The 288358-nt window shown below is 42.2% G+C and overlaps 5 protein-coding genes across 7 annotated transcripts; 2 read left to right on the top strand and 3 right to left on the bottom strand.

Moving 5' to 3' along the window:
- The first annotated feature begins 20002 nt into the window (after nucleotides 1–20002).
- On the top strand, nucleotides 20003–31307 carry GTPBP4 (GTP binding protein 4). Its single transcript, XM_068404992.1, has 17 exons — nucleotides 20003–20094; nucleotides 20888–21058; nucleotides 22319–22422; nucleotides 22500–22636; nucleotides 23241–23341; nucleotides 23731–23823; nucleotides 24342–24533; nucleotides 24619–24684; nucleotides 25405–25494; nucleotides 25939–26049; nucleotides 26319–26396; nucleotides 26508–26559; nucleotides 27141–27241; nucleotides 28133–28330; nucleotides 29250–29315; nucleotides 30449–30583; nucleotides 31107–31307. Exons 1-17 carry the CDS (start codon nucleotides 20047–20049, stop codon nucleotides 31257–31259), a joined length of 1896 nt encoding a protein of 631 aa, XP_068261093.1. The 5' UTR covers nucleotides 20003–20046; the 3' UTR covers nucleotides 31260–31307.
- A 1712-nt stretch (nucleotides 31308–33019) lies between these two features.
- IDI1 (isopentenyl-diphosphate delta isomerase 1) lies at nucleotides 33020–39131 on the bottom strand. 2 transcript variants are annotated; one of them, XM_068404822.1, is made up of 5 exons: nucleotides 38906–39131; nucleotides 38108–38271; nucleotides 36997–37089; nucleotides 35482–35612; nucleotides 33020–34705 (listed from the first exon to the last, which is right to left on the bottom strand). In XM_068404822.1, the coding sequence occupies exons 1-5, from the start codon at nucleotides 39052–39054 to the stop codon at nucleotides 34388–34390; spliced, it is 855 nt and encodes a 284-aa protein (XP_068260923.1). In that variant the 5' UTR covers nucleotides 39055–39131; the 3' UTR covers nucleotides 33020–34387. The 2 variants fall into 2 exon arrangements, with proteins under 2 accessions (XP_068260923.1, XP_068260924.1); XM_068404823.1 differs by having other exon boundaries at nucleotides 38108–38268.
- A 5455-nt stretch (nucleotides 39132–44586) lies between these two features.
- On the top strand, nucleotides 44587–106672 carry WDR37 (WD repeat domain 37). 2 transcript variants are annotated; one of them, XM_068405417.1, is made up of 15 exons: nucleotides 44587–44703; nucleotides 50087–50118; nucleotides 54346–54523; nucleotides 58435–58531; nucleotides 61143–61238; nucleotides 61406–61470; nucleotides 67030–67165; nucleotides 68561–68632; nucleotides 70740–70784; nucleotides 72419–72495; nucleotides 73861–74098; nucleotides 74620–74761; nucleotides 101305–101439; nucleotides 102121–102235; nucleotides 103632–106672. In XM_068405417.1, exons 3-15 carry the CDS (start codon nucleotides 54386–54388, stop codon nucleotides 103761–103763), a joined length of 1488 nt encoding a protein of 495 aa, XP_068261518.1. In that variant the 5' UTR covers nucleotides 44587–44703; nucleotides 50087–50118; nucleotides 54346–54385; the 3' UTR covers nucleotides 103764–106672. The 2 variants fall into 2 exon arrangements, with proteins under 2 accessions (XP_068261518.1, XP_068261519.1); XM_068405418.1 differs by lacking the exon at nucleotides 50087–50118.
- LOC137665956 (uncharacterized) lies at nucleotides 94593–95591 on the bottom strand. Its single transcript, XM_068405484.1, has one exon. The coding sequence runs from the start codon at nucleotides 95578–95580 to the stop codon at nucleotides 94597–94599; it is 984 nt and encodes a 327-aa protein (XP_068261585.1). The 5' UTR covers nucleotides 95581–95591; the 3' UTR covers nucleotides 94593–94596.
- Nucleotides 106673–138839: 32167 nt separating the features above from the next.
- ADARB2 (adenosine deaminase RNA specific B2 (inactive)) lies at nucleotides 138840–258366 on the bottom strand. Its single transcript, XM_068405250.1, has 9 exons — nucleotides 258345–258366; nucleotides 248562–249469; nucleotides 201552–201666; nucleotides 184801–184969; nucleotides 177648–177799; nucleotides 161468–161636; nucleotides 148745–148926; nucleotides 141888–142066; nucleotides 138840–139016 (listed from the first exon to the last, which is right to left on the bottom strand). Exons 1-9 carry the CDS (start codon nucleotides 258364–258366, stop codon nucleotides 138840–138842), a joined length of 2073 nt encoding a protein of 690 aa, XP_068261351.1.
- Between the last annotated feature and the right edge of the window lie 29992 nt (nucleotides 258367–288358).

The raw sequence follows: 288358 nt of genomic DNA, 5'->3' as shown, positions 1-288358 counted from the left end.
CAGGCATTCTTTATTGCAGCGCTGGGCAGCACTGGGGATTATCCACCATGAGTGCTCCGCCGATTTTGCAGATTTTCAGAGATTATATACCATAAAGTTATACATAGTCATAAGATTCCCAATAACTCATTTGCATAGTCATGAGATTTCCCAGAACTCATTAATATATGTAAATGTCCGTTTTGCATGCGCAGTCGTTTTCTCTGGTGGTCGTCAGGGGTCTTCAGATGAAGGTTTATAGCCTTCCTCACTGTGTTCACTGACTGACCCCTGCTTCTGCGCAAACTCAGTCTATGGATCACGTAGGTCATGTAAGCTATGTCCTTCAAGGCAGCTGTTGCAACTCCCTTATCTTTAGGTTTCTGTGCCTCTGTTTTCCCAAGGCCCAGTTGTCTGAAGTGAGATATACCCATCTAAATTAAAAAAAAAGCTCCCCTTTGTTTATTTATATAACTAGGTTAGTTGAATGTCTAAGGTATTTACAACATCCTCCTTGTTCTTGGGGCCCCCAACCGTTTCAGTTTCACGCACAGCTCAGGTCTGGGATGTTGGTGTGCTGCAGAGATTTGTTTTTACACTGATTGACAGGCCAGCGGTGCGGTGGTGTTGGGACATTAGTCAGTGCAAATGCTGGTCCCTGGTAGACCAGCAACCCACCTCGGGTAGGTTTAGCATCACAGATTGTACCTTTCCTGGGCACTGCCAGCTTTTCTGGACCTGAAGAAGCTGGATCCTCCATATTCCAGCCCTTCCGCTGCTCTTCCAGACAAGCCAGAAAGCCCTGAAAATCCCAGATAAATACTGTACCTTGCAACACTGCATCTGGATATCAGCTGCTCTCATCTTTTAGAGGAGCAAGATTCAGGGCTTCTCGGCTTCAGAAAATTCAAAAGGAATAAAACTGAATTAAACATTCCTGCCCATCTCAGGCTAGTGTGTCTGATCTATTTCTGGCACTCCTGATTATTCTTGCAAAATCAGACCTGGGGGCTACTCCTCCAGCCTTGCCTCCCTTTGCCTTCCCCAGCAGCTGGTTCCTCTGCGCAAGCAGGGGACTGACTCACCGACACTTTTTCTCTTCTCCTAGCATTAGGCTCTTCTATTAAATTTTGAATTTTGACAGCACTCTATTTTAAAGGAAGCAAACTCCTCCATTAGCCATTGCCCTGCTGATGGGAGCTGCAGACCCTACCAGTCCCTCCAAGGAGGGAGGCTGGATTGAAGCAGGGGAGCACCGGTACTTTCTGACCCTGGGGAGGTGAATTCCAGCCAGCCTGTCATACCACCGGCTGCATGTCAGCACAGCCAAGCCACTGCAGCCACATTCAGTTGTAAAAGACAGGAAATGTTCTGTATTGCTTTGTCTGGCAGTTTTCTTAAACAAATAAAAATAACTATAAGGAGCCAGTCTAGATGTGCTGTTTTTACTAAGTTTAATACTGTACCTGGAGGTCCTGTATGTGTTATGGCCCAGTCCTGCCCTGTGTTCTCTGAGTCCTTCATACCTGGAGGTTTCCATCTCTGCAGTTGGTGTCTGAGAGTGTGAGGAAGCGTGGTCAGGGGTATACAAAAGACATTCCCCATGCTGAAAGGAATACCACGTGTTTCTGGTTTGAACTCACAATGTGCTGTGTAGACTTCAGCACACGCGGACAGGAGAGAAGTCCATACCCCCAGGTCTTAGATCACACATATGCTTAGCTCCTACTGTGATGCTCTTCGCAGCACGCTACTACCATATTGGAAGAAGGTCTTCTGAGGAGCTCAGTCTGAGTATAGAGGGGCTTCTCTTTCCCATCTAGCTAGCTTCTAAAGCATGGGGTAAGATTTCAGCTGCTTAGAGAACAAATACATTTCATGTATAAAAAAACCCTAATGGCTTGCCTATGTACTAGGGTGCATCTTTAGGCAGGATTAAAACTGCGCAACACATCTTAATGCTTGAGAAGTCATGTAAAATACAGTATGTACAAGAAAATTGGAGTAAAGTAAATGGTAGTACACTGAAATACCATAGCAGTCTTTTTAAAAAAAAGTGATCCTGGGCATAATCTTTAATATCTCAAAACACAGCCCTCAAGAATTACCATTAAGAGGGATAATAATTCACGAGCTATATCAGATCATAACAAGTTCACAAGTAAAAATTCATTAAGGAAAACTCTTTCTTGATAAACTACAGTGAAAATGACTGGAGGGATTCACACATGCCCTTGAGAAGTGTCACTTCTCTGGAAATTCAGCACAGAATTTAGTGTTCTCAGGCACCTTCCTCATAAATAGCAGAGATAAATCACAGCTATGCTAAGCCCAGCCAGCAAACTCCATTTCTTTCCTAAATCAAGTCCTGGTGTCCACAAAGAGAAGCAAAAGGGAGTGCCTGGAGCTACCTGGACGTCTGTTCTCTGAAGGGGACAGATCCACGGCCAGAGATCCCCGTGAGCCGTCTGTTAGCCCCTTGGCTGGTGCAGTACTCATAGGAGTGTATTGGCAAAAATGAATGACGAAGTTTCCACTATAAGGTATGTAGGAGTTAGGAAAAAGCAGAGGAAAGTAACAGGGGGATGTCCAGGAAGGTTTCCTTACAGTGAGATTAGTAGGGCTGTGCAGGAACATTGGGCATGCATGGGAGACCTTTCCTATGCACCGCTTATGGCTGCACCCAACAAAGCTCTAATATGCAGAATTTCCCTGCGCCCAAGGGTGATGGAGTAGCTGTTCCATATACCTCTTCCATCTCTAATGTCAGACTTTAAAATAGATCTTTAATTCCTTTTTGCCACAGAAGTGGGGTCTACAGATAGGGAGTAGCTTGGTTACTGAAAATATTTTTTGTTCAGGGACACTCCTAGAAAAATTGCATTGGTGTCTCGGTGCCAATATACAATACATGTCGATATATTCGTGAATATATGAATGTATAGAGAAGGTCAGGTTAAATCCTTCCTCTGCTGAAAACAGCCAAAATCAGTAAATGTGTTTACTATTACCAGAGCACTCAGGAGTCCCTAATCATGTATGTGGATATACAGAGTTCCTTCTAGAAGAGGACCTAGCCCTTGAATTCAGTAGGATGAGGAGTTCACCTTAACTTGTAGTGCTTTATGAGTTTATCTTGAGTTACGTTTTACCTAAATCTTGAGAAGAGTGCTTTTAACCACCCTGTTTTTGTCAGGGCCAGAGAGGTACAGCAGCAATGACCTCCTAAAATCTATTTCGTAGTGTGCAAAAAGCAAAGTTAATGGTGGTGGTGAACTTCTAGGATATGTGAGATTGCTGTGAGGACACTGCTGTGATATTTCTAAAGATTCATCTAGCTATCAGAATGGGTTGTTTTGTCACTATTTTGTTTCTGTTGGAGATAATCTTCTGGCATAGGATGTGTGTTCACAGAGAACTCCGTGGTCCACACAGCTGATCTCATACTACCTGCACACATCTATAACCCAGAAACTTATCTTTCAGTGTGACAACACAGTAAAAATGGCATGAGACCTGAAGTGTCGTTAAGTATCAACTTTTACGTATGCATTTTGGCTGCATGTCTTTGTCTGTTCTTGCACCAAGTTGCGTTTTTACCCTCTGGGTTCCCGACAGAAGAGCCAGACTCGTACTCGGTGCAGAGCCAGTCCTGCCAGTTGCCGGTTTTTAGTGCTGAGGCTGAAGTGCCCAGCCCAGCTTCCTAAACCTGGGCTCATAAAAAGCATATGGACGGAATACAGCATGTTCTTTGTTTAAAGGAGATGTAATCATTAGATACTTGTCCTCCACCTCCAGATGGTAGATCCCAGCAGTGGAAGGCGGGGGATGAGGGCAGGCTGGGTTACTCTTGCTCCATTCTCTGTTTTTCAGTAGAGATAGGGCCAATCTCTACCTTTCTGCTGTTGTAACATGTCAAAAGACACTGAGCGCCACTGCTCTAAAACACTCAAACTGGATTTTACCTAGAAACAAACAGTAAGAAAATAAATATTTCTTTTCCAACGTAGCAATGACCAGATACACCGCTGTCATCTGAAGCACAGTTAACCCAGCCTTTACTGCGTGGAGCAAGGGACTGGCTTTAGCAGGTGGAGGACTGTGCCTTGTTCATGGTGTGCGCTCGGGCAGTTGCACCACACTCCCGAACCGCAGTCGAGCTCTGTGGGACAAGCTGGCAGCAAAGATGGTGTAGGTCCTCCCTGTGCTGCAGAAGGTCCTTGGAGCATCATGAGAGCATCATTTCTATTCACTCCCAGATTCCTTTAGACTAATCAAGTGTCATAAAAAAAGCACCTTAGCTTAACTGATAGTCATACCCATCCAATGTCCATCTCACTTAGAGGTAATTGAGCAGAGAATGTATTCAACCCGTATAGAATCTAAAATAAAAAGCCACTAGACTCCAGTGTCTGGAAAATATTGTACTCGTCACTCCAGCTGTTTCTGATTGCTAGTTACAAATATGTGTTATGAAATATTCATTTATTTAGGCATTGTGGGTCACTTGACAAGGAAGATGAATGATGTCATCAGATTTCCTTTCATTTTTTCTGGATGAGAGATGTGGTGTTGCTGACATTAATACGCAAGCATTGTGCAAGACCTCTTCACATGGATCTGTTCATCTGCACTTGAAAATGGATAGCATCAGTACTGCCGTAATCATTCCTGGAGGAATTCCTTTTAATTGGGCTTTTGTTGTGTGGATAGCGAAAGGTGAGACTGAAATTTGAGAATTTGCTTTAACTTGTAGCTATATCCAGAGTTTAAATTCAGTTCTCCCATATGGAAAAAAAACCCTCTAGTATATTGTATTGCCTACTCCATTATGTGGTAGTTAATAATTAAAAACATGCTTCAATTGCTTTTATGAATTCATAATATGGAGATGAAGGATTACTGCAAGTTGTAATTTGACATATAATAATCCTTGCTGTATTTCAGTTATTTACTAGTGAAGCTTAATTTCTTTTTTCAATTTTGATGATACAAAGAAAGAATTAACATCAAATGTTTTCTCTGTACTTACACAATTCTAAAGTGCCTTTATTTAAAAGAAAATAAAATTGCATACAGTTTGCTAGACCACCTCTTCAAAGCCCATCTTACATGGTATTGTTATAGAACAGACTCCATCATCCCTCACAGACAGCCCCATGCGACTGGCTGCCTTGGGGACTGCTGCCGCTGATGTGACATAACGGATCCCTTCAGACCTAGGGAACACAGTCTGATCCATCATGAACTCCAGAAGCTTTTATGCCCTGCAATTTTATCCTTAGGTGGCTTTATTTTATTTATGTCTCGAGACATACAAAGACCATCAGTAGGCATCTAACCCTTGATGCAGCCACCAGCACCGGGTAGCTCGTTTCTAAGCTATGATTACTTGCAGTGTGCAGCACATGAGGGCTCAACCAAGCTGAGCTCAGTACTAGCAGACACGGAAACACCTCCTGCCTGGCAGCTTTACTGATGGGTAGGGAAGAGTGCGGACACACAAATGGACTTGTCTGGGCTTAACGAGAGAGCCTGGTTTTCCCAAGTGCATTTTCTGTGCTGGCTCTCACAAAGAGGAGTCCCCATCCTGCTCGGGTGGGAAAAGGAAGAAACGCTGAAGCAGCCAGAATTACATGGGTGGGCTCTGGTAACTCTGAGGAGGTGGGTAAAGAACAGTGAACTCCCGTGTCCAAGCCCCGTGGACAGCACGGCCTGTCAGCAGTGCCTTCCTTGCACAGCACTCCTGCTCACATGTAGAAGGACATCTCTCAGGTAACCAAATCCAAAGCCATTAGGGTTTTGGGGGTAAAAACAGTGTCCTGGTTTCCACCTGTGCGCTTACACAGAGCCTGGGCCAGCAGAAAGAAGCCCTTGGCTGTGCCCATATTGTTAGCAGAGGGCCCATGGCATGCACCCTGCAGTGCCAAGGCCATGTGCTGGACCATGTGTGGACCTGGCTGTGGTCATAGTGTTGAGCTCCCAAGGCCTGCTGGTGACACGCGTTGGGTACAGCTGTACTAGTACATTGAACAGTGCTAGGGAATGGACCCAGGCACTGCACCTACACCACTTATGATGGATGGCCCAAAGCATGGTTTTAGACGTGCAAAGCACTCCTCTCCATACCAATTCCCAGGTGTAGTTCAGAAGCAGGTAAGGGACAGGGCACTTTCCAAAAAGGTGGCCTGCATATGACTGCCCATGTTCTGGGGTTTAAGGAGCTTTTAATCACAAGGAGATGGGCCAGTCCATGCCTGAGAAGGGTGCTGGGCAGTTCAGTTTAATACTACAGCTACAGTCTCTGTGGCAGGAGTACTCTGTGGCGAAAAAGCTGTCTCTTGTACATTGCACTTTGAAAATACAAGGATGTTTGCCCTGTGCTCTTGACACCTGCCTTGTCATGATCACGACCATGGCCAACATGATCAACATAAAAATCAAGGCCTGAGAGAACTCCTCAGCCTCTCCTCTGCACCTGCTGCACATTGTACCTGCTCCTACTGCTGATGGTCACTGCGGTGAAGATCGGCTTAGTTAGTTAGCATGATCCCTATCATACAGGATGGCACACAACAATCCATGGTAGGTGAGGAGGTGCTTTGGATAACAGACCTCTCCCTCATCCTAAGCATTAAAGAAAGTCAGATCTGTCCCTTCCAGGATGCTGCCAAATATCTGCCAAGTCTGTGGTTGGAGTGAGAAGTACCACCTTCCAGCAACCACCTTCCCAGTAGGTTAACAGTTCCTATACAGGATCTCATGTCCTGTATCCCAGAGGGTAGAAGTCATCCTATGGATTTTGGCAAGTCTGTGCTCATTTGGTGGTAGCTGTGAGGTGCAAGACCAGGGTGGAGGATACAACCATTCAATTCAGTTTACTGTGAAGAAAATAAGTTGTTAAAAGTGAGCAAGACCAACAAAGAGCAGGCCATTAAATCATTACCACCATTTGCAAGCAAACAAGGCAGGAGACCACCCCTGTGAACAGAGAGCAGTTACCCTTCTATGTGTGATGGCAAGTTCAGGACAAGGTGAATTACTTTTGGAAGGTACTCCTGGGGCACTAGATGCAGCTGATGCTCATCCTCTGTCTGCCAGGAGCTACAGACTATGTAAGTCAGTATACTCTCATTAAGCGCAGCTCACATGTCCTCTTCTCACTCCCTCTTTACCCTACAGTAGCATGGATATCCTCATGAAGAGTGTCCTGAGGCTAGGTCTCTGCCCCATGAGCTGGACACATGCTCTTAGCTGATTTCTCCAAGGCTGCTTCCAAGGATGGTGGGGAGGAGGGAGATAGGGCCTGCCTGGTCCTCTCTCTTCCTCTCCCTCTCTCTCCCTGTCTTTCTCTCTTCAGCTGCTTTAGTGAGTGAAGGGTCTGAAGTGGAGGATGTCTGTCATTTGTCAAGCTCTGGCATGTGGCCTTAATTGCAAAAGGTTGCTGACCACGTGAGGTACCAACATGGTCTCCCAAGTACCACATGCAGTTTGGTGCAAAAGCTGGCCATTCCTGGCTGCAGCCAAGGGTTGGTTTCTGATCTTTCCATGTCTGTATGCAGCTTCCAACAGCTTTAATGCAAACCAGCACTGCTCAGTTGTAAAAAGTTCTCTGTACTTTACGTCTGCTATTTCCTCATATCACTGCTGGCAAATCTTCTTGCCAAAGAAGCTGTGGATGCAAGCATGGTCCTTGCAGATGTTCACCACAGGCACAGCTGCTTCCCAGCCAGCCAGATGTGGCTTGGCTTTTTGCAGTGTAACTCTGAATGTGAAGCACGTAGATAATGGCATAGTGAATATGAGATTAGGGAGAGGCATGCAACACTATGAGGCTTGCTTTAGGTGGCATATAGGAGATAGGAAAGGTCAATGGGAGCTATTTTGAGCTGGACATATACTCCAAGGACTGGATTTTTGTGCTCTCTAGTCTATGTCTGCGTTTCCCTGGCCAGGAGACAACTTATTTCTCTTCAGAGTAAGACTGGATGTGAACTAGTACATGTGCTGTTTAGACAATCTGGCAAGCTGACACTCTGCATGAGATGGAAATGCCCCAGCAAGACATTGCAATGATCTGCTCTGATGTCCTGCATATCATGGACCATACAGTTTCATCAAGTGCGTCCTTCTCAGACTTGCAGCTTCTTCCAGAGATAAAGTATATCTCATGAAAAGTTACTCATTACTCATTACACTGGAGAGAATTCCCCAACTAGAAATCTCTAATTACCTATCCTCAATGAGCTCTACTTTTAGTCTGAATTTGACACTTTCAGCTTCTAGCCTTGTCCCTATTAGCTTAGAGTTTTCTACTGCCAGGTGTCTCTTTGCACAGGTATTTATAGGATCTTCTCTTTGTTAAGATTAGGTTCCTTTCATTTCTCATTGGAAGAGATTATCCAGATCTCAAATAATTATCACAGACTTTTTCTGAACCCTTTTACACTTGCCAGCATTCTTTTAAGAAATGGAAATGTGAAGTGAGGAGCCAATACTCCAATCAGTACTGGTGCTTTCAGTGGAAATGACATTGTTTATACCTGACATTTTGCTTTTTGGCTGCTGAAAAACACTGGGAGCTCATGTGCTCTTAGTGACTCATCAGACCTTCACAATTATTTTCTAAATCATTCTTTTCCAAGTACCAATCCATAACGATGACCTACATTTTTGTTTCGTACATATATGACCTTGCCTTTAACTTTCTTACAGAGCCTGCTGTTCAGGTGAGCATTAGTTTCCACAATCAATACATCACTCGTGAGAGCTGACCTTATTAATTATTATCCCACTAGCTTTTGGGTTGCCTGCAAACTGTTATGGTTAATGGAGATGTCAACTGACTTTTAGTTGTCTGGCACATCTTGCTGCTCACACTAGAGGTTAACTTACATCGTTACAGCCTGGCTGACTCTTTGGGAGCTCTGAAAAAGCACTGTACTTTGGAGGAGCATCCCACACCGGGGCTTTCTGGGGAGGAAGCTGCTGAACCCTGCTCCATGTGCTCCCCTTTGGGGTTATGGCTTTCTGTTTGTGGTACCAGAAGCCATGTCTTTGAGGTACCAGAGCTCACCCTGAGAATGAGAGAAGGACTCGGAGGCAGCCTGAATCACCTCCAGGCTGTGCTTGCAGGTGCTGTCAGAGCCCTTCTGGAAGCGACTGTGGGCCTTTCTGTTTGCCCAGAAAGCAGCTGGACCCAACACAGTGCTCTAAAGCCTGAACACATGCAGGTAATGTAGCTGTAGGTACACCCTAAAGCACACCATTTACCTTTTGTGTATCCCGCCTGGTTTTGCCCTAATCGTAGCCCCAGCTCCTGAGAGTACATGGAGTGGGTTAGAGAACAAGGGCTTCACACTAGGGCTTGAGACTGCTCTCACAGTACAGTGCAGACGAGGCCCCAAGTTCCTTCTTGTCACCTTGAGTGTTTGAAGATGCTGTTACTCTGACCACGATAGTATCCATCTACTGCACTTTCCCTGGTGCGGTGGGTGGTATCTGGCTGCAGAGTGCAAGGCTAGCAGCCAGGAGGGCTGTCCTTTTACTGCTGAGAACAAAGTGGACACTGAGGCAGAGAGAGGCAGTGAAGCCGAATCCCTACAAACCACTTTTTAACCTAGTTTCATAAAGATGATAGGCCTTTGCAGCCATACTGCTGCCTGTCTGTCTCTCCCAGACCCTCCAATGAATGAGGTCTGTTATTGAGGGAATTTGCCAGAGGGCTCTGCTCCTGCAGAAGCTGATTTCCTAAAAGTAACAAAAAGCAGTGGGTGAATGGAGGAGGGAGGCTCAGCTAATGCAGGACAAGCTCAACACCTACCTGCAGAGCCTGGCCTGCCAGTTGGCTGCTCAGCACCAGCATCCCGTGGAGCTCAGGAGCCACAGCACCTTCTGCCTCTTGCACAGCTGATGCTGCGGGGTGAGAGGGAGAGAAGGACCCTGTGCCTGGGCTGTGGAGGACAAGGCACGTGGAAAACCACTGGAAATGGTGTGGGGAGCGAGAGCTCGCAGGAAATTAACTGGGAGTGGATGGCAGCCCAGGCTTTGTAACCTTGCTCGCAGAGCAGCAGGTCTGGGATCAGCGGTATGGCACTCACCTGCAGACCAAGTGGAAGAGTTCTTCTCTATCAGTAACTCCCCCATCAGTTGCTTCATTTCCAACAAAATGCCAGTAACTGAATGTTTCAGGATCATTTCTCTGTGTCACATGTGCAGGGTAGAAGCACTTGCCAATCATTAGTGTTAATACATTGAAAATAGGAGTAACTGAACACTAATTACCCTTCTGTCTGCACTTTGTAGTCTAGGGGAGCACACGGTCTGGGTCAGATCACGGGCAAACAGCAGCACTGCTGTGCAACCACTGCAGCTCCATCCAAAATGACCCTGTCTCTGGAGCCCTCTGTTGTATCTCCTTTTGGGCTGCTTGTTTGGAAATGTGCTAATTAAGGTATAAATTGAGAATGGCACTTACCATGCAGGAATGTTGCAAAGATTAATTAATTACCTTTTTTTAAAGTTGCAAAAATGAAAAGTACTATATAAGTAAGTGTTCTTAAGTATTATTAAGTATTATAGAGCAGTGGTTCACAGTCTCAGTTTTTTTCTGATATTTCTTTGCAGCTTTAACTTCCTAACCTGTACCACACAAATTGCAATTAACAGTAACTGTTCAGTACACCATGTGCCAAACGATAATTCCCAAAAAATGTGTGAAGTGAATTCTGAAGACAAGGACTGTTTTGTCATTATATAAGTATATATATAATATTATATATATATTTATAAAAGTGAGTATACACATATACACACCCACATATGTGTTTATTACAAACAGGTATGCATGCATGCATGTATATATGTATATATATGTGTATGTATGTCTGGGAACAATACGATGAAGGGAAGTTTTAGTAATTCTTCACAGATGACGCTGTGGTAATACATTCCCCCCAGGAATAATATACAGGTCCCTTTAGGTCCACAGCTCCTGTGTTTCTGACACTACCTTGGTAGCAATGATTCATAGCAAATAGGAGATTATACAGCAAATCATCCACATTAAATGTCTCCATCATAGTTTGCTGCCAAAGGCCCTCCTGGATTTCACCCACTCTTATTTAAAGAACCTGTGAAGACATTCAGGTGCTCCTGAAAGGCTCTCTAACAGCTCGGTGACAAGGTGACCTTATACAAACCCAGACAGAAACTAGTAAGGAAGGTTTTCTCCTTTCCTACATCCCACTGCAATACAAATGCCATCTTTTCACAGTACAGTGTGTTTGTGTGCCATGTGCAAATACAGGAAAAGCAAAAAGAGAGCCCGAAATGCTGAGCACCAATTCACATTTATGTCTCGGGGAGTTTTGTTGATTTAATAGCTAAGAAGAAATACTGCAAGGAGTTTCACATTGAGCAAGAATCAACGAATGGTTAAAAAAAATTTGAAAAATAAATTAATTTATAAAAGAAGGAGCGATGCTACAGCCACATAATTAGCAGGTATTTTTAGTTTTTCTTCAGAAAAAATGCCAGTCAGCATTTATGTGATTGCAAAGGACAATGCTGGTGTGAATGATGTATGGGTCCGTATAGCCAGGAATGAAAGATGAGGAAAGAAAGGGTTTGTGATGAGTGGAGAGACTGGCAGCTGAAGGGCGAGGTCAGTGAGCAGGAAGAAAAGAAAATACAAAATGCAAATTGTGGAACGTAGACTCCTTTGGTGTCCTCGTGTTCAGAGGAGAGGAAGCTCCCGTCATCTGAGGAAGTCTGTTTCATCTCAGGAGAAATGTTCTGTCTTTTCTCTCGCCTCTGTGGCTGCAAGAATAGGAAACTGCAGAAATATTGCTGGCTAGCTAAAAATTGGGCTGCAACCAACCTTTTCATGTTCTTGATTACAGCAGCCAGGCGTGGTCTTCAGACCACTGATGGCCTGGCATGGTAGAGTAACTTGCAGGGCCAAAACCCGGTGGTGCTGGCAGACACTCAGATGATCCTTTGGTGGGATCTGCACCAGGGAACACAACTGACTATTCCAGCAATTGCTACCCAGACGCACAGAGGTTACAAGCACACAAGATCCTGGGGCCACCTACAGAAGTCAGGTCCATGCAGAGTGAATGGTTAGGGCAAATTGTAACAATATCAATAGCTCAAAATACAGTACTGGGCAAAATTATTACTACTGTGCCTTACGCTACAACCAAAAGATCCTGCAGAATGCCATAAATCTTCTTTGAAACTACTAGGAGCATTGCACGGGGTTGCTTTTGGCAGTGTGACCACGCTGTGACTCAAAAGCTCCACCTGCTGACTATTCACACAGTAGCAGAGCTTCCCAAAGTGCCATCTTCATCAAGTTATCACCTACTTGCAGCTACCTGGCTATTTCAATGGGTTTAGCAATATCAGGGTGATATTTTTAAAATGTCATTGCTAATACCTTTTACCTATAGGTAAAAGGCCAACCGTATCCTGGGCTGCATCACCAGCAGTGTGGTCAGCAGGTCGAGGGAGGTGATTCTGCCCCTCTACTCCGCTCTCATGAGACCCCACCTGCAGTACTGTGTCCAGCTCTGGGGCCCCCAACATAAGAAAGACATGGAGCTGTTGGAGCGAGCCCAGAGGAGGGCCACAAAGATGATGAGATGGCTGGAGCACCTCTCCTATGAAGACAGGCTGAGAGAGTTGGGGTTGGCTGAGAGAGCCTGGAGAAGAGACGGCTCCGGGGAGACCTTCTAGCAGCCTTCCAGTACCTGAAGGGGGCCTACAGGAAAGCTGGAGAGGGACTTTTTACAAGGGCATGTAGTGACAGGATGAGGGGGAATGGTTTTAAACTGAAAGAGGGTGGATTTAGATTAGATATTAGGAAGAAATTATTTCCTGTGAGAGTGGTGAGACACTGGCACAGGTTGCCCAGAGAAGCTGTGGCTGCCCCCTCCTTGGCAGTGTTCAAGGCCAGGTTGGGTGAGGCTTTGAGCAAGCTGGTCTAGTGGAAAGGTGTCCCTGCCCATGGCAGGGGGGTTGGAACTAGGTGATCTTTAAGATCCCTTCCCACCCAAACCATTCTGTGATTCATTCTATGATTCTATATGCTGAAAATTTACTATTATTATAAAACCTGAAACCTACTATATTCAGTCTAGCAATGCAAGGATGAAGACATCACTTTTGGAAAAGACATCACCTTCATTTCCAGTTTTATGTCAAGAATATATCTGTAGATAGAGTTTATGTCATAGCTGATTGCAGGGGCTTTTAGATGTCAGACTGCTCACTTTCCAGACAAAACAAAATAGGCATCTAAGTACAATAAAATGTGCCTGCAATTATATATGCCAGCAAAAATTACACCTGCAGATGTTCTCAAGTGCAAAAATCTGAGAACACTTGAAATCATTTCCAAACGTGAAGTCTGAAAAAAGTAGAACATGAATATCTAAGTACGAAGCACATCCTGCTTTTGCACTTTAAGGGATATCCACTCAGTAACCTTGAATCCTTCTGATATTTACACTTCTGGATCTTAAAGGCTTTTAAGTCTTAAACAAGGACAAATGAAATCATAATTAAATAAAATATTAATACAGCCCTCCTCTGTGTTACTTCCCAACACTGCTGTTACTGGTTTGTTGTTTTTTATTCCCTTCCCTTTTCTCTCATTTTCCTCTCTCTGTCTCTCACATGGAAAATTTTCCTAGGCTGATTCCTCCTGTCACTATCCAGGGAAGGCTTGCAGAAGTGATCAGCCTTTTGTGAGTGCAGTTTAATTGTTAGTGCAAATGAATTCCACATCTTGGACCTCTCTGTCCAGAGCCTCTGATCACAAGCAGTCTCAGTGCAGTCTCTGCCAACACTCCATTTTCCATGGAGCTACAGTGAGTCACGGACAGGTCAGCAACCTAGGATGTAAAGTAATTTGAAACTAGGGCGATAATTCAATATCAGTAAGTGAGCTAGTGGAGCATAAAAAACCTCTTTTGGACCTAAGAGAGAGGCAATAGCCTACCATGCCCTTCAGGTGTCTTGGAGAGCTGCTCAGGGCACACTGCGTTGTACTGCACATGGTGAGCACCTTCTTCCAGCAAAGCAAGGCTAGATGTGGCTCCTTTTGAGAATGTAACCCACTGATGCCACTCTGTCGGGGCCAGAGCGTTGACAGGGCTGACATGAGGCACTATTTTTGCAGATGAATTTACCTGTTCCTTAAAGCATGACGAAACTCTGCCAGCCTTAAAACTGAGCGTCCATATTCAGAAAGATTAGCAAAGCAACTCTTTCCTGACCATAATAATCACCAGACTGCAGGTGGGTCCTGAGGAAGTTTTTTTACTGTCAGGAATGTGTGGTGTAGTAAGTGCCAGTAAGTGATCTGCTGAGGCTCTCCGGTCTTTCAGTTTGGCTGTTGACTCCCTAGGGAAGCTGGGTGAGACAAGATGTTTTAGAAGCTCCCCTTGGGGCTCTTTAAGGCTTTTAGAGGATTCTCACAGTCTGTGTTCTTGGTTGAATGCCCGCAGAGGACTAAGCACAGGAGAAGGCAGGTCTTCATAAGCCCTTCCCTGCCTGCATGATTCTGACCTGACCCTGGCAGCATGGATGTGCCACTGCTTATTCTGATGCTGAGGGGCTCCTTCCATAAGGCCACCACCCCTAGACTTCAGCCGGGGCAGCTGCCAGGCACAGAGCAAATCCTCCACTTGCCATCACTGTTCTCTGTAATGCTACAACAGCAAATTACATAACTAAAGGACATACTCCCTCTTCTCCATTTTGGTTAAGCTGTCTCCTTCCTCAAGCAACCGTAAAAAGGATCACCTGGGAAAGACGTAGCACAGTATGTCTTTGTTACACTACCTTTGAAAACTTGAAAGTTTTCCCAGGATTACACGGTAACTACAACTACTAACATGCATATATTGCATTCCTGAGAATGTTCCTAAGCGTGTCTCAGCCTTGTTACCAAGACAGATTAGAAGACATTACTCATCTGTAGCAGTATTGTTGCTCTCCAAAGCTCTTTGATCTGTCACCGTGCATGCCCTTTGTAACGATAATTTAGTAAGAGAGTCTGATACTTAATAATTCAATTTTGGATCTCCACCTTGTCTGCCTTTTGTGTGCTGATATGAAATGGCACTGTTTCAAAATAAAATCATACTCTTGATATTTCAGATAGTGCAGACATGTGTAAGCACTATTGCCTGTTTATTTAGCTTTATTTTCTCTATTTAATTAATGCAATGCTACTGGCTTGGCAGCTCAGAGATTGATGTTCTCTGATTAAGTCTGGAGGAGTTGCTAGAGAAGCCGCAGTAGTTTCTGTAACTGTCGTCTACCAATGTCCCTTGGCCCTGACCTTTTGCATCCAACTTACAGAGCAAGAGGTTAGGGAAACGAGTCTGTTCAGGCTCGTATCTCTTTGTTGTGATGGCCAGAATGGGACTGACTATTTTTCTGCAACTTGGCTGCTGACATGGAGCAGCTTTTTAAACCCAAGAAACCAAACTGGAGCAAAATTGCCTTCAGAATTAATATTTTCTGACCAGCCTGTTAGACTTACGCTGCTGAAATAAAAAGGTGAAAGGGACCATATGTTGCTGCCAGACCAACGGGTTATCAAATAACCCCCCTGCAAAAGCATTTTCTGTTAAGGAAACAGGAGGCTGAGCTTTTCGCTTAGGCAAGGTTCATTGTGTGCAGTGTTTTCTTGATAAATTAGCTTTAAAACTTCAGCACATATATGCAAAAGGACTGACAGTGAAAACAGCTTTACAATAGCAAATTGATGAAACGGCAGACAGTCTTGATTTAGACCTTAGCTGAATTTGGATGAGATTCTACAGAATGAATGTACTTACAGATGGAAGACTCCTACATGAACAGGTCTTTTCATTTTGTGGAACTAGGAGGCAACGATTTCATCTATCTAATTGAAATACACCAATTTGCTAAGTATGTCCAACTCCACCAACCCTTGCACAAACCAGGTTCAGACTGGATACCCCAAATCTGAGGCTACTTTTGGAATTTGCACCTAACACTTCAGAAAAACTATGGCTATTAAGCCAATACCATATCTAGGCGTAATACAAATGCCACATGTACCCTGCAGAAGCATTTGTTACAGAGGAATGCTTGTGTGGCTCCCCAGGCGATGTCCATTCTCGTGCCCATTTTCCCGAGTGCCTGGCTGGACGATCAGCACAGCACATGGCCTGACTCTTGCTGGGTGCCGTTAGTTGCTCTTATACAAGACACAAGAATAATTTCATGTCATTTTTAATTTCAAAGTGATATGAGTTATGGTCTACTGGAATGATGTTTTTAAAACATGGAATGGAGAATAAGTGTTACATGCCTAGAGTTTGTCATAAATATGAATGAGGATGTCAGAGTGCAGAAAGCCACCTGGGATAAGGAACTGTGTGGCCCAAAAGAAACATAATTTGACATGTTCTTACCTCTCCTGGCTCCTGGAACAAATCTCCAGAGGACACAGTACCCAGAACAGTACACAAATTTTGTCTTGGAAGGAACTAGTTCTCTTGAACACTGCTCAAGAAAGTAGTAATGTACATGCAGTGTGAGACTGGGGGCTGCAGGGGCCAGCCATGGGATAATCTGTCAAGGGTCAGTTACGTGGCGGGATGCACAGGGCAAGTCTGTGTGTGAGAGAGTTCTGAGCACCAGCAATGGGTGTGGGGTTGTGGGCTTCGGAGGCTTCTGCCTAAAAGTGTCAGAGACTGGGGGGGCCTGGGGGTGCTGGGCCCAGCTGCTGGGCAGTCTGAACGTCCCAGACGAGCTACTGGAGGCATCTTTCCAGAAGCTGGGGAAGTGTGGGGATATGCTTAGATAAGAGCTCCTTCTGCTCTAGAAAACAATGTTTTCACAGGCAAAACAAAAAAATAAATAAACATAAATAAAGTGTGAAGTCAAATCTCACTGCTCGAGAACACTTCAAGAAAGCAGCCTGAAGTGGTTGTATCAAAATGTTTATGAAGCAGCACGTCCCTTCACAATAGGGCAGCTGCAGCACCATTGAGAGACTGTGGAAACAGGGGTGGCTCTAACAGCATGTTTATGATTGAATCGTGCTCAAATAGTCAGTACTAAAATTAATTTCTGGAAAGGATTAGCTATTGGCTTGGCTGATCAGGTGAATTCTTACTTTTCAAATACCTTACAAATTTCCAGTGCATTGGACAGCTGTTCGGAGCATTTCAGCAAAACTAGTAGCACAACGAAATAAAGGAAATGTGGAAGGAGTTATGCATTTAGATTTCTGGTACTGTAGAAAAATGTGCAATGACAGACTAATACATAACTAAGTTCTCTCAAGTGGAAAATGTCGTGTGCTGTGTGGTGAGAGAAAAAAAAATTATGGAAGCCAAGGGAATTCTTACTTTTTAATCTAACTTGCCTTCCAAAGTATATTGGGTAATTTGTCATTTATTTAAAACTGATGGATTTCAGTGCATGCCCACTTACTGTTAGTGTCAAATAGAAAACATGGATAGACATGCACACTGCAGTACATGCCTGCATTTGGGTGTCTTTCAAGTTTATGTGTTAGGTCTTTGTTTGGATCTCATGTTTGCTGGAGATACACAAAAAAGAACAGAGCACAGGCTATACTCAAGATCATAAACTGCGCCAGAATTCACTCAGGCTTTGCATTTATCTGAAAGGATTTACAGTTTAGTATGAGACAAGCCAACAAAGGTTGCTATTAAAAAAAAAAGAAAAAAAAGGGAAAAAAAATTAAAAAAGGGAAGTAACAGTGTGTGCGTTTGGGGTTGGGAATCCAGTAGCTTGACAGAGGTGAGGCTGCTGCAGCTCCATGGCCCCAGGCCCAGATGGAAGGAAGACCGAGTGCGTGGGCACACAGCACAGATCTGCTTGTGCACACAGCACAGATCTGCTTGTGCACATGGCCAGCCACACAGACCGACAACACCCAAATTATGCAGTAGTAGCTGCCCCTGGTCTCCCAGTTACATACATACACACACATATATGTATGCATATATACAGACATGGACATACAGCATGCACACACTGCAGTCCCTCCAGTTCCTGGCACCGCAGACACATGGCTCCTGTGAAGCTTTGCCCCTTTTCCTGTGGCAGGCGCTTGGCTCCATACGCACAGACACAGAACAGACAGCCCCCTCAACCAGGAAATGGTTAGAAATGGAGTTTAATAAGGCAGGACAGACTGTGGTGATTGGGTGTGAAGGCCATGGTCAGACAAGCGTACTGACCAGCCTATCGATGTGCTATTGGCCTCTTTTATCCCCTTTTCTCTCCATTTTCCTACACTTTTTCCTCCCTTATCCACCTTAATCCCTCCCTTTTCCCAGCTTTGGTCCTTTCTCTAAACATCCTGTATGTCTTGTATAATCCCAAAATGCTCTTCCTGGCATCCCATAATGAGTCCCACACCCCTGCAGGCAGTAAGCCCTAGTCTGCAGGGTGATCTGGAGAGCTGCTCCTGTTGACCCATCTGGGTGGCACTTCTGGGCCACAGAGCTGACTGCTTGCTGTGACGGCCTGGGGACGAGATGGGGCAGGCGACCCTTGGCACTGATCAGGTTATTGGGGTCCCTTCCCCCATCCTTGTTCTCTGCTCCTTTGCGCTAGCAGAAATGAGCCTTTAATCACATAACTGAACAGGGTGAGGATGTATTTTGCCTTCACGATCCTACAGGGCACAAAACATGACTGCTCTAAATCATACCAACAGGCCATAGCTTGAACCCGTGCTCACGATTTGGTCTTTGGCAAGACCCCAACTGAATCCAGTGTGTCGCTCCCCATGGCAGGGCCCTTCCAACTCCCCCCCCTGCTCCACCCCAAGGCCCGCCCGGGCTCCAGCGGCCCCGCCACTGGCCACGGAGCACCCCAAGCTCACGCAGTTCGGGGCAGGACTGGGTCTCCCCAGCTTTAGAGCCCGGATGGAGGACACACACTGCCACACATCTTTAATATCTTTATATTCTCTTTAATATCTTTATCAACAATCTGGATGAGGGGATCGAGTGCACCTTCAGTAAGTTCACAGACGACACCAAGTTGGGTGGGAGTGTTGATCTGCTTGAGGGTAGGAAGGCTCTGCAGGGGGATCTCGATAGGCTGGATAGATGGGCCAAGGCCAACTGTATGAGGTTCAACAAGGCCAGGTGCCCGGTCCTGCACTTGAGGCACAACAACCCCATGTACCACTACAGGCTTGGGGAAGAGTGGCTGGAAAGCTGTCTGGTGGAAAAGGACCCGGGGGTGTTGACTGATGGCCGGCTGAATATGAGCCAGCAGTGTGCCCAGGTGGCCAAGAAGGCCAACAGCATCCTGGCTTGTATCAGAAATAGTGTGGCCAGCAGGACGAGGGAAGTGATCGTCCCCCTGCACTCAGCACTGGTGAGGCCACACCTCGAACACTGTGTTCAGTTTTGGGCCCCTCACTACAAGAAAGACATTGAGGTGCTGGAGAGAGTCCAGAGAAGGGCAACGAAGCTGGTGAAGGGTCTGGAGCACAAGTCTTATGAGGAGCAGCTGAGGGAACTGGGGCTGTATAGCCTGGAGAAAACGAGGCTGAGGGGAGACCTTATTGCTGTCTACAACTACCTGAAAGGAGGTTGTAGCAAGGAGGGTGTTAGTCTCTTCTCCCAGGTAACAAGTGATTGGTAGGACGAGAGGAAATGGCCCCAAGTTGTGCCAGGGGAGGTTTAGACTGGATATTAGGAAAATTTTCTTCACTGAAAGGGTTATCAAACATTGGAACAGGCTGCCCAGGGAAGTGGTGGAGACACCATCCCTGGGGGTATTTAAAAGACGTGTAGATGTGGTGCTTAGGGACATGGCTTAGTGGTGGGCTTGGCAGTGCTGGGTTAACAGCTGGACTCGGTGATCTTAAAGGCCCCTTCCAACGAAGACCATCCTACGACTCTACGTCCCCTCCGCCCCCAGCCCAGCCCCGCCTCCCCGGGACGGAAGCGCGGGGCTCTCGCGAGAGGGGCGGCCCCGCTGTCTCTTCCGGCGGCGTGCGGCGGGGCCGGGGCGGCCGCCATGGCTCTCTACAACTTCAAGAAGATCACGGTGGTGCCGTCCGCCAAGGTACCGGCGCCGCTGCCCCGGCCCCGTCCCTCAGCGCCCCTCGGCGCGGGGCGAGACCCTCCCGCCAGGCGGCGGCTCGTGCCGCGTGTGAGAGCGCTGGCCCCCCCCCTCCCCCGGCGCTGCCGGCGTGGCCGTGGCCTTTTCCTCTACCGCTCCCGCGGGACCCGTGGACTCGCCCTGGACTCATGCTCCTGGGCCTGGCGGCCTGTACCATAAGGAGTGAGGGAGGGGGCGGGGGGTCCTGTCAGAGAGGGGCACTGCGGCCTGAGGAGGGATCCTGGGGCTGCTCTTCTCCCTTGACCCGCAGGGGGGTCGGGGTGGCCCCCACAAAAAGCCCTCCTGTTTTCCAGACGCGTGTCACGCTTAGCTTCACCGCTGCGCACTCATGCAGAATGAAGTTCCTTCCTAGTCTAACGAAGGAGCTTTAGTTAAAAATGTGGTGCGCGGAGCTCCTCGCGGGCCGTGGGCCTGCTGTGCTTCACCTCCCGGGGCGGCGGGGGACGGGCGACGGTGGAGCCGGGGTCGCTTCCCGAGCCGCTGCTGTGACAGACGTGGACAGGAGGCCAATCCCCAGTTAATTGAAATGAAAACCGGCGAGGGAATGTGCGAACTGCTTGTTATTTCCTAGAGATGGGAACCCGTGGTTCGGGTGTTTTATATGAAAACATACATTGCAAACTATGTGTGGTGTGGATGTGCTTAACTGGTCTGCATGCTTCTCCACCAAAATCAAATTTATGGATTTATAAGAAATTCAAAATTTGTATCATTAATCATGTTTCCTTGATTGCAGGACTTCATAGATTTGACGTTGTCAAAGACTCAGCGAAAGACTCCAACTGTCATTCATAAACATTATCAAATCCATCGGATTCGACATTTTTACATGCGAAAAGTCAAATATACTCAACAAAATTACCATGATAGATTCACTCAGATCTTAACAGATTTCCCCAAATTAGATGTAAGTGTTTTGTCGTTTGATCATAAATGAACTTTGCTTTCACGGCATCAGGAATACTTCTTCAACAGCGTATTGGTTTTATTCGAGTTCATTTTGGCCTGAGCAACATCTTGCTCATTCACTGTGTAGACAATTTTGGCTGGATCCTGGTAGATTTTACTGGGAGTAATTTTAGGCAAACTTGTCCTGCAAAAATAGTATGTTCCGACTAAGAAAGGAAGTCTAAATTGTGCCCATGGATGGTCATTGCAGGATGGGTTTTACAAAGTTTTAGCTGATCAGATATGTTTGCCAGAAGTTGCTGTTGAAGGAAGAGAAAGTGTGGATTTTAATAAGTATGTTGTGTCTGCTTATTTCTTCCTTGTGTGAGTGTATGTAAATGGTGCTTATGGTTAGTCTTCCCTAGAAAATATTTGTATGAAGTAAGAAATATCCAAATATATCACCTTGCTTCCCATCTTCAGTTCTTCAGAAGTTGCTGTGAGAACATAAACGTTGTTCTTGGCCCCATAAACGATAGTGTTGGAAACATACTTTGAGAAGTTGCACATAGTCTTATAACTTCCCAACAACTGGATCCACATGTCCAATGGGGCTTTTTTGTAGGCAGTTTTCTGCTCATGCTTAAATTGTTGACCTGCAACCATCTTTTTTGCTGATTTTTTTCATATCCAGTGATTATTACAGCAGAATTCCCACAAATGTCTTCTGTATTTTATTTATTGTCACATGATGAAATTTCTGCAAATAAGTACATATATAGATGAAATATTTTGTGTAAAAGATTTGAAATGAAGATGCTGCTTCCTTGGAAAGCTGAAGGATTTATTTGGGCACTGAAGAAACCCTTCTTATCCAGTCTTACACAGAATTTAGTCTAGCCCTCAGAAAAAGGGAGGAATTGTTATTGGTGCTGTGTTTCTGCTCTAGTATCAATTTGGTGTTAGAACTACTTCTGCAGGCTTCTTGCAGTTTCCTTATGTAAAAAAAAAGCCTTCAAAGTTGTAATACGAAGTATTATACAAAGTAAGATGAAATGGAAACTCAGTATGACTGAGTCCAAGATGTACTTGCGAAGAAATTCGAAGTGATTAAGATTTATGAATTTAATGATCAAGCAGATTATTTTTCTTACATAAGATAGTAATGAAAACAGTTTGGCTTGTATTGTAATTTGTATTGCTGTACTGGAGAAAAAAATGAACTTGCAGAGTCGCCAAGGAATAGTCATCTTAATTTTATTTTATGCTTTTGTTTTAGGATATTCATCCTTTTTATGCAGATTTGATGAATGTTCTCTATGACAAAGATCACTACAAGCTGGCTTTGGGACAAATTAATATTGCCAAGAATCTGATTGACAAGTAAGGGACATCAGTTTCTTTGATTTTGTACCTGACTGGTTGATTGTTGGCTAAATTCTTATTTCTTGTCTCCACAGTGTTGCTAAAGACTATGTGCGTCTGATGAAGTATGGTGATTCCCTTTACCGCTGCAAACAGCTGAAACGTGCTGCTCTGGGACGAATGTGCACCATTATCAAAAGACAGAAACAAAGCTTAGAATATTTGGAGCAAGGTTTGTGTTATAAATAGGCTAAAATAGGGCGTGTGAATTGGACGTAAAATTTATTCTTACACTTAATTGCAGTTCGAAGAATGTGTTTAATGCAGAATATAGACACAGGAAACATAGAAATAGTTTCAAAGTCCCCAAATACTTAAAATTTATTTTTTAACTAAATAGTTTTCTCGGAAAAGTCTTTAAATTTTATGGTATTACTAACAGTTATAAAATGTTTTGCTTTGCTTAGAAGTCACAGCTGTGCTTTTAATTTATCATTATTTTCACTAACAACTATTTGAAAATAGTGCTAAACGTTTTCCAAACATTACTCCTTACTTCGGCCTTATTATTCTTTCAGGTTATGTTGCCTGATTTGATGGGGTCATTCTAGCTAGAAGACAGTGGTCTTAATTTTTTAAATAAGTTTCTTTTTTGATTGTATGTAGATATTTGTGGAATTTACAAACTATTATACATTTTCATAAATGATCAAACAAATCCTAATGTCAGAAAAGTTATTAATTTCTATATAAACAATTCAGCATATGAATTTTTATTGCATTTTAGTAAAACTTAAATTATCGCAAGTATTTTAAAAATCTTTTTAACATTTCAGTGCGACAACATTTGTCTCGTTTGCCAACCATCGATCCCAATACACGAACTCTTCTGTTGTGTGGCTACCCGAATGTTGGAAAATCTAGCTTTATAAATAAGGTATGTGAATGTTTTTTTCAAAAATAATACTGAGATACCATTTCATTAAGGTAACATGTAAACAATTTGATATCATTATGGCACTGTCTGATGTGAGTGGTAGCAAATTCAAATGTGTGAGTAGAGGTTGAATGAAATTCCTGGAGGGATAAATGGAAAATTACAGTAGATTTCTCTCTTAAAATTCATTATCTTTTCCAAAATAGCATGTATCCCATTAATGTATTTTCTGATAGATAAATTCTGGCAGAGGAGCCAGAATAACCTTTTTTAGCTTTTTTTTTTGTAACAAAGGAAGTGTATTATGATTCTGTGATTATAATTATGATATACTGCTTGCAACTGCAGGAAATTTTCAGTAAATATGTGTGAATAAATCTTGTTTTAAGGTTACAAGAGCAGATGTAGAAGTGCAGCCTTATGCCTTTACCACAAAATCTCTCTTTGTGGGACACATGGATTATAAGTACCTGCGTTGGCAGGTAAGAACTGTTACTATTTTGCATTTTCTTTAAAGAATTAACTGGTTGTAATCTGGTTTGCCATTTCACAATGATGTGAATTGCATTTCTGTGTCTTGATGAGACACGCTGTGTCTGAAAGCTGCCGTGCAAGGTACAGTGTGCCAAATGAGGGCAGTAGTCAAAATCTGTTCTGAAAATGTACACGCATGGGTGTGTTTTCAATTTGAGGAAAGAATGGAAATGGAATTACTGGCTAAAGCCAGCTCACTTTTTATCACTGTCAAGGACCAGGTTGGGGCAGGGCTTTCCTTACTTGTTCAATACTTGGTGTGTTGGTTATTCTGAAACCTCGTTCTTCTCCCATTACTCCATTTTCGCATTCTCAATTTGGCTGAGTTTACAGCCTTATTTATGACTGAAAGGAAGGAATATTGCTGTCTTAAAAAAGACAATATTGACCAGAAATCAAGCACATGTCCTGAAGTAGTGTATCAATTATCCTGTAATAAGGCCTGACTTAATTACGTTAATTTTAGGTAGTAGATACTCCTGGTATTTTGGATCATCCTTTGGAGGATAGGAACACCATCGAGATGCAGGCTATAACTGCGCTTGCACATCTTCGTGCTGCTGTGCTTTACATGATGGATGTGTCTGAGCAGTGTGGGCATAGCCTGGAGGAGCAAGTAGAGCTCTTCAGAAATATTAAGCCATTGTTTGCTAACAAGGTAGGTCTGGTTTCCATTATTAATTAACCCCAGGTTTTTAGAACATCATAACTTGAATTATGATTCTTTTTTTTCTTGTTATTAGCCACTTATCATTGTTGCAAACAAATGTGATGTGAAGAGGATTGCAGAACTTCCTGAAGAAAGTCAGGTTAGACTATTTCTCCCACCTTTCTCTCTGTCTTCTGACATTTACACAAAAACTATGCGCAGGAGTCATGGATGAATATTATTTGTATCGGGCAAAAACTCTTACCTGACCATTTCTTTATCTAACTATTTAATAGTGTAATGGAAAGTAGCTTTCCAGGTCTTGACCCATATCTTTCTTTAGTACTGTCTAATGTATATCCTTGCCTGAATATCGTAAATGCCAAACAGAAAGCAAGTCCTTAGTGGTTTCAGAAATGTCTGATGCTGTGAGAGCTTGCAGTTACTACTGTAGTTGGAAGTAAGACTGAATCATCAATCATCATTTCAGTAAGAGTTCAGAGACAGTAAGTGCTAGACTGAGGTGCTGCTGAACAGTTGCAGTAGAAGGTCCCACTGGGCAATGCGTGTATACGCAGCGCTAGTTCTTTTGTATCTACAAGTTCAAGGACACGTAGAATTTGGGTGTTTCTCTTGGGTTTTTTTGCTTATGCGTCATTTATAGGTGCCTTTTAGAAAGTAGTTATTTGCTTATAAAAGAAGAAACAGATTAAATAGAACTTCAGTTGTAAAGTTTCTGTCATCTTTTTAGAAATACAGTCTAATAAAATAGTAACACGTTGCATGTACTGATAATTGGATCAAAATTTCTGTTCTTAGTGTATCAGTATATTAAGAAATGGGCAGAATGTCATTCTTTGGGATAATGTTTCTATTTTAGAAAATATTTGAAACTTTTGAAGCAGAAGGATTTTCTGTAATAGAGACAAGTACTCTAACAGAAGAAGGTGTAATCCAAGTTAAAACAGAGGTAAGTCTCTTTTCTCTCAATTTCATGCCAAATGAGCAGCGAACGTTTTGCCTCAATTGTATGAATTTAATCTCAGTTAAACTGGGCATTGTAATGAGAAACTTTAAGCATGTGATCCTTTATAGCCTGTCGAGTCTCAGTGGACTTGGGTGCAAATGGAAAATTGTATCTAGTACAAATCATAATTTAAAAAAAATGCGGTGAGTTTTTTCTGAGTCCTGTTGTGTTCTTTTATTGTCAGCTCATTGTAAAAAAAATCGTATGCATCTTCCCATGATACTTTTTATATAAAATAATTCAGTGCTTTCTTAAGAGCTAGAGAGATAAGAGATTAGACAGAAGATGAGATGTGAAGCTGGATATTTGGCATTGGAAGCCTACTGTGTCATTTGTTGTATGAGGAAGGCTTCATTCCTTACCTAATGTTGCCATGTGCGCTTTCAGGCCTGTGACAGACTGTTGGCCTATCGTGTTGATACTAAAATGAAAGGAAATAAAGTGAATGAAGTATTGAATAGATTACACTTGGCCATGCCAACCAAAAGAGATAACAAGGTAAGCTACACGTTTACACTTTTTAGTGTATTTCCCAGTAGTTCTTAAGTGGGATAAGAATTCTCTTGTCTTAATGTGTCAACAGATTAATATGGTGAAATTTGCTTATTTTTTATCTATAACTGCCTTTGCTAGTGGGAGAGTCAGCTTAGGATTTTGTATTCTTTAGAAATACATTACTCTGCAATGGTGATTTATAGCATTATAAAAATACTGATTCAAACTTTTTTTTCCTTTTTTATTGGGGTGGATTGTTGCATTAATTTCAGGAGCGGCTGCCTTTTATACCTGAGGGAGCAGTGGTGCGTAAGAAACGCATGGAAGTAGACACGCCCAGGAGGAAGTTGGTAAGTGGCATCTCTTATTAATTAGCAAATCAGCAGATGGATTTTACATTTGCTATATTAGCCCATAGATTTAAAATCAGATGATATATAAGGCCGTGTTTGTCTTTGCAGGAGAGAGATCTTGAACTTGAAATGGGAGATGATTATGTTTTGGATCTTCAGAGTAAGTATTATATAAGAATCAGTATTATTGTTAAGCTGTAAAGTTTGGCTATTTCAGTCTTAAGGGAGAATACCTAAACCTGACTCCTTCCAACTAAGTACCAGCGCCACCATTTTATCATGCACTGTGTGTTACTTCTGTTCCAGCACTGGTGATCTTTGGTGACTGTTCCTTGTTTCGTAATGTCACCGAGTTGTTTCCCACTTTAGAGTCACAGACATGCAATGACTGGTCTGATGATTCAAGTGGTTTTTCCCTTCCATTTTATGTTGTGCTATCTCATTAATTCTTGATGCTCTCCTTTGTTGACAGTATCAATATGAGAGAGATTGCATGTATGCTGTTTCTGCTGGATATCTGTTGCTTGTTATGGCTTGGCAGTGGATCTTGTAATTATTGAACAATATTTGGCAGTAGAAAGGGGATCAGAAATATTTGTGAATATGTCAGAGATGCTATTAAATTCTTGCCACTTAGGGATATGACATCTTTTTTTTTAATTGTTATCTGAGTGTTGTTTTCTGACATTGAACATTCTTTGAAATTATTTTTGTCTCTTTATTAACTTTTGTATTTTTAAGAATACTGGGACTTAATGAATTCATCTGAAAAATATGATAAGATACCAGAGATATGGGAAGGTCATAATATACTTGACTACATTGATCCTGATATAATGAGAGTGAGTTTTCCGTTATTCTTTTTACACTTTTCTTGCCTCTTTATCCCTTTATTTGTTTAGTGAAAATGACTGTATTCTTAGATTAAAAACAATATGTCATGAGAACAAGTTCTTTTACATTGTCTACACTTACCATGGGAAAAGATTCTGTTTTCTGAATGATCAAGGACAGAATTTCAGAAGAATGGACAATTGCTTATCTTACCAGAATGATGGTGATCTTATCTTTTCCATCTTAAAATATGAGGTTTGCAGGAGAAGTTATATTTCTTCAGTCTTTGACTACAGCCAGAAGGAACGTAGCTATCAAACTTTATGTATTATTAATATGAAATTCACCCATCGAATTTATGTCTATTGGAGTATGATGTTAAAGGAAATGGACTGAATTCTCAATTTATAACATTTTTATTTAGTAACGAGCACTGTTCTTATTTCTTGCTGGTTGTTAAGGAGAAGGAACAAGTGCAGACTACGGAGCGTGCCAGTTGTGCAGTTGGGTTCATCTGAATTGCTGGTGTTCCAGATTCATACTGAATGTAGAAAGAGAAGGGTTTTTTCAGTGTGTTTCCAGAAATAGCACAGCTAGCACAATTCACAGTATAGTACATCTGCATTCACGCAGTGGGCAGCTTTGGGGCAGTCACACAAATACAGCCAAACTGTAATGCGATCAAATAAGTCGGCATAGTAGTGTGCCCCATAGGTTCACAGTAATCTGTATCACCAGCTGCATTAAGTGTGTCTGGAGGGGTCATTGTCAAGTAACGTGGTTCCTTCTTTGAAGGGTCTGTGTGCTGTCATGGCCCTGGGCCATGCAAAAATGTAATGTTGAGGATTGTAAGTCAAGGATTTGATGAGCATCTTGATTTTCATTTCATCTCTTCTAAGAAACTGGAAGAATTAGAGAAAGAGGAAGAGCTGAGAGAAGCTGCTGGAGAATATGACAGTGAACCAGAAAGTGAAGATGAAGAAATGATGGAAATCCGACAGTTGGCACAACAGATCCGAGAAAAGAAGAAACTGAAAATCCTGCAGTCAAAGGAAAAAGATACTCGGGGTCCGAGGATGCCTAGAACTGCTAAAAAGGCAAGTACTACATTCTGTACTACATTCTGTAGTAAAATCTTGCTGTGATGTGTAACTACTTCATGAAAACATATAACAATATCAGGTAGTGGAACTGATCACTTTTTCTCTTGTTTGGCCCTCTCACTTGCTTCCTTCTGTGCTCCCAGGAGGTCTGGTCACTACTTAGTTGTGGAGTCCAGACCAAATGAGTGATAGATAGTAGCCCTTTTTGTTTTGTGTTACACAAGTGAGTCTTTTGTAAAATTCCATATATATTGCAGAAAACATTTTGAAGCATACAATTCAGCTTGTTTAATTGGGATGCTGCATCATAGATGATTATTATTATTGTTGTTTGTTTATTTTAAATTAATATAATTAGGAGAATTATATAATTAGTTGAAATTACAATCATGTAAAATTTGTTCTGGGCCCCTCCCTATGCTGGAGAAGATTGTATGTTTCTTTTTGGAAGCTAGGTATCACGCTTTCTAATGTCAGAATCTCTCATGAGCAGTCCAGGATGATTGCAAAGTAATAAACTGATAACTAGACATTTTGAGAAAATTAATCAAGCTGATTTTGCACCCAGTATTTCTTACCTTCTCCAAAGTGTTTGCCTTTAGGGCGAGAAGGAAACATTTCTGACTGAAATACCTCTCTTTGTCACCTTCCCCTTCAAAAAGGCAAACTATTTGAAAGATCTTTAGGGAATGCTGGGACATTGCAGTCCTGTGAAGAAGGATTTATGGGTGAAGAGAATTAAGTTGCAATAAATGAAATGTGAAGTTACAACTTTCATCATCTGCTTGTGGCATGTGCCCAAGTAATAAATATGCAGTAAACATAATGGGCTTAATGGGTATATTAAGACAAAAAGTAAGATAGAACCGTACTTTTTTGAAAGAAGCATGGTTTTTTAACTGTCTTTTTACAGGTCCAGCGGAAGGTGCTAGAGAAAGAAATGACTGATCTTGGACTCGACATGACTAATAAAGATGATGTAAGTTTTTGCTAATTAAACACAATGTTTATCTAAAAGAGATCAATTTTCATTACATGCTGAATTTCTTTGAGCACATTTGAAATGCGTTGTACAGTTGGCACAAGAGAGAGGTGGGATCTATGAAGGAGAAAATAGGAAACCCAGAAGAGGCAGTCGATACTGGAGTTTTTGAGTGATGTGATCAAAACATGTTGGGTAGGCTGAAAAAATAACATTTATGAAGAATCACATCTATATCTGCACTGCTTTCTGTTAGAACTCTCTTGGAATTTGTATAGGATTCAAGAACGGGGTTTGGCTAAACACACTTCGTACTTTTCAAGTCTGCTTTGTTGGATGAGGCACTACTGTGTCAGAAATAGTAATAATGACAGGTCAGGCTTATCTTCTTACAGTTCATTAATTCTGTGAGTTGTAATTGAAGTTTTTGAGGGCAACTGGCATCTTTAGATGTAAGACAGCTGAGGTACTTCAAACATAGATTTGCCTTTGGGAGACATTTCATTTTATCAGAAATTAAAAACCCATTTTGTACAGCAAGTCCAGCAGTATTATGGCTGTCTAGATCTTGAGACTTCACATTCTTTCACTAAACGAGGAGTTAGGAAACAAGGAATGTCAACACATCTGAAGCATTTATGCTTCTCAGAGCTGACACACCATGTTGATTTAGGAGCAATCTCAGTGAGAAGGAATTCAATACTTATGCTGTAGGATGAGATGTCTTCATGTCTGAAATTCTTCAGGGCTTTGTCCTGAAAAGAGGACACTAATCAGGGCAGGTTTCTTCATTGTTTTTTTGCTGTTGCAAAATTGCTTCAGTATTGCTATCCATTAATTGCCTGTCTTTTTATCCATTACTTATGAAACTACTCAGAAAAAAATGAGAAAACTGGAGTTAATAATTGTGAAAAGAATATGCTAATATTCACTGAAATGTGAATATTACTGTAGGACAGAAAGGCAGTGACCAACAGTTGACAAGGTCTTTATGTTAGTATGGAATAACCAAAATAATGTTATCACACCAGTCCTCTTCCTGGTTTTTCATATTAGTCTGATTACAAATGGAGCATGTCTGAGGTGATTGTTTCTGTTTTTAATAATTAAATTGATGTTTTGCATTTCAGGCACATTATGTGAGAAGGTCCCGTAGTACTACAAGGAAACGTAAACGTGATGAGTCTGAAACCCCTAGATCTGTGGCACGCAGTCGCAGCTCTTCTCGCACACCACGGGATGTTTCTGGTCTTCGTGATGAAAAGGTTTGTTAAAGCTATTTACCTTCAGAGCAATTAAAACAGCATGATTGTACTTAAACCAACTTCTGGGAAACTTCGTACTAGGCTGGTTATGATTGTCCAGAGTTCATCTTTCTTCTCTTTGCAGCTGCTTCTTCTGTTCGTTTGAACTCTAGACTTCAATACCGCCTAGTTCATTCTTACAAACAAGACGTAATAATACAGACTAAGAAAGTACATTTTAAATTTTTTCTCTAAATGCAATTATGAAGGAAGAGTTCTACCAGCTGTGGAGTTCCACCTTTAGTAAGTTAGGAATTCCAGGGATAGCACGATCACATTGTTAGTGTACTGGAAAAGAAGAGTTTTGCTACGGAGGATTAGTGTCACTTGTGACAATACTGTTTTGGAGTTGCAGATGGTGCCATATGTTGGGTGTAAGTTAATGACCTCATTAAAATTATCTAGCTTATTTTTTTTAAAAGGTAAAGCTAGTTACCCGAGTTGCTGAGGAAGTTACTCTGTATGATTGATTATTTTTAAATAGATGGTGAAGAAGGTCAAGACTATGGCAAAGAAAGCTCAAAAGAAGATGAATCGCCTGGGCAGGAGAGGAGAGTCGGACAGACACATATTTGACTTGAAGCCAAAACATCTGCTGGCTGGAAAAAGAAAGTCTGGTAAAACACAGAGAAGATAAACAGCCTTCTGAATTAAAACTAATTAAAACTAAGCTTAGTAAAGCTAATTTCTAGTCCTGTCTTCCTTTTTAGTAATACAGTGTTTAAAAGGTACATGGTTTGTGTTAGTGGTTAAGATACTTGAAGCTCAGAGAGAAGTTCTGATACCTTGATCTTGCAGCTCTAAGCAATACCATGAGAAACTTGTCAATACCAGCAACAGAAACCATTTCTAAACAGACATGGCTTTCATGAAGCAGTGAAGTTCTATGTAAAACTAATTTAAAATGAGGTTATATCTAGAAAAGTGAAGTATTTGTTAATGAAGCTACAATCAATCAGAATTAAAGCACAGTTTCATAAGGTAAGGCATCAGTAAAGTTTGGTTTTCTGTGTGCAAGTTAATTCTTTGATGTACAGTAAGTGATGAGTTTATGTTGCAGGTGAAAGCTGAGATTGGTGGGGAAGTAATGGGAGACGGACAAGCACTGCGCAGTTAGTGTGCGTGCACTGAGCTGGTTCTGACTGAACGGGAGGAACACTGCCCGTTACCTGAGCTGAACAGGGAGGAATAATTGCAGTTCTAGTACTGACCTGCTGTCTGCGATAACCTAAAACAGCACGGGCAGGGAAGGCTATAACTTACAACTTTTAGTATTTCAGATTAATACTAGTATTTCAGATATGTAGAAAATGAGGATCAGACTGACATTTTGTCCTGAGTTCATGTCAATTATGCTACTGTCATCTTCTGCTTAGGAAGACATTTTCTCTTCAGAAACTGACAGACAAAAATTCTCTATCTGTTCAAGGCAAAATATATTGTCAAATGTGAAATAATGGCCTTTTTGTCCCTAGTTGGTCAAGAACAAGGTAGGAATTATTTAGAGGTTAGTAAAATTATGCATTATAAATGTGTTGCCTGAACAATACACTTAAAGTGCACAGTTTTAAAGATTGAACTGAAATATGCATGTTAAAAACAAACAAAACCCCAAAAAGATAAGGGGGAAGAATCCTTAAATTATTATTTTTTTAAAACTATTTTTAAATACAACAGGGTCAGAAGAGTATTCAGATGTCAACTTTAGCATATTGGAGCAAACCAAAATCCACTGTTTCCCTCATCTACTTTGTGTAATAAATTCGGTGTTAAAAACATACTGTAATGCTGCAAAGAAGTTCAGTGTCAAGAAAAACTTTCAAGGGGTTGTGCAGAACTGTTTAGCAAAACTTTGCTTTCAGCTTCCTTATGCACATTATTTCTACTTCAGGATATGCGCTGTCAGCTTCTGCTCCAAGGTGGCCATTTGAACTAGAAAAGCAGAACTTTGTTTAAAATAAACCCATGCCCCGCTGCCCCCAAGCATACTGCTTCCCTGACCGTCTATAGGCATGGTGGTGTTTACAGTGTAGTAATGACAGAGATTATTCTCCTGTGGCTAAAAGCCTGGAAAGAAAACAACAGTTCAAGGTTTTAGGTTAAGTATTTTTAATGATTATGTTTAAGATAATCTTTTATTTAAAAAGTATTTTAAGTATTTGAAAAGCACTCTAGTGTATTACTTGAGTAATGCGGCTGATTGCGCTGAATTCAAGAGCGCCGTTACACTGCATCACTGTTCCCGCACCCACTATCACTTGCTTCAAGACAATACATCACTTCAGGTCACCATACAACAACTTGGCTCCAAAACCTTTCAGCACTGAACCACTCGAGATGCTGGCACACAGAAGCTTCAGTGCTGCAGTCACAACGGGTATGAGAAAGAGAAACGTGTCAACCACTGCAAAAGTTTTATTTTACCTTGAAACCGACACAGACTAGTTACAACCATGGTTTACATGCAAGGAGAAGTGGCAGGAACATCATCCTATTTCATCAAGACACCTCTGGGAGAAGTTAACTTAAGAAATCTAGATTGAGTAGTCTGCTAACAGAAAAAAATCACAATTAAGCTCTTTAAGGGGAAAAAAAACCCTAAACCAACCCAAAAATCTTCAAACAGAGATATCATTGATTATTTGTCATATTAAAAAAAGCCTTCCATTTTACTCGTTACTAGCAATTGACTGCAAGATGAAAAAGGATTAGCTCTCGCACTCTGGTACAATTCCTGATTAACTGAAATTAAGACCTGGTGTAAGCCCAGAAATCGTCAGTCTTGAATTGTGGAGTTCAAGGGGTTTGAGCCTCCCAGGAGTAACTATTCCAGTAGATGCTGCAGGAAGAAAAAGCCTGTACCAAGATGGCTTTGTTTTCGGGAAGATGGAGAAAAGTCATTTAATGCACATCCCTTCTCCAAAGACAGGCTACTTCCCGTAGAAAGACAGGTACCATTTACATTTGGTATAATTAACCCTTTTTTTGTTGTTGGTTTTTTTGTTGTTTTTTTTTTTTTTTTTTTAAGAGATGTCCAGTACTCAGACACCATCTAACCAGAAAAGGGCACTGGGGAAAAAAAACCCAGACAAGCCCCCAGTGTTTCTTATCTAAAGCTATGATACTAGTGCAGCACTTCAAAGGGAAACTCAGTCCACACAGACAATCCAATTACTTAAGCTTTTATGTGTTTGGTTAATTATAGAGTACAGTACCTGAAGAGATTTGCTTTCTGCAATTAAAATCATCCTGATTACTTTGAATTGTTTTTTCTTCAGGCAACTAGTCTACTAAACATCAATGCAGAGCTCAAATTCTTTAGTAATCACTATTTCAGAAGGCGTAGCCATGTGAAGCTGGGAACGTACCGGCTCCACCAAACGAGCCGGACAGGAGGCGCCCGGACTCCCTTGCCAGTGTGTGTAGTTACGCAAGGAAGTAAGAGCAAACTGGGCGCACATAGGCTGAGAATCTTTCATATCACACAAGGTCACGGCGAAAGATAAATCCAGGGGGTTTCTAATTTTACCATTCCCCATTTCACATGCGATTAAGCTTAACAACTCACCCAAGAGGAATGGGGCTGGGGGGGAAGAGGAGGTAAAGAGAGAAGAAAAAACATCAGCTACAACCATCTCTCTATAAAGTTATTTGTTGAGCATGCTCCAGGTGGATCACTTTTCTGCACTCAAGAGTCACGAGTTACCGTAGCGTTCATGAGAGAGCACATCACTGCCTGCCTTCTGCATCTGTTACCCCAGCTATTTACATTCTGTGTATCTTTTCATGATCAACAAATTTGTTCAAGTTAGATAAGTTATCCCACCACTTAAAAAGAAAGGTCTCTGCAATGAGTTTAAACCACGGAGTAATCTTAACTTTTTTCTTGGAGGCTTTGTCCAAGAGCTGTTTCAGTTCTTTCCGTGTCACGTAGCAGTAGCTTTGGATCTCATTAGGGTCGGGATTCAGAGTTACATCCTTCTGGACAAATAAGATATAGTCTATCTCATGTTCACCCCAGATCCCATCAGATTTGGCCTTGTAGTGAATTCGTGTCAGATAGGAGATTTCTTCTGGAGTTACCTACAACCAAAACACTTGTCAGAACCACTGCCAAACCAGAGCACTGCTAGGCATTACAGAATTATCAGCTATTACCCTCTTCCTTAAAAATTATTTTTTAAGGAAGTGTACAACTGCAATGATGTACTTTATCACAAAGAATTACTAGGAAAAAACCTTATTGCACTTTGATGACATGAGTAGCACAGCATTTCTCTAGTCAGACTCGCCCTGTAATATTTTGAGTGGATTTCTTCTACACAGTAAGTTTTGAATGACGTTTACCAGAGCTTAACACACACTTACTGAAGCACTGATGAACACAGACACTTGCACCTGCCCCTTCCTCCCAAGGAGAAGACCTGACAGCTACTTAAAGCCAAGGCCAGAACTGTGTAGTGACAGACCACGCATAACCCAGGGATCAGTGCAAGTGGCAGACCAGGTAATTAATTCTGGAGATAACCTAACCATTGTGTTTCTCAGTAGCACACTGCTTCTCCCGTGTCCCAAGACGTAAACGTCATTAGTTACAAAACGTGTAAAGAGGTTTCGACCATGTGCATAATTGAGTCAGCTTCACCCTGCTCTCTGTGCGCTCCCAAACTGCCACCAGAAAGGAAGGTACCAGAAGTGGGCTGTGTGGCTGCTCTGGAAGTCTCAAATTCACTAAGTTCTCTACATCTCCAAAGTTAAATTCATTTTTAGGTTTCAGACTGACCCTGTCTACCCGATGCAGTTACTCTGTAAATTGGCAAACATGAGCAAGAATTCCTGGTTCTCCTTCCTTCCTTTACCTGCTCCATGGGAATTCCTAACTCTTCTTTCAGTCGTCTCTGTGCTGCTCTCCGAACACCGATGGCATTATTTTCTTCCAGTTCTAGGGGATGGCTTAGAGGATGACTGCAACAAGTGTTGGTAAAACAATCTGCAAGAAGTTTGTATCGGTACATTTTTGACATGTATAAAGCATTGCAAAAGAAAAAACAAAACCTCAAAAAACCCAACGACCAAAAAAACCCCAGAGAGGTAGGACAGTTATTCAACACAACAAAGCTTTGTTTCTCTTTTGTAGAGAAGGGTCAGAGAAGGAGGAGGATATTTTCACCTCTTATTTTTCTTTACATATTTTGCACCAAGATTTGTCTGTACCAAGTCCTGCTTTGCAGGTTAGCGTTTGACACACATGAACACATACATTCTTATACCTGAGATATCATCTACTTAGAGAGCCAGTTTGGAAAGTGCTTGTTTATCCTGCAGACGCTAATTAAAATGACTTGGGAATTTATATGCCACAGAATACATCCAGAGCTTCAAGACCAGCTGACAGTAAGTAGAAGTAAATAAGCAGCTTATGCTTGTGTTTAAAGAACAGACCCTCTATACTCTCTGCTTCAAGTATATTAACAATTACTTATCAGTAATGTAGAATAAGTGTGATTGGCCAACATTTTATCTGTAAGAGTCTACCTCAAAAGTATCTAAAATAGAGTCAGATTACCTACAAACTACACTGGAGCATTTTGATTAGTGGTCAAGGGAAAAAAAAAAATCCCTAAAGAGTCCCTTAGAAGGAAAAAAAGGTCTTTCTTCCCCGAGCTGAAAAGGGTAAGAAACACTTGAATTTGTTTTCCATCCGAAATTCTGAAACAGACAGCTTTATGCTTCCTCCAACATGTCTTGTGTAAGCTATTTTTCTTTCATTCCACTTCTTATTTTTATGCCTCTCCATTTGCCTTTGATAGTAACAGTTCAGGAGTCTTCAAAAATCACGCGCTATATCCTTCGGCCACAGTCTCACTTTTTCTATAGTTAAAAAGCGTTTGTCAAGACATGCACAGACAAAGGTCCGCAGATCTCACTGAAACACAGTGGAAGTGCTTCCAAGCAGTAGGGCTCTGCTCTACATCAACTACGTGTCTTTACCAGTGGAATCAGACAACTCTCCACAGCTACCAGAACAATTGCTTCAACTCCACTAAACAGACCTTGCAGCAGAGGAGGCAAACAACGCACGCTCTGCGCTTGCATAAACAGGAGCAAACAAGTCAGGGAACAATCATTTCCCAAGAGTATGTATAAGAATATGCTAGTGTTCCCATGATCATCAACAAGGTAAGTACACCTAGAACTCTTAAAAGTGTTCTTTTACACTTAGAGTACATCTAGCCACTTAAAAGTGTCTCCTCTCCAAAGGAGTAAATTATAAAACCTCAGAATGAGTTACACTGCAAAATTAGACTAGCACATTTTAAAAATATTGATTTAAATAAAGCATTTTTATAAACACAATGTATTTCAGTACTAACCTGGAAATGTAATTTTTGCATTTGACCTCTGCTGCAGCAACAGTTTCTCTTCTGTATTAAATAAGAAAACACTGAAAGCTCGGTGCAGTAAACCTAAAAACAAAGAAACCACAGAGAGCTATTTAAGAGGAGAAAGAAAACACACAAAGACAGAGTTTAAGGGCTTAGAATGCCCTCATTTTCAGCTAACCTAAATTTAAAATTCATACACATTAAAAAGCAAGGATTTGATAAAACCACCTCAGAGTTATTATTTAGGTTTCTCTGTCAGCTTATGCAAAACATTATGAAATTAGAAAAGTGCTAAGAACAACAATGCAACAGGAAAGTTCTACTAAACTCGGTCAGTTCACCATTCTGAAGATGCACATTTGAGCAAGCTTCTAAGGAGAGCTCAGCACCCAGAAATACGCTAACAAAAAGAGATGACTCAAAAAGCCCTAAAAAATTGTATGGAATTTCAAGAAGCTTCAGAAATTGCAAAAGTACAAACTTCCTCAAAAACAGTACAATTACTGCTTTCTGCAACTTTTGAGTTTGTTATTCCTCACTCTTCAGGAAGACGCTTCCCCTGAGTATGGAAAAGGAGGTCACAGACTACTGTGACATTCGTGAATCTGACCAACCTCAAATAAAACCCACAATCAATTAGAATAACAACAGTAAAAAAAAAACCCTTTCCTATTAGCAGTATTTGAAGTAAAACTGTGCGAAGTACTTAAAAATCAAAGTCTCTCCTACTTGAAAAGAACTTGTCAAAGACTAAAGCAGCATTCTTTAGAAAAAGCTACACAGAATCATGTGTCTATAATAGGAAAACAATACTATTTTATCATCAAAATGTGATGCAAAAATACTTGTCAAGACATAGGGCTTATATCTGCAATCACACATTTCTCTCCTTTGCTACTGCCTCTACTTGTGTGTTCCTCCATATTGCAGTATTTTTAAAATTAGACATTGTACGCTGGGGGAAGAGGGGGGTGTGGGCAAGTACTTGCTCTGGTTTGATCAACACCCACCTGAGATTAAGGCTTTAATTTAACCATGACTATATTTCTGAAAATATTCAATCAACTTAATGGTTCAATTAGAAGGTGAACACCTTTACCTTTATCAATGTTTTCATTCAAGTGACAGTTTTTCTTGGTATCGGCTCCAATCTTATTATCATTTTCATCGATAAGGATGCACATCTCTGCCAGGAGCTGCACCTGCTGCTCATCCAGGTGATCTGTGTTTACTTCAGGCATCGTGATGGCAGCACACGTTCTACTGAAAACAACAGTGAAAAGAGTCATTCAGTAATAACAACATCTATAAGGTTCCGGGCAGAGTGTGAGAAACAATCAAATGGCTAGGTTTCCAACATGGTGCAAATTGTGCTCCAATTATGTTGTTGGGGTTTTACATGCTTTTGGATTTCTGAAACGTCCTACCCACAATACCAAATGTTGCAATGTGACATGTAGGTGCTTAAAAGATTTATTTATTTGTTTCTCTGAAACTCCACGAAGCAGCTGCTGCAGGACAGACGTGCCAAATTAACATTTTGATGGGCTGTTAGTAGGAGAAATCTAGTTCCCCATTTCACACAGAACGGATTTCACCGTGCCTAACCCCACAGCCTCTGCGCATCCCGCACACTAACGCTGCGTTACACTTACAACGCCAGGCAGCACCATCAGTAAGAACTAAGTCACAAGGATTCCCACGCAGCCCAAGGCACTTCCAAAACACCCCCAAGCCCTGTCCTCGCGGCCCCCGCCCCGCCGCGGGTACGCTCCCTCAGCTCCCACCGCCCCCTCCCTCCGCAGCCCCCTCCCCGCCCGTCCCGCTCCCTCAGCAGCCACCCCTCTCCCCAGCCCCGTGCCCCCGCAGCCCCCGTTCCTCCGCTCCCCTCCCTCACCTCTCGGCCCGGGCTTTCCCCCGATACAGGCTGGCGGCGGAGGCGAGCGGCTGCGGGCAACCCCACACGCAACGGCGGCAGCAACGCCCCTGAGGGACGGCGGCTCCGCGGAGGCCTACAGCACCGGCCCGCCGCAGCACGCGCCACATCGCCCGTCACGCCGCTGCCGCCAATGACAGCGCCCCCGAACGCCAACGTCACCGCATCGCCCGATCGCCCCACTGCCGCGCGGGCTGCCCAGGAGGAGGGACTAACAGTGACAGCGGGGAAAGGCATAGGGCGCAGCCAACCACAACACAGCTAGATGGAGGCACTGACCAATAGAGAGAGGGGATGACGGCGAGCTAGCCAATGGGAGCGGGGAAGGCGGGTCCCGCCCAGCGGGGCGCAGCCATTTCCGGCAGGGTGGGCGGTGGGGAGGGCAGCGATGGTGGGGCCGCTGGCTGTGTCTGTGTGGGCGGGCGGTGCGCTCAGCGGTACCCGACAGCCGGTGCAGGGGTGCGGGCTCCGACTCCCTTCCGAGCCGTCCTGCGGCGGCGAGGCGCGGTTCCGGGACGCCAGCCGCCGCTGAGGCGACAGCAGGGCCCGTTGGCTGCGGGGACGTGCCAGGGCGTGCAGCCGCACGGCGGAACCGCGCCAGGGCGGGCGGGGGCGCCAGGCGGGGCGAGGCCGGACGGTGATGGGTGCGGTACAGGCCGGGCAGGGCACCGCAGGGGAGCGGCCTCCAGGCCTTCATCTGGGGAGCAAGCTGCGCTGCAACGACCTGTTGCTGTGACTTGCAAAGATGAAAGGCCGTTATGCTCGCTCAGGAGTCGGGAGGTTTGCGTATCTCTAGCATTAAGCACTGCTTCTTGTCTTTTACCCATCCACGAAAACCAAAGGACTGCACCAAAGTGCCAACTCCTACAAGTGCACCCGTGTTTGTGGCAAACCGTTCCAGGATTGAACTTCTGATCAGTTCTGGGAGCATCCTGTCAGGTAGATGCCATCACCACGAGAGTGTAGACTCGCAGGGCTTTTTGGCAACCTCTGTAGCACGTTTAATCTTGGACTTTTTTCTTTGCTCCATAGTAGCATCGCTTGAATTAAAGAGGTTAAGTGTGTGCCATACAGACCACAGCCTGTGTTACTCTCAGAGGTGGGCAATACCGGCCAGTTGTCTCGCCTGCTCCACTGACAGCTACAGTTTGTAGAAGACAGTTACTGTGTTAGTCAAGCTCTGAAATTGCCTAACTCATTAAGTTCTTCAGGGACAGAAAGAAACACCCAGTTTCTGTATAGGAATCAAGCATAGGCAAGGTGTCAAGATGAACTGTTCAGATCAGGTAGCTCTAGATATGCACGGATACGCAGTCCAAAGGCAGAAGAACTTCAATACCAGCCTCTGTAGGAGCTTTACATCACCATAGTTGAGTACCTTCTGAACAAGAATTTTGCTGGTTTATCGCCTGTGCACAGATTGGGATTTATGGTTAGATTCCATAAAGGGCCTAGAAATGACGTTTCAGATGTTGCCTTGGAGGCATCACTCTCAGCTCACGTTCTGGCATTTCAGTCTGATTTGTTTTCATTTTTCCTCTGAACAGGACAGCCGGCCTTTCATTGAGATATCATTAGCAGAACAAAATATTCAAACTGACAGTTAATATCTTACAAGGGGGGTATCTTACAGGGGTTCCCCTGAGCAGAGCTTGATGAAGGCAGAGTAAGGGCAGGAGGTGGTTTGAGTGGAAACCGCTTGAAACCAGCAGAGAGCATCAAAAGTAAAAAAATAAATAATATGTCAGCTGCTGCATATCCCTTTAACTATAGAAAACACAACATAAGAACATTAATATATTAATAATTAGAACCTGACTGTCAGAAACAACTATAGTTCCTGTCTTAGGCAGACAAACAAAGCACTTCACCTGGAGCAATGTTTGCGAGCACCATATCTGACATGTCCTGGTGGATATTGAGAGGCAAAAAGGCAGCCAAAAATTATGAGAATGCCAAAATAAACCCTTCTCACAAAACAGACAAGGGAAAGACCTCCCAAGCCTTTAACCAAAGACACTTTCAGGATCAGGTGTTTTATGTCACGTGTATCATCTTTCCTCTCTCTCTCCCCTCCAGACTTGCCCTGTACATTCAAACAAGCTGATTGTGTTGAAAATCAAATATCCTCATTTTTTATAATGGCACACATTTCACTGAAACCTCAGAACTTTTACTCCATACCACGTAAACAGAAGCATGTCTGAAGTGACAAGACACATTCCTTTGAGACTTGATTTACTTTATGCATCTCCTGAAGTCTGCTGACTCTTTCCAAACTCTCTACGAACAAGGGAAAAGCAGATTCTTGCCACCACGGGGAAGTCTCTCATTTCACCTGAAAATCCAACCAGCTGCAAATCACTGACAGAATTTTGCTATCTACTAAGATAAAGGGAAATGCAAGCCCCACCAAACTGGAAGAAAATATCGTAATTCTCCAGTAAGTTAGACAAGAAGACAGTAAACCACAGGATGAAGTAAATGCCTAACAAACCAGCCTAGAACGCAGACTCTTGAGACGAGCCTCTCCTCAGTTTTCAGCTTTGCCAAGGAAAATTACGTTTTTTTCCCACCCTTCACATCCAACCTGCCTCTTTTTAAGATTTCCGATCACTTGTTCTAATGTTTAAGGCCTCCAGCTCACCATTTTCAGCTATAGAGCTATTCTTGTTCCTGGTCTCCCTGAATAATCCTTCTTGGAAGTCTGCTCCTGCCCTGGAGTCAGAGCTCTTCAAAAAACATTTGTATAAGTGACACACTTATGCGCAGAGCAAACAACAGCCTGGGTTTTATCTGAATCGGGAGGTAAATAGCTCCCAGTCCTAACTAATCTGCTGTTGTTCACTTGAACCTTCTTCCTTAAAAAGCCTATTTCAGCAAAGTGGGTTGGCTTCAGCTCACTTCAGAGAAGACAGATGGCTTTGTAGTAGAAATGTAATCCATGTATGCTAAATATATAAGTAGGATGTTGTATTTGCAATTAGTTTTGCTATCTCAAGCATGACGGAAAGAGTGATATGATGGACAGCTTCCAAATGTTTTTCTACAGCATAAGGTGATGATTAATGATATAGGAAACCACTCTTTTAGGAAGGAGTTATTAGGAGGTTTCCTATATGAAGGAAGAAATAACCTTTGAGTGCTTTCTCTTCTAGAACTGATTTTCTTTTTTTCTTTCTCTTGGTTTGAGCTATGGACAGGAGCCTCCGCCTTTTCCTGCTACATTTACAGGTTTGGAAAGTCTTGATTTGAGAGATTCAACGATTATTCTGTTCTGTTGCTGGTTTCCTAAGCCTTGTATCTTGTCTTCTCAAGTCCAGCCACGGGCGCAGGAGTAGGTCTGGAAGGTGATGTCCAGGACAACCTAACTTTTACCACTGTGTTTACTGTAATGCCTATTAAAAAAGCTTCTTAGCTGTCAACAAGATGCTAACTAGTACTGCCTGCTGTTTCCCCAGGCTCCTGTATTGCTATCTATGTCTCTTGTTTTAAAACAAGTAGTTTGTGAAAAGCAGGTGCACTCTTTTGTTCTCTACTCGTTCCTATACATTCCACAGTGCCTGCTACTCTTGTAGTGCCATGACAAAACCAAACCAGTAACAGGGCTAGAGTGACAACAGGCCACTGCCATTCTTTTCTCGTGAAAAACCAACTGCATCTACACAAGGCCTGTTAATTTTCATGTCAGAGTCACCCCATATCAAGGAAAAAGTTGTTTAAGCCCTGGTCTTTCCTTATTGCAATATTTTGCGTTTCTTCTTCAGGAAAAAAAAAAGCTTATCTCTGTATTGCCACCTACTGCTAGACAGTGAGCTGCTCCAGAGGGTGAGGAAGTTGCCAAGTGTTTTCCCAGGGAAATCTCAAATGTGGATCCTTGTGCTCTCACTGAACACTTTTTGCCTTCATACTTAGAACTAAAACTGTTATAGTACAGTAGAATTATATTGGGATGAAGTAATTTTGGTAGGAATAATGAGGCTTAAACAAATGTTTAGTTAGGAACTGAATAGCTGTGGACTAGCGTTGTGATTTGGCTAAGACGGCTAACTCCACCTGCACCTGCACCAACTATAAAGAGAATTCAAAGCCTCGAACAGAGGTGTTTGGTCAGGTTGTGTTCAGGCTTCCTCCCAGGCAACTCTGCTCTACCTCTTGTCCATCTTCTTTTGCATGTCTCCCCCCTTTTCCTGTCCTTAAAGCCATTTAGCTATTCATTTTGCTCCCTTCCTTTTTCCTTTTGGTGGCTTTGAAGAAGGAAATAGGCTAAAATTATGGGAAGTTCTCAACTAATTAGGCTGGTTGTCTTGTAGAATGACCTCCAGTGATGAAAAAGATGCTAGTAAATAGGTAAAAGACTATTTTTGACTGTGTTAATATAGCTGCAATTAAGACTTGACTGCACAGAAGGAAGTAGAAAGGAAAAAGAAGACGAAGGAGAACAACAGCAGGCATACTTGTAGCTGGGAAGCACATGAAAAGAAAATGTAATATATTCAGCCCGCACTCTGAGGCACATATTCTTGTGGCCTTTTCACAGACCTCTTTTGAGGCAGCTAGATAATCTGCAGGAAGAGAGAAAATAATTAGGCAAAGGCCTCTTTTGGCTTTCACAGTCTGCTACAATGAATAAGAATTTTAGGTGAAGGCTTCTTCTAAGTGTTAATCAGCAAAGGAATTAATCACATTTCAATTATGTGTTGTAAGCTTCAAAGTGAACAGCCTACTTGCAGAATGTAGTGGTTAGCTTTGAATCACTGTTTCTGTCATATTGTCTGCAGATGCAGTAGAAAAAGCCAAGATTCGGTACTTTCCAGCCATTCTGTATTAAAAAATAAGGAACTGCAGGGGTATTTCAGGAAAGTTTAATCTCCCTCGTCAGTCCACCTGGGCAATAGTTAGGATGAAACACAACTCAGCTTTTTGAGTATTAAATTAGCACCTAGGAGAGGCAGGTTTGAAAGCTGAACATGGAAGCGTGGGGCGGTGGTCGTGCAGCCATTTGCCCCCGCTCTTCGCAGTGTGACAGGGCCTGCTGCCGCACCGGTGGGGATGAGGAGGGTCCGTGTTGGGTACCACACCTCAGGTCCAATGCAGCGTTCCCCCGAGGCGTCCCTAGGAAACCCGCTGTACCCTACAGCGCGCGTTCCTTTACAGGTACGCTCACGGCTGCCTTAGTGGGCTGAATTAAGGTTTTTCTTAATGCAACGAGCTATGGAAATGGGTGTTTGGTGGCGGCATCCGGAAGGAGAAATGAAGGCGGCCGAGTTGTGAGGCGAACGTAGCACAGACTGTCCCTACCACCCTACGTGAGGCACAAGCACGGCTGTCGCCACGCACCGGTAAGCTCAGGCACCGATCTACCCGGGCTCACGGTGTCCACCCCAGACCAGCCGCCCCATGGCAGCTCGTGCCCTGTTCGGTGGCATTCCTGAGCCTCCGGGCAGGAGAGGCCCGAGGCCGCGGCCAGCGGGCGGGAGGCTGCGCTGGCGGCGAGGAGCTGCCGGCCGATCGCCAGGGCGGCGAGCGGGGGCCGGGCGCCGCTTCCGCCCGCCGCCGGATGTCGCCGGGAGGGTCCGCACCGAGAGGCGCGTCGCTGCCGGAGCGCGGCGCCGGGCTCCTCGCTGCCGCCGTTGCCCCTCCCGCCCTCCTCCTCCTCCTCCTCCTCCTCCTCCTCCTCCTCCTCCTCCTCCTCCTCCTTCCCCCCGCCGTCTGCCGCCCTGCCCCTTCCCGCCCGCCGCCCCGGCTGTGGCTGACAGGTGAGTGCGGGGGGCCGCGGCGCCCCCCTCCCCGCTCCCCTCAGCGGGGCGCAGACCCTCCGCCATCTTCCCGCCCGGTGAGACACCCCCTTTAGCCGCCGGCGGCAGCGGCTCCCCCGAGGGGCTGCGGGCGCGGCGCGGTCCAGCCGGACGCGGGGGGAGCGGCGGGGAAGGGGAGGGCTGGGGCGGGGGTCTCGGGGGAAGCGCGGCGGCGCGGGCGGCGGGCGCTCCCTGCGCGGTGCCGCCGCCTCGCCAGGCCCGTGGCGTGAAGCGGGGCCCCTGCCCAGGCACCCCCTCCCAGCCCGTCCTGTTCCCGTTTGTTTCCGCGGGAAGTGACTTGCGCATTCTTTCTGAAAAACCAAAATAACCTAAAATAAGCCCTTCTCCTCCTATGTGCTGGGGTTTTTTTCAATATATTTTTTTTGACACTGGCAGCCCGAGGCTGTAGGGATGGTTTCCAGGTGAAACCGAGAGTGCCTGCTGAGGAGCCTCTGCTCGCTGACTTAGTTTATATGCTACTGCTTTTCCTAAAGACAACCCAAGTGTAGTACCTCATTCGGTTACAGGTTGAATTCAGATCCTCTGACACATGTACAAATGGAGTAAAAATGAAAGGCCCGAATTCCCTGAAGTGAGACACAACTGCACAAGGAAGGGAAGCGGTGTTTGTGGTGGGACGGGGTAGATCTAGCCTTTGGCAGCAGGAGGATGACTTGGAGCCATCTGAGATGGGTAAAAGTTATGTCTGTAAAGAGCCATTTGCAGTATTTCTCTCTTTTCCTGAGGTGAAAATGGTGAAAACAAAATTGAGAGAAAAATTAATATGCTTAATATATTCAGAGGTTGAGTAAACATTAGGTTCCAGTTGTAGAAGGAAATTGAACAAAAAGATTGTGCTTGTGCAAAGATGAGGAAGACTTTTTCAAGTTAAGCCTTGAACCGTTGTTCAAGGACATCCTGGTGCTGCAAGAAAAGAGAAACTTCTACTTGTATTTTTATCCCTCTTGTTACATCTCCCAGCTTGTTAAAGTTTGTTTTTGTCAGTTTGTTTAGTTATAGCGTTTTAAAGTATGCTTTAAAAAAAAAATCAGTAATTCATGGAAGATTTATGTAAAGAACTGGTGGAACAGCTTCTTTGAAGTGATTCAGTGTCATTGAATACACCTTGAAATTATACAAATGTCTATTGTTCAGGCACCCATTTTGCAACATCACATTTCTCCTTGAGTGAATTTCTGAAACTGTTTTCCAAGCAAGCCTGCTGTTGGCATTTCTTATGTGATGTTTTTGAAAGTCAGCTGGTAACCTCAAGAATCCTCAAGTATGTTTTCTAATGGGTAGTTTACATTAGATAAGATCCTGTGTGTCAGCCTTAACTGTCTTGTTATAATAACTTTAAATGTGCTTTGTGTGTTGTGGACTTGGGCAGTTATTTTAAGAAAAGGTGCCTGTACCAAACATTAGAATTTAAGGCAGAAGCCACTGTAATATGTGGTGTTTTTTTTTAATGCCAGTTGTTTATATGTACGTTTGTCCCTAAACTAGGTTTATCATGTTAAATCTAAAGGTGCCTCTAAGATGACACTGTCTCTCTAATGTAGACATGCCCTTCCACCAACTTTCTTTTAAATTTAGGGCTTGTTTAAAGAATGCGGTCCCTTGTATGGACTGAAATGCTTGAGAGTGTTGGTACAGTCACTGAAGAAATATTGTGAGTGTGGTGATGGTGTCTTAAAAGAAGAGCTTACTTCTACAAAATCCAGAAATTGCAAGCCAGAACTGATATGTGTCAAGTAAGGAGAAGTTAAGTGGTATTGCATTTTATACATTTGAGATGAGATTGGGGTTGTTTTATGTCATGGAATTTTTAAGTCTTGGAGCTAAGACTAGTAGCTTGTCTTGTGAGGTGACGGCCAGTGTGAGGGGCTTGTTCTGGAGGCCACTGCTTCAAACCTCTGTGGGGAGAATCTGTTAGTACTAGACGCGTGACCACCGAGGAATGGGCAGGAATCTGGATGGTCTCCTTACAAACCAGAGTGATTTGTTATTTTCTCATCCTTGAGTAATACTCACTGACTATTTTGGGAATGTCTTAGTGTTTCAAGATGGAAGGACTGTATATTTGCAGTGCTGTTACATGTACTGTTGGAAGATTTGGTAGTTCTCTGTGGTAGGCCATATGAGGAAATGCTTCAAGAATGTGTTGCGCAAAGGATATTTATTGGTGCTTCAGAAAAGCTTGCTAAATGTATTATAGTTAATCTCAAAGTTACTTGCTTTTGTTGATGTCTTAAGCAGTAAAAAATTCTAATTTATTAGCAAGTAATACATTCCTAAATGAAGAGCAATGGCATTAGAGGTCACCCTGCTTGCATAAAAGCATAATAACAATTTAGCTACTACATCGATAATAAGTACCTAAATGTTGTTTGTTTAGAGACTAGCACGGTAGGATTCTGGCCCCTGAATGTGGCACAGTGCTTCCTTAGACAAATACCTGGTTAAACCACCTTTGCTCTTGAGCTTCCTTAGGAGTCTTCCCCCTCAGGTCTTGTATTTGCATACCTGTGCATGCATGTAGACTACTTCTAAGCTATTAGGGATTTGCTAATACAGGAATGGGAGCGAAAATGTCCGTGAAACAGCTAAGGAAATAGAGTAGCCTTCAAACGTATTTTAGGATTTAACCAGCAGTAAGTAATTGAACAGGACCTGATGCTGTCTGTTGAACTATTCAATAAAGTCAGCTAATCAGTACCTATTAATAAAACAAGGTACGAGATATAGGTAACTAACTAGTGTTAAACTTAAGATTATATTGTACCTTGTACCATTTAAACTAGTTGAAAAAGGGAGCACACTCAGGGAGCATAGGTGGCACAGATCACAAAGGAAAATTGTATGCTTTCAGCACATCAGCAATTTCACTTAACAGGTCTTGGTCTGATGATTATTAGTGGACCCAGGCAGGTTTCTTTTATATTCTAAATTAAAAAAAATCATCCAAGTTTGATAATTATTGTTGTTTAATATTAGTTAAAATAAATCTGTATGGTTGAGAGTATCATTTCTTGCTTTCATAGACTGTTTGGCCAGGCTAGGTCTGCACTGCATTTTGCTGTGATTGCAGCATTTGCTGACATAGTTGAATTAGCAAGATCAAAGCTTGCTAGCAGCAAAACTGGGCTGACTTAGCTTCGATGTTGGTGTTAGAAGCTTGCTCAGAGTAAATACTTACTAATGTGTTAAAGCTTTTATCGTTGATTTACAGCTGTGTAACATACTTAAAATTCATTGGTGTGGCTTCTTTACTGTGCTTTCTGTCAGCTTTTCAGTGGTGGATGCTTTCCCCTTTTACATTTCGAGGAACACCCAGTTTTGTTTGAAAGTATGCTGCACTAAATTTAGAAAAAAAAAATTGATGTTGTGATGCTTGAGTGGATTTCATAAGGTTTGAGCACGCTTATCAGTGGTTCTAGTATCATTTGTGATGATCTGGAGTGGTTTTGTTTCTGAAATAACTTATCTTTAGAAAGAACCCTAGTCTTACAAATAAGTCTGTTTAGCCTGATCTTTCTCAGGTGTGCTGTATTCTTGGTGCTTGCACTGAATTAATGGCACTTGAATGTACAGCACCCTTGAAACAAATTGTTCACTGAAGACCTCAAAATGAAAGTTTTACTCCTTTAAATTTGATTTTTTTTTTTGCATATTAGTAAAGAATGTAGTGGCGTACTTTAATACTTAAATTCCCTTAACTCATGAGTAATGCTGTCAAACCAAGTTACATGTAATTAAGAACTTAATAACTGTAATCATTCTCCTTTCTTTCCCCTTTCCCTCCCTGCTTTGTGAAAAAAAACCCCCATGTTGATTGGCATCTTTGTATCTTAATGTTTTGATGTTGCACAGGACAATAATTACTGTTGTAAAAAGCCTTTGTTTCTTTTGTAGCGTACACTGAAATTTTGTTCTAAATCATGTTTGAAAATAAGAGACCTGAGACTAAGAGATTTAAGAGCACACACAAATACAGTAAAATGGTTTCTGCTTTTTGGTTTTTTTTGTGTGTGTTTGTTTTTTATTTGTTTGAAACAGTCCTTTAAATAGCATTGCTGTTGCTAAACTGAACAAAATGGAGCAGGGAGATCTTGGGTAAGAGATGTTGCTGAAACTTCCTGATGCTTTCCCTTTCCAGACTTGTGTGTTGTCTTGAATGAACAAAAAAGGAAATGCAATACTGTAGCCATTCTGTCTGTGCTCTGACACTTCTTAGAACAGATTTTCTCCCTGGCTTCAGCTGCACGCATACCCCAGGAATTCTTTCCTCTCAGCGGTTTGCTTCTTCTGTGTTCAAGAGTAGAAGAAGTAGGCAAGTAGAATGAGTTGACTGCTGCAGTGAATTTTTGAGCCCAGTAAGACCAGTGTGTGCACTTTTGATGCCATTTCTCTATTGTAGCTGAATAAAACAGTAATTGTTTACACATCTGCTCTTTACTGTTACTCTGATGAAATATTTCCTGTGACTGAATACATAGTAACATCTGTTACAGAAAGGGAGGTGGCAGAACTTTAATTTAATACACTGTAAAATATGCTGAGTTTAATTAAACAGCATAACTGAAATACTGAAGTATCTTTGCATTCAGAAAGTAGTAATCACCTATGGTCTAGATGTTTTCTAGGGCATGTTTTTCTCCTCTACTTCTGCTGATTGACTTTGTCAGAAATTAATTTGGTACCATTCTCTTGAGGCTTTGACAGATCATTATGTGAATAACACCATGCAAATGTGGGATTTTTCAAAACAATTGAACAGAATGCTCAATGTGTCTCATAAAGTCACTTTTTAATAATACAGTACTTGTGAACTACCACCTTTATTAAATATAGTTTAGTAATACAACACTCTTCCCCCTTTTCTGTTTTGTTTTTGTTTTTTTTTCTTTTTTCTTTGTACTTTTGGTCAGCTTTTTTTACTCTTGATTGCTAATTTTTAGGTTTTGTGAATTCAGCTTCGTTTGGTTCTGGAAACAAGAGTCCCATACTCATTGATTTTTTTTGTCCTACTTGTAGAATTACTAAGTAGAAGGAAAGTGAATTTAGTAACTTATCTTTTCAGAACCCATTTGTAACACGCAAAAGTTATGATTAACTACATCTGACTAACAATATGTAATAGGTTGTTTTGAAGCCCTTTTTTCTTACTTCGTTTGACTGGGATTTGGTGCTTAGCCATGATTTGTGTTGATGTTTTCCCTCATCCCCCTTTCCTGTCGTCTGGTATGTTCTAACTACAAAAATTTCAAATATGTGAAAGACTTTGACTGGTTTGTATACTACTGACTGTTTCACTAATCAATATTTAATATGGTTTTCATAGGATATGTAACATGACACTGATATTCTGGACAGGTAATTTTCATTGTTTGAAAACCTTACATAATAAGGGGAATCAGGTAACTGCTAGAAATGAGCACCTTATTTATTTATTTTTTTTAGCATCATATTGCCAAGGATCTATTTTGGGAAATCTACTCTTGAAAAACCTTCTTACTGTTGCAATTAGCATCAAAATAGTTCTGAAATTGTCAAAGATAAGTTAATATTTAAAGGGACACTGTCACTTTTTAAAACTGAATTGGCATCCTGGTTCTGAAAACTCTTTAATTATTGCTCCCTTACTGAAAGTTTATAAGGCTATTTGGTGGAATTCAGAATAATACTAAAGGCAGTGGAGCTAGTCCCCTTCGGCTTCTCCTTCCTGTCCTCTGTATGCACATGCCTGCTTGTTGCCTCTTTGGTTACAGCTTTGCTATGGCTGTGTGCACCCTCTTGCAGAGCCTGGGGAGGAGCGTGCATGCTTGCTCTCTCCAGAACAGTGCATGAGTGATGTGGTCATGAGGAGAGCGCGATTACTGGCAGCGACACTGGCTGCAGGTCAAGTGCTGCTAGCAGATAGATACAATAGTGGAGGTGTTTCTTACCTCATCTTTTCTGTTTGATTATGAGCTGTGAAAGTAGCAACTTCTGTGTAGTTAATGTGAGAATTTCACTGCATAAAAATGTAATCTCATGCATTTGACTGTGTCCCTTTAAATTCTACATGCTAGAATGTATAGCTGCCAAATCTGTATGTACTGATACTGAGTGGTGCAGTTGATTCGCTGGATGGAAGGGATACCATCAAGAGCGGTCTTGACAGGCTTGAGGAGTGGGCCCATGCAAACCTCATGAAGTTCAACAAGGCCAAGTGCAAGGTCCTGCACCTTGGGTTGGGGCAACCCCCAATATCAATATAGACTGGAGCATGTACGGTCTGTACTCACTACAAGAAAGACATTGAGGTGCTGGAGTGTGTCCAAAGAAGGGCAATGAAGCTGGTGAAGGGTCTAGAGCACAAGTCTGATGAGGAGCAGCTGAGGGAACTGGGGCTGTTTAGTCTAGAGAAAAGGAGGCTGAGGGGAGACCTTATCACTCTCTACAACTACCTGAAAGGAGGTTGTAGCGAGGCCGGTGTTGGTCTCTTCTCCCAAGTAACAAGTGATAGGACAAGAGGAAATGGTCTCAAGTTGCACCAGGGGAGGTTTAGATTGGATATTAGGAAAAAGTTCTTCACCAAAAGGGTCACCATCCCTGGAGGTATTTGAAAGACGTGTAGATGTGGCGCTTAGGGACATGGTTTAGTGGTGGACTGGGCAGTGCTGGGTTAACGGTTGGACTAGATGATTTTAAAGACCTTTTCCAACCTAAATGCTTCTATGATTCTATGAATGAATTGAGAGCAGTCCTGCAGAGAAGGACCTGGGGATCCTGGGGGATGAAAAATCAGACGTGAGGCAGCAATGTGCACTTGCAGCCAAGAAAGTGAGTCGTGTCTGATTGTAGCCAATGGTGCAAGAACAACATGGACCTGTTAGAGTGGGTCCAGAGAAGGGCCACGAAAATGATCAGAGGGCTGGAACACCTTTTATATGAAGAAAGACTGAGACAGTTGGGGTTGTTTAGCCTGGAGAAGAGTCATCTCTGGGAAGACCTTATTGTGGCCTTTGAATACGTAAAGGGGGCTTATAAGAAAGACTGAGAGAGAGTTTCTATCAGGGCCTGTAGTGATAGGACAAAGGGTAACGGTTTTAAACTGAAAGAGGGTAGATTTAGATTAGATATAAGGAAAAATTGTTTACGATAATGGTGGTGAATCACTGGAACAGGTTGCCCAGAGAGGTGGTAGATGCCTCATCCCTGGAAACATTCAAGGTCAGGTTGGTTGGGGCTCTGAGCAACCTGATCTAGTTGAAGATGTCCCTGCTCACTGCGGGGGGGGTTGGACGAGATCCAGAAAAGGGTGTTTCTTGGTGGAGTCCTCTAAAATTAAGTTGCTTGGCAGCAGAATGCAAATGGAAGTTAACGTAGTTAAAACAATGCCTGGTAAGGCATAACCCATACCAACATCTCTGTGTGTAACTACGGCTCAGGAGCTATATCTGTCAGGAATTAAGAATTAGATTTTTGTTGTGTTTTTTTTTTTGTTTTGTATAGATATAAAACTATTTAACACATTTGTGTGTATGCACACAGAGTTTGGTGCTTTGGGCCTTAAAAAGTAATCTGAACACTGCAGAAACCAGTAAACTGGAAACCCTTGAAAGAGTGGTTCCCAAGGGAGATAGGAAGGAGGCTGGAAGAGAGGAGAATATAGATGTGTTTGGGATCTGATCATATTTTGAAAAGAAACAGACGTGTAATGAGCACTGAAAACCTATTCCTAATTGTTGACCATATGTCCAGGAACAGGAAGATACTTAGTGAAGCTCAGAAAATTGGCAATAACTTGTTTGTGGGATGGGCTTTTTATAATTTCGGTCCTGTCTTTCTATGGCAGAGGAATCTAGCCACAGTGAAAAAAAAAATCTAGTCAAATAAGAAACTACCCAATGGTAGTTCTTTCTTTTCGTCCTTCTTTAATTTGGGAATGTAGCTAATTAGTTACTACTGATTAATCACACATAAAAAGCTCTGATGGGATTAGGTGCAGGGGAGGCCTGTGCAGAGTCCGGAGGAAATGAACAAAATCATTTCAGTGCAGTATGAGATACTGGTGCAACCTGAATTTTATTTTAGATTCACTATGGAATTGGTGTCAGGTTACTGGAACTCGGGCATTCCAGAAGCTAATTAAAATACCAAGATTTTTAATGAGAAAATTTGAGGATGGTTGGGCATCAAAACCTTAACGAAATCTAGTCTCATTTTGATATAAATTTAAATATCTTTATATATTTTAATTTTGTGATATAAAAACCGAAGCAAATTTCAAGCTGTTTTTCTTCATGGTGCATACTGTATTTTTAGTAAGCTGTGCATTTCCTTGGCTTTATGATGTGTTGAAAAGCTGAAAATACCATGTCAGAACCACTGAACTGGTTAACGCCTGGTCTTGTTAATCGCGATGGTGCTCATTCCTAGCTTGAGATCTGGTGTGTTGGCGGATCTTAAATTGGAAGTGGCCCTGGGTTTGGTTTAAATTTTCTCTGCTGAACTTATTTAAAAGGAAGCTCGGTTGCTTTGTTAGCTTTGCCAGCTCTGCTCTCCTATTTCTCTGCAGACTGTTGCAGCTATTTTAAGTTGTAATTGTTGTTTCAGAAATCATTTATGCTGGAGAATGAATTTTTGTTTTGTTCTCAGTGTTCATACTTGAAAAAATTTGAGTAATCAATCTTAAAACATTTGAAATGTTTAAAAACTGTTACCCCATGAAACTAAAAATAATTTCTTTTGAGTATCAGGTTTAATTTAAAAAAAAATCCAGTAATTAGATGTCTGTAAAAAGTAAGATTTTGGCAGTAAAGAGCATATTCTCCATGTTTATACAAGAAATCAAACATAATTTGATTTGTCTTAAACAGGGGAAAGCAGTAGATCGTGCATGGTAATATTAACTGGTGATACTGTCAGGTGTTTTTAAGGATATTAAAATGCATATTTGGCTTTAACAAGCTGACAAAAATTAACAACCACCACCACCTGGTAAGTCAGGTGCGCTTTCACTCCTCTCATATGTTCATGAACACTTTTACTATCCAAGAAAATGAAACCATGAGCTGTCAAAAATGGTGGAAAGTAGTTTTCTGTCATTAAAATTAATTTCTGCTTATGTGCGAACAAGCACATCTGTTAAATTTTGTATACTAACACTTACTGTTGCATAATACATTTTTAACCTGACAGTGTCCCTAAATTATCATGTCTGTTTGCTTTCATTTTCCAGCTGGGTTTTAATTTTGCATGCATTTCAGTGAAATATGGTATGCATAATAATTGTTTCCTGGAAGCATTTTGGGGCTGTCTCTGCTAGTGCTCTCCAAAATGAGCAAGGTAGTGGAATTTGTTTTCCGTTTGTGGAGGTTTGTTAGCTAATGAATAAGTAATGCAAAAGTGATTCCACTTTGTGCATATGCATATGTGTTTTTGAACTTAGTGTTGTTTGAAGAATAGCTGTATGTAATAGGAGTCCCTTCTTTTTAATGACACCCTGAACAACTCAGAAAATTTAGTAGAACTAAATATTTCTACTTTGAGAAAAAATTCTAAACTCTGGTTAGTTTGGCAGAGCAATTTGTAATGTGTAATGCTTGTCCTTAGTTTATCATAGGAGCCTCTGTGAAGCTGTTTTTTTGAAGTAATGCCAATAGAAAGTGGAAGTTGTGCATCTGCTCGCCAAGCAAAGCAGAAACGTAAATCGCACAGCCTCTCAATCCGAAGAACCAACAGTTCTGAGCAAGAACGGGCAGGACTGCAGAGAGACATGTTGGAAGGGCAGGTAAGGTGATACACTGCTGCTTGGGTAACTTCTGTAACTTTTTTTATGAGAAGTGTTTTCTATGCGAAGAAATTAAATAAACTTAAGTAGTGAAATAAGTCCAGTAAAGCTGCAGGAACAGCAGACTTTCTTGCTTGTAAGTGCTGACTGTCTTTGGAGACTATTGACGTGGATGTTGGCAGTGTTTCAGGTTGTATTCAGACCTGTGGAGCTTTTTATCGTCTTTTGTGTTCTTACCTGAATGATAAAACCATGAAGAAGTACAAAGAAACAGCCTATTTATTTCGCTGCACCTCCCCCCTCCCCCCATTGAAGCTGAAGATTGGTTCTTGATTTTAGAAGTTCTAATTTGGGATAGTAGTAACCCAGGAATATGAATAAACTGAAATATTTGTTATTTCAACTCTGATAGGGAAAGTATTAGTGGTAATGCTGTTCTGCATTCCTTTCCGTAAAGTAAACAAATATTGCCTGCTTGACGGAGGCGTGAGCTAACTTTAATTTTTGTTTGTGTGGATTTTTTTTTCAAATTGGGTTAAAAGAAGGTGTGATCTGTGTATTAAACTTAAGGGAAAGAACAACAACCACAAACTTCTGTAATTTTCTTATTCATGTCAGTCTGTGTAGCGGACGCAGTCTGGAGCCACTTGGAGCGTTTCACCTAACAATGTTGAGATTAAGTGTAGGTAAGGGTCCAATACGAAGTGTTTGAAGTAGTGCTGTCAAAGATAAGCAAATATCAGTTTGAAAACTATTTATTGTCAAATTGACTATGCAATGTTAATGCAGGCCTAGCAAAGATGATGCAAAACTTGATTTTTATCAGAGAGGTGGTTTGAAATACTAACGGTGTTTGGCTACGAGAAACCTCACTTTCTGGACTCCGCAGATACTCTGAAGAGAAAACCTTGTGTTTTCTCAGTGTTGTGAAATATTTTAAAAATTTTTAAAAATTGAATATGTTATTCAGTGAATTACAGTGTTAGTTTTCTGGGAACTAACAGAGCCCAAGTTGTTGCTTCTAGTCATCTGGAAGTTGGAGAATGTAAGTACTTGGATAGAAAACTGTTCATGTGTTTGGACTGTTACAGCCTTACTTCAGGAAAGGAGTGAAGGGCAGCTGAGAGGTCAAGGCATGCTGTCACTTCTGTGTAGTAAACCAAAATTTTAAGCTGTTTTAGTATTTGTTATCAATCTCTATAAGTGTATTATGCTGTAATATGTAAATGTTTTAAATGTTTTACGTATCATCTTATTTAATTTTGTTGACCTTTAACCTTGAACAACCAATGGCAGATTCTAACAAGTAGAGAGTATTAATGCCCCTTCACAGTGGAGCTGTAAACCACATGAGGTCTAGATAAGTACTTTTTCAGATAAACAGATAACATTATTGCATGGTATTTTAATAAGCTAATATAAATAACGCCAACTTTAAAGAGAGTGAAGGAAGTGGATATGTTTTATGATGCTGGGTGCTTTAGGACAGGTTTAGATTTGCTTATGCTTTCAGACTCTGAGAAGTGGATTGAATATCTTTTCTATATCTCCTTTCCTGTTTTGAAAGTTGTAGGATAACTTAGTTTCTTTCATAACCTTGCTGTATGGAATTACTGGGTAATTGAATTGGGAATAATTCTTCTAACTTCAGTGTTTCATTGTATAGTATTCTTGTTTAATCAATTTTGTTTCAAGTTGATTTTAATCGGGATCTGTTTCACGTTCTGGTTGACTGTGAATGCATGAACAAAAGTACTGTCTCAACAGAGAGGCAGATGAAGATGCAGAGGGGAATATCCTAGGGGGGCATAAGGAGCATAGACCACTTCTTTCAGCACAGTGCCTGTTTCTGTCAGCGTAAAGTAGCTGTGAAACTGGTGTCGAACTGAATTATGCACACGGCAGATGTGCTCTATGTCATGGCTATTAGTGGTTTCTCTTGCTCTTCTCTTTAAAACTGATGTTCAGAAATAACTTACAAAACTGGGACCATGATAGGCTTTTCTAATTGTTTCTGAAGATAATAATCTTGACTGTATGAACCAAAATGTGAGTGAGACTGAATCCTGGTTGTTTAGACACTGTCTTGGTGGAAGGCACTTGCTGCCCTCTGATGGCTAGTATATATACGCTTCTTCCCAATTCAGTCTGTTTATAGGAATGGAACCAATTTCTTTTGGTTTGGGTTTGCTGGAACACATAAGAACAAAACAAGCTATAATCATCCTTAAACTTGCATTGAATAATGAATTTCACTGGAATTTGAGTGGTGTCCTGTGCTAACATCTGTACCACATTCTAGCAATGCTGCTTCTATACTTCTAGACCTGAAATAGTTATTTGTGCTGTGGCAGAAGCTGACTCAGTTTTCTTTTTTTTGCTAATACCTGATGATTTCAAGATTTTGAAATTACATACTTTTGCTTTGTTTAAAAAAAGTAGATGTTGCTGGTGGGCACATTCCCTGTATATTTGATAGATGAACACTGATACATTAATAATAAGGTATACATGATACCATGTTAATTTCACTTTGAAATTTGGTAACTTGTTTCCTTGCGTAGATATTTCTCAATTTTTGAATACAGCTGCATTATTTACAGGTTTGTCCAGTAATAAGATGTCTTACTGAATTGTGAGATGACAGGTTAGATATGCTACAAAGGAGTAGTTGAGTTTTTTTGTTGTTAGGGTAAGGCTCAGTTAAATGGAAGCTTATTTTAAAAAAAGTTTATAGCTGGCTACCTAGATAAATAATAAGTGCAGTAAGCCAACTTACGTACTGTGGTACACCAGCAACTGAAGAATAGAACAGGTTTGGTAGAATTTATTTATGTAGTGAGGAAGGACGATTCATCCTTTATTTCATACTTGTAGTGGATTAATTGATTATAGTTATTAGACTAATGACCATATTTTCTGCTTTCTAATGTGCCATTTTTAGTAGCATGCTGTGCTTTGAATTTTAAGATGTTTGTTAGTACTATGTTCTCAACGTACTGCAGTCAGTTGTCTTCTGCTTTACTCACTGTCTGCTCAAGTGTTTGATAACAGAATTATTGATACAGTGAGAACCTTGACTCCCAACAGAAATCAGTACTTACTTGCTTTGGATATGGTATGCGTTTGTTCAGGGAAAATATGGTGCTGATCTCTGTTTTATAGTCAGATGCGTAAAATCTAAATAACTTGCCAACAGAAACTTGTGGTTATACTGTGTATTGAGCTCAGATCATATAAATCCTGTGTCAATGGTTTTATTACATACTTGGTTTTGTGCCTCGGCATTGCTATGTTGATTATGCTGAAGAAAAAAAATCAGCCCTCCTCTGTGAATTTGCTTTAAAATACTTTCTGTGAAGAGGAGATGCTTGAATAATATACGAGGATGGAAGGATTAGAAATTGCAGTTTCCTTCACACTTAGTTGTGGTTAGTTACAAAAGTAGGTAGATGTTAAAAATATGTTTAAAAGGTTAGTTTGTCTCAAGGTTTGGTAATAAAGTGCTTTGTGGTGACAACTTCCTAACCTAATGCGTAGTCAACTTCTGAATTACTTTGTCAACCAAAGGTATTCTTTCTTCTTGAACTGGAAGCACCTTGACATTATATTATAGTTTTTTCCCACCTTTTTTCTTTAATGAGTTGTACATGTGTCTTGGTTTTATAATTTATCTCTAGTAAAAACAAAAAAACCCTCACAGGTGATTTGAATTCTGTCCCTTGAAAGAGAAGGGGTATGTAAAATGAATAATTTTATGATGCACAGAGCTTTTTGTTTTGTGTTCTACACTAGTCGTAGTTTTAATATCCCTCCTTGCTGGAAAACTGTTAAAATCTGTTTAAGATTGAGGGATAATGACATAAAATATATCTAAAGAAAAATATAAACCCCAATATTTTGCCTTCTAGGATTCTAAACTACCATCTTCTGTCCGGAATACACTCCTTGAACTTTTTGGACAAATAGAGCGGGAGTTTGAAAACCTGTATATTGAAAATCTGGAATGTGAGTATCTATTTTTTTCCAGCAACTTATGAATTGTTTGAATGTAGGGTATAGTAGCACTAATTGATATGCTTACCTTGGATACTGTAGTGTAATTACTGTAGCATTTCTGTGAGGAGTTTCAGAATTGTTTTGAACTTGTAGCCAAAGATGAGGCTTGTACCTTTTCAGAAAAAATCGCTTCCTCGGCTCTTTGACACAAGTAGTGAGAACTGATGTGTTTCATCTTCCTTGACTCTTGGGCAAAGAAAGTGAAGTGGCTGTCTCCTTGTCATTGTAGGCTCTGGTGTATACCATGTTAATCTGGCAGTAACTCTGTTCAGCCATTGAAGTTTGTGGCTTTGTTGTGTATTTACAGGCTTAATTTTAATAATGTGATATTAGTAACTAAAATTGGAAAAGTGTCTTACTTGAAAAAGTGTAAAATGGGGCGTTTTTGGATCATATTCCTTAGTACATTGCATAACCAGCCCCTGCAACTGTTCATGAATTTTGAAGTCAAGTACTAAGACAGAAATTCCAGGTGTACCTGCAAAAAATGTTATTTGTTTAATGACTGCAGTTGTATGGTAATGTAAGTGATCCAAGGTGATGTAAGAGGATCCAATGTAAGTGATCCAAGGTGATGTAAGAGGATCCAATGTAAGTAACTCAGGCAGTCATACAGTAAAGCCTCTGCTCTATTTTCCTTGCTGGATTTTGGAAGCTGTGCTGCGTGGCTTGGATTCAGAATTGTGGAATGTGTCTGGTTTGGCTCCAAGTTAATTTTTTTTCCACACCTAATCTGTTCCCAACAGTTAAACCTAACACTCATGTTAAAAAACAAAAGTTCTTGTGTGCTTTTTGAAAATGTGCTGGGTTTTTATTTTCTTAAAACCCAAGATTGTGTTTGTTAAAGGCTATCATCAACACTACACACATTTTAGTGACAATTTGCACAACTGAGTTCTCAGCCTCCTGCTGAGAAGTTGGCTGGTAGCAAGAAAAGTAGGGATTCCTCCCCCTGTCCCAAACTTCAAAAACGTTTGTCAGAAAACAAGTGGTGAATTTGTCTGTACCCTCCGGAGTATGATTATTTTCCTTCCAATCCATTTCTGTTTATTCTGCATCTTCCTTCTTCACCTCACAGTTCTAGTTCACTTCTGGCCTTTGTGATCTCTTTCTACTCCCCTGACAATTTCTAAATTTTTCTCTTCTGATGCTCAGTCTGTTATTTTTCGTTCTTAGTCTAATTCCTACGTTAGTGTTGTGGTTACTGTACATAGAGAATCTCAGGTTTTCCCTCCCTGGCTTTTCATACCCTCCCTTTCCCTTATTACAACTTATTTTTAGTTTCTTCCTTTTCTTATCCCTTTCAGGCTTCAGTCTTAATCCTTTCAGGCAATTCTTGTAACAAGCCTGGCTTGCTTGTTTCAGTCATCTGTTACTACAAGCCTGTCTCTGTTTGCTTCTTTTTCATATTGTCTGTGTTTTATAAAAGTTCAGGTTTATGTGACTGGGAGCACAGGAAAGACAATCTTGCTTTGCTTACTTCAAGCACTTGGATGTGGTATGGAAGTGTAAACTGACTGCTCTAGTGCTTAGAGATGAGACTTCAGTGAATTTCTCAGAAACGGCAAGAATCATACTCCTCATGGGTCACCTTCTCCCACATTTCGAAGTCTAGGAGTGAATGGCTTTTTTTTAAAGAAGTCCTAAGAATGTGTGGAAAGACAGACCTAGACTTATTCTCAAGAACAGTGAAAAACTGCTTGGTTAAAGCCTCTCAATAAGATTTTACCTGAGGAGAACACTTAAAGAGTATCAGCCCAAATTTTGAGGAAAAACTGTAAGCCACTGAAAATGCTCTTTATAAAATGAAGTTGAGCAACGTTAAACCAGCCCAGACACTGGAAATAATTTAAGAATACCTGATTTGTTTTAGCTATGCCTTCACTCTGTCTTGTGTTGAAATGGCACTGGTGAGAGTTATAGATAATTGACAGAAAAGCATATTCTTGTTACAAATACATGCTTTGTCTGATGTGCAATGAAAATATTTTGATCGTATTTAGTGTTTCTAAAACACGAATGTAAAATGTGTGTGTCATTCTGCATTAAATAATGTATTTCAAAGTATAAAAATATACATTTGCTACACTACCTTTCTTACTGAAACTCTACCAGTAGACAAGCATTCAGGAGAGAATACTGTTTTGTGATTAATAAAATATTTGTCAAGAAATGACATACTAATTCTGTGGCTGAAATATTTATGATGCTGCAAGTTTTCTGTCTTCTGTTGGATTTAATTCCATATAGGTGTGCCATGTATTTCACAGAGTCTGTTTTGTTAATCCTTAGCCACATTTATTAGTAAAAGTAACAGTAATTAGAAGCCACTAATACTTTCCTTGGAATCTGGGTCAAGGTTGATCTCTCGAAAATTCAGCATGGGTCTTGGTTTATGTCTTGGTGAGACCTGCTTTTATAAAACCACGGTTGGTCTCTTTTCCTGTCCTTAGCATACAATAGATTACTTACTAACCATAACAATTCTTGAATATTGTGTTGGTGACATTGTTAATGATACTCAATTTTTTGTATTAATGTGAGTTTTTCTTATTGTTAGTACGTAGAGAGATTGATACACTGAACGAGCGGTTAGCAGGCGAAGGACAGACAATTGATGGAGCTGAACTGAGCAAAGGACAACTGAAAACAAAAGGTAAGAGAACCACAAAGAATCCTAAACGAGTATTTTTGAATTTACTTTTTGGTACTTTGCTGGCCAAAACTTAGAATCTTATTGAAGGGAATTAATACCAGTTACTTATCCAAATAAGCTAATGCTGTGTTTGAAATATCTTCCTTTGAATTTATTTGTCTCAACAGCCAGTCATAGTACCAGTCAGCTTTCTCAGAAATTAAAGACAACTTACAAGGCATCTACTAGCAAGGTATGAGACAAATTAAACCTCTACTCATCAGTGTGTACTAACATGACTGTCTTTAAGTTGTAAATTGTGGTTCCTTTAAGCTGAGTAGTGCTGTTCTGTAAGTACACCTGCCTCATGAGGAACAGTATCTTTGTCTTGGATTCATCGATTACCCATTACTTCAACCACACTGTATGACATTTTTACAATAATTGCTCACTTTTTTTAAAGAGTGAACGTTGGAGGGGAGAGAGTGTGTGCACACATGTGTATGTGGGGTTACCCTTGTAAAGAGAACTAAAAAATAAATTCAGTTTCATGAGGGAAATAGAGAACTTAGTAGTTAGTGAATTTCTGAATAAAGATTTGGGTATTGCAGTTGAAATGGGGATTTAAATAGGCATCTGTATGTGTACTATTATAGATTTCTGTGAGATTTTAAAAATTATTTGTATTTTTTAACTATGAGACTAGAACCGTTTGTTTCCTTTATGTTGCAAACCTTGCAAATTAGTAGCTAGCGATCTTTTTTTACCTGGTCTCTTAGCGCAGTTACCCGTCCTGATGCTTTTCATTTTGCACAATTGCATCTGTCTGGTATTTTTGTTTTCCTCTTTCTCTCTCCCTTTTCATTTTTCATAGAGAGTTTACTTGCTGCTCTTTTTGCCCCATCTCAGGGTCATTTCATGATACATTATTAAGGGTAAATGAAATGTCAGGAAACCACAGTGGGACCTGGTATGTGAACCAACTATATAAGAAGCTCTGTGGTGACCTGTGTTGCAGGCTAATGTGTGGTTATGGAATGACTGTAGGTGTCTTGGAAATACCATCTGTTAAGTAACCTGAAGGTTTGAGAGTAAGAATAAGAATGGTGAAATAGATCTAAGTTACTGTGTTTTATTTGGTCTCCTTTTTATTTTGTTGTTTCTCAAACTTTGTTTTTTATTCTGGCCAATCTGATGCATAGAGGTGCCTCTTTGTTTTTCTTAAGAGTTAATGACTTATGAATATTTTAATGAGGCCACTTAAATAAGGACAACATGATATTAATAGAGACAATATAGTATTAGTACACCTGCTATGTAGTTATGAATTAGTACTTTCTCTAATGTAGTGTTGGGATTTTTGTTGGTTATCTTTTTTTTTTTTTTTTAAATTTTTTTTTTAAGGCTGGTGCTAAATGCTTGTCGTCTTCTACTTGCTTGCAATGTAGCGCTCTTATTCTTTCCCAGGCAAGGCAGGCAGACCTCGCAACTTCAGCGTGGGAAGCTGGGAAGTATGGGGTGGAGGCTCCTGGGTAACTGCTTTACCTTCCCGGTGTTCTGATATGCATGCCCAGCAAAGTAGTCATGAGTAGTGGAACATGAAGGATTTAATACCTTATTATAGATATGTATGATATCTATCATATCAGTTGATAGCCAACAGATGTTTGAGTGTGCTGACATATTTCTTTCCAGAACTTTGAATCAGAATTTACTGGAGGGTGGAGAGGAGAGTTGAGGGGAATAAAGTTGAGAACATCTCTCTAGTGTGTTCTTTGAAACCTTTCTGAACTTCATGGCACTGGCTTTATTTCGGCCGCTTCTTCCTTCCTGCACAGAATAGTCAAAGCTGCAACCTTTTGTCTCTTGACCCACAAAGAGACTATAGCCAAAAGTCAGGAAAGAGTATAACTAAGTTTCTGACAAACTCTGATCTTTCTGTCTGTATCCTGATGGGAGGCAGTTAGAGTTCCCTAATACACTGTCTGGGAAAATGACATTTGAAGAGTTTTAAGAGTTCAGCCACTTTGAAATTCTTGTGTTTGTATTTTTTATGAGCATTGAATGAACAATGCTGTTCATCAAAAACTGATTTTGTTCCAAACTCTGTGGGGTAGTGGACTGCAACTTTTCTCTCCTGCCCATCCTTTATACTGTTGCTGTATGCCTAATTTAAAACTTGTCAGAAGTCTTTTTTATTTTTTTCCCCTGTGGGTGATTGAAGAGACTTAAGTTTTACAAACCAGTTGTTTTGTGGAATTGCACACAATTACATTTTTCTGATTGCCAACCTATAAAGAGTTTAGGTTTGTTCTGAAAAGAGCTTTCAATATTTGCATGTGCTAATGAGAAAGCTGACCCTTGACTGCTTTAATATTGGTAAAACATGCTAAGACTAAAGCAATCTGTTCATTTTCTTGGGGAAATGATGAGGTAAAGATGCTTAATTCGAGTCCTTCATAGAAAATTCCCATACCTGGATACTTTTCATCCCTTAGCTGAGTTAGAAGACTGAATATTAAGTTGGCAAAACTCGTGTCAGAAAAGGGTGCTTTTAGCAGCAGGGATTATCCACCAGCGCTCAAATCCTGAAGAGAGAGAGTAGATTTAGTGCTTGGTACTCTAAAAATAATCTTTTGTATATGTTAATGGACAAGATCCTGTAATTTAACTGCAGTTGTTTGTAGATGCAGGAATCGCTATGTGAAATTCATGTTTTGATGTTAACAAGATGTTATTGCTAATGTTAACGGTCCCTAGCTATGACAGTTGTTAAGACATCAGGAAAACATCAACAGTTTATGCAGAATCCTAAAATAAACTGAAATGATACAACTTGCTCCATCATAAACTAACTTTGAGGATCTCTGATTCTTTTGGATCAGGAAAATTACTCTTAAAGGAAGGTATTTCTTCACCCAGCAGTTGAAGGGAATAAAACTTTTTGGAAGATGTAGTTTTTGACTTCGCTGCTTAATGTTACTGTACAGGAAATTCCATTCATCAGTCACAGTGTAATGCTCTGGACTGGTCCTGAGTTGACCAAGTTTTCATTCTTATTTCTAATGTGTCCTGTCTGCTTAAGAGACATTTTTACACAGTGTTTCAATTTGTTTGTCATGCAGTTGTTTCAGTTTGGATTCAGTTTTCAATTGTTTACATGGTAGACAAATGTTTCCTTATTAACAAATCTCTGTATGGAAGGAAGTACATGAAACTATATGACTTTAAGAAAGAGGACAGACAAAACTGAAACACTCAAGATATGATTGCCCACTTATTTGCGTTTGTATATGATAATCTGAGATCTGCTGAAGTTATTTTAAAAACTTTCTGCAGTGCAGATGCCTCTTTTTAGCAAGTTGCATGTTATTTGTATTTCCTTTCCTTTCTTGGATAATTGTTTGTGTATGGTTAAGGAACCACGAAGTAATCCAGGCACTATGTAGTTTATCCAGTTACTTGTATGTGAAGGTGAGGGACAGCAAAAATAGAAAGAAGGGGAAAAAAATGATGTGTAGAAAAAGTGTGTGTTAAATATCTATATCTGGATATTTAGTGTTAGATAGTGTTCTTGAACTCTTATCTTCTGTCTGTTCATTCAAGACTGCTAATACTCCAAAAGGAGTTTTACAGCCTTGCCATTGAATGATCAATGAAACCACTGTCCAGCAGTTTTGGAAAATCTGTGCTTGCTGATGCATAGGAGATAGTTTCATAGAATCAGCATACAAGGGTTTGGGTTGGAAGGGACCTTAAAGATCATCTAGTTCCAACCCCCCTGCCATGGGCTGGGACACCTTCCACTAGACCAGGTTGCTCAAAGCCCCATCCGACCTGGCCTTGAACACTGCCAGGGAGGGGGCATCCACAGCTTCTCTGGGCAACCTGTGCCAGTGTCTCACCACCCGAAGTTTTTTTCTCCTGGAAAACTTTTGCATCAGGATTTGACTAAACATTAGAAAGACACAATGCAAACATAGTTCGAGTGTGGGGCTGAGTTGAAAAATTTCAAGTTTGGAATTTGAGCTGAGCACTGTATTAGTCCTTAACTGTTTACTCAGTTCTACTGTTCCACTTCTCATACATGGCCCCGTTTAGTTTAAGGACTATATTCAAAGTGAAAGTTGCATCTGTAGGACTGTATTCAAAGCCTATGAAACTCTGCAGTATGGTTGAACTAATCATCTTTATCATTAATCCATTTTCTTTACAGTGCATCCTTAATGATCATTCCTTCTTCTGCTCTGAAACTGAAATGCATATTAGCTGTTAATTTGGAATTCAAATAGAGTGTTTATCATTTCGTCATTGGGAAGTTGACATGCCTAGGATTTGGAATGCTCTTGCAGATATTCTTTAACTTTTAAAAACCTTTTCGGAAGTAATTTGCTTTAATGACATACTTAAGACCTCCTTTTTTATGCAAAAAGCTAATGGGATTTTAACCTTAGTTTATTGTATCTGAAATGTAGACTTAATTAATTTTCTAACTTTTACTGAGCTATAGATAAGTCTTAACGTGATTTGTGTTGAAGCATTAAAAGGTTTTGACTTAACCAGTCAGATAGATACCTGCCCATAATTGCATGCAGAGGAAAATGCTGGTAAATTGAAGTCGTCTGTTTCAGTTTTAACAAAGCTTTTCAGTCTTTCTCAAAGCAGAGTTATGAGCTTCAAGACTTGCAGGGTAAAAACAGGGTATTTTTAACAGTGGTTTTGCTCTTACTGAAGTAATTTTTCACCACTCTTGATTTCAGTTGTCTCTGGAAGTGTTACAGTGAGACAAACTTATTTCTTTAAAAAAAAGTATTGCACTCCCCTTTCATCTGAAAATGTAGAATTTCTGCAATTTGGTTCCTTTCTGTTGGTAGAGTGTTTTCAGCCTTCCTGTGCTATAGTGGCTAGTAGTTTTACCATTTTTGCTAGACTTTTTCTTCCTTTCGTTTGGTATTACTTATGCATATGCTATTTTGGATTTAATGAGCCTTCTCTGTTTTCCTCTAACAGCATTGACTTTGAAGGAATATGCTTATCAAATATTTAAGAGAGTTTGACGTATCTTTAAAAAAAATACTTTATTACACAAATAAACTGGCATACGCTCTCAGATTAATGTTTGATTTGATTAGCTTTTTGCACTTCTGAAGAAAAAAAGCAGTGACTGTTTTAAATGGGAATGTTTCTGGATTTTACTAGAATTATCTAATAAGTAGTACATTTTTTCAAAGACATTACACTGGATAACATGGATTGTCTTTAGCTATCAGATGTATCCTTGTTTGGGAATAGGCAAGGAAAGTTTTGGATTTTTTTTTTGGTTTGGATTTTTTTTTTGGTTTGGATTTTTTTTTTGGTTTGGATTTTTTTTTTGGTTTGGATTTTTTTTTTGGTTTGGATTTTTTTTTTGGTTTGGATTTTTTTTTTGGTTTGGATTTTTTTTTTGGTTTGTTTGTTTAAAAATTATAATCCTTTACCCAAACTGAATGGGAAGCACACACTGCATTTGTACCACTCATTACTCCAATGAGATTGTGTTATTGTCGTACAGAATAGTTCATCTTGCCTTTTGTAAAAAGAGGGGGGGGTATTTAAAAAAAAAAAAAAAAAAAAAGAAAAAAGTAGTTGAGGTGTGTTTGCATCCAAACTCACTTTCCAACCATCAAATGTCAAATTCTTGGCAATGGTGAACTTGTCAGAACACTGAAGAATCATTATGAAAATAAGTTAGTATCTATTTGTATTTGTGAGATTATTACTTAATCTTGGGTCAATGTGGAAAAAAAAAATGTTGGTCTCTCTGCTATTTCAGATTGTATCCAGTTTTAAAACTACAACATCAAGGGCAATCTGTCAACTGGTAAAGGAATATGTTGGCCACAGGGATGGTATTTGGGATGTCAGTGTCACGAAAACTCAACCAGTGGTGTTGGGAACTGCATCTGCTGGTAAAGTTTTGTGTTGCTTGAATCTTTAGAAAATTCTGGTTTAGTCCCTAAACTATAGCAAATGTAGATCAAAAGCATGATGGAATACTTAGCTCCACCACTGAGCTCCTCACTGAAGGAGTCAATTTAAAGAAGTTCAGTAGCTGTAAAATTCTTAAACTGCAGTTTCCTTGAAATGCATTTAACCTTTAGAAGGTTCAAGGATCCTTGTTGAGCTTTCTAAAGTATGTGTCAGTTAACTTCCATACAGGTCACGCTCTGCTTAGAGTGAGCTCTAGCCTACTGGATGGTGTAAATGGGTGGGCTGGGGAGCTGCTTGCTTGGAGAGGGCTCTTGCACAGAGTGCTTTATGGCTGCATACAGAGATACCCACAGACTTTCTCTCATAGTATTGTTTAGCCTTTGTTTTATAGAAGCCATAGTCTTAGTCATAATTTGCATATTCTTGTATTCTTACAATCATCTGGCTTTTGCGTAAGGATGTTTTCAGTTCTTATTAATTTACTAGATTCCTTCCTTCCCACTTGAGAGGGAACAGGTACTAATGAATAAATTTATTGTGACCGAAAATCAATCTAGAGGCTTGTGTGATTTTGAAAAATTATTAGTGAAATAAACCGTAACCAGTTAGAATTGGTCAGTTTGAAGTGACAGTCTTTTGAAGCTGGAACAGAATCTGAAAAGACACTTACTGGACCAGAAACCTCTGCTTCATAAATGGAACTGTTACCATTTTTATGTCCTGACTGAGGGGCCCGTTTTGTCTTTGTGTGGGATGTCTTGTCTTTGTCCTGATTTAACTTGGAAACAGCCATTCTCCGATTCAGCATTAAGGTTCTCCCCACTTACAAATACTTATATTATTTATTTTGGGGTTTGGCAGGGTAAAGGAGTAGCATTTGGAGTGTTTTCTTCTTAAAGTAAGTTTTCATAGTGCTCTGCGGGGACCTTATATGCATTTGGGACTTCTATGCAGGAGGTAAATAGTTTGTGCATAGAACTCTTGCTCGTAGTGACTGCCTGACTTTTTCACCACTGAACGCTTTGTGTGTTCTTTCTGAATCTCATGATACACAGCTGAAGCATTATACATAAGTATATAACCAAGTTAGGAAAAATATCAAAAGTAGAATTTCCCTTACTTCTTACTGCAAATTAATCTGATTGGGAGAGCACCCTTAATTTTTTTTAGGAGATGTGTATTAAGTTATAAAGATAGGAAGCTTTTGTATTTTATATATAAGGTGGTAATCAAGAGGATTTGGTCTGTTATACATTTGAAATCTATTTTGTATGGTGTGCTCTACATTCGAAGATAACTTGTTCGTTGAATCGGTTAAAAGTGAAAAACATATATTTGTAACAATATTTACAGCTACTTTTTAATCTTTGTAGATCACACTGCTTTGCTGTGGAGCATAGAAACAGGGAAGAGCCTTGTCAAGTATGTAGGGCATGTTGGATCAGGTAAGATAAGGGCATGTTGTGAAAACTGGAAACTGTGTTTGGGAGGGGGAAGTGTGTTTTGGACAACTACAAAAATGTTTATTGCGGTTTCACTTGCAGGTTTGTCGACACCATTAACAAGTCAATTGTGAAGTTCCACTAATCTTCACACAGATAATGTTTTGTAATATGATTCTTTCTTGGAGACACGTATTAAGACAGTTCTGTAAATGCTAAATGAATAAACAAATCCATATAAAGAAATTTACAGGGACAGTTACGACACTCAGAAGTTAAATGTCAGAATTCATTGAGGTCGTCATGCATATGTAGAACAAAAGAAACTTATATAATAAGAAATCAGCTGTCTTGCAGGATCTGCCTTATATTTGGGATACAAGGTACAGATGCTGGGTGACCATCTATTTGCATTCCTTTGTTTAATATATGATCCCATGTATGCTGTGTTGCATAGTATTAAAATCTTGTTTTGAAGACAGTTAATTCCATAGAGGCATTTGTCTTCCTCTATACCAGCATGAGTATTTCAGAAACTGTGTTTTTAAACCACTTGTTGGGTGGAGAGGTGCAATGCAGTTAGTGTTTTTGATATTAATCTTAATTTTTGGTGTCCAATTTGATAAGTACCTGATTAGCACTCTTCTGTCTCATAATGGGTAACAATATAAGGTTTTATAGAGCAAGGGTGGAGAGGTTTTCCATAACTGTAAGTAGCTGTTGAGAGTTCAGTGCTTTGAGTGGTAGTATCCTGGAGTCACGTACCCAGAAAATGAGGAACGCAGTTAGTGACCTGCTATGTTTGGCTAAGTAACTCAGCCAGCACATCATATGAACTTTGTGGCAAAGATACAAATAGAATTAAGTTCTCCAGAGAGTGGTCAGCTGCTTCAACCAGCTACTTTTCTTTCCTGCTATATGACTTTTAGCCCCTGCAGCACGAAGATACTAATGCCCTATAGATACATAGGGCATAGGTATGAATGAATAGAAACAACAGGTAACACTTTAATTCCTTCAGATATCTCAGGTTGCTTGCTGCATGGAGAGGGTACCATTAGCCTCCATAAAGTCATGTTTAAAAACTCCAACGACTTGTATTTACATGCCACTGGTTATTTTTTTTTTTTAAATTGTTATTTGGGTAATCATGAAAACAATAAAAGCACTAAACTATATTTAAACAGTAGTGTGTAAAACATGTAAAAAAACCTAAACAAACATTTCAGTTCATATATTTTTCATTTAGTAAAGCTTTCCTTTACTTGTTACATTTGACAGTTGATTTGAAATGAAGCAAAGGTGTTGGGTACCAACAGTTGGTACGCTGTTGAGTTAGTGCAGTGTGAACAATTTAAGGAGTATCTTTTTAGACTCATTACTAAATGACCACACTCTCCTGACAACACAGGCATCTATTTTACTTGTATGACGGATGGAAATGATTTTTAAGTTCTTTGTTGAAGAACTGTTGAAGAGAAGCTTATGGATTTTGCAAATGAAAGTGCTTAGTAATGAAAAGTTATTGAATCTTATGCACTGAAATAAAAAATGAAGAGCAGCTTTGTAGGCTGATAGAATTCCTGCAGGACTATTTTAAAACAATCATGTTCTGATTGCATATGGTTGCAGGACTGAAATCTAATTTGTATTATTTGCATTAGGTTTTTTGGCATTTGTTCTTGCATTCTTAAGCAATAATCAGAAAGTTGATGGTCATATATAGTAAGTTTTCATGATGTTAGAAATAGTTATGAATACTTAAATTCTCTTTATGGAAGTTCAGAGCATTATCTCCTGTCAGCTTACACAAGATTGTTTGAATGTGGTTTGTTTATCCTTTATAACACGAAACACTTACACTAGATTCGGGAAATAACTTGCTAGAAAATATGTATTGTTCTATAATCAACTGTAGCTGATTTCCTTGATATCGCAGAGGTTTTTGTACTCAAAAAAAAATACCACTGTGGTTTATCAAGAGATTTCTGTCCTACAGAAAATTACTTAAAACTGAAGACTTCTTGATTTTTCAATGCTTTCAATGATAAAACAGTGCCAAATAATTCTTTTAGTGTACTACCTTAAAACTTTTGTTTGTTTTACACAGTAAATTCCATAAAGTTCCATCCAACTGAGCAAGTGGCTCTTACAGGTATGTAAAGTTTTTTCATATGCTGAGCGTGTTAATCATAATGGAAAAATAAGTGTCACTCGCTAGCATCCTTGTTGATTGAATTATTTTTATATTTTAAGGCCTAATAAATCAGAGCTCAGTCTTTCCATCTGTGTTTGTCATATCATTGTCATTTGTGCTTACCTGCTCCAAAACAGACACACGGAATCGTACATCTTAACCCTTTTGAAATAAATTATATTTCCAGAAGGAAAAGAATGTTATGATATTGAGTGTTCAGAAGAAAGAGCTTGAAAATATGATGGTTAGCGTAAAGGTGTTTTCAGGAATGAGAATATTATCAGTACAGCTTCAGGTTTGAAAACTGTCTAATGTGGTTAATACTGTGGTTCATACAGTCCAGAAATTAGGGCACCAGCTTTGGGATTAAAGAAATCTGGATTCAATTTGCTGCTGTTGGGTAAGTAATTGTAAAATGAAGATAGTTATTATTGAGGTTAGAAATTAAAACACTGCTTCTTTCTGCATCTACAGTGACTACTTTAAAGGAAGGTAGGGAGTAGAATGCCTTCTATCTAGGCTAAGAGTGGCTTAAGTTCAGCTGTTTGGATTTTCCTGTTTTCATATGCTAACTTTAGTCAATGTTTCAGTACCATAAACAATGTTGCTATATAATCTGAATTATAAAAAAACAAGACAAACCAAACAAAAGTAGCCAATACAAAAGTATTTTTCTGAGAGGTGGTTCTGCAAAGTATTTCCATTGAAATTTTCAGGGGACCTGTTCTTCAGTGTCACTTGACTGATTTACAATTGATCAAAATAAAAAACTTTCTTCCCTGGTCCAGGATATTGACACCAGAAATCATACAACATTTCTGACCTTTCTTCTACCCTTCTTACTTGGTCTATTAGATGAGATATTTTTCCTAGTGCTTTCATGTGCTTGCTAGATCTGTGCGTACTCATAACAGACATTTTCTTCTCAATCTGGAAGTCTCAACACTCTACCTGTTGGTATTAGAGCATGTTTGTTTTGTCTGTAACAAGGAGAATCTTGTGTTTTTCCTTAGTTAATAATGGATAAGTCTCTTTCAAAAACAAATGAAGTGTAAAATCAGATGGTACCTGCTGAGCTGTAAACTGGTGCTAGTTAGGCTGAGTTGCTTAAGGCAGAAGCAGAATAGCTTCACACTTGCTCTTTTGGGTTTCTCATTAAAACCACACTAAAAACCTGTATGGGAAGAAATCATTGAATGAAGGGGAACCCCAGTATTTTGAGAAATAGCAAAAAAAGGATGGCACCTGTTGATGTATTAAATGCGTTCTTCAGGTGTTACATATTAGAACAGCAGTGATACTTCTGTTCTGATGTGTAGTATTAAGTGGATGTTTTCACTGTAGAAATGATTAATTTGGTAGCTGCTTATATTTTGCTTGAGTTATGTTGTTATCAGTATTGAAGCCAGGAAAGTAACCGTTAATGTTGAGACTTGCTTACCAAAATGGTCATGAGGTTATCTGTTAGAAAAAGATGCACCTCAGACAGTATTGCCAAATGTAATGTTAAAGCTTGTTTTTATTGTCCAAGGAAATGCTCTTATTTAGTCTCTCTCTCTCTCTCTCTTTTTCCCTCTCTTTCCCTTGTGCAGCATCTGGAGACCAGACAGCTCACATCTGGAGGTACATGGTACAGTTGCCTACACCTCAGCCAACTGCAGACTGCAACGTAAGCAATCAACTTACTGCAACTAAACTAATTGCACAGCAATTTCATCAGATACAGGTTTTATGATAAGACTGGATGTTAAATGTATACATAATTTTAAAATTGCATGATTTCAGGATTGCAAAAGGTGGGATTTTAAGGTTTTAGTTTAACAGATATATTTCAACCTTTCTTTTGAAAAAGACTCGTTTCATGTTTTCAAAGATCTATGGTGCAGAATAGAATATGCAGCTGCAAGTACCTTGGCTTTTTGTTCAAGGTAATAAATGTGTAAGTAAATGAACTGTCAAGTAATTTTTTTTGTAATAACTCAAATACTAAATAATAATGATGTTCTTTTAAAACTAGTTAAATTCTTGTAGCTTAATTTATTGAGGCACCTATATTAGCTATAGTTGCTACAAATTTAAAACTGATGGTAAAGACTTGTATTTTTGGCATTTAGTTAATTTTATCTTTAAATTTTATTTCTAATCAACCCTTGCCAGCACTTATCACGCTATCTGAGGTTGTTGTGCCCAGGCTTTTATTTAGTCAGTATTTATTGTAGACTGTCAAATGCTGTATTTGACTTAAAAGCATGCTTACTAAATTGTGAAAACAAACACAGTTGAGAGCATGAGCTTCTCTGTAAGCTGAGTAGGGGCAAGAGTTGGCTGTATAATATGAGATAGATTTCTGAATGGAAAATGTTTTGATTCAGTTTATTTGATTTGGCATTTCCATTTTGAAAGAGCAGTACAAATGTTATCTTTTTCACATCCAAATATCACGAAAGAAAAGCATATTTGTCTTGCATAAATGAAACAGGGTTCAGAGATCGATGCTTCATGGTTAGCAAAATAATTTATTTTGTATCCAGTTTACATCAGCACTGCGTGATGCCTATGTATCAACCAGCAGATGAATATTGATGTAATGATTTTGGTTCTAATGGATAAAAATATGGCTGTAAGTGATTATCTTCCCAAAGATTAAAATAGTCAGTGTCCTGTTAGATGCTTCCTACTCTTAAAAATTGAAAGGAAGAAAAGTCCCCTGATACATGTGCTGCAGTGAAACTTGAGGGTAATACAGTAAGGGGAATATAAAAGACTTAGCAGATAGTAAAGGGGACAGATATTCAGAGCTAAACAGTTCAATAGAGATTTTTAAAATGAAGTGGTTATTAAAACTGCATTTAACTCGCTGGTATTATTCCTTCAACTAAGTTTTTCATAGTGTATACCTGAGTAGGCTGGATTCTACAGACTTAAGTTACCCACATTCACATCAAGGGGACTGGGAAGCATTTACACTGTAAAATGTAACTTAGAGACATTCCTTCCCATTTTTTCTAAATCTTTTTTCTCTTGCGTTTTATAGCAAATGTCTGGAGAAGATGAAGTTGAGTTCTCAGATAAAGATGAACCTGATGGAGATGGAGATGGTTCTAGTGATTGTCCCACTGTCAGAGGCCCGTTAACTTCACTCAAAAGCCATCAAGGAGTGGTCATAGCAGCCGACTGGCTTGTTGGGGGGAAGCAAGCTGTGACAGCGTCGTGGGATAGGACAGCCAATCTGTATGATGTGGAGACTTCCGAACTTGTCCATTCTCTTACAGGTATTTGTTCACTCACCTAAAGGGAAACTGGTGGTTTATTTTTATATGTAGGATTATTTGTAGATATTGAAACATTAGAAAAAGTAGTTTCTCTGGAGTATGGTTTGAGTGTGTACAAGACTTGAGCTGCTGCTCAGTGTTGTAATGGTTTCTAAAATTCCAACCTTGTTAATCCTCTGAGCATGAATCTGTGTTCTATTAAGGTTGTGATAATATCCTATGAAGTAGTTGCTTGTAAACTGAATGTAGCCAAATTTTAGTTCTTGCAAAATGCTTTTGCTGTGTTCATGACATCCTATCTCTACTTAATAATCATGTGAAATGAGTAGTGGGTTTTTTTTGCTTTTGAATATGGTTCTAGACTTTTACAGCAGTAGTAATACTAGAGTTCAGAATCATTGCTGTTACTCTTTTACTGGTTGGGGAAAAAAGAAAAAAATGGTCAGCATTTTATTCGAAGAGTATGTGGGAATGAAAAGTCTTATTTTCATTACCTTACATGCTCTCATCTGTGATTGTAGGGCATGACCAAGAGCTAACACATTGTTGTACACATCCCACCCAACGTCTTGTGGTGACATCATCACGCGATACAACGTTCCGTCTGTGGGATTTCAGAGATCCTTCTATCCATTCTGTGAATGTCTTTCAGGGCCACACAGAGTAAGTGATGGTTCCTTCACGGGTTTTTACAAGTTCCAAAAGTATAAATGTATTCAGCTGCTCATCTGAAGAAAACTGTTCCTGTGCTCTTTTTGAGGTACTAAGTTCATTCCCTGTTTTATGAGACTGATTTTCACAGAATCCCCTAACTGTCCTCCTTCAAATGTAACACAGCAGTACAAAACTCCTTATAATTAAAGGTAATTTAAGGTATGAGGTTTTTTTTTGGCGTCGGTTATGCCTGTAGATTAGGGGTATTGCTGTAATGCAGTCGATCAAGCAGATTACCTCTGCTTGTCATGATGCGCAGTGTGAAATAAAAGTTACTTCTTTGGAACCAGTGGGGAGAAAAAAAAAGCAGGATTAATTTTTACTCTTTAAGCTAAAGCTTCTAATTTGTACATAAGAAATTAAAGTAAGGGCACTGATTACCATGTTCTGTCAAAACAGTTGTTTTGATGTAATGTTTTTAGTTGCCAATTTAGGCTTTAAGTTTTTATACTGGCTACTGTTGAATATGGGCAAATGTAGTCATGAGGATCTGTGTTATGCTGTTGACTTACCTTTCTGTTCATCAGGGCTTTGATACATGGAAAATGCAGGAGTAACTTTGAAATACTTTAGCCAAGGAAGCGAATCTTTTTTTTAAGATTTTGAAATGTTTGAACTTGACTGTTCCAAAACCAAATTTCACCTCCTGTCTTAAGAATAAAAGGTGATTGTTAGTCCTAGCTCAAAACAAAAACCACAAACATTTATTCATGTTTCTATTTTTTCTTAATTCATATATGTAGTTTGCATTATGACTGAGTTTCAGTATCCGCTTTCTCATTTTCCAGCTGTTGGCTGACCTATATGTAAAGTAAAACCTCTTTAAGCCACCCTATCCCAGACTCCTCATCTTAAGTTATTTGGTGCATGAGAATCATCCCATATGAGTAGCCACCCTCTCCTCATAGAAGAGTAAGCTTAATTTTGTGGTCTGCATCCTAGAATTGTTTCATGCCATCATTTTTGTACTCTTCTATCGCTTTTCTAGAATGACTTGTAAAAGTTGGAAGTTTTTGTGTTCATTGGTGCCTCCATTTTTTTCTGAACTCATTAATTGCTTTGTCCTAGGAGATTTTTTTTTCAGAGAAAGGAACATGATTGACATTAGTGTTTTTCCATATGTATGCTGAGACCAAATTATGTTGATCTGGGGTGGTGGTGCATACTGTAAAAGCTGTTAGCTGGTATTTTGACCTCTGTCACTGAGACCTATAAACTATCAGGGAGTTTATTTTTTTATGAATGAAATAGACCTTGAGCAACCTCTTAGGTCACTCTTATTCCAGCTTTTAATTGTCTTCGTATTTGTCTGTTGTATTGTCTGTCTCCATTTTGTACTTTGAATGAGTTTTTAGTATTGACATAGGCTTTTTCATCAAATACACTCTGACTTTCAGGAGTCCCAAAACTGACTGTACTGTTTAATGGCTGAGGTTGTTCAGCGCTCTGTTTTGTTGAAGTGATTCTGTTACGGAAGATGAGTGTTACACTGAGGAATGTGGTCAGAGGGGAGACAGGAGCTCGGTATTTTGCAGTCAAGAGATACTTTGAGGGATTTTCTTTTTGGTCCATTATAGTACTGCCTGTTGGCAAAATATTTTAAAATTACTTTCAAATCAACACTGTAACAATCTTGTCATGTTAAGCAGCGTAGAAGAATCTGTTTCATCTGTTGACTGGAAGATACAAACACACAAGACATTTTTTGGCTTTCCTTAATGTCTGTTTGAATAATTTGCCAAGTTTTTAATATTTTGATAAGCTCTTGGAATCCGTTCTGTAAATTGGATGTTACAGTCATTAACGCTGATGATTTAATGTCCTCAACCATAAGTTTTAACAGCCTCTTGCTAAATAGTACCTGATGAATAGCTGTCTCGAGCTCATAGAACAGCTATTTTTTTCCCCCGTGTATTTCACCAGATCAGCTCCTAATGCATTAAACCAATGTAATCAGGTGCCAAACATCTCAATCAGGAGGCCAGCGTACAGTGCTTATTGTGTTGTAGCCCCCAAAATCTTACACCGTCCTGACACTCCGTATCAGAAGGGATCCAGACCGTCACCCGGCGATGCACGGCTCAGAGTTTAGGTCTGGGTGGCTGGCGCCCAGCTGGGCGCTGCCGGGCACTCGCCTCCTCTCCCGCGGGGAGCGCTTCTCCGCGCGGCGCAGCGGAACGGGGGCCCGGAGGGCGCGGGCCAGCGCTCGCCGGACGCGCCGGCCTCGCCGCCGAGCGGGCGTGTGGCAGCCGCGCCAGCAGGTGGCGCCACCGCCCCGCCGGCCGCGCGCGGCCCCGGGCCCGCCCCCCCGCCGCGGGAAACCGCAGCAGCAGAGGCCGGGGGGGTCTTCGAGTCCGACCCCGGAATGGGAGGGGCGGAGGGCTCTGCACCGGCGGGGATGGCTGCCGCCGGGAGGAGTGCAGGGAGGGCGTCGAGACTTGAACCCTTCTCGGAAACGCGGCGTGTGGTTCCCTGCGATATTGCGCTTTGCCTCTGTTGGCGCACTAAAGGCGTAGAATCCTAGAATGGAGGTGATTCTGCCCCTCTACTCCGCTCTCGTGAGACCCCACCTGCAGTGCTGTGTCCAGCTCTGGGCCCCCAACATAAGAAGGACATGGAGCTGTTGGAGAGAGTCCAGAGGAGGGCCACGAAGATGATGAGATGGCTGGAGCACCTCTCCTATGAAGACAGGCTGAGAGAGTTGGGGCTGTTCAGGCTGGAGAAGAAAAGGCTCTGGGGAGACCTTCTAGCAGCCTTCCAGTACCTGAAGGGGGCCTACAGGAAAGCAGGAGGGGGACTTTTTACAAGGGCATGTAGTGACAGGACGAGGGGCAACAGTTTTAAACTGAAAGAGCATGGGTTTAGATTAGATCTTAGGAAGAAATTCTTTCCTGTTAGGGTGGTGAGACACTGGCACAGGTTGCCCACAGAAGCTGTGGATGCCCCCTCCCTGGCAGTGTTCAAGGCCAGGTTGGACGGGGCTTTGAGCAACTTGGTCTAGTGGAAGGTGTCCCAGCCCATGGCAGGGGGGTTGGAACTAGATGATCTTTAAGGTCCTTTCCAACCCGTGGATCGCGTAATTTCAACTTCCTGTTTGGTAGCCTTAATGAGTTTGATTTAAGATTTAGTCAAAATGGCACATTATCTTGTAAAAAATATAACAGAGTGATGCTGATGCGTTGAAAAACTAACGAATCCTGTTATGTGCAGAGTATGATTTTATAAAGTAAATAGACATCCAAAAATGGAAAGCAGTTGCTGTGCATTGCCTTGTACTATAAAGTGGCGTTCTGTCAAAATAAGTGTATATATTATATACCAGCTGTGAGAGATTAGTTGTATTTTGGGTGAGTGGACTAAGAAATCACCTATTATTTTGGTGTTCTGAACATATAAGTGCTTGCTTTACTGAAAGCAGAATATTTCTTATAGTACTATGGCAGTGCAAGAAAATCAATTCTCCTCCAGTAAGGCCAGAAGGCATCTGTTGTGATCAGCATATCTGTCTAGAGCTCCTTGCATTGATGCCTGTTTTGAATTAGGAGGTAATTTTAGTAGAATTAGCAACTGTAGTTTAGGTTGTTCCAATGATAAAGATTTCAGCTTAGCCCTTGGTAAATTCTGTATGTTGATCATCCCAGAGTTTAGTTAACCTCTCTGTTAAACTTTTTGTGCCTCCCTACTCTGAGTTTGTCTAGCTTCAGTTTCTAGCTACTGCATTTTACCTTGAAGAGCTTTTCTTCCTGTATTGATAGATACTCAGGTGATGATAAAAGTTTCCTTTGTTTTCCTCTCTACAATTTATCAGTTCTTTTTTACAAGTTGCTTATTTTGCCTCAAAGTGTGTTTTCCAATATGTTTTGACATTTATATATCCAAAGACCAAGTTTAGTACATTGTTAGTACTTTTGCAATTCAAGCCTGCATTCAGCTGGGTCTTCAAAGTACATTCAGGCCTTTTTCAAATTTGCATCTTCCTGGGGAAGTTTCCTAATCTGTAAACATTGCTTGTTTACATTTTTCTTATATGTGACCGTTTCAGTTCAGTACATGACTTATTTGCCTGTGCCCTGCTCGCATACTGATAAAAATATCTTGTCACATTATCTTTTAGGTTTGCCATGCCCCCAGTTTGTCTCACTTATTTATTCTCTACAGATTAAAAAATAATGATATGGCATGGAAATAAGACTGATTTTTGCTTAAATATAAATATTGGTTGTTTGATGTTGTGTGTGCACCAGTAGGAATTCATATTACTAGTGCTGTTAATCCCCAGTCACATCCCTCTATGAGATGTTTAACAGAGCCCTGGGAAAAGGTTACGTTTTTATTATCATCCAGACACTTGTTGCATGTTAATTAAATTGACTTCCTGAGTTAAAGCCTCCAAAAATTATATTGATTCAAATTCCAGCACCTTGTTCCCAGCAGATACTGCTTTAAAATACATGCTTGATAATGTATATCACTGGCTGTTCTCCTGTTGAGAAATTGCTGAATTTAGAGGTTATTGATTAGAACTCTTCAAGTTGAACTGAGGTGGTGCTCTGACGAGTGAAATGCTTCTGGCATCTACATGCCAATTTTCATTCCAGCTTCACTTCCGGTTTTGTTTGCTGACCGTTGCACAGCCATGTCTTGTCAGAGCGCTGAAGGCCGTCCTTTTTCCAACCTGGTGACCTAGTTGAACAATGCTGGCGATGACATTCTCTTGCATATGTGCTTCATGAGTTTTTCTGTCTCTTCAAGTACTCTGCATGTGCTGAGGTCTGTCTTGATGTGTGGAGCCTTCTGAAATGTTCATATTGGAAGTCTTTACCATTTGTAGTTTAAAAAAAAATCTTGATCTGTACAGGTCCAGTCAAGTACTTTACAGATTTTATACATTTGTTCTGGCAATTTAGTAACACGGAAAATAAATCAATACCCTATTTGCAACAGAATGCTTATTAGGTAGTGGATTCATATACATCTTTTAAACCATATATTGCTTTTGCTATATATTAGTAGGATCTTGATGCTTATAGGTAGCTGAAGAGTTACTTGGTAAATATTAAAGTGTTTTGTTTTATTTAGTGACAGTCAAAGGTACACGGTGGTTGGACACATATCTCTCGAAATGCTTGAATAAAAATGTGCAGGACTTCCAAGTCTGGGCTTGCAAATACCATTCTTCAAAGAGTAAAATATTGTCTTCAGAAGCAGCTGTGGGTTGCCATCCTTAGGTGAATATCTTTTGTTAATGCTTCTTGATTGTTCAGTATGTAGTTATGCACCAACTTGTCATGGCGATTAAACACATTTTTAGCTTAAAAAAAAAATGTGAGCAGGTACTTTTGACCTGGCCGGAAAAAATTACAGAGTTTGTTTGTGACATCTCAAACTTACTGATCTTTGTAGCTAGATTGAGCCAGTGCATCAAACACAAATGTGCGTTTGTTGTTGAATCTGTATCTTTGTGTTACTTTCTGGGCAAACTTGGAGAAAAACTTGCTGAAACTGTATCTTATGTTATTTCTGATGAAGCAATGAACAAGGTGGCTTACAGCACTTTCAGACTACTTCCTGTTCCTTCTCCTTTCACTCTGGTTGTGTGACTATAGGAGATCAGAAGGGAAAGTTCCTGCTCATTTGCTGTCTGTATATCTCTGAATATGCAGCTGGGCGGCAAGTTGTACTTCATCCTGAGAACTCTGAGACTAGAGAATTGCAAATATATCTTCTTCCTCAACTTTCTATCTTCAAATTCCTTTATTTGCTGGAAAATCTGAAATTAAAAATGTAAAAATACTTCAGCAGCAGCTGATTAGGATGCTAGGCTGAATTCTGACATTTAGTAAATTGGGAATTAATGTCTAAATGGCATTCTGTATCAAGAGACTAATAATTGCTTTAGTTTCGTGGACGCTCAGGTTTGCCAAGGTCAGCTGGCTTTCCCAGATTCTTTATTCTGCAAGATTAAATTCTTATACCCTGATACATGTCTGTCTTATTCTTGAAAGACCAAGTGATTGCAGGGGGGGAAATGCCTGCTCTTCAGGCAGCAATGTCATTAGACATGTCTGTTGGAAAGTAGCCTTGTTCTAGATAGCCCCAATATTACGAGGTCACTGTTAGGTGTTCTGATTCAGCCACGTTTTCTTCGTGAAGCTAAAGTGTATCTACATGTAGTTCAAAAACTGCCAGTTTTACACCTTTGACTAAAAGCTGTGCTAGGAAAAGGGAGTCTTTTGTGCCAAAGAAAATGTCACAAGTTGGATGCTGTCAGTGGTGTTTGACCAGTTTAAAGCATCTGTTCTTTTCAAGATAGTCCTGTTCTTGATTCAGCTATTAATGCCATCAGTGATGCTTTGTCTACCATTTTTCTGTTGTTTCTAATCCAAGAATGCCTTAGGCGTTCACCATGTGTGGATTTCTCGGTCCAGCTTCTGTAAGAAGAAGAAATGCAAATTTTCTGATGAAATATTCAGTTTTCTCCCCATGCCTTACTGATTAACTAGATGATTCTGATATTACTGTTAGTATTCCTACCTTGTTCCGTCTCTGCTGTGTTTTTTTATTTTCTCTTGGATTTCATTGAAAAAGGCCCCAAACTTGCCTTCCAAACACTGTTTTGTTCCCACATTTGCATGTGCATATTCTTTAAATGAAGATTATGGCCTGGACTTTAAGCTCTAGGGTTTGTTTTTTTTTTTTTTTTTTTTTATTTTGTGCTTCTGAACATGTACATATAAAAACCTTTTGGTTTACATTTATTAAATACATGTAACGGTGCATGTTAAGGTTTCAACAGTTTTCCTAGAGTTGTTAGCAGCCTTATTAGCTGATAGCTGAAGCACCCAGCTTTGAATTTGTCAAACTTCCCAAGTTGTTAGCTTCTTTGTGAATCTGTTTCAGGACGGATAGTGGCCAGCATGTTTTACGTCCCTTCCGCTCATGCAAGTCACACAGAATCACAGAATGTTAGGGATTGGAAAGGGCCTCGAAAGATCATCTAGTCCAATCCCCCTGCTGGAGCAGGATTACCTAGATCATATCACACAGGAACGCGTCCAGGCGGGTTTTGAATGTCTTCAGACAAGGAGACTCCACAACTGTAGTACGGGGAAAACCGGGGGAGGCGCGCTCGCGGGTGCTGGGGAACGGTCTGGAGTAAACTTCACGATCTCAATGTGAGTATGGAAGCTTCTCGTTTATTAACAAAGAAAGCAGTAGTTATATAGACTATGCATATGTTAATCGCGCGCCCCGATCGCACTTGTGATTGGTCCATAGGTTTACATATTCAGAGCCGTGACCGCCCCCTCCCCTCCCGGACGTAGTTTTGCTTCCCGCGAAGCAGGCACCACGAGGTTCTTTGTTCTGCTCCGTGCAAGGGGAGTGCAAGGTCGCTAGCTCTGGGCTTAACCCTTGCTCAAAGCCTGGGTTGCTCAGACTGCTCGGTGACTGACACAGGATCGTGCCCCTTCTCACTCAACCAAACCTCTACAATTCCCCCTTCTTGTGAATCAGGCCTGGCTTGCTCACAAACAAGTTTCATTAACGTTTTCTGCAAACAAGAAAATAAACATGGTAACATTAACAATATAACTGCAATCACAAGAACTCCTGTAAGAACCATTTTTACCAGTTCCATCACCCATCCGATTTCTCGGGGAGGTGTGGTTTTACTGATCGGCTCGGCACCCAAAGTGGTCCCTGGTCAGTGGCCACGCACATATATCCCCGGCCACTAAGGATCACTGGCACCGGTCCTTTCCACTCCCCTGTAGCAGGTTCCCGATAAATCACCTGTAACTGAGGTATAATGGTGTTGTTATTAAATTTCAACTGCTGGTGATGTACAACAACCAGTGGTTCTTCTCGGTCCCCTGTTAAACACAGAAGATTCAAAGTAAACAACACTTTATGCAACCGCGATGTTGGATCAGTATCTACCTCCTTCTGTCTCCTTAAATATTCCTTTATGGTTCTATGGGTGCGTTCGATGATCCCTTGACCTGTCGGGGAGTGTGGTATACCAGTAACATGTTTCACTCCCCAGCGTGTTAAAAATACACGAAACTTTTGGCTGGTGTATGCTGGCCCATTATCTGTTTTGATCTGTTCTGGCACCCCCACAACGGCAAAACACGCCAACAAATGTTTACAAACCTGTTGCGCCTTTTCTCCGGACATTGCAGATGCCCAGATTAACCTCGAGAAGGTATCTACTGTGACATGTACATATTTTTGTGACATGTACATATTTTTGTCTCCCAAACTCTGGAATATGTGTTACATCCATCTGCCATAGCTCAAGTGCTGCCAAACCCTTCGGGTTTACACCAATACCAATGCCTGGTCCCTGAGCCCCACACCTCGGACATGCTTGAACAATAGATTTTACCTCATTTTCTGTTATTCCAACACCCAAAAAGCTTCATCTTTATCGTGGCATTTGTAGTGGCATTGGTTGTAGCCCTGGGGGAGTTCCCCTTTTTGTTTTGCCACTGACAAATGACACCACAAACCATATTTTCACTGTTAATTACAAGCAGAGACACAGGTAGTTCACGAATGCGTCGCGACGACCATGCAGTTTGTAATTTGGCGATGATTGACCGCAACGCGCTTTGTTGAGTCTCAGACAGCTGTATGGTGTCAGCAGGGTGTGATCGTCGCAGCAGTTCGGTGAGGGGGGCAATCTCGGTGTTCGAGATACCGACACAGTTACGGACCCACTGAATATCTCCGAGAAGTGTTTGTACAACCTTCAGGTTCTTCAAATCTGTATGTAGCTCCACCTTTTGAGGCCGGATTTGAGCATCCGAAATTGTCCATCCTAAGTATTTCCAGGGATCAGTTCGTTGAATCTTTTCTGGTGCAATCACGAGACCTTTCTCCGCCAACGTTGTTGTTAGTTTGTGGAGACTTTCTTCTGAAAAAGGATCGGCCTGACATAACAAAATATCATCCATATAATGATAGATGATAGTCTGTGGCCATAGCTGGCGCAATGGTTTTAGTGCCCATGCCACATAAAGCTGACATAACGTAGGTGAATTTTTCATGCCCTGCGGTAGAACTACCCATTCATACCTTTGAGCTGGTTCCGCTTTGTTGATAACAGGAACAGAAAAGGCAAACCTCATGGTGTCCTGAGGATGTAAAGATATGGTGAAAAAACAGTCCTTCAAGTCTACAATCAATATATGCCATCCTGCTGGTAACATGTTAGGTGACGGAATACCTGGTTGCAATGCTCCCATTGCTTGCATTTGCTCATTAATTTTCCGTAAATCATGTAATAATCTCCACTTTCCACTTTTCTTAGGGATGACAAAAATGGGTGTATTCCAAGGACTAACTGAGGGTTTGATATGTCCTGCTTTTAACTGTTCCTCTACCAGTCCCTTAGTAATCTGCAGTCACTCTTCAGTCATAGGCCACCTCAAAGCAGTTGTAACATTAGGTTGGTCAATTTAAATACTGTGTCTCCCTGTTGGATATACACACTCTTTACACCCAAACATTAATGCATACAAAGCAACAAGGCATTGTTGCATAAATCAGCAACAAGTTAATTAATGCAACTTAGGCCCTATAACCAATTACACATGACTAAAATTACTTCCCACATTCACATCCACAGTACTCCTCCACCATTTAACATCTCAACCAAAACCTTACACATGTAAAACATTCACTAACAGGCAAAAAAAGTACTAAACCTGTATATTTGGTATTGCTATAGCGTCTGATTTTACTCCATATTGTGTAGCTGCAGCTTTTGTTTGTTAAAGAATTTTCCAATCACGTGATTCCCATGCCGGGAATTGAACCCGGGCCGCCGGGGTGAAAACCGAGACACCTAGCGGTTAGACCACTTTCGCAACGGCGCTTGGCGATGTTGATTGACAGGGTGAAGGCGGGAGGGGCGGGTACTCCGGCGGCGCAGAGGGGATGAGCCCGCCCGCCTCTCCGCCGGCCAGCCGCGCAGCGTCCGGAGGGGCTGACCACCCCTCCCCCTCCTGTTTCCGCTCCCTTTGCCATGCGGTCCCAGGAGCGCCACGTGGTTCTTTGTTCGCAGCCTCCTCCTCTAAATTCTTACCGCGCCATTTCTCCCGGGAGCTCGCCGCTTCTACCGCCGTACGGACCTCAGCCACAGATGGCTTTATGTTTGCCGACATGCCCTTAACCGCAGGTAACCCGAAGAAACGAGCCAGAACCCCAGGTTTTTCTGTTTTAGCGGGGGGGTTGGGCTCCGGCGGCGCCGGCCGCATCTCAGCAGCCGCGCGGGCGACCTCTCCTTCTGCCCTCATATTTTTTAAGGTCTCTATCACGTTTTGCCAGAGTTCACGCACCTCCTTAATTTCTTCTTCCTCGGGGTCCCTCTCAACAGTCTTTTCCCACATAATGTCTCCCACTTCTTTCCATTCCTCCACAGAAAATACAAGCGCTGTGTCTTTAAAATGTCCCCAGCGCTGGCCCAACTTTATCAGCTTAATTAGCTGTTTCTCCACTGTCTTGCTCCTTCTCTTAGAGAAGATATATGCAATCAGCATGACTGCAGCCTCTATTTCCATGGCTGCCCTTTTTCCAGTGTCTGCTCTGCCCTTTCTTGAACCTGAACAGCACCTGAACTCTGGGAGCTGGGTGGCCAACCCTTCCAGTGTCTGTTCTGCCCTATTTGACCCGAACATCACCACTCCCAGCCGTCTTTTTCCCAACACCTCCTTTTCGCTGCTTACCGCAGTCTCGGAGAGAGCACGCCGAAGGGAACCATCCTCTGCTACCAGTTGTAGTACGGGGAAAACCGGGGGAGGCGCGCTCGCGGGTGCTGGGGAACGGTCTGGAGTAAACTTCACGATCTCAATGTGAGTATGGAAGCTTCTCGTTTATTAACAAAGAAAGCAGTAGTTATATAGACTATGCATATGTTAATCGCGCGCCCCGATCGCACTTGTGATTGGTCCATAGGTTTACATATTCAGAGCCGTGACCGCCCCCTCCCCTCCCGGACGTAGTTTTGCTTCCCGCGAAGCAGGCACCACGAGGTTCTTTGTTCTGCTCCGTGCAAGGGGAGTGCAAGGTCGCTAGCTCTGGGCTTAACCCTTGCTCAAAGCCTGGGTTGCTCAGACTGCTCGGTGACTGACACAGGATCGTGCCCCTTCTCACTCAACCAAACCTCTACACACAACCTCTCTGGGCAGCCTGTTCCAGTGTTCGGTCACCCTCACTGTAAAGAAGTTTTTCCTCATATTTATGTGGATCCTCCTGTGTTCCAGCTTGCACCCGTTGCCCCTTGTCCTGTTAATGGATGTCACTGAGAAGAGCCTGGCTCCATCCTCATGACACTTGCCCTTTACATATTTATAAACATTAATGAGGTCACCCCTCAGTCTCCTCTTCTCTAAGCTAAAGAGACCCAGCTCCCTCAGCCTCTCCTCATAAGGGAGATGTTCCACCCCCTTAATCATCTTTGTGGCTCTGCGCTGGACTCTCTCTAGCAGTTCCCTGTCCTTCTTGAACTGAGGGGCCCAGAACTGGACACAATATTCCAGATGCGGCCTCACCAGGGCGGAGTAGAGGGGGAGGAGAACCTCTCTCGACCTGCTGACCACACCCCTTCTAATACAGCCCAGGATGCCATTGGCCTTCTTGGCCACAAGGGCACACTGCTGGCTCATGGTCATCCTGCTGTCCACAGGGACCCCCGTTCCATTTCCCCTATGCTGCTTTCCACCAGGTCTGCCCCCAACTTGTACTGGTACATGGGGTTGTTCTTGCCCAGATGCAGGACTCTACACTTGCCCTTGTTATATTTCATTAAATTTCTCCCTGCCCAACTCTCCAGCCTGTCCAGGTCTCTCTGAATGGCTGCGCAGCCTTCTGGTGTGTCAGCCACTCTTCCCAGTTTTGTGTCATCAGCGAACTTGCTGACAGTGCACTCTATTCCCTCATCCAAGTCATTAATGAATATGTTGAATAGTACTGGTCCCAGTACCAACCCTTGAGTGACTCCACTAGACACAGGCCTCCAACTGGACTCTGTCCCATTGACCACCACTCTCTGGCTTCTTTCCTTCAACCAGTTCTCAATCCACCTCACTACCCGATCATCCAGACCACACTTCCTCAGTTTAGCTGTGAGGATGCTGTGGGAGACTGTGTCAAACGCTTTACTGAAATCAAGATAGACCTGATCTATCTTGATATCTGTAACTGTTAGTTGCATGTCAGTATTTGAATAGTTTGGCAAGTAAAGAAAATTACAGCACTGTCATGGTGTTGCTGAAGTGATGAAAAAGTCACCTGTCTTTGCTCTCTTGCACACCTTGAATACCTCATTTTCTAATCTAACCTTCCTCTGACCCAACTTTTTACACAAAAAATGTTATTTACAATTGTGAAATTGTTAAGGCAACTTTTAAGTTGTTAATTCTTGTCCTAATGAGGACCAAGAAAAACAAATGCTATGACGTTTTCCCCTTTCTGGGAAGCATTCTTTTGTTTTGGTTATATACCTATATATAGCTGTGTACATAAACTTCAAGAATATGTATTTATCCCATTTTTCTTTATAGATCTGGGCATACCATTTCCTGTAAGCTTTATTGCAGTGGCAATGAATAAAAAGCTAACAGTTGAAGCTGTTACTGGCCATTAAGCTTCACAAGTGGGTTGTCTTATGGCCCTCTTTGTACCAGTTTTGACAAATAACTTGTTTGCCATTTGATAGAATCTTAAGTTGGTTGATGGTGATAAGGTTGTAGGGAGTTTATTATTCTTTGGATGTTTCTGATGTGTGTTTTGTTTTATTCTTTTTCAGTAGATTCATGCATCTCTTATTTTCACCTGCCAAGAATAACTTCAAAGAAAATAGAAAAAAATAATTTATTAGGCTGTTGCTGCCACGTGCATGTAAATGTACCGTGACTGGATTTGTAAGCCACAATAACTAGTATTCAACTCACAATGTTTCAGGGAAAAGCTGTCATCAAACTAGGAGGGAAGGCATTAAAATGTGATGTTATGGAATTGAGATATTAGTGAGATTCTATAGCTACTCCAGCTTTTTAAAGTGATGACAGTTAGACTTTCTCTGTTTTGAACTGGTTTTTTTGCCATCTTTATTTTAAGAGAATAATCAAAACTCCCTGAAGTTTAATTCCTGCTTCTTGTAAAGGAATGTACAGAGATATTATAGTGGAAATCAATTGCAAGGAGGCTTCGCTATAGGAAATACTCGTTGGAGTTCTAAGTAACTAATCTTACTAAGTTCTCTACTGTATAACCAATACTGTGCACTTTGAAATGGAGAGAGGTATGCTGCAACCACTCCTTTGCAATTCTGGGAAGTGAGTCATTCTGTAACTGTTAGTTGCATGTCAGTATTTGAATAGTTTGGCAAGTAAAGAAAATTACAGCACTGTCATGGAGTTGCTGAAGTGATGAAAAAGCAATTTGAAAGATAATATTCTTTGGTAGTTGGGTTTCCTTTATGTTTTTGAACCTTTTCTGTTGTCATTGGCTAACTTCCTCATGGAAAAATTGCTTCCTAATTAATGAAGAAATATAAAAAAGTTGAATAAACTACTCTTTAAGCTATAAGAGTAAGTGCTTAAAATTAAAAGCCGTGTAGCTAAAAGAAAAATCTTTTAAGTGTTCTGTTTTGGGGAACGGGGTGTGTGACGTGGAAAGTTTGGCTGTACTCAGTGTTAGCCATTAGAGTTTTGTCAGTCACTTTAAAGATGATGTAGGTAATCTGTATCCAGTTGCTATGAGTGCATTAAGCTTCATTACAGTAGATTGAGAGAATCTTAATTACATTCTTGAATGCATACACTAATAAGTGCTATGATTTTTTTTCAAATGACCCACAAAAGAGCATAGCCGAAGGCCTTTTCTTTGTAGCCTGTTGAGTAGAGGATAATGCTTTATAGTGTATTGTCGTTCAAAAGCTTACATAACATATGCAGCAATACTACAGGGACAAATGGACATTTTTTATCCCATCATAAATGTAATTGAATTGTTTCGAAAGATATCTGCACCTTAACTAATTTACTAACTTGCCATTGACTAGTTCTCATAAAAGCTAGTGATTGGTTTCAATCCTGTATCATTTTATTATTTTAAGAAAGAGAGAAAAGGAGATACTGGCAATTTTCTCTAAATGTCATGAAACGCGTATCTCTGGAATGGACATTGTTGATTTAAACGTTAAAAAAAAAAAAAAAAAAGACTTTTCAGTGCTGTCGGGTTCCGGATTTAAGGTCCGCCTCTAAAGCAAATCTAGAAATAAAATGCAGACAGTTGCCCCCCGTCCGCCCCCCCCGAGAGAGAGAGAGGGAGAGAGACCCGCCTAATTAGTCAAAAAAGGAGCAAATCTAGAAATAAAATGCAGACAATCCCCGTCCCCTGCTCCCCGAGAGAGAGAGAGAGAGAGAGAGACCCGCCTAATTAGTAATTCCAGTGCAGCCCACGTGCGGCGTGCCTGGTTCAATGCAGACAGCCCGCATGCAGGGCCCACCAAAAATATAAATAATTCCAGTGCAGCCCACGTGCGGCGTGCCTGGTTCAATGCGAACACCCGGTATGCTTAACCTGCCGGCAGGTAAAGCACCCCCAAACAATCCTGACCCGAAATATTAAAGATTCGTGATCCCTGAGTTCAGACAAAGCACAACCGAGGCACGGTATCAACACACTTGGCTCTGATTTTATTAGGTCCAACACTGAGGCAACTCAATATTCAAGGAAAAGAAAGAGAGAGAGATAAAGGAAAGAAAGAAACAGAGAAAACAGTTGAAAGAGAAAGAAAAAGAAAATATTCACCACCCTGAGATCCAGCGATGTTCTCCTTCCTACTTGGAAGATGGCGGTGAGGGTCCCACGTGTTGAAGTGATCCAGCCTCTTTTATAGAGTTTTTCGGCAGAGTCATGTGACTGGGAGCCGTCAGTCAACAGTTCGCACCAATCACAGGTCCGAAGGCGGGACATGTCCGGTTCCTGCGCCGTAGGATTGGTCCCTTGCCAGGCTGTCACCGGAGACACGCATCCGGAGGCGGGTGGAGGGCGGGCGCCTAGCTTATTGCGCCATCCCACGTTGCCAGGCTCAGGCATTCCAGGCAGCCGCCATAAGATGTCGCCCGAGCACGTGGTTTACGATTTCTGAGACAATGCTCAAAAGGAAGGGCCAGATTCCCACACCACCCCGTGGCTCAGAAATCATCAACATATAGTCAGTAGTTCGATTCCAGGGGGTGTAGAAAAGTTCGATTCCAGGGGGTGTAGAAAAGTTAGGACAGAAAAAGATAACAGGTTAAAAGAAGGAAAAGGGAAGAGACAAGGAAAGGTAGAAAGGTAAGGATAGAAAAAGATAATAGGTTTTGAAGAAAGACAAGGGAAGAGTAAAGCATACAAGGAAATAAAGATAAGTCCAATGACTTGTGATTGGTATCATTCTAATAAACAGAATGAGTCACCTCTTCTTCTTTACAGAAGTCTAACAACAACAATATCATCAACAATGATAAATAGCTTTTGATAAAGTTATAGTGCAACTATAACATGTAAACAAAATGAGAAAAAGTTATACAGTGTAAACACATTTCCATTATCATCAATTTTCAGGAAACAATTACAGTCATTTAACTTTGGCACAAACTCCTTCTTCTGTTAGCAGGTAATCGAGAACCAGCCAATCTTGATTGGCTCTCGAGCACCGCTGATTGGTTCATTGGTGTTTCAGGTTGCGGGTCCATAATACTCAATAATTCGTTGGGGATCATATAATTTGATTCCCAGTTCTTAGCTGCCAATTTTTAGAAGTATGAAGCATATCATCCCAATATACCATACCCCAGCCCAATTTTTTGGTAGTATTTTGAATGCATGGTGCCCGCAAAACCAATAATGACCTTTCAGGGTTCGCATCCCATTTGCAAAGGACTTGGCCATGATCTGGCAGGGCGGCAGTCCCTTGACTCAGATGGTTCCCAGGTCAAAGGGGTTCCCTGTCACACCACAGTTAATGCAATTAATTTAATTCCATCCCCATTTGCATTACCATGCTCCTGCTCAGTGTTTCCAAACACAATTTGTACCTAATATTTCCCCAAAGTGAGTGTAATCAGTGGGGGACCAGAAAATCTTCTCCCACCAGGGACTGATTGTAGCACCCTCCCTTTTGGGTGTAACTAATACAATAGTGACCAGGAGCAGGGTGTTGCATAGGCCAAGATGAGGGTGATTCTTTTCACAATTCACTCATGAGCAAGAGAAATGGAGATCCACAATCAACTTTCAGACCAAATGGTCCGCCACACACCCAACAATTAATAAGCTTAAAAGCTTGAGTAACCAATTTTCCCAACAACAAGAACTCATTTTCCCCATGTTAAACCTGAGAACAAGGAAGCAAGGTTCTCGCCGGGTAGGCTTTGAACAGTATAGGTGAGACAACATACAACTGCCCAAAACAATTTGTCAATAGTGACAAAGGCACATTGCAAAAATTATTAAGGCTATACAATTTAAAACTATACATTCAATCAAAACTTCCATTAAATGTTGCTTTCTTCTTCTGCTTCTCTGAACTTCTATCTTCCGACCTGCAAAGGAACAGAAAAAGAAACTTCTCGGTCCTATTAGTGGAAGGACCGGATGAGGTTTTAGTTAAAATGATGGAACAATCCATCGTGTATTAATTTTATGCTCCTTTCCCAGGGCATCTTTTGCTTTCCATGCATATTCATTGAACGGAGCAACAAGTACCAGTGGAACTTCTCCCACGGTAGGGAGTTTTACCAGTACTGGTTGTCCTGGATGATAAGCTGAATTTTTGGGGTGATCTGGACCCTTGGGGGCAGGTATAATTGTCGGGGGCTCCGGATAAAAAGCTGTAATTTTCGGGCTGCCAAATTTTCCCCACCGGTTGTTCACCAAAGTGAGAGCATCCCATAACCGGTTTGCCCATCCTGGGTCATGCGGTTTTAGGAATCGCTTTAGTAAGCCATTGGTCCTTTCCACTATCCCATTTGCTTGGGGGTAGTAGGGAGTGTGGAAAGTCCATTTGATTCCCTCTTCAGTTGCCCAATCCTGAACCATCTTTGCTGAAAAATGTGAGCCATTATCCGATTGAATCGATTGAGGTTTTGGGAAAGAACTAAACCATCCTTTTAAGGCTTGGATGGTGTTTGCCCCGGTGGCTCGGGCAAACGCTTCTGCCTGTGCCAGTCCTGATATCACTTCCACTCCCACTAACACATATTGCTTTCCTTCTGATTTGCGAAAAGGTCCAATATAATCTACTTGCCAGGTTTCCCACAGTCCTTTTCCGCTTTTAATGTGTAGGGGAGGGCTGTCTAGGGGATGTCTGTCGAGTCGGTGATGGCATAAGCTGCACCCGGAAATACATGTTCGACAGTTCTCCCTTGTGACAGGCCAGCCTCGAGCCTGTGCTTCGCAGTAAAGGTCTTTGGCTCCTGTGTGTCCTCGTTTGACATGTAGCCACTCCAATAGTCTCTCCCAATTTTCTGTTACTGATTCATTTTGTAAGGGAGCCAGACGAGACAATTCGTCCACTTTATTGTTCAATTGGCTAGTTAGATCGTCACTGCTTTGGTGAGAGGCCACCCAGGCTATGGCAAAATTCCCTTGTGTGGCAATTCTTAAAATGTCCTGCCACTTTTCCTTTTGCCATACCGGTATCCGGTTGACTTCCCACCCATTTTTCTCCTAGAAAGGAAGCCACTCGGTGCATCCCTTGAAGACAGCAAAGGAATCAGTATAGATATAGACAGGAGAGGAAGATTGAGCCTCATGTTGGAAAACACTCCAAACCGCAACTAATTCACCCACTTGTGCACTACCTTCACCTTCTGTTATGATTTTCTCATCAGTCTGGGCTTGTAAGGCAGCGGCCCGATATTTCCACACTTTTCCCTCACGTTTGGCTGAGGCATCAGTAAACCAGGCATTCAGTAATTGTTTGGAAAAAGGAGGCGCTACTTGTATGACAGGAGGTGGGAGGTTATTCTCACGACTTGGAGAGAATTCCTCCTGTATAGCTAATTTTTTAGGTGTGCCTTCTGTTACATTAAAGATACCACAATAATTTTCAATTTGTGCATACCATTTCCGCACAGATGCTCGTTGTGCCACCCCGTCAGGGGGTGGGGTCCCTGCTAAAATTGGTTTTATTACCTTAAAGGGGCCTCTGAGAATGATTGGTTGCTGGCGAATGGTGCGCTCGGCCTCTCGTAGCGCTAAGCTTACCACAAATAATCCCTTTTCCCATACTGTATAACGTTTCTCTGCGTCTTTAAAACTACGAGAATAAAAGCCAACAGGTCTCGGGGGTCCCTCTGGTCCCTTTTGCCAGAAGTGAAGTGATAGTCCAGATTCAGCAAACCCCCATTCAATTTGGATGGGATCGGTAGGATGAATTGGACCTAAGGCTTGGTGACTAGAAGCCTCAAATATCAGTAGTTGTAAAGCTTCCTCGTGGACAGGGGTCCACTCCCAAGAGACACCTTTCCGTAACAAATTATGCAACGGCCTAGCTATTATGGAAAAATCAGGGATATGTTTTCGCCAAAATACCAAAGTTCCTAGTGCTTGCTGCAGTTCTCGTTTTGAGGTAGGTAATTTTACCTGGTCTAAGGCTAGCAGAGTATCATCTGGAATGCACATAGTTCCTCCTTTCCACCAGATTCCCAGAAATTTAACTTCATTTGCAGGCAATTGAACCTTTTCAGGTGGGACTTGCAATCCCAACCTTTCCAGGTGTGTGATAATTGCTGATTGCATCCTGCCCACAGATTCAATTTGGTCTCCCCCTATTAGCACATCATCAATGTATTGATAAGTTTTGACATTCTCTTCCAGAGGGATTTGTTCCAACTCCCTGGCCAGGGCATGGTGTGCCAGAGTTGGGGAGTGTTTAAACCCTTGAGGTAACCTTGTAAATGTATATTGCTGTCCTTCCCAAGTGAAGGCAAAGCGAGCCTGATCCTCTGGTTGGAGAGGAACCATGAAAAACATATCTTTAACATCAATAGTTGCCAAAATAGGGTGGGCTTGCTCCTGAATGGTACTAATGAGTTCAGCAATGTTAGGCACAGCAGCAGTTAGGGGTCCTGTATTGGCATTCAATCGACGATAATCAATCGTCAGTCGCCATTTCCCATTTGGTTTTCGCACTGGCCATACCGGAGAGTTGTAAGGCGAGTGCGTGGGAACTATAATTCCTTGTTCCCGCAATTCTGTCAAAACAAGGGCTATGCCCTCTCTGGCTCCCAGGGGTAGAGAATATGGTTTCACATTAGTCACTGCAGATGGGGGAAGGGGAGGGGCTGGAATCAGGAGTCTCAAATTTAGTTTGGCAACTCCAAATATCCAGTTACCTCCCTTATTGTCTGTCCACTTACGGCCCTTTAAGACATCCATTCCCAATAGATTTGAAGGGAATTCTCCCATTACCATTTCTACAGTAATCGGTGTGTCTTCCCCAGGGAGTCTGAGAGAGGTTCGCACTAACGTCTGTGCCTTAACATTCCCGAACGCATCTGACACCATCAGGGATTTTTTTGAAGGTTTTAGTCCACATCGATGGGCATCATCCTCCTGTATAGCAGAGATTTGAGCACCAGTGTCCACTACAAAAGGAATAGGTATTTGTTTAGGTCCCACCACACAATATGAAATCAAATCACCTCGAGGGGTGAGGGTGAGCTGTCTAATGTGCATCCACCCTTCGCCCATCCGCTCATGAGAGACGGGCGAAGGAACTAGTTTTCCTCCCTTCTGGGGGAAGATTTAAAAACTACCTCCTGCTCCACCCAAGGTGGGGCAGAGGGAATTTCGCACCTTCCCCCAGGGACACTAGCTGGTGGTTTTTCTGGTGGTTTAATCACCCATCCCTCATCAGTGGTAATTACTTTCGTGCCTCTCTCTGACCACCCTAGTACCATTTTCTCCAACTGTTCTGTATTAAGCCCATTCATACACTTCAGGGGTATTCCCTTATGTTTTCCTATCAACCACAATGCTTTCCTGTGAGATATAGTATCTTTCTTTGAATTCACCGGGTTCGGGGGAGAGGGCCTCGTTGGAGGAAACTTCGCCTCCGCACGCCTCACAGTTTTAGATTCCGATTTCACAGGACCATATTTTCGCCCATAGTTAATCAATTCTTGAGCTACTTCCCCCCAAGTCCACACCTTCTGTTCTGGGGTACGGCGATCCGGGGTTAAAACTCCAGTTAAAGCAGCTGTCACCCGTGCACTCTGAGGGGTATTTCTGATAGTACCTTGCAACTGAATTCCTAAGGGTTTCAATGAATCAGGCAAACCTCTAACCAGGGGAGTCATCCTCTCAGGATCTACCGGTATCATCATTGGGGATTCCTGCCTAAGCTTCAATTCCCGATCATACATCATTTGCAAACAAGCCGCCTTGTGCACATTCTCCACAAGCTGATCCACCGAGCCTGTAAGCGCAAGAGGATCTCCCCTCTCCAAGGGATTCAAACCTCCAGCCCAATAAGCTGCTCGCTGAGTGAGAGACCAAGGGGCTCTATTATCACCAGTAGTCAAAAACACTCCAGGTCCCCAATATCCCTCAGCTTCTCTTTCACTCAACAGAATCTGATCACCACCAGTCAACGACACTCTCCACACATACTCTGTCTCAGACTCCTTTGGACTGCGTGAAAAATCCCTTTTCAACTTAGCCAATTCAGCTGCTGTGTACGGCACCTCCTTAGTAACCATCTTAGGATTATGGTCCTCACTATCCTCATAAGCGTATTCGACCTTAACCAGCGGTCGAAGGGGTTGCGTAGGACCCTGTGGTAAATCACATCGTGTCCTCGCTTCCTCTGGTTCCCCCTTACGGTACAAACCATCCCCTTTGTGATCCTCACCAGGGGACGGGGCTGCATCAGCTGCCTGTGCACGACTCCGTCGCCCTCTGCAGTGACAAGCACGTAAGTTCTCCACAAAAGCCTCCTGCAAACACCTTACGTTCTCCCGCTCATTCTCTACTTCATCCTGCAGAGTTTTAACCCTTTCCTCCAATTCACAGTTTCTCTCCTCTAAAGTTACCAACCGATCTTGCAACAACCGCACCAAAAGCTCTTTTGTCTGCGGCGTCTGTGCCGAGTCCTCCAACTCCTGCTCTTGCGTTACATCAAATGCACTCAGAATTGCACCCATTCTCTCTAAGTTATTGATACCTTCCGAAAACTCAAGGATCCTGCCGACTACGCCAATTTATAAATGTCGGGTTCCGGATTTAAGGTCCGCCTCTAAAGCAAATCTAGAAATAAAATGCAGACAGTCGCCCCCCGTCCGCCCCCCCCGAGAGAGAGAGAGGGAGAGAGACCCGCCTAATTAGTCAAAAAAGGAGCAAATCTAGAAATAAAATGCAGACAATCCCCGTCCCCTGCTCCCCGAGAGAGAGAGAGAGAGAGAGAGAGACCCGCCTAATTAGTAATTCCAGTGCAGCCCACGTGCGGCGTGCCTGGTTCAATGCAGACAGCCCGCGCGCAGGGCCCGCCAAAAATATAAATAATTCCAGTGCAGCCCACGTGCGGCGTGCCTGGTTCAATGCGAACACCCGGTATGCTTAACCTGCCGGCAGGTAAAGCACCCCCAAACAATCCTGACCCGAAATATTAAAGATTCGTGATCCCTGAGTTCAGACAAAGCACAACCGAGGCACGGTATCAACACACTTGGCTCTGATTTTATTAGGTCCAACACTGAGGCAACTCAATATTCAAGGAAAAGAAAGAGAGAGAGATAAAGGAAAGAAAGAAACAGAGAAAACAGTTGAAAGAGAAAGAAAAAGAAAATATTCACCACCCTGAGATCCAGCGATGTTCTCCTTCCTACTTGGAAGATGGCGGTGAGGGTCCCACGTGTTGAAGTGATCCAGCCTCTTTTATAGAGTTTTTCGGCAGAGTCATGTGACTGGGAGCCGTCAGTCAACAGTTCGCACCAATCACAGGTCCGAAGGCGGGACATGTCCGGTTCCTGCGCCGTAGGATTGGTCCCTTGCCAGGCTGTCACCGGAGACACGCATCCGGAGGCGGGTGGAGGGCGGGCGCCTAGCTTATTGCGCCATCCCACGTTGCCAGGCTCAGGCATTCCAGGCAGCTGCCATAAGATGTCGCCCGAGCACGTGGTTTACGATTTCTGAGACAATGCTCAAAAGGAAGGGCCAGATTCCCACAAGTGCTAACAGTCATCTCTGAATTCTCCCTCTCCTCCTTCTGTGTTAATTCTTTCATGGTTTGTTCTTACCATTTTTCCAGTTGGATGAAAAAACTCTGCTGATATTTAGAGATAAATCCACAAACAGACTTTGGGAATTGTATGTGTAGCTCTTGCTGGAATCAAGTGCCTCTGGCACTTCTGAAACCTGAATGCACAATCAGACGTGGAGGTATTGGTGTGCTCCGTACCTGGGACTCCCGTGGCCAGAGCAGACGCCCTTTAACATGAACAAACTGTTGTCTGTATCTGGAGGTTTTAAACCCAGGTCCTGGCTTCCCTACAGGCTGCAGACTGCTCAGTGTGGGGATACATTTTGTTCCCCTAAAAGAAAGGAAATCCTTGTGTAGGAAATGCTGTCCCAAATACAGCTTCCTTTAGGTTTTGTTATTGAATTTTACTACTTAAAATGAGAGAGGCATATTTGAGCATTCAAATTTTGCTGTTTAACTACAATTTGGTGTACATAGAATAAATTTGTCTGAAAGCCGTGGTTTAGTCCATTTTCTCCAGAACTTCGTCCCATACACAAGTTAATGCTCCTGAGCAGATGCGTTTCCACAGGCACGAAAACATGTCGTCCCCAAGCGTTCAATGGTAAGTCCCAGTATAGGTCGCAAATCAAAATGGAAAGAGGAGTGTTAACTTTTTTTTTTTTTAATGCATTGCCAGTAAGGGTTCTGCATCAGCATTTCATGGTCCAACATTTTCCACATCTTTTTTTTTTTTTTTTTTGTCTTTTCCTCCCCTATGTGTGAAATTTCAGCAGATTGTTATGCAAAACAGTTTTGTGTCTCAGTGTGACTGGGGAGACAGCTGTTCGGCCTAATGAGGAGTGCTAGCACTACAGTATTTCTGTTGATTGAGACCCACGGAGGGAGCAGGATGTTCGAGGCCAGGCAGCGGTGTGTGGTGAGGAAATGCCATGCTGTCAGCTGGAAGTATACGCTCGGCTGCTCCCTACGACAAGATAAATGAGTTTTGCTGGGGTTTGGCGGAGGCTGAAGCTTTTGTGGAGAATAGTTGTAGCGCACTAAACTCCCTGTGGGACCCACAGTTTGAAGTGTCATAAGACTGTTTCCTCTTTGCCAGTTTTTTTTTTTAATCTCCTACAATACCTGTCATCTTTTTGAGTTATTAAAAAACTAATGTCTTCTAGCATTCCATTAACATGGGGGCTGATGATCTTTGTTGACACTTATTATTAATTTAGCCAAGGGGATGTTATCCACAGTTTTTGCTAGGTTAGAACAAAGTGGGGACTAGTATCAACAGAAAGTAAAAATAGCCCCATGAAAATGCAGAAAGAAGTCTTTTAATTTTGTGATGTGCGTGGGGTTAGGGAGGCAAGACTTTTGAAAGATTATTTGTATTTTAGCTGGTCTGCCAACTTCTTTCTTCCCACACAAACTTTGCTTCCCTTTTTTCTCACCTTCCCTGTTTAGTTGGGCTGAAATCCTGTTTTAGTTTATAAGTAGGAAGTGGCCTTTCTTCTTGTTGCTATTTTGTCTTAATTAGTAAAACCAAGAAACAAGATGAGCTGTATCTGTTTTAGCTTAAGAGATGCCCTAGTCTGGAGTAGCAGAGCAGACAAAACATGATCTGTAGTGCATGAGAAACCCTGTGAGCCCAGCACTTGCTCATGTTTTCTTAAGTCAGTAGTGTTGTACATGATCTTGAATTTAAATGTATGTGTGTTTTTTAAATATTAACTCAATATGTTCCACTTTAAAAAAAAAACAAAACAACACCAAAAAACCCACCTGTCACTGAAAATGGCCTGGAAGCCTTCCCTTTGCCTTTCTGTCACTTGCCCAGTTGCCAGAGAGAGCTACAGCAGAACTTCATTGCATTTTTCTTTTACAATCTTTTTCTTAGTGTACCCAGTAATATTTGACTGAGTAGTTAAACTGAAAACAGTGCAGAAAAGGATTTTGTTTTCTTTTGAGAGTCTTTTTGTTTTTACAGGAGCAGTAAGGGTCGAGCTAACCAAGAGCTGGCATTCTATCTGCATGGCAATAGTATTGAATGTTTTGATTTGAAATGAAATCATCTTTAAGAATGATAGAACTTTATGTGGTCAAAGAAACTTAACTATGTTTGACAGTGATAAGTGATAAAAGAGAACCAATGTGAGATCAAAGAAGTGGAAAGCTGTTTAAAGTTGTGGGGAAAAAAGCATCCAAATTGGAGGGTTATTTTAAGACAGTTTCACAACATATTCCAACTGTAATTGGAATAAAATCTATGATGGGAAAACAGATCAGATTTGTGCGTTGGCAGCAGAATACTAAAACGTTGCATATTCACTCACCTGCAGCTTTTCTGTGACCTGAATTCCTTGTACTGTTGTGCACAAGGAAGTCTCCCAATGTATGTGCAAAGTATGGAGATTTAATAGTGAATTTTAAACTTACTGTTTCAAATGTATTGCAGCAGTATAGAGTTCAGTGAAAGTCTGAAACATTTTACTGAGGTTTTTGCAGCTTGTATAAAGAACTAGTGAGGAGAGAAATGCAGACGTTGGTAAGTTTAATGGAGGTCAGGCAGGTGGAAGACAAGTTCTGTGCTGAGAACATACCAACCCTATTCTGCCACAATTTGACTATGTGAATGAGTTTTCTTCCCAAATGCGAAGGTACCTGATGAAAGAGATTCATCAGTTGGGACCTTCATGTATGTTTTAACTTTTTGACTTTTGGTTCATAAAGTCCAGAAGATTAGGTGAAGACCTCTTGGTTCTTATTGTAATCATCTCCCTGGTACTTAGCTGCGCTCTAATAATGTATTAGGAAACTTCGTATCATGAATAAAGTGGGCCTTCATTCTAATTAAAACTTAATTTGGTGTCAATTTAAATTAAGAGGCTTGCATAAACTGGTCCATTGTGACCTGGCTAGTGCTAATCTCAATCAGCAGCTTGGATAGGACATGAATTCAAATTTCTGCAGAACAACCGAAGTGACAGTAACAAATGACAACTTAAATTAAAATTACTAAATTCTAAGAAATTGATGTGCATGACCCAAGTTACAAGATAGGTCATTAAATCGAATCTGTAGAAACAATTGAGAAGCCTTCCCTAATGATTTTAGCGAGAGACAAAAATCCTTTGTTAGTACATTGTGTGCACAGAAAATAACTGGTTTTGAGTTGGGAATTCATGCAGTACTAAAATGAAAATAGTAGTACAAAAACTTTAATTGGTTATGAAATAATAGGTAAAAGATTAAAAAAAATCAGCTCACCATCACGAGAACTATTCGTTTGAGCTCAGCAGTGTACTGTTCTCTGAAAGTGTAAAATACAAAGACAATAAAGTTCTAAAATAGAATTCTTTATATATATAATCTCTTCTGAAAGTAATATGTTGTACTTCCAATTGCTCGAAATATTCTTGGGAGTCTTTCTCTGGCTGCCCTTGTGCATTTACAGGCATAATGAATAAAATTTTAAGAACTGTCTGGTCATGCTTCTTATTACTACTACTTGCCATTTTTTTTATCTGACTCCCAGACTTTAGCTACTTTTAAAATAGGAATAGAAATCACAATTATAAATTATTGGACTGCTGTAGTCGTTGCTAGTGGAGTTATACTTGAAACTCTGTGTATGTATTACAGCATGTTTAGGTGTGTGTACAAAATAGCTTTAGCTACATCTCAGACAGGTATTTTGGGTCTCCTCAGTGTCTGTGCTGTGAACGACAAATGCCTGAGGTAATTCTACAGAAGTCTTTGGGTGGAAAGTAAAAGAACTTGACTACTAGTCTCAAAACACTTGAGAGGAAGAATTGTACTGTATGCTACTAATTCAGTTTTGGTTGTCTGATAAGCCTACTGGACATTAATACAGAACTTCAAAGATGAATTAAGGTTTCAAGACTGGAGATGTTCAGCTCATATTAGGATCAGTGGAATATGAGAGATGCCTCCAGAGTGACTCTCCACTGCTGGGCTGCTTTTCTTAGCATTTGGGTCAGTCAAGCCCTGTATACCTTAAGTAACACAGCTTCTTGTAAGAATATTTTTTTATTCTAAAATACCCACTTGGAGTTTTAATGTTTCAGGTTACTTTCGTTTAAAAAAAAAAAAAAAAAAAGGGCAAGTTACATGTTTTAAAGGAAGCACAGGACCAGAAAATAAACTTTAAGTCAGATGCTAGTTTAATAAAGAACTTTAGAGCTTGACGTCTTTCTTTTTGCTCCTGATTGTTTAGCACTGTGACATCTGCGGTTTTCACTGTGGGAGACAATGTTGTTTCTGGTAGTGACGACCGTACTGTAAAAGTTTGGGATTTGAAAAACATGAGGTCTCCTATTGCAACGATCCGTACAGATTCTGCAGTCAATAGGTAAGCAGATCTCTGAGTTACTGTTTTTCTTAATTCACATTTTCTTAATTCTTAATTTCTTTCATGTGTGGGAGTGGTTCAAAGCTGCACCAGGGGAGGTTTAGACTGGACATTAGGAAGCATTTCTTTACCAAGAGGGTTGTCAAACACTGGAGCAGGCTTCCTAGAGAGGTGGTCAATGCCCCAAGCCTGTCAGTGTTTAAAAGGCATTTAGACAATGCCCTTAGCAACATGTTTTAATTTGGTCAGCCCTGAATAGGTCAGGCAGTTGGACAAGATGATCATTGTAGGTCCCTTCCAACTGTAATAGTCTGTTCTATTAATTCACTGAATATACATTTAATTTTAGTCACTAAAACTAAAGTTGAGATTTATGAGATTTTGAAAAAGTTCTGAAATGGTTTTAAAAAATGAAGGTGTAGTCAACATTAATTTTCAGTAAATACACCATATTGCTTTTCTGAGATTTTTTTTATATGGGATGCAGATGTTAAGGCTCTTTGAGCATCTAGCACAATAGAAAGCACCTTAATGGTTTAATACTTTGTTCTTTTTTCACTTGTGAATTCTAATCAGGAAAAATTCAGCTGTATCCTTCTTGTGAGCTTAAACTTGTACTGTCAAGGTTTATTTGTCAGGCTTGCTGTTTGTACATAACCTACTTTTGTCTCTCCTATGCAGGATTAACGTATGTGTTGGCCAAAGAATCATTGCCCTTCCACATGACAACCGACAGGTTAGATTATTTGACATGTCAGGAGTGCGATTAGCACGCCTGCCTCGCAGTAATAGACAGGTAAGTGAATATTTATAGCCTTAAAATGTGTCTGCTCTTCTTTCATACAAGGTTAAAACTAGGATTTGGTCTCTCTAGCTTAAAAGCTGAACAAATACTGAAAGACACTTGTCTCTACAAATATGCTGCTGTTACTTATTGAAAATGACCAACATGCAAATAGTATATTTTGAGGTTTTTTTATTGGAATTGGCAATGATGTTTCAACTGGATTTCATCATAATTTTTCTCCTTACTAAAATGGAACTAATGTCTGCCTTCTCTATGAAATGCAAAAAATGTGTAAGAGCATTTCAGATGTGTGTTAATGCCTTGATGTGAATCATGTCAGAAAAGTGACTCACTATGAGGTTTAATGTTTGTTTTTTGTTTTTTGGTTTTTTTTTTTTTTAATTACACGGTGTTTAATATGTTACATAAGAAATAAAAAAAAGTGGGGGTCAGTTTTGTGAGCTCACCTTGAATGATTTGGTGCTAAATATTTTTGTCTTCCTTCCATGCTTATGCACATAAATCATTGATATTTGGTACCATGTACTAAACCATCCTTGCTGCATCCATCAAGTTTTGGGCATTTGTGGTGCTATTTGGCATGGCAAGCATCACTAATGGAGCAGATTAGACTAAATGAAATTAATTGGATTATGCCACTTCAATAGGCTTTTTTGGGGTGGATTCAGCAGCTCTTGACAGAATTTAGGAAGGGGTTTGAAGACTTATTTAGTCACTTTTAGTCTTTTTCTAATTTATTTTTTTTTCGTCTATTGTTTAGTCTTGATTTTTCTGTCTTTTTCTTTTCCCTTAATATTTCCATTCAGGCTGACACTACTGAAATCACGGCAAATTTTTCTTTTTTAACTTAAATATTGATCAGAATCCTCTGTGGGGCATTTTTGTTACTATTGGTCTCAAACAATAGACAAGGCATTGCTTTTCCTCAGTATGGCATTCCTCCTGCTGTAGTATTATCCTTTCTGAATTATGAATGTGATGGACACTTAACTTGCAGGTTTATAACAAAGTAGTTGCCAGCAAGTAATTCCATATTTTAAGATTGCTTTTATAATCAAAAATGCTAAAATCAAGATTCGATTTGTTTTTTGTAAGTAAAATGTAATTAGATAGCAAACATACCTTGGAAAACTCAAAAGTTGTGATGCACCGGTTTGTTTGCTTCTGTCATTATGGATCCGGTGCCGGTATTAAGAGTCTTATCGTTACAAAGATTTTCACCTCACAGGTAAAAGTAACAATGACCTTTCGGATTCTCAAGGACCATTTGTAAAAACGAGTGTGAGCATTAGCAGGTTTGGATTTTGAGTCGCATTAGCTTGTTGTCATAGAAGCTTTCAAAATATACCGTAAGTAATAACTGCTATCTCCTGAACGGTCGCAGGGCCACAGAAGAATGGTATGCTGCTCAGCGTGGAGTGAGGACCACCCGATATGTAACCTCTTCACGTGTGGATTTGATCGTCAGGCTATTGGCTGGAACATCAACATCCCTGCTTTGTTACAAGAGAAATGAAATGCTGGAAGAATCTTTGCATTTTATGTTGCCATGGACTTGTACACTTTTGCAGACTTTTCTGAATACTGGTCTGCTGTCGCTGTAAAAGCTCTTCCTGAAGTGGAGACTTTAGCAAATGTTGTTCTTGTTACCGCATTGTGCACAGTTTGCATGAATTGTACAGAAAATGTGATTTTTTTTTTTTTTTAATTAGTTTGCCTTGTGTATGAACTTTTATATTTTGGCATCCACTGGTCAATATGTTCACTGTTGCATAGAGCACATAAATGTTCATAAGTTATTTAGCATTTAATAGATACACAGTAGGGCATTACATTTGTGACATAAATGTGAAACTTATGTAATTAATGTAGAGAGTGTATAGCAGTCTGTTATGTTTTTCCATGACTCTACATATCTGCCTTGTGTTAAAAAGAACCTGCAGGGCACAAACTTTGAAATGAAGTCTGAATTTCACTAATTGTGTGATTGTAAACATTTTCCAGTTTGCATCTGATTTGGAATACTTTTTTAGTGCTGCAGTATAGTGCAACTTCAACTCTATTTTTATTCCAGCTCCTGGAGAAATAGTAGATTTGAGAAGGAAAATGCAAGTAGTGAGTATAGACTGCCAGGCCCATTTGGAATGCTTTTTGTACTTTTTCTTTTGAAAAGTATTCATTCTGCCCTTCTTATGTAAAGTTATTCTAAAATCTCATGACATTTCATACTAGCAAAAATCCAGAATATTATGATTCTAATCACTGAAATCTAGTCAAGCAAATTTTGAAGCACTTTAGTTTATAGCTATTGTTATAAACCATTTATGAAAGTTTGACTTTACCAGTGAATGTGAGCTGACCTTTGCAAGAAGGATTGCTTCTTTTTGGTGATCTGCCCAGAAAGGAAATAGGGTTTTTTGGGGGTTGTTTTTTTTTTTTTTTGTTAATATACCTACAGTGAGCATGCTTTTAGTTGTGTTCACTTCCCATATTTTTATTTTGAGCCAGCAATACAAAGTAAATGAGTACTACCTCAAAAATGAATGTTGGTCAAGATGCGTTGAATCTCTCTGTAGCCTAGAAAAAAGCACTTTTGTCTCTGGCTGAAGTACTGTCTCTGACATGAGAGGAAAGACAATCATACTAGATGTGATCCTTAAGATAACTAACACTTAAAGCTAATGGAGCAATATGATAAGTAAACATCATCTGTTACCTTTCTGTTCTCAGCTATGGCAAGGGCTGCTGCAGTCCCTATTCTGTTCTGAAAGGGGGTGGTTAACATAGGTCTCCCTTCTTTCTCCTGAATGAACTTACTCTGGTTTTGCTCCTCGCTGTGCTTTGCTGCCTTTGCACTGGCAGTGGTGTGTTATACCACAGCTGGTGATCATGTAAGTAAATGCAGGTGGCAGCTGACATCTTCCAAAGAACAAAAAGGCTGCTTCAGACAGACACTTCTTTTTAGCTAAAGGGAGATACTGCCCCGACTGTCTGACATATCACAGTGTAAGATGAAGGGTGAGGGTAGGCCAAGGGTGCACTCTTTCAATGGGAATCATGGAGTTTATGGTGGGTTGGTGCAAGAAGAGTGTTAGAAACTTCTTATGTCATTATTTATGTGAAGCTGTAGCTGTGCTTGTGTCCTCTACAGCACTGTTTATAATGACATTAAGGCAGATGTGTTAACTGGTTCTCCTGTTAACTAACATATAATGGCATTGGGGTGCAATGGGATGAGATGGTGAATGCATCATTGAGTAACTATAGGGAAACTGGGGTTCTAGAAGTGTTTTTGGAGCGTAACATTGAGGAAGCTCAAGGTATTTAATGGAGAATGTATGTAGTATCTCTATAGTACAGGTCATTGTAGCATCTTGATACCTTGGTTTTTTTCTGGTTGTTCTTTTTTCTTGTAATTTTTTAGATACAAGATATATACAGAATTGTACTGAAGTAATCTTAAAATACCAAAACTAGTGAGGTTGGAGAAAGCAGCTGCAGACTTTTAAGTCTTCTGATAACAAGGGTTAAAGGATGGTGTCAAAGTTTATTTTCACTTTTTTTTTTTTCCCTGGGTTTTTAACTCTTGGGTAAAGCCATTTGATGTTGGTTTGCAGGTTTTATTCTTTGAGAAAAAAAGACTCACTCTTTCTTTAGTTGGTAACAGAGAGAACGTTACACAGGTTATGATGTTTAAAAAAGAGAAAAATGTCTCTCCAGCCAGCAGAAGCACTTTCTCCAGCATGGCCTGGATGTAATATCTTGAGCAATGACTATCCTTTTATCACCTGAGGTGGGGGAGAGCGTCACTGGTTTTGGTCCTGCTAAACTAAATTGTCTGTTTAAGCTTCTCTAATACATATGTAATACAGGACCACTAGACTCTATGCAGTTTAATCATCATTGCTGCAAACTTTTTATATCACCAGAGGGACCATCCTCTGGCACTAGGAGTGGGATGATTACACACTTTCACTTTGGAAAAAAATCAGCCAAACAAGGTGCTAGAGCCACGTTCTTATGAGCAGGCTAATACTTAAATCAGCTAAACACTTAACTATCACTTAGCTTAGTTTTATATACTGTACTGAAGGTTTGGCCGAGGCTGCCATTCCCCTTGAAGCAAATCACATGTGAGCAGTGGTAGTGAATACTATTACATTGACTAAATGTGTGGAAAACATTTCATGGCTTTGAATGTTCTATAGAGTGTTTTTCAGCACTGAAATGTCCAGCATTTCATAAAATGGAGGAGAGTTGCAGTTACAGTTTCAGTATTGTGCAAAATTTCACAGAAAACTCATCACTGGGCAAAATCAAGCTTTTATGTCTTTCTCTCAAGCAGTGCACATCAGTTTTCACAAAGTTTGTGTATACTTTACAATCAGAAAGATCTGGAATTAAACATCTTATTTGTTGCCTAAATCTGTGAAAACCGCCTTTTTGGAAAAAGAATTTATAAGTTATGTGGAACCACTTTTTATTATTCTGCTAATTTGTTTTTAGATGTAAAATGGTTTTCTTCATTATGATTCAAAATGCATTAAAACATTCAGCAATTTTTTCTTTTGCAAGTTGCTGTTCTTGTGTTGCATTAAAGGTACTATTAATTTTAGGATTTCACTTTGTTAGTAGTGAAAGGATCTTCCTATCCACTTTCCACTCTTTTCTACTCAAAAAGTTTGTTTCCAAGGTATTGATGGGCACAGCTCTTCTGGAAGAAGGCCAAGTCTGTCCCTTACAGTAGAACTTCCATAGACCAAATGGTCATGCTGCCAGTAAAGTACATAGACTGAAAAGGTGCTCAGACCTGAATTTATACTGTCTCCTGCAGTTTTGTATGGAAAAAAATTTGTAATTACTTTTTGTTACGTAGATTATGCAAAAGTCTCTGTGTAACTTTTCACAGTGCTCTACGAATTGATATTTTAAATGAAATCTAAACCAGTTTTTATATATTTAGAATACAGCAAAAGTATTGCAAAACTTCTCAGGTGGGGGAACCCCACCATCAGTTTTTCCATAGGTTAAACTAAAGGTTGTTTGCTTGTTGCACCCGTATTATTAAAAACATAAAGCTTTGCAGTGTTGGAATAAATCCCCAAAAGCTTGGTGTTGTAGGAAGCCGTGCCATCAGGTGTGGGATGCCTAGGCAGAGTGCTGCCTAGCCAGCACCTGAGTGCAGAACATTTCTTCATGCATACCGTAGTTTCCTTCAGTGTGCTTTAGGATCCCTTATTGCCACATTTCAAATCCTCAAGAGCTAATGCTCTGGAAAACTATTGCTAATCAGTGTTGCTGGTGATATGGACCAGAAATAAAAGACTGAAGTTACAAGGTGGCACAACTGATCTGAGGGCTGGAGTGAGAATGCCAGATCCTGTTTTTTAATTAATTTTAATTGAGGGATTTAAATCAAGTTAGGGCTTACTGCAACCGATCTAAACTTGTGATGCTTGTAACATCCTTAATTCTTCTAATGACCTAAGTTATATACCCTTTACAGAGGTGTTTCTGTTCATATTTTGGAGGGAGGGGATTTGAAGATGAGTATGTGTTGAAGCCTAAATTATATTTTTTTAAACCTGTGAGTAAACAGCGTGCACAAGTAAGTGATTTCAGTAGGATGTCTGTGTCCTAACCTGAAGAGCTGCTGCGGGAGAACCACTCTGTTATGCATCACGGTGTGCTCTTTAGACTGTTGTAGAAATTTTATTTAATGCTCCACTGAGACCGAAGTACGTCATTGAAAAATTACTGAGCCTTGTGATATTTTATTTTTAAGTAGTGTTGTTACCTTTTCTAATTCCCACAGGTCATATTTTTCAGAACATAAGTAATTTGCAGGAGCTTACAGAGGAAATCCCGTTTAATTCAGACTGTAAATCCTGGTCAAAATGTACCAGTCACGTTGGAGAACGGTGGTTTTTTGCAGATGTGCTGTGGATGCTGCTTGTCAGTGTCCTCTGAGTGAGAATATTCAGTAGTACCAGGACGTGCCATTTCTCAGTAGTGAAGAGGTGAGGCTGCTGAGCATTTGCAGCGCCTAACCCAAGTGCCTGAATTAGCAGCTTAAGCTCCGTGTATAATTTTTGGGAGTTTCTGAAGGGTGGTTTGGTGCTGAACATAGAATTTAAGCATTCAGATTTTCTGCTAAATGGAAATGCTGCAAAGTGTCCGTGATGGTGCGTACAATAGAAGGGAGCTAAAAAGGAGAAAAAAAAGTTCTGACTTGAACTAAGTTTGAAAATGGAAACTTTTTCAGTCTGGCTGGTGCATGGTGCCCGGTGGACTGACAGCCCTGCTGATTAATCATGTTGCCTGATGCTACTTGAGGCCCAGTTTCCAGCTGCTGATAACTGCACAGTTTCACTTGCTTCCACCAAAACTTGCCATACTTGGTATTTGCTTTAGAGTTTAATACTAATTTTGTGTGGTTCCCTGCTCCCACTTGTATTTGTCCTCTTTCTCCTCTCCCCAGGGCAGAACAAACATAGTTATGTGTTTATTTTGGAGCACAACGCCAATGAAAAGAAACCCTTGTGTGCAGCTCTATGAAACGAGACCATCTAGCAGTCCGGTGCTGGGAGCAGAGCCTTGGTGTTTGGAGGTGACTTTGATGTGAATGTGCATTTTGTCATCTTCATGTTTTGTGGGTTTTTTTTTTTTTCAGTTAGTCAGATGCAAATTTTTAATAATGAAGTTTCCTGAAGGCTTTATGCATTAATGGTCTGGAGTTACTGAAGGCTGAATCAAGTCTGTGCACCTTAACTGATGAGAGAAACTAGATTTGCAGTGATGCTGTAGGTGACTTGAGGCATCAGAAAGGAGCAGGCAATGGTTTTAAATGCTAGAAGAGTTATGGAGAAGGGGTCCAAACTAAGGGTAAGGAGTCTGTGGTGTAAGCAGGAATGGTGACCGAGAACTGGAGATCTGGTTTGAAAAGGAAATAAGATTATATGAGAAACCTAAGAGAGGCAGACTTGTGGCCTCTCTTAGGAATAGTGTAGCCAGCCGGTCTAGGGAAGTGATCGTCCCTCTGTACTCGGCACTGGTGAGGCCGCACCTTGAGTACTGTGTCCAGTTCTGGGCCCCGCACTTCAAGAAAGATGTTGAGGTGTTGGAGCGAGTCCAGAGGAGGGCGACCAAGCTGGTGAAGGGTCTGGAGGGTCTGACCTACAAGGAACGGCTGAGGGAGCTGGGGTTGTTTAGCCTGGAGAAGAGGAGGCTCAGAGGTGACCGTATTGCAGTCTACAACTACCTGAAGGGAGGTTGTAGTGAAGTGGGAGTTGGCCTCTTCTCCCAGGCAACTAGCGATAGGACAAGAGGACACAGCCGTAAGCTTCGCCAGGGGAGGTTCAGGTTGGACATCAGGAAGAATTTCTTTACAGAAAGGGTTATTAGACATTGGAATGGGCTGCCCAGGGAGGTGGTGGAGTCACCATCTCTGGATGTGTTTAAGAAAAGACTGGACGTGGCACTTAGTGCCATGGTCTAGTTGACAGGGTGGTGTCAGGGCAACGGTTGGACTCGATGATCCCAGAGGTCTCTTCCAACCTGATTGATTCTGTGATTCTGTGAAAGTGTTTGGACTGCAGATGAGGAACACAAAGGAAGAAAAATGAAGGGGAATGAAAAACTGGAATAAAAATGGGCCAGCTTAGGGAGCCAGGCAGAACGAGAGAGCAGAGTGGTTAGGAGGAGGTGCATGTCCAAAAGGTGAAACTTATTGGTCAGTTGGGGATAAACCGTGCTGGGAAACCAGAGTCTAGTGGATGCCTCTGGCCTGATGAGAAGAAGGGAAAGGAGAGATGGGAGCAGGACAGGGACAGTCTGCAAAGGGAGGAGCAGCAGGGACTGAGCTCGCTGGGTAACGCAGCTATCGGGATGTGCCTATGTCCAGAGCCTCTTATGGAAACTGCTGGAAGTTCAATATCGTTGCATTTTTTAAAGAATAGGCTGTTTGTTTCAATACCCTTGCTTTGGGGAAAAACTTACTTGCTTATATAGACCCAATTTTAATTCTATATGTTCAGTTCTCTCTTTCGAGTGTTGTAATGGTGCTGAGATCACTCAAGTAGCTGATGCATTCACTCCTAAGATTTGTAATCCTAGTAGAGGGTTACAAGTGTTACATACAAACAAGCTCCATCCTACAAACTCAAGGTATGACAGCAGGGCAAGTGGCTTGTTAGGAGTCACCCCTAGACTGGAAATCTTGTGAGTGAACAATTGATTTGGAAGAAGGAGATGCTGTTTTACATGGTCCCTTTGAGAATATGTGGCCAGTCTACAAAGAAAGGCTTCGCATTTTAAGCTTGAGCATGACTTCAGAGCAAAATGCTCTGAACATTTGCCTTAATTCTGTTTATTTCAATTTAGTCTGAACTGACTAGGGAATGTCTTTAGCTAAGCCAAAATAGAGGCATCCGGATGTATAGATGACATCAGGGAGATACTGCTGTGTTTTCAGTAGGGTCTTAGTTCTGGGAAAGGTGAAACTGGCCTTTCCTTCAAATTTTCTCTTTGTTGAGATGTCGAAATTTGACACCCTCCCTCACAAATCCGAGTAAGTTGTCACGGTTTAAAGCTGGGCCGGCTATTAAACCTGGGAAAGGGAAAAGGGAGCGAGACTTATGGGTTGGAAAGTTAAAACAGTTTTAATAAACTATAATAATGAAAAAGAGTATAATAATAATAATAGAAATAATCAAATATATAGAAAACCAAAATCGAGCTGCCCCGATGTCAGCCACGTCACCACCGGCACTGCAGGGCAGGCTCCGGGAAGGCCCAGGCTGGGCCTAGCGACGGTCAAGAGCTGGATTCAGGAATGCACGGATTGGGATTGGGGGCAGCAGGAAAACAGACAGAGTCCTCTTGGGACACTGGCCATAGCAGAAAGAGAGCGAGACCCTCGTGATCCCCCCGCTTTATACTGAGAATGACGTGTATGGGATGGAATACCTTCATTGGTCAATTTTGGGTCACCTGCCCTGTCCGCTCCTCCCTGCAGGTGCGACCCCCCTTTGGCTCTTCACTCGTAAGCAGTGAGGAATTTAGCAATGACCTTGGTTTCTCTAAGAATAAGTACAGCAAGAGCCTTTCTGCATAACATCCCTACCGGCGCCTCAGCGATAACTACAAACTTCGAGCGTTATCAGTCCTGGAAGCAGACACTGTCTGCGAAACATGCAGTTAGTTTCAGAAAATGCAGTTACTTAGAAGAGACTTAGCTGAAAGTAAAAATCACTGAAAGCAAAATTGGCCTGGTTTAGGCCAAACCAGGACATAGGTAAAAAGATTATTTTTGGCTTCAGTGATCAAACTTCTGACTCCAGCTGGCCTCAGTGACTTCTGGTCAAAATTATACACCTAAGAATACAGACAATATCAGGCAAAGGTGGCATTTTATGCCCTCATCAAAATCATTATCTGATAGAAAGGAGAATAAAAAACTGATTAACTTAGTTAATGTTCTAAATATATGTGATTTTAGCATTTAATATTTTATAATAATTTTATACATTTAGTTTATAAGTAATTTGTAATATATTCATGATTTTTTTCTCTAAGTGCTTAATTTGGATAAAGGCAGAAATCTGATTTAACTTTTCTTGTTACTTTTTTAAACTTCATCTAACTCAGCTTTGTACAGACACAAAACTGAACCTGAGTATTTTGATGGAACAATGTGTGTCCTCTGAGGCTGTGACTGCTGACCATATAGTAAGGTGAGTAATCCTAACAATAAAGAGTAAAATCTGACACAGTACACAACAAACACCACTGAAATCAGGTTGATAGTATGAGAAAACCCTGAAGTACAGGATTAAAGTATTAGGGAAAATGGAGAGAAATGAAGGAAAATCAAAACTTTTCAGCGGCAGTTTAAGGGCAGAGGGAGTAGTGATGATATCATTATTAATTAAAGATTGTTTTTCGGTGTAGATAATTGCAGGATGTGTTTTTTTGACCTTTCATGTTTTAAGAAGCTTGTAAAAATGGTCTCTGCTAGAAGGCTGTCAAAAAGTTGGATGCTCTCGTTGAGTGGTGCAACCTTCAGAAGTGCTGAGCTCCCATCGGCGTCCTGCGCAGTCTGGTGGGTGGTGAGTAGTTTGGAAAATCAGATTGATGGGCCTAAATATGGATCTGGAAACTTCATTTTAGGTGCCTGTGTTTAAAAACTAGACTCTAATTTTGTATATATTTTATGTTGTTGCTGAATTAATGTACTGAAAAGTTCATGGACACAGATGCATGGTTTACTGAAATATAAGAAAACCAGAGAGATGATTTTCCCTCCCAAATTATATAAGGCTACTTGGAGTTTACTGTTGGAAAACTGAAGCTACATTGCGTCAGTTCCAGATATAACTACTTACTGCTCAGTGAATAAATATGTTCCTTCAGATGCTCATTGCTCCTCTTGCAAATATCTTTCTACCTGTGCAGGTTATAGTGTAAGTTTTCCATAATGAAGGAAATTGAAGGTTTAGCTGAGGATATGTGTATATATAAATATATATAGTGAAATCCACCACAGTTCTGTCATTATGAGCAAAACTGAGGAACTCAAACCTGAATGTATGTGTTTATAGGGCTCTGACCATTCAAACTGATGCTTTATTTCTGTGAAACCATGATGTTACATGTAGATCTCTCCTGTGTTTAACCTGAGGACAGCACTGGATGTCCATCCGCAGATGAGCTACCAAGGGGGATACTTATGTCTAAAAACAAGTGTAAAAGCAGGCAGTGATAGAGAGGAGGTACAGACTTCTGTCTCCAAATGATTTTTGATCACAAAATACAACTTCCTTGAAGTGAGCAAGTGAACAGCTTTTATTTACCTTGGTGGACGCAAAGGGTCTTGACCTTGAATGTCAATTACTGTAGCCGAAATGGCATAAAATGAAACTAGACCCTAACTTTTGTGCCAGCAAGAGATGGAGTCACACAGAGATAAAGTGAAGGGCTTTGCCTTCAACGGTGACTTAGGCCAAATAGGATCCAGGTGGCAGAAATCAGGAGGAAAGAGCCTGTTTTTACACCAGACTGCTGGAAGAAACAGGGCTCTGGGAAGCTGTCTGCAGAGCTGGTGGTGCACCGTCCCTCCCCAGGACTTCTGTTGACCAGGAGTCTCTCTTTTTGGAGAGGCATTTTTAAAAATGCCTTCAAAGATGTACACAGTCTCTTTCCTATTCAATCATAGAATCATAGAATATCTTGAGTTGGAAGGGACCCATAAGGATTATCAAGTCCAACTCAATACTTGGACATTGTTTGCCCACATTAAAACCTTGGAGCTGTGTGCCTAGTGCTTAGGGCTTCATGGCAGCTTTTGTAGCAAAGTCTGATTTTGCAGTTAGGTTATAAGTAGGCTGGAAGGGGGCCCTATATCTACCTCTTAAACCCTGAAGTTTTTTTCATCCTTTTCTTGCTCAACTGCAGCATCTCCCTTACATTCATGCAGGAGTGTGTTTGCAGTAGTGTTTTTCATGATTTGATTTCTTTTGTCAAAATAGTATATTCTTTTGAAAAACACACTGGCAATGTCTTAAAAGAAGCAGCTATAAACAGGTCAGTTGTGAACAGTGCATTAAAGGAAAGTTTAAGACCAAATGCTACTTAGAGCCATATCCCTGCAGAGATTAGTTATGTCCCACATAAAGCCAGTGCTCCCGAGAAAAATGTACCACCAGGCAAGACCATCCAAAGCCCTTAAGTTTTGCTGTGGTGGAAATAGAGGCAAGTAGGTAGAGGTACTTCTGGAGAACAATGTACAGAAAATTAGGGTTATTTAGCCCAATATCATCATTCATATAATAATCTATAGAAGCCTTAACCATGTATAAAGCCAGTAAGGGGTATTGAGTGAAATATCCTGCATGCATAGCACAACAAGGATTGCTCCCACTCCACAGCTGAAGACATTAGACAGTATGTGGGTTCTCACAGACATGTATGGATGTCAGAAGATGCTCCTTCACGTTTTTCAGGGTCCTCAGGACTTCTCAAGTTCCTTCTTTCCCCTTCCACCTCTTCACATCGGCTCTTTGCGCTGCGCCAGACTGTGCGGGAGCTGCGGGGACAGAAGAAGGTGGAGGAGAGTAACGAGGGATTTCCAAAGAGTATTGGCAGCACGAGGCACCGCACAAAAGTGCTTGTTTGGAAATGTAACGAGTGGCTGTAATTGCCAAGGGCTGGTCAGGGTGGGCATTTTAATTTAGCTGAACAGGGAAAGGTTCAGCCTTCATGAATGGTATTAAAAAAAAAACCAACCCCAAAACAAACAAACAAAAAACCTCAGAAATTTTAGGCCTGGACAGGAGAGCCTAGAAGGGGCTCTGAACTAAAGGTAAAGACTAGGAGCAAAGCAGAGCCTGGAGAGAAGCACCTCTGCTCTACTTCAGCGTCAGCTGAATGTTTGTGGGGAGAGATTAGGACAACCAGAATTTGGGTAGAAGGAAAAGGTCTGGAGAGAGACAGGTTTGTGAGCCATCAGCATATGAGCTCAGCTGGTGTTTGCAAATGAGGTTGCCCAGCAGGAGCCTGACTATGTGGCCCTGTGGTGCTGCAGGAGGACCATGTCCGATGTCCCCCAGGAGCTTTGCAGCAGCACCGGGGACGGGGCTGGTGGCAGCAGGTGGCTGTGCAGGTGACTGGGACGAGGACTCCCAAGGAAGGGCACGTCAGCTCTGACACAGGAGAGGGTGTGAAGGTGATGGGCTCAAGTCACCAAGGTGAGTGAAGGAGTTAGAAGATGAAAAAACTGAATAAAGTCAGTATCTGTGAGAAAGGAGGAGGAACAAGCTGTGGGACAGGGAGGATGACATATTTTTGCCAATTTTCTTTTGCAGGAGCTGGTGTGATTCAGAGCAGCGGTATCTGGGGGCAGGAGCACCCGAGTGTTTGAGGAGGACTCAGCGGGGACTGTGGGCATGAGTCTCGGTTCAGGCAGATCCTGATTGGTGTTTTCACAGGTTGAGAAATTGGGTTAAATCTTAAAAAAAAGACCCACTTCCCCAAATTCCTAGAAGGTTTCTTATAACTGACATTTAAGAAAGACTGGATAATATTCTCCCTACCAAAGAGACCACGCTTTCTATTACTGATTACAAGAGGCTTTGACAAAAGGGTGAGTGTCCGTTCTAATAATCTCGCTGGGGATGAGGCCTCCCCAACAGGATATTAACTGTGTTTGCAGTACTGCTGCGCATCACCCCGAGTGCTCTAGAAAAAATATGTTTAATGTTATATGTCTATAAGTATCTTATTTGTTGGGCTCTTAAGTATCCAAACATGCTCCGGTTCTTCCAAATGTCCCTCCATGCAGTGCTGTTGGCATCGATGTGTTTTCAGCAATCAAGGGTTTGCGAGTCTCATCTGTTTGTCTGAACCACCTAGAACTGTCTTTGAAATATAATATATTCCTGCTCTCCCACTAGAAAGCCACAACCACTGAGATGTCCCCTTCCACTCTCCTTTCCCCCTCACTGAAAAATGTTTTTTTTTTTTTCCCCTTTCAGTGGTTTTCTGTCTCAAAATGACTCGAGGCAGAAAAGAAAGGTGAAGCCAAACACGTGAACGAGTCACAGCTTCTGTGATGCTGCAACCAAGCTGCTCTGCCAATAGTCTTTATATTTATTTTCCCATACTGAAGGCCAAAGATTAATTTATCTGGCTGTCTGCTCCACCTTGCAACAAAGCCTTGTGTTATACTCGATAACATGTAGAGCTATTTTAATCCGGCTTAATTTGATCTTGATCTTTAGTTAATATCCTTTTGATTTTTCCTCTAACCTGTTTTCCTGAAGTTTGCAAGTATAAAATCATAGGAGAAATGGTATCTAACTTCTGATCCACTTTGTTAATAAGCTGATTACAAGTATTTAAAGTTATCTCCTCTTCTCCAGATGTAACAGAACAAATGACCTCTAAACACCAGCAGTCTTGCCAACAAGTTACAGAGCTCTTGCTGGAAGTAAACAATGTCAAAATGCAGATGCAGACCTTGATCCTGTGAGTCAAACCATCGTGCAAGTCCAGCTGAGCTCGGTGGAGCCCTATCGATGCACAGATTTTGAGTCCTGTAGTTTCATCAAATGTGCAGTTTTTGACTTGAAGAAACTCCTGATAAACTAGGTGATTTACGCAAAATGTTTGGTGAGTATCACGGAGGGATTTCTCTGCAAGTGCAATGGGTAGGTTGTTCCCCCAGCTGGGTTTAGAGGCAGCATAGCCTAGTGCTCCGCCCAAGGATAGCAAAGGCGCTGCTGCTGCCTGTGCTTGCCTCCTGCCTCTATTCCCTCATGCTTTTAGTTTTCTTCTTTTATATTGTAAGCTCTTGGGCAGGGACAACCCCTTATTGTGTGTTTGGATGGTGGCTGGTGAGCTGGAGCCTCCAATACAGGCTCTACCTCTCTGGGCAGCAGGACCGTGGGTGTCTGTGCTTCCCATGGCACAGCAAAGAAAGGGATGGGTCTTGGGGTGACCTCCAGCAGTTGGTGTAAGTGTGGGTCAGCCCTGGTCTGGGGAGGTGGGACTGGTAGCAATGGAGCATGAAGACCTGGTTGGGATCCTTCTCTGGGGACCTGTAGAAAGGCAGTTAGAAGACGAATGAGAGCATGGGTTTTGAGCACCCAAGTGTTGTGGAAGGAAGATCCTTGCCCCAGGGAATCTGACTACATGGGCCAGGGGGATTTGAAGTGATGGGGCTTGTCCTTTGTTTCTTGGGTCCATGAGACACCAGAGAATTGGCAGACTTGCAGGTGAGCTCTGGCCATCAGAAAGCTGTAGGCTCTGGGACAGTGTCATGTGCTCGCTGAGTGATTGGCCCTTTGCAGATGTGTTGAGAATAACTCTTGTCCAAGGGCTTTACACAGAAAATGTGCTGCGTGCCAAGAGCAATGCTATAGGGCTGCACCATTTTTCCCCATAAGAGAGCCCATCTCTTCTCTGTGACACTGATTTTATACTGATGTAGCTCCATTAGCAACATCAGCTTTACACGTGGTATCTGAAAGCAGAGACAGATCCTTTTTCTTATTTGGGAAGAAAACAAGTCTTTTCTCCTTCATTAGGAATGGCTCTGCAGGGACAAGATTGCAGTTTCCTGCCCATATGCTCCCTGGTCCTTTCAATGGAAAGATCTCATTGTTTTAAAAATGAGCAATTCTTCAGGAATCTCCATACGCTTAAAAGACGTTAAATGAGGAAATCTCTGACGCTGTCCCTAGAGCTGCATAATGTAATAAATAATATGCAAGGCTGAATTCTTAATTTTTGGTATTTATCTTTCCATTTTTAAAATTTAATTAATTTTCAAAGGGTAAATCAACACCAAGCTATGCAAAAACTTCAGGGAATAATGAAAGAAACGTTCTGGATGTGGCAGGACAGCAGATACGCGATTGATTTCTGCCACAAGATGATGTTTGGCAGTGCCTGGTAGCCACCAAACCGTCTCTCCTATTTGTTGATGAGCCGTTGGGTGGGCACGCTTGGGACCACCACCTCCAGCCACCCCCCTGGCCCTTCCTGCAGCCTCTACTTTAGGGCCCGAGAGAGCAATTTCAGCATCCACACAAGACGTGTCCTCATCTCACAGCTCTACCAAAGTTCTGCTCTCTTGCTGATGCACCTGCCTTATTTTTCTTCTTTTTCCAGAAATTCCGTATCACGTGCGTTTACCAAAATCTCTCCCTGGGTGAGCAGAGCTGCTGGCCCCAGGTATTTCCCAGCGAGGAGGTTTGAGCACATGGTGATGTGTCGTTAGGAATAAATGCCAGCAGAGGGCACGCCAAGATATGCAGAAGGGAAAAAATAAAATTACGTATGTTCAGTTTGTCTGAGGAGTTAGGCAAAACTCTGTTGGTTCATAATTCATGTGCCTGTAGGACATTGTAAGGGAATATAATTGGTCTGTCAGGGCAGTGGTGGTATTTTGCTTTGAAAAATGCTATCAACAAAATTTCTTACAACTACTACGAATGTAGCATGATTTTAGATGTGCTGATGGGAAGAAAAGAGTCTCCTTTCCCCTGGCTCACCTGGTCCTCTTCCATTAACCTTTCCTCCACAACAGTTAGGAAAAGGTAATAGTGTAAGCGGAGTTTTGCTGGTTTAAAGGCACAGAAGCTTTTTTTTGTTTTTTAATAATTGTATCTCTCATTTGTGTATCTTTTTAACTAAATATAGACTATCTTCTCTCCCTGTTCAGGGCTAGATTTACACTATGTAGGTTTGTGGCATGAGATGTTTTCCAGCTTAATGTGCTAGTTTGGGTGGGATTGTGCACATTGAATGCCCAAACGTGAATCTTCCTGGAGAATAAAACAATCCCTAGACTTCTGTCCAACAGTTGATGCAAGCAGCTAGCTAGCACCAATATATGACTGCCTCCAAATGAAACATTAATGACATCCATTGATTCATTGCCTGTAATTTTAAAACATGCAATGGATGGCTCTGCCCAGAGGACCCCATGGAAAGCCATCAAGTCCAGGGTGTCTCCTGTCCTCTGTGTCCGTGAATTGGTGGCTGTAGTCTGGTGCTTGCCTTGTGCTTCACCTCCAGTGCTGCTGGTGGGACAAGGTGGTGGTGGGGTGAGGTGGTGGCGGGACCAGGGGCTGGTGGGCCAAATTGGTGATGGGACCAGGGGCTGGTGGGATGAGGGGCTAAGGTGACTCCGTGGCCCAGATCAACACAGATGCAAGGGAGCTGATGCTCACTGTGGGCGGAGAGTGGAATGGAAAATCAGTAGCATGTAGAAAACAAAAATCTAAGCTTGTTTTTTAAATATTTAAAGATAGTGAAGTGTTTTAGCTAATCAGGCAAAGTGTTTAATCCCACTCTCCTACACCCTTTAGTTTCTCATAAATCAGGAATAAACTCTCTCCTCAGAGTCACTAAAACGTGGTTTTATTTTGACAGGTGGATACAGGGGCCTTGATCTTTACTTGCATCAAGCTAACAGCTGTCTTGAGCGGGCACTGCATTGCTCAGGGCTACGCTGCAAACCCGAGGAGGGGTCAGACTTGGAGGTCCAGGCTCAGTCGCTGCTCACCGATGCTGAGTCATGGCGGCAGTGCTGATCCTACCTGGCAAAATGGCCTGTAATACCTGCTGGAGAGCTCCTCGTTCCCTCTGGAAGAGTACAGGTAGTGCCTGCAGCTAGGCTGAGGTGCTGAGATGCCAAGATGCAGGGAGACTTGACCTGCCAGGGGATGGCCAGGGGCAGTGCTCTCCCTGGCGTGGGCTCCCCCCACCTAACGGGACGGGGCTGTCCTATTTAGCACAGGGCTTTCCTAAGGGCATTCCTCTGTCCAGGGAGAATGGATCATATTAAAAATTCAAATTCCCTCAAGAGACATGTTTTCTACAGGCTCCCAGAATAGCTAAGGTTCCCTACTGTATAGAAATGTGTAGTGGCTCTCCCCGCACCTTGTACTCCTGTCTTTTGGGCTCTAGGCAAAAAGGAGTTGACTAAAACCATCCTGATTTATATGGGAAGAGTGTCATTCAAAGAAATATTATCTGTATGTGCTCATAATGGAGTGAAGTGGGATTGCTCCACCAGGAAAGCCTTGTGTGCTCAGTTGGACACCTGGGATCAGCTGGAGACAGCTGGGGACAACTCCAAAGCTCCTTCAGGAGGTGGTAATTTCAACACCTCCCATGAGTCTCTCTGTGGCTGGCACAGTCTTGAATTGAGTACTTTACTGCAGAAACCATTACAGTTATAAACGTGTAAACACGTAAAACAGCCTGCATGTAGCGTCTACCATGGCATGATGGTTACACAAAGAGTGCAGCAGCACCTGACTTAGTTTTTTTCAGGGTTTTTTTTTTAAATTGTTGGGTGGGAGGTTAATGGCACCAGTCCATGAGTGAAAGCAGCTCCAAGGTGTTTGTTGTTACTCATTTAGGATTTATTTCAAGGATGGCATGAAGTCTTTCTCTTTGCTGTCTTTTAGGTAATATTTATTTGAGAAATACTTTGCCACCCAAAACTACATGTTGTGGTTGACTGACATATTTTGCAAAGTCAACAAGTAATTTCTACCCCTGAAAAGTTGCATTGCTTTGAAGTAACTTGGTTTTTCAAAGTAACTAAGCAGTCTTTGATTCTTTTAGCTAAGCAGCAAAAAGATCCCCAAATGAAATGAGGAGTTTGAAGTCAACCAAAACATCTTTTTCAATACAGACAAAAATTTGTTACTTTTCCCTTCAGAAAGGAAATAACCTGACACTTAGATATATTCAGATAGTCCAAACTGTGCTTGTAAAAGCAATGTGTAGGTGGAAAGCATCATGGACTTCATGAGAAGATTCTCTTTAATACAGATACAGTAATATTTCCAATACTGCCTTTGGTACCCAATCAGTCTCCAATAAAAAAACCTTCTCCTGAATTAGAACAACAACAAAAAATCCTCAAAACACTTGTTTGGTTGGCCAACACATGTATAAACTTTAACTAACAGAGAACTGGTGGAGCAATAAACAAACATGTTTAGCACCTAAGGCACTGGTACCCTCCGCGGACTCTAAGAGTTCATTAAACCTTGCCCTGTAAACTTATGGACCAATTTTGTCTCACGCTGTCTACTCTGCCAAGTTCTTGCTCTGTAATTCCCTAAACAGGATAAACTTCTAAACATTCAGCCAGCAGCAAGAGGAGCAGCAGCTGAGCATAACCAGCAGTCCCACCGCCTCGCTCGCTGCCATGCCTGCAGCTCACTTCGATCCCTGCTTTAAACAATCATTATAATCAATGGAGTAATCAGGGAAATAGTCTGCGTTGCGCTCGCTGCGTGCCCCGATCCATCCCCAGTGTCAGGGTGCTTCTGGTCTGGCACTGGGGACCTGGGAGCTTGCCTGGACTGACAGCACGTGCTGGCAAGGGGGTGTGATGATGCTGTGTTAACAGAGTTCGTCTCACCTCCCTCCAGCCACCTCCAAAAAGGAGGCGTTGTGATGGCGATGGGTATCTACACCCAGCTTACACTGAGCGTGTACCTTGTGGAAGGCAAATGTAGTAAGAGATAAATTCCCATGTACGCTCTGTAGGTATATATGCAAAGTTTTAATTTGGCATGTTGTTCTCAGCGAGTGAGGAGTAACTGGGAGGGACTTATGAAACATTTGCAAAATCACAAAGCTAAATTCAAAAGCCTCTCGTATTTTCACATCTTTTTCCATTACAGCAAAATATATATATTCAGCAAAATGGCAGTTCTGAAGTATAGGAAGCTATTATGGTTTTCCTAGCATAACGGAGGTTAAAAAAGCAAAATATCTACCTATAATTATTTCCTTTTTATCCACCCTTCATATACTTATTTTCTTCTCTGTGAGCTGGGTCTGTGTTTATCACAACTTAGTCCCAGGCTAAGTGGCAGCCACTCTATGCTATTAACCTAAGCTATCGTATATTCTTTATAGATTACAGATCTCAGAAATGCCTTAGAAAACTTGGAATACAGTCATTAGGCCTGTTTTATGCTCCTCTAACTGGCAAATCATGCAAAGGTCCTAGAAAGAGAAAAATGTAAGCTAGTAGATCATAAACAGTCACTTGTAGATAGCTTTTCAGCCCTCAGAAAGTCACACTTCTAAAGTCCAATAGATGGGGCCGTGGGTGGTTCCTAGAGGGGCTCTATGACCCTCTGTTGCCTTCCAGAATGAAGCCTCCATTCCTGCCTGTCCTGGACACTGAGTGGTCAAGGGTTTAAATGGTGACACAGCTTGTGCTAGAAATGCCTGTGCTGGGCAGGACCGAGCCGTTCCCCTTCTTGGTTTCAGGCAGAGAAGAGAGGATGGGTAACACTTTGCGCTGAGGGTGAGCAATATTTTGACCTTTTGTTTTATAAGGATGATGCTGTTTGAAACCACCCAACTTTGCAGCTGGGTGTAGGGAGGTGGGAATCAGAGGGCACTGGCAGGGCCTGTGGAGGGTGGCCAGAGACACATGGTACGTGTCCTCCATTGGGCGTCTATCTCTAAATGCTAATTTCTGAACATGTCTATTATAAAAAAGAGTGGGTGTAGCTCTTCCACCTCCCCAGCTGTGTTTACAGACAGTGATTGCAACCACTGGAGCCCAGTCTGTGTAATAGGTGGGCAGCCTCTTCCTGCACCCCCCAGGGTCTGGCTGCTCAGGGACGGCCTGGGAATGGTGCCGAAATAACTTTAGATGGGGTGTCTCTGAAAATGGCTCAGTTGTAAGAAAGAGCTGTGTGAGAAAGAGCTATGAGAAGCTGATCCATAAGTGATGCATCCGTTGGGTCAGGAGTTGCATTAAGCTCAGTCCCTCACCCTTGATTCTTACCTGACCCAACCCAAGGACTTGTCTTCCTGATTTGACCACGGACCTGTCTCGCCACCACAGACTTGCCCAGCAGTTTCTGTTCTGTGGCTGTCCCTTGTTTCCATCACCAGAGCTGCTTGACTTTCCTTGCTCAGGAATGATGGGACTATGACGTTATCAGTGGGATTGCTGCCTGCCATCCTCGCCTTCAGCCCTGGCTCAGGGGTCATCTTCCCTTGTGGTGTAGATGACCCTAGTTCCTCCTCAAGAGCTTTATTTCCTAGCTTTATCTAAATCCCATAATTTTGCCCCCAGGAGTCCATAAACTATTCAATTTCATTGACCAGCATTCAAGCATCAATTTAACTACATGTTAAGCAGGGCTGACTTTCTGAAATGGGGCCAAAACTACTGCTGTAGGAGGGCAGTGCTGAGTTCAGGTGATTTGGGTTTTGAATATTTCCTATTGAAACCAACACCAGGATCCAGCTAATTTCAATAACAAAAGCTGTAACAAAGTGTAGAAGTGTGCATATTTAAGTCACTAGGTGGGAATGAAACCCTTGACTGTGCTCTGGGTATTGTATATTGTTCAGAATTTCACAGTAGTTACCTTTGTGCTAGCACGCATTTTCAGTATATTTCAAATAACTGGAATAATTATATATACACTTCTAGTAAGTGGTTAATACAGATGATATGTTCCTACAGAGAAAGAATGATAACAGGTTCAGTAATTATGGGGAATGGGAATTAAACTTTATGAACTGCATGGGCACAGTAGAATTGCAGTCATGAATTTTTGCTTTTGATTGATACCAAGAACACATAGTTGCTGGAGATGAATAACAACACTGAAATATGTATCATCCCAAGCAGTAGTTTAACTTTGTGTACATGTGTGTCAAATCTAAGTTAAATGTTTGTCTTGATGCATATGATTGTTAAAGAAATATAAACTTTGGCCTGCAGAGATCAAGTATGAATATCTAGGGTATTTTGAAAAATGTGCAGCAATATTTTTATTTCAGACTGGGCACCTTCTCTAGCTAAATTAATTTCTCTGAAATGGTCTTTTCCCAAATTCTGAGTTCCAAAACTTCTTGTGTAGCATCTCATACAGTGATAACAACGGTGGCACAAGACCCTCTTAGAGCATCGAGCTAGACCACGGTGAAGTTCACATTGTGGTATTCCCATGTGCGTTGTCCAGCAGCTGATACAGGGCCACCACACCTCTGCCCAGCCCATGGCCATCACCTCAAGGCGAGAGGCTTCGCTTGAGCCTCCCTGTTGCAGATCTCCAGTGAGTGGTCACATAGGGGAATGGTGCAGATCCCTGCTCCTGAAAGCTGTCTCTGGGCAGACAGCTTGTCATCTGTTCTTAAATATTTCAGTTTTGTGCATGTTCTGCTCCTGCCTTGTAGGAAGCTGGGCTGTACCCTTCTTTCTTGGCCCCTTGAAGCCCAAGCCTCCTTTTCCCACATGGTCTGTGCCTAGCAATGTCAACTGGCAGGTGGTGACTTGTTGGCCCAGTGCATTTTGGGGCTGTTTTCTTACCAAGTCTTTCTTTACAAGCTCTTTTACATAAGTTGCTTCTGCTAATTAATCTCGTAGAGGACCAGGCTCACTCTTAGCCCTTAATGATCAATAGCGTTTGATCAGTTTTGTACTGATTAGTGTTGGTCATTTCTGGCTTAAAAAGGGTAACTCCTATCTGACTCACTAATGTTTTGGGCTGTAAATTCTCTTTTAGCACATTAGCACTGCTTTGTAGCGTGATATTTGATGGACGAACACGTATGTTATCTATAGCCTATTTTCTCAAAGCTCAGCCCAGAAAAGCAGTGTACGCTACTCTCTCCGGGAATATTGCAGGGTACCTTCATTTTCAGTCATAACCACATTTAGACATAGTGCTGCTGTTTTAAATTGGGGTAATGAAATCTTGACAAGCAGTTTGGACAAACACAACACAAGCAATAACAGAGGCTTTAATAAAATGAAAGGATTTCCAGGGAATACCTTCATTTCTTCCCTCCTCCAATTTAATTCTTTCTGAGAATAATCAGACCATAACATAAGACTAAATTTGAGAGATGAAGTTCAGCTGGAGAGGAAATAATGTCCATAAAATGTTTTCAAAGGTTGTTCATTTGTTTGAAATGTGTTCTGTGAGTTGGACTGATGTGCCTTAAATACTTTATAAGCAAAAATACTTTGCACTTGAAGTACCTTTTCATCTAGGGATCTCAAAGTGTTTTAAAGGAAGGGTGAAGGATAACTGCTGTTACTGCCTGTTGCCAACTAACAGCAGATGGCTGAGTCTTTCAAGGCAGCTCCTCCAGATGCAATTCCAGTGCAGTGTGGGTTGAGGGGGTGGGTTTGGTATGTCCATCCTATGACCTATTTTATGCACAGGATGGCCATATCTACCTTTCATGTCCTCCTCCCCACTGCAAGCTCTCACGGCAGCTTAAATCCATGATGTGGGAAAACAACAAAGATTTTGTTGTGCGTTTTTGGGCATTTGGCTGGAGAACCTGAGGTGGCATATCAAAATAACAATTGGTTTATTAAGGAAATCTCAGTCAGAGTGAACTTCAGTTCAGATGATCAAAGTAACCTTTACGCAGGTCCAGAGAAACTCCGGATGTCCCACTTCCCCTGCATGGTAAATAAATAGCAAATGCTTAGCATTGCCAGAACCACTCTGTTGCCCAACCTCTGCTCTGAGGGCATGTGCTCCTCATTAGCCTTGGTCTTTGGTTGTGATAACCCTGGTGAGCTTCACATGGGGTGTGTGTGTCTGCATTACAGCTAATTTACTCAGCAGGATGGGTAACTCCTAAATCCTTTAGTCTAATGGCCAGAAAAACTCTCCCGGAGCTCCAGTGATAACAACTTGTCCCACTGAAACACAATAAAAATCCAGCCTTTATCCCTCCTGCGGTTGTGAAAGCTTGAACAACTGTGGCATATAAGCTGTCAAGGGAGTGACGTCTGGGGAGGGGTTGGGGGCATTGTGCACCACCTTTTAACGTGGGAAATCATTGAGGTTTATTTCACACTTCTGGTCGTTGGCCGCAAGTGTGCTAACAGTTCAGTCTAGCTGATATGGCCTGTTTTGAGTCAGGTCCCACTGAAGGACATTTCACTTCCAGGTGAGAGACGAATCCCTTTAGTGGAGTTCCCTGTATCCCAGTTTCTCCTGGATACATAACTTTTAGACAGAGGCATAACAAAAGTCAGGCTGGGGATGATGAGACTGCGTGCTTCATTAGTACCTTTTGTGTTTCAATGGACAGTGGGGCAATTAACACAGGGCTCATCACACAAGAATTTTGATCATTTGCTCTGCTTATTCATCACAGTGTTTCCTCTGAGAATACCAGCGACTGTGATTAAGCACAGGAATAATTTATGTAGTTTCTTCTTTGAGATTTCCATCACCTTTTTGGGGTCTAATTGTTTTACAGCCTTCATTCCTGATGTACTTACGGCAGATATGAATAGTGCCTTGCACATAAACTGTGCTCTTCAGTTTCTGATTGAGGTTACTTTCTGTGTGTACCACAGACCAGTAGCTCCACCTGAAAAAGAAAACTAAAAGCAACAGCCTCAAGGTCTAGCAAGTTCTAACAAAGTATTATGAGAACCACAAAACAAGCCAGAATAAGCCCATGGGGATACCTGTTTTGGTCCTGATCCATAAGATTAATGTAAAAACATTACAGAATGGTTTTATTGGGCCAACACCCCTCCAATTACTCCACAGTTTATTTTTGACAACAGACAATGGATGCCCTTAGAGAAGAGTGTAAGAAAAGGACAAGCAGGCAGGGATATTTCTCAAGAATACTGTCCCAGCCTCCAGCAGCAGAGGACCTTCCTGAGCCAGATATGATGTCTTCATATTTCATAGATTTAGATGTTTTTTTATTATATTAATTTGTTCATTATATACGTAATGAGAGGAGTAATCCATAGTCCTTTGTGAGGACAGGACAGGAGAGAGTTCAGTTCTACAAGGAGCAATATGATCTTCTGCCTACAGTCCCAACCTGCAGGTCGGGAGATGTGGGGCCCATTTTCCCCACTGTCACTGGGTGAGATTGGAGTGTATCACTGTTCTGTCTTCCCTGGTGCTGCTGTTTTCCTTTCTCCCAGTCTTCCTCTCCCACCAATTTCCATTAGCTTGACTTCAAAATCTCTCTGCAGAACCCAGACCCACTCTGATGGAAATTTCAGCCATAGATACATAGGTTCCTTTTGTCCAAAATGTGCCCAAGGAGGACTCTGAGTGCAACAAGTGGGGGACACACCTGGAAGAGAAAAGGACATAAAATAGATTTAATTTTAGGCAAATAGCTTCTCTGGGCCTCTCTTTCCTGCATCTAGAAAATCCTTCTTACTATGACGTTAATGGATGCTGTTAGAAAACCTGTGTCAAATGTCCTGCACCACACAGGACTATGACTCTATAAAGGGTCTTTTCAAAAATCTGAAGATTCTTTCACAAATCAATTTGTACTGAAAGGAAATATTTTGGTGCTTTAGCTCAGGTGACTTATGGTACCAGTTCAAATGGTCCAGGGTGGTCTGGCCACTGGTCTGAGTCAGACATATGTGTTGTGCTCCTCACAGGTTTTTGTCTAGGTTACGCTGAAAGTCCTGCAATAACAAGATTCCCCAGCCTTCCCAGGCAATTGATTCCTGAGGGCAATTAAGGAAATTACGGTACTCCCACTCCACAGGAGCATTGCACACCATCTCTGGCTCACTAGGGCTGAGCCTTTCCCCTACTGGGAGGGGCAGAAAGGCTCATGGAGGAGCAAGGTGTTCGCCCGAAGGCTGCATGGTCTGGCAGAGGCACTTCTCACCTGCAGGACTTTGCCGTGACCACCTTGGCACTCTGAGCCTCAGTTTCTCATCAGTAATGGGGCAGCATAAAAGCTATGTGCCATTCACTACTCTGTTAAGGACAGGGGATGGATTAGATGTACTATAGCTAATATGGGTCTGTTAGGAACAATAAACATCTTGCCTGTGTATAAAAATCTGGTTTTAGGGATAAAATCTTCAACCTTGTCCAAGAAATGCCCTAGAAAGGCTGTGGCACACTCAGTGGAGATGAGGTGAGAGGAGCTGGGAGTGGCAGGAAGGGCTGCAGGGTGGGTTCTCCTGTCTTTTGGGCTGCACGCACCATCCTGTATGCAGAGATCAGCATTTCCAAAAGCCTGGCCTTGTCTCGCCAGCATCCCTGCAAATGCCACTGTTGGTCATTTATTATCAGGGCTGGGAAATCCTGGTATTTCAGCTGACTTCCCCCTTTCCCTGGAGCCTGACACTCCTCCAAACTAAATGATTCTATGATTCTATGTTAGCATCTCTTATTATGCAAATGGTGCTCTCATTGCACAAAGTATTTAGACATATAAGGAGGTTTTTTCCAAGGAAGGGAAATAACGACACAAGGAGAACAGCTGTTTCTCCAGTGGGGAACTCAGAAATACAGACACCTCACAAGTGAACATGTCCAGTGTTATTTGTAAGCTCATTACCGTTACATGTGTTCACAGGGGGGTGAGGGCTAATGTTCTGAGTGTAGATATAAGGGTGTGAGGGGACCTGCATTTGCAGCATCACAGTCACCGTCACCGTGCAGAGTGGTCCCTTTGCCTGCCTTCCTTTTTGCCCCCTGTACTGTGTCAGCACGGGTGCATGTGTGGTGCTGCGGTGAACCAGATCGAGCACTTGGACCTATGCTGAAATAATATCCCAAGCTAAAAAGGAGAAGAAAAGGTGACCAGGTTTTCAGTGGGATCAGCCTTCCTGCTCTGCATCACTGGGCACTTGCCTAGAATCCAGCACCAGTGTAGTGCAGGGAGAGGGACGTGGTGGGGAACAACACAGGGAGCAATGTTTTTTTCAGAGGTAGTCCTGGCTTAAATGCAAGTAAAACTACTGCTTAAACAGCAGGACATATAGCCCCATACCCAGCCTTTTCTGGTAGGGGAGGCACCAGCCAGCTGACAGACCACTGAGCACCAATGTCCTGGTTCAGCATGTAGGGTGGAGTCCTCAAGCAAATATACATAAATATGTATTCATACATGTACACACACACACACATATATACGCCAAAGCTACCAGCCCATGGGCTACAGCAGCTCCTTGGGTACACTGGGGTTTTTTTCATTTGGAAAGCAAACTAAAGGCCAGCCCCAGAGAGCTGGAGGTGGCTGGTTTGTTTGCTTGCTTTTCCTGAGCAGCTCCTGCCATTTCCCTGGTGCAGGCTGCTGCTGCCAGTGCTTGAGGAGAAGGATGCAAAGGACTGAAAGGCTCTAGTCTGTTAATTTATTCTAATGAATATAAATTAATGCAGTTTTCTTTTCTCTGGTTTGCAGATATTAAAGGCCAGTATGACTCATAAGCATGATCTATCTTATTGTTGGTGGCAATAATACATTAATCACCTCTGATGGAGGCTCCTACAGCCCTGTTCTGGGTGGGGGGAGCAGACACACAGGGCTGGGTGAAGGTGAAGGACCACACACAGCTCTCCAGCTATTGCAGGCACAAGAAAACAAGCACGGAGCAACCAACCCAAGTAGTTTCCACATCCAGCATCTCTGCAGCAACTTGTCCCCATGTGGCTTAGGACCCCTCTAGCAGGAAAAAAGACAGCTTAGAGGGTGGAAAGGCTGTCAAACTAGTCAGCCAGCAATAATAATAACAACAGTGAAGTCAGGAGCTATTGTAAACCTCCCTGTAAAAGATGAAGAGAGCTGCTTCATTTAAGATGTACTTTTAGTTTGGTTTACTGTTTCTTCATGTGTTGTTTTACATTTATCTATATTAGCAGCAGGAACTCGGCAGTGCTAACAGGGGAAACCCAAAAGCGCCTGACCTTGGTGGCACTCTGACACTGAAAGCAGTTGGTTTGGGACATGACTGTGTAGCTTTCTATCAGGGAAATTTGTAGTAAGAGTTGACAAGGAGAAAGATGCAGCAGCAGAAACTGAGCATGTTTATGGAAATAAAAAAAAAGAAAAAGCTACAACGCAAAACAACATTATGGACCTGGTCCCGGGACAGAGGTACTGAAGTGCTGTGATATGTGGGGGACCACGCTAAAGTGTCCTTCCCATCTTCCCATGAAGGTCTGTCTAATCTTACCTGCTATGCCTGAATAGAGCTTTTCCCCCATGAAAACTGGAGGAAGGATGACAAAAGAGGAGAGAAATTAGCAGCAGGAGTAAAGTATGGCACTCCCTGGCAAATCCCATAAGCACTAAAATGCTCCACCAGTTTAATGTCATTTCACAGGGTAATCTTCAGCCAGCCTTGTCTAGAGACACTAACAGCCTGCTTCGGCACTCAGTGGTGCAAATCATTGAGTAGCACTGTGAAAGTACAAGGAGAGGGAATGATGAAGTGTCTTCATGTACCTTTTTCATGTGACCTTAACCTCCTAATTCCCTTCGTAAACTAGTTGCACTATTCCAAGTCCCTTGAAGTCAATGGATTTGCGTTAAGGTGGCAGAATTTTACCTTAGCTGGACAATCCCATAGCGTAGTGAGACAAAAATTATATTTTTGTACATTTCACTGACACTTTTGGGATAGAGTGATCCCTGCATCACCCCTTGAGTGAAAAAGGGATTATTTTCAGAATGACTCAGTCTTCACTTTTGCCACAACTCTTCAAGAGAGACCAGTAGGCAATGAGACAAATAGAAAGACAAATTAGTTACTTCTGATCCCTGCCTCACCCCTTAAGTAGCCAAACAAGAAGATAAAAGAATATTTTAGGAAAGCCACACACAGAAAACAGAGCTGAACTTGTACAGCAAATGTTTCAAATAATGAGAAAAGTTCTTCAACTTTTCAAATAACAGTATTTCCACTTGTTAGAGGGTCAAAGAGTTACTGGGTCAGATATAAAAAAAATAGATCTGGGAAATGCTGAGCCACCACAAGGAAATTCTAAAACAAAGGCTCAGATGGCAGTGATGGATGATTTTGGTTTTCCAGTGAGTACAGATGTGTCAGGGCTAGGGACCAAGTTTTGGCACAAAAAAGAAAAGTTCATATGGAATTAGTTCTCTTAGCTCTCAAGCTGAAACATGAATTTGGTATCAACCTAAGCCTGTTGCTTGCTGCTAGTAATGACCCTTTCAATGATTTCAATGGCAGCAAAGTTATGTTAAGAATAAACTCCCTCACCAAACCTCTAAATATGTACAGTATATGTTAATTTAGTCAGCCGCTAAAACTTATGGCTGGAACACCTTCTTTCCAGAATTTGAAAATGTTCACACTTAACTTTAAAAGCAGATCAGTCTGTTTCATATATATAGGTACTGTATTCTTTTCTTACAGCCTAATAGTATTAATACTCAAAAGCCAGCTCCCTGTGACAAGGAAAAGTCACTGGTTTTTAAAATGGAGAAACAGAAGGTCCTGTGGCTTGCAGACTCTTTGGCTGGGAGTCACCTCCCCATGCACAGTTATCTGAACGCAGGAGTCCAGATTCCTTCTCCCATCAGTGGGGAGAGGCCGGACCCCTGAGAGGGCAAGTTCTCCATGTCTCTTAGACTCTGTGTTAAGTGGCATGAATTACCTTATGGAGCCACTTTTCTCTATCCAGGAAACTTAGAAAATGGATTCAAACTAAACACCTGTCCTCTGGATGGATGAAGTGGTTAAGGTGAAGATGGTCCTTGAGCAATGAAGGTTGTTCTTGTGTTGTGAACTCATTGCCTAGAGGGCAGGAGCTCCGCCATCTGGGGGTCTTCACCTGTTCATCTCTTCCTCATTTCTGAGGATAAAACCTAGACAAGAACTCAGGTCTGCTTCTTTCCCAGGTAAGTATCCCAAAATCAGCTATGTTATCAAGTCTTTTTTGTTCTCTCTCATGCCAAAAGGTTATTAAATTATAATAACAAATAATTTAGCTTCTGTTTATAGTATGAAATGACATAAACATGAGACACATCCTCTCTATACCTTTCTTCTCAAGTACTGACTTTCTGGTGATTATGATACTTGCCTGCTCCTTTAGACAGCAGCCTGAGGGGTTTATCAGTTGAGTCACTCAACGAAAAAGGGCTCTCCTGTTTTGCTGGAGAGGCTTTGTAGAGGCTTTGAGAAGACCACAAGTAGGACGTGTAGGTGTAGTTCATGAATCTGGACAGGTCAAATCATGGTGGGGATCAGCACCAGGCCACACACCAGGCAGCCAAGACAAGGCATGACCAGAGGAAGATGTATAGGCTCTAGAGAACATTTAATGCTGGAGGCTGAGCAGGGATTTGGTACCCAACAATGTGAGGTTTAAGTGTTGACAATGACAGGTATGTTAACGAGTCGTTTTTGCATATTACCTCGTCTCCCACTGAAATCTGAGATTTAGGAACCCAAGTCCCACTGTTCTGTGTGATGGTCAGGAGTTTAGGAGCCTGTTGTGTCAAGGGGATGCTGGCACCTATTGTTTCATCTGCAAATGCTTCCTTTTACCACTGAGACCAGGATATGAACAAGCAATTTGCTTTAGAAAATACAATTTATTTTAGAATCCACAGTAAAAATATATCTTATTATAGATTTAAGAGTTAACACTCCTAAGTGAGTAAACACCGTAATTTACTGGTTAAAATAAAATGAAATAATAAAAGCAGTCTGTAGCAAAGAGCATGCTGTGGAAGGCAGGGCTGGGTGTAGTTAGGCTGGTGATGCTGGGAGGGAAGGGTACTGCAGCTAAACCACTTCCTTGGTGGGTATGTGAATTACAGCCTGTGCTAACACCTGAGCATGACTTTGAGGTCCCAGGAGAAGAAGAGGTAGGCACCAGTTAGTCTATCAATCAGAGACACCGGTCAGACCCAACAAGATGTACCATTCTTCATATCTTTATTTTTCTTTGAGGGATGTTATCCCAGAAAGCCAACTGTATACTGTGCTGCATCAAAAGCAGAGTGGCCAGCAGGTCGAGGGGGGGATTCTCCCTCTCTGCTCTGCTCTCGTGAGACCAACAGTACTGTGTCCAGCTCTGGGCCCCCAACATAAGAAGGACATGGAGCTGTTGGAGCGAGTCCAGAGGAGGCCACGAAGATGATCAGAGGGCTGGAGCACCTCTCCTATGAAGACAGGCTGAGAGAGTTGGGGCTCTTCAGGCTGGAGAAGAGAAGGCTTCGGGGAGACCTTCTAGCAGCCTTCTAGTACCTGAAGGGGCCTACAGGAAAGCGGAAGAGGGGCTTTTTACAAGGGCATGGAGTGGTAGGATGAGGGGTAATGGTTTTAAACTGAAAGAGGGTAGATGTAGGAAGAAATTCTTTCCTGTGGGGGTGATGAGACACTCGAACAGGTTGCCCAGAGAAGTTGTGGCTGCCCCCTCCCTGGCAGTGTTCAAGGCCAGGTTGGACGGGGCTTTGAGCAACCTGGTCTAGTGGAAGGTGTCCCTGCCTGTGGCAGGGGGGTTGGAACTAGATGATCTTTAAGGTCCCTTCCAACCCAAACCATTCTATGATTCTACGATTCTATGTTTTGGTAATGTTGGCTATAAAGGAAGGAGCTGTCTCCTCTTGATTTGGATGGTTTCATGGCAGTATGGGCTACAAAGGCATCTGTTCAGGGTCAAGGGAGAATGAACGGGAACTTCTCCTCTCCAATGCAGAACAAGACTTTAATGGTCTAGTGGAGTAATTCTGTATTGCAAAGGAAGTTGATAAAATAGAACATAAACTTCTCTGACAGAGGATTTAATTACCAGGAAAGCCAGATTGAATGAAGCATTTGAGCAGAACTATTTCATTGCTGAGAAGGCAATGATTATTAATCCTCTTTCTCCAAGGCCACATTATTTATTCAGGAGGCCTTGGAGTACTAAGAAACTACACGTCTGTATGTGTGCAGTGCTTCTATGTCTTTGTGTTGTTTTAGGTTTGTGTTGTGTTTTTTTTTTTTTTTGCATTCAAACAGACTGTCACTACCCTTTAAAATGTCTCAGATTTTCTGTGACTTCATCCAGATTTCCAGCTAAACTGGTGTATCCATATGATCAAGCTGAAACCAGCCAATGTAATCGTGTCTCAGGGCTGGAAATTAAGAACAACGGTAATGAATCAAAAGGCTTTAAAAGCTCTTAAATTGCTGTTTAATTCTTCAACACACAAGTATGGCTATCAAGGTTTAACTGCAGCAGAAGTACTTATTTATTTCATTTGAGAAACAGGCACTTCTCTGAAGCCCTCCATTAGTTGATATATCAGCTTGTTAACGTTTTATGTTGTTGTTTTTCCAATATACATTTGGAAAAGAAATAGCTGTGCCTGACGATGCTGGGGTGTACGCCTGTGAAGTTTTAAATGCAGTTCTGGTATTTAGCCTTTAAACTTAATGAGATTAAACACAGAATCCATCCACAGAATTTATCCTAATGACTGCTTTGTAGTTGTTTTCAGCAGCCAAATTGAGTCACGGTGTCTGCCATGATTGGGCAGTAGCAGCTACTTTTAGAGGTGAAAACAGGCTGGAAACCATGTGCTATGAACTCAGCCATGGCCAAACTGCCCAGAAGTGGGCTGAGGGGCTGCCAGGCTGCTGGAAAGCCCTGGTAGGGACGTCTTCACCTCCACCTTTTGCCCTTCATGGCCAAAGCTGTGCTTGATCCCTGCATCTGCATTGGGGTTGGTCTCAGCACATCCCCTCCAGAGCCCTTCTGCGAGGAAAGCTGATGCTATGCATGGCTTTTGCCAAGTTAAGAACTGAGGCGTTTACATTTTTTGACACCGAAATAATGACAAGCTCATCACCTTGAAGGTGGATAGTGGCACAACCTGCCTTTCTACTGGTTTAACTTCTCTCCCTTCTGTTTAGGACAGTGTTACGTGACTGTGACCATTTTTACTGGTAGGGAAGTAACTAACTGCTGTGTCTGAGGCTGTGATGAGGGTGAAACTACAGGGTGTGCTTTACCTATATCCAGTTAAAGAAGTAAAATTTATGTGTGCAAAAACACTTTAAGATTTATAAATACTAAAAATCTGTTGCTTTTATTATGCAAGGCAAAAATCCACTGTGGGTGGCGGAATCGGGTTGGCTCACAGTGACTTTTTTCCACACAGACAACTTCACCCTGCAAATGCTTTTTTCTCCCCCGTCCTCCTTATCCTGCCCAAATACCTAATGACATAGATCCAAGATAAGGAAATGCAACTGCAGCAAAATCTTAGCTTGAAAATTGAACTATGCATAGCCCCTGCCCTGCGAAACCCATGGGACAGTCTGTGTGGGTCCGGCACTGACTTCTTCAACATGAGCAAGCAAAGAGCTGCGGGGCCAAGGAGCTGGTGGAGCTCTCTGTGAGCTGTCGGGCTCAATTTCATCTTGGAACCAAATCTTCACAAGGAGGGGGACAGGGAAATGGCTTTCTAGACAATTTGCACTGTTAGTGTATTTATACTTTAACGGTGGGTGCTTCTGAAAGGCTTTGGAGACTTTGGTAACATCAGTGATCTCTATGGCGATTGGCCGAGGGAAATCATCGCAAGGCACCAGGTGATGCTGATACAACAATGCATGTTAAACCTTTGTGTGGATGGCGTCCTTTAGGCTCAGTGTGACTTTAGTCTGCTGTAGCTGAATACTGATAGTTTAAAGCAAGAATAAACCAAGGCCACTCCACCAATGAAGAAGAAATCTGCAGAGATGTACTGACCTTTTGTTCACCACTTTTTGGTTTTCTTACACAGCTTTATACAGCAAGTCCCATGCAGTGTGAGTTTGCAAAAACTTATTGAATTTTTATTAAGAAAGACCTTTGAGAGTAACCTGGAAGGATCAAATTAGAGATGGATCCAGTTCACTCTTCTTCCAGGATAAGACTGTGTCCCTGTATGGCTTCTTCTACATGAGTGGGCACATCCATCTCTCAGTACAAGTGTGTGATTTCTATGATGCATCAACTCCAAACTGAATAAGAACATGTTGTCTGTAGATCTACAGGAGGTGTGTGTAAAAATACATACTAGCATTTTGGAGCACATTCAGATTGATTGCTAAACCACAGTGAAAAATGGTCAACAAACAGCAAAAGAACAATTTTACTTGGCATTTTATTCACTTAACAGAAACATTCACTTATCAGGTATCACTGAAGTGCAATTTACAGAACTTAGCAGCAAATTCACATATGTAAATTCAGTTTTATTTTCTTCTGTTGTCTTTTTTGTTTCTCTTTTTTACAAATATTACAAATGTACATCCATTAGTACAGTATTGCCATTCACTCATGCGTGTTATGTACAGAATCTTCACTAAAGAATTACTACTGAGCAAGTTTTCCTTTGCTTCAGGAAATGCTACGTGTAGGTCATGTGTGCTTCTGGGATGTGGTCCCATCACACTCTATCGCTGCACGTAATGAGAAGAAGTAGACATTTAAGGTCATATTCAACCCTAGTGCAAGCAGGTGTGACTCCATTGCCTTCAATGAGATCAGCTGATGCCCACTTGCAGCGGGGACTCGGTTTGGTCCCCACTACTAAATTCATTCTGGCAGCTGAATCCAGGATTGCATTTATGTATTTCTTGCAACAAAGGATAATTCAATCCCACCACACTTTTCTTTTTGTCCTTAAAAATAACCAGGCATGGTGTTTTGGCAGAGCAGCTGCAACACCGGCCTGTGGAGCTATATGCATTAGTTGAGCTGACATCATGCCAGGGCTGGAGGAGGGTGGATGAGGGCAGGGAGATGTAAGGAGGACCTGTTGAGATCTCTTGTGTGCTAGATAAAGACAAACTTGGAGAGGAAAAGTAGAAGACACTGCTTCCCCCTGCCCTATGGGTCTCTGAATGACAAACCTTGTCCTTGTCTCTGGTTGCCCTGTGATTTCTTGCCCTCAGTGGAAGCAGATAGAGCCCCCAGGACCACTACTGCCAGCATCACCCACAGCTTTTCCAGCCATGGGCCTGACCGCCCACCCACCTGCTGGCCCTCTGGGCACCTTTGCTACCCAGATCACGCTGGAGGTCTGCACCAGTGGCAGCTGTGTTAGAGGATGGGACCATGTGAAGGTACAGGGAAGCTCCAGAAGGTGCCAAAAATATTCTGAATGTCAATCAGAAGAGCTGACGAAGTGGTCGAAGTATTGGCAAAGTGGTTACCACAAAATGCTTCCATTATTGAAACGTCTCAGGTTTGTTGTCTCATGTTTTTTTTTTTTTTTTTAAACTATTTCTACTCTAAGGATTTTTCTTTAAATATTTTTGGTAGTTAATATGGAATGTATTATTTTGCTGAAAAGGTTTCTGGAAGGGGAGAGCTTTGTTTTATCTAATTTAAAAATTCTAGTTTATCACAATTGTTTTTATACAAGACACTATAGATACATCTTGTAGTTTATAATCTAAAAATAAAATCTCATCAAAATACCGTAGCTATTCTATTGTGGGCATCAATAAACAATGTATTTACTGTATATGGCTCTCCAAACATGATAAACCCTATACAAAGAGCATCTATCTTTATTGATAGGAACAGTTTCCCGTGTAAAGGAAATTACATGGAAAAATATGAGCCTTGTGTTGTTTGAAAAGTAACTCAGCTTGACAATTCTGAGAAAATACCAAGACAATTATCACAAATCAGTAGCAGTATGTTATATACAGATTTAAAGAGAATCACAGGAATAAAAAGAAAACAGTACTTATATACCCGCAAATCCTGTCATTTAGAAAACCAAAAACTGAAAGAAATATACAGGGCGTTTGAAGGTTGGTTCTGCAGTGGGACTGTCAAAGCTCAGTTCTCCCATGACTGTATCTTCTGCATTCTGATGAAGTTTGGGATGGTTCAAAGATGAGTTTATATCATCAGACCCAGTCACAGTTATGAAGTAAATGTTTAACTGTTGGGTGCTACTTGTCTCCTAACTGAAAAACCCCACCTGCTTTTCAGGCTGCAGATGAACATGAATAATAATAATAATACTTGGCATTTATACAGAGCTAGAATCTGAAAACTCTAACATTAAGACCTTACCCAAGCCTGTAGTTGCCTCTTCTTCACTTACGTTGATTGGACTACGTGGGGAGGTAAAACTCACTGCAAGAGGGACAGAATCTGGCTTACACCGTTGCATATGACCAGAGCACTTTGTTCCTGCCAAGTTCCTTAGATGTGAGGCAGGTAAGCATCATTATCCCCATTTGACAGATGGAGAAACTGAGGCAGGAAAGACTCAAGTATTAAGTGTGCTCCCTAGTTTGGGATGTCTTAGTTGTGACTACCCAACCCAGAGATTTTTCAGATGTACAGAGCATCCTGAGCTCACACCCACTTAATTTAGAGCTGTGGGTCCTCACGAGCTTTGAAATCTGAGGCTCTGGGTCCTGCCTGATGTTAGGCAGCTACCTGAAGCTCTAGAGCTAGGAGCATCATCACACTGGTCTTCACCAGCAGCCCCTGCAGAGCTGTGCACCTCCGCAGGCAGCACAGGGTTGAATCGCACTCTTGAAGAACATCTGCATCCCTGCTGGTGTCTAAAGGTCATGTGTGACAAACTAGGCCCGGACTATTAAAATTTGCAGCGTGCAAAACTTGTGACCAGAACTGAAGATTTGGTGGGAAGTGGTTTGTCCGAAGCATCAGAGGGAATAAGTGTAAAAACCAAGGGAATTTGTGCTCAGAGCCAGCAGTGGAAAACACAGTTTAAAAATGCTGCATATCTTTGAGGTCCAAATTCTTTCGCACAGATTTAGGCAGCTAACAGGATGATTTTTGCATAGATGTTAGACACCTTTTTTTGTGGATGATTATGGATGCTCTGAGACCTGCTGTCATGCTGTATGCCTGGGTTACTTCTATCTTTGCTCACTATTTTCCGTTATTCCGTGATGACTCTTGCACTGATCGTGTGAGGGAGAACAAACTCTTTCAGATCAGGCAGGTGGCTCGCTAACACCTCAAATCAGTAATAACCAACAGCAAGAAACAATGAAAAGCAGAATCTTTGTGGAGGGGGCATTATAATTTGGGCAGGTACATTCTTGGGAAGGGATCATGAAAAAGCAGTTTTCTAAAGTCCAGTTCAGTGCATCAGACACATTTCTATTTACGTATTTCCAATACAGAATTAAAAGCAAATATTCCAATGGAGGTTGCTATTAAATCTCAAACTACTTCAATTCTCTCGGCTCACGCGTCCTGCCTAGCCTTCTCTCTAGCTGATTTGATCTGGTAATGTAGTAAAGGTGTCAAGTGATTTATACCGTTAGTAGGAACTGATCTTGCTCTGGGGGTTTCTTCACCCAGGTGCCCAGACCAGCTTTCTGAAATGCTTTAAACAGCTGCTGCTTGACACACTGGTACGTCTGAGCCACCAGCTTTGCCTCGCTGTACACTGATGGCACGTCTCCATGGCTTGGTATTCGTGTGCTCAGCTGCAGAACAAAAATCAGGGAAGGGGAAAAAATAATAATAATAAAAAAATCAACCAACGAGCCAAAAGAAACAGGAGGCTTCAGTAGCTGTATAATCTTCCTTTCTACATTTCATAAGCAATAAACAAGCTATCACTGTGCTTTGTGTGTTTGCTTTTGGTTTAACAACAGAAAAACAGGGAAGCAATAAATGCCTGTGACATGGTTTCAAGCCATTGCAAAGAGGAGCGAGGTAAAGAGCTTTGCCTTGGAGTGGGCATAGGCAGTAGCAAATATTGGTGTGTTTTACAAAGGCAAAAACCTACTTCTCAGTTAAGATGGTTTTTAGGGAAAAAAGGGAAAAATCCTTTCTGGGGTCTTTAATGAATGTGCTCAGTTTTGCCTGGGAAGTGGAGCAGCTCAGTCCTTCCAAGTAATGCCAAAAGACACAAGAAGGAGAGTCCCCTCCCACACTCTCCCCTTTTCTCTCTTTAATGTGTTATCATAAGAGATGCTGTGAAACCTGCTCAGGACAGGGTAGGAATCAGGCATCAAGATTGGTGCTGGTGAGGGAAAACAGCGCTCTGCCAGGACACCAGAGCCGCCTGCCGGGAGCTCCCTCGGGAGACAGCAACACATGTCCGCTGCCCCTCATCACCCGGAGCACACATGTGGGAGCAAGCACCCTTCGCTTTGTATAAGGACTAAGTAAACAGCCTCCTCAGACCTGCCCCAGTGCCGACCCAGCAGTGAGGCTTATGTGAAAGAAACGGAAGTCTGGAAAACGCCTTAGAGCAAGCAGATGAGTGAAAGTCCAACGCTTACAAGCCAGGGAAATAGCACCCTGTAGGAAAAGCACCCTCAAAACACAGCCTTGGACAGCAAACAACACTGTTTTCTTTCTCTCTGAAAAGGAGAGATGCTGAAAGACAGGTTAAAGGAAAAGGCAAATGCACAGCCTGAAATGAGCTGCTCCGGTCTGGGTGGTGCTGGCACACCACGGGGTGTATTGGCCCAGCTAGCAAGGCAGGGTGATGCTGCCAGCCAGGGCATCAATGGGCCACAAGCTGGCCTGGCCGGTGGTGGCTCCCCTCCAGCTGCCTCTTTGTTACCCAGAGGTGGGCACCGATGACATTATCAAACGCTTTGTTTTGTCAAAAGCAAAGTGTCCCGCTCAGCCATGAGTTACTCCCTCCTGCTCACCCCAACCCCATCCCCGGTGCCAGCCAGGTGCAGCGCAACTCTCCTGGCCATAGTCCTGGCCATAGCCTGGCCCTGGTCCCAACTTGTCCCAGGTTTTGTTCTCATGAGGATCCCTCCATTTTGCAGGCAGCAGGAGTGCTTCTCACCCCCTTCCCATGCCACCTGCTGTGCAAGAAATAGGTTGGGACCTGTGCCACCGAACTGCGTCTGAGCCCTGGGCACGAAGCCCAGGGTGCTCCCTTCTGCTCTCCCCAGGCTCAGGGTCCCTGCTAGGACAGGTCATGCCACTGCCTGGGTAGGGATTAGTCCCACCAGCCTCCTTCCCTGGGGTCTCCTGCAGAGCAGAACAACTCTTTTGGGCTTGTCCTCATACCTTCCCACCCTGCCTGCCCCTTTTCCTTCCTGAATGACTTTGTTGGTGGAAATGGCTCCAGACTTCCCTGCCATCACTCTGCCTTATTCTTTTCCACTCATTTCCCAATAGTAAAAAGGTTTTGTCACTTAATAACATAACTTTTTCTTGTCCTCATCTTCTCCCACCCTACATGGACTGCAGGACAATTCTAGACAAGCCTCCTTATAGCAAATTAATATTCTAGCAGTGAAAGTAGGTGGGCTGAAGAGATACTTTGCATTTTCCCTGCTGCTCCTCCTGGAAGTGGTGGGGTCAGGCTCACCACCTTGGTGTCTGTGTCCTTCTCTCCCCCAGCACCTCCTTGAAGGGTCAGGCAAGAGGAGAAATGGTGACTCCAGAACCAGGAATAATGAGAGGAAAAATTCCTTATTCCACATCAAGCTTCTTCCTATATGTCCTACATCCCTGGGTTCCACCCTGTAGTTTTTGGCCATCCATCTGTCCTGCCACTGTCCCTGTCTGTGGGAAGTGAAGTACGAGGGCAGGTTGACTTTGGGGACATTTCAAATAAAGAGAGTCCATGCCCATCTTCCCTAGAGAAAGCAGGGCTGTCAAGGGGTGGTGGCCATTTCAATCAAGTACAACCTGTAGTTTTAATGCCATTAAACTGTACTGCTGCTGAGTGTAATGAAGTCGGAGATCCTGCAGCACCTGGCCACTCACCCTGTGAGGAGCAGCTGTATTGTTGTATGGATTTATCAGCAGGTCTAGGAGAGTGGGGAAGAGGAGGGGAGTGGGAAATCTATAGCACCTGCTTTAGTCAGCTAACTTGGGTGAGATTGGGAGTGGTTTATGTTGGGAGTCTAAACCCTTGTGGAACAATGAAGTGAGGTAGATGCCTTCAAGGCAATGAGAAATACTTCCCTCAGGCCTCTAAGACTTAGTGAGATGAATACTCCCTTTAGAGTCAAAGGGATACTTGGAGTGAGATGCATAAAAAATTACCCAGTTGTACTTGTATGGACACTTAACACTCTCCTGGCTTTTGACTGCTCATCTGAGCATGGCTCCATCGCCAAGGACAGCCAGAACATCCATCTCCCCTCCAAACCCGCCTGGGTTTCTGCCCTTGGCTTTCTCTGGACTTTCAGCTCTCATAGCTGACCCCGCAGGCTCTTGGCTCCTGATCCTCTCCCAGGCCCTACCAGGAGGGACACAGGACACCTGTGGAGGCTGCAGCTTCATCATGAGTTTGCTAAAAGAGCATTGACTCTGGGGCAAGGACTAGGCCACCTAGGACTGGCAGCAATGTCCTGTCAGTGCATCAGACCTACCTTGCCATGAAGCTTTGCCCATCGAGTGAAAAACATGTGCTTGCAGAGCCGTGAGGGACTCCCACAGGTCCTCTTCCCCGTCATGGCATTGATAACCTCCAGGTCAGTGTTCCCCACAATCCAGTTCACACTGAAGCCAGGAGATTTTCCGGGCTGCCGAGCATCAGCGTGGCTAACCCCTGGCAGGAGAGAAGGACACCAGTAACATCCAGCGCTCAAAACCTTCAGAGGCTGCTAACATGTGGTGGGTCTTTGTGGCACATGAGATCTCCTTGAGTGACCGCACTGACATTGTGCACTGCTGTCCTGGTTTGGCTCAAACCAGGCCAAATAGCCTTAGAGAACCCAAGGTCACTGCTTACGAGTAAAGAGCCGAAGGGGGTTGTACCTGCAGGGAGGAGTGGACGGGGCAGGTGACCCAGGATTGACCAGCAAGGTATTCCATCCCATACATGTCATTCTCACTTTCCTGTTTATCACTAACCCACTGCCTCCTGGAGGTGGGGCCCAGGAGGGAGGGGCCCTCCTGTCTCCCACTGATTGGTACCAGCTTTGCCAAATCTCCAGTTAAAAGCCTGCAGGTGTGATGGCAGGAGAGCTGTTGCATTTTGCCCTCTGCCCGTGCTGGGTGGAGCTGCTGCATTTTCCCCTCTGCCCATGCATGGGGAGCAACTCTGCCTGAGGAGGATTTCCAAGCTCTCAGTCTTGGCTTAGTATATATTTGTATATATTTCTATTATTATTGTTATTATACTCTTTTTCATTATTATAGTTTATTAAAACTGTTTTAACTTTCCAACCCATAAGTCTCTCTCCCTTTTCCCTTTCCCTTGGGGGGGGGGAGAGGGTTAACAGAGAGCATCTGGCACCTGGTTAATAGCCAGCCCAGCTTTAAACCGTGACAACTGCACATGCTGTTGTCACCATCAGTTAAATGTTACGAGTCCGAGTACCTTAGAGAGACATAATTTAGCAATTCCTATAGATCTTTTTCCACCTTGCAGGCAAACTTTTTGTTAGCCCAGGGAAAGCCATTCAATTGTAGCATGTGGTTTTGACAGCAGTGTTACGGTTGCCGAGTGAAATCTTTCAGAAAGGCTCTAATGGGATAACTGGTCTTTAAAAGGTACTGAGCAGCAAAACGCTTTTGCCATGAGTTCCTCCAGGTCAGCTTTCCATTGTCCAGCGTATTTATCAGCTATTAACTGCTGGGGCCTTTGCTGTGATGGGAACTCTGAATTGTAGGGGGGACAAATGGGGGATAATAAAATACAAAACATAGATTTCATCATCACAGAGAGTTTATTAGATCCAAGTTAATAATGATCTTCTAGACATCACAGAAGCTTCCCACCTTGTGTCTGCCTGCAAGATTCCTACCCTGTATGGGTGCAACAATTTCTTCAAGCACTAGTTAGTGTCCTAATGGCAATATTTTGGATATCTTTAAGTGGAATGTGCTTTATTCAATTTTAGACAGCTACGACGAAGATGTTTTCAGTCACCTGGTGTGACTGCATGACCTTTGTGTCATTCACATGGCCAGTTTTGGACATCTGAATCACATACTGGCGTTCACTGCCTACATGGAAAGACATGGACCTGTTGGAGCGGGTCCAGAGGAGGGCCACAAAAATGGTCAGAGGGATGGAACACCTCTTCTATGAAGAAGGGCTGGGAGAGTTGACATTGTTCAGCCTGGAGAAGAGAAGGCTCTAGGGAGATCTTATTGTGGCATTTCAGAACTTAAAGGGGGCTTATAAGAAAGACAGAGACAAACTTTTTAGCAGGGCCTATTGTGATAGGGCAAGAGGTAATGGTTTTAAATTAAAAGAGGGTAGATATATATTAGATATAAGGAAGAAATTTTTTACAATGAGGGTGGTGAAACGCGGGAATGGGTTGCCCAAAGAGGTGGGAGGTGCCCCATCCCTGGAAACATTCAAGGTCAGGTTGGACGGGGCTTTGAACAACATGATCTAGTGGAAGATGTTCCTGCTCATTGCAGGGTGAGTTGGACTAAATGACCTTTAAAGGTCCCTTCCAACCCAAACCATTCTATGATTCAGTGGGTAAGATCTCCCTTGGCTCGAAATGCAGATCAGGGCTGTAAGGTCAGATGTGTGTGTGTACATGAGAGAGAGTTATTTTTAATCAGGTAAATTCCTGTCTCTTCTTAACCATTTAGTGTAGTTCAACCTTTTCATGACTCCTGTGCTTTCTTATTTCTTGTACCTGAAACCAGGAACCAAGGAAGGATTAGTCTTTGCAAGGAAATAAGAGGAATAAAGAAAGCAGTTGCTTTATTTTCCAGCACAGAATAAATGCAACCAAGTAAGCTCTGCCTTGCCCTGCTCATTAGTGTTTTTGGGAGCAAAAAATCAACACTGGGAGCTTCCAAGGCTGGAAAAGACAGTGTGACCTGAAGCAGTTTGAGTATTTTGGAAAAGGTGGGCATTGGATGATGTTTCATGATCCAGCTGTTGAGTGCCTCTCTACTAATTTGCTGTGTGGGCCACTAGCCTGCTAACCTGGACAACGAAAGCTACTGTGGTGAGCAGGCAGGTGGGTACCATGCTGGTGGGCACCATGCTGGTGGGCAGGGGCTGCCTGGTACGGCCGCCCCAGCACAGGCCAGTGCCAGGGCTGGATCTCTGTTTCCAAATGGCAGCTCCCACCGGAGCCCCTGCCTGCAGTACCTCCAGACACAGCTCATGGTTTGCACAGCTTAACGGGGACCTGCTTTCATTGCTCCTGGGTGGATGGCAACAGAGAAAGGTCCTTTGCATTTTCCACTGAAGGGTTTCAAAGAACTTTTACAGAGAGATAGTACTGATACGGGCTGTTCAGAGAGGAAGAAATCAAAGAAGAGCAATCAAAGCCTGTCCTTTCCAAAGAGCCCCTTCTTGCACACCATAAACATCTGCTGATCTCAGGCAGAACAGGAGGACATGGGAGCTGGTGGGAACCTGGCATCCATCACTGCATTTAAACATGCTGAGCTTGGTAAGCCCCTGAATGAGACCAGGGAGAGGTGGAGGGCTGTGCAGGATCAGCCATGGCAGAGACGCTGCCTCTGCAGGCAGCTCCTGCCTCCTGCCTGGGGCCTCTCAGCACCATGGGAAGCAATGTTGGCGAGGGACATGCTTCCTCTGCCCCTTACAGGGTGGTCCTCTCTGCCCTGGGAGGGAGCTGCAAGAGCCAGATGGGTTCGAGCACACACAGAGGGAAAAAGGTGGCCATTGAAGGGAAAAAATTATATGGCTAAACGACCTTGTATCGGTGGCAAAGCTGGAATTGCAGAAATCATCTCAGCCACTGGGACTGAACTCGCTACCATGTGTAGAAGAGAATTACAGCTAAGTCATAACCTCACCCCGGATCTCTAAACAAACACATCCATGTTGTATTAATACCTCTTCCAATTTTTCCCACCCCTGAGATAACAGATCAGTCTGCATCTAAAACTCCAGTTCACCTAGGCAACAGGATATAAACTGAGAGCTTGAAAATCAGATAGCTCTGGCGCTAGTCAAATGCCTCTGTACAGGACAAGATGCAAACAGATAAAAATCAGCCATTTGACACTATGCATGACTCTCTGTTCAGATAGCACCCAAAAGCTTAAAGGACTTGAGTGCCAAAGAACATGATAGCAAACACCCTGCCATACAAAGTTGCCACAGGCCACTAAATAAATAAAAATGTTGTGAAAACACTGACCAGAAGAAAAGAAGGAAAGGCTGCACATAGGCTGGAGCAGGCTGTGGGTGCCTATCAGATGGGGGCTGTACACCCTTGCCCAGCCTGGGACCTTCCTCTGCTCTCAGTAGAGTACTGTGAGAGCTGGGAGCTTGCCCCAGTGCCTGGAAAATGCTCCATGCTGGTTTAGCTTTCATGCTTTCTCTTCCCAGCTATCACATATAAGTACACGTATTTAGGTAAGTAGAAGATATTTTCACATTGTTTTCTGAATGCAAGAGAAGAGACTTTAAAGAAAAAAAACATGAGACTCATGACAGACACAAATATAGAGTCTAAATATATTCTGATTGTTGTTTTTGATCCCCTTTTAACACTTTTTTCATGTTTTTCTTTTGACAAATAATTGTTCTGATTTTATTTGAACGTTAACAGCCAAATAATCTAGATAATTTTCTCTCCTTTATGTAAAACATCCTCCTTAAAACCAACAGAACAAAGAGTACAACAGGAGACTATAGAAACTGGAAGGAAAAGAAAAGCCTTTGTACAAATAATATGAACTTGAGTATTGTCAGATATGTACTGAAATCTGTCCTCATTCTTCTCTCTCTCCTAGCAAAACCTCATCCCTTTTCAGGATACCCTTTAGAATGGCCTCAATCTTAAGAGAACAGGAAATAAAAATGACACGGGGCTTTTCTTTCTTCTGAAAAATACACCCAATAGCAAGCCCAGTGAATGAGTGGATTTCCATCTGGCTGGCACTGGTGTGAGTGGAAAACCTCACTCATTATTATTCTGTGGGGCCAAGGAGTTATCTCAGGATATCTCATCACACACCATGACTCTATTCTCCATTGAAATGTTTGTACCACTCTGATCAAGTCTCAAAATAACTGGCATCCTTATAATTGAAGGACTCCTGCAATTTGAAATCCTTGGCTGGCCTGATCTCCAAGACGAGTGTGAGAGGTGGAGTTGCCTGGCTGAGACTGCTGAGGTTTGGTCTCTGATGCATTCGGTATGGCTTTTGCTAGGTGCCCATCTCCTTAGTCACTGGATATGCTGTTGGCACAATTTTCCAGGTAAGAGAAATGCAGCACAAGTCTCAGCAATGTGAGTTTTAAGCAATATTGGCTCCCTGGGATTTGTGGGGGAGGGAAGATTACAAATAATGATTTTAGAGACAAAAACAATGTAGACAGAGAGAAACAGATTCTTCCCACTGCTTCTCCTGGGCTGAAGAAAACCCACAAACACAATGGAAAGCAAAGCAAAAGCTTTAGCAAACTGAAGTCTCTGGGAAGGAGGAAGACAGCCATGAAACATGCAGATATTTAAAGTGACACAAGGGCCTCTCTGATGCATTTCTAACTCCTTTGAAATCGCTGGCAATGATTCTTTGACACAAATACACACTTGGGCCAAGTATGAGCCATTACTTCCACTCCGTGAGGCCAACCCAGCAAAGCAATAGCTGTTCTGTGGTTAAATCTCTTATTAAATCACTTATTATATTTTCAGTCCTTCAACAGTTCAAGTGGGTTTCCCTGTACATCCTGCAGACACAGTGAAGGTGGGTGTGATTTTGATCTTAATGTATGGGTGGACTTATAACGAGTTAGGGCTGGCACAGGATGAGATCAACTTCCCCAGTGGGAGATGCAGAGGCTTCTGGCAGACAGAGGTGTGTTGCCAAAATAACAGCCAGGTTCAGGAAATAGGGATATTTTCCCTGACCAGCTGCGAGTCCTTTCCTCCCTCCCATGATGTGGCATGGGAAGGAAGATGGGGCTGAGTCATGCCCATGCTGGACCAGGGCAGGAGGGACAGGAGGGGACACAGGGTGGAGGAGGAGTGTAGAGCACAGTTTCCTGCATACTTGCCTTGCACAGTCTTTGGCTAGCTGTACTGAAGAGTTAAAAAAATGGAGATAAGCTGTTCAAATAAGGATAAGCCTTTTGACCTACTCACCTCATAACACGTACATGCACATTACACTTGCCAGATGTACTAAACCACACAGAACCTGAGAATTTCCCCAGTGGCTAAACTATCACTTCTGCTTCAGTCAAACTAATTTTATCACAAGGACACATTACAAAAAAGAAAAAAGAACATGACATAGATAAGGGATAAAAGAGCACTGTCCTGTCTGAGGAGCCTAGAGGACTTTGAAAGGCCATGGTGTACTCCACCAAAGCATCCTGACCTCCCAACTCTGTAACCCTGACATCGTGTTGGTGTCTCGGGGTATCCTCCTGAAGAACAATTACCAGAGTCTAAGAGTAAAATGAGGGTCTAATCCTGTGCAGATCTGGTGACCCTTAGCACTCTCATGCCTTGTGAGGATCTGAAGGCATTCAAGACTTGTGAGATTTTGCTGGGATGAAGGCCAGACAGCTACTGCCTGGCTGGGGGGTTAGGAAGTGGGAGTCAGGGGGATGGAGAATAAAGGACCAGAGACCTGGGGTAGGGACAGGGGCTGGAAAGGAGGAGTGGTGGCAGTCAGAGTAGCCCAAAAGATAGCTGGAAAGCACAGAGGTGCTCACACAACAGGCAGTAGCCTCATCAGATGGCAGCAATGCCTCCCTGAGGTCTGCTGAGCAGGCAGGGTCTCCTGCATGAACAAATAACCCTTTTCTTATGGCCATCTGCTCCAAAGGTGACGGCTAGCAAGTGGTGAAGGAACAGGGGCTCCGAGTGAGGGGCATTGGTGGCAGGGCTGCGTGCACGGTGCCAGAGATGTGAGAGCTCGTTCTCCCGACTCTGCACGTTCGTGTGTTCACTGGGTGAGGGAGAACAGGATGGGAGAGAGTTAAACCTAAAATTTACTGAAAACTTTCTCCCTGTTTTTTGGAAATCTTTTACTTCGACATACACTTTTTTCCACTTTGAGCATTCTTTGTACAGTGTTTGTTTTCCTAGTCAGCTTATATCCACTACTGATCCTTTTTGTGATCACTGCATATGAAAAAGGAACTGGATTTAAATGCATGAGTTTCTTTGTTCTACAAAGTCATACTCTGCAGGAAAAATAGAAGGCATGGGCTAATGTTTTACCTACAAACAGGTAAACTTTCCTGTTGGTGACCAGCATAATTAGTGATGGGAGAGGGGATCATTTGCCTTGCAGGCAGGTGTTTGCTTACCACTGAGAAGCAGCTGATTGCGCCGGTATGAAGCTGGCAGCTGACCAATGTCTTCTATTCTATGGCTCATTACCCGGGAAAGGTGACCAGTGTGATAGAGGCTTCCCACAGTGATGCTGTGCAAGTACATGGGTTCGATGAAGGAGCTGAGGAGAGCACCTTGGAGCCCAAGGATGTTCCATCTGGAAAAGAAATTCAGGAGCAATAAAACACATGGTGGAGGAATGGCTGCAAGAGAGCTGCCCTGGGAATATCAGCAAAGGATAGTACAAGGGTTGGAGGGATGAGGGATGAAACCATTCCTGCCCCTGTCCTATGATGCATGAAGCACTGCACTGTTGGGTTATTATACACCTGTGGACTGATTCACCCTCTACGAAGGTTTTAGATTACTGTGATGCCACTGACTTAAGGGATGTATTTTTGTCTTGTGTTATTGCAAATAGAAGCCTCTTGTTGAGAGCTATTCTTTATAAAAGCATTTTGTGTTTGATGAATGTTCATCTAGCATGTCTTTAGCAGATTTCATTTTTTCTGCATCTGTAATATTATGCTTGCAACAGTAGAGCTAAAATGAGTGCTTTTGTTATTCTACCTTTATTTACAGTTTGTCATACATTAGTACCATCCCCTAGTCATACAGCCAAGATAACATGTGACTTAGGTGTCCAGAATTCCCACAAAATTGTTGTAAATAATTTTTGAAAGCCTCACAGGCAGACATTTTCTTGCACAAATGGTCATGCAGGTATGAAGACATCCATAAGAATCAAATCCTGTTCCTGAAGAGAAAAGAATGACACTTTTAGGCAATGTGGCTGTAACCAATAATTTGACCTGCTCTAAAGTGTTCAGAGTGATGGATATGTCTCACCCTGTTGCTGTCTCAAAGGTGCAACAGAGTGATGGTGGAAACCTCGGAGCCTTCAACCTGTTAAAGTCTGTGAGCTCCATACTACTGCAGTTGGATTAGTTGCCAGAACTGTTCTGCATTTTAATAGCCTACGAATTTTTACATCAAGCTAGGCACAAATATGGCAGCATGCTCACTCTAAATTCTTCAGGGGACAGGTAATTGGTTGAAAAGTGGAAAAATTAAGAAGGGGAAAGAAGTCATGATGCAGTTATCTTCTTGGCAAACCTATTTAGCTCAGCCCATCTAACAAGAAGGTGTTCCTCACCACACAAACAGTAACATGCTCTCTTACACTTGGATAACATTTTTGTCTACGTCGAACACTGTCAATCTGTTTGAATAGTTTTGAGTTCAGGAGTTCAAACTGAAAACGCTTCAGAAAATGTAGTTCTGGAGAGCGTATTTTGGCTCATTAAACCCCAAAACACTGACACCATTTGGAACTCCATAGCTGACTGAAGGAAAAGGTAAGAGGTGCCTGCTATTTAAGGCAACATCCAGTGGCTGCCATGCTAAATAATGTGTTTAAAGCACCATCTCCATCAGCAGCAAGCATTTGTAGCTAATTTCTTACATCATTGTTCTTTTCATTAATTAACATTTCTCAACCGTTAGTGCAATTATTGCAGTGCCTCCGTGCTCTATGTCTCTTTTCATGATTAATAAGGAAGCATTATATTTCCCTTTCCTGAAGCAGTCAGTTAACACGGAATACTTTCCATTAATTACTGAATGTTTAAAACCAGCATGCTGTACCTGGAGAGCAATCTGCTCTAGGAACCTGTGACACCAATTGCTTTAAAAAGTTCTCTTTAAATTTTATTCCAAAAACACAAGCAATTTAGCTGGCTATATTAATTTGCCTCCGAAGCAGGGCTGTGAATGAGAAACATCTTTTAATCTCATGCAAGAAAAGGCAGCCATCTGGCTGCTAAGGATTTCAGAGTCTGACTCTCCCTGTCTCCCTCTGTAAATGCAGGTCATTAAAGTAATGTGTTCATCTACATAAAACTCAAATGGAATATAAAAGGTAATATTTATATACAAACAATTTAGTCCCACAATTTAAACAGTCATTGGTTTTATGAAACATTTACTTTAGTTGATCAGATTTGCATAACTTCATTTGGGGAAAAAAAAGTGTGGTCATTTCTGCAAATAACATCACTTTTAAAGGAAAGAACTAGCTGCCTCTTTGAGTAAATATCTTATCATGATGCAAAATTAATAATGCAAGCTTAAGAAATAGAGTTGAGTTCAGCTAACAGTACTATGTCTCCGGCCAGATTCTAAGATTAATAAAAAAATTAGACAGCGATATCTTTGTCCAGATGGAAACTTGTAAGATATCAGTGTTGTTTTCAGCGTTTGACATTTCCTTAAAAAAAATACTTGTATATTTGACTGAAGGAGAGAAAAAAGCAGCTAAACAGAAAAACAACATATGTTCAACAATATCTGAATTTTAGCAATATGCACATCACAAGAAATCATCTGAACTTTATTTACCAAAAATAGGAGATTGTGTTCAGATCATAAATTACAAAGTAATGATGATTATATAATTTAAATACTTTGCAAGGAACCTGCCTTTTCTTTAGAGATATTTCTCTGCCTAATTCTGAACATGCTCATCCTAGTGTAAAAAGGGATTCGGATGTCAATGGAAATACATTATTTGAAATCATAGTATAAGCATGATCAGGTCATCCCCTATGTATTAAAAGCATTTTGTAAACATTAATTAATTCTCACAATGCTGTAGTGAGGTAAAACCCCATTTTTGTACACTCCGGGGAACCAAGGCAGAAAGGCAGTATGATTTGCTGAAGTCTGCTGCGTTATTTCGAGGCACAGCTAGAGTCCACGGCTTCTGGGTACAATCGTTGTTCCTTGAGACAACCCTGTTTTCCCATCCCAAAAGAAGACCCAGGCAGGTGTAGGGCGTAATGAAACTTCTACATCAGCCATGGTGAGTTTTGACTTCAAGGTATAAGTAGATACAAGACAAATTGGATGGAAGGGCCAGACCAAAAGAACAAGGGAGAAGAAACATAACAAAGAATGCAGGGCAAGAGAGCAAGCCATGCCTGATGGGTAGAAGGTGGTGTAAAAAGTGGCTATCCCAGAACCAATCATCCTACAGTAGGAAGGACAGAGAAATCAGAAAAGGTGTTGACGCTGAGAAGGCAATATAAGGTGGGGACTGCTTGCCAGGTCTTCTTGAGCAAAGCCAAGGCTGATGTCCACCATGGTGGCGGTGGGGAAATGGGATGAGCGTGCTGGCATTGCCACCTGTATGCTGGCCACTTCCCGGTTCAACACAGCACTGTTTTAGCAGCATCCATTCAGAGAAGAAGGATGAAAAAGCAGAGCTTTGCTTTCAAGTCTAGCCGAGGTTCGTCAAACTGTTTGGCCAGTTGTTTCTTTCTGGAAAGCATCCCCGAGCACATGTATGAGTCCCACTAGGTCAGCACAAGTCCTAGAAAAAGAGGGATCCTGTGCTGAGCTGGCCAAAACAAGACCCGCGCACCACTGCTTTTGTCCTTCAGAGCATAGTAAAAACACATTAATGATAGGGGAAATTTTCAGTTACTCATTCTGCTTCTGTTCTGTGGATGAAAAGACCTGCCTTGGAGGGCAGCCAGTTCCGTATTTTGCATAAACAATAGATTTAACTGACATATATTTGTAAGAAGGTCTTTTATCCTGTGTATTGTTCATCCCTTGACCAACACACATGGCTAATGTACTGACTCGGTCCTTTGATATCTGAACATCTATGGGATTATTTGTAGGTAGATGATATGGAAAGATCTGTCTGAGCAACAGTGAAACTATCAATAAGGGTGTTCATTTCTGAAGGAGCTATTTCTCTGTAGGCTGATTTAGGTCCATGAAAGTAGCTGTGTTCCCATCTGTAACAAAGTGCTCTCTTCAAATGCGGCTTTTCAAAATAAAATTATTATTCAGAGCAGTGCAGTGTTACATTTTGGGTCCTCAATATATCAAAGTGACTTTTCTCGCTATGAGGAAATATGCTGGATCACTCTGAATTTTCCTAATTGTGCAAAATTTTAAGGGCTGTTTTCAAGGGCACACATCTCTCTAATAACTTCTGTGCTCTGTGTGTGTCATAATAACCCTTCCAATAAAGTGAAAATCAACCCACTGCTCCCTCAGTCACAGATCTTTTTTTAAAAAAACCAAAATCTTCAGCAAGCAGGATCAATAAAACCAAATGTCTCCCCTTTTCATTTAAATATGGGAGTTTTGGTGCTTCAAATGGAAGAAAAGTATACCCTTCCTTTTGTTCAAACAGCATATATTACTGCACTGTTTACAAAGACAAAAATCTCATGTCTGGTTTTCAATATAGATAATCCCTGAATAAATATATTTTCGCCTGTTTGTCAATCACGGAAATGTCAGCGATGAGCTGGGAGGCATCCCAGAGGAGGCAGCCTTTCTTTAATTAGACGCCATTCTCCCTCGGCCCCGGCCGTCGGGTGGGCTGGGGCGAGCCCCTGCAGAGCCCCCATGCAGCTCCCAGGCTCCTGGCAGCCCCGGACCACCGGTGAGCTGTGCAGGGAAATGTGTCCCCAAGTCATAACCACATGGCAGCTTCCACACTTGCATGTTGTAGCATCATCTCACCACATGAGCTGGCCGTGGCCCCTCCCAGAGAACAACCAAAATATGAATGATAAAAGTACTGAGGGAGTGCTTGGGAGCAAACCCATGGGGGTGCAAAGCGCTACAGCCTCACGCATGTCTGCACGTGGCTCCTCTCCCATTGCTGAGATGTGGAGTGACACCTGGAGCCCCTTTGCTGAATATTTCCAGCATCAGTTTGCACATAGAATTACTCAAAGCTGAATGTTGACACGCTCCTGCCCTCAAAACCCTTCCAAACTGAGATGTGGAGAAATTCGCACAATGCTTCAAAAACATCTCAGGGAGCTGTGTCCACCTGCCATTGAAGCTTGGTGAGACTGAAGTGTCTCATTGGGACCTTTGGAAATCTTGCCCATTAAAAAGCACTGCTGATGAATTTCAAAGCTCATTTTGTTAAGGCTTTTTATACAAGACACTTTTTTTTTTGGTCATTGTTAAGAGCTTTAAGTCTTACCCGCTTGGCATATTGTTAACCTCCTGTGCCACTGTTTCTATTGCCAATATTTCCAGCTATGCTTCACACAATATAAATTGTTATTCATAGTGTCCTGTGCTCAGCAGAACACCTGTGGTGTTCCTATTTATATGACCATTTAGCTATTATTGGTTTGGAAACTGGAACTAGTGCATTAGTTTTTGATCTGTATTTTAACAGTAGGTGGTTTATGTATGTTTTCTGGAACATACCTTGTGGTGAAAGATTGAAATTGAAATCTCAGTCACACAGAAAGGGGTTAAGAGAGAGAATTACAAATCATATGCACAAATCATCTCTAATTGAAGATCTGGCTGTGTTAATTGATTTTCATTTACATTAATAAGCAGCCTTTGAAGTAGCTTTTCTTAAGAGTTACCTTGTCAGGCTCAGTCTGTTAACAATGGCTCTGGTCGACAGGCTAACACTAAAATAGATCTAAGAATGCCAATTTCTAACACTGACTTTTAGTCTTGCATTTTTATTTGCTACATTTAAATACAGCTTAATGTGCTCAGATCATCTTGTAAAATGCTACTTCAGACTCCCACTGCTAAATCCTGAAACAGTGTCTCAAAACTACATTACCTTACAATACTCTGAACAGTATATTCTCAGTAAAGATTCCTTCCTATTCTCTAGCTCCTGGGCCCACATAATCCACAAACCTTAGCCATGGGACAAGAATAGACTGGCAACACTGTAATGCAAAGTTTGGAGGCCCTTTGTTACTGTTTGTGTTATTTTACAGGTGAGGTATAATTTAGGTCTTCAAGGTCTTATTTAACCTCCAGGCTTAATGTCACTGTTTTTGTGAAGAACGAGGAAGTGGTGGCAGGAAAATACTTTTAAAGGTGACCTTTTGAGAAGCGGTAGTAAGAAAACAATTTTAAGGCCAGAGCTTACAAAATAAACATTGAATTCTGGCTTTTATTTGATGTATAAAGACAGTGTGAGGATTGTTCTCTCCAAATCCTGCATCCTGCAAAGTACATTCCCCAAGCCTATACCCCACAAGAGGAACTGCAGATATCCACTTCTGAAAGAGGACAAGTGCCACGGCTGATGGATTTACAAGTATGTCTATATACTATTACTGTGCGTAGATGCCAGTCTGATGCACAGAAAGCTGGCATCTCTCCAAAGTAAATACATCGGCTAGGTACCCAGTGAGTGTGAAAATGCTCTGCCCTGGCCATAGTGTAAGGTCTCCAGTCCCCTTTCTAAGGTCTATCAAGGAAGAGAGTCTTGGAGAAGAGCAGTGCACTGCAAAACTCAGTCTTTAATGATGCACCCAGATAAGAACTAATTTTTAAAATAAACTTTAGTGTTGAGTGCTTGAACCAAGATCCTCACAATAATTTGCATGTGCATGGTAGCGGAGGTGATGTGGTGACACAGGACCTGGGAACACCTGTTTATGCTATGGGTCTGCTGTGCTGTGGAGCACCATGGTGGCCTCCTCCATGTGCTCCCAGCACTGTTGCACTTCTCTGCCAAACCACGGGCAATGGCAATCATTAAATGTTTCTGTGCAGCTATTCGGGGGAGAACACCCTGCTATTTTGGATTGGTTGATACTGGGAGAAATAATTTCTCCAGTTTCTTTGCATAGAAGAAAAAGGGACCCAGGTGTTGGTGATGGGATGTGTAAACTTGATGAACTCAGAGCATAGAACAGGAAACTTTATACAGAAAGGAGGTATGTGTTGTCAAATCGGGGGCATGGTGGGCCTAGGGGATGAGCCATGGTGGAAAGAGGCTGGCCTGAAGCTCTGACAGTGTTCCCATGAGTCAGAGGAGAAAGTGCATGGAAGGGAAGGCAGTTTCTGTACTCTGTGGCAGACTTAATTTCCCCTACAAGTCTATCCAGAGGGGTGATAGACTTGAGTAAGAAAAGTGTATAGTTCTTTCATATTTTGTCCAGTCTTTCAGATTTCTTCTGCTGTAGGAATAAGAAGGAATAATGTAGAGACATTCAGACGTTGTGATTTTATATATGCATTCCTTTGTGTGAATTATCACCTGCAAATCTGGCATACACGTACACACTTTGTGTGCTGTAGGAAGCCAGCAGCGTTGTGCAGGGGAGAGGAGAGGCTCAGCGCTGGGCTGGCTTTGTGCAGCTGGAGACCGTGTCACTGAAGGGACACAAACAGAGAGCCGGTGTCCCTGAGGCCCTAGGGCACCAAGGGCATGCTGCAAGTCCCACCCCTGCATTTGGTAGGAACCTGCGCACGTCTCAGCCTTCACTAGTCTGAACATTTCTGAGGGTCCGAGACAGAATTTAGTGCTGAACCTTCCTCATGTTTGGTTAGATCCTCAAAGAGGAGCTGAACTCTAGAGATATCCTTGGTTTTTGCCTAAATATGTGTGTGTGTGTGCATGCCTGTGTGTGCACATATGTGCTTATGTCAATTTTCCTTCAAACGTTTGTCTGCTCCTGAACAGCAACTGCAGAGACTTCCACCAGCAGCAGCATTAACCTTGCACTGACCTTCTAATAAGCAAAGGTACGAGTTGCTCCTGCGTCCAGCTTCAGTGTGAAAGAGGGAGATGAAAAAAGGTTTAATTTGGCCCATTGTATGAATGGGTTTGCTGTCACAAAAAGCACAAAAAGCCCATTAGGGCTGTGATGTCTGTGCTGACATAAAGGTCTTTTAATATAGGTTATGATTAAGATTAAGAAAATTTTAAATGGCACAAATTTTTCCCCAAACAGCTGATCATTTTCAAAATTATTTTGCTCATGATATTACTGCTTTTTCACAAGTCTATACAGTGTCCATTACAGAAGAAAATGGAGGTCGAAATATTAGGTGTTAGTGTAACTAATGAACTTTGGGTCTGAAGAATGTGATTTAATCCTAAAATCTATGGCACTGAGAGGCTGAACACACTTCAGCTGCACTGTGAGACTCACCGAAGTTGTGATTGTAAAAGCTAACACTCTCTTACGGTGGGTTATTTGGGGATTCAGAGCCCAAACTTTAAATTTGCACATATAAATGCATGGGTTTTTGAAGCCAGAAGGAATCACCAAGATCTACTCTGACCTTCTTTATGATGCAGTCACAGAATTTCACCTTGTAATTCCCTGCCTGAGCCAAATAACATGAGTATTCATGCTAGAAGTGATTGTGCTTTAATTCAGTAAGGGAATAGGTATGATACCAGGCTGTTTATCCTGCAATCTCAACACAGCCACAGAACCCAAATAATGCATACCAAGCATCAAATTCTCTCCAACTTGTGGTGATAGTAATAAAAATTGCTAAATGCCTTTGAATAACAAATAAATCTGATTAAACCACTCTCTGCTTCTGACTATCCTGTGAGCAAGAAAGAACATAACTTGTTAGATACATGACTTCTAGAATATTATTCACTTTCCTGAGTAACTCTCTCCATTCTTGGGTCTTTGATATTCTCATAGCAATGTCCTTTGCAACTAATGCAAAATTATGTATATTTTAGCAGCTACTGGCTAGGTTCTCAAGAGGAAACATTCTCTAATAGCCCAGTGCTCCTGAGGGGCTTTTACAAGCAATAAAATCCAAAGTACACAAGCCAGTTTTTTGTCAAATCTCGGTTATACAAACATGAATTTCAGCTTTGGAGATTTTTTTTCCCATTGTGAGACAAGTCCAGATGATGTGCAACCAGATTCCTGCATCCTGCAGACTTTTGAAGAATCAACTGTCTACATGACAGAGCAAATATTTGGAGTCTGAAGTGTGGCACAGAAACCACCTGCTGACCTCTTCAGTGGGGCAGGAGCAGGGAAAAGGCCCTCACACAGCAATCTCTTCGTCCACTGAACTTCTTTCCTGCCTGTACTTTCTATGGCCAGAGGCGAAGAAGGCAGAAAACAGCCTTGTATGTGCTGAAACAGGTCAGGTGAAGAAACCTTTGATTTCTCCCCCTTACAGATGAGGATAATAAGGATAAAAACTGATCATAGGTCATATTTAATATGGTAAACTGAATTTTGGCGTAAAGTTTATTGAAGATGCCATATCCAAACCTCTTCTCACCAATCTTTGCCAAGCTGTACATAAAATTTACAGCAGCTAAAAATCTCCATCAATGCTGTCACTGGTGGCCAGCCCTGAGGGTACTGCTTATTTTCTGCCTTGTAAGAGATTTTTTTTAACATTTCCTGTGTTATTGGTGCTTTGTTTTCACTAGCACAATGATTCCCATACTAGAACTTGCGAACCCAGCTGAAGTCATGCCACAAATATATGTAATTAGGAGCCTGGTGGAAACAAAATTGCTGAACCAGGTCTCACAATGTGAGCACGAGAGAGAAAGGAAGGGAAAAGGATGACCTCCAAGTGCAGCCAGGGCTGGGAACATGTCTAGATAGCCTTGGGTACTCTCTCCAGAAGCTTTCAGACCTTTGGTTGTGTTACACACCATGGAGATGCCCCCAGCACTCTCTGGACTTTGCCTTGTGAAAGGGTATCTTTTTTACATACAACTCCATGCTCGCCACTTTTTAACTTTGAATTTTTCTCCTCAAAATCCCTGTTTGAGTCCCTCGTCTGGTTTCCATCATTTTCCATCATTTTCAGCTCCTACTGGAGCTGCCCACACCAGACCTGTAAATAACCTCTTCTATGATCATTTCCCATCCTTCCCCTTTATTAGGAACGACCATTCCCGCTTTCTTGAAGCTCTAAGCCATCATCGATTTCTGAATCTCCATGCTCATTTGACTTTTTCTCTTCATCTGCTAATTCAGCTGCTGTTCTCCCAATTTTCCCTGTACCAGAGCTCTTAGCCTGACCATGGAGCCCATGGTGCTTGGAAGTGTCATGTTTTGTGGTGGGACAGAGGGGAGTTTCCCCGTACCAGATGCCAGCAGATCTGCTGAGAGCCACATGGGGTTAGGAAATTTGTCAAGAAGGTGCAGTAGGAAAGGCCACCTGTATTGGGGGCTACTGAGCTACTGTGTTAAACAAGAAAACCATAAACTAAACTACTGAAACTCTACTGCTTTTGGGAATCGTAGTTGAGGCACTGGCTGCTGATTTGGGCACAGGCTTGTGCTGCTCTCACCGCAGCAACCCTGTAGCTGGACCCATCATTGCATGCATGGCTGTTTGCTCTGCAAAGTGGCTTGCAGATTTCCTCAGTGCAGTGCAACACGCAAATATCCAAACTTCTGAAGCATTTGTAGTGCCACAACACTACCACCATTCCTACAAATCTTGATTTTTCCACCCCTTTTCTCAGCCTCAGAGCTTTTAACTGTCCCTGTTCAGTGTAAGCATTTGCTGTTCAAAGCAGGGAATAACAATTGCTGACACTTTTTTTTTTGTCTAGGAAAATTCCTATGCTTATTTGAGTTACAGTGCAAAAAAATAATAAAAAAGGCAATAATTCATATGATATTGCAATAATAATATGAAAGATGGGAGCTGCAAGATTTTTTTTTATCCTGGAAAAACGTTGTGGTAGATTCTCTTTTTCTTCACATACTTTAATGCTGTTTAGATAAGTAGCAAGAAGGAAAGGATTCACTGGAAGTGCTTAGCAGATATGCTTGGAGAAAACCCAACTTCTGAGACTACATTACAGTCAACATCCCCATCAACAGCAAGTGTAATACTGTTTGCAAAGCTGATGTTTAATTCATTGGCTAATGGCATTCAAAATCACGGAGATTGAAATATTTCAATTATCAAACTTAAATTTTAGTTTTTTGAGTCCAGTTGAGTCTGAATTTGGAAAACCCAACTGTACCTAAAAATAGTGCAGGACATCCACTGAAAAGAGTTTGGATTTTCTGTTATGCCTTTATGAATAAATGAAAACATTATAGCAGAAGTTGCTCTTTATCCTTCATGCAAACACAACAGTTGTGATGATTACACTTAGCAGAGGGAGGATTTTGTGAGTCTGTCAGTGTTTCCATTTGCCGGTTCAGTCATATTTTTTTCTGCCAAAATGCCAGGCTTTGCTAAGCCTACAGACTAATTTAACTTCAGTAGGTCATCCAGTTAAAGCTAGGAGCAGAATATTTGCATTAAACAAAAGCTTTATGCTTTTTTGAAAAGTTATGTTTATATTGGCCTTTAATAATTGGGCCAAATTATCGTTTGATGTAATTTAACTGAGTTCTTAGGCATGATATTCCAGCAGAGAATTTGATCATAGTATACATTACAATATTGTAATGTATTTTACAGAATCACAGAATCACAGAATGTTAGGGATTGGAAGGGACCTTGAAAGATCATCTAGTCCAATCCCCCTGCCGGAGCAGGATTGCCTAGACCATATCACACAGGAACGCGTCCAGGCGGGTTTTGAATGTCTCCAGACAAGGAGACTCCACAACCTCTCTGGGCAGCCTGTTCCAGTGTTCGGTCACCCTCACCGTAAAGAAGTTTTTCCTCATATTTATGTGGAACCTCCTGTGTTCCAGCTTGCACCCATTGCCCCTTGTCCTGTCAAGGGATGTCACTGAGAAGAGCCTGGCTCCATCCTCATGACACTTGCCCTTTACATATTTATAAACATTAATGAGGTCACCCCTCAGTCTCCTCCAAGCTAAAGAGACCCAGCTCCCTCAGCCTCTCCTCATAAGGGAGATGTTCCACTCCTTTAACTTTCTTTGTGGCTCTGCGCTGGACTCTCTCTAGCAGTTCCCTGTCCTTCTTGAACTGAGGGGCCCGGAACTGGACACAATATTCCAGATGTGGCCTCACCAGGGCAGAGTAGAGGGGGAGGAGAACCTCTCTTGACCTACTAACCACACCCCTTCTAATACACCCCAGGATGCCATTGGCCTTCTTGGCAACAAGGGCACACTGCTGGCTCATGATCATCCTGCTGTCCACTAGGACCCCCAGGTCCCTTTCCCCTACACTGCTCTCAACAGGTCTTTACATTTTACATGTAAAGCTGCATCTATAGCTAATGCACATAATATATATATAATTATGAGCAGAAGTATACATGCATATATAGATATATACTAATAGTACAGTAAGTATGCATCCAAACGCATGCACTTGGTTTTCAGTCTCTGATAGCCATCGTTTGCTATTAGTTAACGCCGTAAGTTGAGAATGGCGAATGTGTTTACATTTTATGTGCCACCATGGAGTAATTATGAAATATTTATTAAACGGCAGTTATTCTACATAAATATATGTTGTATTTACAGGACAGAGCAGAAAGCCACACGGGTGGCTGTACATGAGAGTTCTGCAATGACTTTCAAAATAGTAGAAATATTCCTAGCAGCTTTTAGGGCACTTTACCTGATAGGGTGCAGATGAGATAAGCTTATCTGCATGATGGTTGGTTTGCAAGTTTTGGGGTAAATGATCCAATAAGAGCAGAGTGGATATATTTTATTTGCACACTGAAATTCTATTGCCAAAAATGCTGCAAAGACGGTTTATATTTTTTTCACACTGTAAAAAGCAACTAACGACCCATGGAGAATTTGGGAAAATGTCCCATTTACATTCCGTCCTATTTATATCGTCTGTTTTTGCATACAAAGGAGGTCTTTGTTTCTTCAGGGTTTGTCAGCACTGGCTAGTTATTCCCCACCGTGGCCATAGTCCTCTGTGGCACCAAACTTCATTTCTACATGCAAAGAGTTTTTCAATGTATATGCATCAGGTACCTGGCGATTTTGTCTGTACAGGACATGGTGATGAGCTGCTCTCCCAGCAACACGCCGTCCCACGTCTGAGCTGCGTTATGACACCGAACGGGTATGGTTCCTTCTCCAGACTCAATCTTTGTTCGAAGGTGCCCACGGTATTTTCTCACTATGTGCTTGCTGCTGTTCACTGGGCAAAATAAACACAAGGGTGGCAATAAATAAATGTTTTTAGAAAGAAACTGAGAGGCTGTATTGATGTCATAGCTTGCATTTGTAGAACCACCTGTGGAGGTCCTTTAAATTGGATGCAAAATTAGATGAAATTACAGCCCAAGAAAGCAGCACAATATAGAAAAGTATGTGCTCCCTAGCGTGGTTGTCTTTTCACATCCATCAAAACTTTCACACAGCACACACTGAGCTCATTTTCCCATTCCCTTCCACATTTAAGAAGAACAGAGGTGCTCTGTTTTTTAAAGAAACAGTACAATTTCTTGTTTTTAGCCCTTGCTTATAGGACTGAGCTGTGTCAGGGGAATATTTGGAAAACCTTTGTTCAATGAGTGTGACCAAAGAGTCACCTGCCTGACCCAATCCAGTCCAGTACTCTAGTGTCATATTCCGTGGCATTTTCTGAATAATTTCAGAACTGAGGTTCTGTTTTGTTATAATGAAATTTCACTGAAAATTCTCAAAAGCTCAAGTTTTAAACTCTAGATCAAGAGCAAATCAAAACTTGGTAGTTATTCATTGCTTGCTTAAACTCTCTCTATAGTCTTCCTGAAGTGAGGTACCCTCCTGCCTTGTGTTATACTGATATCTTTTATGCAATTGCCATCCATCACTTCAGCGATATTAGATATTTGAGTGCAAGGCAGCTGCTTTTGTGATGGTGCAGGGCAAGCAGCTAATGCACTTGTCCTGCGCTGCAGTGAACTTCACTGACTCCTGCAGATACAGTCAGTGCAAAAGATAATGACATTTCTAAAGTACTTCACCTTCATTTTTATGAAAAGAGAAAACCTGAAGTTTATTATCAAAATTAGTCATCCTATTTGTACTGCTACTTTACCCCTGGGTATTTTTGTTGTAAAAGAACAGCAAGGAAATCCTCTGGGTCTGCTCACTGCGTTACCCTCAGAGGGTTTCACTGCAGGGCTCCTTCTCCATGAGGTAGACCTTTGACAATTTCCCTCTAGCCCAAAGGAAAATAGCGGAAGATGGTGCATGATGGCCTTTGCTTTCAAGGAAAAGGAGTGCTGCTTCTACAGGCATGAGACTTTTGCCCACATTTCCAACTGTCCTGTGTATTTTTCCATGGCCTGCCCCTTAGCTGGACCAGAAGGCTTCTGCTTGTGAAGGTGATGCTCCTCAGCCCTCAGCAGGCTATGGGGCTGCCTGGGTTCCTGGCACTGAGTAACATGAGGGTGTCACAGCTTGCAGGGCTGATCAAACCTCTGGCTACGAGCAGCTGGCTCTGTGCATGCTCTCCAGTCACTTGCTCTCTCCCTCTGTCATATTTTATTGTCTTTGCTTTGTGTGACTGTTGTCTGTACTGTGAGCTCTGGTGGAAGCAATTGATTGACTTTGGCTGATGCCAATGGATGGTTTACAATAAAGGAATGGGAAAATAAATCGCTTTGGTCCATTGGGATTAGCAGAGGCAGCGAACACATGTAGAACAGCAGAATCAGCTATGACCTGCCAGCAGACGGGCGGCTGAGCCCCCACTGATCGTTGCCTTTTGGCTTCCTCCTGCTTTTTTAAAAATTAAGACAGGAATGTGTGTGCCAGCAGCGGGCTGGACCAGGTATCAATTGGATTGACTGGCCATGGTCGAAACCGATTCCCATCCAAAATCAGGTTCCATCACATCTGAAATGTTTGCAAATACTGTAGGGTTTGATTGTGCTGCTTCAGAAACTGAGTTTGGGGGAGAGCGGTTATTGCAATGCCATCCAATCAGCAGCTCTGTCCCAGTGGGGGATGTGTGGGGTCCTTGTGCCCAGTTGTCAGAGAGCACCTCACAAACTGAGACACTGCAGTAACCACCAGTCTTGGAGTATTGTGGCTTCTCAAACTTCAGTTCTGAGAGAAACTGGGAAGAGCCAATAGACAAATAAAAAAGTCAATTAGCAAAAATGCCAAAATCTCAGAGATGTCTCAGATCCCTCTCCTCTCAAATTGCTGGGCTGTGCCCGGAAACTATTGTCATGGCCATGTGTGCTGATCCTTTGTACATCCCTCTTGTCTGGGATGCCTCCTGCAGTATCGTTCAGAGGATGCTCTTTGGATGGACTTAGCTCTCTGGGAACGGATCCATATTTTTCTTGGGACTCTGTGGGGAGACTCATTTTTTAAAAACTTCAAGCAGCAGTGAGCAGCATCTTTTATTATTAAACCACAGAGTCGTGGGGAAGGTACCATGAAATTTGGAGAACAAAAGGCAAAAGGAATCACTTCTGCTTAGCAAACACATCTAGCTGAGCAACAGTGAGAAATGTATAGCAGAACCACTTTGCCTTAGTCTGCACACACCAAGAACTGATGGCACAGCAGAGCTAGACCTCTGCCAGGGAAGCAGTAAAGAGTGACTCAAGAGACTATTGCTGTTTCGGCTGGTAGAAAGTTTGACTTTAAGCAAATCAGTTCTCTTTTCCTGAACTTTCCTGCAGGTATAATGAAGATAATGATGCCTCCTTCTTCTGCAAATTCATTTAAAGGTACTGCTCAAAAACTATTTATGAAAAACAGATGCTATCCTTTCAATAAAGATCTACCACAGGAGTCCACTTGCTGGAAAACCCCCAGGACAAAATGAATTTTTAGTGTTTCTTTCTCCATCTTTTTTTTTAGAAGAATATTTTCTCTTGCTATACCTTTCTCTCCCCATTTCCCATCTCTCTCTACATTCCTCTCACTTTTGTAGCTCCCGCTCTGACCTTGCCCTGTAGGTTCATTGGTCTCCTGGATGACTCTCTTTTTCAGGCAGTTTACCATGTTGATATGCCCACATTTTGCATACAGGCAAAGGGACATGTAACTGCTCGGGAATTTTGGTGACTGTGTGACAAGATGAGCAGCCCATCATTTATGTGACTTTGATTTCACTATGTAAATGTTACCTAGTGAGGGGCAAAGCATCCCACAATGTGCTGACAGAGATAAGGAGCCAGTTCAGGGGAAGAAAAAGCAGCAGCCCTGCAAACAACTGTTGAGCACTTGGGCCAACGATTTGGAGCGAGAGGGATCCAAAACATTTCTGTGAGTGTGCGGGGTCTGCTTATTTAATTTCTTATTTGTCTATTTGATCTTCTCAGTTTCCCTCAGGACCGAAGGAAATACAAAGGCCAAAGTACTCCATGTCTGGTTGTTATTGTAGCATCTCAGCCCTGGCTGGCAAGTACCAGCAACTGAATACTAAAGTTTTGAAAAGCATTTAGGAAGTATGTGCAAGTGCACAGATCGTCTCAGTTTCCAAATGCTCACATTAACTCAGCCCGCGTGTCAAACTCTGCTCCCTGTAACGCGCGCTCTACCCGGGGTGCGGCCAAGCACACAGCATTAGCTGATAGGATTCAGGCAGCTGTGGCCAGTGTACGCTCACCCTGGGATACACTTCCACAGCACTGATAAGGGGTTTTAGCTGCTCAACCGCTATTAAATTCAATAGATAGGGTGTGACTAAAACCCTGTGCTGTACTACCTGTCTCAGGCTGCTCACCTTGCTGGGATAGCCAGCATGCACACTCCGAAAGATGATCTGTAGTGTTTATATAAAATAATAATAACTCAAAGCTCTGAATACTTTCAGATTGCCAATGATTAAATAATTAGTTATTTTTTAGCACGTCATTAAGTAGCGCAGGAAGATACAAATATTGAACAAAGAAGAAGATGAGGCTCTGTGTGTTTTGCACTTAAGATGCAGACAGACTCTAGCACATAAGCTGCTTGCCAGCAGTAAAAAAATGCATCCCACTTGCTGGTACAGCCTGCCATTGATCATTTTAAAGCAGTCTCAGAAATATATTTATTTATGCAACCTAAAGTCACAAACTACAGCCTACTGCTGTTCTGCTGTTCAATATGATCAAAGCATCAGTGACTATGAGCATTTCTGATCTTTGCTGTGCTGGTTCTCCAACTGCTTAATCTCAACTAATTGCAGGGGAGAAGGCATCCGAGGATGCCACTTCAACCAGAACAAAATGTCAATTCAAACTGGAATTAGAAAGGACAAATTTAAAAATCATTTGGAGTGGATTTATGGTGTGTGCTACACTCAGATGTGGAAATTACTCCTGACAGTTGCTAAGATAAAAAGCTGCTGGATTATTAATTATTGGATTAGAAATTTACACAGGTGCCTTGTATTTAACATCAGTGAAACCCACTGATTTCAAGGCTCACCCCTTATTTTCGTATTTTCTCCAGGACCAGTTCTGGCTCAATTGGTAATGAAAAAAGCCACTCCATATTTATTATTTAGTTGAAGAGTGAAGAGGAAATGAACAGTGATTAAACAGAATCACACAAGTAAGGCTCTGTCTGAAATTTTGCATGACTGCCTCAGAGGTTCATTTTCTATTTCCCTGCTTCAGTGGAGGCTGTTCTCTCCTCATGAAGGAAGAAATAAAACAGCCTATCTTGCATTTTTTCAGTGCCGGACCCTCCATTCATCAGCATGGTTTATAAAGCTTCCTTAGAGAGCTTTGAAACAAAGGGGTGGAAAGAGAAGTCTTAACATCTAGCTGCCTTTTTATTTTGATTGTATTAGAGATGCACTTTCCTCAAGCAGATGTGGAATAAATGTAAAATATCACTATTTCTGTAAGTGTTGAAGTGACCATCGCAGCACACCGAAGGCTTTGGATGTGTCTCTTTTGCTGGGTAGGGTGGCTGGTCAGATAAATCTGTTCTGCATCGTGCTTAAGTGACCAGCAGACAGCAAGGCTAAAATGCAATAGACCAGCTTTTGGAAGCAAGAAACTTTAGGGATATTCTGAAAGAAAACTGGATTTAGGAAAAAAAGGATATGGTAGGACTGATCCCACTGAGGGGTAGCCAGATAAAAGCGGTTGTCTTGGCTGAGTGTCTACAGAGTTGCCTCTGCGGCGAGTGCAGGGATGCATCCCTCCCAGGAGGGAACACAAGCACCTGCCTTGCACGGGTGAAAAGTACATCAAGTTGAATCCCTTAAAGTCAACATATGCTTTTAAAATGTAGGCCAGGAGGCCTATTGCAGCCCCAGGGGAGCTCTTCTGCTCACTCCCAGAACCATGTAGCACCTATCACGACATGGCAGAGTTCAGTTCAGATCTGGGGTATGGACCTTATCATTAAGCCTACAAATATAAATAATGAAATCATATGTTATCTGAGAATATTACAAAACCTTGGACACCTGTAATATGTGGAACTGAAATTAACAGTTGAAAATGAACTTCTTTACCTTTGCCTTCCTCTCTGCATCTTTCTTGGCTGAAATCCTGGCTTTGGACAGCAATCAGGTATACCATGACCTGATAAAAGTTGTTACCTTCAGTGTGTTATTCTTTCTCCTCATCATTGATCTTCAAATAACACTTTTGAACCTTTCTACTACTTCCATAATTTTTCATCTGCCAATACTTTCAAGTGATGATGTACAGACAAGGTGTGAAAGCAAAGGCAATTTGCCCATTCATAGTTCATCAATATGTGGTGTTTAATCCATAAAAAGAATCAGTGATGGGAAAAACTTGAAGTTTGAATCCAAAAGAACAGAAAGGAAATGACTGCGTTATTTGTCCTTATCTGTTTTAAATACATATTAATTAAATTATGATTTTTGGTTTGAGCTGTGTTGTTAGAGATAGTAACTGTAGGAAGGGTGTAAGAATGGTACTCTATCATAGTAAAGTTCATCACTGAGTGTTTCAATGAAAACTCTTCATTTTGGTCCATCAAAGTGCCTTCATATATGATCACTGAGGGGCAAAATTTCATCTGTTCAGGTGACATAGCATTTTACAAAGACTTTTTGTTATTTTTGTAGAATAACATGAAATGTGTTGAATGCTCATCCTACGGAGAGGTGCTAGAATACCTTTATGAAACTAACTGCTAGAGTGGAGAATGGCACTCTAACACATGAAACCCAGTTTGCCATTGGGCTAATTTCTAAGTAAGCCCTGCACTCTCAGCAAGCTTTAACCCCTTGGGACAAAAAAAAATTAATCTGAGAAATAGATCAAAAATGTACCCTATAAACTAGTTTAATGTCTGTCTTTGGGGAACCCTTGGGATCAAATGTGAGTAGCTAGTTAAAATTCTCTTTAAAACAATTTGTTGGCAATAAAGTCATGCACCATTTCCTCTGGGTTATTAATAACTGTTACAGGCAAAGAGGAACGAGCAGTACTGGTCAGGCATGGAGGAGATCCTTGATGCCACCTACAAACCCAGACTGCAGACTCCAGCCTGCTCTGCAGTAGAAGTGCATTAGTATTTTAAAGCCAAAAGCATGAGATTTATCAGTGGAATTAAGATTCTGTGCATGTGGCAATCAAGGAAAGTACAACTCAAACACTTCAAGATTATTATTTTTAATTAATAATTGCTCCTCTCATCTAAAATCAGATGTGCAACGCTGTTGCTTTGGAAGTGCAGCTGCCCCTGCAGAGCAAAGTCTAGAGACCTGGCAAAGGGCTGTGCTGGCTCTGTGAACTCCGTGATGGAGAAAACTGCTGCCTCTGAAGCCTTCTTGGGCCTCATCACCAGCCACAGAGGCACATTAGCTGATCTCCAGCAATGATCATCATCTCATCTTTGACAATGTGGGGAGCTGCTGCTGATGCCTGGGTCAGTGGCCAAGCAAAGCCAGGGCATCAGCAGCAGCTGGATGCTGCGTGCAGAGAGCGAGATGCCCCATCAGTTGGAGGCCAGTGGGGACCAGCTGTTCACCTATGTCCTAAGCTATGCATCATTGTATCTTCTTCCTATTTCTTTTAAATGAAAAATGTTTTGTTTTAAAGTTAGGCTTTGTCTTTTAAATACACTTTGTGTGTAAAATGGTCATCATACTGGAATTGCCCATTTGGTGACGATTCTTTCCCCAGCCATGTTCTAATCAAAAAGTTTACACAAACATAGAGGGAATGTGTTATTCATCATAACCTTCTTTATTTTATCAACAAAAATGTGCTGTTATTCATGTGGCTTTGGGATTTTTGTTGTTGTTTGGAAATTGAAACCTTCAAGAGTGATTTAAAAAGCTTTTGTGAAAGAAGTCAGCAAAATATGAAAACAGAAAATGAACCCTGTGAGACAGAAACAACAGAAATATGTCAATAATATTGATAGATATTCAGTCCCCCTGTGGTTGATATGAGCCTAGAGAGGCTGTGGCTCCTGCTGTATCACCAGACATACCCTAATTCAACTTCAGCTTCTGGAGCTGTAGATGGAAATTACAGACTAATGTCCTGTGGTCTCTGGCTGGAGAAATTCAATGTAGATCATCAGGAAATGGTCCCTGTTGGCCTTAGAAATCTATGGATTGTAATTACTAAATTATTCTGAATAATGGTATAATAGTGCTTAGACTATACAGTGCTTTCCATTTTAATAGCCTACTTTGAGCATTAATTACCCTTCCTCAAAGTTGTGACAGCTGGATACCATTTATTGCCATTTTACAAGTATGGAAATAAAAATGACCAGAGTGAGGTGAGTTGCTCAAGGCTAGCTAGAGAAGTACCAGCAGAGTCATGGTTAGAATGAAATTGTCACTCTTATGCAGCTGTCTTCAGATTTCTCTCTTCATAAGACTCTAAGAAAGAAACTCCCCAGGAGTCTGAGGACTTTCAAAAGTCCCACAGAGACCTTAACTGGACCTGGAGTTGCCTGACAAGCTTTATAAAACTCATCTTATAAGCTTTAGCTGTGACTCCCACTCAGTGGAGGGGTAAATTGGACCGAATTAAATCCTACTGGGTGTAGCTTTTGCCCACGGGGATTTTTCCCAACTATGTTTTGATCTGTTCCACCCAAAATATGTGCTGTAACTAGGTGCTTGTCTCTAGCAGGGTATCAAATACTGGGGGTGGAACTGGGGCAGCTGTGTCCTGGAGCATGCGGTCTCTTCATCCCTGCTGCAGATGACCTTGGAGAACCTCAGATATCATTATTCCTTGAGCTGGACAAATTCGGGGACAAATAGCTTTTCTTGGTGAAATTTTCTACTACTATTCTGAAAGCTTCTCAGCCATGGCCTTTTGCTGATTAATATAGCCTTTTTATCACATCTGAACATTGCCTCCAAATGCAGTGTTTTACAAAGCAGCAAAACCCATAACAAAGCAGAATCAATAAATACAGTGCAATTCCCTTTGGCGATTCAAGCATTCTCTTCAAATTAAGATCTGATCATAGCTGTGGAAACCTGTTTTCCTGAATCCTAGCAAACACATTTTGCTTTACATGAAAGCTTTTCAAAGCTGTGGCCAACGCTGGCTTTGAGCAATCCATAGTTTCCAGCATATTCTTTCTCTTTTCCCACATAGACACACACTGCACTGACACATCCTTCTAAAAAATCTTATTTTCTACTTTAAAACTCCCCCTGAAACAAAAAAACCCAAATAAGCAAAAGCAGCCAAGAATATCACAAGGAGAGGGAATTAGGACATTTTGAATGCATTGTCAAAGCCAAAGAGTTTTCTCGTGATGTATCAGTTCTGACAAAGTTTTATAACAGAGACTGAAGAATGGGAGCTGTCTAGCTCATCTGATAGTGAATTCACTGAAGCCCTGATCCAGGACTTAGGAGATACAGGTTCAAATTTTTCTTTCAGTCTAAGTGGCCTTGAATGAAAAAGCTCATCCTGAACTAGGTATGGAAGAAAATGAAACAGGGTTTTTCTACCCCTTGTTACTGTGCTGCTGACCAGGAGATATGAAAAATACAGGTTGCGACCCCAATTCCACACAATTATTTTGTTTAAAAAATTTGCCTGATTGATAGGTTTTTATTTCTTTCCAGCCAGTCAGTACTTTGAGACCTGAAAGCTGTCCATGAAGTGAAGTGGTTATTCACTAGTGAGCTTTACCAAAACTCCACTAAAAACCTCACTACCCAGCCTGGTGGAGATTAATAACGAAATACAAAGCAATAGCAAACTTTCCCAGGTTGATAAATTGGCACTGAATGATTTAGGACTTCCAACGTAGCAAAACAAGAGCCTCTTTCAGAGGTGCATTCTGGGGTCTAGCACGGCAATACCAACACTAAAACCACGAGTGCTTTCACAGTTCTTCTAAGCCTGGATAACACTGGTTTTCCTGTCAGGTTTAGGGGCTAGAGCTGACCCTAGGGATTGACAAAAGGTTTAGCAAGGCAGGCTGTGTACAGCATCAGGTCTCTCTCACTGGAGATGGCTCAAACCAGTGCCTGCAGGTCTTGTGTGGGTGCTGTGCATTGGAAGAAGGAGAGGGGCTCCACTCATCTCAAAGATTTCTAGAGTCCCCCCCACCCCTCACAGGCCTTATGCTGCTGTCTTTTGCCACAGGTGATGTGTGTAAGTGATGGAGAACACTAACCAGAGGGGTCAGTCCTGTGACCATGCTTTCCCTGACAAGTTAACTTGAGTGAAAGCAGCCACACTCTGAAACAGCATTTCAGCAGCCTGGGAGGTTTGAGTTGGAAAACAGTGCAACTACATACAAAAATGGTGACTGCTAACAGACCTGAGCAGGGATATAAGCTCCTCGACAGACCAGCTGCTAGTTAACTGTAGGAAGTCTTTGAATTTCCTCTGTATTTATTTCGGTAAATTGAGGCTGTGTCAGTGGCACCTGCAGGAAGGGGCCATCGCTTCAACAGGACTTGATCTCAAAGGATGCTGACAAAGGGTGCTGTGCTCACATCCCAAACCCAAACCTTTTGGGTCCATCTCAGTCCAGTCTTAATGAAGCGAAAGGACAATTTCTCCTCACCTTTAATAACCAGTTCCCTAGCCCCTGAAGCAATCCAGCAGCCTCATGCTGTGTCTGCAATTTCTGCAGCATCCTTTACATGACAAAGCAACCTAGGCTGACTACAATAATTCATCCAGTGCTAGGATTATTTCTCCTGAGGCAGTGTTTAGCGTTACAGCCTACAGTGTTGCGTACATTTTTTTCTTTCGTGTTACTTCTGGGCATGTTTCTCTACGATAATTTTGTTCTGAGGTGCCCCAAGGTATTGTTCTGCTCAGTCATATGAAAAATAGGAAAATAATGCACCTTCATCCCAGTTCCACAGACGGGCTATTCATCAGCATAAAATCAACTTCACAACCTAGGAGGAAGCTGCTCCATGCACTGAATAACTACGAATTTCCAATATGGTCTCCCAAGCTGCAGAAGGTCAGTAGCCACAATGGAGAGAGATGATACCTGGGAGCACTTGTGCAACAGAAACAAATACTACTGTCCAAGCCCAAGAAATGACCTATTGTTACCCTCTATTTTTGTAACAGGGGCAGTACATCAATTTGCCAAGACCTGCATTTTCTTGTAGTTACAGATATCTAATTCCTTTTCAAATCACTGAGTTATTTAGATGGTTCTTGAAACATTTTCCCTCCCCTTATCATCTACTCGCAAGAACAGAATTTGTCCATTTAAACAAAACATGGGATTGGCAGAAGGAAGGTACAGGCTTCTTCCCCTTGTACGTCCAATAATGTTCATCAAACCCAATGCTTTTGGGAGGGATTTTAGTCCAGCTGGTGCCATAAGCATCCTCACTGTATTTGCATACTGATACCTGCCTGCAGGACCTTAAATGCAAAGCTCTGGGGTTGAGAGTCTCCTGACAGTAGCAGGACATCATTTGTGTCCATCTCTTGGAGATGGACAGTCTCCTTACATGACTTCTGTTTGAATCTGTCCCTCTCCAGCCACTCTGCTCAGGGTATGACTTCCAGGGACTCTGATCTGGGGATCATATACTGATGCAATCTGGGTCAGCCCCACCTGAACACAGTGCTGAGTCTCCAGTGTGAGCAGGGCAACCCTTCAAGGCAGCCTCAGATTTGGAGGTTAACAGAGAGCATTTTATCTGAGAATGGAACGTAAAATCCAGCAGCCAGAGTCACAAGCAGGGAAAGCACAGGTTTTCACAGTGAAAGAACACTTAAAGTAGCGCAAACTTGTATTTTCAGGTACTCTTCAGTTCCCCAACTTCTCTGAAAACTGCAGTGCACATCTTCTCCCCATCACATCACCTACCAAGGCAATGATTCAGCTCATGTGGTTGCAAGTGGATCCTTTTTAGATGAGAGCTCTGTCAAATGTGTGTGCATGAGAGCTCCAGCACAGCTGTAGGTTAATAGACAAGCAGGAGGAAGACCCCATGTGGAGCAGATGCAATGGTGTGTTTCGGACCTAAAGGAAGCGTGGGATAAAACAGGAGCTGGGCTATCAAGGAGTCAATGGTACAAGGCAATACAGCATGTTAGCAAGAGATAGAAAATCAGCCCAGGGGAGATGAATGGAGACAAGCCCTGGGGCAGATTCTGTTTGTCTCTTTGGCAATCCATGTAGTAAAAAACAGAGAGTGCACCTCTAGAAGAAAGATGGACAATGAGGTAAAAATCGTGCCAGGGAAGAAGGAGTGGGTAAGTGGAGGATTTATTAGCTCAATTTTTTAAGTAATTCATTTTGCTTTTCAAGAGGCTTTTAAAAAAAAAGCCAATGAGTCAAGAACCCCTAAATTAGCTAGGAAGGCACTTTAGCAAATCAAGGGCTGTGATTTGTGTGATTCTGTGATTTGCCCTAGATTCAGGAGAAGGTGTAAAATATGCAACAAATACTACAGGACTAGCTGCCCCCATGGCCGCAGCTCCACCTCATGAACTGGAGTGCGTGTGCTGTAATGGAAAACTTAGAATCACAGAATCATAGAGCAGTTTGGGTTGGAAGGGACCTTTAAAGGTCATCTAGTCCAACCCCTCTGCAATAAGCAGGGATATCTTCATCTACATCAGGTTGCTCAGCGTCTGTCCAATCTGACCTTGAATGTTTCCAGGGATGGAGCAACTACCATCTCTCTGGGCAACCTGCTTCAGTGTTTCACCATCCTCATTGTAAAAAATTTCTTCCTTATATCTAGTCTGAATCTACCCTCTTTTAATTTAAAACCATTGCCCCCTGTCCTATTGCAACAGGTCCTACTAAAAAGTTTGTCTCCATCTTTCTTCTAAGCCCTCTTTAAGTTCTGAAAGGCCACAATAAGGTCTCCCCAGAACCTTCTCTCCTCCAGGCTGAACAACCCCAACTGTCTCAGCCTTTCCTCATAGGAGAGGTGTTCCATTGCTCTGATCATTTTTGTGGCCGTCCTCTGGACCCACTCCAACAGGTCTATGTCTTTCTTGTGCTGAGGACTCCAGAGCTGGATGCAGTACTGCAGTTGGGGTCTCACGAGAGTGGAGTAGAGCATCAGCCCCCTTGTTAACCCACATTAACTTGGTGCTGTGATACCGCCCTCAAGAGAAGTCAGAAATCCAGGTGTACCTTGCTTGGACGTACACAAAGGGAGAAGGTACCAGAAAATATGTTGTCCCAGGCTCCCTGACCTACAGCAGGGGCAGAAGCTGAGTGTGTGAAGGAGCAATTAGAGAGTGGTGAGGACACTGGGAACATGCTGCCTCTTTACAATATAGCTATGCTACAACCTTGTGGGTGACCTTGGAAAATGATGAAGAGAAGAGAGTCTTGGGAAGGAGACTGGCTGGAGAGAACGAGCCAGGACAAACCCATAAAAACTCTCACAACTGTCTGAAAACCCCCTGGCATTTCCCAGCCTTCTATTCCAGCAACACCACTGGCCCTGGCTAGTCTCCTCTCTTGTCACCTGCTCCTGCACCTCTTCCCTCAGCCTCCTCCCCTACTCTCTTGGATTGCACCTACCTCTCCCAAAGCTTCAACTTCTCTTGAATCCCCCCATAAGCTCTTCCAGCCTCCTGACCTATAGACACCAAAAAAGAGCCAGAAAACCCCTCCATGCTCAGAGCAGCCCTGATCCAGATGGATTTTGTCTCTCTTTTAGAGCTGCCTTAGGACCTATCAACAAACAAGTCAGCTCACATCTGATCCAAGAAGGGCATCATTGCAAATCAAAGTGAAATTTTACCTTTTCGTCCCTAATCTCTTACTTTCCTACATGAACCTGGCATGGGTGCGGGCTCCCTGGCCCTCTCCTCTGCATTGCAGCTGTTCACATGAACTGTGGTAAGGTCAGACTTTTAAACATGCTGCTAACTTGGTACCCTGCACTATCTAATAAGACGTAAACTGGGTTTCAAGTGCATGCTAGCTTATCTCTTCCCTTACCAGAACAAAGCTCATAAGAAGGAAATGTGAGGCCTCCCTGAGGGTGCTGGGAAGACACGGTGGATAATAGGAAATTTTTGGAAGGAGATTTGAGAAGTGGATTTTACTCACTCCCTATATTGATAAAGGCTTATCATATTCCTTCGCAAAACCAGAAACCACATGGCGAGACACTGTTTTTAAATGTTAATGCATCTTTAGAGAATAATCAGTGCCGTTTGATGGCTTGCGCTAGCTCTAGGAGAGGCTTCTTTGTTGTTTAAGAAATGAAACAGCATTCATCTGGAGTTTCTTGTCATTACTGGATGAAAGAAAGGTTATTTCTTTAGTAAAAAAAAGAAAAAGAAAAGAGAAGATCTGAATGATAAACATTATAAAATACTTATCTTCCCAGATGTCTCTGGGATAATGTGAGCTAAAAAAATGCTTATCTCACTGAAGGACAGCTTTTGACAACATGGCTTTTTATACAGTGCTAAATTATTTTAAGAGTGCAGGACAAAGGTAGAGGGATGTGCTTAAAAGAGTGAAATACAAACCAGACATAGTGCCCCTTCAAGTCCTGCTACTGAATCACTGTGTAACCTTGGGTAAGCCACACAGCCCTTTCTGCCTCAGCTTCTGCATTGGGACAATAATTGGTGTCATAATCAACATGAAAAGTATTTTTGTGACCACCTACAAGTTTACTGTATGAGTGTCGGGTGTTGCATGATTATATATTTTTAAACATGGCTTCCTGTATGTACTGTTATCTAAAGAAGCATTCCCTTACTAGGCAGCAGATTTATGTGCTTTTTGAAGCAATCCACGAGTCAAGTATGGTTCATCTCGAGGGCTGGGTTCAGCTGTGTATCAATAGGCAGCACTGGCCATCAGCTGCCCAAAACACACTTCCTCATGCATGAGAGAGCAGAATCCATCCTGGACAGCCTTCAGTTGTTCTCGAGAATGGACCACATTTTAAAAATAATTACAGATTTTGGTGCTTGCATTTCTGATGTCAAGTCAGAGGTGCCTCAGGAAGCCTGCCTTCTGGAAAACGTGAGCGCCTTTAACCACATATAAAGCCTTTTTAGATATCTCTTGATACACACATGAATTGGGAGGCCAAAAATCACTATTCATTTTTCATATTCGTAGGCACTTCCTTTTTTATTTTTCATTTTGTTTTTAAGATGATGCTATGTCTCCTCATTTTGTTACCTCATCAAGAATTTGACAATTTGCTGTTTGCCTTTTAAAAATCTACTTGCTTTTCTTCATTTTATAAGCCCTGCTGACAGAATGTATAAATCATGTCAGGTAAGGAAGTGTATTTCCTTCCTGAATAGGTGCATTCTGCTTCCTCGCCCCAGCAAGCTGCTGTTTCACACATGACAAAAAGATTTCAGTCTGGGGAGAATAATACCTAATCCTTAATACATAACTTGTACAAATAAGAACCAGGAGTGAAACTACTGTCTGATGGATTTGCCTGTGAGGAAGATAGGTCGTTGTGTGACCTTCGATGATTAATTTTACATTCCTGTGTCTATCCTTTCTTCTCTCTCCATTCTTCTGTCTTGCCTGCTTCACATTCAAGGTAGTCAGGGCAAGGACTATTTCTCATTATATGTATGTTTAGCAGACAGCACTGTAAAATGCATGTATGAGAAGCAATACCCAAGGGCAGAGATAAAAGTGCACCTTGTGCATCGTGCATTGGATCATGGAGTGACAGACACGTGTGATAACAAGCCACAGACTTCTGCAGTTCCCTGTCCCTTGGGGTTATTCCCTGTGGCTAGGCAGGGGCGAAGCTGGTGCAGTAGGTACACAACAAGGATATGCCTTTGCGATGGTGCGGCAAAGACAGGGACATGCATGTTTGCAGGGGTGACAAGATGAGAGTACTGGGTCATGTGGTGGAGACGGGATGTCTCTTCATGGTCAACAAGCTCTGTAGATTTCTCAGTGGCATTCACACTGGCTCAAGACCTGATTTGTTTACCTCACTTGCAGGATCACCTCTAGAAAAGAAATCTCTGGAAACCATGTTTCTACTTAAATGCCATAGGTATGGGTCCAGGGACTCCAAGGCTGGTGTGGTGGACTTCATCTAGTCCATCTGCCATGCAGTGGCCATGTGGCCCATCTGATATAGGCAGGGTGGCCTGGCAAGGATCCTTTCCAGAAGAGTTCTGACATTATTCGCCGCGAGGGCAGGTGGTATTCAGAGAGAGTCTGACCTTGAACCAACACTACAGATGTGCCGTATCATATCATATCATACTGTATTGTATCGTATTGTATCATATCATTGCTCTACCTCAGACTCCAGCTGCTGCAGCCTGGACAGCTCAGGTTTGGTGTAAATACAGCCCTTCAACCCAAATGTACTGCCTAAACCTTGAGAAAAGTACACGCATTCCCAGCTGGAGACCTGATCCTCTGGTCCAGCCCATGGCCGTGGCTCCAACTATCTCTTAGATCATGAGGACCCATCCCAAGGCATTTCTTTACTCTTAGGGTTGCATTTCCTGCTAGGCTGTACTCCCTAGCAGAGCCACTGAGTCTCAGGCACGCAGAGCAGTCGCCCACTGCCTTGTCCAGCTCTGATTTTCCCTGCACATCTTCTGGCAGTACACAGGACCACGCACCAGTCACACAGACACACACGTGCCACACAGCCACACAGACACACACGTGCCACACAGCCCACAGTGTTTCTGCTCTCGAGTGAAACATGTGTTCTGCAAGCAAACAAAGAAAGAAGGACTGATCTTAAAAAAAAAAAAAAAAAGGAAAAAACCACGCAAAGGGGAAAAAGGAAAGGGAAGATTTTTTTTCTTACAGTCAGTTGTGATTTCGTAGGGGGAGTTGAGGCGCGCGTCTCCGCAGGGTGAAGTGCTCACATACAGATGGAATAGGATGTTCTCCCGCAGCCTGTAGCCTCCCTCTTTTAATCGCACGAAGATTGATCGCTCCCAGTCTTCTCGCCGTTTGCTATGATCACAAAAGAGGTTCCAGGTCATTTGTTACACACCAAATCAGAAACATTACTGCTCTTTCTCTCTCTCTCTGTTTTTCTCCCTCTCCTTGTTTGTTTTTATTAGCACCTGGCATCATATATTTTGCCTAGTGACAATAAGAGAAAAACAATAAACTTGTCCAAGTGAAGTAATGTGTGAAGAGGGTCAAAACTGTCAAAGTGCTTTTGGCTTGCCTACCTCTAATATATTATAATGATAAAATGTGTGGATTTTTGAAGGGTAACTCTCCTTCCTCACATGCACGAATGCATAAACACATTGATTTTAAGGAGGTTCTGATGCATGAAGAAAGGAAAAGTTCTCTTAGGCTCTCATGTGAACAAATCAGCTCTACTCATCACAGTGCCTAGGCACGTGTTTAAATCCCATTAACATCGCTACAACCAAGATGTGTGTTTATATGCTCCACTGAAAAGGGCCTCTAATGAAGCACCCAGATTTTATGACCCCTGCCAACCCTCGCTACTCCCCAGGTGTTGCTTTTCTTCCCCATTCAACCAGAACCACCTGTGAGTGCTCCATCTAAGCCAGCAACGTCTTCGTGGTCACTTGGCATTTTTGGAAACCAGAAGCCATCCTCAAAATTGAGGATGAAACTTGTACGAGCTTTTCTCTGCTGAGTTGAAAAAGATACCTATTAAGACAAAGCTTTTATCTTTGCAGTGGTTCAGCAGCTAGATGGGGACACAGCGCACATATTCCATTAGCAACAGCTGCCCGGGAGGCCAAACCCTCCCAGTCCTGCCGTTTGCGGCAATAGCTCACATTAAGGTTATGCTGCTGCCCGGTTCCTCAGATGATTTACATTTGGCAAGACATGGGTGATTTCTCTGACAGCTGCCTCTAATACATACATTTGGGTGATGGCAGTGATTATAATTTTGAAAGTGAGAATGTGATTAGTGAAATTACAATGAGGCTCCTTTCCCCGTGATGTCCTGGTGCTTCCCTCAAAAACTCAAGGGTCTTTTTGCAGGAATATCTCTGAACAGAACAGCACCTGCAGGTAATTATTTTCCTAGGAGGCACTTAATAAGCCCGAATCCTACCTGTTTAATTCACTATAGGACAGCCCATTAACCAAGGTGATTTCTGCTGGTTTCTCTGACTCTTGTTAGTGTAAACAGGGGTGCTTTCTAGTCAGTCTCGGAGCAAGTCCTTGGATGTGATCCCAGCTGCCTCTGCCTGTTTTCTCCGGTGCAGCCTCTGTGCTTTTGAAGCTGTTTGGCTGTCACTCTTCCATGGTTTGGGTGTTTTGTCATTTTTTGATGCTGGGATGTGTTTGCTGTCAGGAGGAATTTACAGGCACATTAGCTCGCCTGTCAGGGACAGGGAACCACAGTGGCTACTGAGCCAGGGCTGCCACATGCAGCTCCTTCATTTTCTCCTGGCTGTGGTGGAATTTCTCAACAGCACTAATTATATTATTGCCCTGATTCAAGCCTCTGAAATAATAAAATACCTGTAAGTCCTGCTGCTTGGACTTTAGAGCAATCGCAGTTAGTCTTAAATAATTCACTGCAAAATCAGCTGGGAGAACACAAAGCTGTGCAGCCCTAACGCCTGCTATTATCATGTTAAACCTCACCAGAGTGGGGGGGGCAGCTTGCAGTACTTAGAAACAGTTGCTATGTAGGGTTGGAGCAGTCATTCTTCGGGCTGGATTTCAGGAGTTCACAGTAATCAGCACCCATCCTGCTTTTACTGGTTATTGTTTTTCACTGATTAGCCTTGCTCTCTTCCCTCTCCCTAAGTACCAAGAAGGGTCTGCAGCCAGTGTGGCTGATGGGTTGGGTGATAGACAGCTGCTTTAAAAATAGATGGCAGGGCTGGAGGGCAAGGCAGCTTGACTCTTCCTCCAGGAGGCTGAGAACCTCTGTATCACATATGGTCCTAACCTGCCTTTGGGATGGTTTTCTGGGGGCTGAACTCAAACATGAGATTCATCCCTGCACAGTGGCTGAACAGGTTTAATAATGAAGCTCTGAGAATATTGTTATAAAAGAGTTTGAGATACAATACCATCTGCCATGGATTAGCAGAGTGTCTTGTGCATGGGATGCTTCGGGGATTTCAAAGCCCAGGGGGACTCAGGGACCTTGTAAAAATGGTCCAGGTGGAGCATGAGATGCACTTCTGCAAAGTCACTTTTCCCCAGGCACCACTATACTTCTGCCTTCCTTCTGGGGTAGTCGTTTTGAGCTGTGAGGGGGAAAATGAGTTTGCAGTAGCAATCTTTGCAACGCCACTTTGCACAGCCATACACACCCGCACAAAGCAACGAAGACAGAAGCCCACAGTGAGCCCACAAATGTCATTCATTCTGGGGGTGGCATTAAAGTGTCATTTCTGCATGCTGGCAGTGAGTGAAAGAGCAGAATCTGTCCCTAAACCTTTGCCTGTTATGAATTTCTGTGGGAGAGTTAGGATTTGAGCCTGAGTCAAGAGGAATATTTAAGAATGTGCTAAATTCTAATCTTGTGCTTAAGTTCATTATTTAGCATAACACATGCATATGTTTTGAGCTGACTTCAAGATGATTTAAGCATGTACTGATGGTTTAAGATATGTGAAGTGTTTTTCTGAAACAAGTCCTTGCCTTCTAAAAGAGAAGCAGAGGAGCTGTTTTGATCATGTAAACATATGTACGGGAGGTTTCTAGTACTACATGCTACATCATGGCATCCTAGAGAAACTAACTGCAGGCTTAAAAGGGAAGGACCTGTGTCCATTAAGAGGCTAGTAGGACAAAAACAACAAATAGTAGGTGGATAACAAGCAGCTGGCTTTCCTGGAAAAAACTTAACTGGACTGGATGAAGACTATTCCTTGCTTTTTATGTACAAAGTAAACAGTCGTTTGCATCTGACTTGCTGGAAGAACTCAGCTTCTGGTAAAATCATCCCTCTGGTGCCTGCAGGGCCACTACAGCAGCAAGACTGCTATGGTATTGGTTTATTTCAAGAGTAAGCTATTAGCTTTATTTTTCCTTAAAAAAGAAGAGTTGGATTTTCTTTTCTTCCCTATTGACCAGTTGGTATAAATAATCCTACTGAAATCCCTATGAATTTTACCGCCATCATTGCAAGAGATTCAGACTATGGTATTTGTTTACTTTTTGATGGTGATTTTTAGAAAAAGTTTCTCAAAAGGTCTTTCTTGTCCTTCTTTCACACATCAGAAAATTTATGTCTTACTTTTCATTTTTTTCATGAAAGTCTTGAGAACTGAAGGATTATAGTTGTCATAAAAATGAAATCTGGGAGGGGTAAGTCTGATTAAAAATCAGACTGGTTAGAAGCTGTCAGGTTTTAGTTGTGCTTTTAGCTTTTATTTAATTCAAGCTCTAGACAATGAATTGTTGAAAGAAAGTTTCCTTTTGAAGTATTTGTCACTTTTGCTTCTTAGAGAGGATAAAGTTCCCATTCTGGAACTGTCTTTCCCAAGAAAACTCAGGAAAGCCACACCTCTAACATTTAGCAATATGAAGAGAAGGAAAAAAAAATGTAATTTACATAATGCTGCAGCTTTGGCTTGTGGATGGGATTGTTCTACAATTTAAATATCTGAAGCAGTCACCCTATGCTGTCTTTATAGAAATGGAAATAAATTTGCCCCAGTACATGGTGATTCATCTCACCCACAACAGATACTGGAATAAGTCTGCTGAGTCCCACTCCAGAGATGCCCATCTCTCTCCAGTGGTGATAAAAGGAGCCTTGGGGATCTAGTTCACACTCGACTGACTAACTTTTAGACATCTCAAGTAAGGTGTCAAGAAGTAAATTCAACTCAGTGAATCTATCTCTTCTGGCCATTAATTCTCTACCCTGGCCCTCGTTTTCTCCAGCCTCCTTGTCCCTGCTCTTTGAAGCCTTCACGCTACACTCAGGCAAGTATGTATTTTACTTTCACTGAGGTCAATGGCAGCATTTGTAGATTCTAGAGAAGTTGTTCCTTTTCAAGGACAGTATCATATAGAAAGATAAGTCTTGTGTTGGAAACTCAAGTTTCCAACTTGTGTTGGATGAAGTTTGAAATCCAGCTGCAGAGATCAATATGAGCAGGTAGACTTGGTGGGAGGAATATTTTTGGAAAATAGGAAATACTTTCCACAGAACCAACTTGCCTGTTCCATAGGGAAGGATGGAAAATTTAAGCTCTTTGAGGCAAGAACCATGCTTTCATTCTTCTTCTGGTTTAGGGAATCATCTTTTTGGTCTCAGTTTATATATGACTTTGTACAACAGGTTCCTGGCCTGGGAGAGGACTTTAATTTGGACTAGGTTAATGCAAATGCATAACAATGCAGAAGCCACATTTCCCCCAAGCCTGAGGAGCTGGTGTGCAGGGAATCCTAGCGGAGCTGAGTTAACATGTCTGTCCTAAAACCCCTGTCCTTTTAGCTATGCAGTAGCACCATGTGATTTCTCTGCAAGTGGGAGTTGTCTCTTTTTCTAGAGAAAAAGGGGTAAATGTGACTTCAATGTACAGAAAATGTTTTTTAATTTCATTTTCTCACCATATGGCAAACCTCCCAATTATGGTGTAAAACTGAGTGTAGCAATAAATACGAGAATTAAGGAATATAACACACAGTTTTGCTTCCCTGTGGAATTTAAGAAAGCAAAATCTGATTTGACAATATCTCCAGCTCTGTCTTTCAAAGTTGCTTAGCCTTGACAATTTTGGTTGAGATTTTTATCATGTGTGCTGATCAGGGAAGCAGTGGTGTCTGCTCTTGGCTGAACAGAGAGTGATTTGAAGTTATTGTGAACAGAGCTTGTGCTGCACTGAGGATTCTCTTAACAAAAGACTGTTAACATTGATCCAAATGAAATAATAATATGACTGAACGTGTTAGGGAGGTGGATCGATACAATAGTTTCAGATACAGTTGTAGCACTTGTTTCCCAAGAGACCGTAGCACAAAGCAAGTACTAGGGCTGCTACACTGCTGAAAACATAATAATTTAATGTAAACTTGAAAGCAATGCAGATTGAAATAGAGAGAATATTGTTTTTGATTAAACCCTTCAAGGCTCTTGTCCCCCTTTGTTAGCCAAGCTCATCTACTCAATATACTCTCTTGCCTTCAACCCCAGCTGACGTGAAAATAACCATTATTCCTATTACTGTTGCTTCGGTGCAACAGTATCATAGGTGCTCACAAGAACACACAATCCTGCTCAGGTTAATCCTTGTGTCTGTGACCTGATGCAACACCTTCTGAAGTCAAAGGGAGTTTTTGCACTGAAGTTAATGGCCTTCAGATAAAGTTACATGAAAATGTAAGCAAGAACGGAGGGCAGAAGAATGATCTGTGGATAAGGGGGTTTTTGTTTGTTTTCTTTCCTTGCTTCATTCCTTGGTTCCTTCCATATAATAAATACCACCTCAGCTTCACTTCTACTCAGTTTTCATAGGATCATAGGATAATTCAGGCTGGAAAGGACCTCAACTCTCTATCCCAACCTCCTGCTCAGAGTAGTTTGCCAGGTCGCTCAGGGTTTTATCTGCTCAGGTTTTGAAAACCTGCAAGACAGAAGGGAGACTGCACAACCCTGCTGAGTGACCTGTTCTGCTGCTTGCCTATTCCCATTGGGATGGTTTGACCTAATATTCAGACTGAACTTCTCTTGTTTCAGTGTGTGCCTGTTCCTCATCTTCACCTTGGTAAAGATGCCAGCTCCTTGTATTGTTGACATATGTTCTGCTGGGTCTGTCATCGCATCTCCAGGCTGAGCAGTCCCAGTTCTCTCAGCCCCTCCACACAGGCCAGGTGCTCTGGCCCCTGAGCATCCAGGTGGCCTCTGCTGAACCTGCTTCAGATGGCTGATGTCCTTCCTGTATTAGGGGACCCAAAAGTGCACACGGTATTGTAGATGTGGTCTAATGAATGCTTAGTGGTGGGGGATGATCACATTCCTTGACTGACTCTTCATACAGCCTGGGATCCTATTGACCCTCTTTGCTGCCAGGCACACTACTGTCTCACGTTCAGCTTGCTGTTTGCCTACAAACCCTGTCCCTTTTCAGCAGAGCTGCTCCCCAACCAGTAAGGCTCCAGCCTATGTTGTTGCAGGTTATTCTCTCCTCCTTGGCATGAGACTTTCCATTTGTTTTTGTTGAATTTTCTGTCAAAATTTCTGCTGGCCCAGTCCTCCAGCCTGTCTGGATGGCAGCCCAGCCCTCAAGCACATTGACTGGACTTCCCCACAGTTTGGTGTCCTGTGCAAAGCTTATAAGCAAGTACTACATAGCCTTTGCCAGATTGTTGATAGTCATGATTAGCGAGGTCCCAGGATAGACCTCTGCAATACCCCGCTTGTTACCAGCTTCCAGGCAATGTACGACCCATTAACCTTTTAAATGGTAACAAGGTGGGTTTGGCTGAAGACAGGAACAATAATTCCTCTGTAATGACTCTACATGCTATAACATTTTAAAACATCATAAAGGAGGAGTGAGTGATAGCATCTTGCACTTTGGCACAAAGTTTACTGTACTGTTAACACTCATTGGTTCTCTAGTGAGTCAATGAAGGCATTAATGATCAATAAATCAATTCCTAGAGATATTTCACTATCAGCAAGGAAGACAGAAAAATGGCTGCTGTGAGCAAAATGACCCCCTTCCAGTCTCTGGCCAGTAAATGATGCTAATAAGCCTGCACGTAAAGATTTGTACAAAGTCATCAGGCTTCATAAAACCCAACTTTATGAGTCATATCTAATAGCTACTGAAAGAAAATCAGCTGAAGTAAAGGAGCTCATGACCCAACACTCTAGACTATCTAACTCTCTCATTTTTTCTGTGCAGTGTATTGGTCCTTCATCAGCCAAAGACTCAGAAATAACAACAGAAAGAACAAATAGTTCAAATGTCTGGAGGATGGTTCTGTTCCACTGAAGGTCGTATAACATTCCCCAAGCATCAACAGAATTCATTTACCTTAAGTGTAGCTCCAGCTGTGAGTAAAGGAAGTGAACAAATGCCCTTCTTGCCACAATTTCTGCATGGCAGTCGTTCACTGCAAGCCCTTGGTCATTAATGTATTCCCCACTTATACATTTGGTACCCGATGACAGCACAATAACCTGAGCTTGCCTGATGTCCAAACCTGTAAGAAGAAAAACAAAAGACTTGTGAAATTGATGATGGTGAGTACGATATCATAGTTTTAAAGATCTCGCAGCCCACACTTTGATGTGGCAGTCCAGACAGCCCTAGTGGGTTGCTTGTAAAGGTGATGATATGGCCTTTGGAATATCCAGATGTCACATCTCTGTGTTATTAGAATAATAAGAGCTCTATTTCAGTCTTGCTGCTAATTCCAAGATAAAAGCTTGCCACGAAGTTTACTTGTTAAATCAATAACTACATCATAGGAGAGCACATGCTGTAGGGAGGTAATAAAGGTCTCCTGCAGTGCTGATAAATGGCCAGGTTTTTATGAGCTGTTGAAGACATTTTCTGGCGGGAACATACACTCCCTGTAATGTTAGGTTTCATTGCTGTTGCACTATAAGTACTAAATAAAATGCAAGTAACACTTCTGGAGCTGCTCTTTAAAAATCTCAGAGAACAAACAGATCTGACTTTCAGTCCAGTTTCCTTTTCATTTCTTCAAAAGCAGCTACGTTGGTGCCTTTTCCACTGTGGTCCCAGGGACAAAGCATTCATCACTGAGACCAGCTTTGTTCCTCCATTGCCTCTCCACATAATGGTGATGGCAATTGAAAGATATGCCCTTCTTGGGCCAGATAGACACTTTCTAGGATTAAAATCCTGATTTCTTTGAAGTCAGTGGCAAAATACTTACAGACTTCAGCAGGGCCTGGGTTTCATTCTAAAATGTAGCTCATTCAGCTTTGTGCACAATTTCAAGGAAGAGTTAAGAATGAGCTGAGCCCAAACTGAAATAATTTATTGAACAGCACATTTCAGGATGCATGTCTCTGAATACCAAAGAACAAAGGAGCAGCTCTTGAGAAAAAGTGCTTCTCTGGCTGATGGGTGTTTCCTCTAGATGTGACAAAGTTACCTAAGAGTATTGGACTGTGTTTGACAGCTGTACCCAATGACTGTGTGTAGGCAAACACATGCACAGTATAGCAAGTCAGGCTGCTGAGGCTGGCATGGTTGTGCCCATGTAGTGTCACCTGAGATGCCCTCGGTGTCCTGCCTAACCTCTGGCTGCTGCTCCAGGGAAGTGGGGGTGTCCAGGAGGTTCTGCACCCTCCCCACTCATCTCACGTGGAAATCCCTAAAGTGACTCAGTGGAAACGGATGCCCATGTTTAAGCAACTGAATCAAGTGCTCAAAGTCTGACGAGTCAGTGATGAAGACAGGCCTGAGGCCGCGAGTACCCATAGGGGGAATGGAAACAATCTCTCCACGGGCCATGGTGATTCTGTTTCTATGATGTTACTTTAGCTGTAGAAAAGCTTTAGGAATTATTTTATAAAGTCAGTAATATTATTTTTTTCCTATGATGAAGCCTATTGAGTGGCAGAAAAAACCAAAATTAGCAGAGATTTTTTGGTTTGGAAGCACCATGGTTGGGGCCATGTTCTCTCATAAGATCCATTGGTGTGATACGAGAAAACAGCTGAGTGGAGACGGAAACTATATTTTAAACATAAAGGGCTGGTGCTGCCAGTGATGTCCCAATTAGTAAACAGGACCAATAATAATTCATAATCTCCACACAGCACTGGGACTAGTAGTGGATGACATGCTATAGCACTGTTGCCATGCTTAATATATATAATAGCAAACAATACCAAAATTATCTCATGCCTATATCAATATGACAGCTACATCAGTAATCCAACAGGTTTAGTAGTATTGTGGCATTGCAGCATTGTGACATTTGTAGGAGAGGTATAAGTATTGTGAAAAATTCAATTAATCACACCTGACCCCCTGGTTGTGCCAGTCTCATCCAGAAGTTGTTATAGGTAACAGTGACAAAGTACACATCACTGTGTGCCTGCGCCGGACGTTTAGTCTCTATTTGTTACTGTAAATCTAGCCCTAAAAAAGTGTTAGGGAGTATTTATTCAAAAAAAAAAAAAAGAAGAGCTGGCAATCTAGAAAACCTGAGAAATGAAGATGGGAGCACATGGGAGAATGCAGTGGAGAAATGCAATTATAAAGCATTTGTGTTTATTCCAGTTTTATTACTAGATAAAAAGTTAAGGTGGACAAATGGCTCCTTCTCTACAAAGAAAGATGTTTATACTCTGTACATTAGAATTGCTTTGATGTCACTTTGCTTTAGGGTCACTGCTTTCATGAGAAAAATAATAGGTATCTTAGATCAGACACATGTCCATCTAATTAACTGTGTCTTTCACAGGGACTAACACCAAACGTTTCATGAGGCACTGCCTGCAACAGAGGTGCTTGAATCCCACTCAGCATCTCAAAAAGCAGTGTATACTTTCCTGAACAGTATATAGTATTTTCCTTTGTTGGAAGGTCCATGATAAGAATCAGTCATTTTTTAGTTCTATTTTATTTATTTACCAGTGTAGACAGAGTCTTATTTTCCTCAGCACAGAAGTACACCAGGAGGCAATTCCTTTGTTCAGAAACTCATGAGCCTCTCTGCCTGCACCTCAGGACCTCCACCAATACTCCTTTTCAGGGCAGTGAGACCGACTGCTTCCTTCTCCTTACATTAGCATACCCCTAATACCCCATCTTCCCCTTCACCTTGCAATCAAAGCACCAGGCTCTGCAAATACAGAGCAAACCATGTGGGGAAGCCATCCGTCTCTCCTGCTCTCCAGGACCTTACTCACCCCTCCCAATCAGTCCAGTGCACAGTGTGATGCCTTTTATTATTTCAAACATTTTATCCATAAATAAGCTTAAATCTTTCTCTCTTCTAGTATGAGTGTAAGATGACAAATGCACTCAGGATTTTCTGTGAGGTCTGGATTTATTCACAAATGAAACACAAAGGCACCCAACACCTATTGATTCAGCAATACTATGAATCCCTCTGATGTTGTTTGCTATCACAATGTATACCCGCACAGTAATAGCAAGTGTGCTTGGGGTGTTCATTTTTGGGTGAATTAACTCCATATGTTGACTTTCAGTGATATGGGGCCCCAGCAGCCTGGGGTGTCTGCCAGTCCTGGCAAGGTGCATGTGTTTGCGGAACATCACTTAGATGTTGCCTGTGGCTGGAGGCAATGGTTTCCAAGAATTTGCAGAACCAGTCTGAGTGTTAAACATAAAAAATCTCCACGTATTTAGCATTTGCAATGACAGAAAATAATCCATGTTCCTCCATGCTCAGAAATACCCAAGAGTTATGTCTCACTACTATGGCACTCAGAAACACAGGTGTACATGACTTATGCATTAGCTCTGAAATATTTACACCTCACAGGGGAGCCAAATGAGGAAAGGGATCTGCGACCAATGTAGCACCATTTAATGCTGCATGTGAGGGCACCCAGCATGATGAGAAATACTTCCAACCACCCGACAGTTGCTCAATGTGTTCAGGAGCATATATGCTAATGCATTGTCCTCTTGCATGTCTTGTTTTGTACACACATAGCGTTGGAGGTTTGCCCCTTGCGAAATGCTTGATATTATTTCCAGTGAACACAAGAGGAATTTGTCTCTGAGAATAAGACACATGATGCCTAGTTGACGAAGGCAAATTTTAACATTGACTGATCACGTTGGCATTTTAGGCAGCATTTCCAACTCTCGAGCCAAGATGCTTGCTGCAGTGATTCAGAATTAATAGGCACTTCTGTACATTTGTCTGTTTTGCATAAAAAACAATTACTAACTCTTGTTATTAATGTTTACTTCCTATTTTATTTTGCCTGCAGAATACTTCAAATTTCTCAAGTGATTTCTATTTACGAATGTCAAGCTACTTCCTAAACATTGATTAATTTAACCTCAGACGTGTGGCAGATCTAGACCGAGCACACCATCAAGTTGCGCCTAGGAATGCAATAGCGTTGGGTAATGCAAAATCCTAAACTAGCACTAACCTGGTACCACCAGCCATATGCCACCTTCCCTGCTTAGGGCTGTACAGCAGGGTATGATCCTAGATGAGAATTGCTCTTGGCAAGACCCATGTTCTTACTGAGGGGAGCCAATCTCAGATGAAAGACCCAGGGATCGAACTGTGTTCAGGTCATTTGGCAAACAAGAAGAAATGGGCTACTTTATTACGACCTTAACTCCTGACCCACTGATTGTCAGAGTTCATGAGGCATTTCTTTCCCTCGCCGCCTTCTGAGAAGCAATGTTTGAGGAGACATTAGGTTAAAAGTAACTAGTGAACGATTTATAACAGGCACCTGCATTAGGTTTCTATTATTTGCCTAAAGACTCCTAATAGTTTTCAATTTGAAAAGGAAATGGAGCAGAGGAAAGGAAATTGGGGAGCTGTGTCAGCATACTGGCTGGGTCCTGGCTAACGCCGTGTTGATGGGGACAGCCGGGAGAGCGGGAAGGGAATTTGTCACGTCTTATTTTCAAAAATTCTGCCAATTAATTAGTTGCACTACAGAACAAAAATGTACCCATAAATGGCACACCGCCTTTGATCACAGATTCAGTCTGATGATCTGGTGAGGTAAATGAGTCCTTCTGGTGCTCTGCTGGAAAGCCTGAGCCCCTCCTCGGGGTCCAATAGGCAGGGTCTCCTCTCACAGCCAGGCAGGGGGGACCTCGACCCCACTAATGTTCTTTTTTTGTGTGTCAGTGATAGTCCAGACTAGTTCAGTCACATCATAGCTGAGCCATCGAAAGGAAAATGGATTTTATTATAAGCCACTTTCAGTTTGCTGACACCAGCAGTGGGATTCGTTTCAGCTGTTCTGGATAACTAGAGTTTAGATGTCTGTAGCTGAGCCAATTGCTGTAGACTCTCTTTATAGTCAAAGGAGAAGAACCCTCCTGGGAGGTGATTCATCTGGCCTGTTTTAGACACTTGCTTTTGGATAGTCTGCATTACACCTCAGTATTGGCAGCTTCTCTTCATGAACTCTGAAGACCTGTAGACAGCCAGCAGAAGCATAGCTTTCTACCCTGTAGACAGAGGCTTGTATAAGATTTCTTGTTACAAGTAACCAAATACCATGTGCGAATCAAAACTCGCAAAATCATAAGATGTCAAGCAGAACAAATCTAGTGCCTTTTAAAATTTTTTTCCTGATGTTTAAACTTTTTGAGGTAATTTTTTCAGTTTTTTCCCCACAACAATTAAGGATAATTGTTTGTATTAATGTATTCATGGATGGTCATATTGCCTTGAGCTGGGCTATTACACACATAAAGCAAAAAATGCTGTCTTCCCTACACGATCTCCCAGAACATCAGTCCTGCAGCCATGGAGCTTGCAATAGAAATGATTCAGAAAGTTGCTGACAGAAGAGACAGTAAGCAAGAAAAAATATGAAGGTTTGCTCAGGAAATAAGTTGGATATGGAGAACTGGCTGACATCTTACGGTCTACAGTTATGAGCTGTGCTTTTAAGTCAGTCATGGCCATAAACACAAACTGTCTATACCCATCTGCTTTGAGACACAGCTCTACCAATAAAACCAGAGAGTTTTGGCTCGTCTAATCAATGTTTCTACTGACTTTAATAGAGTTACTCTCACTTCTAGTGTGCTGTGAGCATTAAGACCTTCCATAATACAGAATTTGTAGAACTGCATATTTATGTGTTGGAAAAGGAAAATCAAAATCACTAGGTAATTGCAAGAGGTCTTGACTGTTACGTGCAATCAGAAAACTGAATCACACTGGCTGCATATCGGAGAACTTCTGTGAAATTCAGTGAGCTTAATTCACATTGAACAGGATGGAGTTTGCAACTGCTAATGCCAGCATACAACTGGGATCACACTTTGGCTTCTCAGCAGCTGGCGCAACACGTAGAGAAGCACCTCAGTATGCAAGCGTCTATTTCGCTGCATGTTTTAGACCCTGCTAGCGGTAATGAAATCTACTTTTTCAACATGACACTGTGAAGACATCTCATTGCTTAGAATATATTCATTTTAAATTAGAAAAAAATCATCAGAAAAACCCCACCTCTTTTATTGGGTTGGAGACAGCTGACACAAAATCCTATGCGGTAAAAAGGAAAGCCAGAAGTAATGATAGTATAACATCAACCCTTGTGAATAATTCATGGGGTGCAATTTCACGTTATTTTAAATGGTGTTGCTTCTTTCTCTGATAAGCAATAATTTTATGCTCTTTCTTTACCTTTTTTAACAAATCAGTCAAAAGGATTTTCTATTGTTATCTGCAAAAAAAAGTGTATTTGGAATACTTTTCAAGGCAGCTTAATAGAGCTCTGATCACAGAGAAGGGTTTTTTTTTTAATACTCTCTACTCGTAGCTGAATAAGTTCAGGTTTCTATTTCAGGTTTGTTTAAGGAAGGAAAATTTCTTAATGCTACATAGCACTGACAAATCCAGCATTATTTTCTGTTATCTTCTTCCCTGGCAGCTCTACCACATCCTTAGAATGGCTTTAATTTTGTAATAAGAGACAGTCAAGACATGAGAGGGCAATGGGGCTGGAAAAGCTGCCTGTGGGAACATGCTGTGGGCACAGTCCTGCACCCCGCTGTCCCAAGGCAGGTCCCCGAGCCCGTGCAGAGCCCTGCGGGGGACTTCACTGACAGGCTGCAGGCTGTGCTTGCCAGCCCGGGAGTGGGCAAAGTCCCACGCAAAATACTTCTGCAAAAGAGGTGAAGAGCTCTTCTCCCCGTCCCCTCCCTCAAAAAAAAGCAGAAAAAGGACACGTTTCTCTGAAAAGGAGTTGAAACCATTGTCCCTGTTTGCACAGGGGTAGGTCTATGGTTAGCCGTAAGGGATGTGTTTACCCAGGTCCATCAGCCCATTTGCCCTTGGTGATGCATCTTGTAACTTGGTGATGCATCTACAACCCCCTCTTTTCTGAGGTTTCAAGAGGAGTGAAATCAAGATGCATGTGCGAGGAGGGAGCTGAGGATCGAGTGACCTGGGTGTGTGGCATGGTGTACCCTACCCTTCAGTTTCAATGCAGAATATGCACTCGTGACACAGGGAGCTCTGCTGTCCCCAGCTCTGCGTGGAGAACAAAACTACACTCATGACTCCAAAAAAAAAAGTGAATATGTAGCCATAAGAGAAGAATTGTGTACAGCAGGCATGATTAACAATATGCATATAGCTATTAACAGTATGCATTTATCTGCCAGCCACAAAGACTCTGCTGCAGCTCATTTTTTTCTCTCCATTTTCTGCTGTACCTGTGGTGGTGATTGTGATCATTTTAGTGACAAACGGGAGCCTGGGTCTTCAGTGAGCACCTTGGCTGTGTCCCATAGCTCGCAACTGGGTATCCTGAGGAGCAGCCCTGAGGCGGATGGGAGTGGCTGGTGTGAAGAAGTGGCTGACCAAAAAACTGGGGAGGAAGCAGCATGTTAAGGGCTTATGAAATGTAATAGCAGAAGTCTGAACAAAAGGCAAATACATAGCTAGCAAATATTAGGAATAAAGAAGTTGCTAGCAGGGAGGTTAAAGATATTTAGGGGTATAAATGGAACATGGTCTTCGAAATGCTGGAGTTGCACAGGGATTTCTTTTCCTGACGTCGAACTGTGGGTTATGTGAAAGTGAATATATTGTATTTCTATGGAAAGAGAGAGTGTAGAGGGAGCCTCTGAGAGCCTCGTATTTTATTCCTTTATTAATGTGTTGGGTAATCCTGCCTCTGACTGCTCTGCCTAGGGAAGGCTATTCTCTGCAGTGCTCTCCACCTTCATCAGTGAACGAGCAGGGGCAGAGGCACAGTCCTCTCTACCTTGATCTCTGATCCCTTTGTGCAGGGTGTTGTCTGACAGTGGACATGGCTCTCCTTTCACAGCCAGGCACAATAAGCTTCCCCCAATATCACATGGTGTTTCTTTGTGAACAAATTCCAAATTCAGTTCCTCCAGAAGAAAAATCCCTCTCCGACACAAGACAGTTGTGAACTGCTTGATCACATCATCAGATGCCTGAAAAAGGCCTCTTGCACTAATCCATTTTGTGAAATGTTTCTATGTAGGTCTTTCCAGTAAGTCTCATTCACAGGGAGGGTTTCCCAGCCCAGAAAGAATGGAGAGGAGGTTGCCAAAGTGGAGGTGAGTCAGAAAACAAGGGGGGGGACTGAAGCTGAAGGCTGCAGAGGAGAGTGACCGATAGGACCTCTTGTCTGATAGGACAAGAGGACACAGCCTCAAGCTTCGCCAGGGGAGGTTCAGGTTGGACATTAGGAAAAATTTCTGTTCAGAAAGGGTTATTAGACATTGGAATGAGCTGCCCAGGGAGGTGGTGGAGTCACCATCTCTGGATGTGTTTAAGAAAAGACTGGACATGGCACTTAGTGCCATGGTCTAGTTGACAGGGTGGTGTCAGGGCAATGATTGGACTCGATGATCCCTGAGGTTTCTTCCAACCTGTTTGATTCTGATTCTGATTCTGACCGAGCAGGAAAGAGTGCAAAAATTAAATATGTAAACCTTTGGTAAGCAACACCTATGAAAGTGGTATAAGTGCCTCTGAGTATCTGAAGGGTGCAAACCCCAAGGAGAGAGATAGGTACTAAATTTAGAGCAGTAGAACTGAGGACCTGGGATGAAATCACAGAAATTAAAAGTCAGGCTGAATAACTGGTGAGAATTATTAACAATGAGATCCGTTAAGACTAGAATGTTTTCCCAAGGTAGTGTTGAAAGCCCCATTGCTAATTGACTCATTTAAATCTAGTCTGGAAAAAGCACTTGGGAATGCACCACGGGGAACAATCTTGTGCTTGCAGGGAAATGAACTGGATGACTTAGTGGTCTTTCCCAGTTCTAATTTCTATGGTCCATTTCTCTCCTCCCCTTAGCGGATGGAAAGGATGAAATCCCATCAGCTTTGTTTCTGAGGAGTGTGGAAGGAGACAGTGCTGTACTTGCAAGTGCCCCTTCCCTTCCCTTCCCTTCCCTTCCCTTCCCTTCCCTTCCCTTCCCTTCCCTTCCCTTCCCTTCCCTTCCCTTCCCTTCCCTTCCCTTCCCTTCCCTTCCCTTCCCTTCCCTTCCCTTCCCTTCCCTTCCCTTCCCTTCCCTTCCCTTCCCTTCCCTTCCCTTCCCCTCCCCAATGTGGGGTTTGGAAATCTGGAAGGAGAGGAGGGTCAGTCACCCCAGGCCTCTGCATACTTTATCCCCATACCAAATCTACAAGGATTTTTTTTTAAACCTAAATTGATAGTGGCAGAATCAATGCTATTTGAGGGTCCTTTCCTTTCATGTGAGTTTGAACACTGTTTTACTCCTCAGGAACAGAGCTGTGTAGGGCATACAGCTAATTCCTAATTTTAAAACAGGACTGAACTGCACTTTCTCTGCCAGGTCCTGGATGCAGATATCTGTGTTCCCCTAATAAATGCTGTGCCACTGATTTCTGAGCATTACGTAAATTGACAGTCTTATACGCTAGCGAGATCCTTAATTGCAGTGAGAAAGGATGAAAACCTGAATGTGGATTTTGGCAGATAAGTACAGGAGGAACTTATTCTCAATTTTTTTTCTTAAGTGTACTGGCATTTAAAAAGTCATCCTATGCATTTTACTAGGTCAGTAAAGTAAAAGCAGCAGTTCATGTCACTAAGCCTTTATTCACCCCAGAAACTTCTGTTTTTAGGATGAGATGCACTGCTTGTATTGAGATTGGGACAATTTCCAATTTGGCTTTTCACAGAGCAGAATGGAAGTCTGAACTTTCCAGCTCCTTGCTTCACACACTTAGGGATGGAAACGGAAGTGCCTATTTTTCATTTCCATGTTTTATTTTAATTATTATACCCATCCTTGTGGCCAGTGCCATTATATGTGACAAAAAGCCACGGTCTCACCTGCATCCAGGTTTTGAGAGGTGTCAGTTACTACTTCAGTCAGAAATATTCTTTTAACAGCAAGAGCCAGAAGCTAAGTCCAGAGACAGTAAATGGTCTGGGATAAAAAGCTCAGTGTCTCAGAAGATCTAGCTGCTCTGAAATGGAAATCACAACAACCAGCAGGCACAGTGACGAAGAAGATGTTTGCTGCTGGAGCTGCCCAGAAAGCACCAGTGAGGAATGCGGGAGACACCTACAGCTTGTGCAGCAGGTGGAAAACGGGGGCTCAATTCCCTTCCTCGTCTGGGTCATTCTCCCATGGGAGTGCTTAGAACTGCTGTTATGAGGGATGTTTTCCCCTGTTCTTGCTGAACCTGTGCTATCAAAGAGCTAAGAGGACAGAGTGAGGTTAGACATAAACAGCAAGGAGAGGCTGTGCAACGTGCTGGTTGGGGTGCTCACCTCCAAAGGTGAAGCCCTGGTTCTGTACTTATTCCCAGCTGGTGCATGCATGTTATCTGATTTCTGTTTAATATAAAATATATAATTCATCATGGAGAGATGACCTTGAACCTGTTTTTCCCAACTCCACGCAAGTACAGCAGGCTACAGGTCTGTGTCCCATCTCATATCTTCTAAGTAACGTATCTTGAACTATTTTATGTTCCTTAGCACTGATTTAACAGAAGAGATGAAGAAACATCCAAAGTCACTCTTGTAGGGGGAGTGCTTGCAGTGGCATGCCTAAGCCCATGTTTTAAAAGAAGTGATGAACCTGTTGGAGTCACAGTTTTAACTGCAAAACCTCAGACTGCCCTTTGAGAGGGAATTTGGAAACAGATTTCTGTTGGGCTGCAGCGATCCTACTCTGCCCATTATAGGTCCACATTACAAAATCCAGAAATAGAATTGCAGCTGTGTAAAAAGGATGGTCTTATGGAGTTCAAAGTTATTTAGAGAGAATCTGAAGATTATTGGTTTAAGGTTTATAACCAGAGGAAAACAGATTCCTGAGAGTGACATATATGTTTTCTAACTACATATCTATTTATGTATTTTAAAATACTTTGAGAAAACCTGTCATCTGGTGGTGATGTGCCAACCTGGGCACATGTTAAGAAGTGGAAAATGTTTCCAAGAACATCAAATGACTTTGGGCCACCTCCTTAAGAGCATCAGGCAGCAGAAGCTGGAGAGACCTCATGAGGTTTTCCAAAAGCATGTCCGCAGTTTGGGCACCCAATTTCCATCTTGGGAATCTAAGTCTCATTGAAACCCTGAGTCTCACTAGGGCCAAGCTTTTAGCATCCATCTAACTATGCAAATGGGACCTGAGAGCCTAAATTACTCTTATGAGTCTCATCTTGAAGGGATCTGCTCTGGGCATTAATCTCTACATTACTCACAGTTCCTCTAACTGATTTGGCTACTTGAGTCCCACCTGGGATGGAGCAGATTGATACTCTACATAGGGCCTGAACTTTCTACTGTATTTTACTACTTTACAACTTTCCTATTTAAACTAAGAATCAGAAATCAATTGGCCATCAATATTCCTGATTGCACTTAGATGTCAGGCTTTATGAGTCCTCGTATGACTGTAAAGATCCACGGAGACACATTGTCAAATTTACTTTTTTCTGTTATTCCACTTAGCAATGATTAAGATCTGTTCCATGAGATACGGATGATAATTTCCCATCTTTTATCACGGCATGAAATTGCTATTTAGGGCTCTTTTGTCCAGTTCATCTTTATTTAATACAAGATAACTGAGAAGACCTCCTAGTTTGCTTTTAACATCAAAATTATTGTCAGCCTAAAAAAAAAAAAATAGAAAAGAGAAAATTGAAGTGAGAAATCAACTCATAACCTTTTTCTATGCATGCCATGCTCCTATGAAAAGGACTGAACTTTCTTAATGCTTCATTTTTAACAGAAAGCATGACAAAAAGTTCCTATCAGTATTTAAACTGCTAAGATTTGTCAAACACAAATGGGAAAACAGTGTTTAAATAGTCTCATTTTGTCCGTAATGATTATGGGAGTTTTTTTTCACAAAAAGGACCTCAGCAATAATAGATCATCTCTGCACTGACTGACAGGAATTCTTTACTGCATCCAGTGATTTCAGGTAGAGCACAAATGTATGCCCACATCTGTTCAGAGCTGGCAAAGGCAAACTCTGTCTGTGGTGTAAATAAACAGTGTGAATGCTGCCTGCCTTTAGATCGCAGCAGCTCACAGCTCCACCTCCCACCTCACACTGCCCTGGGCTGGGGCTGCCTGTCTCCCAGCTCTGGGGGACGGGCAGCACTGTCTGCACTCTCTCCTCGATTACCCATGCACTGGTAAAGCTGGCTGCCCTGCCCGATGACCCGTGGTGGGACCATGCTCTTCACCGAGTCCTGCAAGAACTGCTTCTTGCCAGCGGCTCCTTGGCCTCCTGTCACCCGATAATCTGTGACTCTGTGTGTCAGGGATGGACGTATGTGAGAGTGCTGTGGTTTCACATTTGTTGGCCTGTGTTAGAAAATATTAGCTTGGTTGCCCTTGATTTTTTCCAACTATATCAGCTGGCCTAATAATAATAATAATAACAATAACAACAACAATAAAAATGATTTCTCCCTGCAAACTTCTCAATAAAAAGGTACAGCAGGGTCAAAATAAGATGTCCAAGTTGCACCTGAGAGACAGAGGCACATAGGAAGAGGGGGAGTTGCTAGGTTACCTTAATCTGTGGCAGCAAGAAACATTACGTCCAGCTATTGTTGTTGCACACCCTGAAATGAAATATTGGTTGGTCCTGGCCAACAGCCAGACACCCACCCAGCCTCTTGCTCACTTCCCCTCTCCTGTGGGATTGGGAGAAAACAGAAGGAAGGCAAGAAGACTTGTGGATTGAGATAATGATAGTTTATGGCAAGACAAATGCCATAAACCCGAATGTCTCCCTCTTGTCTTTATTTCCCCAAACATTTACTGCTGAGCACAATGTTACATGGTATGCAATATGCCCTTCATCAGCTGAGGACAACTGTCCTGGCTATGTGCCCTCCCAGCCTGTTGCCCACACCCAGACTACTCACTGGGGATGGGAGTGGGAGAGTGAGAGGAAGTCTTGACACTTTGCAAGGACTGTTCAACAATAGCCAAGACATTGGTGCTATAAATCAACAGCGTTTTAGCCACAAATACAAAACACTATGAGGAAAGTTAACTCCATGCGCTATATGCCTGGATATGCATGTTCTGGGGTGATGGTTTGTGTTTGACATGATGTTATCTGGACTGTCTCTTCCACAGGTGGACTGATGTTCTCAGTTTAGCATATGTGAACCCATCATATCTTCAGAGAAGTCAGGAGAACTACTGTGGGTAGTCAGTATGCAATAAAACTTAGGTTCCCATAGTAATACTATGCTACAATAGCAGGTATACTTACTGCGCTACTTGAAGATATTCTGTGGGAATATGGCTTGCTTTACATGGAAGATTTGAATGCAATGTCTTACTTGTTAAACAATTTTTCCTAGATTCAATCGAACAATTTTTGATAGAGCAATCTTTTCTGAATGTGTTTCAACAAAATTAGAATGTGTCAGAGGATTGGAAGATTTCAAATACGTTTTAACTGGAGAACTGTTAAATAATTTACTTCAACCTTTCCATCTTTTGAAATGTTTAGTTCAGGATCTGCTATGTTAGTGTTTGAATTATTATTATATTCAATTATTATATTACATCAGAAAGCATCATGTCAGCTGGTATCCAGTGTGAGAATTTGCTCCTACCTAGGCACATTTTTTCAGGTTTATCTTGATGTCTACTAATCAAATGTTTCGTAAACTCACTTTCAGAAAATGCATCGAGATTTTAACTTTTCATCACAATTCAGAGCAAAGCATATCTAAATACATTGGACTGCCTGTTTTTCTGACTAGCAATTTATTACTGCGGAACATTCACAGTCAGTCAATAACATCATTTTCTACATTTTTTTCACTCTCCGACTTTGGAATTTGCCCTGGGTGCTACAGCATAAGTCAATTACAGTGCCCACATGTAACTCTCTCTGGTTTCCCTGGGAAACTGTAAAGGCAGAAAAAAATGTCAGAGTTCAGGAAAAGAAAACCAATCCAGCACACTTCTGTTTCGTCTGTAGAGATTTTGTATTATCTTAACAGCAGTTATCACAGAATCACATTGTGCTTTATACCAGCTTTGTCTGAAAAACGTACAAGCACAGATAAATCTGTTTCTAGTCGGGATGACATTAAATTGAAATGAAGTAAAAACAAATTAATTTTTGTATGTTATGGGTGTGTATGGTACCAAATGCAACAAGATATTACCAGGTTTGGTTTTGTTGATGTCGTTAGTAAATTGTTTGCAGAGATCTAAGGGATTTTCTGCCAAATTCTGTGTTAAAAACACAGGAAATTAGTACTTATTTGAGGGTTTGATGTGGAAAGCCTGTCTGTGCCATCTTTGAACAGAGTGTGTCAAGCTCCTTCCTACCTCTGGGAATGATGGTGGGGAACAGACCACAAATCTACAACTTCAGTACAGAAAATAATGACACAAATGGCAAATAATTTGTCTTGCCATGGTTGGCAGACATTCTTGTGCTGGAAAGAACTCAAATCTTCCCTGAAAATGTACCAAGATAAGGCTGTTTCTAGGTTTGCATCTTCTGTTGAATCACTTCATGTCTGTGAGATTCTTTTCTAGGCTCCACAAAACCAGTAAGATATTGACAATTGGATGGCTGACAGATTGAAGGAATTCATTAAAGGGAATTCAGAATTAAAAAAGAAGCCTTGAGGGAAACGGTTTGTGAACATAAGTAAAATGTACTTTGCCTTAATGCTGACTAAGATGGAATATGAAATACAAATATGTAAAATCCCACTAAGGGCATGGGACTCATAAAAAAACCCAGCTGGAGGACACTTTCACCCCTTCCCGAAAGAAGAGACAGAGACAGCCCCAACTGCCCAGCCAGGCTAGCAGGGGTCTGGATGTGCCCCTTCCCTCCCCTAGCACTGCACACCATCAGCAGCCACAATTTTGGAAGTTATGGCTCCTTTAGGTGACTTGTCTTCCCATATGGTGTGGGGTTTTAAACTGCTTCTTTGGTCATATAGCAATGAGACTGCATTGGCTCCATCGTGCTTTTTAAAGCAGGTCTAGGCCTGAGCTAAAGGAGGCAGGGACTGTACCTTGGCAAGGTAGAATGGGATGAAATTCTTGCAGGCAAAATACACACAGTGTAAGAAAACTGAACAGGCACACTGAGCTGGGTACAGCTTTTCCTCAAAAAGTGGTTAAAGCAACAATTCTTTGCTCTTGTAAGTCAGCTTCTTATAAAAAGCTTATTTAAACATTCTTCCTTGTGGTTATCCTGCTTGGAAAGACCTCCTCTAAATAAACTACAGCACTTTGTTTAAATCTTATGAGTGCCACAGTCAAGAATTCTGACTACGACAAGGCAGCTGGTATGCTGGGTCTGGTGTGCATCTTTCACATCCCAAAGTCAATCACATTCTCCGTTTTATTTTTCTTGGTACTGAATATATCTTCTGTGGTCTATAGGACTTATAAACCATGTTTTGTGTTTGTATAACACTGTGTCTGTGCATCACTTAAAAAATGGAAAACTATTCCATTATTCCAGATCCTAAAGGAATATAAAAAATAACCAACCAAAGCACATTAAGCAGAATGATAACAGATTTAGCTGAGGAGCAGTTCAGTATCAAACAGAGGTCTAAAAGACTTTTAGGTCAACTTCTCTAATTCCAATTTCAGGAGAGGATTGCTTACTCTTTTCACATCAGAAAGGAGGAGAATAAGTTACTCTGCCCAGAACTTTTCGCCGTGTTTAGGTTCTGTGATTGGAAAAGATCCAGCAGACCATCCTGTCTCTGCCCTGCTGCCTTGCAATATTCACAACTGTCCCTATTGAATCTAGCTAATGCAATTGTTGAAAGGAAGGAGTAAGACAAGCCTGGATGAATTATACACGCCTTTCCCCTCTGAGCTTATCCTCCCATGTCTAAACTCAATCCACTGTTCCACACGTCTGAGTGAGAATGAAGTTTATGGCAGCATCTCCACTGCTGACATCCTCATAAACACTGAGGTGCCCCAACTGAGGTACACTCGCAAAGAAAGACTGTCTATGCAACAGTTTCATCAAAGGGCTAAAGATTTCTGTATAGTATGTGTCCATCAGTTAAGTCTTAACAGGAGTAAATATCAAATTTTGGCCCTGCTGATAAGCATAAGTATTTCCCATGGTTAGAGCAGAGCAGAATTAAAACTACACATGCTCTGGGTTTGTTTCTTTTGATTGGAGAGGAAATGGGCTGAGATTTGCTTTCGTTGTCAGTCTAAAACAAGATCTGTGGTAGCCTTGCACAACAAGAACTTGGTGTTTACAGATCTAAAAAAGCAATTCATAAATAATACAACTTTTTATTGATAACTAAAAAAACCCCATCTATTAGGAAATGCAAAATCAGACAGGTCTGCATTTTGTCCTGTAAACAAAGCAACGTAGGGACATATTTATGAATAAACCTTTACCTCTGTTGCCAATATTTTTTGTATGAACTTACTTGAGGTGTAAATATTTAATGCTTCTTTTCTCTGCATTACTATTTATTTTTCTGTGTGGGAGTAAAGGCATCCTTCAATACTGTGGACCAGGTAAATAATGTATTACTTAGTCACGAAAAATGTCAGACGAAAATAAATGAGAGGATATCTTACCTTTGGTCATCACAATGCCTGCAAGAGTTTTGTGGCGTGCATGCATGGAAGTGAAATTGTCTGTCAGCTCCTGGAACTTCTGTGCAACCATTTGGTATATGGAGTCGGCAAAATCCTGAAAGACACAGTCAGAAAGAATTTTTTCATTTCTTTGATTGAGGAACCCGGGCATTTCTGCAGATTAGTCACCTGCTGTCAACTGCTGAGAGATCCCTTTTAGCATTAGACGCCACCTACCTGAGCAAAGATAAAAGGAGTATCTCTCTATTGACTACCCACATCCCCCTCAGAAACGGCCAAATTAACTGAATTAAAGCTAAGACCTGTATTGGCTAGGATTAGTGGCAAAGTGAGAAGATTTCAAGGTTGACTTTTTTCCAGCCTTGTACTTGTTGATCCAGGATCAGTTTACAGGAAATCTGTTGGTCCTTAAAGCATTTTATTGTAGTGAGCTGAAGAGGTGAATGTGTGTCCCATCAAACAACTTATTTCCATGAGCCCACTGAAAATTTCCATTAGCTCACTGAAACCTGACAGATGAGTTAAGGCCTGAGTTATAGGTAAGGACCACCTATTTCTGCATTCAAGGTGAGTTTTTAATGACACAATGCTACTGAGGTAAAATGACCAACTCAGGAATCTGGGCTATGTTTAACGCTGTCAGAGGAGTACCGTGGTCTGTCTTGATTCCACTTTGACAGCCATTGCAAAGAAGGGAAGGGAAACCTCTGCTTGCACATCCTACCAAAGATGCTGCTTGCACGAGTTCACCGGTGTGCAGTGGTGCTGAGGGACTGGTCTGCCAGGTCTCCTCCTGAGCAGGGCAGCTTTCATGAAAGGTCAAATTTTCCTGTGAACTGGGTTGTAGAGACTGTGTGGTCTGAACCCTCAGGTCTCAGTGAGTCCAGTCACAAGGGAGACCCTTGGGAAGCCAGTTACTGAAGCCAAGCAGGGTAAAAGGTCTAAAAAGTGAATTCTGCACACTGTGTATGGATGAATGTGAACCTAAACCAGCTCTGGTGCTCCTGAGAACACCACTACATGGACCATTTCCCTGCTGCAATGTTTAGTATATTTTCATTTACTTAATCTCTGCGCTTTGTTTGGCACAGAGCTTTTCAAGCATACATTAGAGATAAGTCAGAGGAACGCTATCTGTGAGCATGGGTTATTCTTAAAGTGCTTTGCAAGTCTGAACATAAAAAAGTAAGATCCAAAGGATTTTTTTTTTTTTTAAGCCATATGATTTCTTGTGGGAAACCAAGCGGTACCTACAAATCCTTCCAGCGTCAGTTCCTGGGGGCTAGAGCTTACTCTGGGGTGCTGACAGGAGACCTCCTGGCACCCAGCAATCTGATTAGCCCTGAGTGATTGTGCCTTTGTTAGGAAAAGTAGCTCAAGCAAGCAACAGTTCCAGTTTTTTTGCCTGGTGTTGGGCTAAGCTACCTGGGGAGGTCCTGGTAAAACAGGCCCTCTTCAACTCACTTGGTCTCTTTAAGTGGGTTCACGGCACACTTGGAGGAGAGGCTGAGTGTGATATTCAGCCTCCCTCACCCTGAAAGATCCACAGCCATGTAGAAGTAAGCACATGTATTTAAGAAGATCATATCCATTCTTTTTCTCCCAAAACTGTTAATAGTGATGAAAACATATTGGCGAAAACACGGTCTTTTAAATTGGGAGAACACACAGCTGTTTTTCAGAGGAAAGCAGATTCTAATTCACAAATATTATCAGTAATATCACTGCCACTGAGAGCCTCTGCAGGCTGTACACCATATGTTTCTACAGTTTGTTGCAGAAAGTCAGCTTAATTTTTAAACATTATTATAACAAATATAAAAAAATCTAATTAAATAAAACATAGCAACAATTAGGCAACCCCCTTTTCATAAAACCTGGAGTATTTTTTCCATGTACAATCCTTGTAAGTGATGGCAATTTGCTCAAATACATAGAGGACAGGATTTCTTTGATACAACAATTTTTCTTTGTTTTGCTAAGTGCAGCTTTCCAAGGTATTGCTCTGGGAACAAACCTTTTGTCTAAAAAGGCAGTTTAATATAACATGGAATAAAATATGCTGGCTTGTTGCAAAAGAAGGAAAGAGGCATCTAAACCCTTTCTGGGAGATGCATGCAAAATTCTACACTAGAATTAGATGAAAACTAAGAAAAATTATCAAGAACAGTCTGACAGTTCCTAAATGGAATTTCACTTTGACTGCATTTATACCTCTTCTAATCTAATTGTCCACAACCACCATTTGAGCAAGGTATTGCTCATAAAGTGCTTCTGAAAGATGAATTTTGGGTCAATTCTCGTTTGTCAAGCATCAAGGCACCCTTGTGATATAAATGTAATTATAGTTGCTTTACAGATGAATGAGTGAAGGCACTAAAAGGGTGAGGGACTGGTCCAGGGGAATAGCATGGAGACGGGCACAGCCAGGTGTTCTGATTTCCTGATGCTCTGGCTAAGCGCTCAGCACTGGAACACTGCCTGTCTTTCATAATATGAAAGTTTGTTTCTAAACTTGTTTCCCTTACTGAAGAGTGACTTCATCCATAATGGAAAACTAAAGTGTATTTGCAGGACTGATATATCTGGGTCCCATATGGTGGACTGAAAATCTGATCAGCTTTATTTAGACAAGAAAGAAAGAAAAAAAAAAAAGTATCTTAATAAAACTATCTGCACCATCATTTAAAAAAAGAATCAAATCATAAATTTAATCTCCTGCAGTACTGCAGTCCAATCCATGCCTGCATTTCTAGAATACCCTCCAAATCTGCATCCCAGGGCATTTTGCGCTCATTAAGAGTTAATTAGCTTAGAGGCACATACAATTCCTAAAAGAATCATTTTAAAAATGCTAAATAGAACAAATAACTTTTAACTTTGGATTTAGAAATCCCCACAGCCAGAGCTTTCTTTACTTCATTTGGCAGTAGGTTCCAAAGCCAGAGAGCAAAGAGACTTACTGAAGGCAAAATAACGACATGACTTCAGATAACATTTAGGGTTGATAAGGAATTCGGCATTTGCTGATCTCAAGGAGTGACCTGGGACATTAAAGAACAGCAAATCCATTAAACTTGAAGCTTCTTAGCTAAAATAAGTCAGGCGAATATTTTTTGCCTTGAATCCATTGCCTAAAATGATGCCAGTGAAATTAACAGAAGCAATGGAGTGACACAGAATCATAGAATCACAGAATCATTTAAGTTGGAAAAGACCTTTAAGATCATCGAGTCCAACCATAAATCTAACAAACACTGCCAAGTCCACCACTAAACCATGTCCCTAAGCACCACGTCTACACGTCTTTTAAATACCTTCAGGGATGGTGACTCAACCACTTCCATACATGAATACATGTAGGATGCAGGAAAACCATAGTGTTTAATCTGAGAGATCATTTACAGGCTATCATATTGCCCTGAGTTTCCAAATGGATATTCCAAAGTACAATGGAAAGGAAGAAAAGGAGCAGTCTGTTTTTGCAGATGGAGAAAAATAAGAAGTCAAAAAGGCTCAACCCTGTAAGGGGTTTGATACCCTGAGGATTGATCCATGTATTGATCCAATAATCTGACCCTGAAAGCTCGCCCAGTGGCAGAGCTGGGTATGAGGTTTGTTTCCTGACCTATACCCATAAGTTACAAGAAGCGTCGCACAGTGCCTTCCCCTCTAGACACACACCAGAGCAGCTATTTGGCTTGACCCAGTCATGTGTACTGAAATCAGTGACAGCATTTCTGCCTATTTAGAGACTTTAGATTGCCTTTCAATGTTTCTATAAAACCAAAACTGGTTACAAACATACCTAATGCATACAGGACAGATCTGGTGGAGATAAGAGTTGGTACATCTACCCCTGGTCAATTTAGAACCAGAGTTTTCATTCCAGAGATTTTCTTTCTTTACTGTTAAACAATAATCCTACTAAAAGATACATATCCAGATGATCAGTCCTGATGGGATATAAACCAGAAAAATCCAACTACTGATGGCCATTGTGAGCCTGGTTGAACTTTTGGGATACAGGCTAGACTATGTTATCTGCCATCAGAAGTAACTTATAAAACCATACACAAAAGGAACCATTCTTTTGTTATTCTCTATTATCAAAACAATCTCAGAGAGAAGTTGTGTTTGGTGATACCACAGTTCCTACTGCCAGATATGACTGAAAATAAAAGTCTCCATCTGGAGTAAATACAAGAGCCAAATACATCTTGGCAGCTTCTGAACAACTATCAGATTGGTAGTGCCAAAAGGGAAAATTTCAGAAGAAGGGGGGAAAACAAGAGTAGAAACACTCCTTGTGAAAGAGAAATTCAGTGCAATTAATAGAGGTGTGTGCAATTGCACTGATCACATAATGGCAGAGAAATGTCAGCTTGAGGTAGGGGGTCAGGAGAGAAATCAAAAAGATACAGACTGTCAGAACTCTGAAAATTTATACCAAGGCATATGTGAGAATAAATGCTCAAATACCACTTAAGTGCTGGACCTAGGGGGGACTTATGTTTGAGTGTTAAATCTCCTTGGAAAACTCAGGTCTGATACAAAATGCCACAGAAGCCGGTGGAAGTATGCCTGACTCTAAAATGCTCCAGATAAGGCTCAACCAGCAAGGATGGGAGTTCAAGCATGGACAGGCAGGATGAGCTTGGCCATGCTGGGTTTGCCTGTGTGCTGGGAGGAAAAAACATGACTCTCCAGTAGAACCAACCTTCCAGGTGAGTTTCTTTCAGATCCCCTGCTTTGGTTCACTTGCTATGAAAATCTAACCTTTCATAGGTCCTCATTTAGATTTTTCTGTACAAACAATATTCGTCTCACAAATTTGAGACCAAAACTTTGCTTGGTCTTACTAATACAGTGAGTGACATGTGTAAGCCAAACAAGACTGCTCGACCCACAATGAGAGGCAAATCTGCTCTCAGTTGCACTCAGACCATGCACATTACCTAAATGCCTGCTGTCACTGGTGGAAGCAACAGTTACTTGTTCAGGTGCCTGGCAGAGGAAAGAAAACAGATAATGCAAAACTTTTCACTGAAAAAGACTGTGAGATCCTGCAGTACTTAATGAGCTATATTTTAACATACAAGGAGGCTGGAAAAATGAAAAATAGATGTCATTACTATTAAAACTGCACTGTGTTGTCTGAAGTATTCATTTGTCCTTGATTACCATATCAAATTACTTGTGCTATTCACAAAGGAAAATCAAACTTCAGATCATACCCTTACAGAACCAAAAACTTCTAATCATTTGTCAGCACTAATATTTCAAATGGTATAAATAATTAAATGTGTTCAAGTTTGCAATGGGAGTCTTCAGGGTAAAACTGACATTCAACAGGAGTAGTAAGGATATTAAAACCAATAGATTATAAAGGAAAAAGCCTTTAGTAAACATTTTCTATTGAAATCCTGTCTTAAGGTTTATAGGGTTGAAATATCAAAAAGGTTAGATTTGCATATGGATGGGAAAAAATATTCTGCTATACAGATATCAGCAAGGGCTCTCTTTCTCCTGTCTCCCAAGTACTTTATTTTCCAGAAAATTACTGACATTTGGGGAGTAAATGTTGAACACGATGAATGAGGATCGGGTTGAATTAAGTTCATAACTCCCTTCACAGATAAAAGGAGATGCACATCTGGTTCTTTTTACTGGCTGAGGGGGAACACACACTCGTTGACAGCAGGAGTTTGTATTTTTTCGTGCGGAGAACTCTCAGTGTCTGAACGCGAGGGGAGGAAAACACAGCACAGAGAATAACAATCCTGAACCACTGTTCCTGGTCAGGGTGTGTAGCAAATTGCTACACAACACAATTTTCCCCAGGCTTGTAAATAAGTTTGCTGTAGCTAGTTGGAGATTCATCGCTAAGTGATTGTACCCTCGAGCCAATGAATTAGTCAGGCTCTTCCCAGGTACTCCATCATCTTCAAGACGCAGCCTTGAGAAGAGAAATAGCCAAGGGTCATGGGCTGTCCTCCACCATCAGTCTTGTAGCAGCAATTTAACTCCTGTCACCAGGAACTCCCTCAGCATGGTGGAAAGGGCTGAATGAGGACCTAGAGGGATGGACGGGCAGGGGTGACCTGTGAAAGGGAGGAGGGCAGTGCGTCGCAGGCAGCAGGTTGCAGGCTGGGTTCATTCCTTACCCTGCTTCCTGGCAGCCTCGGTGCAAACCACTTGCTTCGCCATGAATCCCACTTCTCCAGAGGTAAAAGGGGACAATTTTTATCCACCTCTCAAGGGAATGGTGAAGCAAATGGCACTGATGGTGGTCAGAGTCTCCAAGCAGGGTCATGCAAGGACTTCTGCAGCCAGGCTGGAAGCTGCAGTCCGCAGCCCCTCATAACTCAGCCTTCCTTCAGCATGCACTGGCTTTTACAGAGTATTACTCAAAGAACAAGGCACTGCCAGGGAATTCATTGTGGTTCTTTCCTTGAGGTGTGCAGTAATTATTTCTCTCCAATCATAACTCCTACAGTATTGATCATTATGTCTGGTTTTGGCTTATCCCTCAGGGCCAGTGTATATAGGCTTTGTTTTACCTTAGATGGACGTGGTTTTATTTTGTCTGGCTATATGTTTTCATTTCAGCTGACCAAGTTCTTATATCCTGTGTACATCCTGATTCAGAGAGGTCTTCTCATTCATGCTTCTCAGAGGGGACTGAGCGCGTGCTGCACAGGCAGCAGCTGGGTACACATTCCCACACCGAGCTTCTAATGAAAACTCCAATAACAATAATGCACTTCTGACACCGAATATCCTCATGGTTTTCTTATCAAGACTGATGGGGAAGATCAACTGCTCCTATTGATTCAGTCAAAAGAATCCCTTTCACCAACCCCCCCATCTGTTCATAGTCCTATTACAAATGTTTTAGCTACATATGATGCTGAGCTACCATAATGAAATCCTTATTTCTGTAATCATCAAATGTCCTGAATTTGCTGCATTCATGAAGGCTCCTCAGTGGCTCGGCTGACCTCGGCTGACTTGGTTGACTCACCTGGACTGCACAATGGGCTCCTGGGCTCAGAGTGATTATTTGCTGGCTACTTCCCTCTCTTCTTCTCACCCTGGCTGGAGGCTGATTGCTCTGCTAATTTCCCAGGCCCCACAAAACATATTTGACTCCGCTCTGTTGCTTACATGATTAATGATCATTTACTAAATATCAGTACTGTGCCGGCTGCTGTATGAGGCAGACTTTGAAGATCATCCCTGTGTGGCAGACAAAAGAATGACCAAATGCCCCAAAAGACCCCAGAATGGGATTCAGAATAGAAAATTCCTTCTTCCACTCATTTATTTTTTGTTTTTCCCAGTAAATCTATGGCTTTGTGAAAATGACAGTCACACCCTGCCTTGAGGTTGGGAGGATACAGCATGCACGGAGGAATTAAGATGAAACAAAGGTGGAATGGGAGAGTTAGTTAAGATCCGTCTCTGGTGAATCTCAGTGCCTTTATGCCTGGGAGGTTTCCCAGTGACTTCTTTGGGTTTTAGATTAGACCCTGTTCTAATGAATGTGAGGTCTGCTAAAAACCATTTCATCATGCAGCGCTACAGGCTGGGGGAAGAGTGGTTAGAAAGCGGCCCGGCAGAAAGAGACCTGGGGGTGCTGATCAACAGCCGGCTAAACATGAGCCAGCAGTGTGCCCAGGTGGCCAAGAAGGCCAATGGCATCCTGGCCTCCATTAGGAATAGTGTAGCCAGCCGGTCTAGGGAAGTGATCGTCCCTCTGTACTCGGCACTGGTGAGGCTGCACCTTGAATACTGTGTCCAGTTCTGGGCCCCGCACTTCAAGAAAGATGTTGAGGCGTTGGAGCGAGTCCAGAGGAGGGCGACCAAGCTGGTGAAGGGTCTGGAGGGTCTGACCTATGAGGAATGGCTGAGGGAGCTGGGGTTGTTTAGCCTGGAGAAGAGGAGGCTCAGAGGTGACCTTATTGCCGTCTACAACTACCTGAAGGGAGGTTGTAGTGGAGTGGGAGTCAGCCTCTTCTCCCAGGCAACTAGCGATAGGACAAGAGGACATAGCCTCAAGCTTCACCAGGGGAGGTTCAGGTTGGACATTAGGAAGAATTTCTTCTCAGAAAGGGTTATTAGACATTGGAATGGGCTGCCCAGGGAGGTGGTGGAGTCACCATCTCTGGATGTGTTTAAGAAAAGACTGGACATGGCACTTAGTGCCATGGTCTAGTTGACATGGTGGTGTCAGGGCAATGGTTGGACTCGATGATCCCAGAGGTCTCTTCCAACCTGATTGATTCTGTGATTCTGTGATCAGATTTTGATGAATTGCTCATATATCCAGCACATACTCCAGCAATGATTAAAGGCTGCAGTAGGCTTCTCACTTGTGGCATTTCTTGAGGCGCTAAATGCAAGCTAAAAGTCCTTCACTGCATCTGAAACTTTTTTACCAGGGAACACAAAAGTCTCGCGGTAAACTTTGTTCTAAATCTCTCCAGTGAGATTTTCGGTCATGAATGGCAAAAGGTACTGTGCCAATGTTCGTAAAGTTTTTTCTTAAAATGTTGATTTTTTTTCACATAAATATCAAGTTTGGAATGGGTAAAAAAAACAACTGTTATTTGGCATTTGGAGAGGGGTGGACGAATTTAGAAACTGATAGCTATGATGTGAATTCTGCTACATTGAAAAAGCTTCTAAATTAGTACTTAAGTACTACTATGTGATCCTGTAAATGAGATTAGTTCATGTTAAATATCTCAAAAGAAATTTGTGGCAACAGTCAGAAGTACAAGGATCAAACAGGAATTTATTCTATGAAAAAAATTGGTCTGTTTTATCAATGTATCCCTTGTCTACAGGGCATCAATCAACTTTAATATAATATATCTTTTTATTTGTTTCAGAAACCCCTGGAGTGACTGAAAGAAAAAAGAACACATAAAATAAGCATACTATTGAAAAAGCAAATGCTGTCAAATCCAAATGCCCCAGCTCCTCCAAAAAGTACGGTTTTCTATTTAGTAGGAAAACATTTTCTATGTAGGTTTAATTAGAATCTTTAAACTCACATTAGTGTGTTAATGTTAGGATGCTAACAGATGAGTCCCTCTATTTGAGGTTGATTCATTGTTGTCTGCATTCATCTTGCTCTAAAAAGATGCTACCAACAAGTACCATTTCCATGAATTTAGAGGAAACAAGCTTTTCCACTGACATGAACAGTTGTTCCCTAAAGGAGACCATGCTCAGTTTCCTGCTTTGTTTCTTTTGCGTACAGCTCTGCATTTATCGCTCCGGCAATGAAGAATGTCCATACCAATTTTGCAGAATCATTCTTGAAGTCAATACTGCACCTGCTAACAAATGCCAGAAAGGAGGGATTGTTTGTTTGCCTTTTTTCTTTTCTTTTACTGATCCTTAACCCAAAAGCCTTCTTCCTACAGAGGTACACATAAGGTTGGCTGCAAGTGCTGAATAATTCAAAAAAACGAAGTAGTGTTCGCTTTGCAGCCTTGTGCCTGCGTTAGGACAAGCCTCAGGTGTCAAGCTGTTGTACACTACAGATATTAAATTAGCACGAATGGGTTTTCTTTAACTAGATAAAAGCTCTATAAAGCCACCGGTGCCCAGGAATGGCTAACTCTGTAAAAAGGCTTTTATGCTCTCTATAAAAACCTAGATTTTAGATTCATATTATGAGCCATCTCTCTTTAATAAAATCAATGCTTTATCTGAGAAATGGTCTTTCAGTTTTCTGTTTCCTCACTTTATCTTTCTTAGGTGCATTAAAACGAATATCCTTTGGAAACTAATGGTGGCAAACCCCACATCACATACAACACCCTTGGCTGTCCAAGGTACTCTCTCTTCCCAAAGGCTAACCAGTTAGCAGCTTTTGGGTAAATGTTCAAAGCAGGGAGAGAACAGTGCTTGCTCAAATCCCTTGAGCATCACTTTGAAAATCTACGCCTGTGTGTTTATGGTTCTCATCAAGGAGCTGCGCTATTAAGAGCCTTCCCCATCACACATATGCTTTGTTAGATAAAGCAGGGTGCAGGCAATGTCCAAAACAAATTTAATCTATTCTGAACTGCTGATCCCAGCGAGGCACTGCACAATTCAGCTTTCTGAATCACTGCAGAGCAAGGCGTACAATACACTGTGTGGCAATTACGATATAGACATCGGAATTTTTCCTTTCTTGTTGTTAAAGATCTTGCTGTCATTTGCTGTAATGATTCTCGAAATCCGGCTGTAACCTTGCTAACAACCTTTCCCTTGGCTGGGAGGGGTGGTAAGACAATCTGCATTTCATGTTACCTCACCCTTCTTTGGGCTTCTCCTCAAATGTGTAATTAGCAGGGACAGTTCTCATCATCTGCAGTGGCTTTGTGCCAGGAGAGGCAGAACCGTGATTTCTGCTGAACCCCGATTACCACTCAGGCACCCCAAAGAGCCATTTGGGATTGGTGTGTGCCTGGAGCCAGGGCTAAAACCAGTCCCTTCCTGACTTACTGTCCCTCACTGGACAAACACAAGTAATTAACATAACATTGATGAAATTAAGAGAGAGTTTCACTGTTTTATATCTGCTGAGAACACGAATCTGAAGCTAAAAATTCAGCATTACTTTTAGCCAGTGCTCCAAAAACGAAATATCAAATCCTCATCAACCTCCCCTCCATCTCCAGCCAAGAAACTCCTAAACAACTGTCCACACCTGGAACCTGGGAATGGTCTTTTTAAACCCTGTGACAACCCTTGGGCAAAACCTGTTGCCTCATCAGACTTGTCTTTAAGCAAGCGCCCAGAGAAGGACTGAGCGTGAGGCTGGGAGACTGTGGATTGGCACTGAGTGGGCTGCCCTCCACAGGGTGACCTTCCCTTGGGACCATACCCGTGAGAGTGGTGGAGAGGATCTGCCCGCAGATGAGTGTGATGTTACACTTTTATTTACAGCTTTTATTTACAGCTCAGATTTCTTACTGCAAATAAAATCTTTAAGAAAACTTCCTCATCATGGGAGAGTTGCTTTAAGTGATTTATTCACTGTGGGAAATAAAAGGAGAGCTTCTTGGGAAAAAAAAGACAAAGAATAAAAGGATAAACTCAGTAATTAAATTAAAAATCAATTATTTCTATTTATTTAACTATTTACATAGAAATCTCAAAGAAGTTTACCTACAAATTGACCATACCCTAAAAAATTCTTGTCAGATAGGTAAAAATATTTATTTCTATATAATTGATGATTCAATTGAGAAACAACCAGCTTTAATATTTTACTCATGTAAGTCAGTGTCAAAGACAAGAAATAGAATGTGCAATCTTCCCTTACAGCAATAAAAAAGGCATAACACAAATATGAATAAATTTCTTTTATCAGCACACCATACCTCTGGAAGGATACCTCTAAGGATCTCTAAGGTGTCTGACATTCTACATCTGGACTCCTGTGTACAGCCATGGGGTAAGAAAGAACCTCCCAAAATTTGAACAGCAATTCCAGAGAGAAAAGAGGAATAACCAGTTTCATACCCACCTCTCGGAATATATAAAACTGTGTCACCAATTTGTGTTTTTAAGGTAATCGCTGGATGTGAGCTCCCTTGCCAAGATGCACATAACGTAATGGGCACTCCAGTAAATTACAGCCAGCATGTTTCTCTCTCCTCTCTGCTCACAGGGCTCCTCGGCAAGGAGAAGCTGGCACACAAGCCTTGCGCTACTCTTTTCAGCCTACAAAACTGTTCTGCCAAAACCTGGGGGTGTTGTAGCACACAAGGGCTACACAAAATTCTTGGACTCAAGGGCTGACTAATATGGAAATCAAGGTAAAACATGCTGCTTGGAGTCCCTGAAAATGACAAAAACAAAAAAGCAGAGGCTTGCAAAGCTGTCTGCCATTGCACCTTTGTCTTCCTCTCTTTCTTCATCCCTTCTCCTGCTGTGATTATGTGTTTAACCATTTCCCCCACCCTTTTTGTCGAGTGAATCTGTGCTTAGCCTCACAGCAGCATTGTCTAGGTGGTCTGGAAACCCAGACAAACTATTATACAAATCGAAGTCTGTCCAGTTTCTGATAACACCAAAACTAATTTATTTTTTGTTTATACTCCACTACCTTTGACAAAGCTTCCTCTAGAGATTTATATCTCCGTCCTTACTGCCTTCCAAATGTTTGTCAATTTTTTTGTTTTGCAACCGACAAAAGAAAAAAACAAACATCTGACATCAACCTTGGAAAAGGTACTGAGTGCAGAAGTTTTTTTTCAGACGTGATAAAATCTTGCCTAAAACCATGTCCAACCTTTTCGGTAGAAAGTCCAGATGGCTTTGCAGCCTGTACAACAGACTTTATTCACTGATGCTTCTCTAAGTGTCAGCAGGGTGTTGTCTTCCAGAACTAGTAAATGTGCAATGAAAGGCAGCTTGGAGGGGAGAAATAAACACAAACAAAAAACCCCCTCACTTAAATCCCCCTGCCTCCCCCCCAAAAATCCAATTAATCGGAGAATTTCTACATGCATCTGACTGAAAATTCCCCCCCGGGTGGAGAAAGGCTTTGCAAACAACTGGAGGCGTAACGGATGGGGTAGCAGTTCAGGCGGCTCCAGGCTGAGCAGTGATTTACGCACTCGCTGCTGACTCTAGGTCGCCCTCGCCTGCACTGCAAATATGTCAACTACAGGATCAGGACCCCTCCCAAGTCTGTGTATAGGCTTCAAACTGCAGCATCTCGTAGCATTGTTTTCACTACAGTCAAATTATTACAAAGAAGAGTCTGACAGGCAGGCAGGGAGGGGGTGGGTGACGGCTCAGGGATCTGGGCTGAGTTTCTGCCCCTGTGCCTGGATGCCCTGCAGCCTGACGCCAGGCCTGCCATCAGCCCCTGCCTCACTTTCCACTCCATAGAAAGGGAACATTTTGGTGAAGCCATGGGTGTGACTTTTGATATAAGTGGGGGTCAAAGTACTGTTTAACTTCAATTTACGGCCAAGCTTACCACGGGATTAGCACTGTCCTGCTCACTCCTCCACGCTGCATAGCACCCAGCTTTAGACCTGGGCAATATGGGAAGGCAAGCAGTAAAACAGCCATGTTATGGCCAGCAGCGGTCCTGCGGCCGTGCCGAGCCCTGATAGCAGATGTATCCTGCATTCAGTAACATGAGCACGGAGGGCATCTGCCTGGTCTACGCCAGGAGAAAAACCGCCCACTCTTGGTACCACTTCTGAGTCCTCTAAGGGAATCAGGAAAAGTAAAAAGTTCCAACCAATATAAAGCTCATGCAGATATTGTCATTTTAACCACCATCCATGTTATACTGGTGGCAGTGGTTAATGGTGCAGCCAACTCATTAGTATTCCCAATTCTGTTATAATTGTGTAGCCTTACAGTTGGCAGCACTCTTGCTCTGCATCTGGGCAGAGTTTATCCCAACATGGGTGTACTACAGGACCAGAGAGCCTTGGTACGACTGCAAGGCAAATGATAAGTGATAGAAACGGCGGGGGGGGAGAATTCTCAGAAGAGAGGAAAAAAAAAAGAAAAGGACAAAAAAAAGAAAAGAAAAGAAATAGAAAATAAAAAAGAGAAAAGAAAAAAAGAAAAGGAAAAACAAAAAGAAACCTGGTGCACACAAAGTCCTTCCAGCACGTCTCCGGTTTTGTTTCTCGTTGACACACTACTCTCATTTTGAGTTGACAGCTGTGGTCCAGCCTTTGTCAGGTAATTAATCTGGATAGTTCATTTTCACAGGTGAGTAGCAGGTTGGCAAAGACTCCTCTAGCAGTGGTTTTTGCTTTTTTTTTCGTTTTCGAGCAGCACGGGCATGAAAACACGCGTGTGTGTGCGCGTGTGTGTGAACATCTGCACACAACACACTCTCAGACCTGGACAGGCATTTGTTCCTTCCTCACTGCAGGGCTACACGCTGCAAGTAGATGCTGTGCTTTGGAGGGTGAGTGGAAGGAAACCTCAGACAGGAATTTAAAAGCATCAGACTTGCTCTCATTGATTACAACTGGCAAAACATAAAAACTGCCAAGTTACCTTCCCAAGGTTGAGCACCGCTGGTCTGACCCACACAACAACTTCTGTGTCTGTTTAGAAATGAAACTGATTTAAAAAAAGAAAAAGAGAAGGGGAGAGAGAGAAAGAACTCGGTGGGGAAACAGGGGGGTGATCTACTGCATTTTAACATTTGGTTAGTTGTGAAATAATGCAATAATAATAATAATAATATTTTGACCATACAGTGGTGACAGCTAAAATGAGCACATTTTTTCTTTCGTGATGCAGACAGTGCTCTGCAAGGTCACTGAGCGGGGAAATGTGATTCTATGGTTCTTGTGTCAAAGTGCCAAAACACCCTTTCACTGAAGCTGTATGCCTTCAAGCCACCCCTCAGCTCCACAGAGCCACTTTCTTCTGTTTGATGGTTTCTCGCCACTTCCATACTGTGCCCCAAGATATCTATCTTGACAAATGGCTGGGTAACACATGGCTGGGCAACACAATTGCACCTCAGTCTCTGTCCTCCACAGCCAACACAGGCTTTCTTTATTTCTTCTTCCGTATATTCCTTCTTCCTTATATTTCTTCTTCCTTCTTCTTATAATCCAGTATGTTCTTAAAACCTAATCTGCATATTAGTCTGCTTTGTCTGTGTCCTGGGGTACCTGACCCCTCTGTTTCCATGGGCAATCAATAGATGGTTCAATTCAGTTTGTGCTGTGAAATGATGCAATGTTGTGTCATACATTTTTGTCTCCTTGACTAATAATACTAAAATGTACTTCGGGTCAAACAGCATGGTGAGCTGTAACATCCCTCTGTCGAGGATAACAAGCTTTAGTCCCTAGGGGCAGGGTGCCCTTGTGGAAAGCAGTGCAGTGGCCCCTATGAAGCTGGCTATGCCGGGACGGGCTGTGTTAGGAGAGGTGGATTTAGGAAACTAAGCACTCTTCACCTTTTCTTGAATATTTGGGGTTGTTATTTCTAGGTGAACATTTCAGTAACTACCCTCATTTCCAGTGGTCAGCCCATGGAGTCATGTGAGACCCCTGAGTGATGGCCATATTCTGGCTGTCTCTTCCCATAAGAGACTATTTCTCTCCCCTGAGAAACAGGGAGCCCAGATCTACTGGCTCTCAGCAGCAGATTACATCAGTTGTCTGTCCCTTCAGTTTCAGTGCTGTAGTAATAGTGAATAGGTACCAGCAGAAAGTGATCAGAATAAAGTGATGTCTTTACACCAGAAAATGGAACAAAATCCCCTCTCCTAAATCCCATTTAGCTCTATAGTCATCACATTGCCATGCTTTTGTAGTGAAATGCTCAGATCCTATTGAAACGTCCTAGATATTAATTTTCACTGCCAATAACAGGAGTCCTGTGCACTTAACATTGACCTTGGAACACAGTAAAAGTATGTTTCAGCAGCTAATGAAATTATCACAGACCCTGCGACCTGGAAAACAAACAGAATAAGAAAGTCTTACCCTTGCTGGCTAAAATGATGTGGTACAGCTGTATTTTGTCACATACTTTTTATATATATATATGCATATGTCATGCCAAATTGTAGATTGCCATTTTATATATATTAAGGTGGTTAAGGAGGCTTTTTTTACTTGACATTTTCAACTCATCTTAACAACTGTTTTGCTAGAATCTATGCCATGTGTCATGTATTTTATGGTTTCTTTAGTACATACAGGGTTTAACTGCTGGAAGACTGACACTCACTAGCTTCTAACAGGGATGTAGCGTTGTTGCCCTTTTTTTCTCTATCCAAGCTTTAACATCTCAGGCTTTACTACTTTTATTTTTTCCTTAATATTTTTGTGCAGATAGAACTAAAAAAACCCACAGAACAAACTCTCATCAAAGAGGCAGAAAAATGTCTTTCAAGGCAAGGATGATGGGAAACCTCTCAAGGTACAAAACTGGGAGACACTTGAGGGACCTTATTGTCATTGCAAAATGCATTGTCATACTACATAGAAGGACAAAACCTGAGCTTTCCTTGGGTTTTTAAGTATCAAACTTGCATAGGTAGGTGGTTGAAGGCCTTTGAAGAGCTCAGTCTCTTTGCAGGCCCAAACTAGATGTAAGACTGTCCTTTTATGTTATGTGATGCCAAGGACGTAAGTTTCTAATGCTTTTTGGTACAGACATGACAGACCTGGTCAGAAGTTGCAATCATTTTGTTGAAGCAGCTATCGAATCCCCATGCCTCAGTTTCTCTACTTGCATTTATCTGTCTGCAGTACCTCATGGATCACTTCTCTCGTGGCCTCAGTATGTAAATCTGTGTGGCAAAGCAAAGCATTGCCATCACGGTGTTGGCATGTCAGCAACACGGGACAGCTCATCCGCATCAAAGAGACAAAATGAACACTTATTTCCTTTACAGGTGAAATTCAGCTCTAAAACCAGTCGTTCAACGCGTTCAACACCAATGGGACATGACACCGCAAAGCCATCCTTCCACCTGTGCCCTCCTGTATTTAAAAAAAAAAAATGGGCTAAGGTGATAATTTTGCCTTCTCGATTGCTCTGTCAGGAAGGTGGAGGAGTGTGTGGGCTGTCACACCTCGCAGGAGGGAAGACAACCACTTTCCACCGTGTGGCTCCAGCAGCAGTTACCTGCTTTGTGTACTGACTGATAGCAAATCAACAGCCACGAGCTCTCCAGGGAGGTACACAGCTGTCCCACCAGAAGGATACAGCAGACATCAACTTGTACATCACTGGTCAGAGGCAGACCCTGGGAAACAGTGTTTGGGCATGAGCCTCCATCACAGCCAGCAACATCAGTGTCATTAAGGACTACTTGTTTTACGGAGAAAGTGGCCTACTTGGGCTTAGGGACACCAAGGGATGATTCTGTTTCTGGTTCAGTACCTGGCAAGAGTGAAATGCTTTTGCAGCTTGCATCAGCTTCACAGGTATTCTACATAATGCAGAATAAGGGAGAAGGAGCCCCCTTAGCTGGTGGTCTTATTCTTCCCCAGGAAGGTCGAGGATCCAGGAGCATTCATACCACAAACATTTCTAAATATCTCTGAAGAGGTTAGCAAAATCCCTTAAAGGGAGCATGATGCATTCTACTTTGAGAATTTTAGTTTAGAAAGCCTCAAATGTAAAACCCAGCTCAAAAGGCATGGACTAGTACAAAAAGAAGAAGAAAAAAGAAATAATTATTAATGGCTGGCTGTCCTGGTTTGGCTCAAACCAGGCCAAATAGCCTTAGAGAACCCAAGGTCACTGCTTACGAGTAAAGAGCCGAAGGGGGTTGTACCTGCAGGGAGGAGTGGACGGGGCAGGTGACCCAGGATTGACCAGCAAGGTATTCCATCCCATACATGTCATTCTCACTTTCCTGTTTATCACTAACCCACTGCCTCCTGGAGGTGGGGCCCAGGAGGGAGGGGCCCTCCTGTCTCCCACTGCTTGGTACCAGCTTTGCCAAATCTCCAGTTAAAAGCCTGCAGGTGTGATGGCAGTGGGGCTTTTGCATTTTCCCCTCTGCCCGTGCTGGGTGGAGGTACTGCATTTTCCCCTCTGCCCATGCTGGGGGGAGCAACTCTGCCTGAGGAGGATTTCCAAGCTCTTGATCTTGGTTTTGTACATATTTGTATATATTTGGTTATTTCTATTATTATTGTTATTATATTCTTTTTCATTATTATAGTTTATTAAAACTGTTTTAACTTTCCAACCCATAAGTCTCTCTCCCTTTTCCCTTTCCCTTTCCCTTCGGGAGGGGGGGGGGGGAGGGTTAACAGAGAGCATCTGCCACCTGGTTAATAGCTGGCCCAGCTTTAAACCGTGACAGATTTATTGGCGCCCAACGTGGGGCTCGAGAGAAGCTCCAACAGGTTGCTCTGATAAGTTGAATCCTGGCTCTGGTGGGAGGAGACCCAGAGAGCTCAGCTGAGAGAATATCAGATTTCTTCCTTTGAGATTTACGAGGGGTTGGAAAGTTAAAACAGATAGTGAAGATGGTGATGTCATTTTTGAATGCTGTGTTATCTCATCTTTTTATGGAGTTTCTTTCACAATTGAGTATTGCAATGATGCCTTACCTGCCGTGGGCACTGTGTTATTGCTTGCTTCTTATGAATGTTTACATGCAGTTTAGCAGTGGGCGCTGGTCGAAATGTATTGTTTTGGTATGGGGTTTGATACTGATTTATGCTGTGATAAACTGGGCAGTTAATATTCCGATCTCTTATCTCTATGACACAATGATGGGCAGCTTTAATCGCGAATCAGTAGCAGCAACTTCATCTGCACGCTCCAGGCGCCCTTTAGCTGATTCTGTTAATGATTACACTTCCAGTTTTACTTTGGGAAATAGTACCTTCTCCTTTTCTGCCAAGCTGATTCCACTAGATTTTGCGAAATTAGGATGGTGCTGTCTAGGTGGCATGTTTTTATTTTTGGTTGTCCTGAATGTGTTTCTGATGTGGGATAAGATTAAATATCGGTGCAGGGACAGTTGTAGGTGTTATGCAGCCACCTCAGATCCTACAGTGTGTACGGCTGCTACAGCCACTAAACCCACTGAAACCTCGGCAGCCTGTACCACAGCTGCTACACCCCCCAAGATGGCCACTGCAGCTACTCAGACTCTCAGCACTCCCAAGACAGCCACTGCATCTACTCAGACTCCAGCATCTATCGAATCTCTACCAATTGCTCCTGTAACCAGGAAGAAATACCAAAAGAAATCAGCTCGTGAAGAGAAGGATGATGACTCAGAGCCTTCTAAGACAGAGCCATCATATGACCCAGGTGAGGGCCCTTCTCAGGCAGAGTTAGGGCCTGACACAGATGGGGGTTTCCTCGATCGTCCTTTTAAAGCAGACCCATCACAGAAGAAAGGTCCTTCTAAAGCAGAACTATCACAAGAGGAGGACTCGGACGTAGAGATAACCTACCACTCCTTATCCCTGAAGGACCTGAGAAATATAAGGAAAGACTTCAGCCGTTATGACGGTGAACCTATTATTACTTGGCTGCTCCGATGCTGGGATAATGGGGCAGACAGCATGCAATTAGATGGCAGAGAAGCCAGACAGTTGGGATCCCTGTCCAGAGATGGTGGTATTGATAAGGCGCTTGCAAGAAAGTCAAACACTGTCAGTCTCTGGAGGCGACTCTTGTCAGCTGTAAAGAGCAGGTATCCCTATAAAGATGATGTTATGAGTCACCTAAGCAAATGGACCACTATAGAAAAAGGTATTAACTACCTTAGAGAACTGGCTGTGCAAGAGATCATTTATAGACACCCACGGGACATTGTAGATCCTGTAGATCCTGATGAAGTGGAATGCAACCGATCCATGTTCCGGAAGGTTGTGAAGAATGCTCCACCGACATATACCCATACATTGTCAATATTAGTATGGGGAGAAGATGATATGGCACATTCTACCGTGGGCAAAATGGCTAACTGTATGCGACAGTATGAAGATAGTATTTCTTCCCCACTGCAGACACGCATCTCGGCTGTGGAAAAACTGACTAAGGAGAACAAGGACTCATTTAAACAACTGTCAGACAAACTGTCCAAGATCGAGAATAAACTTGACTCTCTACCTACACAGGCGCGCGTTGCAGCTGTTAAGAGAAAACGTTCTCCTACAGGACCAACTAACAAAAAGGAAACACAAGCCTTCTTAGGTGTTGTGGGTTTCTGGAGAATGCATATTCCAGATTACAGCCAGATTGTACGCCCTCTTTATCAAGTGACCAGAAAGAAGAATGATTTTCAGTGGGGCCCTGAACAACGACAGGCTTTTGAACAGATTAAACAAGAGATTGTGCATGCAGTAGCCCTTGGACCAGTCCGTACGGGACAAGATGTTAAAAATGTGCTCTACACCTCAGCTGGGGACAATGGTCCTACCTGGAGCCTCTGGCAGAAAGTGCCCGGGGAGACTCGAGGTCGACCCCTAGGATTTTGGAGTCGAGGATACAAGGGCTCCGAGGCCAATTACACTCCAACTGAAAAAGAGATACTGGCAGCATATGAAGGAGTTAGAGCTGCTTCAGAGGTAATTGGTACTGAAGCACAACTTCTCCTAGCACCTCGACTACCAGTACTAGGCTGGATGTTCAAGGGTAAGGTTCCCACTACCCATCATGCAACTGATGCGACGTGGAGTAAATGGATTGCATTAATTACGCAGAGGGCTCGAATAGGAAACCCTAATCGCCCAGGAATCTTAGAAGTGATCATGGACTGGCCAGAAGGCAAAGACTTCGGAATGCCACCAGAAAAGGAGGTGACACGTGCTGAAGAAGCCCCACCATATAATGAACTACCAGAGGATGAGAAGCAGTATGCCCTGTTCACCGATGGATCCTGCCGTCTTGTAGGAAAGCATCGGAAGTGGAAAGCTGCTGTATGGAGTCCTATACGACGAGTCACAGAAGCCACAGAAGGACAAGGTGAATCAAGTCAATTTGCAGAGGTAAAAGCCATCCAGCTGGCTTTAGACATTGCTAAACGAGAAAAGTGGCCAAGGCTGTATCTTTATACTGACTCATGGATGGTGGTAAATGCCTTGTGGGGGTGGTTAAAGCAGTGGAAGCAAAGCAACTGGCAGCGCAAAGGGAAACCTATTTGGGCTGCTAAATTGTGGCAAGATATTGCTGCTCGGCTAGAGAAACTAGTCGTGAAGGCACGTCATGTAGATGCTCACGTACCTAAAAGTCGGGCAACTGAGGAACATCGAAACAACCAACAAGCGGATCAAGCTGCTAAAGTGTTCCAAATAGATTTGGACTGGGAACACAAAGGTGAACTATTTTTAGCTCGGTGGGCTCATGACACTTCAGGTCATCAAGGGAGAGATGCAACATACAGATGGGCTCGTGACCGAGGGGTGGACTTAACCATGGACTCTATTGCACAGGTTATCCATGATTGTGAAACATGCGCCGCAATTAAGCAAGCCAAACGGTTAAAACCTTTGTGGTATGGGGGACGGTGGTTGAAATATAAATATGGGGAGGCCTGGCAAATTGACTATATCACACTCCCTCAAACCCGCCAGGGTAAACGCTATGTGCTTACCATGGTGGAGGCGACCACCGGATGGTTGGAAACATACTCTGTGCCCCATGCCACTGCCCGGAACACTATTCTGGGCCTCGAAAAGCAAATCTTGTGGCGACATGGCACGCCAGAGAGAATTGAGTCGGACAATGGGACTCATTTCAAAAACAGTCTCACAGACAACTGGGCCAAAGAGCATGGCATTGAATGGGTATATCACATCCCCTATCATGCACCAGCCTCTGGGAAAATTGAACGGTATAATGGGCTGTTAAAAACTACCCTGAAAGCAATGGGGGGTGGAACCTTTAAAAACTGGGATAAACATCTGGCACAAGCTACCTGGTTAGTTAACACCAGGGGATCTATCAATCGAGCTGGCCCTGCTCAGTCAGACCTTCTACATACAGTAGAAGGAGATAAAGTCCCTGTGGTGCATGAAAGGAATCTATTGGGAAAAACTGTCTGGATTCTTCCTGTAATGGGCAAAGGTAAACCCATTCGTGGGATTGCTTTTGCTCAGGGACCTGGATGTACTTGGTGGGTGATGTTGCAAGATGGTGAAGTCCGATGTGTCCCTGAAGGTGATCTGATTATGGGTGAGACTACTTAAGCCTGAACTGTATGTTGTTGTTGCATAAGTGTCTTTCAGGTTAAGACAGTGTTGATGAGACCGGAATTAGCTTCATCAAGTGGCGTCCAGTAACCTCCTCGAGTCTGACATCTTTAACCTGCAACCCGTGGGCACGAACCATGACGAAAGAGAGACTGCTAGCCAGAGAGACTGCTGAGAGACTGCTAGCCAGATGGAAACCCACAATCCTGAACCAAATGAACTTGATGGACTTTTCGCATAAAGATGAATCATAGACTAGTGATATGTATATATATATTTGAAAATGAAAAGGTACTGGTGATCTGAGTATGACATGAATGGTATGGAATAAGGGGTGGAATGTCCTGGTTTGGCTCAAACCAGGCCAAATAGCCTTAGAGAACCCAAGGTCACTGCTTACGAGTAAAGAGCCGAAGGGGGTTGTACCTGCAGGGAGGAGTGGACGGGGCAGGTGACCCAGGATTGACCAGCAAGGTATTCCATCCCATACATGTCATTCTCACTTTCCTGTTTATCACTAACCCACTGCCTCCTGGAGGTGGGGCCCAGGAGGGAGGGGCCCTCCTGTCTCCCACTGCTTGGTACCAGCTTTGCCAAATCTCCAGTTAAAAGCCTGCAGGTGTGATGGCAGTGGGGCTTTTGCATTTTCCCCTCTGCCCGTGCTGGGTGGAGGTACTGCATTTTCCCCTCTGCCCATGCTGGGGGGAGCAACTCTGCCTGAGGAGGATTTCCAAGCTCTTGATCTTGGTTTTGTACATATTTGTATATATTTGGTTATTTCTATTATTATTGTTATTATATTCTTTTTCATTATTATAGTTTATTAAAACTGTTTTAACTTTCCAACCCATAAGTCTCTCTCCCTTTTCCCTTTCCCTTTCCCTTCGGGAGGGGGGGGGGGAGGGTTAACAGAGAGCATCTGCCACCTGGTTAATAGCTGGCCCAGCTTTAAACCGTGACACTGGCACATATTTCTGCCAGTTTTGGCAAAGGAACCACAGCTGCTGAGGTCCTCAGTTAGTAAGAACAGGATGAGCTACATTCATTTCCATGTGGAAATGGACATGGCTGAGACTGCCATCCAATATGTTTTCTTTTTAGTGGTAAAGCACTTCAAAAAAACAACTTCTAAATCCACCATCAACGATAATTTTAGAAAAGCTTTTGCTTTTCGTTTTCCCCCCACAAAGCCTCCCTGCCACACTGTAGTTGTGTTACATATGGAAAGAATTCAGAATCTGAGCCAAACCTTGGAGAAATCCATAGAAACATTTAGCTTTGCTTGAGAAGGTTTTGGTTTGGACTTCCTGTGTCTTCAAAAGTGGAATATTTCTTCTATTTCATGAGTGGAACTTTTATGCAAAGCTTTTAAAAAATTTGCTCGGGTGTTTAATTTCAGTCTACATCTGTAGAAATTTGGAATAGCTAATGGCTATCAGTGATGCCTACCAACACATTTTTTTCAGGCCCACTGGCATTGATGTATAACCATAGCATGTCTTTTGCTAACCAGTACTATTTCTAAAAATCTCAATGACTAAAAATCAGTCACTCAGAACTTACTGCAGGGGATTGCAAATAGCAGCTCTCAATTACACAGTGAAGACAGACTATAAACCACTGTATGAAACAAGGGATGAGGTATTGAAACAGACTCACTCAATAGGAAAAAGACTTTACAAATGTTTCTTGCAAAAAAAGCGAGAGAAGATGACAGCAAATAGTCCTTGTCCCTCGCCTTTCTTCCCAGATTTCTTCACTTTCTCACGCACTACTTGCGTGTTTACTCTTTTACTGCTGTGTATTTTACAGAAATTGCAAAATTTCAGCACTGTGACCTAACACCTCCCTGTCATGCTTTTTGTGGGACATAAAGAAAAACTTCCAACCATATCTGCAAGATTAATATGAATGAAAAGTCATGAAGTCCAAGGTAAGTGATGGATACATGGAGTAAATGGATGGAGGCAAAGGCTTTTTTTGGTGAGTAATGCTACAAAAAACCCAAGCATCTGCACAACTTTACTGATTTTACTGTAAATGCTTTTAGCTTACTACGGCCCTCATTTGCCTTGCTCAGAGGAGTGCTTACTCTTGCAGCAGAACGGCCTACTGTACCAACTCCAAAGTGAATAAAGGTGCTCGTAATCCCAGTTTGGACATGCTAATTGCACAGGCAAGTGAATGAACGTGTGCTGAATAGAACAAGTTTGGCAGCAGTTGGGAAATGTCCCTGCTCTGCTGCACAGTTCCCTCTCAGGTCTGTAGGCACATCCCACCATGTAGGCATGGTTCTCCTACTCCTTCCCACAGCTCTGGGTGCAACCACGGCTGGGTGAATACAAAGCATCCCGCGTGTCACCGCTGCCACGGCCAGCCTTTCCTACGTCTCCCAGCAAGCCATACATCATCAAATTTTGATATGGTTCCAGCAGGCTGCCACTCCTGACATTTGATGTATAGCTTTAGGTGCTCTCGTTTTAATTCTAAGGAGTCAATGAGGGATCAAAAGAAATGTCGTATTCGTGCTATGCGGGATGTGGTGTGACACGTCTCAAACCAGTGAGGGAGGAACTGCAGGGCTGCTGAATTCCCACCGGCTCTTTCCCTGGCATCACCCGGTTAAGAGGACGAAGGCCAGGCTTTTAGTCAGCAAGTGAACACTGTCGCCTGCCCTCCAACATTTCAAATATTTATCGTGTTAAATATCAACTTGGAGAATATTGCGTTCGTTTAAGCTTTTCACGTTCCAATGATTTTTTATTATTTCCATCGACCAAAATAAATGAAGAAAATGTTTCAGACTACACATGAAAGCATGTAAAAATCAATAACTGGATTTTAAAAGATCTAGAATGTCTTGAATACATTCATTTTTCAAACATTTTTCTCTGATCTTTAAATAGCTTTTCTTGGAGCATAACATTTTTTGAAAAGTCAAATACAGAGCATTAAGGGTATAATTACCATTTTAATTATAACTCAATCATCCTATCTACTTTGCATAGAAATTACAGCTTTTATGTCAGGATTTTGGGTACTCACAAACATTCAGGAGTAATTAATGCTAGAGGTTTTCACTGTATATGTACCTTACTTTGTAGTACTTATTGCAGCTGGGCTTCATTCAAAAAGTATAAATATACTGAATTTTATATTCACAATTTTCAAGCAAAAAATCCTTCTCCATAAATGTCTGTAAAGCTAAGACAACAAAAGATCAAAATCTGACAATCTTGAAATAAAAATGTATTTTCCTCCCTCTTCAATTGTGATCAACCTATGTAAATGTGGTCAGCTTGAATTCCAGTGGCAGTAATGAAAAAATTCCCACTAATCAGTATCTGACCAGACTCATGAAGCATTTCTGATAATTTTGCAAATATTTCTGTAAGGTATTTAAGAATAAAAATTTTATTTCTAGGCCCCCTTAACACTTATTTTTCCTGGTTTAGTTTTATATTAAAAATCTATTTTTAAAGATTTATTTTAGAAAATGAGTTTACCCAAATGTACTTGCAAAATTGCCTGTTGTATCCCTCTGCAATTACACGTATGTGTATGTGTGTGTGCACATGTGAAAATCAGCAAAATCAATTACAACACAGCTGTTTTTCTTCTGGTAAACACCACGATATAAGATTTAAGCTATTTATCCCTGTCAGTGTTGAAAGAGGAAAGAAAATATTTTTATGGTGTATAAATCTGAGGAAATAAAATGATCCTCCATCTACAAGTGGGCACTGTTTCTTATTTTACTGAATTTTTTCCTTTTCCACACGTCAAAAAAAGACTGTTCTGTGCATTTCTATCATTCTCCATGCATTGTGCTTCGTGGTGTGCTGGAGCGGCAGATGCCTTTTTTCTTTCCTTTAAAAGCATGATAAAGCCACACAAATTTTACAGAGGAGTCTCATAGAACACGTCCTCTGTATTTGTTTGGACATTAATGATATCATGACATTTTCTGTGCTCGTTTATCTTTTCCTGGCTCAAGTATTTTCAGGAAGAAAGAAGACAATTCTCCCGACGTCAAGGCTCTGGCTCAAGTTGCAGTGCTTCATCCCCCAGAAGTGGCTGCCTTTGTGCGGTGTGGTGGGCTCTTCTGCACGTGGAATTGCTTTTGCCTTCAGTGAAAGCCTTGCATGAAAGCCCAGGCCAAATCAAGCCCCTCATCTGGGAAGTGCTGTGGGATCCGGAGGGAAGGTTCATGATGTTTATTATCAGCCTGCACTTGAGACAGATGTCTTACACTTCCAGTTGTGGAGCTACAAGTAGGTTACATCTGAAATGCATGTGATTAAAGCATTTATGCCAAATCACATCGTGCATTCTGCATATATATGTGTAAATAGCTCTAACTTTTTTGATGGATGAATGCAAAATATTTTCTTATTATACCCATCAGCACCATAAAATGAAGGTGAATAGATTTTACGCTTGGACTGCTCTATGTTCTTGACAGTTTTGCAAACAGCCCTCTCAATCTTTCTCTGTCCCTGATCTTGGGTTTGGCCAGATGAAACTAGAATCCTCATGTCATTTTAACACCGGTATCTGAAAGAAAAATAAAATGAGGGGGGATGTGAAAAGGGAGGCAGAAAATAGATTTTATCAGAACTGGTCAGCTGGCCTGACTTGACATCGACCTGCACGTCGTGTAGTCACCCCAGTGTTACAGAATTTCATACTGCCTGGTGCAGGGTAAGATTTCAGAAGTGCCTCAGCCCATTGATTTCCTATAGACTTGAGTCTTGTCCACACAGAAAACTTGCACTCGCTGAATTTAAATCAGCTGTTAAACTCTGTGTGAAGCTAAACCAGTGCAAACCCATGTGCAGCCGTGTTATTGTCATGTACTTACACAACGGCAGGGAGACAGGAATGAAAGCTCTTTCCTCCCTCCCTATTTAATTTTTAAACAAGAGTCAATCCTATTTTCACCGTGAGGCTCTGGAAAGCAGGAATTGGGCTGACAAGGCTCAGTTAGCCCCAGGGATGACTCCAGTTATCCTGCTGGACAGATCTTTGCGTGTTTGAGCACTAACTCGATGAAGCAAAGTCCACTGCCCAATGTGAGCTGTCCTAGTGCCCATGGCGGGACACCCTCCAAGCACAAGAGCTCAGATGCTGGAGAACTGCTTCCTACTCCTGTTCCTGTCCCTGCATACTGATGTTGCTGAACTAACATGTCGTGGTCAATAGGAACAGACCCTGACTGTTCATTTTGTGATTTCTGTGATGATCATTCAGATCATCACAGAATCATAGAATACCAGGTTGGAAGGGACCTCAAGGATCATCTGGTCTAACCTTTCTTGGCAAAAGCATGGTCTAGACAAGATGGCCCAGCACCCTGTCCAGCCAAATCTTAAAAATGTTCAGTGTTGGGGAATCCACTACTTTCCTGGGGAGATTATTCTAATGGCCGATTGTTCTCATTATGAAAAATTTTCCTCTTGTGTCCAGTTGGAATCTCCCCAGGACTAACTTGTATCCATTACCCCTTGTCTTTTCCATGTGACTCCTTGTAAAAAAGGAGTCTCCATCTTGATGACATAAGATGGCTTACGCCATGCAGCAAGACTTAAACTAGAGTCTTCCATTCAGTAATAAACAGGGCTAGGCTTTAATTAGGGACCTGGCAGAGTGTGACCAATATGTAGCACTGTCCTGTCAGGTAGTGGGTTGGACTGGAGTCTGATTTATCTGGTGTTTGTGGATGCTGCAGGTAGGAGCCCTTGTCTGCCGAGGAGCTGACAGCTGCTGCATCTGCAGACGGCTGCTATGTGAAGCCCATCATGGTGACACACAGCGAGGACCTCCTGGGCATGGGGAGCCAGAGGGAATTGCAGAGGCCTCAGTCAGCTGTGCATGACGCCAATGAACTGCCGGAGCACATGGTGGACTCTGTATTGGAAATATGCTTTAAAGTACATTTTTCCTCCCTTGAGCTACACTGTGTTGACCTTAACAGGAGCTGGAGCTGTGGTCAGGCCTCCTCTCCCAGAGCCAGCCACGCTGGCTGGAGATATTGTCATCCCCAGCAGCTCCTCAGCAATGCCCAGCTCTGCTGGCAGCAGGGATCCAGTCCCTGTTCCAAAACAAAGGTTTCAGATCACTTTTACTGCGGGTGTTAGGTTAACCCAGCTGCCTTCATCTCCAGTGGATTTCAGCGCACTCCTGCAGTGTGTCTCAGCAGGAATAAGCTGCTTTTTTTTTTTTCTTGAGTGGACACTGTTTTGTTAATCTGTTATGTCAGTACTCAGCTTAAAATAGGTAGATCTGTTAATCTGCATTACTGATCTGCTGCTGATCTTCTAAAAAAAACAAGCACCTTCCAGTCCTCAGAGTACAGGAGATACCCAAGTTTTTGTATTGTATTTATACAGTAAAGTTTTTGGAATATTTATTCTCTATGAAAAAATAGGCACTTTTCTAAATAAATTAAGCCATTCATCTGAATGTGTTGATTCTAATCTATGAAGTGTTATAGTAATTTTCCATTAAAAGTTAGCAAAACCTCAACTTCAAACTGAGATCTAGCTTCTTTGCTACAGGAATGAAAGAGCAATACTAGAAAGCATCTGAAATAATTCATTTTTATGTCACTGTACTGTAAATTTTAAAAGCGCTAGGCTCAGTCCTCAAAGTGCATTAAAATTTATTTTCCCCTGAACAGGCCTGGACTGCAAATGAACCTTGATCTCAAGACTCGTGTGGAAAACAGGATTTACAGTGAAAATACTGGATCAGAATAAACCATAATGGTGCTATAATGATGCTGAGGACTGGACTGGTGCTTTCAGTTTGTTTCTCACAGAAGGCAAAAAAAAAAAAAAAAAGAGGCGGATATCCTTACCTAAAGAAAAATGACGATAGAGCAAGCAATAATTCTTACGTTCTGTTTTGGTAATATCTTCAATTTAACAACTGTCTGTGAAAAGGAGGTTCTCACAATGAGTTATTTAGTCACTATGCCATCGAGGGTATAACTGTCATTCTGAAGGGAATATCCATGCTATGATTTCCTGTCAGTCTGTTGTACACTGTAAGTCCATTCATGTTTTCCCTTAACAGGTGAAGATAATGCTGTGATACACAGTAAAAGATAGATGATAAAAACAATTCTTTAGGAAAAAAAATAGACACAAGGGGTTTGGCAGGAAAATATGATAAAATGTTCCATTCTCCTTTTTAAAGTACTATAATAAAACATGTCTGAAGTGAAGTAGAGGTAACATAAACAGCAGAGCATGGGTCTGCAATCCCAGCATGATATTGCATGAGGAGCAATCACGAAGCATTCCCACCACAGCTGCCTGTCACACATTGTTAACAAGAATGTTTAGGACTATTAAATAATTGTGTTAAAGGGACATGATCAACTTACAAAAAAGGTGTTGTATTTATATCAGTTGGTTTTGACTTGACAGAATTATGAGTAATTTCAAACCCAAAGATTTTAAAGCCAGAAGGGACCGTTTTGATCTCCTCTTCCAGCTTCCAGCACAGCACTGACCATGAAAGTGTTGCAACAGCTTTTCCTGAAATTAGCTCAGTAACTTTCAGTTCAGTGGAAGACCAAATGGAAAATACCCTGCTCTGTCCTGCTCCTGTTCATGGCAACTGGTAGAGATTCCTGAAGACTGGAAGAGAGCAAATGTCACTTCTATTTTCAAGAACGGCAAGAAGGAAGATCCTGGGAACTACAGGCCTGACAGCCTCACCTCTGTCCCTGGCACCAACACTGGGTCCAATACTATTAACATCTTCATAAATTATCTGGATGAGGGGGCAGAGTGTACCCTCAGCAAGCTTGCTGGTGATACAACACTGGGAGGAGCGGCTGATACGGCAGAGGGTCATGCTGCCATCCAGAGGGACCTCGGCAGGCTGGAGAAATGGCCTGACAGGAACCTCATAAAGTTCAACAAGAACTTCCAAGTCCTGCACCTGGGGAGCAACAAACCCATGCACCCAGACAGGCTGGGGGCTGACCAGCTCGAAAGCATATTTGCTGAGAATGACCTTGGGGTCTTGTTGGACAATGAGCTGACTGTTAGCCAGCAATGTGACTTCATGGCAAAGAAGGCAAACAGCCTTCTGGCCTGCATTAGAAAGAGTGTTGCCAGCAGGCTGAGGGAGGTGATCCTTCCTCTCTGCTCAGCACTGGTGAGGCACATCTGGAGTGCTGAGTCCAGTGCTGGGCTCCCCAGTACAAGAGAGAAACTGACCTACTGGAGTGAGTCCAACAAAGGGCCACTAAGACGATTAAGAGACTGGAGCATCTTTAATATGAGGAGAGGCTGCAAGAGCTGGGGTTGTCCAGCCTGGAGAAGGCTCAAGGGGATCTCATCAATGTGTATAAATACCTGATGGGAGGGAATGAAGTCAAGGGAGTCAGACTCTTCTCAGTAGTGCCCAGTGACAGGACAAGAGGCAATAGGCACAAATTCAAAAACCTGAAATTCAATCTGAATACAAGCAAACACTTTTTTTTTTTTTCCCCCATGAGGTTGTTCAAACACTGGAACAGGCTGCCCAGAGAGGTCGTGGAGTCTCCATCTGTGGTCATACTCAAAACACAACTGGACCCAGGCCTGAACAACTTGCTGTAGCTGATCCTGCTTGAGGAGGGGCTGGACTAGACGGTCTCCAGAGACTCCTTCCAACCTCAACTGTTCTGTGATTTCATTTATCAAAACCTTTTATGATCAGCTTCACACTTTCAACAAATTCCATAATTAGTGATCATATTTTTGTTTTTTTTTTTAAATTTGAATCTTTCAACAGCAATCACGGAGAAAAGAAAGTTAAAATAACTAAAACAATCACAAGCTGTGTCAGCAAGATGCAAAATGCTGTATTCAGTACTACACTTAGTTCCTTGCCTAGGTTTCCAATTGACAATATCCCTTTAAACTACAAAAGCAAAACTAGCCGGTGACACAGACAGTTACTTTTTTGTCACCCTCTCTTTAGGCCACTCGGAGATAGCTGCATTGACATTAAAAAGCCATTATAAGCAATTTAAACTCTGAATTGGTTCTGACACATACATTCAGATCTTCCTCATACAGCCTTTCAATAGTTCTTGATTCAAACTGAGAACAGGCATCACCCTATAAACAGAGGAGATAATTATGCTTTATTGATTAGCCCCTCAAAGTATGAATGGAAACCAGGCAGCTATTTGAGAACAGCCATCAATGTGGTTTTTAAATTGTAGTATCTCAGTCTTTTCCTTTCCAAATGTTCCCTAAATGTGGTACTCTAACATGCAACCTGTACCCAACAAAATTTTGTCACTGGCTTCAATGGAAACCAGTATGTCAATGTAGATTCATACATGGTGACTATCTATACTTCCCACAGTCATGTCCCAGTGTTACCCACTGCTGTGGTTTAACCTCAGCCAGCTCAGCCCCATGCAGCCACTCCCTTTCTCCCAGTTGGATGGGGGAGAGAAACAGAAGGGTAAAAGTGAGAAGACTCATGGGTTGAGGTAAAGACAGCTTCATAGGTCTATTATTAATGACTCAACTCTGAACTTCCCGCAGTTGTTATTGCTGAGCATGACACCATACGGTATGGGATATCCCTTTGGTCAGTTGGGGTCAGCTGTCCCAGCTGTGTCACCTCACAGCTTCTTGCCCACCCCCAGCCTACTCGCTGGTGGGGCAGCGTGAGAAACAGAGAAGGCCTTGACTCTGTGTAAGCACTGCTCAGCAATAGCTAAAATATCGGTGTGTTATCAACACTGTTTTGGTCACAAATCCAAAAACATAACACCATACAAGCTGCTATGAAGAAAATTAACTCCACCCCAGCCAAAACCAGTACGCCCACTTATTCAGATTCCTCCTAACACTGCCTCAGTCATCTCTTGAGATATTGCACACAAACCCCCTTTCTCTAACAAACTGCAAACCCCTTCGCAGCTGCCAAATACAACAAACGCTCCCGTTTAATCCAGTGTCAACAATGATTGGCTTCAATGTTGCTAAGTAAGGATTTTAGCAGCTTCTCCATCTATCCTATAACAAATGTCCCATAGTAGACTCATCAATAGACATCTGACTTGCTACATTTCCAGTTTACAGCTGAACCTCTAATCAACCATTTCTCAACCTTCTGCTTTTTTGCTAATTAAGACCCTCAGAAATCAGAACCAAGTATGTTAGAAAAAAAGGGAATTTAACAATTCCATGTCTGAGTTTATCTCACTATTTGAGAGAAGGACAAATAGCTTTGTTAGGATTATTAATAGTCCTTTGAACTGGCAACACACTGTACTAAAAAACAGTGAAATTGTTCACAGCTGTAACTGGAATGCACTTAAGCTCAGATGATCAATTTCGGGTTACCAACATAGGTACAAATAAAACAAACAATGCTTTTTCTTGCACACTCCCTTGGCCTCACCAATCAAGCACTAAGATGACTGCCCTCATGTTTGCCCTTTCCAGTCTTGTCTCAGACCAACACATGGGCTCAGCCTCTCCATCCATAGGGAACCCGTTAAGAGTGTGCTTTCCCTGGTTCAGTGGGACCTTGCCCCAGTTGTTACCTGAATGTCACCTGCTACTTTGTTCTGTACAGTATAAAACAAGAAGATCTCATAAAAGAGAAAAACTTTCTATATGAAAAAAAAATTAATTGGTACAGTGAAGTCCAAACATGCATGACAGAAATCTGCCTCCTCCTTGTATTGTGTATTCCTACATTGACAGTTAATTGATGCTAGAGTGCCCACATATGTGTGATAGAAACAAGACTTCTGGATACAATGTAACACTTTCTATAAAGTATGAGATGTCCACGGCAGCTAGGCTATCCCAAGAGAAAATACAGAGACTTCATGCCTCTGTAGTGGTATGCCTCTGCTATCCCACTGACACCGTGTTCATAGCAAACACCAGTGCTCCTATTCCAGCCTTCTCAGCGCTGGTCTGGGAGGAGGGAGCTGCCAAGACATGGCAGGAGGGGCTTTTGCACAAGCATATGCACACAAGCGTGTATATGCTGGAGCCAGGTCCACACTGCTGTGGGGCTCCTGTGCTCGGTACAGGTGCATCTTGGCGGTGCTGAACCTGTGGTACCCTTGAAGTCTGGGTCAATGTTGTGCTGCCAGCAAAAGGATTCCTGCCCGATGCTGAGGTCAGAAGCAGTTGCTGCTCCATGAGGCTGCTGGATGCCCACTTTTTTACACAACTCCCACTCCACCCTGAAGATTTCAATTTTAAGTGTAAAAGTTCAGCTCTCTCCCAAAGGGAACAAATTGAGATGCATCATATCAAACCCTGTTTCAGGTCACAGCCCTGTGTGATACCATGATTACACCAATTTGATTCATTGTGTAGGCTTTAATTAAGAAATAGTTTGATAACATGCAGCTATAGGGAAGCACTTGCTAAGCCCAAGAATCCTCTTACACCCTCTGTGACTCTGCAGGCTCAAATAGACTCATAATACCTCTAAAACAGAGGATGCACAGGTGCCCTGAGTTTAGAAGAGAAGAAACAGGTCCAAACGGAGACACCAGTATGTCTCGGTATGTCTTGCCAACATGCTGCTTGGCTTGCTGGCTGCTGCCTTGGGGGTAACTGCATTGTCCCCTGTGCAGGACTAGTTTGGGTTGCTCTTGCTTCTACAAAGTCCCCATTTTTATATTGTATAGATAGAGACCGAGTGTCTTGAGATATCTGCTGCTATCAAATATAGTTGAACAGTCTCAAGGATTACTAGGAGCAGCAGAAAGCTGATCACAGAAAGCTAATTTTGTTAGGAAAGCAGTCTGAAAACATGCACGGAAATCTCTCCTGCAGAAACAGTCACATCGCAAGAATGGCTGCTACAACGAAGGCAGATAAAAGGATGGGCAAACTTCTCTGACTGCTTCATTGGCCCTTCTGCCTTCTGCACTGCAGCAGCAGCAAAAAACATACTGAAAAAGAGCAAAAATATTTAGGCGATAGCTCCATACCCTACAGGAACCACAGAGTTCCCATGTATTTCATTAAACTTACCTGTAAAGAAGCCTAGCTTTGGACTCACAGGGCAAACGGTCCCTCTGTAATTGTTTTTAATTTTTTTAAAAGCTTTCTGGTCATGAAATACAAGATGAAAAAAACATGAACTATTTGTTGTACCCAGAATTATCTCAGTAACTAAATGTATGAAAAGGCTGAGTGATACACAGGGCATATTTCCCCCAGTGATAAAATAAGAATGACCTCTGTGACTTCATTTAGGTTCCACCTCTCCTGAGTTACGAGCTGCTCCTCACTCGTAAGGTATATCCCATATCTCACTCAAACTCTCAGTGGACCACATAACTCCCTTCCAGAAAAAATTATGCTTCCCTCAGTCTGTGGAGAATTACCCACATCAGGCGAAGTTATATTATTGTCTTTAGTGCTGCTAGGAATTACTTTCAGGATGTTTCAGCTCATTACCTCAAGTCTTCATCAGCTGTTTTCCGAGCGTGGTAACCTTTGTGATGCAGATACTGTATATATCTACAGTATTGATTATGCTTCTCCTGCTACATTACATGCAATACATGTAAACAGACAAGAGTGTTTCACTACTGGCTAGCAAGGTGCAAAATGGTAGCGGATCTTGCAGCTACAAAACGCAGATAAAACCTTGAAGTAATCAGCTGAACTGTCATGGAACTAATTCCATGATATAGTGGAAGCAATTATTTGCACTTATATGTCTTATTGTAAAATACAATCAGTGCTAAACCAATCCTGTTAGTGTTGTCAAGGACACATTTAGCTCCAAATGTTCCCCTTTTAATCAGTAACCGGTTATTAATTAATTACGTAGCAATCGTGTTGTTTTTCATACATGTGTATTATTATTGCACTTGATTTTGTGCCTCTGCACAGATCACCGTTAATTCGCTGCAAGAGCAACTGTGTTAATGTGCTCTAATGCAAGCGATTATCACAAGGACGGGGCACCCAACATTCGACCTAAAATTTTACCGAATTGTTCTCACAGCTGCTTTCTCCCTTCCAGCTCCAGCCTGCTCCTGCCTGGATGAGGCACGCCAGGAGAGAGGAGACTCTTCTTAATAACGGGAGTGCCAGAAGGGAAAATGGAAACCAGTAATGGGATAACCAGAGCCAGGAACGGGAATTAAGGACTTGGGAAGCTGTGTGTGACCCTGTGCTGTGGGAGGTAGTGCCACGGGAGTGGGGGGACGGCAGAGCTGCCCGCTCGCTGCCTGCAACCAGGCATGCGGAGCCGGCAGCTGCCCGACACACACCGTCAGGGCAAAAGGCGGCTCGTAAAGCAGATAGCAAGTAAGCAGAATATGCAGCAAATTGAGGGTGTCTCACAGCTCTTGCCTGTCTGCTGCGCTACAGGGAAAGATGTAGTCCTCTTTTTCTTTTTTGGTCCCAGCCCCGCAAAATTGTCAGTTTTAATGGTGGGGGTGAGACTGCCCGTAGAAAGCAACATATTTGTTAACTGTTAACATGGAAGAAATCCTCTGTCCTCCTAGTATTAGCGATGCTTAGTTATGCTTACTAAATAATGTATTTTTCAGTAGATTTTTCTTCCAGTCTGAAAGCTTTTAGCAGGAGCAGATACCAACTGTGTCAAGAGAGAAACAAATACTAGTAGAAAACAGACTTTATCTGAATTGCATTTAACAGGGGCCAGAAGCAGTGAACTAAGGATATTCAGCTGAAGTAGTTCAGTCAGAGATAGCTAAACTTTTTACTGTGCTTATTTAAATAGTGAGGCCTGAACTGGAGATTAGCTATTTATCAGCTGCATGATGGAATGAGAAACAGCTGCAACATATGTCAGGGTAAGTTTGGTATTTTATTCGCTATAAATCCACAGGTTCAAATTCTGCTCTGGTTTATGCCTGTGAGAGTACGGAATAAAGGTATTAGCTTCCCACATTGTTTTGTAGCTTCATGCCCACGTATATCAGAGCAAATTTAGTTTATGTTGGTTCAGTTATCCACCTTAATTTCCCAATCGCAAAAAAGACTTTTAGTATTTGTAATGCTAGCAAGTATGTGTGCAAAGAAATAAGCTCCCAGAATGCAGTACAAGGCATGGGTAGCAAAACACAGCTCCCAGCTACCATCAAAGTGTTTCCCTGTGCATACCTTTGCAAGGATTTCACTTCAGGACTGTGCTAGAACTCCAACAGTTTCCTTCTCAGACTCGGAATTTTTGCCTGATTTTCACCAAAGGTATCATTTCTGCTCCTCACCCCAAAAAACTGTTCCAGGTCCTCAACTGAGTAATTTCTGTATTTTAAGCTTCTGTTCCCAACCCCACCAAGTCCCCTTCACATCTGCAGCTGGGAGCAGCCCTGCTCCCACACGCCAACTACCACTGCCTAGGAAAGGCGAACCACCCACACTGATCTCGCTGTCAGCATCTCACATTTTGAAAGGGAGAAGAAAAAAAAAAGGCTGCTAACCACTACGGTATGAGTGTTTAATTTGCTCAGATCAATTTCTGTCAAAGGCAGCCTGGAAACCTTCTTTTTTTCCCCCAGCTTGTCTTTGCAATGTTTCTTTCCCTCCTGCTGCTCAGTTCAGCCTCATTGGCGGTTATCTGGTGACCTGTTGTTATCGAGGGCTCCCCAACAGATCCTTCGGATTTGCACAAGTCGCTCCCGCTCTGCCACAGTGAAGCTCTGCTCAGATGTCTGCTTGATTTCAGCTCATTTACGCAGCAAGGATGTTAGTCTGTCTGTAAGGACTTTCTAGTTTGGCTTGTTTGCTTGATTTCTGATATATAAAGGTCTCTGTACTTTTTTTCCCTTTTTTTTTCTTTTTGAGAGAGGGAGGGTTTCAGATCTATCTAAGTTCACAAATGTCCAAGAAAAGATGCAGGCAAGGATGTAATTTTCTGAAAATTTACATTCATTTTAGGCTCCTGCCTATTCATAGAGGGAAAAATTTCAAAATGTCTACATCAAAGACTAGTAAATCCGAAAGTCATGTTACTTGCTTTTTTATGAATATAGGATTTAAAAGGAAAATTTATGCACTGTAGCTTGTCAGTGTTTTGGGGAATGCTGTTCATTTCTTCCCGTCAGTGTTCTCCGGAATGTGGTGACAGCAGCAGCCTCATCCCTCCTGTACTTTGATTTCCCTCAAAGTCAAAATGTAAAACATGCAGCTGAAGGTTTTTGCCCTGGAAAACCAGAGGGCATCTCCTACTAGAAGGATTATTATGATTGTGACCAAAAATATCCTACACTAAAAAAAAACAAAATGGGAAGGGAAAAAATAATTTCTACTTGAGGGTTCATATGGCAATACTTTGTGGATTTGTTTTTCAGAACTTTTTGTGAATTTCAGTAAAATAATCTGCTTATTTAGCAAAGAAATAATTTTTAAGACATGTTGTTATCTTTTCTAATTAGTAGCCAGCACCTAGTGGAAGGGCAAATACAACCCACGGACTCCTCCAGTCGTGCTGAGATACTTGCCAGAGTAAATGTTGATGGTTTAGGCCATGCATAAACCATCAGAGAATCAGACAGATATGTATGAATTACAATCAGCAAGAATGTGCTACAGCACTGAAGAAGGTGTATTTTTAAAGAAGACAAGCACAAAATGGGCAAAGATATCTTTGTGTCAAGAACTCATGCCTGCTGTTTCAGTAATGTCCATGTAAATCTACATAGGAAAAAATCCTGAGTGGCCTTTAACTGAGTACTGAAAGGAGAACATGCAACGCCATGAAAGGCAGCAAAATATGACAGTGTGTTAATGTGTTGTCAGTCCTGGCTGGGAATAGCAAAACCCTGGGGCTGAGCTGCAAGCTCAATGATCCATATGATCCATAGGAATGTATGTGCCAGGGCTTTTTCATTTTTCTTCGGTGAGAGTTGATAACTACCTTTAGCATCTGTGAAGGTGTTTTCCAGAATGGCGACCCTCATGGGCCATTCCTCTTCTCTCCACGTTATCATGTTATGAGCTGCTATAAGCATTATTTTAGGACACTATTCTGAGTGACTCATACTGCTTTCCCAGTGGTGCAACAGCTAACTTTTGGCTCAGAGAACAACTTTAACAGCTCTGTGATCTGTTTCCATTTTCAGCTGAATTGCTGATACTCAGACACGAAAGCTTCAGTGTGGTTCCGATTTGTATCTTCTGGTGCACATCAGTCAGCTCATCTACCCCTCATTGCTGCCATAACCATGAGCCTTCAAGGAATTGACTTTGTGCCTGTTGTGTTACCAATCACTGCTCCCTATTATTTTCTAGCGTGGCTTTTTTGGCTGCTGCACTTTGATGGCCACTGCCTGGGTTTGCAGAGGGTTTCTGTGTAGCTGGATCAGGTTTAAAGAAGCATGTTCAATTTCTCCACCTCTCTTGGACACTGTTTCTCTGCAATGACCAGGACAACCAAGCCCTAATAGTATATTTGTGGTGCTGTTATGAACTGTTGTCCATATGAAGAGTGTACAAGGGTCATTAAGCATCGAGGGTTAGAATGACTTGTGTGTGTATGAAGAAGAGTAGAAGAAAAGAGGGGGCTGATTCAGGAGTAATGAGTTTATTCTCCAATATCCCTCAGAGGATTATTCCTTAAAAGTACAGGGCAGAGCTGATTTGTGTAAAAACTAATTATCAAACAAGAAATTAAGCCAGTGTTGCTGACTTCACCTTCCCCGCAAGACCTTGGAGACTCACATTATTCCTTGTCTTTAACCTAATAAAGCAATGACCCACATAGGAGGGAAAGGAGTTGATTGTAATTATTTCTGTGAGTAATAGTGTCCAGTTCATAGAAGATGGCCTAAAAATAAGAGCTCGACAATGAAATGACATGAATAGAAGAATTTAGAAATCATGGGATGCTTAGGCTACTTCTCCGAACAAACCGAAACACTTTCATTTTGTTAATTTGACGATGTTTGTTCAGGGAATGTTCTCTTCCCACCTTTAGCTTTTAACGGGGAACTGGATAAAGAGAGTGAGAAGAAACAGTACATAAGGAATTTATACAGCAGTGTGGCTTTGGTAACATGGGCTCATTTGGGTGACATCTCCGTGTCAGATTTTAAGGTACCATTGTCTGAATTCAAGTCTGATTACGTGGCTGGTGTCTGCAGCAGATGGGATGACAAGTAGGTTAAGAGCAATCACGCTTAGGTGGTTTCGTATCGAATGTCTACTCCAGTTTGCAAGACAAATAGGAAATAATGGTTAGCTTGCTTGGAAGCAAACTCTGGCTTATCAATTAGAAAACTAGAAAGGATGAAAAAGCAACATGAATTTGTCTAAAGACAATACTGAAGTATTTAAGTTAGAGGAGGAAAGGTTTATGGATGTATTAATATTTTATGTGTCTTAGAATTCAGTCTAAGAAGCTGATGGGTATCATGAGACAGAGACAATATTGATAGTTTTCAATGCATAAAACTTTGTGATGAAAGGAGATGGATAATTTACTCACTTTCCCAGTGAATATGCATATTTATCTCCCATTTCTATTTCTCAGGAGTTTGTAAAAATATTTTATCTTAACAAAAGTTCACATCATGCATCATGCATGTGAAAAAAAACCAAACCTTGCTCTGATAAATTTTGCTTCCATTAGAGATCCAAACTTGCTTGTAAGATGTTCATATAAAGAAAGCACTAAATGAACAACAAAGGATTTTACTCCTCAAACAACATGAGCTATTCTTTAGCATTTTACATCCATTATAACAAGTCTAAAGTCTGTTCTGTCTCCTAATCCTAAGATTAAGCCCTAAATATATTCCACCTATCGAATTTTATGACACGCATACTATTTTTTTTTGTGTGTGCGTATGTATGTGTATGTATATAATCCTTTCACATTGCAGTAAGCATGAGGAGTTAAGCTGGGATAAAGGTGCAGAAGAAATGTTGGTTTTCTCCAAAGCTACTATACAAACGCACTATCTAAAGGCTAATGGATGCAATAAAATAAAACGGACAAAGACGTTCCTTGTTACTCAGCAGGAAGGGAGTGGTCCCTCTGCTGCATGTGACACTGGGCTTCTCAGCAGCATCACTGGGGAAACTGCAGGCTCTGAGCTGCTGCCTTTCCAAGGTGCGCTGGCATTTTGTGTTATTAGTCTTCCCCTCGTACCGCGATGATCTGCCTGCCACACGGTTGGCACAAGGACCACAAGAGGGAGGTAGTCATCGTAAAATAAATGGTAGGAGCTTGCTTCTGATACTCTGTACACAGAAGGAAAAATATGTTTGAATAATTAAGGCTTTCTAGATGTGACTACAGAGAAAAATTGTAAAAGAACGTGGTTTTGGCATATCTGTAACACTCCAGCTCAAACAGAGGAGGCTTTGCATGGAACTCGACCAAAGAAAAATTCACTCCGGGCACTTGTATTACAGCTCCATTTAGTGGAGCAGAACGATCATGGCTTGTATTAAGTAGATAATAATGAAGCATCATAAACAATGTCAGGGTACAAGTCCAGGATGAAGCGGGAGCTTTAACGAGGTCCAGCTTGCCGGGAGCTTTTTGAAGTGTCCCTAGCTCACTTACAAAGCCAGAAAGCAACAAAGGCGACTCTGACAGCTGCGAGAGTGTCTGTTTTAGAAGTAAGTTTTATGTGTGGATGACACCAGACTGGGATTAGGCTTTCATGTACTAACTAGCTCTGCTTGTCGCTGGAGCCCTAATCATTCCGCACAAACTGTCTCACCATAATGGGTCACACAAATAATAATTCTTCACAAATCAGATCCACACCATCAGCTTCCTGGATAGGCAAGGCTGGTTCATCATGGTAAACAGCAAAAGTCAGCAGAGTCCACACTGTGTCTCACTAGATGTGTTTAATAAGCAATCTAGATTCTGAAGGGAAGAAATCAAACACTGGTTCTGTGGATGTATGGATGGTATGAAGTATTTGCAAGTACGCTAAAAGAGCAGCCATCAGCCAAGTCAGACGGCTAAATCAGATTCACCCCACTCTAAACGCACTGTAATCACAGTGGAGTCTTCAGAGTCTTTATAAAAGAAAATTAGATATTTTTATGTTTCTTTTTTTCAGAGGAAGGAGGGGTTTGGGTTGCTTACAAACTTAAATTACATAAATATATATATACACTTGAGAAAAATGACTTTCAGCCTTAAAGATTTTTTCCTTGAAGACATTAAAATTATTTTTTCTCTACTGTGAATGATGGTCAGCCATTCATTAACTAATTATCACCATTATTACAGCTCTCCTAAGTATTATTAATTAGGTGAGTGGTATACTTAGACTTTAACATCTCCATTAGAAGAGTTTTGTTTAGCATAGCTAATACTCTGAAAGCCCTGAACATGCTCTATATCATGTAGGACTTAAAGACAAGTGGAGGGGAATCTTTTGTGGATCCTGTTGGAGTTATCTGTGGCCGGGAGGAAGCAAAGAGTTACAGAGTACAGCAACTGTGGAGCAAAAGAGACAGGTATGGAGGGTGGAGATGGATATGCCACCTCATACACTTCTCCCTGCAGCAGATAGCTAGAGCATTACTGTAGCCCAGCTGATGCAAAGTAATGTGTTATTTGCAGTGATGACTGGTTTTTATGTGCAAACCCCTTAATGTATCTACACGGGTGTGCTGATGCTATGAGAGCAAGCAACTGGAGTCCTTTCTACCCTGTTAACTTGTTTCCCATGATTCCATGTAGGTAGCCCTTCAGCATCTCCCTTTGATCTTGCATGGGTTATATACATTAAAACATGGTAATTTCTTCATCTAAGACTCAAGCTGTAATCTCTCTGAGGCAATAATCATCTTTTATGTTGGACTTGTATGAGGGGTGAGGAGGTCCTGGTTCCTCAACTGTGGACTGCAATCTTATTAGCAGCCAGGATAATAATAACAGTATCCAGTGCACTAATGCTATGCCTCTAAATTGGTTCTTTTGCCATTGTTTTGCTTAAGAAACTGTAATCCTATAAGTGTCTCGACTGCCCGTTGTTCTGATTATAAAAAGCAACTTTCCCCACCTACAGAGTCAGAACTAGATGGTTGAAAATCAAACATTATTTGTGTTACAGAGGCATCTCTCTGGTCCCCACCATTTCCCTTTCTTTCATCTTTTCCCCTTTCCTTTCCCATTCTTGCATTTCACTGCCAGGAGCTACACATACACCTATCAGCTGTTTCTCTTTGTGCAGGAGAAAACAGAGAAGGTTATAAAAAAATGTACTTGGTCACTTGACGAGACAAAGCTCTTCACAGAAATGTGCTGGAACAGCTTCTCAAAGCTCAGTGCCAGCTCCATGTGCTGTCCCTTTTTGCGCTGGACTCAAATCTGTCACTGCCAACCTCAGCCTCAGCTGAACTGTGACACAGACGAGAGGGCACAGTTGCAAGGAAGCTGGCAAATGAGGACAGTGAGAGAAATAAAGTGAAGGAGGCAGGAACAATTGATATCACATGAAAATGAACTAGTTTTGCAACACAGAGAAACAGGTTTCTGGAGGGAAGTGGATGAGAGGTGTAAGGTATGGGGCTTTCCCCAACACGGTGGTTGTTCTTCCCATGACACTGGTCACCAAGTGATACTGAAGTTGCCTGGCAGGAATCCTTGACCTGCTCGGGGTAAAAAATCATTGCAATGGGGATACTTAGGTTGCTTTGGTGTGCAAATGAAGCTTTTGGCAAATATGGGATTTAACTGGATTCAAATGGTTAGATTTATTTGCTGAAGGAAAAAAACCCTGCTTCTTTTTGATGAGGCACGCACAAAACACAATGAGGTTTTGTTTAAATAAATAAATTAACAGCTACTGCTCTGGAGGCTCTGGATGTGAACCAGCAACAGCAGCGTTAAGCTATTTCAAAGCAAAGTGAATGTGATTTTCACACCTATTCCTTTTTAATTTAGGTCCATTTGAAATCCAAACACCCCTCTATTACTAATTTGTTATGGCAATATTAATTAATGGTTTTGCTCTACAGCAGTAAGAATGCTGTTTAGACTGAGTGAGATAGATTAGGAGGACTACAAGATTAGAAAAACAATCTGTACACTGGTCAGATGCGCTTGGGGGTCACCTTGATCTCCTGAAATGAGCACACTGCACTTGGAAAGCCTGGGAGTGTGTGGATGTATTTCTACCAGTGCAGACTCATTAGGGCTGGTTAGGTCAGCACCCTTCGATGTTGTCTCCTGTTTTGGAATCTAAGAACATTAGCTCCCAATGTGTTAATGGGGACACTGGGAGCCAATGGGGAGAAACAATTGTCAGACCTCCATAAAAGCTGATAACTGAAGAAATTGCATATTATTTGGTGGACAATATGAGTTCAGACCAAGTATGCTATGAAACAAAACGCAATATTTAGTGACTTAGAGAAGGTGCACAGTGATGTGTTGTAATTTCCATTCTCCTGACTCACTTTATCTCTGCCATTAGTTTAGCAGATCTCCAGGCTCCCATCTTGGCTGCTCTGATCAACATGATGTGCCCAGCCTCAGACCATCAATAGTATTTATCTTGAACTTCAGTGGCACAGCACAGATAAGACACCTGGTTTGAGGAAGAACAGTATCTGGCAGATTGATGAGCAAATCTTGTGACCATTTCATCTGGTTCTTGGATTATCTCAGCTACCTTCTATTCACCCTATACATGGGCAAGACCTCAGGTCCCTCACCCATCATTATACTTGAATCACAGAAGTGGATCAAATCATTGTTGATGGCAGTAAAGAAGCCACAATCTTAATTATTTTGGTTTTAAATTATGAGATTAAAAATTTTTCCTGGTGTAAAGTGTGACATGTTTTTGTTTATTTTTGGGGTATAGTCTTGCAGTCAACCCAAATGCATTGTGGAACAATCACAGGGAAGAAAATCAGAGGCACAGTGATGTTCTTTTAAGAAAGCACTGATATTGTGAAGTGCTCACAATTTCATGGTGGGTTTTCAGCATTGGCAAATGAGGGGCAGGAGAGGCACCTGAAGAAGCAAGTTGGACTGCAGCTATCCCAGGGAATTAATTTATTTCTGGCTTTGCTGTTCTTGTCTTTCTTTGTTTTGTCTGAATCAGAAGAGATCAAGGTGGCTGGATTTTACATCTATGGTCTGCATTTCCTTGCTGTTCAGGAAGCCTCCTGTATAGGCAGCATCTCTCAGGACAGACTGGAGGATATGTTGTCTCTTTTGGCATTTTACATTGAGTGTCCCTTGGTCAGCAGGAAAAGTGTCAGTCAGTCCGAGGGCATGCCTGAGGCTGAGGGACACCAAGTCCCCTGGGAGCCCTGATGGGCAAGGCAGAAACATCAGTGGTTGGGAGGCCCAGCTCATAAGGACATCTGAACTTTTTTTAATACTTTCTTGAACATGGTGAAATCCGTAAGTTCAGCACAACTGGCCTACCAGTATTACAAGGTTTTTGGTTTTTCCTGTTTCAGTCAGGCTGTAATGAGGAAAAGCCAAATTCTGGCCTCCTAACACCACTGATAATAGCAAGGGGAACAGGAACAAAGACATGTAAAGTTGGAATACTCTTCGTAAAGGGCAACCACAGAGATAAACATACTCCTGGATTCTACAAAATATGCAAAATATAGGTGAAACTGTTACAGCTGATCTTGTTTGCCTGTCCCTACTATCGATGAGTTAGCTGTCTGATATCCTAACAAATATGATGAAGCACATGAAAACAGTGAATGGTTGGACAGTACAATAGTTGCTCCTTATTCTGTCAAGAAATCAAACCCCGCTAATATTTCAAATTCTGTCCCTAAGCTGTTTGGGTTTCAGGATGCTCTCCTGCTTTTAAACACTTTTGGACACAAAGCAAGCTGAGCCTACTAAGTAGGAATAGCTTTGAAAACTCGGCTTGAAATGAGTCCTTGAAAATGTGGTTTGCAGAAGATCAGGAGACTAGAAGGAGCTGAAACAACTTTTGGAGCAGCTGGCTCTGGCCACAGCTCAGTGAGAACTACACTCTCCCCAATACGGTTACCACTGCTTTGACTGACCAAACAGCCAGATGGGCTGACTGAGGCAGTGAGCAAAGACAGTCACTTGATGAGATACTGCATAACATGGCGAGAACAAATAAAGATGCTTCTGGATTTAATGCTTAAGCTACAGCCCAGCTGAAGTCAGTGGAAATACATCTGTTGGTTTCAGTGGAAGTTGGATCATTATTTGAGTAACACAAACTTGGGTTTTGTGTCACGGCTGCTATGTCTGTTGATGAGAGCAGCTAGTAAGGAGGTCAGCAGAAACCAGTGTTAAGGTTTACCTCTCAATTAATGTGCTGAATGCTGGCATTAAAAGTGCCCAAGTAATCTTTTAGTTGGATGATACATAACCACTCGAAAAATACTGACAGAGAAAGTTCAGTGACACCTTTTCACTGACATTTATACTTCCAGAAGAGTGAGGAGAAGAAGATAAGGAGGGCAGAAGTCTACAGAAAGGAGAAAAGGCCATAAAAAAGAGAATGCATACTGAAGAATGTGTCACGTGGTGAACAATTGGGGACTCAGGTAAGATGTGATATTCAGGTAGAAGATGATCCCGAAGCCAAGCAACTAGGGAATATTTCAGAGAGCTCAGGAACTGAGGCAGTGATACTTGTGGTGCAGTTTCAGAATATGACAAACCATTGGTCAATGGATGCATGGTATTTACCTGCCAACCCATCCAGCAAAGTTCACTGGGGGCAGCAAAGCAGCCAGCAGGTTGGGACTAGAGATTTCTCTTTATATCCGAGCGCTAGGTTTCCATGGGGAAGGGTAGGCATGCTCATCAAAGCAAACTACTTTTTACCAGAATTAGTTTGGGCAGGAAACAGCATAGATTTCTCATTTAAAACTATCTGCACTTTGGAGGAGTACTGAGAGAATGGAACTGCCAGGTTGGCCAAGGCTTCCAAAATGCCTGAAAAGCACTCTGTGAAGATCACTGCTATTATTAAATTATGTTATCATCCCACTGGTTCATGAAGTTTACAAACCAGAATTAAAAGGAAGAGGTGGAGGATTATGATGTATTTTAGAATTTCTTACATTTCTCATGTTTCCTTTTTGGAATCATAGGAAGCAAACTTCTGGGTCACCAAATATAATTCCTGGGTCCTGCAGGCAATCATGTCACCTAAAGGATTCATCTCCTATCAAACTCCTTGAACATTTAATGAACATCTTTACTAATGTTAATGAGAATTGCTGCTAATAATTTGCATTTACACACTACTTAAGGATCTTGAAGTGTTCTTTCATACAATATGCTCATTTTTATTACAGGCATATTGGATTTAAATGACTTGCCTAGGGTGTCACAGCAAGACAGAAGGAGAATGACTCTGAGAGCACTGAGTGCTCTCAGTGCTTTGCATTAAATCCTGGACTTTAACAGCTCCCTTCACAAAGGGAGCTTTGTAGCGGTAGATCACCTCCTGGTGCTGGTGGATCAAACCTTTTATGACAGCACAAGCAAATCAAGAAATTATTTGAACCTGTGTAATGCTTCCCAATGTCTGCAAATCCTGGCTTCCTTTGAACTTAGAGAATTGATATAAGTCTAAGTAATGCTAAGATAGCCTTTGGAGTATGACCAACTATGAAACTTTGATGTGCTAAGTATGTACCTCAGATCTATATTTTCTGTATGAATACAGCAGTAGTCTCTACTTTTGTTCTAGCAAAACTTCAGAGTTTTCACTATCCCTTGTGCTGTTGGAGGCATATTTGAAAACAACAAAAAAAAAACAACCCCAAAAGTAAGCTTATAATAAACAAAAATCCTTAACTTTTCTAGCAGCAGAACTGTCTGGAGAGTTTGCTTTGACACGGGCACATTCCTTGTCATTGCTGTCTCCTCTGAATGGCAATGTCCTCATCAAAAATTAACTCTAAAAGGAGGATATGGGGAATCCCTTTGCTTATGGGCTCCTTTATGTTAAGAAAGATGCAGTACCACAGAATGACCTGATTTTTCTGCCTGTGTCAATGTTACCAGTCTCTCTAGCAAATTGAAACACTGGTATTTCCCCCTACATTCTGCCCTTTCATCTATGCCTCCTATGGAAAGGGCTGCAAGTTGTACCCAATGATGTCAGGATACCATTTTCAAGCTTTTGCATTTTTTTCATGCTTTTTCCATGTCTCTTTCTATGAGAAAACAGCTATTCTGTGGCATGGCACTTGCTATAACATCAGAGAAACCATCTGGTAGAACAACAACAGCTATAGCAATACCGATCCCATTCATTGCAAGTGTTCCTCCAACGTGATGGTGGCTACCCAGGAACTCTCACCTGTGGCAAATGGTGACATTTACTCCTGCTGGGAATGTGGCTGGGCAGCCGAATGTTAAAGAGGGCTTGCAGGGCTGCCTGCGCTGCTTGACCCTTGGCCAGTTTCTTGCTACGTCCTGAGCCTTCAAATGTTCTCCCGTCCACTCGCACCGCCATCACAAAACTCTTGATGTGCTGCTTCTCCACCGTCTCTGACAGGCAGACGTACCGCAGGCCCGACCGCAGCTCATTTAGCAGCACCACTGGATTCTTCTCGCTCTCCGCTTTGGATGCCATCTTGTGCTTGTTTTGCTTACCGTGGCCCATTAAGTCCAGCGTATGGCAGAGTAAGCGCCCGTGTCGATAAGCAGTGGAAAGCAATTCGTTATTAACGGGGTTATAGACTGAAAAGTCCTTGCTGTGTGTAGATGGTTCAAACTCCTTGAACAGAGTATCTGGAAAGTCTGCCTGATCAGAAGTAAAGTCCGTGGATGGGTTGATGCAGTTCCCCATGGCAAAGTGAGCTTGGCAGGCATTGGGGAACTGAATGAACGACTTCAGAGCTAGCTCTGCAGCGCGCATTTTGGCTTTCTTTTTTGTGGGCCCTGTGCCTTCAAACGTAAGTCCATTTACTTCCACAGCAACAGCAAAGACTGGAGCATGCACTGGACCTGTCTGAGAAACCATTTTGTATTGTAAACCTGGTTTAAGTTCATGTAGCTGAACCAGAGCATTCTTTGGTGTCACTGACCACGAGACTTTCTTCCAGATGAGCTGGAGTTTGCAGAAATGGCTATTATTGCCATCCTCTAAGGGTCTTTTTCTCTTACTGCTAGGTGTTCCCCCTCTTGCCCTCTCATTAGAGGATATTGGATGATCCTCCAGATTGCCAATGTTTCGATTTTCCTTTACTTCTGCACTGCTGGTACCTGTCAGTAAAGAAAGAAAAAAACCTCACATTACAGTTGTCATCATAGTAGCTGACATTATGCCTAGGGCAGACAGAATAGCCAAAAAAAGAAAAAAAAGTTAATGATAGATATCATTGCTCAGTCCTTTTTGGGGGTTTTCATCAAATATCTAAATAATGGTTGGTTTATTATTTATAGAACAGATTTTCTGCATGTCCTGAATGTTTACTTGTTCCCAAAGTTCTACTTGTATTAGTCACTAGCCTCCTGTTTTAAAAAAAGATTACATCATTCAAAGATGAAGAATAACCGATGCCATGTGACTTAAATGAACTACTGCATTCACACTGGACAATTACTAGGAAAAAGTGAATAGTTTGTGAAGTTCCCTTAGGCTGAGATTTGTTCTATAACCCACGTGGGTGAATGCTTATGAACACATTAATAGAAATCAGAAATGATTCACAAATGATTCACAAACAGAAAAATTGGTAAATGCATTGAATAATCTATTTGCAATGAATACATTGACTGTCTCTACTCACACCATAGGTTCGTGTGTTGCTAACATCATGAATCCAGCCCAAAAAATGATCTGACAGACCTTCCTAGCATTTGAAACAATAATTTGGTCTGGACTCAGATTCCAGTTTAATAAGTGAGTGTCTTTCTGTCAAATTCAAGTGCAGATACTCTTAGCTCCTGCATCAGCAACAACTAATATTGCAAAAATTCTAGATAAATCTAAATGAGACTAGGAAAAGCCAGAGCATCATGATGACAGTAATTGCTGGTGTAAAGAATAATCTCTGTCAAAGAAAAGCAATGGGAAAGAGTGACTGCCAGGAGCACCAGGAAGGGAATGAAGTGACAGTAGGGAGCTATGGAGGGAGCACTCTGTTGTTGAGACAATGAATCACACGTTGCTCTGAACTACGCTTGTGCAACGCCCATGCTGCAAGGCAGTGCTCTTTGCTACAGCAGATGCATGACTGAGAATGGAGATTCATCTCGCTGATGTCCGGAATGAGACAGAAAATGTGCTGCTGTCTAAATAAGCATCCTATAACATTTCTGTCATTTCTGATGAGTTTGTTTAAATGTATTGCATCTCTGACACATACTCCAGTCCTCCTGTGTGTTCCTTGGGGCAGAGACAAGTCGAGGAAGTAAACATGAGTGTAACCAGCCCATGAAGCAACCCATGCCTGGAGCAATGCACTTGATCCCTTTCTGAACAGAGCACTGCCTGGCTGCCTGCTGTTTTCCAGCCAGCATTGAGTGTGGAGCCTTTGCCATGGTTTGTCATTGTCAGACACGAGCATGCCACCTGTGCAGGCTGCGTGAGTCCCAAGCACAGAGGTCTCTGTGGTCCTTAGAGGACAGATAAGGGTCCTCCCACCTTCTGTGGGGCCATGGCCATATTTGGTTTCCTCTATACTCTGATGTATAAGCTGGCTGCAAGGATGTAAGGGGTGAGCTGTCAACTATGCCTCGAGGAGCTTCTGCTGGAGCAGTGTGTCCCTGCTGCAGCCCAGTATGCACAGGAGACTGCAGAGAATTATGTAGAACCAACCATCATGATTAAAAACCTCCTTTATATCCTGACGAGTCACACTTGTATTAAATATCAAAAGGTTTTTTCCCATCAGACCAATAAGTCTGTGCTCATGCAAGTTGTTCCACAGAAAGCAGCTCACTGCTTAGACACGAGTAAAAATCATGGCTCAATCGTATGTGTGGGGGCCCATTTGCAGGACTGAGTCTTTAGGCTCCTTTCCTGAAAACCCTTCAGCACACTCTGAACTTCCAGCCTGTGTCTATGTCTCCCCAAAATTACTTGCAGAGATGGCTGCTGCAGTGCTTTGCTGAGGCAGAACGTGAACTGACAAATTAAGGTATTAGTGACTAGTTAATTTTTTCTTTCTGAAGCTAAGGGGAGAGAATGAAGACAGGTGAGGAAGGAAAGAAAAAGAAATACATAATAGAAAAAGAAAAGTTTCATCACATGGCATTCAGCTGTATAAATTATGACATCTTTAAAGTAGCCTCTCTGGAAATAAGGCATTTAAAAGGTCACGTTAACTAAGACACAAGGATAATGTGGTCTTTTCTCATTGAGTTCACGACTCTATTTATGGAAACTCTGATCTGAGGGGTAAGGAGATGCCAACTTCAACTTCCCTCTATTTAGCCTGGCAGTGGCTTTGACCAGTCATTTTCCACCATGACCCTTTCTCATGTTTCCATCCCACTCAGAATATGCCTCTTTGGTTGCATGCATTTTTCAAAATAAAGGTGAAATATTTTGATTCAGACACACTTTTTAGCAGGAAGCAGGTTTGGTTCTGTATTTCAGACCTCCTCTCTCATCTTACCTAACAGGTTTTTACAGAGCCAATTATGGTACATAATGATATTGTAGTCAGGAAGCATGAAAAGAAAGATAGCTCTTGCTTCACACAATATTCAGGTTTGAAAAGAATTTGTTTTGATTATGCACCACTGAATAGGAAAACTCAAGGGGTTATTTGTATTTATAATTCATATTGTCTTATTCCAGCTGTTTTTCTTTCATAGTCAGAGAACGATGGAATTGTGAACACGAATGTGTGACCTTAACATCTTACCTTAATCATCCTCACTAAAACAGTGGCTAACTAAAAACATGGCAACATAAAATAAACATTACTTGCTTGTCTTAAATTTTGTCTGTGAAATTGTATAGTCCAGGTTTTGGCCAACAGGGAGTTTGCATTGATGTAGTGAAAAAAATGCAGAGATGCAAGTGTAAAACTTCCAGAAATCAGGCACAAAGGATGCACGGACGTTGGGCGTGCACGACGGTGATGAGCATACTTAAAAAAAAAACATACTTATGGTATGTTTTGGCATAGTCACAGAGAAGGAAATCCATGCAAGTATCCTTATGGCCAACCGGATTTCTAGAGGACCTGATCCTGAAACACGAGGAAACAGCTCAGTTCTTTGCAGACCTCAGTGAGAACTGCAGGAGGCCAAAAGTCATCATGGCATGTGAATCAGAGCCAGCCTAGATTCAGTGAGTGCCTCAGAAAGTCTGTGAGCCTGATGGGCTCGTGTGATACCTGGCAGGCGTCGGGCAATGGGAAATTACTTTATACTTTCAGGTATCTTTGAAATAGGAGGTCTTTGAAATGTGTCTTTTATGAGACCTCTGTGTAGCAGACATAAGATTACCTCTCTAATGGTGGCACATGTACTTCTATTGTGAAAATCAGACAGAGCAGGCAAATGACACCAAACTATGTAAGATAAATACTGTAAGCAGCTGTAATAGAACAATCACAAGCAATTTTAGAAATGAAAAGCACTAAAAGGAAAGGGGTAAGTCGGAGGATGCACACAGGGAAAATGCAAAACTGTGGATCATTTTCAGTCCTGTTATCTCTCATAATGTCTTTGCTCTTGATTTACCAAAACACATTCTCTACATTTGGAAAAAAAAAAAAAGGATAATAAAATGTGGTTCTCCTATGATGAAAGGTTGGAGAATAATAAAATTGTAAGGGGAGGGAGTTAAAAAAAAAGGACAAAGAAAAATATTATAATTTTTTGGCAACAGTTTCTAATTTATTGTGTAAGATTTCTAAAAAAGCCCCACACCTCTGCACTGTAATATCTCCTCAGGTAACTTTATTCATTGATTTTTGCAGTTTCACAAGCAAGAGGATACATTGTAGTCTTGTATTTGCTTCAGTATTTGAATAGGAGAGAGGAAAGCAGTTAGTGAAATATATTTATTTATGCCCTATTCCTCAATCTTCTGTCTGCTTTCTCGTGTTTTTCTCCTTTTGGTCATTATGCACAGTAGAGTTAACCTAGAAAGTCTGCATCATCAAGAGCTTTTCAGAACTATAATGCATCACTAATAACGACACTGCTTATGTCTCTGGGTCATAAGGGCTCTGCAGAACTAGCCATCCGATACTCCATGCTACATTTGAAGAGATAATATTGTTCCTGTTGAAGGTTATTCTGCTGCCAAATCAGCTTCCAGGGAGGATGGGAAAGGAGAGGTGATAGGTGGCATCTTCATTTTGGCTGGCATCTTTACTATTTAATTACAAGGGGCAGTACGTTATTGAAAAGCTATGATATTGGAAGAAAGAATTTACGATCTCTGTAGTATAGCAAACTTCTGATTCAACCGATAGCTCTGACACAGGAAGTTGCTGTCTTTAGAAATGCTTAGTAAACACCAGATTGCTACCAATGCGTTTTCAACAAAACAGGTAGAACTTAATTTTTATTTTTCGGTGTTTTAATATCTAACCCGTGTTTGACCCGCTTATGTAGAGTCCATTTTTTTTGTCCATCTACATCACATTGACTGCAGAGGTTAGAAGGATTGACCTCCATAATTCCTGGGATACTTAAAAGTGAAAAATTTTAAATCAGAAGCAACAGGTATGAACCCAGGAGACAGAACCACACTACCTTTGTCCAAGGTCATCTACTACATCAAATGCAATGTAGGGCAGTGTCCTCTTGCAAGCAAGATGACATTTTCACACACTCACTGTATCCATAACAGAGGATTGGGAACTCTTCTGGTGGGATTTTTAGGTTTGTATTCTTTAGAATAATAAACTTGTAGCTAACAACAGAAATCACTCCTTCCTCTCTGACATGAGAACACACACATATGTATTTTTAAACCTTCATAAAAGAAGTCTACTTAAGGGAAACCTGCCATGATCTCTCTGTTGCTGCTGAACCCTCCCCGCCAGCTCACAGGGTTCAGGCTGTTTACAACACCACACTGTGAAGGGAAGCATTACCAGTGTGAAAAAGTACAGGACTTTTCTTAAAGTGAAGATCGAAAAATTGTGAAAGGTGATTGCCATTGCCTTTAGCTGTTTCAGAATGAAGATACTCTAATTTGCCCACCTTATTATCTGAAATAACTGTGAAATCCATGCACATCTAGCACAGCCTTTACCAATTAGAGAGATTATTCAAGTGACCTAATGACCTGACTTAGATGATACTCAGACTCCGATGCCCTCTGTCCAAGTTAGCAGATAAGTGCATGCAGAAAAAATGTGGGCAGCCCACGGCAGAAGCGGATCTAAGTACATGCCTTCATCAGGACCAGACTATAGCTTAACTTTAGGCATGGGGGAAACCCAAACGATGGCAACAGACACAGTTTTCAAAACAAAAACAGGGGGTTTGATTCTGTGGGGCATTGCCTGGGCCTCTGACTGCTGGAAGGGGATATTCACTGTCCTCTTAGAGGCAGGGTCCCTGCTGTATCTCACACTGTGCAATCAAAACTCTGGTGCCTCATGCTGCCTGAGGGGGACTTTGATCAACATGCTCATGACTGAACATACTTTAATACACTGAATCTGGGGCTGAGATTCATCCCACAAGACTGTTGCAGTGGCTGAAATCCATATGTTGGGGACCATCACCATCAGCTCCCTTTGCAGACACTGGGGAGAGGTATACACCTCCAGAAGAGTGCTGCACTGAGTCTATGCATACAGCAGCATTGCGCAATGAGATCCCCAGGAATCATATGCTCCTGCTAGAGGTACATCCTAGATTTGCACATACCTGTGTCTGGTGATAGTCTGCCTTGATGCTGTGGCACAGTGTGCGTGGAACCATTAAAGATCAGGGACAGGCAGAGGTCTGTAACATCATGAAAGGCAGGCTTGCAGGCAGCAGGGAATGATTAGTCACTGTTTCATCCAATCCAAGCACTAGAGACAGCAGGCTTGAAGCAATAAAAGGGTTCACTTTTTGACAGCACACTAAATCCCTGAACTACCTGTTCCTAGCTGTTGTTGATATCAGAAGTATCAGTGGGCTCCGGAGAGGACTAGACAGGTCTGTTAATGTCTAAGAAATATGATGATTCAGGTGCAAAATCTAGCTGAGTAAATTTCTTTCTGGGTGCTAGAAAGATATACTGAGGAGAAGATCACCATTTAAATGTCGTTTTTCTAAATGGATCACTACAGCAAATGTTGAAGACAGTGTACAGATCTAAACTTCCTATTTCTAATTCTGTGCGTCATTTCTTACCTTCTTAGCTAACTTCAACTTCTGGGAATGAATAGAGTGGTCCTTTTCTCACGTATTCGAGATAAGGCCTTCATCAGAGACTGATGATTAGCTTACCCAAAATGCCATTCCAAAGGTGCCTAGTGCCTTTGATACATTTTTCTAGTATTGCTCATGGATCATAGACCACAATAATAGTGTCTATATGTTTATAATCACTAGCTGAAAATGCATGTGTAGTTGACCTGGCATGGGTCCCTTTGTGAAGAAGGCCTAAAGGAATGTGAAACAGGATTTGAATCCGTTTCAGCTAGTGGGACTCTGTCTATCTATATAGCACAGTCTGGGAATGGGCACTCACAGGATGCTCCGTGAGCAGAAAATTACAGGGATAAGCAAATCACTTCTCTGCCTTGCCAGCACTCTCCTAGGCTGCTGTTAAATTGTTAGCACAGAAGAAGGTTCTGCTTGTTCAGAGTGTCCTGGTTTGGCCCAAACCAGACCAATTAGTCTTAGAGAAACCAAGGTCACTGCTAAATTCCTCACTGCTTACAAGTGAAGAGCCAAAGGGGGGTCACACCTGCAGGGAGGAGCAGGGAGGAGCAGACAGGGCAGGTAACCCAAGATTGACCAACAAGGTATTCCATCCCATACACGTCATTCTCACTTTCCTATTTATCACTAACCCACTGCCTCCTGGAGGTGGGGCCCAGGAGGGAGGGGCCCTCCTGTCTCCCACTGATTGGTACCAGCTTTGCCAATTTTCCAGTTAAAAGCCTGCAGGTGTGATGGCAGGGGGAGCTACTGCATTTTCCCCTCTGCCCGTGCTGGGGGAGCAACTCTGTCTGAGGAGGATTTCCAAGCTCTCAATTTTGGTTTTGTATATATTTGTATATATTTAATTATTTCTATTATTCTTATTATACCCTTTTTCATTATTATAGTTTATTAAAACTGTTTTAACTTTCTAACCCCTAAGTCTCTCTCCCTTTTCCCTTTCTCTTTGGGTGGGAGGGGGGAGGGTTAACAGAGAGCATCTGCCACCGGGTTAATAGCTGGCCCAGCTTTAAACCGTGACACAGAGAAAATCATTGAAGATCTTTAAAATGCCAAATTACTACACAGGTACAGGTGTGCTTTAGAAATTAGTAGGATTTATACCACTTTACTAGAAGTGAACACTGAAATACGGCTGACTTTAAATTAATTCATTTTTTTCTTTTTTTTTTTTAAGGTTCTAGTAGTAACACCTAAAAATGTGTTGTATGTACCAAGAAAAAAATTGCTATCTTTATCACTGGAGTGTATGTTTGACCCAAGAGAGGACTAGGCAGGATGTCCCCGAAAACACTGAATTTTGCTATTTCTCTTTCAGAAAACACAGTTTACCCTGTCCGTATGAGCTATTTTAAAGTCAGTGCAGGCACGAAGCAGTCTTGGCATTACAGCAGCAATAAGAAAATGGTGTTACAGTGTTTGGCTTGTACAAACTTCCCACATTACCTAAAAATAACTAAGCAGCACATTTGGGAAACATTACGCAGGAGGTGCCTGCGCAAGCTCATCACGTGCATAATATGTTCCCCGTGTGTACTTCTCATATTTCTTCCTGAAAATGTAGCCTCTGGGACCAGTTTTGAAGGACTTTCAGGATTTTTTTTTGCCTTTGCTGAGATATGTAAAAACCTGACAGTCCCTGTGCAGCAGAACAGTGTGATGTCCATGTGATGCTCAGCAGCAGAAAATAGAGGGCTGTGCTCCTTCACTCCTTCAACAGCTGTTCCCCTTGGTGCCGCACCATGATCAAACCAAGGCAGATTAGCAACAACAGGGGAAAAAACCCCATTCCTCCGACCCACTGGCTCTAATAGGGCAACATGTCAGTGTGCATCTGGCTGGAAAAGAAACCCTTCTGGCAGGTGATACTAAAACTCAAAGTTACTCATTTGGTTCGGAGAGCTTCCCGCCATTTTTTTAATGATTCAATGTTACAATAAGCAGGGCTGGTTGACACACAATAATTGCTTCTGGGTGATAAATGGGAGGGTTTACTGAGGATTATTCAGTCCTAACTGCACACTCCCAAACTTCTTGGTGTTTTGAAGACTTCACAACTCCTTCAAACCCAGCAGCGCTCTCCTCCAGCTCTGCAATCACGGCTTCAGGGAGTGTCAGTGACTTTGTTCAGGTGTAAGGGCCCAAGAGAATCTGGTGGCTAGTTTTTGGGTTACATCTAGTTTATTTAAGCCTGGTTAATCATGTCTTCTCAATTTGATTTGGTTTCTTTCTTTTTTTTTTTTTTTTATATTTTTGTTCTCCAGGTCATATCACAGAAGTAAAAGTCAGAGGGCTTGCTCCTGCAGTCTTTACTTTTGCAAAAGTCCTTTTGTAATTGAGGAAATATGAATGGGGGGAAGACACAGCACCAAAATGTCCTGTTTTTTAGGGATTGTGAGAAAAGCAAGTGAGCAAAATAAGGTAACACAAACAGGAAAGGAAAAGGAGCTTCACAGTCCTGTAAACCTGAGTGTAAACATCTCCTTTTTGTAAGAAGTTTTTCCTTTGTATTTGGACACACCACTTCCAGTCCCACCATGCCAGCGTCTGCACAGGGAAAAGTGGGAAGGTGAGCTGAGATTAACCCTTCCTTCGCTGGAGATCGGAGAACACGTTTGCACTCAGCATCAGGAAATTTTGCATTTTGCATGAAGACTGGACTTATGGCCTGACAATATTTGCAAATCCACCTCCTTTCTACAGCTGCCCCTACATCATAGTGCTTTTATCTTTAAACTTTATTATCCTCTGTCTATAAAGAAAAGAGACTGCTTACTTAAATTGTCTTCATCCTCCATGGTGGTTGTGCCAGGACTCAGATACTTGAAGGGCGCTATGAAGGTTGACAGTATGCTTACTTTTTCTAGAAGAAAGCAGAAGAAGAGAGACATAAAATCAGTATTTTGTCAGTGCATTTTGATCTACTCTACATTTTTACTCACATAAACACATCTCATCAGGACTGTTTCTTTTTTGTTTTTTTTTTTTTTCTGACTCTACAGCCCTCACCCCAAATTCACAGAACTGCAATACGTTTATTACAGCTGGCACATGCAAATACCAAAGGCACATCCCTCCTGGTTTCTGTCCCTGTGCAGTGCTCCTTGGCCATGCTTCCATGCATGGTGCCTGAGCACTGCAGAGCGGGAATGCAGGAGGCTTGAGCTGGTCCAGCTGGGAATGGGGGAGGAGGGTGAGAGCTGGAGGTGGTCAGGCCTTCGACGAGGGACGTAAGAACTGCTCTAATGGATGAGACCATCAGCTCACCTCCTCTTATTTCCTCTCCCTGACAGAGGCTGAACCAGGAGTCTCAGCGAAAGCTCAAACGTTGATGGCACAAGAGACTACAAATACTTCTAATTCTTCTAGAAATCATTTGTTTGATTTTTGGGAAACCTTTACGGTGTGCACAGGAAGCTATTATCCAAACAAGAATCCTATCTGAAATTCTTCTTATTCACATTCGTATTAAGTGTAGCTCCTTCTACATGCAGTTTTTGTTTATCACGCAGACAGTAGATGGCACAGAAATTTACCTCCAGTGCCACAATCAGACTCTGCATTAGAAGCCAGGAACAGATTCAGCAAAATGAGAACTGATACTGATTTATACTAACTCAAAATTTGGCTCAGGATATATCTATAGGGAAAAGCTGCTGTTAACACAAACACTGGAAACAGGGATATATTGAACACACGTGTTTCATTTAGTTTGTTAACTGGTTGATTTAGTTTGTTGTTTAGTTTGTTTAGGTTGAATTCCTCCTTACAAACTATGGGTACTTTCCTGAGGACCTACATCATCAGGGTGTCTACCTTAGGTAGCAGAAGAAACAGAAACACACCTTACAAAGGTGATTCATAGCTTTGAAGGACTTAGCTCTTCCCTAAAGTACTTCTCTCCTTAGAAAGCCTCTGTTAGCTGGAAATGCTCTGAATCCTGCACATTGTGAACAATGCTGGGCTTTCTTATGGCAGAAGCATCAAAAACCAAATCAAGAACAGCTTCTTTCAAGTGACATGGGAAAAATGATTTCCATGGGGACTTACTTTATTAGTGAGATTGTATTTCTCTGAATTTCCTTAAACTACCTGGCTGCTAGTCTACCACTGGTCTGGAAGGCATTCCAGCTGAAGAGCTCTTAAACTTTTTTAGTAGCCCACCTGTTAGCTTTTCAGCCTGGTTCTTCCTACATTTGCAAATAATCCTTGTTCTTGCTAAAGACTGTTATCAGAATCCATCGAAAATGAATGCAGATGTTTGCCCTTAGCTAGGTAATGCTACAGCTCAACTCTATTATGAAAAAGCAAGTACAACCTAACTGCTCTTTGTTAAGTAAATACAATAAGCAGAATAAAAGATTGCCCGAAGAAAACCTTTTTCCACCCAGAAACCTTTCAGCCCGGACTAATATATAATTAGAGCACAAATTAGCCTCCTTGAATTGCAATTTCATTAAGGGATTGTAGTGATGTCATGAACTGAAATAATGAAGCTATTTATGGACACTTTAGCCAAAAGATTTTCCTAAGTGAAGGCTTTGACAATTTTTGCTAAGGCGTTGCTCGCTGAGAAATGTGGTATCTCTGTACAACACTGTCTCAGTGTATGTGAGATTGTTGGGTTGTGATCAGGATAAAGCCTGTTACACACTCCCAACTTTCTCAGCTGGTTTCTTTGATTAAAGTGAAAGGAGCGTAGGCTTCTGGGACTTAATCCAAAGGCTACATTTGGTAAGGGGAACACTTCAGATGATAGATGTAGGATCAGGGCATCCAAGGGCAGTCCTTGGCTTCAGCACCAGCAACGACTGTTGTGTCTGGAGATGCAGTGAGCTGAAGTGTGCTCAGTCTGTGCCTGACGGCTGACAGTTGTCAGACCTTCAGAATTAACCCTCAAGACACTGGATGTTGTGCACAAACTGAAAGCTTCTTTGCTGAGAAAATATTCTCACTTCTCATAGAGAGTTAATCCATTAACCAAGCAATGAGGACACGTGTTTTCTTGCTGAGGTTGCTAATGCCTACTCCTGCCACCCATCAAAAAGCAAAACCATGTAGTTTTATACTATACTATACTATACTATACTATACTATACTATACTATACTACACTACACTACACTACACTACACTACACTACACTACTATTAGGTAAAGGAATATTATATGATTTATCTTTCACCTCAACAAATTTTGCGTGATTGATAGGCAAGATTTACAATGTGGATTTAAAATTTATCAAATTATTTTCCCTTTTGCCTTACAGGACTCTTTAGTCATCAAGCTTTTGTTGTTACTGTTTCCCACCTGTCCACAAAGACCTTTCTGGTGCCTTTGCTTTGTGTGGCAGAGAAACGGGGTGGCCTGTAAAATTTACTGCAATCTTAGAGCAGCAATGGATGGGTTCGTGTCAACCAAACTCAGGCAGACCCTAATAACAGGATATCCTTCAATCAATACAGATAATAAAGATTGTAATTTAATATTTCAGTCCATTGGTTGAGCAATGGAAGATTTAGTGTGTGTCTGGAAGGAGGAGGAGGGCAGGGTTTTTGAGTGAGTGATGAAAGAAGAGAAGAGCTGTAGTATGCACGTAACACAGATGAATTATTGAGCCTGTGGAGGAGCGGAAAATAGATGACAGGATAATTAAATGTACGTGTTTACAGGGAAATAATCTGGTATAAAACTATTGGTAGGACTGTGCACTTCCATCTTTTGCATGTTATTGCCTACTACCATATATATACCATAGGACACTACTTCAGCTTTATTGGCAATGGTGAAATTCAGTGTTATTTTTGTTTACGATTTCAGAACAAGATGAGGAGAGTTGTGTATTCACACTTTATGGTCCCTGTATATTTTAACGTCCCTCACAACTAGTCTTACTTCCAGCAGTTTGATGAAATCTTATCAATAAGAATAAGGGACATGGCTGGATATGAAAAAGCCACACAGTTCCTCAGAGAAATACCTTTAAAGCCACCTTTTTTCTCTCACTCTTTTCACCTTCTATGATTTTTTTTTAAAAGAAGCAATCACATATAGCCCAAAATTAGAGAGCCTATTTTTACTTTATAATTGTAAATTTTCTCTGTATTTGTCTGAGGAAATTATTTTTCAAGGCTATAAGAGAGGGTCTAAGAGAAGAATACAAGACATTTCAAAAACCCTTTCTCCAGAAAGGCAGAATACTTAACACTACATTTATTAGAACCAATACAAAGAACTATCACTGCTTGCACTGCAATTATACCACAAGCCTTTGATGACATGAAGGAGTGATTTCATGAGGGTCTACAAGGACACAAAGAAGGCTGTATTTACAAGGGAAATCTAGAGACAAAGAGCAGGTATGCTGGGATTTATTTCTAGCCACCCTGGAAGACTAATGCAGGACAATAACCGTATTTTGTAGCATATTCACTATAAAAACATCCTTCCAGGTGATGCTAAGTGGAACTCTGCTCCAGTACCCTAAGCACAAAAATCACCATTTGTCCTGATGAGAAGTCCATTATAGGAAGAAACCTCACTCTCTTCTGGTTTGGGATGGAAAAGGATTTGAATTCATGCTTCTTAAATATATATTTTCCAACAACAGCAAAGAATTAAAAAATAATCATGAACACTGTTTTGACAGTAGCCATATAAATCATTTAAACAAATCGAAAAACCATCGGCTAAGATATGTTTTGTGTGAAAAACAGAAAATGATTTAGTACAAATGATTCGGCAAAGCCTGGCATATAAGGCAGCCAAGTTTCCATTAAAATCTGCTCTTTTTGTGAAGTTGCTCTTGCCCTGTGGATGCAGTCAGAAGACTGGTCACAGGTCTCATAAATACGCTTTGATTGTGAAGACAAGAATACACATACACAGCTACAAACAGCATTTGTGCCCTTCATACCCATCAGTATTTAAAGAGCACCAGACAATATGGCTTGATCATCAACTGTGCTGAAGTTCTTTCACTCTCAGTCACCTGAATAAAAGCAATGGGAACATCAGGAGCTCAACACTTTTAAAAATTAGGCCTTATACATGTTGGACAAATTGTTTAGCTTTAAGAACAGCAGACTGAGTGGGGTCATAACAACAGTCTCCAAAAAGCTGTTGCATAGAAGAAAGGAGAAAACTATATTCCATGTGCATTAACACAACTAGAAGTAATTGACTTAAATTGCACCAAGGAAAAAATCACTTTAGACATTAAAAAAACCTTCCTAGCAGTAAGGATAGTGCAGCACTGGAATAGATTGTCTAGTGGGGAGGCTGAGTCGTCGCCGGTGTTGAAGGGCTTAGGAGGGCGGTTGGCATCTGCAGGGTGTTGCACCTGTCCTTGGGCCCATCCCTTATAGTGTCTCCTGTCCCTGTGGACCTCAGTAGAAAACTTGTCACGACTATGAGATCGTGCAGCAGGTTTTAGCTCAAACTTGGAAAAGCAAGTAGTATTTGCTAATATTACCTAATCTCTGAGCAGAAGCTTGTGGCATGCTCTTTTGCTTGGCAGCTAATGAGCACTATTAGTAATTGTTTTTTTAAAATTCGACTTCTGAACACAAGAAGGATTAGACAGATGGCTACCAGTGGTTTGCCAGATCAGCGTTAGCAATGTTTTACTGAATTAGTTTCATTTTCATATTCTAATTGATTACCATAAGCTACTTTACTTGTCAGAGGTTTCTTTGATAGCATTCTTTTAAAAACACATTGCACACATTATAAACTAGTCCTAAATAATTCATTTGGCTTGCATGGAGTATGAAATTACTCAGGAAGGGTCAATTCTGATGCAATAATGTAAACTCAGCTGCAAAACCTCTTGAAAAAAACCTTATTTCTATTTCTCCAAAGCAGTATTTTCAGCTACTCAAATAGTTACATTTTTACAGTTGTGTTGGCCTTGATTTATTTTGAAAGGAGGGCATACAGGGAGGGAAGAGAGCCTGCACATCAGGAGATGATTCTCTATCTTCCTTCTCATATCTTAGTCAGTTCAGGCTTGGGCTGACAGTGATTGACAGGACGAGGAGATTCTTTACACAAAAGAAAAATATGGCAAATTTGCGGGGAAAATAGCGATGCCTTTAAACCACAGCACTTACTGAGAAGGGCTCACAGACTTCGAAATTATGGCTTGTACAGCCACCATGCTGCATCATTTAGTTTAAGCAGCCAGTTTCCAGACAGGGATTTACTTGCTTGGTGTCAGAATCAGCCTTTACAGCTGAATTTGAGAACTAGCCCTTGAGTTACTGAGCGTGCAGGGCTGCAGCAGCATTGCCCGAGTGCTTTTTGCTTCACAGGCAAGAGGGAAGGCTCTGTGTGATGCTCTTTGATACCCACTCTGACAAAGCTGTGCTGGGGTGCCTGTGAATGACCACCATCGTACCAGTGGGGCTGGGAGGACCGTCTCTGTCCATCCCTTCTAGCTGTGGTGTTTACGTTAGAAGCGTGGCGCCCTAAACACCTTCAGAAGGCTCATGTTTCTATACAGACACAGCAGCAGCTTTGGCACGGCTGTGTGCCTGGTGCAGGAGTTCCAGTTTGGTGCCTTGCATGGCACAGGATAAACTCAAGCCTGTATATATTTGCGAGGGGCTATTAATGCATGCCCATTCCTCCTTGGTTTGCATTTTGTTGTCTTGCTCCTACACCCGGAAGCCTGAAGCTGAAGCCTTGCTGTCATCATGAGCCCTTGAGAGCCATCGGTCAATACAACTGCAGCAGCACATCTAACTGAGCAGCCCAAGGGGAAAAAAAAAGAGCCCATGTACTGCAGGATATGAAAGAGTTAAAATACGTGGGACTGTTCCTGTCGTCTGCAGATATTCTGCTTGGCACCCTTGAGAGTGTGGCCTCTGAGGTGGACAGTTACTAACGATCTGCTTTTTATAATTGGTTTTCAATCCAAGGCATTTGCAGTGATATCCCACCCTGGCCCACGTGGGAACAGTAACGAAAGCTTTTCCTGGAGGTAGCAGAGGAATATGCTGAGGGAAAAACCTTCTGGTTGAATAAGATTTTTGCCTGGAACATTTTTCTTAAAAGCGGGGAGACAAGGGAATACTCAGATTAAGGAATTAAGGTTTTTAAAAGGAAAAAAAAGTATTCAGCATCACTGGTTTTGTTCTCTGCTTCAGCAGGGACCTGAAATGGAGATGTAAAATATCAAAACACATATTTTCTTGTCTGATAACCAAAGGGAAGACAAAACCAGGGAACATTTGGATAGTCAGTGTTTCAGGTGAAGGCTTTCAGCTGCATGAAGCCAGTTGTGCTTTGAGTTAGAAGTCACAGGTGTGAACCCAGAGCCATGAAGTCTTCCGCTGAAACAGTATGACGCAGCACCCAGGCACAAAAGCACCTGCTCCTGTGCCTCTCCTGGAAGTCAATGGTGGCCTGCCAAGTGCAGAGGTCTGCCTTAATTAGACCTACTTGTTGCCTTTATAATTTATTTATCTAGTTCTTGGGGCAGAGAATATCTTTCTGCTCTGTTGCTGTTCAGTGCTTAGCAATACGGGATCCTTGTCCAAGATAAGAGCTCTGAAATTGGTTCTCTACACCAATGCACACAGCATGGGCAACAAACAGGAGGAGTTGGAAGCCACCATGCTGCTAGAAAGCTATGACGCAGTTGCCATTACTGAAACTTGGTGGGGCGTATCCCATGACTGGAGTGCAGCTGTTGATGGCTGCAAGCTGTTCAGAAGGGACAGGTAAGAAAGGAGGGGCGGAGGGGTTGCCCTCTACATCAAGAAATGGATAGAGTGTGAAGAGCTGACTCTGAAGAATAGTCACGAGCAGGATGAAACCTTATGGGTAAGAATTAGAGACTGAGGCAACAAAAGGAATCTTGTGGTTGGTGTCTACTACAGGCCACCTGATCAAGGGGAACCTATTGACAAAGTCTTCTTATTCCAGCTATAGGAGGCATTGCGCTCGCAGGCTCTCGTCCTGCTGGGGGACTTCAACCACCCCAACGTCTGCTAGAAAAGTAGCACTGCGAGCTGTAAGAAATCCAGGAGACTCCTGGAGTGCACTGAGGATAACTTCTTAAGCAAGTAATAGAAAGCCCTACCAGAGGGGATGCGATACTGGACCTGATGGTCATGAATGCAAGTGAGCTAATTGCTGACATCAAGATTGCAGGCAACATGGCCTGCAGTGATCATGCACTGGCAGAGCTCGCAGTCCTGAGGGATATGGGTCAGGCAAAGAGTAAAGTTAGGACCCTGAATTTTAGGAAAGCAAACTCCAAGCTGTTCAAGGAATTAGTCAATACCAGGACCCCTGGGAAATGCCCTCAGGGACAAGGGAGCAGAACAGAGCTGGCAGATCTTTAAGGACACTTTCCATAGAGCACAAGAGCTCTTGATCTCCAGGTGTAAGAAATCAGGAAAGGAAGGCAGGAGACTGGCATGGCTGAGTCAAGACTTGCTGGTCAAACTAAAGGGCAAGAAGAAAATACACAGGCAGTGGAAGCAAGGACAGATATCCTGGGAAGAGCATAGGGGTGCTGCCCAGTTGTGTAGGGATGGGGTCAGGAAGGCCAAGGTGCGGCTGGAACTGAACTTGGCAAGGGATGCAGACAATATTAAGAAGGGCTTCTACAGGTACGTCAGCCAGAAAAGGAAGGTCAAAGAAAGTGTACCCACCTGATGAACAAGACTGGCAAACTGGTAACAACAGATGAGGAGAAGGCTGGGGAGCAAGCAGACATTGCCAGTTCATGTTGAGCTTCTTGTCAACCATCACCCCCAAGTCCTTCTCCTCAGGGCTGCTCTCAATCCATTGTCTGCCCAGCCTGTATTTGTGCTTGGGATTGCCCTGACCCAGGTGCAGGACCTTGCACTTGGACTTGTTGAACTTCATGTGGTTCCAGTGGTCATGAGGTTCAACAAGGCCAAATGCAAGGTCCTGCATCTGGACCGGGGCAATCCCCAGTATCAATACAGGCCGGGGGATGAAGAGATTGAGAGCAGCCCTGCAGAGAAGGACTTGGCAGTACTGGTGGATGAAAAGCTGGACATGAGCTGGCAATGTGTGCTTGCAGCCCAGAAGGCCAACCGTATCCTGGGCTGCATCAAAAGAAGTGTGACCAGCAGGTTGAGGGAGGTGATTCTGCCCCTCTACTCTGCACTGCTGAGACCCCACCTGAAGTACTGCATCCAGCTCTGGAGCTCTCAGAACAGGAAAGACATGGACCTGTTGGAGCGGGTCCAGAGGAGGACCACAAAAATGATCAGAGGAATGGAACACGTCTCATGTGAAGAAAGAATGAGAGAGTTGGGATTGTTCAGCCTGGAGAGAAGGCGGCTCTGGGGAGACCTCATTGCGGCCTTTCAATACTTAAAGGGGGCTGATACGATGGGGACAGACTTTTTAGCAGGGCCTGTGACAACAGGACGAGGGGTAATGGTTTTAAACTAAAAGAGGGTAGATTCAGACTAGATATAAGGAAGAAATTTTTTACAATGAGAGTGGTGAAACACTAGAACAGGTTGCCCGGAGAGCTGGTAGGTGTCCCATCCCTGGAAACATTCAAGGTCATGCTGGATGGGGCTCTGAACAACCTGATCTAGTTGAAGATGTCCCTGTTCAATGCAGAGGGGTTGGACTACATGACTTGTAAAGGTCCCTTCCAACCCAAACCACTCTATGATTCTATGATTCTAAATGCCTTTATATTAAATAGCAATAACATTTTATGGTATTATGATACTGCAGAGAACACTGAATGTGAAACATCAGTTAGCTCAGGGGGCTAGCAACTGGACTAATCCTTTTACCTCTGTGCATCCCGTTCTGGCTGCTTACTGACCCAGAACTGCTACCCTGGGAAAGCTTTCGGGGAAGCTATGTGAAATGCTTTGCCAGTGACAATCCAAGTCCTAACGCCTGTGCTCTGGCCACTCTGCAGCCCTACATCCCATCAGGGCCTCTGCACACGGCCATGTTCATTTACTCTGAGGTCAAAATAACTTCTAGTTTATCACTTAGGAAGCAGAAAGGGCCAGCAATAAAGCCATGCATGTGATTTGTATGGATCCATCCAATATGATTTGAAATACAGGATATATCCTCTGGGATATGTTTAATTGATCACATCATGGGCCTTAGCCAGTGTATGCAGCATTTGGGACATTATTTCTTTCCACAGTGGCATGTCCTGCAGCTCTCTTCTCCTCCTTTCCCAGAATGGAGTTAGTGGGTTTTGGCTGCAGTTTCACCATATGAATGTAAATAGGCATTTGAGTAGACAAATCTCCGGGGCTGTACTTCAGTGCTCCTTAACAGCCCACTCCAAGCTCCTTCACCATGAAAGATAGTTTACAGAATGAAACACGTTGTGTTGTGAAATATTAGTTTCTTATTACTTCTAGTAAAGAGCAAAGTAAGTAAAAACACAAGGTAGTTGATGGATTTTTTTATAAGAAAGGCAATGTCTATGTGTGTTGTTCTCTATTAGATTCCACAGAAATCAATCTGAAATCTAGTTCAGCCCAGTAAAATTAGATCTAAAACTATTTAATTTTGTTACAAGTGTTTTTCTCTCCTGATGCCTTGCTTGAGGACACATAGAGATAAAAACTCCTGAGTTATGATCAGTTTATGTGCATCTCCGTCTGCCTGTGGAGTGTACTATGTTATGTATTTTCTAAGTGATTTGGCTGTGGCTTGGAGATGCAGTTCAAAAATCATGTCTTTGCAAGACTCTTATGCTATTTGAACATTCATTTCAGAAATATTTTTATTTTGCATTCTATAAACTGACAGGCTTTTTTTTTCCTCTTTTTTTTTGGATGTCATCACTTTAAAAAACAGGAGAAGCACGAGAGAGAATGATTGTGTAAAAACCATCAGTGCTCAGCTCTGTGTGCTGAAGTCTTAGAAAGGAGACCATAAAAATGGCCAGTGGATTTATTAAGCATATAACAAACCTGCATAATTAACACTATCTATGACTATTTGATTGTATGCCAGTTGCATATCAAACAGTATTATCAAAGAGCATCTGCCTACACATTTGAGGTAAACTGAAGGGCTTCTTCAGTCATGTGGGAAACTAGTTTAGCCAGTATTAAGGTGAACAGGCTAATTTCTCATTGTGTTTACATACAAGTCTGCACTACTTAAGGAGACTTAGCTAAACTGGGGCAGAAAACTCAATTCGGCTTAAGAGGAGTTTGCTCATCACTAATTTAAACCTGTTAACTGAATTATGGCCATGTGAAACATGAGTGGTCTATGACAAAGTAAGAGTACCAAAGTTAGCAAAGCTATTTAAAAGGACTTCTGGACCCAGTGGAGCTGAGATCTGGAGAGGAGAAGAAGCTGCCTATGCAGGCATTGCTACAGACAGCGTCTCAGGACCATGCACGCAGGACATAGAAGATGCAGAACACTGCTGCACTACTTGGTTTTGAAAGGTTTTGCCACGTTCTGAAAACAGCAGTCCTCTCGGCTACGTAAAGTCTAAGGTGGGGCTGAGCTATTAAAGCCCAACTTCTGTTCTCCAAACTCTGTCTCCAAGTTTAGCCATTACCTGAGAGGCTTAGAGGGGCTTAACAACCAAAGAAGGGACTCACTTCACCTTCTGAGAGGAGGCATCCACATGGACATGTACACGTACAGATAAATGCCTGCTGGGATAAGTACAATAAATCCCTCTCAGAAGGTACCTGTTCCTTTTACTGGGGACTTGGGACTATCGATTTGGACTAAAAGACTAACTTGTATACATCCAAAGTCAGGAGAGATGATTTCTACCCTACCTTGGGCATCTGCTTTGCCAGGAAGTTCTGACCTGTGTTCTGGTGAGTGTTATCAGTGGCTGTCTCTGGATAACACGGTGCTGAGAGAGATCACAAAATCACAGAATGTTAGGGATTGGAAGGGACCTCGAAAGATCATCTAGTCCAATCCCCCTGCCGGAGCAGGACTACCTAGACCATATCACACAGGAGCGCGTCCAGGCGGGTTTTGAATGTCTCCAGACAAGGAGACTCCACAACCTCTCTGGGCAGCCTGTTCCAGTGTTCAGTCACCCTCACCGTAACGAAGTTTTTCCTCATATTTATGTGGAACCTCCTGTGTTCCAGCTTGCACCCATTGCCCCTTGTCCTGTCAAGGGATGTCACTGAGAAGAGCCTGGCTCCATCCTCATGACACTTGCCCTTTACATATTTAAAAACATTAATGAGGTCACCCCTCAGTCTCCTCTTTTCTAAGCTAAAGAGACCCAGCTCCCTCAGCCTCTCCTCATAAGGGAGATGTTCCATGCCCTTAATCATCTTCGTGGCTCTGTGCTGGACTCTCTCTAGCAGTTCCCTGTCCTTCTTGAACTGAGGGGCCCAGAACTGGACACAATATTCCGGATGCGGCCTCACCAGGGCAGAGGAGAGGGGGGGGAGAACCTCTTTTGACCTACTAACAACACTCCTTCTAATACACCCCAGGATGCCATTGGCCTTCTTGGCCACAAGGGCACATTGCTGGCTCATGGCCATCCTGCTGTCCATTAGGACCCCCAGGTCCCTTTCCCCTACGCTGCTCTCCAACAGGTCTGTCCCCAACTTGTACTCATACATGGGGTTGTTCTTGCCCAGATGCACGACTCTACACTTGCCCTTGTTATATTTCATTAAATTTCTCCCCGCCCAACTCTCCAGCCTGTCCAGGTCTCTCTGAATGGCTGTGCAGCCTTCCGGTGTGTCAGCCACTCCTCCCAGTTTTGTGTCATCAGCGAACTTGCTGACAGTGCACTCTATTCCCTCATCCAAGTCATTAATGAATATATTGAATAGAACTGGTCCCAGAACCGACCCTTGAGGGACTCCACTAGACACAGGCCTCCAACTGGACTTTGTCCCATTGACCACCACTCTCTGGCTTCTTTCCTTCAGCCAGTTCACAATCCACCTCACTACCCGATCATCCAGACCACACTTCCTCAGTTTAGCTGCGAGGATGCTGTGGGAGACTGTGTCAAACGCTTTACTGATGTCCTGCTTCCCTGAGCAACGAGGGAGATGTCCTGCTTCCCTGAGCAATGAAGCCCCAAGAGGCTTTGCTGTTGACAAGTTTTCTTGATACTGTTTCAGTCCTTGATCTTCACATAGGTTTGCATAAGGAACTGGGTTGTGTGTTACTGAAGGAAGGATCAGGAGTCCTTTATGCTTACAGAGCTCATGCTGCAGGCACTCAAAGAATTGCAAACACTAGGATTTATTGTATATGGAGAAGCTATAATAAGATGTCTATACAGGTGCAGTGTAGATGAACAGCTAAGTACAAGATGATAGTTTCACTGTACAATGTGTGGATCACCTAACATGGGCATAATGATGTGCTTCACCTCAACACAAACTGCTCTTTTAGGTCTTCTAAGGTAGTATTCTCCAACCTGCAGTAATGCCTACAAATGCCCATAGAGATACAGCTGTTCATCTCCTCTCCATAACTGATGAAAGAACCAAATGAAATGGCCCCAGCCAAGGGTAGACACTGCCAGCATGCCCCTTTGAGCTGTAACCCCCTTCTTCCTAGACTGAATACCTGCTTAAACACTAGGCAATGAATGGCCTGCATCAGAAGGGTCTAGTCAGCAATTGGTGGTGAAAGGCTTTGTTTAATCTGCTCTCTGTTCATCACTGTAAGCCAGCCAAGTATGACCTCTCTCTTGTACTTCCATAATAATGCATATTTAACCTGAATCCTCCTCTGATTTATCCTGTATAACATGAGGCAGTCTTGTGTTAACCAATCTGTCTGTGAGCAGAAAGTTAAAGGCACTAACGTTATAATTTAGGAATGCTTTTACTGAGATACGTGTGCTTATTGAGAGCAAACAATTAACTCCATGTGATATAAGAGGGCTGAGATTTACAGGGTTTTCTCAGACAAGATGCTACTGACAGAAGTCAGGTCTGCTAATTGAGACAGTTATTTAAGTATTTAGGCACTTAAATTCCCATTTCACCCTGTGGGAGCTGAGACAGCTAAAAGGAGTTAGGGGCTGCCCTGAGGCTGTCCCAGGTGTTGCTGGTATTACAGTGCTGTTTACTACAAAGCAACTGCTCCGATTTCATCTGTTAAGGCATGAGCCTTTAATATTTATTAAGCTTTCCACCACAGCTTGCACAGAGTCTGAAAGCTTCAGGTTCATCATTACTACTTTGCTAGTATTTTCTATTTCACCTTTTCAGTCTTCGTTCGATCACAGCACAAATGGCTTCAAACCTATCCCTCAATTAAGAGTGGTGACAAAGGAAAAGTTGGCTAAAGCTTTACAAAGAAGGCTAAGTTTTCAGGGTGATGCAAAGGGAACTTGATGCCTGACTCCCATCAACAATAATAATGGGGGCTATGCATCTAACTCTTTCTGCATTGTGCTGACATCGTACCCTTGAATGTTAGTACAGTCCAATAATTCTCCAAAGATGAGGCAGCTTATTTTCTCCGCCATTGCTGCTTTGCTGGCATTTTTATGGCATTCCCAGAAGTACTACCTGTCAGAGCTAGTACTTCCAAGGATGGCATTGCTTTGGGGTGATTGAGGATTGATGTAATTAAAGAGAAGCCAGGCTACTGCTTGCCTGTGGGCATTTTATATCAGGCGTTCCACTGCACAGCTACGATAGATGACTTAAATGATGACAAAGTTGGGCTGCTCTGTATGTGCAAGTGATTTGAACCAGGAGTTCAAGGATGTGAGTCCTGTATTTTAGGCTAAGAGAATTCTGAGAATGTTGCAGAAATGGAGCTTTCTAGGAAAACCGCAGCTTCTTATGAGCAACTTAGTAACATCACTGAAAACTCCCAGAGGCTAGTCACAGAAAGCGACTAGTCCCAGTAACAGCTAGGGACAAGAAAGATTATTATTTGGGAATTATTTGGAGAAGAACAGGAAAAAAATTATATATTATTACATCATTGAATAAATCCACTGGGTGCAGTTGTTGTCTTAAGTGGGATTATCCGATTAAATCTACACATGCTTTTGTACATACCCACATCTGGAGCAGTCACTGTAGGTTTTCTTTATAGTCAGTGAAGACTTAGTCATTATAGCCTGTGGCATTAGAGTACATTAATTTCATCCTAAAGTAAGTATGTGTTAGTCCTGTTCTGTAACTTGAACACATTAAAAGCAATGTGAAATATCAGACATATTATTATCTTGGTGTTTAGACCTTAATAAACTGGTGAAGTGGTAAAATCTGATAGGAAAGCTGCTCTTTAACACTGCAGACAAAGTTTCGTAGGTATGGTCTGGGAACATAAAACTGCTTTTTGTGCAGAAAGAAGAATCTTATTCTTCTTTTCTCTGCTATAATGTCCATAAACTCCAATTACCTTTATGACTTTGCATTAAATTAAATATGTTATTTTACACAAGCACTTAAAAAGTCTACTAAATATCCAATAACAGTTTTCTTTATTCCCTTGTTAGCAGCTGCCATGGCGGCAGGACTCGCACAAGAACGTAAGTGATTTAGTGCATTGATTTGCAGTTGGCACAGCTCTCTGTTCTCAAACAGAACTGATTAGCTTAGCAGGAAAGTGCCATTTACTTTTTATCGCCTTTCTTTTCTGCTCATCTCCCTTTGGTGGCTGCCAAGAGGAACAGCAAAACTGTAACCTCCTGAGCTTACTTTCTTCAGCTCCAAATTCTGCAATTCTGAGGACCGATTTGTCTGGATGGTGCTGCAGCATCAATACAGATGCCAGGGTTACTGCTTTGGTATGCTGAAAACAGGTCCCAGTGAGCTCTTTCACGAAATTAACCCTGACTATGACAACCCGCTATGTATCAAAAAGTCTCACCTAAACCAGGATTTTACTTTTTTTTTTTTTAACCATTCACTGGAAAAGCTAATAGGACATTAAGGCATAATGTCTAGCTGGGAGGACTTCTCCTGAGTATGTCACTTCTGCTTCATAGACTGACCTAAGGGCTTGCCTTATAATACATAACATTTGGAAGTCTGTGTATACAGTTCTGCACCTCTGATCTTCTGTGTATTGAAGCTTCTGGGGAAACTCTTGATTTACCATTTAAAAGTAAAGATTTTCTGCAGCACAGAATGACTAGCAGCTGCAGTAAAAACAGTGGGTATCATTGAATTAGCAATTATTTTCCCTTGAAGACCAATTCATGACAGAAGTTCAGTTTGGTTTGGATAAGACTCCATAATTTCACAGGTCAGATACTCAGCTGGAGTGTGGCTTTATTGAAGTCCACAAACATGCACAGACTCATACCAGCTGAGGTCAGTGAAATAAAAGTTTCAAACCAGGTAAGGATCTGATCCCATAAACTTATTGTGACTATTCAGTCTCGTTAGTGCTTCACAGTTTTCATACAAACTGGTCAAAAATTCCACAAAGTCAAAGCTTCTCAGGGGTGTTACATATTTCTAAGACTGTTTTTACTGAGAAATAGAAGAAAAAACCAGGAATGAGTGGGAGGCTGAAACCCATGGTTCAGAGTTATTTCTGGAAACAAAGATGAAAAGATAAAGAGGGGAGAGAGAATTTCCTTCCTACTTTCTAGCTGAAATTCACTCTTAATAATATTAATCCTTTTGGACTCTTTACAGTTAGCAGAGATGAAGAGGCTAATCTCTGCCTCTTCTACATAGGAGGCTCCATAGTTCTACTAAACAGCTGGTACAGCACAAGAGAAAGAAGTACATACGCATTTACCTCCCTTCTCCTTTGATCTCAGCAAGAGATTATAAGACAGCTCCCATGCTCTGTTCTTTCATTTTAAAATGCAAAAGCAATCTGAAACTTTTTTCCCTCTGGCACAGGAAATCCTGGTGAGGAGAGGGCCCCTTTACTAGAAAATGTATAGCTGACACTCTTCAAATGTATCTAACTCCATTAGTCATGTGAATTTAGTATCTTTTATTCCCTTTTACAAGCCATCTTCTCTCTTTCCACAACAACAAAGAAAATCCTCTCTTCTGGTAAAGCAGAGTTATTTGAACTGCACTGATTCAAAAGACCACAGTATCTGCCATAGGTAATGAGCTCCTAACAAACTAGGGATGTGCTGATAGGGCAACATGCTACAGTCCTCTCCTAAACCACCAGGAAATAAAAGCTACCTCTTTACAGGACTTAAACTACTGCAGATGTAGATATACTCACTGTCAGCAAAACCTTACCCTTTTGGTGCTATATACCATCCGTTCTGCCACTGGTGGCAAACTCTAATGGCCATGAGTTGAATTTTAGGATAAGATGATTCATGCCTTAAACTCCATTGATTACAAAGGGAAACTGGTGTGACCAGCTCAGACATAGAGGTAAACATTTGGTCAGATGAAACCAACATCCTATGTCTGATCATCCACAGTTCTCTCACGCTTGCTTCCATGAAATGTGCTCCTTGGCTTGCAAGGTTTTCTTCCTGTGGAATCTCAGGCACAAGGCAGCAGAAAAAGGGAAAATAATGGCACCAGAGTGTAGGCACAACATGGTGTCAGAAGGTGGCTGAGGCTCATACCTGTAGTTGGATGGTATAGAAATATAGATAAAGGCGCAAGGTTGTGCCCTCAAAGTGGGACCTGTAACCCTGCATCAGAGCCTAAGAGAATTACCTAGGTTTGGAGAGCATCAGATACCTAGAAAAGGGGCACACAGGTGACAGCCTTCTTAGTGAAGTTTTGATCAAAGTAGTCAGTAACAAACACTGAAAATTAGAGTGTATCCTAAATCCCATCCCTCTTCATGGCTTGGAGAGCTTGCTTAGGGTCACTGGGAGGGACCCCTTCTGTTTGGGACTTCTTCCTGAGGACTGTTGTCTCGGCACTGTTTTTAAAACTGGAAGGAAATGGGATCAGGGAACATGTCTTTTAAGAGACAGCATAGCTGGGGGATGACAGTGAAGGGAGACCCTTTTACCCAGTGTGACAATGTTATCGCACTTATCCAGCGCAGGGCTGTGGCAGGGCAGGACACTGGCACTCCTGGGGCCTGGACTGATGGCCCTGGGGGAGGCTGAAACAGGGTCCCAGGCTGTGTTCAGGGTGGGGGCAGACTGTCAGTGCACTCAGGGACCTGACAATCAGTAGGCTTTTAATACAGTCTGCCTAGCTGCACATACAGTTACACTTCTATGTATATTTTAATGCTCTTCTGCATATATTTTAACCTTTAAATTAGACCAGTGAGTTTTCAACAGAGGAAAAATAATAGTGAACAGTTAATAGCAATCCTACTGTTCCCCACTGCCAGTTATGGCAGGCACTAACCCACCCAAAACACCAGTCCTTGAAGTAATTGCACCCTTCATGATCGTGCTCACCGAGGCCTCGCTTGACTTCCAAGCCTATTGATTAAAATACACCAGGTTCTGATACGCAGCAAAGACGCTGTGAACTGCCACCATGTGACTTCTCCCATGACCACCTTGCAGCAGACGCTGCAGCACAGGAACATGCCTATGCCCCCCCCCATTAGCACCAGGTCACCATCCCGAGCACAGCCCCTTTGCTGATGGCTGACAGCGAACAGGCACTGAAGGAGCTGGCGTGTGTCCGTGGGCAGCAGGCGCCAGGACAGGGGTTCACCTGAGCAACCCTCTGACAGGGCCAGCCTGCAGCCCGACGTCCTGCAGGGTGAGTGGTTTCTCTGTTACACTACCATACGTAAATGCTAGGTCAGTATAGCAAAACAATACTTATAACCCCAGTTCTTTGGTATTAGAAATAGGCTGTGCTCTGATTTGTTCAATTTTGTAGTATTCTTGTTCAAATTTTGAATCCAGCACAGTGTAACGTATTTGGAGTTATGGGGGTCACATCTGTAGTGCCATGGCTAAAGACCAAGACATTGCAACCATATTTATTAAATTTTCCAAGGCATTTGATTTTCCAGGACCATTCAGAGTGTCCAGGAGCATTCGTGCTAAGAAAATTGAAGCGCTTTGGCCTTGGCTGAGCTTCAGCAGATGGATTTGCTTCATATTTGTTAACAAAAGAGAGCAAGAGAGAGAGAGGGAGAAAGAAAAGGTGGTAATTTGTCTCCAGAAGTAGCCACACAGTAAATCTCCAGTGAACAGAGTTTTGTGGGAGAAAGACCATTTCCACTATTCTGCTTCCAGCTGATGATTTAAATGCAAACAATCCCATCGTTCCTTTCCTTGGCCCTCAGTGACAAAACTTCAGAGTTGCAATGTGACCCCTGCCACTTCCACAAATGACTTACTAGCGAAAAATGAACTTGCTCAATTCAAAAAGAAATGGAGAAAAACAAAGCCATATCTTCCCCGCAAAGGGACGGGAAGAACATAAAGTCACGCTCCATATGACCCTGATACTGTAAGGTGGTTCAGGCTGTAGACTGAGGTCTGTGTCATTGATACGTGTAGAGCTTGGGAGCTGTCTAGCTCACGTCTACTGCTGAGAGAGTGATTTGTACCTAATTTGCTCAGTGGCTTTAAGCTTTTTCTTCTGTTTGCATCAGACTTTGATTTTTCCAGATATACTTGTCAGTAGAATTTGCTCAAATGCACTTTGTAAACACATTTCAGTCTATGCAAACTATTTGTTTTGACTGTTCACTACTCATGCTGTGTAACCAGCCACCTAAGGCAAACTGCAGTTTTCCAGTGCTTTTGCAGATGACTGATCCCTGAAGTCCCCTGAACTGTTTTGCAAATCTCTACTGTAATCTGTCTCCAGTCACCCAATAAGTTTACCAAAACCTATTTCTCAGTCACATAACAAGGGTCATTATCTGTTGACTCTTAACAGATATGCTTAGTGTCCTGACAGAAACGAAATCAATGATGGAGTGATTTGCACAGACAGAGTGTGAGTTGGAAAAGGAACATTTTCATGATTCTTTTTAACCTAAACACATTAAAATGTAAAATTCACTTCCAAATCTCTTTATAAAATTAATAATAAATACAAGTGCTAGCTTGCAGAATTCTTTGTAGAAAATAAGCACAATAAAACTTCTATGTTATATGGATGCATATTAGACCTTCACTTGGCGTACCTCTAATCAGGCTGCTGCTGAAGACATCTGGAGGTCTGGACTGCACGCCTACATCCCCAGTTTGAATCCATTGCGTAATTTATGGCAATGATCTATGTTTTTTACCATGTAAAAAGAGATGTGATTTCTGTTCCTGATGAATGGCAATGGACCTCCTTTCCTAGCGAATAAAACCAGAGAGCCTCTCAAGACTAAACCATAAGAAATCCCTTGATTGCCCCAGAGTCTTTTGCCTGGTCAGCTTGATGCTCAGCACAGTAATGGCTGTGGTTAGACAAGATGAACCCCACTCTGACTGTCTTGACTTGTAACGACTGCCAGTGCCAGATTTTTAAAAGAAGACTGTTGGATTAGTGCAAAAGTAACACTGCCTTCATCTGCAGAGTCCTCCATGGAACAAAGATGTTGTGTTTATGGATAGCTAGCATGGCTTTTAGGAAAAAGCTGCAGAAGAAATCTGTCTGCTAATGTCACATCTGCAGGCAAAGGTGCAACAGTGTTCAGAGTGCAACAGAATAGGGCTCCCAAATGTGCATCATTCATCACAGCTCCATCAGTGAAGTTCCAGACACCTCTTGGGGCCACGTTTATTTCTAACAACCTAGTTAGAAACATATGTTATAGATCAGAATATTTTGCTTTTTTTAATGTCCAGACTGGAGTATCACCCAAAGGCTTCCAGACTCTCATAAATGACAACCTCTGACTCAGAGTGCACATAACCCAAAATACCTTGTTATGACTCCTTGTGGCAACATCATTACATATGACATAATTAAAAGAAAATAAAGATATCGGACCTAAAATAGGCAGCATGTATTTTTAAGCGTAGAGGAAGGTCATTCAGCACTGTTATTTTGGGGACTCTGCTGACAGAGGTTTTTCTGTAACATTCTAATTTCAATGCTACTATCTATAGTCCTTTGTGTAGATTTGTCCTTTCAATGTGTACTGTTGTCAATGAAAAGATACTGTAAGCTGGTTTCAAGGTGTGACTCAGAAAAATCTGGCAAAAGGATGCTCTGAAATTTTCAAAGCCATGCTGCATATCTTCAGTTTTAATGGATATGCATGCAATCCTCTACAGTAAGGAAAATCTCTTCCATAAGCTGCCTCTCATCTACAAACAAGAGCCAAGGTCATCCAAAGGGATTTTAGCACATGACCACAATGATTATCAACTCTTGTGGACATCACTGGAGCTCTGTTATAGATGATGTCTATGAGAGAGTGTGCATATGCATCACTTTTGCATGCATACACATATATATTTAAAAGAACCTTTGTGGTTTTCCAAACACAGGCACCGAGTTTGTAAATCATAGCTTCCAAACACCTAAACATATATAGGAGCCACCAACACGTCAGAGTTTTTGGCATCCAGCTAAAATACTCATGTTTAAAACAGGGCTCCCCACATTCAAGAGAAAAGCTTTTTATTTATTTTAAAGAGTAAGGCTTGGCAAACTCATGGATTTTTAAAGCCATTATGAGTAGGCTTGTAGAAGAGAAACCAGGGCCATACAGAGATCTGGAGAGTGGTAAACCTAAATGAATGGTGGTCTTATAAGGAGCAGCATAGAATATGTTTTTAGAAAGACATCCCATTTTGATTTAGGATGCACAACTATCCCTGATATTGCCTATAAGCCCATCAGAAGAATAGAATTTCCTGGCTCGCGAGGATAATTTTCTTTTTGAAGGTCTGCTTTAAAGTATTATTGAAAAAGCAAAAAGTATCATAGTTTCTCCCAAAACAATCTAGAACCAGAAAAAGGAAGGCTTCCTTCCATTCTTTCTTCTTTCTTACATGCTGCCCTGTTCTGACAGGCTGCTCAGCAGGACGATGGGGATTTACTCTTTGCTCCATGGCACATGAAAAAAGGCATTAAAATAAAAAGTCGCCATGTAAATAATTACATCAATTTTGCAATCTAATGAACACAGAAAACAAACAAACAAAAACAATGAGGTCAACACTGCATGTACTAACCTTGCCAAAGCTCTGTATAATTAGAACCATTTCACCTTGAAATCTGGCATTAATTACAATATGGAGCACCTCCAGACCTTAGCATTTCAGTTTGTTTTTATGGACCTAGTTAGAACAGAGGTTTCTACATGGAGTATTTTCTAGTCTTTTTGCTTATGAACCATGTAGCAATTATTTTACACAATCTATTTCACAGAATCACAGAATCACAGAATGTTAGGGATTGGAAGGGACCTCGAAAGATCATCTAGTCCAATCCCCCTGCTGGAGCAGGATTGCCTAGACCATATCACACAGGAACGTGTCCAGGCGGGTTTTGAATGTCTCCAGACAAGGAGACTCCACAACCTCTCTGGGCAGCCTGTTCCAGTGTTCGGTCACCCTCACCGTAAAGAAGTTTTTCCTCATATTTATGTGGAACCTCCTGTGTTCCAGCTTGCACCCCTTGCCCCTTGTCCTGTCAAGGGATGTCACTGAGAAGAGCCTGGCTCCATCCTCATGACACTTGCCCTTTACATATTTAAAAACATTAATGAGGTCACCCCTCAGTCTCCTCTTCTCCAAGCTAAAGAGACCCAGCTCCCTCAGCCTCTCCTCATAAGGGAGATGTTCCATGCCCTTAATCATCTTCGTGGCTCTGTGCTGGACTCTCTCTAGCAGTTCCCTGTCCTTCTTGAACTGAGGGGCCCAGAACTGGACACAATATTCCGGATGCGGCCTCACCAGGGCAGAGGAGAGGGCGGGGAGAACCTCTCGTGACCTGCTAACCACACCCCTTCTAATACACCCCAGGATGCCATTGGCCTTCTTGGCCACAAGGGCACATTGCTGGCTCATGGTCATCCTGCTGTCCACTAGGACCCCCAGGTCCCTTTCCCCTATGCTGCTCTCCAACAGGTCTGTCCCCAACTTGTACTCATACATGGGGTTGTTCTTGCCCAGATGCACGACTCTACACTTGCCCTTGTTATATTTCATTAAATTACTCCCCGCCCAACTCTCCAGCCTGTCCAGGTCTCTCTGAATGGCTGTGCAGCCTTCCGGTGTGTCAGCCACTCCTCCCAGTTTTGTGTCATCAGCGAACTTGCTGACAGTGCACTCTATTCCCTCATCCAAGTCATTAATGAATATATTGAATAGAACTGGTCCCAGTATCGACCCTTGAGGGACTCCGCTAGACACAGGCCTCCAACTGGACTCTGTCCCATTGACCACCACTCTCTGGCTTCTTTCCTTCAGCCAGTTCGCAATCCACCTCACTACCCGATCATCCAGACCACACTTCCTCAGTTTAGCTGCGAGGATGCTGTGGGAGACCGTGTCAAACACTTTACTGAAATCAAGATAGGCCACATCCACAGCTTTACCATCATCTATCCACCGGGTTATGTCCTCATAAAAGGCTATCAAGTTGGTTAAGCATGACTTCCCCTTGGTGAAGCCATGCTGAGCGCCCCTAATGATCCCCCTATCCTTGATGTGCCTAGAGACAGCACCAAGGACAAGTTGTTCCATCACCTTTCCGGGGATGGAGGTGAGGCTGACCGGTCTATAGTTACCCAGGTCCTCCTTCTTGCCCTTTTTGAAGACTGGAGTGACATTCGCTTTCCTCCAGTCCTCAGGCACCTCTCCCGTTGCCCACGACTTAGCAAAGATGATGGAGAGTGGCCTAGCAATGACTTCTGCCAGCTTCCTCAGCACCCGCGGGTGCATCCCATCAGGGCCCATGGATTTATGGACGTCCAGATTGCTTAATTGTCCCTGACCCAGCTCTCATCTACCAAGACAGATTCCTCCTCTATCCTGACTTCTTCTGGGGCCTCAGGGGTCTGGGGCTCCTCAGGACAGCCTCCAGCAGTATAGACAGAGGCAAAGAAGGCATTCAGTAACTCCACCTTCTTTTTATCCTCTGTCTCCAGGGCCCCCACCTCATTCATCAGTGGGCCTACATTGCCTCTAGTGTTGGTTTTACCTGCAATGTATTTGAAGAAGCCCTTTCTGTTGTCCTTGACCTCTCTTGCAAGGTTTAATTCTAAGGAGGCCTTAGCTTTCCTAGTTGCCTCCCTACATCCTCTGACAACAGACTTATATTCCTCCCAAGTGGCCAGCCCCTCCTTCCATGATCTGTACACCCTCTTCTTCCACTTGAGTTTGCCCAGCAGTTCCCTGTTTAACCATGCAGGTCTCCTGGTACCCTTCCTTGACTTCCTACCTGCTGGGATGCTCTGATCTTGAGCTCGGAAGAAGCAGTCCTTGAATGCTAACCAACTATCTTGGGCCCCCTTACCTTCTAGTACCCTGTCCCATGGGATTTCCCCTAGCAATTGCTTGAAAAGGCCAAAGTTGGCCCTCCTGAAGTCCAGGGTTGTGATTCTGCTAGCTATTCTGTTCCTGCCACATGAGATCCTGAACTCTACCATCTCATGGTCACTACAACCAAGGCTGCCCTCAACCTTCACCTCTTCAACCAGACCCTCCTTGTTAGTGAGGATAAGATCCAGCAGCGCTCCTCTCCTAGTTGGCTCATCCACCACTTGCATCAGAAAGTTATCATCAATGCACTGGAGGAACCTCCTGGACTGAGGATGGCTGGCTGAGTAGGCCTCCCAGCAAATATCAGGGTAGTTGAAATCCCCCATGACAACCAGGCCCTGTAATTGCGAGACTGCTCTCAGCTGCCTGTAGAAGGCCTCATCACCCTCCTCATCCTGATCCGGTGGCCTGTAATAGACACCCACAACAGTATCACCCCTGCCAGCCTGCCCCTTAATTCGCACCCACAAACTCTCAACTCGCTCCTGATCCGCCCCCGGACAGAACTCAATACATTCTAGCTGCTCACTCACATAAAGAGCAACTCCACCACCTCTCCTTAGTGGCCTGTCTTTCCTGAACAGGACATAGCCATCCATGACCACATTCCAGTCATGCGAGGCGTCCCACCAAGTCTCCGTAATTGCCACTAGATCATAACCCCCCGACTGAACATGGATTTCTAACTCCTCTTGTTTATTCCCCATGCTGCGTGCATTGGTGTACAATCCCCCCCTCTGCTGGAGCAGGATTACCTAGATCATATGACACAGGAACGCGTCCAGGCGGGTTTTGAATGTCTCCAGACAAGGAGACTCCACAACCTCTCTGGGCAGCCTGTTCCAGTGTTCGGTTACCCTCACCGTAAAGAAGTTTTTCCTCATATTTATGTGGCTGCATATTAGTTGTTGCTTCTTTCTGTTGCCACACCTATATGACTTGAGAAATGCCACAGTGCATCTCACTGGGCAGAAAAATTCTTCACAAAGTCATTGAGACCAACGTACTGGCAAAACCCAAGTAAATCCCAAATCTGTATTTGCATTTAATATGCAAAACAGCATCGAGAAGATCTGCTGCTGTTGTCCTCTAGACAGTGATAGGACAAAAGTTTTAAAACAGTTCTCAGTTTTAAACACTAGCATTTCAAATTTTCCACCTTCACATAGGGGCTCAGTTTTCAAGAGAAGTCTAAGAATACCCTGCAAAAGTGTTGGTATTTTTCTGGAAATCTATTTGCATAAACCAAAAAGGAGGCACCAAAACTTACACAAAAAGAACCCCATCTTTGCCCTTAATTTTAACAGGGAAATGGATCTCAACTTCAAACTTTACAAAAATTAAGGTCTTATTTTAAGCTTTAACTCTTATGTGTTTAATTGGGTAATTCAGGCTTCTCAGTCAAAATCTAGTCTGATTCTAGTACCAGTCTGATTCCCGATTTAGATTTAAGTTTTGTAACTTGGGCCTAGCTTTAATTTAAATATTTATTCAGTTTCCTTCCTTTTTCTAACATCAAGCAGTTTCAGTTAAAGAGATTTGTACTTGAAATGCATGCGTTCGTCACCGGTACTGTTAAATTAACAGTGATGTATATGTGTTTGTAGGCAAAGTGACCTTTATTAGCTGCTCATTATGTTAGAAAATAGTTCTTGTTATCTGACTGAATGAATTATGTTGCGCATTGTTATGGCTCAGATAACCTATTGAAACTAGTTATTTTTCATGATATGTTAAATGTTAAAACTAACAAGCGGTTAGTTAAGCGTTACACTGGAGACTATCATCATGTCTTACATCTTGGAACATGCACTTTTAAAACTGTTCAGATTAAAGACGAATCAAAGCGCTTCAGCTTCAGGGGTAGGACTGGAGGTGCACATCCCCACAGACAGAAGTGGAGTATAAAATCCAACACAAATTGCTTTTAAAATCTAATAATTCACAAAATCTACGGTTAAGCACAGCCTGGCTGGGTTAGATAAGTAAAATAAATACTGCACAGTCAATTTTTAATAATCTGTGGCATGAAATTTAAGCACAAGAGAAAACATTTCACAATCAAATCAAAAGCTTTCTGTAAATGATCCAATGAGATTTTTAAACCCCCTCACCTACCAATGCAAAATACACCCAGTTTATCCTTTAGTCCACACAGCATATTCCTATATTTATTTTTTAAATGTGTTTTACTTCTAATAGAGCCTTTGTTGTAACCCCTTTTTTAGAACTAGAGTTATTTATAACGGTGTCAGAAGATGACAGACAGACACTAGAGCCTCTTATTTGATGGTGAATTGGCGCATCACATGCAGTCCCAGGAAATATTGTAATTAGTTCTTGTGCTAGTCTGGTAACAAGTGGTCTGGTATATTTATCTAATTATTGAGACAACACATTTATAACTGAAGGGATTTTGTCATAAGAGGTTCATAAATCTCTGATTTAGGCTGATCTTCAGTCTCTTAATGCCAAGTAAAAACTGGCCTTCAAGAAACATTTTTGTATGATGAAGAATAAAATCCCACATGGATTATGACAAGTCTGTGTCGTCCTAAAGGAGAAATCAAAATGAAAAGCAGGGAAAATTAAATGGCAAGGATAATATATATACACACACTTGTTCAGGAAGAGAGAGAGAAAATGTGAAGATTTGTACATATTTTATGCATCTGGAATCAGTGCGCTAACATGCTGTTTATGCTAGGAGGTGTACCATCTGCAAGGAATAAAGAAAAGGGAGAGATTATACTATATTATGGGAAAATCATATTTTGACTTTATTATTATAGTTGTGGCTATTTTATGAAAAGGAGGTGGATTAATAATTGTCTAACCAACCAAAAAGGAAAGAGAAAGCAAAACGAATTTTTCAGAGAAACCGATTTTTTTTCTCATGCAGTAATAAGGAGCTTGTGCAACAGAGCACAGGGAGGAAGAGAGGGCAGTGACAAGGAAAGGAGATTGAGTCTCATGGTGGGAGAGAGGCAAGAGCTTGGATGCCTGCAGGGCTGAGAGTGGCTGCAGAGAAATGGGTGAGCACGTATCAGCAGCCACAGGCAATGTAGCCAGTGAGAAAAGAGGTCCTTTGGTGTCCTGGACCTACTGCAATGAGGATACTAATGAGCCACAAGACTTGGTTGCGTGTCTCCTCGGCACAAATGCCTCCTGGGGTACCCTGGGCACAGGCAGAGGAGAGGCAGGACAAGTGGTTGCTGTAATGAAACCCTCAGTGCAGAGAGGAGATCGTGCAGCCAGGGGCTCATCTGGGATGGGATGTGGGCTGGGGCGGCTATGTCCTCTCACGTCCCCATGTGAGGTCCAGCACTGATGCGGAGAGGGACCAGGGTTGGTCAGGGCACAGAGGATGATGAGATTGGGAGTCAAAAGTGGGTCCCCTAGTTGTAAACTGTTAGGAAATTATTTTCTGGGAGAAAACTGCAGGGAAAATACATTTTTCAATCTAAGGTAAAAGAGAGAAAAGTGGGTAAAGCTTGTACCCACACAAAGGGTCTGGAGCAGGTCTCCTGCTCCTTTTATTTGCACTCTCTCATTATGGATATTTGGCATACGTTATTGTACCTTTCTCTCCCACCTCCTGCTCTTGCTCCGGCCCAGCGGCTTTTTGTTCTGAGTGGAAGGACAACCCTCACAAAGGGCCCTTTTCCTGAGAGATATTGGTTTCATTTACAGTGGGCTAGAAATGCATGTGCTGCAGTGCCCTGGGCCTCTCAATCACCCGCCGAGAGCCTTCATTTTTCATTGTTTCCATTTTAACGCTGTTCTTGCGGCTGCAATTGCAGCCTCTGTAAATTAAATCTGGGTTAACAGTCTGAGGACAGATAAGCCCCAAGAGAAGAAATGATGTAAATCCAAACAGCAATTCTTTAACCTATTGCTTTTTTATGACAGGCTGGAAGCCCTGCATGCGATCGGAAGCAAAGTGCATTTTTGCAGTCTATTCTGATTTGCATAAACCTTTCTTTCAGTATTTGCATAATTTTTCAATTAATCACCAGGACAATACCCTAACTCCTGAACATTTATCTCCCAGGCATTTAAGGTATTCTTGCTAATATAAAAGATTTAGACACTGATGATGAGGCCAAGACCTGGGGTTTTCAATTTATTTCACATGTAAAACCCAGTCCAAATGTTTACTGTACCTTATACTCCACAACGAGTGCATCAGTGATTACTGAAAAAGCACAGATGGGACATAGACAGTTTTTCATTCCTTGTTCCATATGATAGAACTCAACACATCTGGTACACTATGAAGAGCATCTTTGCACTAATTTGTTTGTCAGTATCTATTGAAAGGACTATCTGTCATCCTGTCGCATTTTGGTTGCCCTGAGATGTCTGAAGACAAGGCTAGTCACAAATTGTGACTGCTGGCCACTTGGGACTAACTGGTAGAAACCACCAGCTGTTCCAAGGATCATCAGTGGTGGATTTGTTTCTTTTTTGTATTTTTTTATAAGTGGAAATTTCAGTGTAATCTCTCCTCAGACATTTTCTATTTGCAAGAAGAAACCAAATCACTTGAGCAAGAGACAGTTTGTTTGTCCTCGCTGTCCATGTGCACATTTCCATCTGCTTCTACAGCTGGGTGAGTTTTCTTTGACTGTACAGGCGTGATGCAGGGGGCAGAAAATGCACTTGCTGGCGTGCATGTGGTGATCTTAACACTCGCCTTTGTAAGCTAGGTCTTTTATGTCAGGAACCTGACCATAAATAGATTGATTTGTCAGGGAAAAGTAAAGATCTTAAGGAACCTCGGTGTTTATATGGGTTGATCAATACAAGCTGAGAATGTTTTTTCCCATAATTCTTCACGCTGATCATCATCTTGAAAGACAGCCCTGTGATTTGTGATTTGTTATGTTTATTTTACCTCATCTCCTTACCAATGAATCAAAGTGTTTGATGTAATTTCTTTTCCAGTTTGATTTTTTTAAATTTTCTTATTATAAATGGTTTACTGCATTAAATTCAGATTGGGTGACTAATTTAAGCTATTTCTCTTCAGTCAAGAGCTATTCTGGCACGAGAGTGCAGGTCTGACTGAAGACGTGAATTTCAGGTTCAATTAGTGGCTGGGCAATATACGCATAAATAGCTTTCAGAAATATGACAGAGCCTATGAAACACAGTGGAAGCATCCATGTTTAATGGGCATGTAACTTCCAAAAATACTGGTTTGACTGGTTGTAGTTAATTAAGTGCTCACACATTTTTGTAATCAATCTGAACGATCAACAATACACCAGTGTAACTTGAACTTAATGCCAGCCATCTCAAAATAACAAAAAGATTTTTGTACTTAATGGCATATAATCCTTTGAAACTACTGATCTGAGTAACAGGCCATACCTTGTTTCTCTAGTATTATTGAAGGAAGAACCAGCACCTTATCTGTACTGGAAAAATAACAACATAGTGTATGTTTACCAGCTTGTCACAAGATCATTCCAAATGTCCAGGTTGTGCTCCAAAGCTTTGAACACAAGTCCCAGACAAGTTCTGCCTAAAATTAATGGTGTATTGTGATCCAGAGTACTCCGTAAGTCTGAAGAGAAAGAAAAGTGTTCACACTTCCTCTCTGCTAATAACTGAATTACATATGAAAGGTTTAAACAAAAAACAACCTAGTAATTTTAACATGTTCAAACAGTTGTCATCTTCTCTGATACACGCAGCTATTGAATCGTTTAGGGCTCTGACAAAATGGTGAGCAGACTTTCCTTATTGTCTGCGAACCTGTGAAGTTTACTGCCATTTTGGGCCAGATTTTTCAGATGCTCTGAGCCAACATATGCCAGTCAGTATCATCTAAAAAACTGGCTTCCTTAGTTCCTATTGTCTCAGGTGAGTTGTTCCCTAACCACAAGATGACAATGCTCCTTTTATCCAAACATACTCAATTTACAATATTTGGAGCTGTAGCTATTTAAGACTTGGATTTTTTAGGTTGCCTCTGGTTTGTGAATATCTAATTTGCAGAGATAAGAAAAATAACAACTGATTTTAATAAAAGAAAAATTCAGCTCAGTTTAACTGATGCAATACTAGCAAGCCTGAGAAGGAAAAGCAAAACCGAAGTTGGCTCAGTGTCAGAGACTCACCCTCAGGGAGATGTCTCAGGAGGTTATTGAGTGACAGACAACAAAACCCAAGATGCAGCATGATCCTGACTAGGATTATTTGCAAAAAGGGCCCCCTCTGTGAGTGAACATGCAAGAACTGCGCCCAGAATTGGCAATCGAATGTGATGGAAGAGCATGTTCCTCACTCCTGCCAATATCTAAATTACAGCATATGAGAATGCTACCAGTGTGTCTTGTTTTCTTAAATCCATTTCATGTCTTTAGTGAGGTAAACCTTGCTAAAGTTGTGTAGGATAGACTTTTAGTTTGCTTTGCAAAAAAAAAAATAAATCAAGCATCC

Source organism: Nyctibius grandis, chromosome 7 (assembly GCF_013368605.1).
Source record: "Nyctibius grandis isolate bNycGra1 chromosome 7, bNycGra1.pri, whole genome shotgun sequence".
NCBI classification, from domain to species: Eukaryota; Metazoa; Chordata; class Aves; order Nyctibiiformes; family Nyctibiidae; genus Nyctibius; species Nyctibius grandis.
This window is presented reverse-complemented; position numbering and strand designations above follow the sequence as displayed.

What these genes read in the sequence shown, in the direction of transcription:
- GTPBP4 (XM_068404992.1), top strand. Translation starts at nt 20,047, where the DNA reads ATGGCTCTCTACAACTTCAAGAAGATCACGGTGGTGCCGTCCGCCAAG. An exon ending in CGGTGGTGCCGTCCGCCAAG is followed by an intron (nt 20,095 to 20,887) that starts GTACCGGCGCCG and finishes CCTTGATTGCAG; the next exon opens with GACTTCATAGATTTGACGTT. An exon ending in ATAAGTACCTGCGTTGGCAG is followed by an intron (nt 23,824 to 24,341) that starts GTAAGAACTGTT and finishes CGTTAATTTTAG; the next exon opens with GTAGTAGATACTCCTGGTAT.
- IDI1 (XM_068404822.1), bottom strand. Translation starts at nt 39,054, where the DNA reads ATGTGGCGCGTGCTGCGGCGGGCCGGTGCTGTAGGCCTCCGCGGAGCC. An exon ending in GGGAAAGCCCGGGCCGAGAG is followed by an intron (nt 38,272 to 38,905) that starts GTGAGGGAGGGG and finishes TGTTGTTTTCAG; the next exon opens with TAGAACGTGTGCTGCCATCA. An exon ending in TGCAAAAATTACATTTCCAG is followed by an intron (nt 35,613 to 36,996) that starts GTTAGTACTGAA and finishes AACTTCTTGCAG; the next exon opens with ATTGTTTTACCAACACTTGT.
- ADARB2 (XM_068405250.1), bottom strand. Translation starts at nt 258,366, where the DNA reads ATGGAGGATGAAGACAATTTAA. An exon ending in CAGCTGGAGCTACACTTAAG is followed by an intron (nt 177,800 to 184,800) that starts GTAAATGAATTC and finishes TTGTGATCATAG; the next exon opens with CAAACGGCGAGAAGACTGGG. An exon ending in CTACGAAATCACAACTGACT is followed by an intron (nt 161,637 to 177,647) that starts GTAAGAAAAAAA and finishes TATTTTGCCCAG; the next exon opens with TGAACAGCAGCAAGCACATA.
- LOC137665956 (XM_068405484.1), bottom strand. Translation starts at nt 95,580, where the DNA reads ATGGTTACTAAGGAGGTGCCGTACACAGCAGCTGAATTGGCTAAGTTG.
- WDR37 (XM_068405418.1), top strand. Translation starts at nt 54,386, where the DNA reads ATGCCAATAGAAAGTGGAAGTTGTGCATCTGCTCGCCAAGCAAAGCAG. An exon ending in TGAGCAAGTGGCTCTTACAG is followed by an intron (nt 70,785 to 72,418) that starts GTATGTAAAGTT and finishes TCCCTTGTGCAG; the next exon opens with CATCTGGAGACCAGACAGCT. An exon ending in ACAGATTCTGCAGTCAATAG is followed by an intron (nt 101,440 to 102,120) that starts GTAAGCAGATCT and finishes TCTCCTATGCAG; the next exon opens with GATTAACGTATGTGTTGGCC.